Below are 288,358 nucleotides of genomic sequence, written 5' to 3'. Positions count from 1 at the left end.
TCATGCTCAAATAAATTGGTTAGTCTCTAAGGTGCCACAAGTGCTCCTTTTCTTTATATGAATCATAGTAAATGGTGTTAAAAACTTGACAGGATTGACACACGCTTTGACCTTATGAAAGAGCAAAGAAGTATCAAGTAGGACAAGTATGATTTCTCTGAAGACAGCCTTCACAGAGAAGTGTCCAAGATAATTCTTGGGAAAACTCATAACTTTTTAAATTTTCTGAAGCAGCTTGTGCTTGGAGCATGAAAGAAGTGGACATGGATGAGCTCTATGAATAATTTGGCATTGTAAAAATAATCTCTTCTCCCAAGTTAAGATTGTCTGACTAGTGAGGAGAGGTACCTGAAAATTTTCATTAAGGCACATGGCAATGAAGAAAATCTGCTCCTTCATCTTTTGAATAACTTGCAGCAATGCTCACATCTCTCTGACCAAAGCTTGGAAAATGAAAGAAATAAGCTGGATGTGGAGAGCAGGAAGGCCGAGCTCCTGGTATGTGTCAATTTAACAGGGACTGCAGAAATATGTACTTTGAGTTCCTTAAGAACAAAGAACTTCTGAAAGAGACCAGGGATGGGCAAAAGTACAGATCCAGATAAAAAGGGAAGTTTGTCTTCCTATAGTCACTATAAATGCCATATGGTACTCCATGAATTAGGCACATCACACAGTTGGCTTCTCACTAGCAAATCTAACTGGATTTACATAGTCCCTTTGTTCTCTACACACCAGTGAACATTGTATTTTGTTGAGAGAGTTCTGAATTGTTGTGATTTTTATTCTGTTGTGTAATCATACACAGAACTAAATGCAGGCTGTTGCCTTGTCATTAAACTCGTTCAAAATCAGAGTTAGTCTTTCACAATAACACTCAGCACTGAGCTGAGCATCTTAAATGTGGCCATGTTTGGTACAGGTTATATTAACGTGAATGGAAATGTTAGCGATATCTAGTTTTCATGCAACTGAGGGGATGTAATGTATTCTGGGGATGCGTCAGGGCCACCCTACACTGGAGAGCGTTCCTGTAGTAGCCTGTAGGAGGACTAGATGACCTATTAGGTCTTTACCACGTCTGTATTTCTAAGATTCCATGAAAAAGGGACAATTTCAGATTATGGTAGCAAACGTCTATTAGTGTACAAGATCTCTCAACAGCTAATTTGAAATTCTTGCTGTGTGTTTTAAGGTGTTAAAATATTTTATGTATAACTGGCTCCCTTAGTAGAAAAGATTATTTTCTAGAGGATGGTTTGATATGTTTTGTATTAAAACCATAAAATAACTAAGTAGGCTAATAGTACCCAGGAGAATAATGTGTCAAAATGGATGATAAAACGACAGTGATGGGCTATATAAGTACCTAGAAAGAAATATAGAATGAGAAGACGCTGAAGTGCGTTTTAACCATGAAAGTTTATGCCTAAATACATTTGTTATTGCCAAATGTCAAACATAAGACTAGCACTATTTTCTAGCAGTACCTAAGGTCAACGATACATTTTAGGTCATGGCCAACCCCCTCTTTAGAAGTGGATTAAACATTCCAGCATTTTGCATATAACAGTTCTATTTTACAAAGCTATATTTTATAATTTATTCTAGGGCTGGTGATAGGATAAGGATGGTGCTTTTATCTTTTAGATTACCAGCTCAATTGCAGCCCAGGTCAATAATAATTTGAAAGTGGTCCATCTGACTCTTTTGAATCCTCTGTGAAATGAGTTTGACTGTCATCATGTAGTGCTTAGTAGACAGGTATCCACAACATAAAAACCCCTGCCACAGTTGCCATTAATTGGAATCTTTTGTTGGCAGTCTCAGCTGAGAGACCACAAAGATTGTTTTGTATGCTTTTTCAAACCACCACCTTTTGTACAAAAGTGGTCCCTCCAGATCAAGAAAGGGGCCTGTTGGCAGGGGAAGTTCACGCTGCTGCTGCCTATGCTATGCTTCCTCAAAGCAGAAAAAGGCAAAGAATGTCCATCTCCACAGCTGACATTTCATGAGCATTAAATGCTCATGTCTCTAGGAAAGGACCAATGAATTCGTATCCGCATTAAAAAAAATACAATACATGGACATCTCAAACAGAAAAGAACAGGGTGAGTCAATTTTCAGGTCTACAAACTATGACCATAGCCTTTCTAAAGGCATCATCTGCAGATGTATTGTCTGGGTGAAGTGCTCAACACGCAAATGGGTACGGGGAACTGGCCCACCTCTGTTTGGAAAATCCCCGTATCCATTGTGCAGGGTTGCAGTGCAGTGTCCCTTGTGACTATTTTGTCAGGGGCAAGGAGGTCCTTTTGTTCCTATTTCTTAAAGATTATTCAATCTGGGTGAAATTTGCCCAGTGCAGAGGGCCCATTCAAAGCCCTTTATGGTGAATAGGGCCCTTGCACTGTGATAGATTTTTCCCCTTTGAATGTATGCAAACTCTTAAAGGATGTCAGATGGCCTCACCATCCTGCCTCCCTGACTTGCCTAGCGCAGCTAGGTGTAAATGTATAATTACATCCCATCAGCTGAGGAAACACCTGCAACAGTCAACTTCCCTTAGACAGGTCATGTCATGCCACTCCTTCACGCAGTTTGAATAGAGACTATAATTGGTGGATTGGTTAAGCCGAAATAAGTGTTTTTCCTTTACTGCAGGCTGTAGTATTCCTGCTTTTAAAAATAGTCGCAAACTACTAGGTTCAACCAAGGTTCAAGGTCTGACAGAACTCCAGAATTTTCCCAGTTTGGTCAGATTGAAGTCTGACCTAGATTTCTCCAACACCACTACTCTGTTATAGCTGGATTTAGTAGCACACAGGATAGGCAGCAATGCACACAGAAAGAGGTCTGAGACTCCTCATTTACCCACTTCAGAATTAAAATTCTGCCCTTGAAATGCTGGGCAAATATGCTAATCATTTGTAAAGGTGATGAGCAAATCTGAAATCTGGTCCAGAAATGAAGGTGTTGAGAGAGACCGGGGAGGGGTGGGGGAGAGACTATCATGCAAGACTACTGCTCTTTGCACCTGTGCCTGCACTTGCCTACACTATTTAAACTCCATTGGCTTTAGTGGAATCACTCCTGATTTACACTGGTGCAATATTAAAATTTGTGTTTATGGATTTTAAAAAAAAAAATCCCCAAGAGCCAAAAAAAGTTCCATGTTTTAATCACAGAAACATGTACAAATGAAGCAACAGTCATAACAAAACAGTCATAAGCCAAATACAATCTCTGCTGTGCTCCTGTTCCCTAGCTTTACGTATTGCCAGTCTCCCTTTGTATTTTGCATGAAGCCCAGATTTCTGCCCGTCTTGTAGTATGTTATGATAGGAGAAAAAAATCAATGAAGTGTTAAATATAAAACTGTCCAGATCACGAAGCTCATGTGAGCTAAATAGAGCAGCATGATTTTTTATTAGGTATTGCGCTAATCCATCTGTTCTGCTCCCTTGCTCTGTTGAATGAACACTACCTACTCGTGTCACCCAACGTGAGACTGTGCTGCGTAAAGATAAGCCAGGAGGAAGGTTTGTGCATGTAGCCTCTTCTGTGACTCTATAAATATATACGTACAGTGAGAGTGCTTAACATTGGAGGATAACATAAATTTGTTAGTCTCTAAGGTGCCACAAGTGCTCCTCGTTCTTTTAACATTGGAGGAGTTTATGAAAAGTTGTCAGCCTGCCAGGAAGTCACAAGTTCCCCATCAATTTTCTTGTTTAATATTTATATTATTACTCCATATGGCCTGCCTATGTGATAACCAAGATGAATGTCAGAATTCATCAAAAAGGCGTGCTTCAGTTGGCTGGATCTACGACGAGATTACTATGCAACCAGTTATGGGGATAAAGAGAATATCTGCAATGGAGCTGGGAGGTGCCATTCCTAGCACAGGTGGACACTCATGCCAGGGGTAGGCCGTGGCCCACCCACTTGCATCCAGTCCCACCCAAATCTGTGCAGGGGTGTTGGGCTGCTGTGGCAGCTGAAATCCAGGACGGAACTCTGCGCCCGCCCTTCAGAAAGCTTCCCTCCGGCAGATCTGCCTTGCCCTTTTCTGAGCTGCAGTCCAGAGGGTTCCCGCCACCCTTACCTCTCAGGGCTGCCTGGCCCCGGGAGCGCACTCAGCACTCTCACACAGTGACATGGCAAAGGACACATTAGTGCCCCAGCTGTTCTGCTCTCCGCCCTCCTCCCCACCCAGAGGCTGATTACAGTTTTGTGGCACCCTAGGCTAGAGCAAGTGGGGGCCCCTTCCCACCCCTTCCTTCTGCAGTCCTTCCCCCAACAAGCCCCCCCCCCACGCTCCTGCCAGGGAAATGGAGTCTGGGTGCAGGAGGTTGCCCTACTTTGCCTGCCTAGTGCTTCTGCCAGGGAAATGGGTTGGGATGCGGGGTCTTCTCCTGCTCCCTGGCAGAAGCGCCAGGTGGAACAGGGTGGGGTGCCCACTTTTCAAGGGCACCCCACTGGCAGCTGCTCGGATGGGAGAGGCTTAGTGGGCATGTGGGGTGCTGCGCTGGGTCCCTGCCAGGTTCAATAACACACAGCACAGCATCTGGCCCCTGCAAGTGCGGGGCAAGGAGGCAGTGCCATGGCTTTTCCCCAGGAGAGGTGAGTTGAGGCCAGCAGAGAAGGAGCTGCTGGCTGTGATTGCCCAAGGTGAGGCAGATGAAGCCCTATGTCTGGGGGCACGAGGGCTAGGAAGAGGGTGTGGTGTCAGGGGCTGAGCTAACACCGTCTGTCATTGCCCATCCACCTGAAAGTCGGGGCCCATCCACATTTCCACTCCTAGCTACGCCACTGACTCATGCTTGCATCACTCAAACTAGCATACTGAAAAAGTAGTGTGGATATCGCAGCAGGGGCAGCAGCTCAGGCTACCTACCATGTCCATCTCCGTACCGTGTAGCAATGTCCACACCGATATTTTTAGCGAGTTAGCTTGAGTAGTGCTAGCCCAAGTCTGTCTACCTGGGCTGGGAATTGCACCTCACAGCTGCAATGTAGACATACTCAGTTTTATCCAGAACACCTTCCCACTTCCCCACCCAAGAAACTACCCTCAAGAAAGGGTATATGAGGCAAACCTAATAACCATTAACCTGCAGAACCTTGGCGGCTCACTGATCTCACATAAGCCAACAATTCTGTTTTGGATGAGGTTAAAATTTACTGCTTGAGATTTTCCCCCCTACTGCTGTTGCCCTTAGGATCCCTTCCTTTCTTTCTCCAGCCACCCTTTTCCACCAGCAGGTTGCCTTTCCCCAGGAATTAACAAGCAGCCCCTTGCTGTGTACCCACTCTGTATCCTGCACTCCTAATTAGCAGAAGTGGAAAATGGAAAAGGCAGTTGGTGCCGTGAGCTGAAGTTCTTAGAGGAAAAGACATGGACTCATTGGTGTTCTTTACCAGCAGCAAACCCTTTAGCACTGGTAGGTGGTGGCAGAGTTCTCAGCTGCCATTTAGGAAGCCCAGGGTCGATGTTTGGCCAGTGTTGCAGATTTCCTCTGGTCTCGTTCTCTAAAAGGCAATAGCCAGACAAGGAGAACAGATTGTTAAACAGCATTTGCTCTCTCTAGTTGGTGCAAAGGGCTGTTTAAAATGGTGTTAATTAAAACAATGTGGTTGCAGCTTGTGGTCAGCCCTAGTACAGTGGGATTTTAATACAGGTAATCCACATAAAAACTGTCCTGGCTAATTAATGAAGTTTCCTTTCTATTTTGCTATTGATTAATTACTCTTTGGGTCTGATTCTGATTTTTCTTTCACCCGTTTTGCACTATTAACATTGGTAGAGTTACTCCTGACTTACACAGGTATAAGTGAGTGCATTCAGACCTTTAGTTTTTATTCCTGCTACTATAATACAGAAACAGAAACTAAGAGAAAAGCATAAAGTAATATGAGAGATGCTTGCCACTACATCTGCTTGTAATGAACCAGAGAGTAAATTATCAGAAGTTTGTTTGTTTTTTAATACTGGCTTTACCTTAGAACAACTTTGAAACTCTCAATATCATCAGTTTCTGATGAGACCTACTTTTCTCCATCTTCCTTGTAAGGTTTTGCTGGAAAATACCACGCAGTATTATGCTGATGGCCACCCTTACTAAGACAACAGTCCTACTTCCTGAGCTGCAGATAATAAAACAGTACAGGTGTTTCTAAAAAAAGCCTCTTCTGAAAATTGACATTTACAAAAATTCACTCTGTAGGGGCCTTATCTTCCAAGCCCTTCATACAAGTGACTCATGTAGATTTCAGTGGGAGTTCCATGCCGGGAAGTCATGCAGAGTTGTGTACTTTTGGATTATTGTAGAACGAATCACAGCAGGTTCTTCTTAATGAATTAAAACTTCAGTCCGTAGCTATAACTGGCTCTATTTATACATCTTTCTCCATTTGTTTCTCTACTGCTGAGTTTCACTAAGTGTTCATGCCCTATCAGTGTTTCTTATGCCCCATGTTGTTATGCTTTCTAGGGCTACTTCCACACTATGAGCTAAGGGTGTGATTTCTCTGCTTGAATATGCATACAAGTACTGAGAAATCACACCCCTAGTTTATAGTGTAGACAGTCTCAGACACTGGCCTTGATTCTCCTCTCATGCTCACCATTACATTCCATTGATTTCAATAGTTACTCCCACATTACATTGGTGTATTCGAGGTCAGAATCAGACGGTGTGGTTCTAAACTAATCCTTTTTTTTCTTAGATTTTTTTTTCTGTCAGTCAAATAAAAGGTATCACCCACAACTTTGAACTTGATTCTGATCTCTCATCAGTTTCACATCAGTGCATGTGTGTTGGTTTCAATGTTGTTGAATCCTCCTGATCTACTCAGATGTGAGAGGAGAATTGACCTGTTGAGTTTTGTATTGTTTGTTTAAGCCTCACCAATACAACTTGCAGACACTTGATGCACTGTATAATTCATTCAGGTCAGTATGAACAGTAGATGAGTCACTTCTAGTAATTGTTATGTTGCACTTAAGCTTCTACAACTGAGGAGTAATTCTTCAGGATGCCTGGAAGCTAGACATTTTTTGTGGAAATGTTCTGTGGGAAGGTGCTAAAAGACGGAGGAGGAACAGGAGTAACTGAAAGCAAAGGAGAACCACAGTGAAGCAAGTATTCAAAACAGAAAAATCAGAAACAATGTGGTTTTCAAACAGTTTTATATTTTAAGGTGGTTTTATTAACAATCTGCTTATTTAAAATATTAGGCCTGTTTGGTCCTTTGAAACAAAGCACGTGGGTTATTATTTTTATTCCAGGGTTTATATAAGGCCTGATCCAAAGCCCACTGATGTCAGTCGGAGTCTTTACATTGATTTCTATGGGCTTTGGATCGGGCCCATAGGCAGTACATCCCTTTAACTAAAATCGGTGTCTCACAGGCACCCTGATGGTTTTACTGATCTCATATATACTTGTGTATATCCCTTGAGAGTGACACTGGTTTGAGTGAACTAATACTTTCATATAGAGCATTCCTACAGGAATGCTCAGGGGGAATCCAGCCCATGGTCCATTTAATCTAGTTTCCTGATTCTGACAGTGGCCAGCTCCAGGTGCTTCAGAGGAAGGGGCAGAAATCCCTCAGAAGGCAGATGTGGGGCGATGTGTTTCCTGTCTCTTCCAAAACTCTCTGCTTAGCATTAGCTATTATGATTTTCATCCTGAAAGATCTCAAAGTGCTTTACTAGCAATGAGCCTGCTCCCACTCCCATTCCCATTATAGTAAATTGGGAGTTCTTCAATTGACTTTGGAGCAGAATCAGTTCCAATTTACACATAGCATTACTGAAATCATCTTTTGGTTTGGAGCAGCAGCCAAACCATGTACACGTTGGGGCAGAGATATGGGGAAACCTCTATCCTATGATAGTGTCATTTGATCTTTAAGACCTGCCCAGAGCAGACAGGACTTCCATGTCTAAGTTCTCACCCTAAAGACTCCCACAAAATAAACTGCTCAATTTACAATGATGGGAGTGAGAGCAGGCTCATTACTAGTAAAAGCACTTTCTGTCTGAAGTAAAGACTCCTGCTATTGTGCTTTTCTTTTGTGCTATCTTTTGGTATTTGATTCTTTTCTGATGAAATTCAGGAAAGGCTATCAAGCATTCTTACAACTACAGTACCCACCTGCGGAAGTGAAGAAACAGATTGATAGAGCCAGAAGAGTTCCCAAAAGTCACCTACTACAGGACAGGCCTAACAAAGAAAATAACAGAACGCCACTAGCCGTCACCTTCAGCCCCCAACTAAAACCCCTCCAACGCATTATTAAGGATCTACAACCTATCCTAAAGGATGACCCAACACTCTCACAAATCTTGGGAGACAGGCCAGTCCTTGCCTACAGACAGCCCCGCAATCTGAAGCAAATACTCACCAACAACCACATACCACACAACAGAACCATTAACCCAGGAACTTATCCTTGCAACAAAGCCCGTTGCCAACTGTGCCCACATATCTATTCAGGGGACACCATCACAGAGCCTAATAACATCAGCCACACTATCAGAGGCTCGTTCACCTGCACATCCACCAATGTGATATATGCCATCATGTGCCAGCAATGCCCCTCTGCCATGTACATTGGTCAAACTGGACGGTCTCTACGTAAAAGAATAAATGGACACAAATCAGATGTCAAGAATTATAACATTCATAAACCAGTCGGAGAACACTTCAATCTCTCTGGTCACGCAATCACAGACATGAAGGTCGCTATCTTAAAACAAAAAAACTTCAAATCCAGACTCCAGCGAGAAACTGCTGAATTGGAATTCATTTGCAAATTGGATACTATTAATTTAGGCTTAAATAGAGACTGGGAGTGGCTAAGTCATTATGCAAGGTAGCCTATTTCCCCTTGTTTTTTCCTACCCTCCCCCCAGACGTTCTGGTTAAACTTGGATTTAAACTTGGAGAGTGGTCAGTTTGGATGAGCTATTGCCAGCAGGAGAGTGAGTTTGTGTGTGTATAGGGGTGGGGGGGGGGAGAAAACCTGGATTTGTGCTGGAAATGGCCCACCTTGATTATCATGCACATTGTAAGGAGAGTGGTCACTTTGGATAAGCTATTACCAGCAGGAGAGTGAGTTTGTGTGTGTGAAAAGAAAAGGAGTACTTGTGGCACCTTAGAGACTAACCAATTTATTTGAGCATGAGCTTTCGTGAGCTACAGCTCACTTCATCAGATGCATCAGATGAAGTGAGCTGTAGTTCACGAAAGCTCATGCTCAAATAAATTGGTTAGTCTCTAAGGTGCCACAAGTACTCCTTTTCTTTTTGCGAATACAGACTAACACGGCTGTTACTCTGAAATTTGTGTGTGTGGTTTTTGGAGGGGGGTGAGAAAACCTGGATTTGTGCTGGAAATGGCCCACCTTGATTATCATACACATTTTAAAGAGAGTGGTCACTTTGGATGGGCTATTACCAGCAGGAGAGTGAGTTTGTGGGGGGTGGAGGGTGAGAAAACCTGGATTTGTACTGGAAATGGCCCAACTTGATGATCACTTTAGATAAGCTATTACCAGCAGGAGAGTGGGGTGGGAGGAGGTATTGTTTCATGGTCTCTGTGTATATAATGTCTTCTGCAGTTTCCACAGTATGCATCCGATGAAGTGAGCTGTAGCTCACGAAAGCTCATGCTCAAATAAATTGGTTAGTCTCTAAGGTGCCACAAGTACTCCTTTTCTTTTTGTAAATTTCAGCATGTCATAGTCTACATAGCTGTGTATGTGGCTGTTGCAATGTCTGTTGCCCTTTCTTTTAATATTGCTGTTCCTGAGAGTTTTCCAAACATATGAGAAGGCAAATTTTCAGGAAGAAAAACTTCAGACTTTTGTCCCTACATGAAAGGAATCAGAGCTTTCCCATATATTAGAATGGATATCTTGTAAGTTATCAGGATAGAGGGACTGCATCAAGTTCATAATCATCAGCAGGGACAAAACTCAGGACCTTCTGCTCTTAAAAACAAACAAACACAGGCAGCATCATTAGCTGTTAATGATTATATTAAGTACAAGGCTAAAGAACTAAAATTTCTAACCTAAGTGCCTAAAGATAGATGCCTAAATCATAGGCTCCCAAGTAAAAATGGACTGGTTTTGATAGGTCCTGAGCACCTGCAACTCCTTTGACTTCCAATTCCATGGAGTGTGGTTTGTAGACAAGAGCCCTTATTGGAATTACATATTCCTGTATTGTTGTAACAGCCATTTGACTGCAAAGGCTCTGTCACAGGCAAAAGGCAATGTTGCCAATTCTCATGATTTGTTTGCGAGTGGCATGATTTTGGCTGGGGCCGGAACCTGGGAAAGGGCACAGGGGTGACGAGCCCCCAGAGCTGCACCACCCCCAGTCTGAAAGGGGAAGGGGGACCATGCTGCAGCCCCCTAACCTCCTCATCCCAAAATTGGGAAAGGGGGATGAAGAATCTGTGGAGACTGGGGGAAGAATTAATTGCTGGGTTGGGGATGAGCAGATGTGGGGGTGAGAGCTCCTACAGCAGGGGCCAAAATCACCTTACCCCATACATTTGAGAGAGTTGGTGACGCTAATTGTCCCTTTCACTCTGGGTGGGGCAGGGGAAATTAAAAAAGCAAAACATAGACCAAAAAAGTACAATAGTCCTTTTTTCTTTTTTTTTTTTTAAAAGTGCTTGATTTTTTATTTTTTGGAATGACTCATGATTTTTTTCTCTCTCCAGAGGGATCCAAGTTATGATTTTTGGTGTCTTGAGATTGACAGTACTCTGTAGGCTTCTTTCAGGCCTGAACATTGGCCTTCCTCCCAGGAGCCTGGAGTCTCAATCCTTCTCTTCCATCCAGGCTACAAACACAACCCCATTGTAAGCAGAGACCTTCTGAAGCTATGTCTACACTGCCACTTATGTTGGTATAACTTAGGACGTTCAGGGGTGTGAATAAGCCACGCACCTGAGCAACATAAGTTACACTGACTTAAGAAACTGTGTGGACAGCACTACGTTGGTAGGAAGCTTCTCCCACCAACATTGCTGCCGCCCGTTGGGGGTGGATTAATTCTCTTGATAGGAAGAGCTCTCTCCCAGCAGTTTAGAGTGGCTATTACTAGAGCTCTTACAGTGGCACTGCTGTAAGCTCTCTAGGGTAGCCACAGCCTACGTCTGAGCACCTCATCCACTTTCCTTCCCCCATTAATCAGGCAAGGGCAGCCAATGCTCTTGCCGCCTTGTATATCAATAGGGTGACCAGATGTTCTGATTTTATAGGGACAGTCCCGATTTTTGGGTCTTTTTCTCACATAGGCACCTATTACCCCCCACCTCCTGTCCCGATTTTTGACACTTGCTATCTGGTCAGCCTATACATAAAGCATGTGGGCCTAATTGCCTGAAGAACTATAGCTGCCTTGACCTCCCAGAATCCTAAGCCTTTCCAGCTTGGTCCCTGAATGTCGCTGGCAAACAGGTCAGGGAGGATATTTAGGGTCCAGCTGTTCTCATGTAGCCCCAGCTTCAGTGTCTAGAGCCCTCTCAGGCCAGACAGTCAATGAGCCTGTGATGAGATGTACTAGTGATCTCAGTTATATTTCTTGCCTTGGAGGGATTTCTACTTGTGAGATTTCACACATCACTGCTAATTCCTGATAGTTTCTCTTCCCTTTTTGCAGTCAAGGTGTTCATCAGGCATGGTGAATAGTGTTCCATGTATAGGGGCTGGCTTTTCATTTTCTCTAACCTTATTGAGACTCTTGTGCTCCAGGGGTGAAATTTTCATTTGTGTCTATTACTCTATTTGGTATCTGTATGTCATTAGCCCATGATCACAAGAAAACGTTAAACTGCTTAGCTTTCCAGATGACTCAGTCCCTTTATATAACTGCATAGGAAAATGTTCCTCTTGCATCTTAAATAAAGTGTATATTCTACTCAATTAGATAGGAAACACTGAGGTGAGTCAACCTTCCACTCAAAAAATTCAGTTCTCAGGCTGCACATCTTTGCGCCTTATCTTTCAACACTTTCCCAGCACACTTGGGATTTTCTAATATGCTGCAGAATGTGATAAGGAAATGCAGCCTTTAATTCACCACCAGCTTTAAAAAGGCAATCCCACAGAGCCTGATGTTCATATTGAATTACTTTGAAATAGGGCGGTTGATTAATTGCAGCTAACTCACATGATTAACTCAAAAATTAACTGCGATTAATTGCAGTTTTAATCGCACTGTTAAATAATAGAATACCAATTGAAATGTATTAAATATTTTTGGATGTTTTTCCACATTTTCAAATATTGATTTCAATTAAAACATAGAATACAAAGTGTACAGTGCTCACTTTATATTTTTATTACAAGTATTTGCACTGTAAAAATGATAAAAGAAACAGTATTTTTCAATTCACCTCATACAAGTACTGTAGTGCAATCACTTTATGGTGAAAGTGTAACTTACAAATATAGATTGTCTTGTTTTTGAGTGCAGTGCACACAAATTTAAAACTTTAGAGCCTACAAGTCCACTCAGCAATTGGCTGAACAAGGAGGAGGACTAAGACACATGTTTGTTTACTGGTACGGGAGATAATTGTTAGAGGGCTTATTTCTTCACCCTCCCGCTTCCCTGGTCCTTCTAGGGTGAACAGATAGCAACAATACTCAAAGTCTGAAGGTGCAAACAATTCAATGTTCATTGAGGTGAACTTCCAGCAAGCTTAAATCCAAATTCCTTTTTCCTTATTTTCAAATCCCAACTTACTTCCTGTTTGCCCCTAATTTATATAATAATATTCACAGCTATACCTTAGCCAATTATTTTACTGAAATTTACCTAACCAATCCTAACATATTGTAACATGATTAGCTAACCAATTATATCCCACCACCTTAATTAATTTACACCTAGCAAAACTAATTATACAGCAGACAGACAATCACAGAACCAGACAGAGACCATGCAAATAAACAATAGCAAAGTGGGAACTATAATGACAAAACAATACAGAAGTGAAGATTCCACAACTACATCTGTAAAGACATAAGGGTTTCTGAACTATGTCTATTGATAAGTGAGTTCTTACCAAACAGAAAACTATCAAACTAAATTTTCTTTTACATCTTCTAGGCTCTTCCCTTTCTCTGGAGGTCATAGATCAGATCACCTTTCTAACAGCCCCAGATTGCCTTATTTCAATAAGACTGCTTTAAAATGTGTGAGGACGTCACCGTACACTTTCCATCTTATGGCTGCTCCCACTGCTTAGCCAAAGGCCTTAGCTTAAGAACAGGGCCTCAGACTGTCACAGTGAGAGAAGGCCCTTACACAGGCAGATAGGGATTTTGATTCTCTCTCTTATATCTCTATAACTAGCTAAATGATAAACATATTCCTAAATTCTTAAAGTATAGGCCTTTACAGACAGGCCTGACTAGAATCTATATCCTAACAATAATGCTGCCCGCTTCTTATTTACAATGTCACTTGAAAGTGAGAACGGCTGTTCACATGGCACTTTTGTAGCCTACATTGCAAGATATTTACGTGCCAGATATTCTAAACATTCGTATGCCCCTTCATGCTTCAGCCACCATTCCAGAGAATACGCTTCCATGCTGATGCTTTTTTTAAAAAAAATAATGCATTAATTAAATTTGTGACTGAACTCCTTGTGGGAGAATTGTAGGTCACCTTATCTGTTTTACCCGCATTCTGCCATATATTTCATGTTATGGCAGTCTCAGATGATGACTCAGCACATGTTGTTCATTTTAAGAACACTTTAACTGCAGATTTGACAAAACGCAAAGAAGGTACCAATACAAGATTTCTAAAGATAGCTACAGCATTCAACCCAAGGTTTAAGAATCTGAAGTGCCTTCCAAAATCTGAGAGGGACTAGGTGTGAAGCATGATTTCAGAAGTCTTAAAAGAGCAACACTCTGATGTGGAAACTACCGAACCCGAACCACCAAAAAAGAAAAATCAACCTTCTGCTGGTGGCATCTGACTCAGGTGATGAAAATAAATATGTGTCGGTCGGCACTGCTTTGGATCGTTATCAAGCAGAACCCATCATCAGCATGGACACATGTCCTCTGGAATGGTGGTTGAAGCATGAAGGGACATGTGAATCTTTAGCACATCTGGCATGTAAATATCTTGTGACGCCGGCTACAACAGTGCCATGTGAATGCCTGTTCTTACTTTCAGGTGATGTTGTAAACAAAAAGCAGGTAGCATTATCTCCTGCAAATGTAAAGAAACTTGTTTGAGCAATTGGCTGAAGAAAAAGTAGGTCTGAGTGGACTTTGTTTTGTTTCTGAGTGCAGTTATTTTTTTGTACATTTGTAAGTTCAACTTTCGTAATAAAGGGATTGCATTATAGTACTTGTATTAGGTGAATTGAAAAATACTATTTCTTGTTTCCTTTTTACAGTGCAAATATTTGTAATCCAAAAATAAAGTGAGCACTGTATACTTTATGTTCTGTTGTAATTGAAATCAATATTTGAAAATGTAGAGAACACCTAGGCTGACCAGATAGCAAGTGTCAAAAATCGGGACAGGAGGTGGGGAGGTAATAGGTGCCTATGTGAGAAAAAGACCCCAAAATAGGGACTGTCCCTATAAAAGCGGGATATCTGGTCACCCTAAGAACATCCAAAATATTTAAATAAATGGTATTTTATTATTGTTAAATAGCACAATTGGCTATTAATTTTTTTAATCGCATGATTAACTGCGATTAAAAAATTGTTTGATAGCCCTACTTTGAAATATAATAACTTTCACTTCTGCCCTCTCAAATATTAATAGGCTGAATTATTATTTTGTAGGAAATTAAAATAGAATATTAGCTCTGGATGACTGTTAATGAAGTAAATCAACTATTTTTGAATGAAATTCACAAGTAACCTGATCAAGAAAAAGATTTTTTGGGGGGCGGGGGGAGAATGAATAAGAACAGATTCTTTTTTTTTGTTTGAATGTCTGAGATGAAGATATTTCCCCTACTTTCACCAAAGCTTATGGATACCATTGCATATTTAGCTAGCTACATTATAGAAGAACGTGTACTTTTCTTTAGTAGCATTAGGTTTGGGCTATTGCTGAATATAGGATACTGGACTAATGGTTTCTCATCCAGTATGTTGATCCTGTATTTTTGATGTTCATCTTAAGTTTGAATTTAACAAACAAAGAAACAAATCACTCCTGCCTGTAAGTCACTTAGGAATGTGTGTGTTTTATTGAATATTCATGAGACAAATCGAAAGGGAAGGGAGGAACGTATCTTTTTATGGACACGTGCACAATCCCTTCCAAAAAGGTTCTGGGAATCTTAATCAAATATATATAGCTGGCCCAAGACACTTAATCAATGTGCTTTTACTGGGCTGTGGTGGGCAGCTATATATTGTTCACTGTTTTGGCTCTTGAAGGTAAAAATGGTTTCTTCTGCTTCCTGTACTGCTGTGGTTTAACACAGGATGGCTTACTGATGGAGATAGAGGAAGCTTCTTAGCACAGGAAAATAAAATGCCACTGCGATGGGCACTCCAACACCACCTCTGAAAGGGGTTACAATGACTCAGAAAGAGCGACTTGACAGGATGGGCTGCACCTGCCTGGGTAAAATGTACACTGGATACAGCCCTAAGTGGAGCTCAAACCCAGCTGGGTAGGAAGAGGAAGGGCTTACATAAAACCAGAGAGGGGCAAGCAGAAAGGGGTAGGGCCTGGTGGGGGAGAGAGGATTTTCTGGCCCCCAAGGAAGTCACTTGGGAAACTGAAGAGTCTATTAGAGAGGGAGAGATAATACAAAGGGGTGAGGGGGAGAACCAAGAGTAGAAACAGAATCAAATGACATCAGCAAAAAAACAAAGCTGAGGAAGGAAATAAACCAGAATGTTATAATTGTAAGATCCCTAGCCAAAAAAATAAGATTAGGTGATGTTAATCCCTGTGAAAGTAGTTGAGTGGATTAAAAAAAGCATAGGGGATAGTGTAAGAGCCAGGGAAGCTACAAGATGGTGATCTTTTGGTTGAATGTAAAAATAACAAAACTGATAAACTGGTTAAAAACTAAAACGATAAGAAAAGTTGAGGTGTCAGTACCAAAGTGTTAAACTGAAAGAAAGGGGATAATATATGGAGTGTCATTAGAGCTGACTAATGATGAGATAAAGTGTCAAGTGACTAATAAAAGAACAGGAGTTCTTGTGGCACCTTAGAGACTAACAAATTTATTTGAGCATGAGCTTTCGTGAGCTACAGCTCACTTCATTGGCTGCATGGAGTGGAAAATACAGTGGGGAGATTTATATACACAGAGAACATGAAACAATGGGTGTTACCATACACACTGAAACCAGAGTGATCAGGTAAGGTGAGCTACCAGCAAGTGTGGGGGGGGGGGTCATTTTGTAGTGATAATCAAAGTGGGCCATTTCCAGCAGTTGACAAGAACATGTGAGGAACAGTAGGGATGGTGGGGAAGGGAATAATCATGAGGAAATGACTAATAAGTAAATGAGGAGTAGAAAGCAGAAGCCATCAACAGGAGTACTGATTCCAGTACAGGGAGGGACTCTACCAGAGAGATTCTAGACTAGTGACCTTACGGTGGCACAGCTGTACTGCTGCAGCTACACCAGCGTGAGGTGTCCCATGTAGCCGCTGTGTGCCAATGGGAGAGCATCTCCCGCCGACATAGCACTGTCCACACCGGTGCTTTTGTGGGTGAAACTTATGCTGGTCGGGGGGGGTGTTTTTTCACACCCCGGCTGAAATTTTTTTGCCAACAAAAGTGCTAGTGTAGACCAAGCCAAAGGAACTCTAGGGTTTAAGATATTCAGTACCAAGCCATATATCCCCCCTCCACTAAGGTGTTATAAGTGCCAATGGTATGGGGATGTAGGGCTGTTTGTAAAGTGAAAACAAGATGTGGTAAATGTAGGGGAGAGTATTCCTATGACAACTGTACAGAAGGGACAGAGGTCAAAAGTAGTAACTGTGGTGCTAATCACAGACCGACATATAGAAGGTGTATTGCAGAAAGGTAAGCTAAAGAGAGAAAATTGTTAACAGATCTTATGCGGAAGCTGTAAGGAGGCTCTCAACATATCAGGGGGTGAAGAAAGAGAGACTCCACAGGAAAAGACAGTCTCATTCTATAACGAATATGATAAACACTGGAGAAGGAATAGGCGTTGGTATACTAGTAATGAAAAAAAGGGTTTATTGCATTTATGATAGAAGTGATACAAGTATTTTTGCCCTTGCTATAAAATTTCATTGATTTCTTCCCCGTTTGGGATATACAATGTATGTTAGCAACTTGTCAATGGACCATCTTTGTGTAATTTTTAATGAAGTTAATGGTAAAATATGACTGTAGTATAAGGATTTCAATCTTTTGTTGGAATGCGCACAGTCTGATAGCACAGGGTCAAGAACTAAAAGAAAATATCTTGGAAGTGAAAACTAACCAGATGTCATATGTATCTAGGAAACATGAAAACCTTGACAACTTTGTGTTTAAAATTCCAGGGTATACTGCCTTTAGGCAAGCCTGAAAACTAGGATGAGGAGGAAGTGTTTGTACTTTCATAAGGGAAAGATTAAACTGGATAGCAGTAGAGAATGAAGAAATAAGCTTAGAATATAATGCTGTTGAGCTCCCAATGCAGAAGATTAATATTTCTTTAAGGATTTATATCTATAATCCATGTGGGAAATTAGAAAGTTCAGTGCTACAAGCAATAGTGAAGAATATTAAACTATATCCTAGAAGATTAGGGTTGGAAGAGACCTCAGGAAGTCATCTAGTCCAACCCCAAGTAAATCATCCCACCCTGGTCTTCGTCAAGCCAAGCCTTAAAACCTCCTAGGGATGGAGATTCCACCACCTCCTAGGTAACCCATTCCAGTGCTTCACATCCCTCCTAGTGAAATAGTGCTTCCTAATATCTAACCTAGACCTCTCCCACTGCAAGTTGAGACCATTGCTTCTTGTTCTGTCATCTGCCACCACTGAGAACAGCCTACCTCCATCCTCTTCAGAACCCCCCTTCAGGTAGTTGAAGGCTGCTATCAAATCCCCCCTCACTTTTCTCTTCTGCAGACTAAATAACTCCAGTTCCCTCAGTCCCTCCTCATAAGTTATGTGCCCCAGGCCCCTAATAATTTTTGTTGCCCTCTGCTGGACTCTCTACAATTTATCCACATCCTTTCTCTAGTGGGGGGCCCAAAACTGGATGCAATACTCCAGATGTGGCCTCACCAGTGCCAAATAGAGGGGAATAATCATTTCCCTCGATCTGCTGGCAATGCTCCTACTAATGCAGCCCAATATGCCATTAGCCTTCTTGGCAACAAGGCACATTGTTGATTCATATCCAGCTTCTGGTCCACTGTAATCTCCAGGTCCTTTTCTTCAGAACTGCTGCTTAGGCATTCTGTCCCCAGCCTGTAGCAGTGCGTGGGATTCTTCTGTCCTAAGTACAGGACTCTGCACTTGTCCTTGTTGAACCCCCTCAGATTTCTTTTGGCCCAATCCTCCAATTTGTCTAAGTCACTCTGGACTCTATCCCTACCCTCCAGCATAGCTCCCTCCCTCCCCAGTCCCCTTGCCCCCCCCCCCCACGATAGGCGGTGAGTTATATGGGCCTGTGGTGGCCATGCTCCACCAATACTCAGGAACATGGGCCCAGCTCCACCAATGTTTGGACTTATATTTTCAGCGCTGTCCTGTCCATAGGACGGACCAGAGCAACTGCCCCGGGCCCTAGATTTTGGGGAGCCCCGCGCTTCAGGGGGAGGCGGGGTTCAGGGCAGCCTGGGGGGCTAGCAGGGGGCCTGGCACCGGAAGCAGTAAGTGATCTGGTCCCAGCCCGCCCAGTCCAGCCCCCTTCTGCCCCTGGTCTGCCGCCACCCCACTCCTTCCTCCAAGCCCCTGCCCCACCTTTTCCCGACTCTGCTCTGCCCCTATTCCATGCCTTCCCCCAAGCTCCTGCCCTGCCTCTTTCCAGCTTCTGACCTCTCCCTCAGGTGATGCTGGGAGCCAATGGGGTGTGGCAAAGCGGAGGAGGGGGTTGGGTTGGGTTGGGTTCCCCCTGCTAACCTCCCAGGCCATCCTGGACCCCACATCCCCCTGAAGTGTGGGGCCCCCCAAAGCACAGGGTCTGGGGCGGTTGCCCTGGTCCGTCCTATGGACAGGACAGCTCTGCAGACCCTCTGGGCGCCACCAAAAATTTTACAAACCTGGTCCCCATGCTCTCCCCAGCTTAGTGTCATCCTCAAACTTGCGGAGGGTGCAATCCATCCCATCAGCCAGATCATTAATGAAGATGTTGAACAAAATCAGCCCAAGGACCGACCCCTGTAGCCCTCTGTTTGATACCGGCTGCTAACTAGACATCGAGCCATTGATCACTACTATATATTGTGCAGTGATCTAAACAGTCATAATAAATTGTAGGGAAGTAAAACAACAGGGGTGCTGCAGGTGCTGAGGGTGTGTGTGTGTGGCCTGGGACCAGTGTTCCCTCTAATCTTTCCCACCCATGTGCGATGTGACACATCACCTCCATGTTGGTGCACATAACAAAATTCATATGGTGGGGGTGGGGCCGAGGGGTTCAGAGTTGGGGAGGGGGCTCAAGGCTGAGGCAGAGGGTTGGGGTTTGAGGACTCTGGCTGGGTGTGTGGGCTCTGAGATGGGGCTGGGGATGAGGGATTTTGGGTGCAGTGGGGATCCCTGGGGCAACGGTGGGGAGAGAGGACTCCAGCCCCTCCCCCACAGCTCTCACCCCCCGGGTGCAGCAGGTCTGGCCTGGGCTGGGTCGGGGCCAGGGGAAGAGGCACCTGTCCCCTGGCTGTGGTGGGTCCGGGCCCAGTCAGGGAAAAGGGTACCTGTCCCCCGGCCACGGCAGGGGCAGTGCTGGACTGGGGCCGGGGAGGTACGCCGTGGCAGGTCTGGGGCTTGGGGAGAGGCATCTCTTCCTGCCACATTCCTGAGTGCCTGCATGGCGCTTAATAGGCAGCTGCGTGGATGTGCCACTTAGAGGGAACTTATCCTGGGACCCCCCCCGCTGGTGCTGGGGGCAGGAAGTAGGCGGTGGCACACTGCCCGGGACCCGTGCTGGTGCTGGGGGGGAGGCAGGTTACAGTGGGCGACCTGGGACTCCCACTAGTGCTGGTGGGGAGGGTTGGTGGCCCGGGAGCCCCGCCTGGTGCTGCAGGGGAGGGTTAGTGGGGCTGGCAGGCTCCCTACCCATTTCTGCGTGTCCCTGCAGCTCCTAGGCAGTAGTGCAAGTAAAGTGATACTCTCCAGAACGCAGCAAGAGATTTTTAGGGGGTACGGGGTACCAGAAAGACTTGGGACTAGCCTCCCTCACCCTCCCCCAGAGGGGGTGGTGGGGCTGTGCTCTGCTCCTTAAAGGAGCAGAACATGGCTAGGCAGGGCATTCATTCTTTCTATAGCTTTAACAGCACAATGCATATGCTAACAAACTTAAACAAAGCCTTGTTTAAGTTTGTTAGCATATGCATTGTGCTGTTAAATTGGTTGGGAGTCCTCAAGAGGGGAGCAGTCGGGGACGGGGGACGACAGATGGTGTTTAAACAGTGTTTTTGATTTTGTTTCTCCCCATTGGTCTAAATTATCCATGACGTTCATACTGCATCACATCAAGTCCAAATCATTAGAGGAATGCCTCTGCTTGCACTGACCAGAGGATGTTTGGATTCTGATGTCAGCCCAGTTCTGGAACCTGACAGGTATCAGGTGTTGTCCCCAGTGTACACAGAATTCTTCTTTGCAGCCAAACTAGTCTAACAGACTCCTGTTACTGTTTGCATGTCTTTGGACCACTTTTGTGGTAAGAGTTTCAGGAGTCTGTTCTGTTCTGTTCTGTTCCCATAAAGGAAGTTGAATTTCCCATTGAAATGCAATGTTTGGGTACAATACCATAATGCAGTTTAGGATACAGTTCTACTTATAATTTGTCTTTTAATAAGTCATGGGTCCCCAGTGCGGTGCCTGTGGGTGCAATGGTGCCTGCCAGGGCAGTTGCGTGCACCCGCAGGACACCGCACCGCTGAAATGCTGAAACGAGAAGCGTTGCCGTTTCTTGGCAGCATTTTGGTGGCGGTGGTTCTTTCTACTGCCGCTTGTCGGCAGCATATTGGCGGCGGGGTCTCTGGCGCCTACCCCAGTCTTCTGGGAATAGCAGTGTGCTATTCCCACAGAAAGGTTGGGGACCACTGGTCATACATATACTGAAATGGCTCCTCACAGAACTCCCATATAAACAGACTGAACACAACATATTTTTGGGGAAAGTGAGTCATTAAGCATTTCATCACTGTACTGGAAAATATAGCTGAACATAATTTTCTGTAGAATTTGAAGAAAGTTTAAACTGCCCCAATTGTTTTCTATGTTAATCAGTATGAACCTGAAAAAATTACATGCCTTCTAATAGAAAAGAATCAATCCACACTTACTGAAATATAAATTCCTTCCAACTGGTGTTCAGAAGAGTGCTAGACACGTACACAACCTCATGAGCAGAGGGCAGAGAGGATACTCTCCCACATTATTACCAGCAAAATAATAATAATAAAATCTCAGAGGCAGAGGTTCACAGATTTGCAAACCTAAAAACCTGTATTATGCTTTAAACCACCTCAGCACATACCAGGTATATGAAAATTAAAAAGTTAACTGCAAAGGGACAAGTCAGGTTGAATGGCCCATTAAGGAACACTTAGCTCACAAAGGACCCTGGAAAATGCCTGTCTACACGTAATGGGCTTTTTGTGAATGTTCTAACTAGAATATGGGTGGGGGGGATGGACATGTAACTTGCCCATGTGACTCCAAACACCATCTTTCACAGTAAGAACAGATTTCCCTTTACTGGGCAGAAGCTAAAAGGCCCTGGCCTGGAAACATCTCCATTTTCCCTCTTTCCTGCTTGGCCTCTTTCCTGCTCTAGCCTCTGGACTTTGAACATATACTAATGGGAGCACTCTAACCAAGGGACTGAGAACTTTAAGGTAATCTGGAGCCTTCATATTTCCTTGATCCTTTGCAGGTGGATTTATGAGTTGGATGTGGTACAGAGACTGTTCTAGCCTCACTGATTGATGATTTCTCCCTTGCAATGGACAAAGATCTGATGTCTGCTGACTTTCTCACATAAGTCAGCAGCCTTTGATACCTGTGGTACAAGCAACATAGCCCTTGCTTGAGTGGTTTTGTTCTTTCCTCTCCAAATGTCAAAGCCTGTTCCCATTGAACTCAATAGCAAAACTCCTTTTGATCTCAATGGGAACAGGATTTGGCCCCAAGAGATCAGAGAATGTGATTTTGATCAATTCCTTATCTGTCCAGAGACAGTTCTCATGCATGTTTTGCCAGGCTGATTTTTATTGCCCCTCCTGAACGTCATGCTGAGGAAAATAATAAAACAATTTGGGCTGCAGTTCTATCAAGATGCACATGTCACACACAGTTCTGTGCCTCTTTTCCATCAAACCCAGATGCCGCAGCAACTTTGCGTTCCTTGTGCCTGGTGGAGAGCAATACTTAGATACAGGCAAGCTGGCAGAAGCTTAGTTTGGACATAATGGAGGCACTGATAGTGTGTTAAGGGAAACTGGGGTGATTGTCCTTCCTATCCTTCTGTCATTTAAGAAGTTTTCAATTTGGGGTGCTGCTGGATCCTCAATGACACCTGGAAGTACAGGTGGCAGCAGGGGCCCAAAGCATCATTTTTATCATGTTTAACAGATGCAGTTGTAAAATTTTAGATAGGTAAGGGGTGTGTCGGAGGGGACGGGGAGAGAGTGGGGGGCCCAGACTAGGGGAGGAATCACATGGCCGGTCATATGGGAAGTTGACGTGCCCTTCCTTGTGTCCCTCCCATGAGTGCAGTTACCGGCAAGAAATGATTTCTACTTGCACCACTGCTCCTAGGGGGAGGGAAGGCCGGGGGGGCTCTGCGTGCTGCCCCTGCCACAAGCTCCAGCTCCATAGCTTCCATTGGCCGGGAACCACAGCCAATGGGAACTGCAGGGGTGGCGCCTGTGGGCTGGGGCAGCACACAGAGCCCCCGGGCCCCTCCACCTAAGAGCTGCAGGGATATCCTGGTCGCTTCTGGGCAGCCTCCCGCCACCACCACCCTGAGGTAAGCGCTGCCCTACACCTCAACCCCCTGCCCCAGACCTAAGCCCCTCCCACATCCAAACTGCCCCAGCAGTGGCTGGTGTGGGTGGGGCTGCCTGATTTGCTCGGGCAGCCCTGGAGCCAGCCACACTGGCCGCTGCAGAAGTCACAGAGGTCACAGAATCTGTGATGTTCATGATCTCTGTGACAGACGCAGCCCTAACCATAACCACTAATAAGTCGGTGGAGGCTGGTGGGCACTCACATGAGATCCTTGTTCACAGAACCAGCCTTTTTGCCCCATTGAGGAAGAAGTCTGTGATTTCTGCTGGTGTGGTGGGTTTGTCTTTTGTTGTTGTGGTTGTTCTTGGTGGGTTTCTTAAGGTAAGTTCCTAGCTCTTTACAAGTTTCAAGGCTGTCTTCACAAAGAAGACTGTAAGCAGTGTGTTTCATTCAACCCTAGCAGTCGGCTGGGCTCCACTCCTGCAGCAAGAGTCAGGGCTGGGTAGGGAGGGAAGCATAAAGACCCTCCTATAGCTAGGAGAGATAGGCATGTGCACACACACACACTTTTTATGTAAAATGGGTCAGTTAAGTTTAGGATTTATCCCAAAGAATTGCCTTGCTCCGTGATTAAAGTAGACTGAAAGAGAAGGTGCAGCTCTCACAGTACCAGCTAGGGAGGAGAGAGAGCTCTCCCTATATGTTTAGCAGAGGACAGGAAGAGTTAGAATCATACCTGCACTCATGGCAGGACTAGACCATTCCTGACAGGTGTTTGTCTAACCTGCTATTAAAAATCTTCAATGATGGAGATTCCACAACCTCCCTAGGCAATTTATTCCAGTGCTTAACCACCCTGACAGGAAGTTTTTCCTAATGTCTAACCTAAACCTCACTTGCTTCAATTTAAGCCCATTACTTCTTGTCCTATCCTTAGAGGATAAGAACAACTTTTCTCCCTCCTCCTTGTAACAACCTTTTATGTACTTGAAAACTGTTATCATGTCTCCTCTGTCTTCTCTTTTCCAGACTAAACAAACCCATTTTTTTCCATCTTCCCTCTTAGGTCATGTTTTCTAGACCTGTAATCATTTTTGTTGCTCTTCTCTGGACTTTCTCCAATTTGTCCACAGCTTTCCTGAAATGTGACGCCCAGAACTGGACATGATACTCCAATGGAGGCCTAATTTGTGTGGAGTAGAGCAGAAGAATTACTTCTCATATCTTGCTTACAGCACTCCTGCTAATACATCCCAGAATGATGATTGCTTTTTTTGCAACAGCGTTACACTGTTGATGCATATTTAGCTTGTGATCCACTATGACCCCCAGATCCCTTTCCACAGTGCTCCTTCCTAGGCAGTCATTTCCCATTTTGCATGTGTGCAATTGATTGTTCCTTCCTAAGTGGACTACTTTGCATTTTCCTTATTGAATTTCATCCTACCTACTTACTTCAGACCATTTCTCCAGTTTGTTCAGATCATTTTGAATTTTAATCCTATCCTCCAAAGTACTCGCTACCTCTCCCAGCTTGGTATCGTCTGCAAACTTTATAAATGTACTCTCTATGCCATTATCTAAATCATTGATTAAGATATTGAGCAGAACTAGACCCAGAACTGATCCCTGCGGGACCCCACTTCTTATGCCCTTCCAGCATGACTGTGAACCACTGATAACTACTCTCTGGGAACGCTTTTCCAACCAGTTTTGCACCCACCTTTATAACAGTGCCATCTAGGATGCATTTCCCTAGTTTGTTTATGAGAAGGTCATGTGACAGTATCAAAAGCTTTACTAAAGTCAAGGTACATCATGTCTACCGCTTCTCCCCATCCATAAGGCTTGTTACCCTGTCAAAGAAAGGTATCGGGTTGGTTTGACATGATTTGTTCTTGACAAATCCACGCTGACTGTTACTTATCCCCTTATTATCTTCTAGATATTTGCAAATTGATTGCTTAATTATTTGCTCCATCATCTTTCCAGGTACAGAAGTCAAGATGACTGGTCTGTATTCCATAGGTTGTTCTTATTTCCCTTTTTATAGATTGGCACTATATTTGCCCTTTTCCAATCTTCTGGAATCTCTCCCATCTTCCATGACTTTTCAAAGACTGTGCACTCCTCTCTTGTATTCTTCCTTATTTTAATATCTGATCGCACTAAACCTTCTTAAGAACTTGTGACATTCTGCAGAGCAGTGTAATCATGGTGGGAAGGAATCAGCTATGTTTTTGGGAAAGAGGTAGCCAAAAACAGGCCAGTTTTGCCTGTTAAACATTCAGCCCACAATGAGGCTGGACAGAATTGTTTGCTACTCACTCAGGTAGCTCCTTTATCAAGGGTACACCTTACATCAGCTGCCAAAGCAACAATGATAGGGGAATTATCTTCTATATCCCCCACAAGAGAATGTACCACATAGTTTAGATCTCTTGCCTCCCCTCTTTTTCTCTCTCTCCCCCCCCAGCCTGGCTATACATGTTCTGGGAGAGATACTCACAGTGATGTACTATCCAGCCTGAGAAAGGGAGCAGAATTTGGCTCTATGTAAATAAATCTTTATTGCACAAATTTCAGTTACGTAAGACATGTGATAGCTTGAAATATCCTATGTAACATTAAGGCTCATTCTCTTTAGACACAAGTAATGTTGTTCTAATGCTTAACCAGTTGTACTCAGTGCCCTATTTCATATGTCACAAGACCTTTTTTTGCATCATTAGTTATAGCTCTGTCAACATCAGTGACATCAGTGACATGGCTTAAAAATCATAGTCTACTTATCAATTAAACCAAAAGCAATATGTATAATATTTTTAGTTCCAGTGTGATTATCCAAGCAGTTCTTTTAAAACAGGAACATAATTTAAACTACTGTATACCTACTGGAAAAGTGATCAACAGTTTTTGCTAGTAGAATCAAGTAACTTTATGCTACCTTCTGAAGTATTCCAGTAATATGATTTCATCTCTACACTGGTGGATAATAAAGACAGTCAACAGGGCCTGACTTCTTCTTTTTCGTGTATTATGGCCTAAATGTGTTAGCTACTGCCAGTAGTTGGCTGGTTCTGGTTTTGAGAGCTTTGATCTTTAATGAAATAATACACAAATGTGTGTGTATTGGAAGTAGTAAAACTACTATAGCTAGTATATGAGGGAGAGTTGAAGACACAACAGCTTGTGCGTAGGGGAAAAGGCCCAGATATTAATATCCTACAAAACAAAAATAGGGTCCTCTGTCTCTTTTCTACCCACTCATTCCGCAGTGGGGAATATTTATATTATGCATAAACAAAGTGGGTGAGGTAATATCTTTTATTGGCTCAACTTCTGTTGATGAAAGAGACAAGCTTTCGAGCTTACACAGAGCTCTTTTTCAGATCTGGGAAAGAGTGTCAGCTAAACACAAGGTGGAACAGATTGTCTGGCGTAAGTAGTTAACACACATTTAAAGGGACCATTCAAGATGAACGGCCCGTTAGCCCCTCTAGTCATAGGGAGGAAAGGAAGGGGAGTGGGAAAGCAGCTGGTGGGTTAGTAGATTGTTGTGATAATCCAGTGTCTCTATTCTGTCCATGATTTTTAGTGTCTAGCAAAGTTATGAATGTAAGCTCCCAGGCTTGTCTTCTGAAAGTGTTGTGCAGGTTTCCTTTGAGGATGAGGACTGACAGGTCAATCTCTAGGGTGATATCTTGGGACCAACACGTTTACAACAACACTGCATACAACTATGGGTAGAAAAGAAGTAGTCTTAGGGCTTGGCTACACTTACATTTTATAGCGCTCTAACTTGCTGGCTCAGGGGTGTGAAAAATCATCCCCTGAGCGCAGCAAGTCAGAGCGCTTTAAAGCGCTAGTGTAAACAGGCTCCAAGCGCTGGGAGCTAATCCCCTTGTGGAGGTGGATTACCAGGAGCGTGACCACACTCTCACTTCAAAGTGCTGCCGCGGGAGTGCTTTGAAGTTTCCAGAGTAGCCATGCTGTTGGATCATATTAAAGAAGTTCTGTATTAAAATCACAAATGAGTTTGATTCCCCATCGTTTAAATTCCAGGGTATTACTAATTAAGAGGTCTCTTGGTTTTTGGTACTGTTTCTCTCCCTCTATGTGTGAAACTTGCAAGCTGCTAACTGTGTTAGTACATTCTAAGACAGAGTCTGTTCTCAAAGCAATTCACAGAGAGAGAGACTCAAAGCAATACTCTAACAACAGAAACAGCACCCAGAGACTCCCCGCCCTTTTGTTGTATTAACAATTGTGATTAAAATAGAGATAGAGGATGTATGTGGATGGATGCTTGGTGTGGATAATAACTGAATGATCAGGGAGGTGCCAGCCTAAGAATTCAGTGTCCATCGGCTGAAGAAGGCGTCAAGTGGAAATAATCAGAGGACCGTTGGAGGGCAGACTGGAATCCACCCAACAGCCTCAAGAATGGGAGAACCAAAGAACAAGATAACATCTAGCAGCATGGAGCCATCAGGAATGTGCTATCTACTGATTGATTCAGCAACAGCATGATGAAGCAATTCCCATAGACTGGCATAGGAAGAAATTCCTATAAAAATAGACTCTAAAAAGTGAGAACTTTGGGGTCTGATTCTGCAAACCAACTTCCAGGAGCATCAGATGAGCATCTGACAAGGCCCTGCTCCCTCCTCATGTCCAGGCCACCTGGCCAGTGGCTTGGCATGAGCAACTCTAAGGCTGGTAACTATGATAACAACCTTGCAGAACCTCTGTGTGTGTGTGTGTGTTTGTATGAATGAATGTGTGAATAAACATGAGATTGAATGGAATGTTATAGCTATAACTAACTGCTTACTATGATTCTTTCTGTATTCACAATAAATGTGGTATTTTGCGTTTTTCCCTTTAATAAGATCCTGCTGGTTTTTATTTTATTGGTATAACAATGCCCTTAAACTTTGAATAAAATACCATCTTCCCTGGATGAATTTAGGGCTTGAGAAAGATGCTGCATTGATAGGTCTGGAGGACTTGTCTTCACTACAGTATTAGCTTGAATTATCTACACTCGTTAGCCTAGTTCAAGTGACACTGCAAAATGACACTCAAGAAGTACAGAGTGTTTGGCTTAGCAGCACAGCCAAGTCTCCACTGCATTATAGCACAAGCATCAGCAGCACTCAACCAATCCCTCCTGAGAGGCCAGCTAGCTTGAATTAAAAACACCACTTAGCTTGAGCTAGATATTTTTTTGTGTGAAGAGAAGTCAAGTTGGGGGTAATACTCAAATTATACCTGAAACTAACACTGCAGTGAAGACAAACCTGGAGACTCTAGTTATGCTCAAAACATGTATGCTACAGACTGCTGCAGTGCAGGCTTCCCCTTGTTGATGTGCCAATATGCTTCTATACTGAGAAGGACCAATCTCATAGTTACAGAGTAAGCTGTGCCTCTGACCCCTCACTTGTCTCTCCGGAGTGCACATCCTCAGGTATCGACTCCCTGCCTTCTCTTATCCTGGAATGGAATCCTTAAATTCTGCCTCTCACGGACCAGGTTCCTGGGCGGCAGCGTCTCTGGTTACCAACCATAATTCCTCAGCAGGCCCACCTGGGTTTGGCACCTTCAGGAGCTATGACCAGTAGGTAAATACAGTGACTCGGCACTAGAGCTGTGCAAATAACATTTTTCAGCTTGCTGGCCATTCTGAAAAATTGGGGGGGGAATCATTTTGTATGAAACAAAACATTTTGCTTTTAAGCTTTTAAAAACATTTTTAATTTAAAAGAAACATTCAAGTAAATTTTGAAACTAAAAGTAGTTTTGAATAAAAAATTGAAATATTTTGTTTTGAAAATGTTGGAAAAAAACTTTTTCACTGAAACAATTCGATGAATTCAGTGCAAATTTGTGAAATATTTTGGGTGATGCAAATCTGCAGTTTTCAGTGAAAAAACAGTTTCTGCCAAAAAAAAAATTTCACCTAGCTCTACTCGGAACAGTTTTCACAGCAGCATAATATTCAGAGAAAAGACTTGAAACAATAAAAGGCTGACACACACATTGTCTGACCTACAGCTTACCATGCTTTCAAAGTTTAGGCAGGCCCAACTAATCCCAGGTACCCGTGCTTCTAGGAACCGGGGTTCCACCTGGTTTCCTGCAGATACTGCCTCTTCCTTTGTTGTTCTAGGGTTCCCTTTTTATGCCTTTCAAAGTTCCTTTGTCTGCCTTGGATCTTCTGAACCGGGTCAAACCAGGGGCTTGTCTACACTGGCACTTTACAGTGCTGCAACTTTCTCGCTCAGGGGTGTAAAAAACACCCCCTGAACACAGCTAGTTTCAGCACTGTGAAGCGCCAGTGTAGACAGTGCACCAGGACTGGGAGCTGCGCCCCTCGTGGAGGTGGTGTTTTTGGAGCCGTGGCAGCGCTCTAACGTTGCCAGTGTAGACTAGCCCCAGGTTACGCACCCCACTGGCGGGTTGAAGAGAGCTTCAAAGCAGTTAGCTCTCTTCATTTTCTGTTACGTTCCTCTGAATGGGTGAGCTAAAACCATTGCCTAGTTCCTGGGGCCACCAATTGTTTTGGTGGTTTTTCCGATATTGATACATAGCCTAAAACACCAACTGATTCCTTGACATTAACCAAAACAGCCTGTTGATAACAAATTTGGCCACAAATTCTGCTCTCAACAGCACAGGTCTTAATCAGCCTAATGAGGTAAAGTAAGTGAGTTCAGATTGGCACGTGTGCAAATAAGAGCAGAATTTGGTCCTTTGTTTCTGCTGACCTGGGTTGGATTTAAACTAGCAATTTAGAAGCAGAAGGCTCTATACTCAGTTACCAAGCCCCAGAAAATTCCAGTCCCAATAAAATATCTTTCAAGATGATACGGCTGTATAACTTTTTTCATTCCATTTCTGCAGTTTAATATAGCAATCTCCAGGACAGATTGCACCATTTCAAGAGTTGCAGCACTAGTGTTTCAGTCATTGCTTCATTCACTGAAAACTACCCTATCTATCATGTTGCTAGAGCATTAAGTATTCTGTGTCCTCCTTCTTAAAGGTATTATGAAAATGTGCTTTTCCATAGCGTAGGCCATAAAGCTGTATTGAATGGAAAAACTGCACTTTACAAGGTTAAAAGATTTCTTTTTCAGAAGAAAACACATTTGTGCACAAATGACAGGCTTTTTTGTTTTTAAAAAAGACCTTATTGAGCATTACTTTAAGTATCATGTTCATTTTACATTTTCTAACTTTAAAAATAATGTTTGTCTTTTGAGAATGATTTGCCTCCTGGTTGGCTATAGAAGACTTCCTCTTTCCTCCTGCATTTTTCAAAGCCCTGTGGTGATCTTTATTTGCAGAGGAAGACAAAAGGGATTCAGCTCAGAGCTAATCAGTGCTGCTTCTAGCTCTGCCATAGGGCATGTTTGAGAGCTATGCAACACATTGCCTCTTCGGCACTCCAGGCCCTGTCTAGCCTGGGGAGCAAGAAACCAGAATCAAATCTGGATTTACAGGGAGGCAACATCGAGCATATGGACAATTCCTACTCCTTTGTTTATTTGTATGTATTTGTTTGAATTACAATTTTAGTTATTGTCATGTGGTCGGTTCTCATTTTCTTTTCTTTTTAAAGCCAAATGAATTTTGCACTGGTGCACGGGGCCAGAAGAACAGCCCCTTCACAATGAAGTCTTCTGTTTAGGTTTAGCACAGATAATGATAGTCCAAACTCCCCACACTGCCCTGTTGTGCTTAACCCTAACCTAGAAAGGCTATCTCTAGGGGAGAAAGTAGTTGAATCTGCACAGTCCTTTCGGTCCTTAGCTTCTGCAAAAAGATGGCCAGCAGCAGCATTTTCTGTGATATGCACACCTGTCCACTGCAAACTGAACAGAAACTATCAACTTATGTCCAATCCTGTTAGTCACCAAGCAGTTTTTGCATGATAAGAACTCTTAAACACTACTGATATGGGACAGATTACCAATTTCCAGTTCCTTGTGCCATTCAGTCCCCACAGGTAATCCTACTGTATGTTAAGTTAAGAAGCAGGGCCCAGATCCTCAAACGTATTGAAATCAATGTGAATCAGGCACCTAAATACCTTTTGAGTATCTGAGCCTAGATAAAAAAATAGAAGACATTTGCCTTACTCAGATAAATACCATTCAAACGGTAAAAAATCTGGGAGAAGAGTTTGTGTACGGACAGGTTTTAGAGTAACAGCCATGTTAGTCTGTATTCGCAAAAAGAAAAGGAGTACTTGTGGCACCTTAGAGACTAACCAATTTATTTGAGCATAAGCTTTCGTGAGCTACAGCTCACTTGCATCCGATGAAGTGAGCTGTACAGCTCATGAAAGCTTATGCTCAAATAAATTGGTTAGTCTCTAAGGTGCCACAAGTACTCCTTTTCTTTTTGCGAATACAGACTAACATGGCTGTTACTCTGAAACCTGAGATATTCTGGTCCTTTAAGGCCAGAGGGGTAAGTCTCTGGGGGAGCCAGGCTACCCCCTTCCAGAAGTTCTGCAGCAGAGATACTTAAGGAGTGAGAGAGATAAAGTGGTCCTGACACAACCCATGTCGGCTGTTGTAGGGCCCCAAACCAGAACCTTGCAGTATAGAGCAGGGCTGGGCTCTCCCTCTTTCAGCCAACCAGGACAAGCCCTGGGAAGGAGAGCAGCATATATCCACTCTCTTCCCTTATAACAGGAGACACTAGTAGGAAGAAGACTGTTAGCTTTCCCCAGGGGGAATGTGGACTCTGTCTCCAGACTGTGGCAGAGCATTGCAAAGACTCCATCTCGACAAGAACACTTGGGGAGAAAGGGACATCTGAATTAGTGAATATTTATTTCAAGTTTTGTTCATTTGTGAGACTTTGCTATCAGTCTAGAATAGAGTTGAGCGGAGATAATTTCAAGGGCCTGCTGGGAGAGGCTAGCTGAGGGTGGCAGCCTGCTCAAATTCCATTTAAAGAGACACTTAAAAGAACAGAAAACCCCTACACAAACAACTAGTCAAAGAACAGTGATGGTGGGGGCCACACTGTAACTCGAGCTTGAGGCCTGTATGCAATGAGGAGCGCCCCATGTCTGTGGAATTGGGCTATAAGGGTCTGATCCAATTTCCACTGGAATAAGTGTGATTCTTTCTTCTGATTTCAGAGGGAGCAAATCCTGCCGGGTAGGAATCCCTTTTGAGAATGAGAGAGAGCAGAAGGTTTTACAAACATAAATGGATATTGGATAATTACGGTTTGTGAATGCTGGAAACACTCAGTCTCTGCAGCCCATTAAATGTGTTTATGCAACTCTGATACAAAGCAGACTTAAATGTGGCTGAAGTAGACCACTGAAGATTCACCTTGCCATTATAGTATTTTTATTATTCTTTACCTATCTTTCTCTGGCCAGAGGCTTTTTAAGAATTCCCTAGCTTTCCTCTCAGCTTCAGATGAGACCCTCAGTCTCCAGTCCTGCTTTTTTTTATTCCACACCTTACCAGCTGGGAGATTTAAGCAGCAATCCCTGCCTACTGGTGATCAGTTTGCATCTCTGTATCTTTCCTTGTATTCAATCCTTACAGCTTTTGTTCTTTACATAGAGAGACAGTTAGGTTAGTTGACTAGACCAGTGAAGTCTTTAATGGCTCTGAAGTCTGTGGGGATTTGAAGGAGCCAGGATTGATATGAGTCCATTTTAGTTCATACATTATTGACCTGACAGACAGTAAGAATTCAATCTATGCCCTAAGGTACAGCATATTGAGTCAATACATCTTCCACTACACATGCTGTCAAACACATTTCTGATGGAGAAAAGTTATTGTGCACAGACAGCAGCCTTTAAAAAAAAATAACACAACTTGTTCCCTCTCTCAAATAGCATGAGGAATTTTCCACCCACATTATGGATTAATACTGTAGCTACAATATTTTCATTTTAAAGAAATAATTTATTTCTAAACTACAAAAGCTTTTCTTGGGCCATTAAGCAGCAAACGCCTGTTAACCTAACCTGTTGGTTTTTGTTTTGCAAACAAAACAGGCAGGTTTTGCAATCTTAGCAAAGATATGCAACTTTGTAACCTGTGTAGCAATGGAGGGTTAAAGACAGCAAGAAGGAATTTTTTTAAATATGTAAAGAACAAATGATATCCTACCACTGGTATAAGACTATAGGTCCATTAGTAGATAGGGATGGCAAAATTACCAGAAATGTTCAATAAATATTTCTGTTCTGTATCTGGAAAGAAGCTGGATGATTAATTCACATTTTACAATGAAAATTACACACTTACTATTCCAACCGTAAGTAGGGAGTATATTAAACAGCAACTACTAAAATTAAACATTTTTAAATCTGCAGGACTGGATAGCTTATATCCAAAAGTTTTAAAAGAACTGGCTGAGGAATTCTCTGAGCAATTTAAGTCAATATTTAACAAATCTTTGAATACTGGGGAAATTCCAAACTCTTTAACATGCTAAATTTATGGGAAACACCTCTGAAAGCCTTAACTGTCTTGATTTTAGGACTCTGAATTATTCTTGTTTAAGGCTAGAAAATCTCGGTCTTTCCTTTACATTCCCAGTGCAATGAAAGGATGCTGCTCTGATTACGTAAGTTACCACTGAAGTTGGGTAGGTGGTTAGTTAGGTAGTTCTAGAGTGTGTTTGTAATACAACAGGCACATTAGTTTAGCAATCTCCTCATTAGTTATAGATTATTGGAATAAGAAAGACTATTCAGCTGTGTGATGCTATTGCCCTATGTTGTTAAGAGTTCCCAATCTGGTGGTGGTGTGTTGGGTCCCTATCTGCTGTTTAATGATCATGTACCAGCAGCGTCAAAGACTTTTTCCTATCTTCCTCTGACCTAAACCCATTGAGACAGGTTTTGTTTTGAATGTGGACCTTATTATTGTGATCCATGACCTTGCTGCATCAAGAGTAGATTTCTGTAACATGTTCTATGTGGGACTACATCTTACATTATCTAAAAAACTAAAGCTAGTGCAGAGTGCAGCAACCTGTTTTTACATGGTGTTTCTCAGCAGAAGCTCATGTGACATCCACGCGCCATGATATACACTGGCTGACTACTGTTTTTGGTTGGAGTTACAGGTGTTGATATTGACCTATGAAACCCTACCTGAAAGATCACCTTTCTCCTCATGCAATATTGCCACAGCTGCAAGCAACACAGGCAGTCGAGTATGAACACTATCAGTATAAGAGAGAAGGAAGGAATGGCAGTGTGTTGTCTGTCAGAAGACCTCAGCTTCAGAACGTACTCAGTCCAAAATTACCCAGAAGTCTGACCTCCAGGAAATGCAGCAAGCTCCATCTAATTACCCACGCTTTTGGGGAGGTAGGAGCAATATAATGCTGATGTTTGTGGTAAAGGAAAGAATACTCTTTGGACTTGATTTTATTATGGTTGGTTATTTGGGGTGAGGGGGATTAGGGGTTGAAAAGCAGCTACAGATTCTTTTTCTTTGTATATTTAACGTTTGGTAAAGTCACCAAGAGCCCAAGCTAGGCACTCGCTTGGGTACATATTTATTATGAGTGGGATTTTCAAACACTGTCATCATTTGGACTAACTTTGCTCCCCTGAAGTCAATGCGAGCTTTATAATGGATTTTAGTGGGAGCAGTATTAGGCCCATGCTGAGTGCTTTTGAAAATCCCTCTTTATAAATCTGACTAAAGCAAAGAATTGCTGTATACAGTAAAAACTCCTGTGGCCTTGATTCAGCAAATCATTGAAGCTTTTTTTGTCAGGGAACTAAATCATGCAACAGGAAGGAATGTTCTAAAGGTTCTACTTACTCACTCTTCACCAAAGCTAAACAGAATTGTTGACAGTACAAGCTATGTACTCAATGTTCTAACAGATCTTTTCTACCTTTGACTTCTATGACTCCTGGTTCATCACAAAGAGCCAAATCTCCCAAGCTTGAGGGATAGAAACAAATGGTTTTGAATGAATGCTGAGATTTTTGGGTATCTGCATGACTTCAGGAGCTGGGCCCTTAAAAAAGACACCAGATATTGTGAGGCTCATAAAAACATGAGAGTTGGCAATGCTGCATATAAATAATGAACTAGTCATTGGAACAGGAGGACTGGCACTTGGGTTTTCCTCCTCTCAGGTAAGTGCCCTAACAACTGGACTGTAGAGTCATTCTCCCTCTGGCTCAATGACTATTTAATTATACACAGTGGAACAGCTTCAGCAGGAGAGATTGAGACCTGCCCCAGAATACCCCATAGTCCAGTCATTAGGGTACTTCTCAGGGAGGTGGGAGACGCAAGTTCAAATTCTTTTTCCACCTCAGGCAGGGAAGGGGAACTGAACCTAGGTCTCCCACATTGCAGGTGAGTGTTCTAACTACCAGGCTAAAGGTTGTACACAACCTACCGCTCTGGACATTTTTGTGGGGTTAGGCATGCTCTGAACATGCATCCTGAATCAGGTCCCAGAAGCAGGATAGGTAGGAGAGGAACACCTTGCCTGAGGATCACACTGGGACTTAGGGGTGAGATAGATGGCTGTGTGCATGCTCACTGGTAGAAACTTTGGTAGCTAGGGAATTTTAATGGCGGACATTTAGGCACCAAAGGACTGCAGCAGAATTTATTTTGTGCCAGGTCTTGCCGAGGCTCTGCCCTGACACCTCATCTTTCAGTGGCATGCAAGGCATGACCTCGCACATACAGTGCATGTGAAGTCACAATACAGAGGAGGCCATCACTATTGCTTAAACCCTGGCATCTCTTTCTTTTCAAATTAAGCACAGGATTTCAGGTGCCTACAGAGTTAGGCAACAACTGAGTGTGGGTTTTGAGGATCCCAGGGACACCTAAATGTTGTATGTAGGTGCCTAAAGTGGAAGTTAGAAGCCTGACTCCTTTTCTTGATCTAGTCTTGAGAGTCAGGGACTAATCCCAGCTCTGACACGGACTCCAGGCAATCATGTTCCTGCATCCAACATTTGGGGCTTGTCCATATAGTGCAGTAACACACCTGATATGTTGGATGCAGGAACTTGATTGCCAAGAGTCAGTGTCAGCACTGGGATTAATCCTGGACACCCAGGAAGAGATCTAGAAAAGGATTTGTACATCCAATTGCCACTTTGGGGACCTAAATTCAACACCTTTAGGCTTAGCATTCTACTACAGGACTTTCGCTGCTCTGTAGCAGTGTCCACACAGCAAGTTTACTGTGTGAAAGCTGGTGCACTGCAGATTCAGACCCTGGCTTGCTGTGCAGTCACTCAACATGTAAACAACCCTTCAGATTATTTGTTACCCTGTTCCCAACTGGCTTAAGCAAATAATGTTCTCTGCTTATTGTTGTTATGAATACATATGAAACAGACTTTTTTAAATGCCACTAATCTGTGTGTATATCAAAGGCTCAGCATATTTATTCAAGGTGAATCCATCTGACCATCCTTATCCGTTTCTCCCCCCTTAACTTTTCTTTTTATGGGCTTTTAGATAAAGATAGTTACATATCTCTGAAGCTACCACTTAAAGGTGACCTGCAAGTTTTTTTTTTTAAATGTGCTATTTGTAAGATTACATGCTGAATGTCTGTAGTAGCAAGGGTAAGAAAGACATTCAATAAACACCTACCTTTCTCATTCCTGGTCCCTTAAGTTGTGAATTTCTGGCTTTCATTCTGAATGATGCCCCAGCATGCACTATGCTTCTGCAATCATAATTACCCCCAGAAACTCAGTAGATCATTTGACGCTAATAAGTAACCACAATCATTACAGTTAGTTATGTTGTTTTGAATGATGTTTGCCCATTTCTGATTTGCTTGGGTAATAAGAAACAAATGCCTCATTTAGATTTGACTTTTTGTTCTGGAAATTCAGTCTGACTGAGTGTTTTGCTGTTGCTAGAATTATGGCAAGTATGTTGAGATCTAAATTTAGCAGAGCAATAGGTGATCTGGATTTTTGTTTGGCATCAGCAGCAAAAGCCTTAATCAGCGCTTTACCAACATCTGAAAGCAGCCAGATGTGTTGGGTTTTTTTGTTTTTGTTTTTTTAAAAACCATGTAGACATTTGCACAATCCATTAATACTGATTGTTTCTCTGCTTGTAACAGGCCCTGGATTTTTAGTGAAATCTTTAAAGTGGGCCGTTAGTGAATTGCTTAATGTAATGCATTACTCATGGTACAGCAGATGAACTTGTTCAAAGTGACATCAATTTGTTGCTTGACTATTCTAAGCACAGACTAGGGGCAGGGTTCTCAATCTGTTTACCATTGCGGGCTGCATATGCCGTGCTCTGCGTGTTATGTGGACTGCATCTACACAATATATATATATATTACCTGTATGGCCCTAAGGATGTCATATAGACTGCAGCTGTGTACTGATTGGGCTGCAAGCAGGCTGAAGGGTTGAGAACTACTGCACTAGGGGATGTGTTCTTGCTTTCAGTTTCTTTCTTCCTTGTCATCCCAGGATTATGTACATCTGGCATGCAGTTATGGTCAGGAAAAATTCTGGTATGAAAATGGCACCTTCTTAACAGATCTGTTTTCATCCAAGTCAGGGGTGGGCAAACTACAGCATCCGGCCCCTCAGACCTTTTAATCCGGCCCCCAGGGAGTGGGGTCGGGGCTTGCCCCGCTCTGCCTGCCCGACACTCCCACGTATTCAGGTGGGAACTGCGTGAGGGGATGCATGTTACTGGGGCTTCACAACCCAAATGTGCCATCAGAGCCTGGAACATGCTAGCCCACATGCCTGCCACTTGTTGACAGAGGTGACTCTGCTGTTTTAGTAGTGTTAATTTTCCATTGTTGAGGATAAAACAAAGAGTAATTGGCCAGGGAGTGCCAGGTGCATTGTTCACATTACTCAAAGAGGGCGTGGAAAGGAGGCAAGTTTGGTTTAAGTATTGTAATACTTTATGATGGTATATTTATAATAGTAAGTAAGGTTTAATGTTTGTTTCCACTAAAATGTATCTTTATGAAATAAAGTTTATTTGAATATCTCTGAATTGTTAATTTCATGAGCATTCATGGCCCACCATACAATTTCCATACCCAGATGTGGCCCTCAGGCCAAAAAGTTTGCCCACCCTGATCTAAGTTGTATTTGCTTATTTTACTATCTATGAAACTTCACAATCTTACATAGTCAGTTTGAAAATATAGCCACAGTATAAATTATGTTTGGAGTGCACAAGGGCAGGCTATATCATTGTTCTACAAGTTTCAGCAGGGTGATTGATTGTGCTGTCGCTTATACCAGTGTAAATCAGGAGTAACTATTGAAATCAACACTTACATTGTTGTTAAACCAGTGTAAATCAGATCAGAATCAGGTGTATGTGATAATTTACTTATTAATTGTGGAACAGATATTTTACAACCTGTGCGCTCCCCCGTAGTTAGGTTTCACTTTCTAAATGATCTGTCACTTGGTGGCGGTTTCCCTTGAAAGCCTAGGGTAGGAAACCATCAACTTAAAAGTCACTGAAACACTTGATATTCTTTCTCAGATTACATTAATGGAAATTTTACAGGAAGAAAGTTTTGTTGGATTTGTTTATTTTGTGCATTTATCTTCACTTGGTGTAAGTTTCACTCTCCCCTCCCCAATTGAATCAATTGGTTAGTTAGTTTCCCATGTTTATGTGGGTCTTTCACACAACCCTGGGGAGAGAGAAACAATTTCTAAAGACTAAGGAAAAAACTGTAATACTTTGACAGTTGGCAAGGAGTTAATGCCATTTACCCCTTTCTGCAGGAGGACAAAAAGGTTGCCCAAGGTATCTCAAAGCTCTGAACAAAGTGAGGAGTTAAATATTGCTAGTGCACGTAGGCACAGTTATTTTGTACTTGGACACTGATCACCTATCCTTGGATAATGGAGCCTGGTTTATTGAAGGAAAGAATGTTGGCTTTTGTAATGAATATATTTTATGGTGTTTGAGAGGACTTTGTAAAAAGGCTACCCCAATAAATGATTTACCAGGGCAGTAAAAACATTAAGAAAATTGCTAACACTGTATCTCATTTAAGTGCACTTACTCTGATGAGGAGTTTGCAAAATGATGCAAGTTATATCTAATCTTCTCAATGTGTGTATGTTTCACAAAAATTGCTACCACATTATCCCATGGACAAGGGCAGGGTGGATATCAAGCAGTGCACAAGACTTGCTGACTTGTTAGGTGAGCTGTAGAGAAAAATGAGGTGTGAGGTCAGGACTAAATCTTTCACACAAAATTATTCCTTCCAAGAGCAGTATTAAATGGAAGCAAATTAAAACTAGTTGTGACAGACTCAATTTGCACTTTTGCCTCTCTGCACATGGGACCACAGCAGAGTCCCTGTATCGTGGGTATCTGAGTTGTTACAGCTTATTAATGTAATCTAGATTCATTTGTTACATGCACAGTATGTCAAATCACTATCACATTGATGATAGACATATAGGGGAGCCCATTTACAGAGAGATGGAAGCTGTGTGGCGTTCAGTCATTTGTAATTGAGTGGGGGGGGCACAGTTTTCATAAACAGACTCATCTCTGAATAGATGAGATCTGGTGTAGTAATGATCCCTGTCTTTAATTGTGTTGAGTACCTTTTTTGGTGATTAGACGTCACTGCACTTTCTGCTATTAATGTATTCACACCTTTCTAGAGCAGTTAGTGCTGTACATGCAATATTTGTGCTATACCTATCACACACTGTAGGCAGCAACAGCATTCATGCATGTTCAAATCCCAGTCAGCAGAGCCTTCCTTATCATGAACCTTTGATTTACCCCAGCTCTTATGGGTTGTCTCTTCTGTGGCTTAGGACTGTATTCTCATTGCCCGCTCAGCTTCCATATTTGTGCTGCCAGTCTACCAGCTTCATCCAGTAACAGCAGCTGGTGAGGTATACAAGCGAGAGCTTTCATGTCTGCCTGTAACCATAGCAACCAGCTCAATCCATTGTGTTCCGGGACTCTAGGAGCCATTACTGAAGGCGCTTTTGGAGTATTTATTTTATGTGGAACACACACCTCCCTGAAATCACTCCCACTGGTTGCTGCTCATATTGCAGATCTGATCTCTTTCCCAGTATTCTTTCACAATTTCCCATTGTTTCAGGAATTTTTGGAGCATTGGGTTTACTCCAAAAGGGGTTGATTTGACCCCAGCATTACATTTTTGAATAAAAACCAATGCTATGACCATCACTCATTCGCCACAAACATAGAAAGTGAGATTCAGTAAAAATATAATAAATTATTAGTATTCCGATCAAACACAAGCTATCATTTTAAAAGGTATACCTCTACCCCGATATAACGCTGTCCTCGGGAGCCAAAAAAATCTTACCGCGTTATATCAAACTTGCTTTGATCCACTGGAGCGCTGCTTTCCTGCATTATATCCAAATTTGTGTCATATCAGGGTAGAGGTGTATCAGTATCCTCCTTTCATTCATAGTACTAAACGGCATGAATTTATTGTGTAGCTTCTCCTTATTAAGAAGGCTCAGCATTGCTTCTTGGCTTCCTGCCACTTCTCATTAACACCCACCAAACCCTTTCATTTATCAGGCTAGTTAAAGCTGAATGATGAGGCTTCACTGGGCAATGTTGAATCTGTCTCTCAAGAGCTGAATTTTTTCTCATGTTCAGTGAACTGTTCCTCTTGTTTATGTGGCTCTGTCTGGCACATTTTACTGTGTGAACATGAACATAAATCAAGGGAGCGTCAACTTAAGGTGTAACACAGAGTCTGAGTATGGTAAAATGCTAGTGAAATTTGACTTTTGTCTTGATATTATCCTACCCAATTTGTGAATTTAAGGCTAAAATGTAACCTGCATTACAGAAGTGGAGAAGAAAAACTATTTCCTTCCAAATATTTTCTCTTAAAAACACCACAAGAAATGTTAATCCCCATATAAAACAAACAGGATCTTGGATTTCATAGGTAAGGTTTCAGAGATACTACCCACACTGCATGGGTGCTCAATTTATATACAGTGAACTACACCTGATTCTTATTATTGTAGTAGTTAGGAGCCTCCATCATGGACCCAGACCCCATTGCACCAGGGACTGTACAAACACAGAACAAAAAGACAGTCCTTGCCCTAAAGCAGCGGTGGGCCGCACACGTCCCGTCAGGGTAATCCGCTGGCAGGCCGCCAGACAGTTTGTTTACACTGACTGGCTGCCCGCAGCTCCCAGTGGCCACAGTTTGCCGTTCCTGGCCAATGGAAGCTGTGGGAAGCAGGTTGCCCACAACTGCCCTAAAGAGTTTACAATCTAAAGTAGAAGACAAGAGACAACAGATGAATACAGACGGATGAGGGAGTACAAGGAAACAACCGTGTGTTGGCAGCAAGCATCATATTAGAGCCACAATTTTTGTTTTTGTCATTGGTTTCTTTGGGGGCTTGCTTCCTTAGGAAGGGATCAGCTAAAGGGAAGGGTGTGAGGGGGAGGAGAAGCAGGTGTGGAACAAAGCTGAGGTGAAGAGACTGGGAGGAGGAGGGTTAGAGCAAGCAGCCAATCAACAGAGGGCAGAGAAAATCAGAGAACATTTTCTAGTTTTGATTGGAAATGTCCAAAGCGCCCTGCTTTAGCTGGTTCTGATCTTACCAGGTGGAGTCTCTGGTTGGCTCCTCTCTGCAGCCCAAACGGAAGGGTGAGAGGAGGCAATGCCTGGCTCTTAGTGCCTCCAGAGTAGGGGAGGTCTCCCTGCACAATTTTGGGTTCGGGGGGGGGGTGCTAACGGAAGGGATAGCCCTGGCTGGACCCCATTTTATCCTCTCTCCACAGTGCAGCAGTCCCCGCTGCTTGGGAGACTCCAGCACAGGCTGAAGAACTCTGGGTACATATTCATATTGCTAGCCCAGACCAGAACTGTACTGCTGTACTTCACTGCTATTTTTAACTGTGCTACATAGATTAAAGTTAACATGGGTACGTCTGCTTGAGCTGCAATCACAGCTCCAACTGTAACATAGACATACCTGGGTATGCGCAGCGTAGCCATTAAACAGACAATACTTAGACCATTAAGCTATTTCATACAAGTGGCTCTGTGCCTCCTCTTTAGTTCTCCCTAAAGGTTCATACCATAAAGTGAAGAGCAACTGCTGGAGATTAGGGCTATCAACTTCCATTGAAATCAACAGAAGTAGAAAATATTCAGTACTTCCAGGAGTTACCTGATATCTTGCAGAATAAAGCTCTAACAGTTTGTCATTATTCTTTCACTTGCAAGTTGACCTTTGTAAAATAGTAGCTTGCCCCATAGGCCTGGGAGAGCCTGGGTTTAAGCCAACTCTGATTACAGGATGAGCCCCACCTGAGAGGAATCAGGTGATTCCAGTACAAAAGGAGCAAGATGCCGCAGTAGAGGGTGGGAAGGGTTAGGAAATTGTGATTGAATCTGTAGAGACTGTGGAATGCTTTCCAGACTGCCAGGTAACACCATGTCTAAGTAGGGGGAAAGTTGCAAAGACCCCAGATAGAAAGGCCTGGGAGGAGGAAGAGAAACCTTGTGTCGATCTAGAAATAGACTTTGTTTAGAGAGTTTGAGTTTTACTTGCAGTTTATTTTAGATTAATAAATGTAGTTCTTCAGCAGGGTATTTCTGGCCAAGAAAAAGCCTGAAGGAAAGTTTTTATTTGACATGCAAGAAAGGAAAATGAGGCAGGCTGTTTGTAGCATGACCTTAGATCAGTGGTTCTCAACTGTGGGTACATGTACCCCCTGGAAGATCTCTGAGTACACCCAGCGGTACATCAACTCATATATATATTTGCCTAGTTTTACAACAGGCTATGTAAAAAGCCTAGCAAAGTCACTAAAAACTAAATTCTCATTCAGACAAAATGAGAAAGTAAGCAATTTTTCAGTAATCATGTGCTGTGACACTTTTTTGTATTTTTCTTTTTGAGTTTGTAAGCAAGTAGTTTTAAAGTGAGGTGAAACTTGGGGTATGCGAGACAAATCACACTCCAGAAAGGGTACAGTAGTCTGGAAAGGTTGAGACCAACTGCTTTAGATCATAAGGGGTGTATGGGAGGGGCTGGTCCAGTTACAGCCTTGTTATCAAACTGGGCCTGATTCTCATGCCCTTTACACCACTTTGGTATTAAGGTCTCCTTTATGCTGCTAGAGCAGTAAATGGGCTGTAGTGACAATAAAGATCAGACTTCTTTTGTTTTTGTTCTCTGATTCAATCTGTTCATCATAATTCTAATGATGCAAAAGCTAAATATGTTTACCTTTTGGCTTTTACCATCATATATTGTTTCCTTTTTTGGACATGTTTGTCAAAAGGTAATTTTAAAGGTTCTCACAGAAATGACTGGCTTTTAAATCAAGAGACAATTGGGCCAGCTTCTAAGCAGACATATATGTAGAGGATGGTGGATAAAGGCGGTGGGGGGGGGGCGGAGTTGCTATATGCCTTCCTTTGTCACGAGCAGTATTGTGCTCCCCTAAACTGCCAAATGCTTTTTGAAAGAGTAGATGTAAGGCTTGTGACATCTGATGAGAACAACAAAGTGGAAAGTTTGGAAACTGAATCCAGGTGACTGAGCCTATTGAAGTCTGACTAATGTTCTGTGTCTTTGTCACATGTACTTGATCCACAGTTCAAATTACAACTTAAAGAAATACTCCTATTAATGAACAATATGATACAAATGAAACATCTGTGTCTATAGCAGGTCTAACCTTCGCATGTGCTCTGCTTAATCTTTCCAGCTGAACTGGCAGAGCTTGACTAGAGCTGAATGAAAAAAGAGAAATTATTCCCCACTATTTTCACAAATTTAGAATGTTAGGGAGTAGCTGCTGTTCATGCACTTGTACCAAAAGTGTTCACTTCCCTGGCATACGTTATTTGTCATCCAATCAGAATACAGAAATAATACAAGTGACCAGTCATGCACCACTAATAATGAATTATGGATAGCAGACATGAATTCACCTTTGTACAGCGGACCTGCTCAAGGCCTATGCACCATTTAAATCCTCCAACTCAGGTACTTAGATTGTTCAGTAGTCTGCATATTTGCCTTCAGAAAGTAAGCAATCTTTACAATTACCAATAATTCCACCTCTCTGAGGAAGCTTCTTTAGATTTCCTGGTGATAACTACAATATATTTTGATGCCCCAGCCTATAAAAAAGAAAATATGGAGACATATGAGAGACAAAGAATGAACCAGCATCCTTTTAAAAGGAGCACTCACTGTCCACCTGGCAGCCCTCAGGCATCCATGTTACAAATCTGTCACCAGCATCTGGCAGGCATTGTCACAACTGCTGAAAGTCTCAGAAGAGAGAACAAGAAATGTATGGTCATGAACACTGAGCTCTCCTCCATGCCCACTCCTTTAAGAGATCTCTGCAGTTGAGGGTTCAGGCACACAAGCATCGTATAGCACAAGCAGTTCTGTAGCTTTACCAGGTCTGTAGCTTAATTGACTGTTCTGGAGACTGAAGTCCTCTATCTGACCCTGTTCAGAAGGAATAAATTCATACTGGAGGTAGTGGGGAAAGGGAGAAAAGTAACACTCTGAGTAGGTGGTGATTAGGTGTCTCAGACCCAGAATAAAAATGTCACCACAGAATGAGTTTACCATCTCTGACCTGTCATCCAAGCTATAAAGAGATGTTGAAGTTGTTGCAAGCAATCGGTCAGGCTGTTTAGTTGTTTACTCTACATCTTCTGGCACGGAAACTGGTCTGATATTGATTTGTTGTGGTGTCTCTTCAAGGTCATGCTGATCAATATTTTCTCTGTGTCCAAGAGGGCTCTCTCTGGCAACAGAAAGGGAGGTGCCTGATGCAGCAAGTTAAGAAAAGCAAGAATTGGGAATGGGGGGAAAACTAGCTTACATTGTGTTTCGACAGTGTATCTCTATCTCCTGTGTTGATTAGCTGTTCACTTCAGACATCCCCCATGTCTCTTCACTTCAGTCTCCCTCTACTAGCCCTCCATCCTTCCCTCCCTCTTCTCAGTGTCACCTCTTCTTTCCTTTGTCTTTTTGTTATTCCCCTCTTGTCTTTCATCTTCCTGCCCTATGTAATGCACTTAATATTTATTTTACTTTTATGTTCTACCCCATTCTCCCACTTTTTGTTTTGTCTATTTAGAATGTAAGCTCTTTGGAGCAGGGACTGTTTGTTACTTTCTGTTTGCACAGTGCCTAGCACAATAGGGTCCCAGTCTGTGTTGAGGGTTCTAGGTGCTACTGCAATACAAATAGACCATTAATATTGAAGTCAGTGGGAGTATGATTGGGCCCGGGGTCTCAAACTCTGCAGCAGGAGATTTCATGAGATGGTTGTGAGGATGGGCTTGTGCATGTACCGGTCTCAGTATTGCCAACCCCAAAAGTTCAAAAATCATGAGTCCAGACCCCACAAAAATAATGAGATTTTTTTTTAAAAAAAACAACCTCATGATTCTTGACCAAAGATTGTTTTGTGGAGTTATTTTGGTCTGTCATTTTGAACTCTCCCTGCCCACCTTTAGTGTGTGTGACAGAGTGTTCAGTAAGGTTATTTTTGGCTCCTGCTGCAGGGGACCCAACTGAGATCTAATTACAAAGCTTTGTATAAAATGCTGCTTGATTGATGTGGAGTTTCCAGTTTCTCCTCCAAATACAAATTAATTGTGTGCACCCCTTGCCCCCACATCTGCCCCTTGCACTTCAGTGCACTTCTGCTTCTCCTGCAGATCCAGTCATTCTTCAACTCCATTTCCCAGACTTGATGGGGCAGCTACAATGGGATCCTCTTCTCCCCCTTCCCAGGCCTTGGGGACATGGGGGAACCGTCCCAGGAGTTATTTCCCACTCTTCCTCTTCCCGGGCCTGGTGCTGCAGAGATGGAGAAGGGAGTTGCTGATCCGCTTTTCACAGTGGGTAGGAGGGAGTGGCACCGCTCTGAGCTGCTGGTCACTACCCGGTGCTTTCTGATCCCTTCTCCTTGTTCCCTGCTCGTGAGAATGATGTCAGCTGCTCCCCCTCCCATTCCCTACCTAAAAACTCCTCTTGGCTTCTGAGGGGATGGCGGGAGAGCTCTGCCTGATTCCTGCAGCAACCTTGGTTGGCTGCTTAGTTGTGGGACATCTGGGCACAGCAGTGCCTCCTCCAACATCCTAGGGGGGTAGAAGGATAGGTTCCTTCCTGACTGTGACAGATGTGAAGATTGAATGAATTGTGTGGCCCAGAGCCAACCATTGGCGTTGACACTACAAAACAGGCTCCAATGGGGCAATGTTGGGCCTTCCATACGTAATTGCAGAGGTTAATGATTACTATTCCCCCTGGTAAGGTAAGCTACCCTCTGATTTGTCTATACAATCCATTTTCATACATTACTCAAAGTAGCAGTCACCCATCAAGGGACTGGATTTGTTTGCTATGGGGTTGTCATAAATATAAAGGGAAGGGTAAACCCCTGTGAAATCCCTCCTGGCCAGGGGAAAGCTCCTCTCACCTGTAAAGGATTAAGAAGCTAAAGGTAACCTCGCTGGCACCTGACCAAAATGACCAATGAGGAGACAAGATACTTTCAAAAGCTGGGAGGAGGGAGAGAAACAAAGGGTCTGTGTCTGTCTATATGCTGGTCTTTGCCGGGGATAGACCAGGAATGGAGTCTTAGAACTTTTAGTAAGTAATCTAGCTAGGTATGTGTTAGATTATGATTTCTTTAAATGGCTGAGAAAAGAATTGTGCTGAATAGAATAACTATTTCTGTCTGTGTATCTTTTTTGTAACTTAAGGTTTTGCCTAGAGGGGTTCTCTATGTTTTTGAATCTAATTACCCTGTAAGATATCTACCATCCTGATTTTACAGGGGGGATTTCTTTATTTCTATTTACTTCTATTTTTTATTAAAAGTCTTCTTGTAAAAAACTGAATGCTTTTTTATTGTTCTCAGATCCAAGGGTTTGGGTCTGTGGTCACCTATGCAAATTGGTGAGGCTTTTTATCCAACATTTCCCAGGAAAGGGGGGGTGCAAGTGTTGGGAGGATTGTTCATTGTTCTTAAGATCCAAGGGTCTGGGTCTGTAGTCACCTAGGCAAATTGGTGAGGCTTTTTACCAAACCTTGTCCAGGAAGTGGGGTGCAAGGTTTTGGGAAGTATTTTGGGGGGAAGGACGCGTCCAAACAGCTCTTCCCCAGTAACCAGTATTAGATTGGTGGTGGTAGCGGCCAGTCCAAGGACAACGGGTGGAATATTTTGTACCTTGGGGAAGTTTTGACCTAAGCTGGTAAAGATAAGCTTAGGAGGTTTTTCATGCAGGTCCCCACATCTGTACCCTAGAGTTCAGAGTGGGGGAGGAACCTTGACAGGGGTAGTAAGTCTAGGTCAGTGGTGGGCAACCTGTGGCCCGTGAGCCAAACGCGGCCTGTCAGGGTAATCTGCTGGCGGGCCACAAGACAGCGTTTACATTGACCGTCTGTAGGCACGGCTGCCCGCAGCACCCAGTGACTGCGGTTCACCATTCCTGGCCAATGGGAGCTGTGGGTAGCAGCAGCCAGCATGTCCCTGTGGCCTGTGTGGCTTCCCGCAGCTCCCATTGACCGGAAATGGCGAACCGTGGCCACTGGGAGCTGCAGGTGGCTGTGTCTATGGACAGTCAATGTAAACACTGTCTTGCAGCCTGCCAGTGGATTACCCTGATGGGTTGCCACAGGTTGCCCACCACTGGTCTAGGCCCTTCAGAGAGAAGGGCATTCCCCTGGTCCCATTCCCTGAGCTGTTATTGAACTATGTTTTGTTTGCAATATGTCTCATTTTATATACTGCATTATGTTACTTACTCAAAGGCTATTGGCCATGGGGTGCTCTATAAATATTATTTTGGTCAATACCTGTTAATTAGTATTTTTGGGGGGAATTTTTCATGCTGGAAATTTACAAATATATGTGACGAATGAAAAGAGGAAAGAGACACTGATTGTTACTCTTTTACATGTAAAGATTTAACTGTTAAAGAGATGCAAACATGCTTCTTAGTTTAAAAATTGAATATTTACAAAATTATAAAACAATTTATATCTTTGAATTTTTGAACGCTATTTGTAAGTGACTTGGTTTGACCTGTTTTTACTTGAAATTGTAATCTTGTTCATGAATACCATCTGCCCATTCATATTGATTGTGTTCCAAATAATATCTTCAAGGCTAGAGTGTACAGCTTTAACTATCACATGATACAGAGTCCCATGTCTCTTAATCAGAGCATCAAGTGATTCATTCAGTGTGCTTTTTTTTAAAAAAATTATTTCCTGCCACAGCCAGCCCTCTCAAAAGTTTCTGACCACTTTAGGCAGCCTGAATTCACTTCCTAGCCTGTCTCCCTTCTGGCAAGCACTGCTTCTCTAAGCTGCCCATTGTTCCTGCTTCTTTGGCCTCGTTTGGATTGCTTTGCTCATTTGCTATATTTCAGCCTCTTATGAGATTTCTCATGGAATGAAGAATTTTCAGATGTGAGCTCAGCCATAATTCATACTACTGGCAAAATAGGAACACAGCATAATGTTTTCCCCTAAGCATTAGATTTGTAAGCTGTTTTGGCACAGGGACTCATATTTGCACAGCACTTACCACAACAGAGCCCTGATCTGGTTGCCCTCTAGGTGCTAACACAATATAAATATTAATAATAGATAGAGGAAACACTAACAAGTCACATGAGCAAAAATGCTTGACGTTACCATGTAACTTGCAGAACATCCATTCACAAGATATCCTCCAAATGTTTCTGCCCTTAATATACTTGTGAAGTGCATTTGCTCTCTATGGCTCTGATCCTATATTGAGCTCCTCACTGTTGGGACTGCAAGGAGCCTCATTGACTTTAGTGGGATCTGCCTACCCAGAGCTCACTGCAGGATCAGCACTATATTTGTTTGTGGCATATATGTTAAATTATTTTAGCTTAAGTTCTGCTAGACCTAGCTAGACTTGGATATTCAAATTCTGGTCTCAGTAACAGTGGGGAAAATCCAGCATAACTTCATTGGTTGCACTGAAGTTACTCCTTATCTTTTGCTGGTGTACATGAAAGCATAATTTAGCTCACAGTACATAAACATTATAGAAAGCAAGAAGAAAGAATTAAAATGCATTTAGGGTCCCTCTTTTGAAATGACTGTAAGGCAGTTTCATATAAGCTACAGTGAAAATTTGTGCAACAAGACTTACCCATGTAGCTTGCATGGCAATGATATTTGTTAAGTCATTGGTTCACTTGGTATGTAACAGACATTTGATATGAGTTAACAGCAAGGGGAGAATCCTGCATGAAAGAATCCATTCCTTTACAAGTCTAAGGGCCAATTTTTGGACAGCAGTGCATATATATGCTTTCCAAAAAACCTGTGGGGAGTAGCAAGAGTATATGGCAAAGTTAGCTTCCTCAATTATGCCTTTTCCAAGTGTTCCATGGCTAATATTGAAGGGGGGGGATATAATAAATTGTCCATGGGGAATTTTGGCATAGTTTGCATTTGCTTTTGTGGTTGCACAGACCAAGCAATGGTCCCTAGGCCTTTCCGCCACCTTCCACCATGCATGCACATCTACACACACATTTCTATTACACTACATCACTTTTCAAGGACTCCAATTGACTTCAAGGGGCTCTGGAGCAGGCCCTTACTTATGCCACTTTCACAACATTAGCCAGAACTTGACCCTGTGTAAACAACATCTGCCAACACTAGTCTTGAGAGTAGGATCACAAGGATAATATTTTCATAGATTAATTTTTCTTGAACATCTGCTCCTGACTAATAGAAACACAGGCTTTCACTTTCTTTAGTGTTGCTAATGTATTATGTGTATGTCTCTTGGTCTTGCATTGTATGAATTTCTTTCTTGACAAAACTAGTATCATCGTGAAATTTCCAGCAAATATTGTGGGGGAACCCACAGAAAGGACTTGAAGCTATGACTTGAGTTCTTAAAGCACTTCACAATATAAGTGTATCAAATCTCACTATATCTAGTGATGTAGGTAAGCATTGTTATTCACATTTTACAGAGGGACAAACTGTAGCCAAAGTCACACAGGAAGTTTTTGACAGAATGCAGAATCGAATGCTGATCTCTTGACTTCTAGTCTGGGACCACAGCCCCAAGACCATTGTTACTCCCCTTTAGCAATCACAGAAAAACATATAGAAAAGAGAAACTTAATTTCTTCTTTGGAAAGTGTTTCAGTAGTTAGAGCCAAGACACAGGGCTTTGTTTTGATTTTTAGGGCAGCGGTGGGTTGGGAAAGGGAAGTTCGTTAGCTTCCCCTTTTAGAAATACACCCCTGCCTTGACCATGAGTATTCATTTTGGCTATTACACTGAAATTCCAACCTTCAACTGTGACTGAGCTGCACTATGTTTCTCTTATCGTATTCCAGGTTATGAAAAGAATACAAGATTTGCTTCACTCAATGTCCAGAGGGAGGTTGTTCAAGAGTGCAGTGAGGCAGAAGACCGAGTATACTGCTTTCACTGCGCTCTTGGCCTTTGTCAAATTTGGGAGTGTCATTCTGTCCTCACATGTTTTATGAAGAATATTAAATTGACACAAGAAATTGAGCTCTCTGGAGATGAATCTTTGTTGTGCTCTGTGATTATGGTACTGTACAGCATCAGTCTGTCAGGATAAAGACTGGAATCATTTAAAGGCTGATGAGAAATTGCCCTGGGTTGATGCTATATCAGTGTCAATCTACCTCTGTGGCAGTTCCTGACATCAGAAGCATTAGAGGCAGCATTTGATAATGGATTCAGTGAAAGTAGGATGTGTTAAGGGAGTTTTTACACAGAGTAAAACAGCAAAGCTTCAGCATCCCAGAATCACTTGCAGGAAATATACACTAGAGAACTAAACTGATGGAACAGCACTTGTATAAGCATCAGTGGTGTTGTTTCCACGTTAGGCATATTCTGTCAGGTGCAGGTCTATTGCAGTTTTGTACTGCGTCCATACTAATGTTGTACTATACCATTTGTGGTCACTATGCTTTAGAAACTAGTTCCAGCTCATTGAAGCAGTGGCTTCTGGGAGATTTCAAAAGGCCTTTTGGGATACCTAGCGAAGCCCTGTTGAATTGTGGACAAAGAGGTCAAGCTACTATAATCCACTGGGTAATTCCTGTTAAGTCTTCTGATGACAGCACCAGTTTATATTCATCTTCTCAAAATGGATGCCAAGATGAACACTCAGAAATCTCTCATGACTAAGCAAGACCATCTGAGGTGACTGCAGAAAAGCAATCGAGGTGATCCAGCAGTGCCTGTAGAGAACCAGAGATTAAAACAATAAGCTCACAGAACTCCTCATACAATGGTTGGACACCCTCTGCCACTATTTGAGTGGTTGTCTGCATGCTGTACTTCATTGGGTGGAGCACAGCTTTTGTATCCAGCCCATGACCACAGACTGACAGAACCAAATTGTTCTCAAGACCTGAGATGAGCAGTAGTGGCAACAGAATTTCAGAATGAGCGAGGAACGTTTTTTATGTCCCTGTGGGGAGCTAGTACCAGCATTGCAAAACCAGGATGAAAACTCTAAATAGCAAGAGAAAGAGAGTTGTGATTGCTTTCTGGAAGCTTCCTACTTCAGATTGTTACTGGTCTCTTTGTGCTTGGGAAATCCACAGTGCGTGGTGGTGTTGTGTTTTGCAGGATAATACACTGGTGGCTTATCTGCCAATGATCATGTGGTAGATGTAAACGTAGTCTTCCCAGACTCTGCAGCAGCCACTGCCAGAACCCATGTGTCCCACCCTCCCTTCCCCAACAAATGCAGAAATACATTAACAGAAAGCAGTGCTAATCCATGGTGATGTGGACATTGATGGACCATCATGTCAGGCACATGGACCTGGGCATAACATGGCCAAGCAAAATGCACAATGCTGCAGCTTTCCAAAAGCTCTGATGAAGTGAGCTGTAGCTCACGAAAGCTTATGCTCAAATAAATTTGTTAGTCTCTAAGGTGCCACAGGTACTCCTTTTATTTTTGGAAAAGGATGAACGCTCTTCTCCCTTAACAATATTGACTTCAATGATGATTTCTGTTTCCATTGTGCTTCTGGGTGACTCTCCATGCCCACATTTGCAATGGCTAATGCAATATTTTCCAAATTACATCAATCTGGAAACACACAGATTGAATTACACCAAATGTTTTTTTTCAGAGTAACAGCTGTGTTAGTCTGTATTCGCAAAAAGTACTTGTGGCACCTTAGAGACTAACCAATTTATTTGAGAATAAGCTTTCGTGAGCTACAGCTCACTTCATCGGATGTATACTGTGGAAACTGCAGAAGACATTATATACACAGAGACCATGAAACAATACCTCCTCCCACCCCACTCTCCTGCTGGTAATAGCTTATCTAAAGTGATCACTCTCCTTACAATGTGTATGATAATCAAGTTGGGCCATTTCCAGCACAAATCCAGGTTTTCTCACCCTCCCACCCCCCAAACTCACTCTCCTGCTGGTAATAGCCCATCCAAAGTGACCACTCTCCTTACAATGTGTATGAAAATCAAGGCGGGCCATTTCCAGCACAAATCCAGGTTTTCTCACCTCCACCCCCCCCTCCAAAACCCACACACACAAACTCAATCTCCTGCTGGTAATAGCTTATCCAAAGTGACCACTCTCCTTACAATGTGTATGAAAATCAAGGCGGGCCATTTCCAGCACAAATCCAGGTTTTCTCACCCTCCGCGCCCCCCCCCCCCCCAACTCACTCTCCTGCTGGTAATAGCTTATCCAAAGTGACCACTCTCCTTACAATGTGTATGAAAATCAAGGCGGGCCATTTCCAGCACAAATCCAGGTTTTCTCACCCTCCGCGCCCCCCCCCCCAACTCACTCTCCTGCTGGTAATAGCCCATCCAAAGTGACCACTCTCTTTACAATGTGTATGATAATCAAGGCGGGCCATTTCCAGCACAAATCCAGGTTTTCTCACCTCCACCCCCCCCTCCAAAAACCACACACACAAACTCACTCTCCTGCTAGTAATAGCTTATCCAAAGTGACCACTCTCCTTACAATGTGTATGAAAATCAAGGCGGGCCATTTCCAGCACAAATCCAGGTTTTCTCACACACACACACACACCCCAAAACACAGACACACAAACTCACTCTCCTGCTGGTAATAGCTTATCCAAAGTGACCACTCTCCCTACAATGTGCATGATAATCAAGGTGGGCCATTTCCAGCACAAATACAGGTTTTCTCACCCCGCTCCCCACAAACTCACTCTTCTGCTGGCAATAGCTCATCCAAACTGACCACGCTCCTTACAATGTGTATGATAATGAAGGCATCCGATGAAGTGAGCTGTAGCTCACGAAAGCTTATGCTCAAATAAACTGGTTAGTCTCTAAGGTGCCATAAGTACTCCTTTTCTTTTTGCAAATGTTTTTTGTTATGATGAAAAATAGTGCAAACTTAACAATTCTAAAACAAATTGACTAAACAGCAAATGACTCATCACTTTAGCCAATAATTTAAATCTGAGCTCACACTATTCTCTGACAATGAACTGGGATACCTGACTGAAGTGAATGTCATTTGGAACAGCAATCATCATAACACAATAAGTAATAGGACATAGTGTAAAAGAAATAGAGACTCAACCAGCTTGTGAATGTAGTGAATTGAATAAAGTGATAGCTGCAATGCAGTTTAAATACAAACACTTAAGGACAATTTTTATAAAAATTTAACTTTATTATTCTTCTGGAATTGATCCATGCAATTACAGATTACACAGAAAACTAAAAATGATTGAGATTCAAAATTGTACGTGCACATTTTCTGCTGCCCAGCTTTGATCAACTAACTTTTACTGTAAGCATGTAAGTGGCACAGTTTGCCTGGTTTTGAGTCAAAACCCGGAGAGTCCCGGTTTGCTTGAAATTCAGCCCAGATTTGCTTATTGAGGTTTTTGGAAAACCTGACCAGAGTACTTAGTTCATAATGAAACCCTCAGAGCTGATGATTTTGCCCTACAAAAGTTTGGTCCCCTCCTTTCATCTGCATATGTACAATTCACCAGACTTGCTTCATAATATTGCACATTGGGAAGCTTTTAGTCTCTTGCACCACACTGTGCAATCTTTCCAGCTATCTGCATTGTTTACTCATGCTGTTGCTCCATATAGATAGTAGATGACTGAGGGATTTTCTTTTTCTTTTCAGCAGTGCTGCCGTCACAGCAGCACAAACTATTTTAAAAAAATACCAAACACTCTGCAGGATAATACTGCCTGTACTAAGCTGAAAATGAGCCAGAACTTTCCTGCATGTCAACTGTGATCTCTTCTAACCGTATAATAGAAATTCTGAAGCATCACTGCAGCAAGTTGTGCAGATGCAGCATCAATGTTAATTGATCTGTATCTAATACCATAAGAGGGATACCCAGAAGAAAGATGTCCATAGAATGCTGTGGCAGCATCCATCTGGCTTTTGAAATCCAATGCCATAAGGAAACCAGGTGGGATGCAGAGTCTTAAAACTGTTTTTATCCATTAGAATGAGTTCTAATTTCCACATGGATAGGATATCTCGAAACTGGGAAGGTGAGGAGGGTGTGGAGGCTGCAGTAGGGTTAGGCTGATGGAAGGTGGCTGGGGCATTTGGCTGGGAATCAGGATTGCTGGAGTGTTCCACAGCTGGATTATGGGGCATTTGTTTAGCAGCTTAGCATGAAGGTTAAATAGGTGGGAGAAGGGACTGGGTTGTTTGCAGGGAGGAGGTGCGGAAGGGTTAGGAAGGAATGAGATAGGTTAGAGGCACTACAGCAGACTATAATAAACTCACACCAATGTAGTGCAATAGCAACTCTATTGAAACCTATAGATTTAGACAGTGGTGAAAGAGAGCAGGATCTGGCCTCCTATGGAGAAAAGGGGAAGATTTGGCAGAAGGCTAGAGGTTTTTGGGAAGCAAGTGTATGGGTTTGTAAGTGTGTGTTTTCTACAAAACTGCCATGCAGTTTACTGGGTGCTTGTCTGCAGTACTGAAAGGATGAATTGTGTTTCATATAAAACAAAACTAACAGAAATAGTTGCATCAAATGGCCATTCAACTGAATTAGTTAATGCAACTAATATAAGTTTGAGGCTCTTACTGAATTAGTTACGTAAAACCAACATTATTTTCATTTTTGTAAGGCCACAATACAGTGTTAAATTAATAGCTAACCAAAGCTCAAGACATTTGGAAAAGAAAAGGAAACAATAAAATAAGCATTAAAAGGAGCTTATATAATGCTATCAGAATGGTTTAAAAACTAGTCTGTTGCTATTGAAGAAATAACCATGAAAAAAGAGTGATTTAAATGCACAGAATGTTCTATGTTATGTTATGTTGCATATTCAGAGTCTGTAACAGGGCTACTGTCCACGCCAGTGAGGTTAATCTGGATAAAGTAACCCCCAAAAGAAGATAGAAGTGCACAAAATTTTAATGCTGAGGTGGTGTCTGCTTTGCACAAACAAGTTATTTGTATCAGGATACACAACAGTGACCCTGTGCACCTTGCTTTTAGCAAGTGAAAAACTACCAATTGATAAATGAGGCTGGCTTGCTTTTTATCTCTCATCTCTAGCCTTCTTTGCGCCATTCCCCTTCCTGGGACTGCTGAGGAGTAGGGGTGGGAGGTGAAGTGTCTCTCTCATCTGGATTTTTGGGGTGGTGGGGCCTAGAATTGGCCTGCTGGTGCAGATTAGAACAGCCCTGCGAAACATCTCAACATTTGTATTGGCTACACTGGCCCCTATAAACAGTTTTCAGAGTAACAGCCGTGTTAGTCTGTATTCGCAAAAAGAAAAGGAGTACTTGTGGCACCTTAGAGACTAACCAATTTATTTGAGCATGAGCTTTCGTGAGCTACAGCTCACTTCATCGGATGCATGCCGTGGAAACTGCAGCAGACTGTATTTATACACAGAGAATATGAAAAAATACCTCCTCCCACCCCACTGTCCTGCTGGTAATAGCTTATCTAAAGTGATCATCAGGTGGGCCATTTCCAGCACAAATCCAGGTTTTCTCACCCTCCACCCCCCCACACAAATTCACTCTCCTGCTGGTGATAGCCCATCCAAAGTGACAATTCTTTACACAATGTGCATGATAATTAAGTTGGGCCATTTCCTGCACAAATCCAGGTTCTCTCACCCCCTCACCCCCCTCCCAAAAACCACACACACAAACTCACTATCCTGCTGGTAATAGCTCATCCAAAGTGACCATTCTCCCTACAATGTGCATAATTAAGGTGGGCCATTTCCAGCACAAATCCAGGTTTTCTCACATCCCCCCCACCCCCATACACACACAAACTCACTCTCCTGCTGGTAATAGCTCATCCAAACTGACCACTCTCCAAGTTTAAATCCAAGTTAAACCAGAACATCTGGGGGGGGGGGGGGTAGGAAAAAACAAGAGGAAATAGGCTACCTTGCATAATGACTTAGCCACTCCCAGTCTCTATTTAAGCCTAAATTAATAGTATCCAATTTGCAAATGAATTCCAATTCGACAGTTTGACAGCAAGAGACTAGAACCGGCAGAGGGATGCCCCAGTCATGCCACCATACATTTTGTCCTTGGTACATATGCTCTTCCCCCACCAGTGGTACTTCAATGCCTCCTACACTGGAGGAAGGCATGGAGAAGGCTGATGGCAAGGCACAATGCACTGGAGGTTTATTTCAGGGGTGCATTCTGGCTGCTTTGTGGCCACTTTCTATTGGGAGAAAAAGGCTACACAACACAGCTGAATTCTTCCTTCTGGATGTAAGTTAAATTCACTTACACTTGTTTTCTCACCAGCTGACCTCTGCTGTGTAACTTACACCACCACTTCACAGCACTTCGAAGTGATAAATAAGTGCCAAGTATGATGAAGTCTTATAGTTGGTTAAATATTTCTGTGAATAAATGTAGCGTGTGTGCTCTGCTGTTATCTGTGGAGATGGACTATTTCTTGTTTACAAGTATTTGAACAACTATCCTTCTAAACGTGAAAATGTTCACAAACCCGGAATATTTCATGTGTTTTAGAATCGAAGATTATTCACCCAGAAATTCATTGGCGTGTCTTACTCATTATTCATCCTTCATTATTCTGCTGCTTAAAATGCTGTATTCATCCAGTCAGGGAATAGAAACAATACTATGTTAATTAGGTGACCAATCACACATCAGGAAGGCAAATAGAATAATTTGCAGAGCCAGAAATGTGTTCACCTAAACTATTTTGTCCATACTGATGTAGAACGAATACATTTGTAAAAGTCAAAATCAGCTTGCCACAGAGGATAGAAAAAGAGGCTACATTTGTTTGATGATTTATTCACAATGCTCTGATCAATATTATTATTTTACAAACTTAGATATTTGGCCCACTGACTGATTTTGAAAGTATATCCACTTTTCTCTAAATATATATAAAAGGTACTGTCATTTTTTGTGGAAGACAAAATGCTGTTTTGCAGTAAATGCTCCGTAGCATGGATCTGCAATTTACAACCACAAATACTTAATATTTTTCATTCCAGATCTAGGCTGAAGTGGCTAAGCAGACAGGGCTATAATTCCAGAGGGAAATTGAAATCTGTGCAAAAGCCAAGGAGATATCTGTACCAAAAGAAAAAAAAAGTTGGCTACTTACAGTAATAATGGACATTCACAGATTATTTAACGATTGTGTTGAGATAGGACAGACAAAGGGCTTGTTCTTGTGGAGGAGGAAAACTTAGGCCTGGTCTACACTAAAAAGTTAAGTTGAACCAGCTACATCTCTCAGGGGTGTAAAAAATCCATGCCCCTGAGCAACACAGTTAAGCTGACCTAACCCCAGTGTAGGCAGCACTTGGTTGCCGGAAGAATTTTTCCAATACCTAGCTACCACTTCTTGGGGAGGTGGGTGAGCAACAAGAGAATGCCTCTGGTGGCTGTAGTGAATATCTACACTGAAGTGTTGCAGCAGTTTAAGTGTAGACATAGCATTACATGCTGGAGAGAGACAAATGCCCCCAGGAAGGCAGCTTACATTGACATAAGTATGTAACTGTCTACACTAAAATTTCGCTGCTGCCAACGTAATTGCTCTGCTATGCTGACTTAATAATTCCTCTACCACGAGAGGTGTAGAGTCCATGTTGATGTTGCTAGGTTGATGCAGTGTCAGGGTACTGCACTGTTTACATTGACTGTTACTGGCTTTCAGAAGCTATCCCACAATGCCTCCCACTGACAGTACAATGGATACAGGTGCTCCTGGTGAAGAAGCACATCGCCGACACCAGGAGCAAAGTGTAGACATGCACAAGCGATGTAATTACTGTGGTGGCTGTATGCCGATGTAAGTGAAGTCTATTTAATTTTGTAGTGTAGACATGCCCTAAATGAGAGGACAAGTTTCTGATAATGGGAACACTGAGTGTTTGATTTAACTGTCAAGGCAAACATCATGATACGTTGTCCTTGGTACACATGCAGACAGGCTCTGAGCCCTAACAGTGCAATATGACACTCCTTTTTAAAAAGAATGAGGAGTACTTGTGGCACCTTAGAGACTAACAAAGGTGCCACAAGTACTCCTCGTTCTTTTTGCTGATACAGACTAACATGGCTACCACTCTGAAACTCCTTTTTAAGGATATATTATTGCCTTAACAAATACTGGGGGACAAGTAAGGCTTCTTGTGGTAAAAATTCGAGATATCAAGAAATTGTGGTAAAAATTACAAGCTGTGGACATCGACTGCAGGTTCCATTAGGCATGTTTTAGGGAAAGCTTCATGCCTTCATGAATTACCTAACCATAGCTCCTTTCCCATGTATGTAATGTCCTCCCAACTTAAGCATTTCCTCCTCCCCAACATGTTTGTTTAAACATTTTAGGAGGCATAGGACCAAATTCAGAGAGATAGTCTATAAGGATAAATTAAATTCCATTCAGCTTTGTCTTCACTACAAAAAGTGTTTTTAACTTGAGTTAGCTAACTCAAGTTAACTAACTTGGGGTAAAATCCTAATGAAGTCAAAGCAGTTTCTAGCTGCTTGAGATAAAGACTATGGAGGAGCTGAGTCTTTAACTCTACCTGCTAAGTGTGTGAAAACTACAAACTGCCTTTTCTTCATTAGGATTTAACCTGGAGTTAGCTAACACATCACCCATGTCTACACTTAAACAGCTACAGTAGCACAGCTGTGCCACTGTAGTGCTTCACTGTAGCCACTCACTATAGCAGCGGGAGGGTTTCTCCCATCGCTGTAGTTAATCCACCTCCTCAAGAGGCAACAGCTACTTCGACAGAAGAATTCTTAGGTTGGCCTAACTATGTCGCTCAGAGGTGTGGATTTTTCGCACTCCTGAGTGACTTAGCTTGGTCAACTTAACTTTTTAGTGTGGACCTGGACTTTAGAATGGCTAGATCTATGGATAGCCCCTTAACAATATGTAAGTCATAGTAAAAAGAGTATGAATTGGTGTAAGCTATACAATGAGGAGCCAAAAAAAGTGTCAAAGCAGGGAGTTTAATGTATAAATTCTTACACCATCTTATTTGCTTTTTTATCTGCATTCCTCTCTTCTGTTCCTTTGGTACACAGTTTAAGCCTTTTCTATACAGAAAAAAAAATATCAGCTTAACTACATTGATGTTAAACAGTTCAACTCCCCTATGTAGGCATGATCAAACCAATTTAACTCTTGCTTAAATTGGTTGAGACTGCTTTTAAGTGAGATTTAAACTGGTTGAAGTGCATTTATGTGGGAGTAGGGGTTTACGCTGGTTTAACTAGATTAATTGATTTAAGATTGATTTAGTTGAATTGGTTTTTCTCATGTAGGCAAGTCTTTAGACTCTCTTGGGGTTAAAACAGTATGCTACAGCCACTCCTCCTGTTCCCCCGTATCCTCCTGTGGAAGTGGCAAAGGCAAAACCCTGGGGAGTTGTGTAAATCAGTGCTACTCAAAATGGTAGTCCGCAGACTGGTGCTGGTCCGCGAGCCATCCTCTGCCGGTCTGTGCGCACATTGGGGAAAAAAAAATTGCTGGTCCCCCACATCAGATAGCTTGAGAAGCACTGGTATAAATGAGAATCAAACCTCAATGTATTAAAGCAGACCTAGAATGAGTTTAAAGGGAGTTTAAGTTGGTGTAACGTTTTGAGGGAGTCAGCAGATGGACTTTATGTCCTTAAATTCTGTCTAGAATTACTTTCTTATTTAAATTCATCTCTGCATTCACCCCATTGTATCATTTTCTCCTAATCTCTTCTCTGGTCTTTCCGTATTGCCATGATCAACTAGTGACATGTGAAATTTATATAGGTCAAGCAATGTCACCAGTCTAGTTCTGGGTCCCTGCTGTTTGCTCAGTGATTCATCTCCTCCCACATAGACCTATATTTGTACCTAGTTATAGACTGTTTCTCCTTCTGACACACTTGTATCATTATCCTTTGCACTGAACATGTGTGGCTGCAACATTATGTTACATTTTGCATGCATTTAGTGTCTTGTTAGCCTCCTTCCTGGTTTCAGCTTCACAGACCTAGTCTCTAAGGTGCACAAGTACTCCTTTTCTTTTTGCGGATACAGACTAACACGGCTGCTACTCTGAGGACCCCTGGGTGTTGCTCCATTTGGACTCCCACTGTTATTAGTGTAATGAATGCTCAGAACTGCCAGGAAGACTCTCTGAAAGTGAATTAGTTGCTGAGACCATTTTTATAGTGTTCTTAAGGGGCCTGAGGAAGAATTTTGCCCTTGTCTGCTAGATAAAAGATTTGTCTACACTTAAAATTTTTTGCCAGTTAAATTGTATTAGCATAATTAAAGCAACCCCCTCTGTGTGGATGCATATGTGATTATACCAACATAAGAGTGCTTATTCCGATTCAGGTACTGAAATAAGCTATAGTAGTATACATACATGCATTCTTTCATTATGCAAAGCATCCCAGTCACATCACAATGAACAGTAAATGCAACGCATGAGGCCTTGGCCTGCAATCTTCCTTCACGTCTCACAGTCTTTACAGAGTTTTGAGAAGTGTGCCAAACATCCCCATAGTGGAACCACACCTGCCCCCCATCAGTCCCTGCAACACTCTCTTTGGCAATCTTCCTCTGTTCATGTGATTCACGTGTCCTTCAAACTCAAGTTTTCTTTGTCTGATTCTCTTGATATATCATTCCTATAAATCTAGGCAATTACCTCCTCGTTAGTCATATGTGCAGTATAGCTAACATACTGCAATTGCCTGTAGCATTTCAGTTTTTTTGAAGCAGAAAGCCTCTTTAGGTCCTGTTTCCTTAGCATCCATGTCTCATGTCCATATAGCAAGATACTAAAGATAAGAGACTGCAGCAATTTTATTTAACACTTCATGGTAATACCTTGGTTTCTCCAGCTGTGGCTGAGTTTTTCTAGAGTTGCAGCTGTTAGTCCAATTCTATGTTAGATCCCTAAGTGATGGTTAGTGTCCCCTGTTGTCATCCTACCCAGGTTTGAAGTGCTAAACGCACTCCAATGTCTCCTCAGATTTGGATAAAACTATCTCTGCCTTTTCAACACATCTGACTGTCACCACTGTCTTCTCGTGAGACATCTTTAGCTCTTTCTTCTCTGCTTCCAATACCATTCTTTCAAGCAACTTTTGCACCTCCTCTTGCAATGATCCAATCAGGACTATATCATCAGGGAAACACAGATGACTAATTTTTCATCCAGCCACAGGTACACACTCTCCTCTTTTTAAGATTTTTTTCAAGAGAACATTTGAAGAGGGTGAGTGGTAGCAAGCAGCCCTCTCTGACACCTACCCTCAAGTCAAACCAACTACTTTTCTCACCCCCCAGACTAGGGCTTGGACAGGTATAATAATACCAGGGCGGAAAAAAATCACCAGCCATACCGGAACTAGTCTCCTGCGGAAACCTCTAAGTGTAAACCAGGCCAAGTGCCCCCAGCAAACCTCCCTCAGTGAAACTGAGCGGAGCCCAGCCCCGGGGTCCCCAGCTTGTTCCCACCAGTGACTCCAGATGCAAGGGGAAGGGGACCTGGAGGGACGACTAGGAGGGGTAACCAGGGGTGGGGGAGACAGGGCAGGGGGGAGGGGTGTAGTGGGAGGGGGAGGGAGTCAGGGCGGGGGGAGGGGTGTAGAGGGAGGGCCAGTGGGAGGGGCATGAGGGGATCAGGTCTGTGTAGAGGAGAGCGCCCCGCCCAAGGAATCCCCCTGCGCCAGTCACGCTCGGGGCTGCGTTTCCCATTGGCCCGTAGGACGCACGTGATCGCCTGGCGGGGAGCCGGCGCCCCTGATTGGTCTCTGGCGCGTCGCCTGGGCCGGGAGGGTCAGGGGGTGGGCTCAGCGTTTCCCGGGTGACGGAGAGGGAGGGGGCGGCTCTGGTCCCGGCGGCAGGCGGAGGCCGGATCCTGGCAGGGGCGGGCGGCCGTTGTCACAGGGATAAGAGCGGGGCGGCCGGCGCCGCGCGGGGACGCGGCGGTGACAGCGGCGGGACCCGGTAAGGGGCTGGTGCCGGTGCCGGTGCCCGAGCGGGGTCCCGTGGTCTGTGTGGGCCTAAAGTTCCAGGGGAGCTGAACGGGTGCGTGTCGGTGGGGTGGGGAGGGAACTGAGGGGTGTGTGTGTGTGTGTGTGTGGTGGGGGCTGACGGGGTTTGTTTATCTGTCCTCGGGGTGGCGGGCGGGGTGTCTGGCTGAGTCCGGGGTCCCCCCCCCCACCCCATAGAGCAGCGAGGGAGGGGGGTTGCCCCGGCTCCGGGGCACGCAAAGCCCCTCTCCCCTCAGCGCAGCTTGTGGGCGGGCGGTAACTTTGTTGGTAGCTGGGGCAGAGCCGTGTTTGGGGTTCCTCTACCGCTGTCCCTGGCCCCGACTGGCTGGTCCCGGGCCCAGCCTCTTCAGGCCGGGGCAGCGCTGAGCTTGGTGCTGTAAGGACCATCCAGGAGCTCGGTCCCCCGCGGCTGTCTGGGTGAGTTAGAGAGGCGGTGTCGGGAGGCGACAGCATTAATTAGCCTCGGTGAGCACCCGCTGTCGGGCAGAGCGAAAACATTACATTGTAGTGCTGGGGGTAGCGGCTCTCGGCATGAGCGAAAGTCAGTTACTAAGTTCAGAAAATACTTTATCTACAAGAGGAATAGCATTTTCCTGGAAAACTTAGATATGTAACTTTCTCCCTTCTCTGAGCCTTTTTGGATGATTTCTTCACTCTTTTCTTAACCGTTGTCCGTTTCATAGTCCTCTCCATCACGCTTGTACTGTAGAGTGGCACAGAGTGATGGGCACAGAAGACTATGCTTACCCAGAAGTAACTAAGGAGATCCTTAGTGCAGGTTTCACCATATGTCCTAAGCTTGGTCATTCTCCCCCGCCCAATCTTCAAAGTGAAAACTTGAAAGTTTTTCAGGAGACTAAGATATTGGACTAAGCCAACTTCGTTATTTACAAGGAAACGTGTATTGCTTTTTGTTGTTTGAGCTGTGTTTTCTAGATGATTTAAGTGGCCTTACAGAGTTCCGTAACTAACTGGTAGCACAGCATATTTGGGACGTTTTTCTTGATGACACCTGCTGTTGTATGAGATATGCACACCCAGTATCTTGAGATGTGGTTAGGTAGATAGTGTTATTAAGGCATTCTGTTTTTGTTTCATGTAATATGATTTGATTGACGAGTTTCAATAAAATGAGTAAATAGTAATCAGATTGGTTTAGTTAACTTCTCACATCTTCTGTATTGTACAATGCAAAGAGCAAATAAGTTATACTTACATAGTGTTACTTCCTTTGTTACTTACTGGGCCTTATCTTATATGTATCCATGAGCACTTTAATATCCCTCTTCCCTAGATGGCTCTGCTATATCTTTCCAGTGTTCAGTATTTTCTTTGCTATCATTAGGTTTACCTTCACCTACTTAATAGTGTCATAAGCAATAACCTGTCATTTTAAATAGTCTATTTGTATGTGAACAAGTCTTATTCTATTTAGGTTTTTATGCCACGTTCATCACTGTATTATAGGAGTGCTTCCAGTAGTGCATCAAGCCATGTGACTAAACATCTGTATCTGTTGTTTGTTCTCTTATCCTCTCCCCAAAGGAAGAAGCATGCGCAGTGGAGTGTCTTGTTAAATATATCTGTTGCAATGTGTTCATATTAGAGAATGAACAAAATATTCTTTGTTTATATTAAATGTAAATATTTAATACCTACTAATCTAGTGGCAATATTATAGCATATGTTTATTGTGTGTTTGTCTTGTCTTACAGTCCTGTAGTCATAGTGTATGCATACAGTTATCACAATCAAAATAAAAAGTCTCAGTAAATGATTGGTTTCAGAGTAACAGCCGTGTTAGTCTGTATTCGCAAAAAGAAAAGGAGTACTTGTGGCACCTTAGAGACTAACCAATTTATTTGAGCATGAGCTTTCGTGAGCTACAGCTCACTTCATCGGATGCATACCGTGGAAACTGCAGCGGACATTATATACACACAGAGATCATGAAACAATACCTCCTTCCACCCCACTGTCCTGCTGGTAATAGCTTATCTAAAGTGATCATCAAGTTGGGCCATTTCCAGCACAAATCCAGGTTTTCTCACTCTCCACCCCCCCCCACACACACAAACTCACTCTCCTGCTGGTAATAGCCCATCCAAAGTGACAATTCTTTACACAATGTGCATGATAATCAAGGTGGACCATTTCCTGCACAAATCCAGGTTCTCTCACCCCCCTCCAAAAACCACACACACAAACTCACTATCCTGCTGGTAATAGCTTATCCAAAGTGACAACTCTCTACACAATGTGCATGGTAATCAAGGTGGGCCATGTCCAGCACAAATCCAGGCTTTCTCAACGCGCCCCCCCCTTTTTTTTCCCCCGGGGACACACACACACACACACTCACTCTCCTGCTGGCAATAGCTCATCCAAACTGACCACTCTCCAAGTTTAAATCCAAGTTTAACCAGAACGTCGGGGGGGGAAGAAACAAGGGGAAATAGGCTACCTTGCATAATGACTTAGCCACTCCCAGTCTCTATTTAAGCCTAAATTAATAGTATCCAATTTGCAAATGAATTCCAATTCAGCAGTTTCTCGCTGGAGTCTGGATTTGAAGTTTTTTTGTTTTAAGATAGCGACCTTCATGTCTGTGATTGCGTGACCAGAGAGATTGAAGTGTTCTCCGACTGGTTTATGAATGTTATAATTCTTGACATCTGATTTGTGTCCATTTATTCTTTTACGTAGAGACTGTCCAGTTTGACCAATGTACATGGCAGAGGGGCATTGCTGGCACATGATGGCATATATCACATTGGTGGATGTGCAGGTGAACGAGCCTCTGATAGTGTGGCTGATGTTATTAGGCCCTGTGATGGTGTCCCCTGAATAGATATGTGGGCACAGTTGGCAACGGGCTTTGTTGCAAGGATAAGTTCCTGGGTTAGTGGTTCTGTTGTGTGGTATGTGGTTGTTGGTGAGTATTTGCTTCAGGTTGCGGGGCTGTCTGTAGACAAGGACTGGCCTGTCTCCCAAGATTTGTGAGAGTGTTGGGTCATCCTTTAGGATAGGTTGTAGATCCTTAATAATGCGTTGGGGGCTGAAGGTGACGGCTAGTGGCGTTCTGTTATTTTCTAAAGTGAGTTTGGGGGGGGGGGGCGGAGGGTGAGAAAACCTGGATTTGTGCTGGAAATGGCCCAACTTGATGATCACTTTAGATATGCTATTACCAGCAGGACAGTGGGGTGGGAGGGGGTATTGTTTCATGGTCTCTGTGTGTATATAATGTCTACTGCAGTTTCCACGGTATGCATCCGATGAAGTGAGCTGTAGCTCACGGAAGCTCATGCTCAAATAAATTGGTTAGTCTCTAAGTTGCCACAAGTACTCCTTTTCTTTCAGTAAATGATTGTTCAAGATCATGGAGCACTGTAAATAGCGTGAAGGGGAAAATGTATTCTTTTTTTACCTTTCACAATTGTGCATGAGAATTCTGTCTAGTTTGATGGAATTTTTCTAATAGTATCAATTTAAAATTACACCATGACAAGACATGCTAACTCTCCTCTTATTTCCCCCCCATCCCTTTTTGTAAAAACTTGGGTGGAGACCTTTGCATACCCAACCCGAACACCTCTTGAAGTTTACTCCTGGGGGAATTCTGTGCCAAAAAATTAAATTCTGCCCACAATATTTTACAATTCTACAAAATTCTGCATATTTTGTCAAAACAACACAATATAATCCTGTCAGCAAGTATGGCCCTAATACGGACAAAAAAGATTCAGGAAATGTTTTTTGACAAGGATTCCTTACTAGTCATATTAATATAGAACTTGTAGTTTAAAGAATTCTTACTCAAATACAGATGTGTATTTCCAGCACCCCTCAGAAGCCATGCAAAGGCTTGCGGGAATCAGGGGTAATAGAGGAGCTGAGGGAGAGGGAAGTAATTGCTGGGAAGGAGCCTGGGGAGGGTTGTTGGGTGTGAGTGGGGGAAGTATGGAACAGGGTTGTTTTAGGGCTGAGGGTGGTGGGGTTTTTTTTGTTTGTTTTTTGTCTTGTTTTTTTGGAGGTGGGAGAGACAAGGAGTTTGGGGAGCCTCCCCCTGCAGACCCCGAGCCTCTCCCATTCATTTATGCACATCTGACCCCCTGTCCCAGTGTGCCCCCTCCCATTAGCCCCTGGGTCAGTGCTGTCACCCAACTAGCTTCTGAGCATCCCAGTGTGCTCCACTCTCTGTCCCTGCCTCCTCACCTTGCCACACTGTGAGGAACACAGCCTCTCTGCTGGCTTGCTGCCCTCTTCTGGTGCCACAGCAGCCCCTACTGGGTGAAAGGTGTAACTGCAGTACTTCTCCAGCAGAATCTATATTCTATGGAGGAAAAAAAATTTCTGGAGGACATGAATTCTGTGTGCACACAGTGGTGCAGAATTCCTCGGGAACAGAAGTTGAACTAACAAAACTAATGTTGAAAGCACAGTAGATTTGGGATGTAGTTTTATCCTGGTTTATAAAAGTCTAGGGAGGAACTTTCTGTGTTTGAAATAATCTGGGAATGTTTTCCTGTTCAGAGGTAGATAGGTAGCATTTAAGATAATTCGTCACTTTAAATTGAAAGCTAACAGAGTATCCTGTCAAAAATTAAATTAGTACCTACAGGTTTAAAAATACTACTAATTTTATTCCCTCCCCCCCCATAGCTTTTGGCTCCTCCTATCCATGCATATCCAACTTTATGCCTCTCCCTGTCACTTTTGCACTGCAGAATGTAAGAAAATGAGAGAAGGGATAAGGATGTATTAGAATTCTTTGAGGGTGGACAAGGTTGATCCAGTGGATATAGTGTACTTGACCTTTCAGAAAGCCTTTGACAAGGTCTGTCACCACAGGCTCTTGAGCATAGCCAGAAGTCATGGGGTAAGAGGGGAAGGTCTTGGATCAGTAACTGCCTAAAATATAGGAAACAAACGGTAGGAATAAATAGTTTTCACACTGGAGAGGTAAATAGTGGGGTCTCAAGAATCTGTACTGGAACTAGTGCTGTTCATTAATTATCTTGAAAAAGGGGGAACGAAGTGTGCAGACAATACAAAAGTACTCAAGATAGTTAAGTCCAAAGCTGATAGCAAAGACTCACAAAAGGGTCTCACAAAACTGGGTTACTGCGCAGTAAAATGACAGGTGAAATTCAGTGTTGATAAATGCAAAGTAATGCAAATTAGAAAACATCCCAACTGTACATACACAGTGATGGGTTTTAAATTAGTTGGTACCACTCAAGAAAGAGATCTTGGAGTCATCATGGACAGTTCTCTGAAAACGTCTGTTCTGTGTGCAGTGGCAGTCAAAAAATACCTAACAATGTGAGGAACCCTTAGGAAAGGGATAAAACAGAAAATATGATGATGTCACTACATAAGTCCATGGTATGCACACACAAATACTGATTGCAGTTCTGATTTTGCCCCATCTCAGAAAGATATATTAGAATTGGGAAAGGTTCATTTTTGTTGCGCTTCTCTATACAACTTCCATGTGAGAAGAGATTAAGAAGTCTGGGGCTGTTTAGCTTAGAAAACAGACAGCTAAGGGAGGTTTTATAAAGACCGACCTACAACATCATGACCAGTGTGAAGAAAGTAAATAAAACTTCCTTATTAACCCCGTCACATAGCACAAGAACCAGGGGTCACTCAATGAAATTAAAAGGCAGCAGGTTTAAAACACACTTAGGGAAGTACTTCATGCAGTGTACGGTCAACCTGTGGAACTTGTTGCATGGGGATGTTGTGAAGGCCAAAGGTATAACTGGGTTCAAAAAAGAATTAGATAAGTTCATGGAGGATAGGTCCATCAGTGACTATTAGCCAAGATGGTCAGGGACACAACCCGATGCTCTGGGTGTCCCTAAACCTTGGACTGTCAGAAGCTGGGACTGGATGAGAGGGGATGGATCACTCAGTTGCCTTGTTCTGTTCATTCCCTTTGATGCATCTGGCACCAGCCAGTTTCAGAAGAGAGAATACAGGGCTAGGTGGACCATATGGCCATTCTTATATTCTTATGTAGGAGTACCTTTGATATTCGTATGGAACATGTTGAGAAGTTAAATGTCTGGTATGCAAACATAGAAGCAAGAAACTCTTAAAATACAAACTTTTTGATAAATGAGTGTTTTAGTAAGGGTTCTCAAGAATTCAGCATTCCTTCTAGATAACTATAACATACACATTAACATTTTTTACATATAAGAATCCTGTATTTAAGTTTATTTTGATGAAAAATTGTCTTTATATTGAAATAGTGTCTGTAAATATTGTGGAATATAAACAAAAGCATTTCTGATAACATAGTGGCTTTTAGTTTTGAGATTCTACCTTTAAGCATGCAGCAAAATAATTGCATTGACAACTCTAGCTTATACTGTAGTTTGGATGTCTTTGTGTTCTAATCATTCTGCAGTTTTGATACCCAGCTTCTCATCAAAATCAGTAACATCATTTACAGTGACATTTTAGAGAGGTTTTTGTTGGGTGTGTTTGGCTTTTTTGTGAGGGGAGAAGGGATTGACTTAATCATGAGAGGATTATGGTGCAGCAACAGATTTTGACCTTTGATGTTAAGGCGTTCACTTTTTCTTCTAGAGATGACATAAGATTCTGTCCTCTCCAAAGAACTTCATGCCACAACCTTGCTCTGGATCCATCTCCTTCCTGGCTGAGGAAGGCTACTGTGGAGGTGCTAGGCCCTGAGTTAATGGAGAGCAGGCGTTGTATAGCTTTTAATCAAGAAGCCATCACTTGACATTGACAGGCTGGTTAACTGTTGTCTTGTGTCTAATCATTTCTGGTTTAGATTATTGAAAAGAAGAAAAGTCTTGATGAGCGAACTCTCATATTTAGATGCTTTGGAATTCCTTGGCCCTCGTCAAACTATTTTTTGACTTAAGTATGGGACAGAGAGTGCAGTACTGGCATTGCTTGATCTTGTGATGGATTCTTCTATGAGGGTGATAGCTTTTAGATAGGATCAAGTATCCATGCTATCATATGATCAATCAGTTACCTTTGATACTGTTGATCAAAGGTGTTCCTGACTTCCAAATGCTTTTTTTGCCTTAAAAGGACTCCTATATAAAACTCTTCTGGTGCCGTCTTGATTTCTTGTACGTGCGGGCTTTAGAAAGGTTAGTGAGGGAACATGAGTTGCTGCCTTCAGGATACAAAGGATGCTCAACTTTATTTGTCTTCTGATTCAAATGGTGCAGTGGAATGCCTTCCTTAGTACTTGGTTGGGATTGGGGCATGGAAGAGAGTGAGCTGGCTGAGCCCCAACACAGATAAAACAGCAGTGATGTTGGGTGTGGGAGTTGAAGGGTTTGGAGGGGAAACAGCCTCAAGACTTGGCAAAGCATAGCTGCCTGCTGAGGGCATATTTTGGCCATTTGTTCCTCATGTTCACAGTTTCAGGGTCTGACTAGAATCCCATTTATTGTTGGAAGATCAGTTTTCAGTACTAGTGATGGCAACTTTTTTGTATGTTAGATGAAGAGGTTGTGACTGTTCCCAGATGTGGGCTTTTCTACCATGTTTCATACCTTTACTGAACCATATTTGGACTACAGTACAGCACATTAAAGGAGGATACACTTTAAATCTGTTGGGGAAACTGAAACTGGAATAAAATGCATCAGCTTGCTTTTTAAGTGGTGTATCTTCCTATGGTCTGCTTTGGAATCTGCACTGGTTTTCTGTATGTTTTCTGATTTGAGTTTAAGGTGTTGGTTTTGATTTATAAAGCCCTAAGTTGCCTGGGACTTGTCTGATTGAAAGACTTGCTTCTCTTTCTGTGACATACTGCTACAACTGAGATCAAATGACAGGTTTCAGAGATCAAACTGAGATCAAAGAATGTATTCAAACTGGTGCTCTCTCAAAGTAGATCTATTTAAATCAGTGACTTAAATCATCAATTTTAATAATTTAAATCAGCAATAAGGAAAGCTTGATTTAAATTGATTTTAATCTTGATTTGCATTTATATTTTCTAATGAAATGCTGATTCTTATGTTAATTTGTAGCTAAATATATAGTTTACACTAAATTTGGTGCTGCTTTTTGCTAATTAGGATGGTACACTATACAATTAAGACAGTAAATATAAGCTAAGCTATATAATTTTTTTTACTTTTTTAATTAGAAAATGGTGAATGATGCATTTCTTATTTACTAGATTTAATTTTTACTTGCTCTTTTGGTTAGAAATTTAAATCACATGTACAAACACAGTATTCAAATAGTTTTAAATGCAAAACATATTTCGATTAAAATTCTTTAGTGTCAACTAATTAACTGACTTATTAAACAAAGGAAGTATTTACTGTGTTTAGTGAATTGAATGGATTGTTTCTGATCACCATGTCTTTCTAGATTTTTTTAGCACCCTTTCTCTCAGACCTCATTGTTTTAATTTATGGATCAGAAGAGGAAAACAAGCTTTCCTGCTTTTGAACTCCCACTCAGTTTCTTAACTTTGAATGAACTAGTCCTTGAACTGATCTAGTTGAATAAATTGAAATAAAGAAAATATTTTTTCTACATCTGCAGAAAAGGTGACTGCTGTCAAAAGCTGGTTTAGTACGTCAACGCACTGTGGATTCAGGTGCTTACCCTGTGTGATGGGATCCCCCCAAGGTGCAACCTGGGACTGCAGGACACTGTGCCCACTTAACTGTCTCTAGCCTGGGCTGTCTCTCTGTGCCTTGCTAGTGACTAATAGCAAGCCCCTCCAGGCGTTGTGCTCACACCACACAACTGCATGTGGAACCCCCAGACCCAGCTGGATTGCATGAATGCTCCCAGAGTCACTCATGAATAACACAGAGAAAGGCACCAGAGCCAAATCCTCCAGCACTGTACCCCAGGAATATACTGTATTTCACTGCTCAAGATGGGCAATGCAAATGTATTAATTGGTTCACCACTTCAACAATGGAAAGTGGATATACACGAGCCTTTGTCAAACCTGAGCAGATTTGCCCCATGCTTTATACAAACTCAATGATAAAGATAAAACAATTAAGCAAATTTATTGACTATAAAGGGTAGATTTTTAAGTGATAGTTACCAAAAGAAGAAAAGGAGTACTTGTGGCACCTTAGAGACTAACCAATTTATTTGAGCATAAGCTTTCATGAGCTACAGCTCACTTCATCGGATGCATACTGTGGAAACTGCAGAAGACGGCTGTTACTCTGAAACTTACCAAAAGAAATACAATATAAGCATTGAGTCTAAACTTTCAATCCTATTAGACTGGGCAGCAACTAGATTAAGCAGTTTTTCTCACCCCACTGGATATTGCAGTCCTTAATATACAGGTTTGGCCCAGGTTTAAGGAACAATCTCCTGTGTTGGAGTTTTGTCGTCTTCTCTATGTCTTGGTTGCTTGTAGCATAGATGGGGCAGGAGAAGGGCCCAGTATGTGTCCACTCTGTCTGTTTTATACCCTCAGTCCATGTGCTTGGGGAGCATAAGTCCAGGCATGTCTTGGGAGCGTTGCTGAGTCACCCAGCAAGGTTGAGCAATTTCCCAGGTATGACCTCATGCAAGTGAGTCATTGCATTGTAGCTCCCTTGCTGGACAATGGTTGTTGATGGGTTGTTTGACACCCTGCCCAGGTGCTGGTTACTTTCCTTGCTGTAGCCTCTGGGGAGCTAATATCTGGCTGATTTCCCTAACCTACAGCATGTTTTAGTGACCACCATACAACACAATTCTTATAACTTCATATGCATTAATGATACATATATATGGATAGGGAAATGACTTTCAGCAGATCATAACCTTTCCCCTGATACCTTACAAGGAATGCTTTATATGCAAGATCGCGATTATATGAAAATGAGGAGTATGGGGTTACAGTACGCTTCTCCAAGGTATAGAATGTCACACCCAGTGACTTCACTTGTTCAGTGGTTTGATTTTTTTTGTTTGTTTTTGAGACTTGAAGCAAACATGGACTGTGAAAGTATTTTATTTCAATAAAAAATAGGTTGTAGTAAGTTTAGGCCTTAACACAGGTTTTTAAAATAATTTGATTTAAAGTAGGTTTATTTAAAAAAACCCTCAATTTGTTTTTTAAATCCAATTTTTAATAATTGATTTTTTTTATTTTTTTTAATCCACCTGTGCTCTCTAGATATGGGAGGAAGCAGCTGGGTAGAAAGTCTTTATAAAGACTTGGGCATTTGCTCCCTTCCTTGATCCAAAATAGCTTGAATTTTTTTTACCTGCATGGCATGCTGCAAAGCTTTTTTGTTGTTGTAAACCAGGACTTCTGGGGAGGAGAATGATGCTTGAGAGAGGTATTTTCTTCATTTTACCTGGCTTATTGGCAAATTGCTTGTTTTTTGTCTTTGTTTGTGGGCTTTTAAGTAAAGTACCTTGGGCTGGTATAGGTATTAACTGCAAAAAAACCTGTTTTTAGTGAGCTCCTTTGTAAGGTGTCTTTTGACATAACTAGAGAGAGCCTATTAACAAAATACAGGAAATGTCAGCAGCTAAGCAATCGGGTATTTTGTATTTGGCAATATCTGTAGCAGATGCAAAGGGAAACTTACTTCTAATTAGCTAGTCTTTTCAGTTGAGTCAGTTGCATCTTAGTTTTGTGTGGCTAATTATATTTACAATATTAAAAGAACATTAAGGTTGGAAAGTCAAGCACTCAAAAGTTAGGAAACACAAGACTTAAGAAAAGGAGTACTTGTGGCACCTTAGAGACTAACAAATTTATTTGAGCATAAGCTTTCATGAGCTAGAGCTATCACCAGCAGGAGAGTGAATTTGTGTGGCGGGGTGGAGGGTGAGAAAACCTGGATTTGTGCTGGAAATGGCCCAACTTGATGATCACTTTAGATTACCAGCTATTACCAGCTGGACAGTGGGGTGGGAGGAGGTATTTTCTCATATTCTCTGTGTATATATAAAGTCTGCTACAGTTTCCACGGCATGCATCCGATGAAGTGAGCTGTAGCTCACGAAAGCTCATGCTCAAATAAATTGGTTAGTCTCTAAGGTGCCACAAGTACTCCTTTTCTTTTTGCAAATACAGACTAACACGGCTGTTACTCTGAAACCTGTAACTACACACTGCAGTGTTGACATAATACTCTTTTTGCTATGGTGTGTAGCTACATGTACATTATATGCTGCCACCATGCAGCCTGAAGCAGCTGGGCAGTAGAAAGTCTGGCTTCACCCTTGTAGCTCTGGATTGGCGGGAGCATGCTCTATGGGAATGGTATTTGCCGAGTCTAATGGTATTTGTCACATGTAGAATCTGTGAGGGCTAGAGCTTGCTCAGTTGCTGTGTGGGAATGGCACTTACGCAGTCTGGTCAGCATTAGGCTCTATAAGCAGTTTGAGCGTGCACATTGAGGACAGAATTGTCATTTTATAGCTGTTAAACTCAAGTCTTTACTAAGCATGTGCAAACTGATATTCTTTTCTAAAGATATATAATGGCTAAATGTGGATGATTTTCACAATGATGGCAAAGGAACATCCCTGTCACAAAGGCCATCCCCTGACAAATTTCAACTCCTTCCTTTAAAGGATGCAGGGTACTAGACCTTCACAGAGAGAGTCAGAATTTTTTAACTTTGAAAAACAGTTATTTTCTCTTGCCTCATTCTCTGAAACACTTGAAATGTTTTAGCTGAAATCTTCCCAAAAATGTAAGCCTGGGACTGACATCCAGCATGGAAATTTTCAGTCCAAACAATTAGTTTGGCAAAGTTATAAGCAATGAAAATAAGGTCTTACAGTGAACTGTGAGGCCACCTTTATAGTAGGCGATGCTGTCATCTCCCAACTATAGTAAAGCAATTGTCTAGATTTAGTATGGGGAGTTAATATAGACATACCTGGTGGCTGAACTTTGTGACTTTGTCCTTACCCATAACTATTTTACATTTGGGGACAATGTATACCTTCAGATCAGCGGCACTGCTATGGGTACCCGCATGGCCCCACAGTATGCCAACATTTTTATGGCTGATTTAGAACAACGCTTCCTCAGCTCTCGTCCCCCAAAGCCCCTACTCTACTTGCACTATATTGATGACATCTTCATCATCTGGACCCATGGAAAAGAAGCCCTTGAGGAATTCCACCATGATTTCAACAACTTCCATCCCACCATCAACCTCAGCCTGGTCCAGTCCACACAAGAGATCTACTTCCTGGACACTACAGTGCTAATAAACAATGGTCACATAAACACCACCCTATACCGGAAACCTACTGACCGCTATTCCTACCTACATGCCTCCAGCTTTCACCCTGACCACACCACACGATCCATCGTCTACAGCCAAGCTCTGCGATACAACCGCATTTGCTCCAACCCCTCTGACAGAGACAAACACCTACAAGATCTCTGTCAAGCTTTCTTACAACTACAATATCCACCTGCGGAAGTGAAGAAACAGATTGATAGAGCCAGAAGAGTTCCCAGAAGTTACCTACTACAGGACAGGCCTAACAAAGAAAATAACAGAACGCCACTAGCCGTCACCTTCAGCCCCCAACTAAAACCCCTCCAACGCATTATTAAGGATCTACAACCTATCCTAAAGGATGACCCAACACTCTCACAAATCTTGGGAGACAGGCCAGTCCTTGCCTACAGACAGCCCCGCAACCTGAAGCAAATACTCACCAACAACCACATACCACACAACAGAACCACTAACCCAGGAACTTATCCTTGCAACAAAGCCCGTTGCCAACTGTGCCCACATATCTATTCAGGGGACACCATCACAGGGCCTAATAACATCAGCCACACTATCAGAGGCTCGTTCACCTGCACATCCACCAATGTGATATATGCCATCATGTGCCAGCAATGCCCCTCTGCCATTTACATTGGTCAAACTGGACAGTCTCTACGTAAAAGAATAAATGGACACAAATCAGATGTCAAGAATTATAACATTCATAAACCAGTCGGAGAACACTTCAATCTCTCTGGTCACGCAATCACAGACATGAAGGTCGCTATCTTAAAACAAAAAAACTTCAAATCCAGACTCCAGCGAGAAACTGCTGAATTGGAATTCATTTGCAAATTGGATACTATTAATTTAGGCTTAAATAGAGACTGGGAGTGGCTAAGTCATTATGCAAGGTAGCCTATTTCCCCTTGTTTTTTCCTACCCTCCCCCCCAACGTTCTGGTTAAACTTGGATTTAAACTTGGAGAGTGGTCAGTTTGGATGAGCTATTGCCAGCAGGAGAGTGAGTTTGTGTGTGTGTGTGTGTGTGTGTCCCCGGGGGAAAAAAAAGGGGGGGGGGCGTTGAGAAAGCCTGGATTTGTGCTGGACATGGCCCACCTTGATTACCATGCACATTGTGTAGAGAGTTGTCACTTTGGATAAGCTATTACCAGCAGGATAGTGAGTTTGTGTGTATGGTTTTTGGAGGGGGGTGAGAGAACCTGGATTTGTGCAGGAAATGGTCCACCTTGATTATCATGCACATTGTGTAAAGAATTGTCACTTTGGATGGGCTATTACCAGCAGGAGAGTGAGTTTGTGTGTGTGGGGGGGGGGGGTGGGGTGGAGAGTGAGAAAACCTGGATTTGTGCTGGAAATGGCCCAACTTGATGATCACTTTAGATAAGCTATTACCAGCAGGACAGTGGGGTGGAAGGAGGTATTGTTTCATGATCTCTGTGTGTATATAAAGTCTGCTGCAGTTTCCACGGTATGCATCCGATGAAGTGAGCTGTGGCTCACGAAAGCTCATGCTCAAATAAATTGGTTAGTCTCTAAGGTGCCACAAGTACTCCTTTTCTTTTTATAGACATACAGTAATAGTAGTTTTAAAAGGCAGCATTTACCAACAGTTGTCACATCATAGTAAATGGGATACTTCTGTAAATACTCTATATACTGTATAGAATAGTAAATAACCAGTATTTCAGATATTTTATAGTAACCTTAGACAAACATTGATTTCTTGGATGGTGGCCACTGTACTTGCCTGAGAGACTTCTTGACCAAGCATTTAATTCCACTTTAATTTGGTGTATATGTTAAAATACTAACTTTGTGCGGAATGCAATAAACATTAGAAATACAATCTCTATGGCATCTAGTTTATTCATCAGGGTGACAATAGGATAATATTCTCTTGCACTAGCTTTCCTAATTAGAGATTTCCTGGCTCAATGTTTATCAAACCTAAAAGGATTTATTTAGAAAGATCAAAATTATTGAAGACATCACAATTTCAATTAGATTATCTGCATATTTTGCCTAAGTAGTGTGTTTAGCAATATACGTGTTCAAAGCACTGTACCAACCGTAGCTAACTGACAATAGGAGTAATGAGCTTTGTAACAATATGTTACTCATGCATGGACTAAATAAAGCACCACAAATACTAACTCAAGGAAAGATATTGGCCTTAGGAGGGAAAGAAAAATCTGAATATCAGTTTGATTTCTTATAGATTTTTTTTAATCATAAATTGTAACATAAGGGGAAAAAGTCACATTGTTTACTATTACAGATTTTTATAACTTTCAGGCTTTATTGCAGTTGGAAGATATTCATTCTTTGGGACGATTGAGGCATACATATAAGAATGTTATCAATGCTACATCTCTAGCTACCAACAAATTCAGAAAAATGAAAGATCATTGAAACAAAAGTAAAAACATTATTATGGCTAAGAGATGTCTGGTAATGTTTTTAAGCCTATGAATTAGATTTTAAGCCTAAGAACTAGACCTAACAGGCAGATGTAGATATGCAAGGGTGCCTTCCTATCAGTAAGGTCTTGAGGCAACCTCACTTCTGCCTCCAAATGCTGAAATTTCCACCAAGGTGCTGTCTCTGGGCTTCACTTTGGAATTCTATATTTTATATATATCTTTGGCTAGTTAGTCTTACACATTTGGAAACTTAATCTCCACCTGTTGAAGGTGTCTCTTATATCTTCTCACCCCTCCGGAGCCTCCCTGCTATTGCAAAAAGTAGGGTCTCCACTACTCCACTTCTTGTGGGTCCCCTTTTCACCCATGAATCACTTCAGTGCTTGCTGCTGCTGCTATGCAGAGTTAACTTGAGTGACCTGAGTTAGCCTAGCTCAACTGTGAGCAGCCAGCATCACTGCAAAATAATATTTGAGTTGCTTTGTCCATACCGGTATGGTATTAAGTCTTCTGGGGCTGTGGCCCTTTGTGTAACTGGAGTCGGGCTAAGCATTCGTTCACAGTGAATTATGGGAGAATTTGTCTGCCCTTTCTAGGCACTCGGGAGGGAATTGTGGGAAGGCATTAGAGAATGAACACCATTTGAGCTGTGTTAACCTGTGTCCACACTACAAAGTGGTCATGTGAGCAGCTGACGAATTGTGCTAACTCAAGCTTTCCCCTCTTAGGGCAACGTTACTCAAATGCGGCTACAACCTTCTGAGATGTAATTGAGGTGGGGATGGGGGAAGCAGTGGCCCCTCCCCTTTGCTCTTGGATACATTGCCTTGGTGTTGGTTGCTGGAGCCGCCAATAGGGGGTTGGACCCTGCCTCCCCTTTCCTCTCCCCCTTCCGCCCCCTGAGGCACAACACTAGAGGACTCAGGCTTTGGGCTTCAGTCCTGGGGTGGCGGGGCAGCAGGCTCTGGCCACAGGGCTTCAGGCTCTAGCTGCATGCCTTCGGGCTCTGTCCTCTGGCCCCCACTGCCTCCCTGGCCCCCATTGCCTACCCCAACCCCCCCATCCGGGGCTTAATTTGTCCCCACACTTGCCAGGGCTGAGTAAGTCTGCTGTGAAAAGTGATATGTGTATGTTTTGTTAGTTTAACTTTTCACAACAGATTTACTAGCTAGCTATAAATAAATTACAATGATTTGGATGTGTATATGTGCATATTTATTTGTTTTTCCTAAAGCGAATTAAGTATTTTAGGAAAAAGTGTGAGAGCGGCCATCAGCAAGAGTTGGTGGCCACACTCTTGAGGCCACTAAATAATTGGTCCTGAGAACCCCTGTCTTAGGGTATGTCTATACTTCAGGTAGACACCCGCAGCTGGCCTGTGCCGGCTGAATCAAGATCATGGGGCTCAGGCTAAGGAGCTGTTAGTTGTGGTGTAGATGTTTGGGCTCAGGCAGTAGTCAGGGTTCTGGGACCCTGTGAGGTGGGAAAGTCCCATAGCTTGGGCTGCAGCCTTAGCCCGAACATCTATATTGCAATTAAATAGCCCCAGGAGCCTGAGTCAGCTGGCCTGGGCTAGCCACGGGTTTTTAATTGCAGTGTAGTCATACCCTTACTTTTTCCTTACCCCTCTGATAAGCCAGCCAACTTGAAGTAAAAGCACTACCACCCTGAAGTTAAGGTTTTTTTTTGTGTGTGGCTGAGGCCATGTCTACACTACAAAGTTAAGACGACTTCATGTAAGTTGACATCAAGCCTCTGATTTAAGCAAGTCGATCTTGCATGTCCACACAATGCACTCTGCCAACACAATGAGCATAGTGTTGGCAGAGTGCATCCAAGGGCTTACATCGGTGCATGAAGTGCTGCACTGTGGGTAGCTATCCCGCAGTGCACATAGTGGAATTTTGGGTTGGGCTTGCAGTGCCTTATGGGACCAAAACCTTGGCGCAGGTGGTTATGGGAACATGGCATTAGCCTCCCATGATGCATTTACCCCTCTCCTTCCCTCCTTGAAATCAACGGCAAACAAACCAAGCCTTTTTTATGCCTTTTTCTTAAGCCTGAGTTACCCGTGTAGACGCCATAGCACGAAAAGCATGGACCCCACTCAGCTGTACACTGTTGTGAGCATTTGCACCTTATCCTGCAGTATTTACGCAGCCAGTACATGAGCTGCTGCACGGAATGCTGTGATGCCATGCAAACAGCCTTGGTGGAAGACACAGAGCAGAGTAATTTGTAGTTGCTGGCAACAGTCATGGATCACCTTGACGGTTGAGCGCTGTTTCTGGGCCCGGGAAACAAGCACTCACTGGTGAGACTGCATCATTATGCAGCTATGGGATCATGAGCAGCAGCTGCAGAACTTTCAAATGTGTAAGGGCACTTTCCAGGAACTGTGTGAAGATCTTTCCACATCCCTGAAGCACAGCAATACTAAAATGAGAGCTGCTCTGACAGTGGAGAATACAGTTTGCGAATACAGACTAACACGGCTGTTACTCTGAAACCTGTCATTATGCAAGTGGAGAAGTGATAGCTTTGTGGAAGCTTGCAACGCCAGACTGCTGCCGGTGAGTGGGGCATCAATTTGGAGTGAGTAAATCTACAATGGGATCTGTTGTGATCCAAGTTTTGCAGGGTTATTAACAGACTTCCGCTAAGAAGGGTAGCGACTCTGGGCAACATGCGGACATAGTGGATGTTTTTGCCATGATGGGTTTCCCTAACTGTGGTGGGGTGATAGACAGAACACATATCCCTATTTTGGCACCAGACCACCTTGCCAAAGAGTACATAAACCAAAAGGGGTACTTCTCAATGGTTTTGCAAGAGCTGGTGGATCACGGGCCATTTCACCAACATCAGTGTGGGATGGTCGGGAAAGGTGCATGATGCACACATCTTTAGGAACATAGGTCTGTTCAGAAAGTTGCAAGCCGGGACTTTCTTTCTAGACTGCAAAATAACGATTGGTGATGTTGAAATGCCAATCGTGATCCATCCTACCTCTTGCTCCCATGGCTCAGGAAGCCGCACAGGCAGCTTGGACAGCAGTAAAGATTGGTTCAGCCATAGGCTGAGCAAGTGCACAATGGTTGTGGAATGTGCCGTTAGATGTTTAAAAGGTCGCTGGCATTGTTTGCTTACTAGGTTAGACCTCGGTCAAATAACCATTGTTATTGCTACCTGCTGTGTGCTCCATAATGTCTATGAAACAAAGAGGAAAGTTTCCACCAGGGTGGGGGGTTGAGGCAGATTGCCGAGCAGCCCGACACTGGGCCAATACAAAGAGCACACTGAGGGGCTCTGTGTCTCTGTGAGGCTTTGCTGAAACTCGTTTTCAATGAGCCAGAGTAATGTGACGCTTACCTGTGATGTTCCTTACCAAACTGTACCCTCTAGTGCATTTTCTCCCCATAAACTCCACCCCCACCAACCACCATGTGTTGAATGAAAGAGCCTTTTCTCCTCAATCTGTTGAGTTTTATTATGCGTAAACACACAGAGACAGCAAAGAAAAGTAAGATAACCTATGGCAAAAGGGCTCATAACACTGTGGGGTGGGGAGAAACAAGGAAGCTTGCTTACAGATGTACTGCAATAGCAATCATAGGTGTGGGAATGGGTGCCTTCTGGTCCTTGTACCCTCCCCTGGTGTTGCGTGCAAGGGATACCCAACCCCCCACTCTCGGCCCTGCAGTCTCAGCCCTGCAGAGTCCCTGATGGCAGCAGGTTCAGCATAGGCTGCAGAGGGACTCTAGCATCCAGGTGCCTTTCTTGAACCTCAACCAGACGCCTTAACATGTCTGATTGCTCCTTCCTAATTTGCAGCATCTCTTCCTGTGTGGCACACTGTCTTTTGTTCCATGCATGCTCTTCTGTCCATGTCCAGGTTCTCGGACAGTTTAATCGTCCATGCTCTGAGCTCCGTCTTGTCACTTTCAGTGGCCACATGAACTCATTGAACATGTCCTCCTGAGTCATCTTTGTCCACCTTCTAATCTGGGAAAGTCTCTATCCCAGTGTGGAGGATGTGCCAGTGGACAAGTTTTCAGCTGCAAGGAATGCAAAGCACAAGGGTAGCATTGACAGTACATACATTGATTCTGGTGCAAAGGTTATTTTTTTTTATTAAAAAGCCAACACCCCTCAATGCACTTCCCTGCAAGCCACAATGTAACCACTGGCTGGCTATTGCAAGAGTTAGTTTGCTGCTCCAGCCATGGTGAGTAAGGCCATGAGGCATGGGCGAGAGGTTTTGTGCTGCTGCTTTTGTGAAGACATCCTTGGGATCACCAGTTGGAACTGGAGAAAAGCCCCCTTTCTCCTAGCAACCTGGATGGTACTTGAGGACAGCCACTAGTGTAAAGCCCCTCAAATAGAGTATGTGTGTGTCTTTTACAAAAGTGGCACCAGGATGGAGGAGAAGGGAGACAAACAGGAAGCTGCCATCCTGCCCCCTTCTTTTTCAATGCTGCTTGCAATACACGGTGATCCCTTCCAACCACAACCACGGCACGTTTGGGAAAGTGTGGTTATGTGACCCAGATCTCATCAAACGGGGCAGGGGTGGATTACTTGTTGAATTGTTTGTGGTTTAAGGGCTAGCATTGAAAACTTCCCCTGTTTCCCCTAGGTGACCCTATTCGGGATCACTCTCCTGAGGATAACAGAGGTGGCAAGGGAGCAGATGCTGCAAGTGTCTGGGTACAGACCTGGTCCTTCTGCTGTGTGCTGCAATGGTGCCAGCAGAGTTAATACTGTAGTGGTGCGGAAAAATGTCCTACTGTGGTGGATGAAATGAGGCAGCCCGTCCCAGAAACCTTCCGCAAAGGATTGCAGAGTACCTCCATGTAAGCTTCGTAGAGGTCTCCCTGGAGTGTTCCTGGGCCATCCCCATGAACAGTATTTTTTTGGCCAGCACCCTCTGCGTAGCTGGAGTGGCCACCAAAACCCACTGCACCTACTTTTTTTTGTTCAGATTAAGCATAAAAAATAATAGCATGTAACCCCTACAGTTTGAATGACAATGTGTACTCACTGGAGTTGTCTTCCCTGGCATCATGATCTGCTGCCAACTGGTCCTGTGAAGGGATTAGCTCCTGGGTTAAAAACAGTTCTTGGCTGTTGAGGAGAATAGATCCTCTGCTTGCCTGCCTCACATTCTCCTCCTCCTTGTCAACAATGTCCTTCTCGTTGTTGCTCGAGGTCACCCAGGGCTCCTGGGAGGTATCCACCGAGCGTTTTGGCGTGGTGGGGGGTCATCGCCGAGAATCGCATGCAGCTCATCATAAAAACGGCATGTCTGTGGGGCAGAACCAGAACGACTGTTCACCTCCCTTGTCTTCTGGTACACTTGCCGAAGCTCCTTTATTTTCATGTGGCACTGCTGCATGTCCCTGGTGTAGCCTTCTCCCCCATGCCCTGCGTGATCTTGGCATAGATGTCAGTGTTTCTTCTGCTGGATCAGAGCTCTGCCTGCACAGATTCTTCTCCTCACACAGCAATAAGATCCATCACCGCCTGTGTACTCCAGGCTGGAGTGCGTTTGCAGCCTTGAGTTTGGGTGATCCGCTGTGCTGCCAAGCTCTCCACTGTGATCAAACAGGAAATGAAAATTCAAAAGTTCCCAGGGCTTTAACAGGGGAGCAGCTGTTTCCTGTGTACCTGGCTGACTTGTAGTGGAGCTGAAAGTGCTCTCCAGAGCAGTGACAGTGGAGCCCTGTGGGACACCTCCTGGAGGCCAGTTCATTTGAATTACACAACGCAGTGTCTGCACCAGAGGTTTTCAACCTTTTTCCTGCTGAGGCCACCCTCAACGTGCTATAAAAACTCCAGGGTGCAATGGGGGTAAGTGGGACTTGGGGCACTGCAGTTTGAGGGCCCTATGCCCCCCAACTCTGCCCATGGGAATCACTGTGGCTCGGAATTTCAGTCCTGTGCAGCTGGGGGGGAGGGTTGGGCCTGCTGGAGACCCTTCCAGCTTCAGCCCCATACTGCTCCTGGCTTTGAGGGGGGCCCTGCTGGCTTCAGCCCCATGCTGCTCCCAGCTTCAGCCCCGCAGGGGGTGCTGGGGTTGGGGCACCAGATTTCAGCCCTGGGACCCCAAGGACCCCCTGAAAGGGCTCGCAGAACCCCAGGGGGCTGTGGACCCCTCCGGTTAAGAACCACCGGTCTACACTATCCCCATGTCAATCCATGGATGTCGAATCAAGCGCTATGCCTCTCGCGGAGGTGGAGTACAGAAGTTAACTGTACAGGCCACTTAGGTCAGTGGAAGAGACTTGGTTGTGTAGACACATACATTAATAGATCGACTTTAACATGGCTTATGTTGACCTAAGTTTTGTGGAGTAGACCAGGCCATAGTGTCTAAGTAGGAGCAATGCTCAAGTTAACTTTGCACTGAAGACAAGCCCTTTGAGCTTTCCCAAGCAGCGGTTGTATGCAGCTGACATGATTCTTGACAATTACACTGCTGATTGCAGAACTCAGAATACACCAGACCCTCACTAGAACGTGGGATTTGGGATCCATGCCAAGTACCGTGTTATAGCAGGGACCGCGTTAAAATGAAATGACTGTAGACAGTAAATGTCACATCCATAAAGTATAGAAAACCTTAGAAAATAAATTCCTACTTGAGGGAAACAATAAATGAGGAAAAAAAGTGTTGCTTTATTAGAAATTTAAAGTAGACATGACAATAAACTAGTCTAGTTTTTCTTAAAGTCGGTGAGTTGCTTTTGCTTCTTGCTGCTTCCGCTTAGCAAACTGCAAAAGACTACATAGCTGCATAATTTTTATAGGCTCAACATTTTGCGTCTCAAACCATCTCAAAGCAGTCTCTAAGCTGGCTACGGTCACAGTTGACGTTGGAACGACATCCACTTCATCTTCCTCCTCTTCTTCCACGGCATTCTTGGCCTACAGCAATCGTCTTAGGGCTTGTCTACACTACAATGTGGGGTCGATCTAAGATCTGCAACTTCAGCTATGTGAATAGCTGACTCTCTCCCATCGACTGCACTTGCATTCCTTGTTCTGGTGGCGTACTAGAGTCAGAGTGCTCAGTGGTCGATTTATCGTGTCTATACTTAAAAAAAAAAAATAAAAAAAAATTGTACTGTACTTAAATTTGGGATCTATGCCTGTGACCGCATTATATCCGAATTTGCGTTATATAGATGCGCGTTCTAGCGATAAAACTGGTGCAGTTGTGTTACTTTAATGCTGCTGTCTTTCAGCAAATCTACAAACATCAGAGGCTCTGAAGCTATTTCTGCAGAGTCAGGAAGGTAGCACTGTATCAGCTTACATTCAAAAGCATTTTCCTTTCAACCATCAGTACTAGAACATTGCATTTGCTAAATGAAAGCTTACTTTCTTTGGAAAATGAATTACATACCAGGGTAAGTTTTTTTGTTTTGTTTTTTTTTTCAGAATGCCATGGGAGAGTGGTTTTTTCAGGCCCTGAATATTCTCTTTCCATGCTACTGCTACATTGAAGACACTAAGTACAAAAATAACTTCTTTTAAATACCCATAATAACACTGTGTCTTGGTCCCTGTTTTTTAGCTTTTTAAGCTCTTCAGGGCATGTTTTGCTTTTATTTTGCATCTTCTCTAAGACTGATGCTGCTTAAAAATATAAAACGCATCTACAATGTTCAAAGGAAAATCTGTAGTCATCTTGGTGCACTCCTGCTAAAGATTTGTTTGTATCTTTAAAATATAGGCGTAGTTTTGTTAGGTGCTTAAAGTAATCCTGTATATCAGGGGTTGGCAACCTTTCAGAAGTGGGTGTGTCGACTCTTCATTTATTTACTCTAATTTAATGTTTTGCATGCCAGTAATACATTTTAACATTTTTAGAAGGTCTCTTTCTATAAGACTATAATTTTAAATGAAGCTTCTTAAACATTTTAAAAACCTTATTTACTTTACATACAACAATAGTTTAGTTATATATTAAATTAAAATGCAGAGCCCCCCCCCGGACCAGTGGCCAGGACCTGGGCAGTGAGAGTGCCACTGAAAATCAGTTCGCGTGCTGCCTTTGGCACACGTGCTATAGGTTGCTTACTGGGGTGGGTGGGTGGGTGTGGGTGTATGTATAATATATGTATAAAGTATGTATGTTCGTTCTTTTCTCTTAGTTGGGTTCTATGATGTATCCAAAAATGCAAAGTTTGAATTTTGAAGAGACTGGGCAAAACAAACAAGTATGCATAAAGTAGCTGCATTCCACAAATTTTGAATTTCTGTCTTGGGCAAACGTCTGTTTAACTGGACAGGAGATTAACTCTATCAATTCCCATCTCAGCAGTAATGAGAGAACTGCTGAAGAATCTTCTTGAAGGAATAAGTAATATTAAATCAAGTTATGTCTGTGTAATGCAAGAACTGACTAATTAGGTTAAATTACCGTACATTAAATTAGATTTGTTCAGGATTGGAAAAAGGAACCATAAGTGTAGAAGGCTTAATTGTCTTCCTTTAAATGTCCTCTTAAAATGTCTAGTATACCTAATAAAATAAGGACAAAATGGAAGATTTGGAAAATCGTTCTTGATTATTCAGAATTCAATATTGTAAGAATACTGGAGAATCTGAAGGCATTGTTTATTAGTATAATCTTTCAGGACTTAAAGATTGATTTTTCTCTCTCAGTGGAAAATCAGGAGTAATATCAATGAAGTCATTGGGTATGTCTATGCTGCACGTTCTTTTAAATCACAGCGTAGAGTCTCAAAGCCCAGATCAGCTGACTTGGGTGACAGGACTATAAAATTGCAGTGTAGGTAGGACCTGGAGCCCAGCCTCTGAGACCTTCCCCCTTCCTTGAATCTCAGAGCCCAGGCTCCAGCCCAATAAGTCTGAACATGTACATTTCAGTTTTATAGCCCTGCAGCCCAAGCCTGAGTCAGTTGACTTGGGTCAGTTGCAGCCATGCTGTGGGTTTTTTATCGCAGTGCAGATGTACTCACTGGCAATAAACTAGTGAAAACAGGTGAAGGAAGGGAATCTAGGTCATTATCACCTTTCCTCTTGCCAATTAAAAATTGAGAGAGCACACCAAGCCCAAATACTGAAGGACCTGGAGACACAACTCGGGTCTTGTATAACTGAGCTCTTTATGACCGGTTTCAGAGTAGCAGCCGTGTTAGTCTGTATCCGCAAAAAGAAAAGGAGTACTTGTGGCACCTTAGAGACTAACAAATTTATTTGAACATAAGCTTTCATGAGCTACAGCTCACTTCATCGGAGCTCTTTATGATTCAGTGTAAAAGAATTGTGCAACATAAATGGGTTGATTTTTTTATTTAATTTTTTTTTGCATTTCTTGCACATCTAAATCTCCAATTGACTGACTGCAATAGGGATTTGAGTGCCTGAGAAAAGCATAGTCTAGTCCTTGACTTGTACACCATGTGTTTGGTTTTTTTGTTCCTTGAATTGAAGCACTTGATTGGCAATCAAAAAAAAATTCCTCCAAACTGAGCAAGCCTTTTTGGGAAAGGAGAATTGACTACATTTTTTGATTTAGTCCGATGATGTCCCATGTGATATACTTTTTTGAAACTCCATAAGAAATTCCAGAGTAGATTATTTCAGAATATCTTTATAAATCTAAATCACTTTTTAAATGCAAAGTCACTTTCTTAAAATATGGTAAAACTCTCTTGCAGAACCATTCATCTTTGAGGAGACTTTCACAAATACATCCAATGATCAAATAGTAATATTGCTTAGCAAATCTGCTTAATAATAAAAATCTAGTTTTGACACAGCTAGAAGAGGGGTGTGTGTGTGAGAGAGAGATACCTGTAGTCTTATTTTTAGACAAAAATTAACCACTTTATTTTTGTCTCATGGTTTGTTTGGTTCGGCTCCAATTGTTCATGCTAGGATACTTTTAAGTGCACATTTTAGATAAACTTATTCTATATTAAACCCTATAAGACTGTACATATTGTGATAGACCCAGGCCAGTTGGGTACAGCAGAGTAGTAGAAGGCAGATGTACTGGCCACTGCATAAGCAGTTTTCTGTTCCCTGACTGACCAGAGCAGGGGCTGCTCCAGGCTAGGGTGGAAATTAGCCTGCAAAGAGTCAGTTGAAGCCATTAGGTTAGGGAGAACACCTGACTCTAATTAAAACCCCTCTGATACTCTAAAAGGACTCACTCCGGTCAAGCTGAGGGGAACCAGGGGAGAGGAATTGCAGCTGAAGGGCTGGGTAATGAAGACCCCTTCAAGCTACTGGAAAGGGAGCACTAAGGTAAGGATGAAGAAGGCATTGAGAGAGAAGTGGGAGAGCTGTGGGGAAGTGGCCCAGGGAAGTGTAGCAACTCTGGCAGTGACAGGTCGGCTGCCAACAGCTGCTGCCACTAGGGTCCCTGGGACGGAACCCGGAGTAGAGGGCGGGCCCAGGTTCCCCACAACCCACCACTACAGAAACACCTCCTGGGAAAGGAAGACAGGCCCCTGTCAGGACAGGAGGCTAAACTGTTTTGGAATAAGCCCGTAGGGACAACAGGGACTGTGGGAGATTTCTCACCAACCTCATTGCTTGCTTATGATGGAAAGGGCTCAGTAGACTGTAACCCTGGCCCTATAGAGAAGGGCTGTGTGGACGGTCGCAGTGAGCCTCTGAGGCTAGCATAAACCGCCTGGAAGCGCAGGACCCACAGGGACAAGGTCGGAGCTCTGCCACGATATGTCAGGAAATTTCATGCTCTTACTTGTTGAGAAGTCATCTTGAGAGCTCATATACCCGCTATATTAACTTTACCTGTACTACAATATGTGATAGTATCTCTGAATGTCTCCTCTTCATATTTTTTGAAATTCTTTCTAATAAGCTGTTTTAGTGTTAGCCTAATTCCCTCTGTTTCCCATCGCATTGTAGATGGGGCTACATGTTTTAGCAATGTCAAGTCCTGTTGTTGGCAGTCTTCAGATGCCCAAATACTGGGGAAAAACAGCAGGACTGCTTCAAAGAATATGGAGCTAGGTTAGTCTAGTTTGCTTTATTGTGCTGTCCCAACTCCCATCATTCTTTACTTTGCGTGGGGGAGGGGGTGGGAGAAGAGGGCAGTCTTTGTGAGCACACACACATGTAGATGGTTTTCCTAGTGAGTGTCAGGCAGGAGTTGGATTCATTGCCACCCCTATCCAAGAGGTCAGGCTGAGTCTGCCAGCAATTTGGATGATTTTTGGCTGGGCAGGGAAATCATGGCTGCTTCAAAGAGGCAAAGAATCAATTAACTTTTTAATGTCCTACCTGCTTCTAAAAGAACTATTAACTGCTGTCCAGTCTTCATCCTCTTTCTCAGCAAGTTACTGGAGATGGTGGACTTTCCCGACTGATTCTTCCACTGAATTTTACTTTTCCTCATAATTAATTACCTTTTTTTTTTTTTTTTTTTTTTTTGGAGACATAGCCCCACATGACATTCTCAAAGCAAACTAGGGAAATGTAGGCTAGTGTACGCAAGGTTTAAAAAGCTGTACTCAAAGAGCAGTTGTCATAAATATAACGGGAAGTGTAAACACCTTTAAATCCCTCCTGGCCAGAGGAAAAACCCTTTCACCTGTACAGGGTTAAGAAGCTAAGATAACCTTGCTGGCACCTGACCAAAATGACCAATGAGGAGACAAGATACTTTCAAAGCTGGAGGGAGGGGGGGGGGGGAACAAAGGGTTCTCTCTGTCTGTGGGATGCTTTTGCTGGGAACAAAGCAGGAATGCAGGTCAGCACTCCTGTAAAGAGTTAGTAAGCAATCGACTTAGATATGCATTAGATTCTGTTTTGTTTAAATGGCTGATAAAATAAGTTGTGCTGAATGGAATGTATATTCTTGTTTTTGTCTTTTTGTAACTTAAGGTTTTGCGTAGAGGGATTCTCTATGTTTTGAATCTGATTACCCTGTAAGGTATCTACCATCCTGATTTTACAGAGGTGATTCTTTTACTTTTTCTTTAATTTAAAATTCTTCTTTTAAGAACCTGATCACTTTTTTCATTGTTCTTAAGATCCAAGGGTTTGGGTCTGTGTTCACCTATGCAAATTGGTGAGGATTTTTATCAAGCCTTCCCCAGGAAAGGGGGTGTAGTGCTTGGGGGTGAGGGGGATTTTGTAGGGGAGACATTTCCAAGTGGGCACTTCCCCTGTTCTTTGTGTAACACTTTGGTGGTGGCAGCATTTAACCTAAGCTGGTAAGAATAAGTTTAGGCGGTCTTTCATGCAGGTCCCCACATCTGTACCCTAGAGTTCAGAGTGGGGAAGGAACCTTGACAGCAGTTATGAATGGTTTGCTGTCAAACTGGGAGGATGTATCTGGTGGGGTTCCACAGCATTCAGTCCTGGTTCCGTTAGTCAGTACTTCCGTTAATGCCTTGGATAATGGAGTGTGCTTGTAAAATTTACTAATGACATCAAGCTGGGAGGACTTGTTAGCACTTTGGCAGACAGGATTAGAATTCAGAGCAATCTTGACAAATTGAAAAACTAGTCTGAAATCAACAAGATGAAATTCAATAAAGACAAGCGCAAAGCCCTGCACTTAGAAAGGAAGAATCAAATGCACAACTACAAAATGGGGAATAACTGGCTAGGAACTAATACTGCTGAAAAGGAGCTGGGGATTATAATGTATCACAAATTAAATATGAGCCAACAATGGGATGCGAAACTATTAATATCATTCTGAGGTGTGACACTCCTGTTAATACATGTAAGGCATGGGAGGTAGCTGTCCTTCTCTACTCTGCAGTGGTGAGGTCTCAGCTGCAGTACTTTGGCCAATTTTGGGTGCCACTTTAGGAAAGACAGACAAATTGCAGAGAGTCCAGAAGAAAGCAATAAAAATGATAAAAGGTTTACCATTTCAGTATTTTTCAAATGTCATTTAAAGGTTGCTTTTAGGTTGCTTAACTCTCACTGGCTCAGAGTCTATCTTCTAACTAGAAAAATGTTTAAACTCTGGAATAGGCTTTTGTGACACTTCCCGGGGTTGTGAGGCACCTCTCTGCTACCTGCCCTTAGCATGAAATATTCTTGTCCATTCCTGCTATGGATCAGCTCCTTGAAACCAACAGCCTCTTGCAGCACAAGTGCTACTTTTCAGGCCTTCTCAGACCTCGGTGTCTCTGGACAGGTAATGAAAGGCACATATATGAACCCCCCGAATACTTGGAGCATTTCCTGCAGTGTCCAACCCCTTATTCACTGAACGCTCCCAAAGGATCAGTACAAATCCGCTTGTAAGATTCAACTCAGGACTAGCACTTCAACACCAGAGCACTTAGATTTATTTATAATGAAAACAAGAATAAGTTTATTATCAAAGAATAGAGATGCAAGTAATAATGAGTAAGAGTATTGGTAACAAGTGGTTACATATATTAAAAAAAAAAAAAATCATAATATGCTTCCAGAGACTAAACTTAACAGGTTAACCTTCTGCTTAAAGTCCTCTGCAGTGTGTTTCAACCAAGCCTGGTTAAGACCCCTTTCTTATGAAGCAAAAGTGCTGTCCTTTTGCTTTCTCAGTGAACGGTGCCAGGGTGTCGTCTTTACCTTCCCAACGTAGAGCAAACCTTTGATACATACCTGCAGATAGGGTCTCTTCCCCCCCCCCCGATCCCACTTTTTCTGCCTGTTCAGCTCTTCTTCGAAACTTTTACAATCCTTCCTTTGCATTCAGTCCAAAAGGTTGATAGAGGACCCATTGTGATATGTTTGCCATTAAAAAGCAAACAACTAACTTTAAAACTGGTTTAAACACAATGTTACAAAAATGTGAATACTTGCTAATTCTAAGAATCGTGCAAATATTCATTTAAAATTAGTCTGATGGTTTAAAAACCATTATATCCTAGGATCATAGGTTCATGCAAGTGTAGGGCTGGAAGGGAGGTAATCAAGTAGAGGTAGTACTAGGGTAATCAAGAGGTAAAGAGGTAATCAAGTCCTGTCCCCAGGGCTGAGGCAGGACTAATTAAACCGATGCCATCCATAACAAGTGTGTTGTCCCACTTATTCTTAAAAGCCTCCAATGAGGTGAATTCCACAACCTCCTTTGGAAGAAGTGACTCAAAAACCTCTTTAATGAGAACTGACACAGGTGTGCAGAGGGGGTTACAGGAATCTTCTGATTGATATGTATATTCTATTCAATCAAAGAATGTCACACGGGTTCTCAATATCATTGTTAAATGATGTACAAGTAGTATGTAAGAAGTAAGAGAGCTGCAGAATACAGACCCTGGACTTTAGAAAAGCAGACTTTGACTCCCTCAGGAAACTGATGGGCAGGGTCCCCTGGGAGGCTAATATGAGGGGAAAAGGAGTCCAGGAGAGCTGGCTGTATTTTAAAGAAGCCTTATTGAGGGCACAGGAACAAACCATCCCAATGTGCAGAAAGAATAGCAAATATGGCAGGCAACCAACTTGGCTTAACAGAAAAATCTTCAGTGAGCTTAAACACAAAAAGGAAGCTTACAAGAAGTGGAAACTTGGACAAATGACGAGGGAGGAGTATAAAAATATTGATCGAGCATGCAGGGATGTAATCAGGAAGGCCAAAGCACAATTGAAGTTGCAGCTAGCAAGTGATGGTAACAAGAAGGGTTTCTACAGGTATGTTAGCAACAAGAAGGTCAGGGAAAGTGTGGGACCCTTACTGAATGGGGGAGGCAACCTAGTGACAGATGATGAAGATAAAGCTGAAGTACTCAATACTTTTTTTGCCTTGGTCTTCACAGACAAGGTCCGCTCCCAGACTGCTGCACTGGGCAGCACAGTATGGCAAGGAGGTGAGCAGCCCTCAGTGGTGAAAAAACAGGTTAAGGACGACTTAGAAAAGCTAGACATGCACAAGTCCATGGGACAGAACTAATGCATCCAAGTGTGCTGAGGGAGTTGGCTGATGTGATGGCAGAGCCACTGGCCATTATCTTTGAAAACTTGTGGCAATCGGGGGAGGTCCCAGATGATTGGAAAAAGGCAAATATTGTGCTCAACTTTTTTTTAAAAAAAAGGGAAGGAGGAGAATCTGGGGAACTACAGACTGGTCAGCCTCACCTCAGTCCCTGGAAAAATCATGGAGCAGGTCCTCAAGGAATACATTTTGAAGCACTTAGAGGAGAGGAAGGTGATCAGAAACAGTCAACATGGAGTCACAAAGGGCAAGTCATGCCTGACCAACCTGATTCCTTTTTAAGCTGAAATAACTGGCTCTGTGTATATGGGGAAAGCAATGGACGTGATATATCTTGACTTTAGCAAAGCTTTTGATACGGTCTCCCACAGTATTCTTGCCAGCAAGTTAAAGTAGTATGGATTGGATGAATGGACTATAAGGTGGATAGAAAGCTGGCTAGATTGTCAGGCTCAAAGGGTAGTGATCAATGGCTTGATGTCTAGTTGGTAACTGGTATCAAGCGGCATGCCCCAGGGGTCAGTCCTGGAGCTGTTTCTGATCAGCATCTTCATTAATGATCTGGATGATGGGATAGATTACACCCTCAGCAAGTGTGTGGATGACACTAAGCTGGGGGGAGAGGTAGATACTCTGGAGGGTAGGGATAGGGTCCAGAGTGACCTAGACAAATTGGAGGATCGGGCCAAAAGAAATCTGAGGTTCAACAAGGACAAGTGCAGAGTCCTGCACTTAGGATGGAAGAATCCCATGCACCGCTACAGGCTGGGGACCCAACTGGTTAAGCGGCAGTTCTGCAGAAAAGGACCTGGGGATTGCAGTGGATGAGAAGCTGGATATGAGTCAACAGTGTACCCTTGTTGCCAAGAAGGCTAATGGTATATTGGGCTGCATTAGTAGGAGCATTGTCAGCAGATTGAGGGAAGTGATCATTCCCCTATTTTGCACTGGTGAGACCACATCTGGAGTATTGGGTCCAGTTTTGGGCCTTCCACTACAGAAAGGATGTAGATAAATTGGAGAGAGTCCAGCGGAGGGCAAAGAAAATGATTAGGGGCCTGGGGCACCTGACTTATGAGGAGAGGCTGAGGAAACTGAATTTATTTAATCTGCAGAAAAGAGTGAGGGGGCATTTGATAGCGGCCTTCAATTACCTGAAGGGGGGGGGTTCCAAAGAGGGTGGAGCTAGCTGTTCTCTGTGGTGGTAAATGACCGAACAAAAAGCAATGGTCTCAAGTTGCAGTGGGGGAGGTCTAGATTGGATATGAGGAAACACTATTTCACTAAGAGGGCGGTGAAGCACTAGAATGGGTTACCTAGGGAGGTGGTGGAATCTCCATCCTTAGGAGTTTTTAAGGCCCGGCTTGACAAAACCCTGGCTGGCATGATTTAATTGAGTTGGTCCTGCTTTGAGCAGGAGGTTGGACTAGATGACCTCCTGTGGTCTCTTCCAACCCTAATCTTCTATGATTCTGTAATATTATGAAGATATATGCCTGTAGAGCCTGTATCAAGGTGTTAGTCACCAACAAAGGTGAAAAACATGTCTCGTATAAACATTTCTTCTCTGACTGTTTAAATGTAAATTGAGTATTGTATGTTTCACTGATATCTGAGAGACCACTGTATTTACAATACTTGGTACAGGAATTAATTGTAGTAGCTCAGATACTGTGTGGTGAGTATTGATAAATATCAGCGTTTAAAGGTGACTCGTGAAAATACCCCCAAAGTTAATGGAAATGCATGTAATTTAATATACAGTCGTGAGCATCCTGCTTGTAGTGCTAGTTACTGTGAATCATGGCATAGTTCTTCACAACGCATGAAGTCATGAGCCAAGATAAACCATGTCAGTCCTGATAAGTTGAAAGGATGTTGTTTTAAATTGTTTTAAATTTAAGCTCTATTAAAGTATAGTTGGCTTCATTGATAGCACATTTCAAAGTTGAGGCTCTTGTCAAATGAAAGGCCAGTCTTTGTTTAGTGTTTAAAAAAGAAAGAGGCAAATTTGGTAGCCTTGTTAACAGGGCCACTGGTACCACTAGGCGGTTGCCTAGTGCGCCAAGTGATTGGGGGCGGCCAAAAGCACGTTCCGGGGAGGCGGTGGAGCGGAGGCAGGGGGATGCGGGCAGGACCGCCTGCAGCAAGTAACGGGGGGAGGGGGTAGCGATGCACAGGGGAACCGCTCCCCACCCCAGCTCACCTCTGCTCTGCCTCTTCCCCTGAGCACGCCGCCCCACCCTGCTTCTCTCCCTCCCAGGCTTGTGGCGCCAAACAACTGATTGGAGCCGCAAGCTTGGGAGGTGGGAGAAACAGAGTGGCGGCAGCATGCTCGGGGAAGAGGCAGAGCAGAGGTGAGCTGGGGCGGGGAGCTGCTGCATGCGGCTCTCCAGGCTGAGGGGAGGGGGCAGCGGCTGGGAGCTGCTGCAGGGGGGGCCGCCTCAGGGCGGGGTGTGGGAGCGGGGAGCTGTTGCAGGGCTCACAGGGGGCAGGTGCAAGGTGGAAGTTTTCACCTAGGGCACAAAACATCCTTGCACTGGCCCTGCTTGTTGTTGCTACATTCCCATTGTTTCATGTCTTCTATGTATATAAATCTCCCCACTGTATTTTCCACTGAATGCATCCGATGAAGTGAGCTGTAGCTCACGAAAGCTTATGCTCAAATAAATTGGTTAGTCTCTAAGGTGCCACAAGTACTCCTTTTCTTTTTGCGAATATAGACTAACACGGCTGCTACTCTGAAACATTTCTAAATATGTAATTTTTACTTCATGTCAGTGGTGCGGAGACTGTCAACCAGGCTACTTAAATATCATTGGCTGATGCACTTGGAATGGCAAAATGTGGTTAGTCTTCTGCTGATGCACTTGAATTGGAGGTGGATGGTTCTTGTATAGGATTGCTCCTGTCTCACTGAAGGTACGCCTGGAACACACGTCACTTGGGAGGCTGAGTGATTCACTCACTTTGAAAGTGGAAGAGTTAATAGCTTCTTTCTTTAGCAAGCTGAAGAATGTGATTACTTTTAATGGGACATGTTGAAAAAAGTCTTAGAAATTTCATGGACAGATATTTAAAAAAAAAAAACCACCCCAAAATTTTGTGTTCTGAAATTTTCAATAAAAAGTTTAAAAGAAACTGGAAAAATAAATTAAACTTAATTTTCTTCCACAACAAAATTGCTTTTGTTTAGTAGAAAAGCCATTTTAATTGACATTTTCATCAAAACCATTTTTCCCTCAATGAGTTCTAGTCTCTAGCTTTGACTCTAAAGTTCTGAGCAATAGCAAATGGAGGGAACCTATATTGCTGCATTTGAAAAGGCTGTGCTGCACCCGTAGGTAATCATTCTGGTCCTGGCTCTGCTGAATGGAAAAATGTCACTTAGTAGCTGCCATGTTTCTAAACTGGGGCTCTTGGCCCTGCTTGATTTGTTGTTCTTGTCCTTCTCCAGATTAGCTTTTTCACCAAGCTTTTAATATGCCTTGAAACAAATGTAAAGATAAGTGAACATTCACTTAACATTTCAGCAGATGATGTAAAGATATCTTTACTAAGCACAGTAATTAGAGTATGCTTTGTAATACTGTACATATAGTAAGTCAAAAATACACTGGGGAGTATTTCTCCTTTGAAGTGGCAGAAGTATACCGGTATCCTGCATTGTGACTCTAGTCCTTTGTCTATTGAAATGACAGAGCCAGCATTTAAAATTCAAATCCCAAACTAAAATACAAACAGTCTAATTAAAATTGCTATGGTATATTTTCAGAGGAAGGGATGACAAAAATACTCCACTGAACAGAAATAATAGGTACAAATGATGACATGAAGAGAAAAATACTTTCTAAAGTAAATAATTGAGTGCAGTATTAAAGAAATCCAGCGTTTTATCAGCTAATGATGACTCATCTTCACATACATTTTATTCCAGTGTAAAGCCACTAATGCAACAGTGGTGATTTAAACCGTGATTAAATGTACCAGTGGTGATTGAAGTTGAGCTAGGTAATTATAATAGTCCTGTACTGAATTATGTAACTGAGAATATTATGAAAGATCTTCTTTGGAATTGACATGAACAAGAACTCAATCAGGTGTGCACATGCCGCATGCACGACAGCCGAAAGATTTTTCCCCTAGCGGTATCTGTAAGGTCGGCATGGGCACCTTCTGGAGTCATGCCTTCATGGTGCCCAATACAGGTCCCTGCTGACCCAATCCCACCTCAGTTCCTTCTTACCACTGGTGATGGCTAGCTGGAACTTCCCTTGCTATTGCTTTTGCAAGCACCTTTAGCAGTGTCCCACTGTCAGCTGTATATAGTTAGATTATTAGTTAGAGAAACTACTAAGTTTCCATTGGAGGGTCCACCCCATTTCATTCCCCAATGCCGGGGCATGGGTTCACATTGTGTGAAATCTGAGGGAATTGATGCCAAGGAGTGACCCGCACCCTTCTTATTTTGATGTGCCTCGGCAAGAGTCACCAAAAAGACAAGTGCTGCATTTTCAAGGTGTTTCAGCTGAGGACCCTTAAGGATCATGAGAAGAGACTTGGAATTCTCCTCATGGAGGCAGCCCTCTGACCGCACTCCAACCCCAGGTCAGCGGAGCCCGTGCCAAGCAACGTGTCCCCCGTGCGCAGCGTGAGCTGGCACAAAGAAAGGAGGCTAAGGACTCCCGGCACTGACATGGTGCCAAACATAAGACTTCCGGCAGACACCAATCTTCATCCCTGGTACACCAGAAGAAAGAGGCAGGAGACGGGGCGCTTTCCCACTCCTAAGACTTAGGAGCAAGCGGCAGGGAGGCCTCAGACCATCCAGCCTGCTTCCGGACCAGGGCCTCCCAGAGGATCATTGACTCCTCCAGGGGTCCAGTTGATTCTGGCCCACTACTGTTGTCCAGACGTCATGGCCGGGGACGTTCAACTCCCCTCCACTCTGGAGACTTTTGAGGCAGCTCAGGACCTTAGTCGCCTGATGGCACCACCTTCTCCAAGGAGAGATGAGGCACCGGTGATAACCTAGCCTCCTATTCTATCTAGGGGCAAGCTGGTGATGACGTCACGCTGCTTCCCATCTCCACAGAGCCACTCCCTGGTGCCAGCTGTCCACGTAGGGGGACTGCATCAATCTCCAGAGTCTAGGCACTGCCCAGTACCACTCCTCCGTGGTCTTCCTTTTCAGAGATCTCAGAGTCTGAGGTGGAGTCTTATCGCTCAGATATGTCCAGCAGCAGGAGGTCTAGATCTTGGCAACACATCCAGCCTCCTCCGGTGCAATCCAATGAACAGCACGACCCTCTTGGCTGTGAGGGTAGGGACCAAGGCCATGTGCTGGTGCTCTCGTCCAAGGTTGTCTCGTCCTGGTCCTCCCCGGATGAAGCCATTGCTGGCACTTCAATGACCCTGGCCTTGGAGAATAGCAGGGTCCCGCAACAGATGTTGCGCAGGGTGGCCCAGAACCTGGGGTTCCAGGCAGAGAACTGATAGAGGATGCTGATCCCATTGTGGACATTGTTGCCCCCTCTGGGCCCTCGGGTATTGCGCTCCCACTCATTAAGACTATAAATGAGACCACAAAAGCTTTGTGGCAGACTCTGGTGTCTTTGCCCCCTACAGCTAAGAGAAATGAGACCCTATTTTGTTCCCTCAAAGGGATATGAGCATCTCTATTCTCATCCTTTGCCCAACTCTTTGGTGGCGGATGCCGCAAATCAAAGGGAGTGTCAGGGGTTTCAGGAATGCTCCTCTTAAAATCAGGAGGTGAAAAGATCATAGAATCATAAACTTTAAGGTCAGAAGGAAACATTATGATAGTCTAGTCTGACCTCCTGCACAATGCAGGCCACAGACTCTCACCCACCCTCTCCCGTAACAAACCACTAACCTCTGTCTGAGGTTAAATCATGGTTTAAAGACTTCGAGGTGCAGAGAATCCTCCAGCAAGTGACCTCTGCCCCATACTGCAGAGGAAGGCGAAATACCCCCAGGGCCTCTGCCAATCTGTCGTGGAGGAAAATTCCTTCCCGACCCCCAAATATGGTGATCAGCTAAACTCTGAGCATGTGGGCAAGACTCACGAGCCAGACACCCAGGAAACAATTCTCTTTAATACTCAGATCCCACCACATCTAACATCTCATCACAGGCCATTGGGCATATTTACTGCTAATAGCCTAATTTTGGCAATTAATTGATGTTTCACTATCCCATCATACCATCCCCTCCATAACCTTATCAAGCTTAGTCTTGAATCCAAATATGTCTTTTGCCCCCACTGCTCCCCTTGAAAGGCTGTTCCAGAACTTCACTCCTCTGATGGTTAGAAACCTTCATCTTATTTCAAGTCTAAAGTTCCTGATGGCTAGTTTATCTCCATTTGTTCTTGTGTCCACATTGGTACTGAGCTTAAATAATTCCTCTCCTTCGCTGGTATTTATCTCTCTGATATATTTATAGAGAACAATCATATCTCCCCTCAGCCTTCTTTTGGTTAGGCTAAACAAGCCCAGCTCTTTGAGTCTCCTTTCATAAGACAGGTTTTCCATTCCTCGGATCATCCTAGTAGCCCCTCTCTGTACCTGTTTCAGTTTGAATTCATCCTTCTTAAACGTGGGAGACCAGAACTGCACACAGTATTCCAGATGAGATCTCACCAGTGCCTTGTATAACAGTACCATCACCTCCTTATCTCTACTGGAAATACCTCTCCTGATACATCCCAAGACCGCATTAGCTTTTTTCACGGCCATATCACATTGGTGGACTTGTTCGGGACAGAAGTGTACTCCACTGGTGGTTTCCAGCTATGTATTTCAAACCAGCAGGCCATCATTAGTAGGTACTCCTTTTAACGCCTGCAGAGCGATGGCCAAGTTTGCTGACTTATTACCACCAGACTCCCGCTCCGAATTTAATACCTTGATGGAAGAAGGCAAACTCATTTCTAGGGCCTCCTTGCAGGCGGATCTTAAAGGTGCTGACTCGGCTGCCCGAACCATGGCTACGGGGGTGGCAATGAGAAGGTCCTCTTGGCTTCAGGTCTCTGGACTCCTTCACGAAGTCCAACAAACCATTCAAGACCTACCCTTCGGTCAGGCCCTAGTCTCTGAAGAGACACAGAAAACTGCACAGTTTAAAAGACTTGACGGTCCCCCTCAAGTCCCTGAGCATACACCCCCCTACTGCACAGCGCAGGCACTTCAGGTCGCAGCCTCCTCTGTGGAACTCACTGTCCACATCAATGTCAGAGCTGAGGGCGGTGTGCCTTGCGTGCCAGACTTTCCAAGCCCGCTTGTCTGTCATAACTGATGCACATCTCCTGGTCAACACCATAGCGATGTTTTATGTCAACAAACAGGGGTGCACACTTCTCTGTGCTGTGCCAGGAAGCCCTCATGCTGTGGGACTTGTGCAGAGCATTTGATACATCTGCAAGTATCGTGCCTCCCTGGAGTACAGAACAACTTGGCGGACTATCTCAGCAGTTTGTTCCACAGCCATAAGTGATCTCTTCGCCTGGATGTTGCAAACTCAATCTTCCATCAGTGGGGTTTTCCGCAGATAGACTTGTTTGCAATGCAACAGGAAGCACCAGCAGTTGCTCCTTCCTGAATCACAGCCTGGGCTCCATCACGGACATGTTCAGCCTCCCCATGGGGAGGCTATTGCCTATACATGTTTCTGCCCATCCCTCTTGTTCACAAAGTGCCCCTCAAGATTCGGAGGGAACAAGCTTCAGTGATATTGGTCGCCCCAGCCTGGCCTCGTCAGCATTGGTACACATTACTCCCGGAAATGTCCATGGAAGCTCCAGTCACCTTCCGCTCTGCCCAGACTTACTAACTCAGAATCATGGTAGTCTCCAGCACCTGAACTTTGAGTCACTGCACCTCACAGCATGGAAGCTCCATGGTTGAACCTGACAGAGCTATCTTGCTTGGACCCGGTTAGACAAGTCTGCCTTGGCAGTAGAAAGCCCTCCACCAGGGATACCTACCTTACCAAGTGGAAGAGATTTTTTTCAATCTGGTTGGCGCAGCATCGTTCATCCCCGACACTCACCTCAGTCTAATATAGGTGGCACAATCTTCTCCATCTCAAGCAGCTGGGGCTGTCCGTGTCATCAATAAGGGTTCACTTGGCTGCCATCTCTGCCTTCCATCCAGGCTTAGAGGGCCAGTCAGTCTTCACCAACCCTATGGTCAGCCATTTCCTCAAAGGTCTTGACAGACTAGGCTTGCAAGTCAGGCAGCCTGGGACCTCAGGCTGGGACCTCAACCTCGTCCTTTCCAGACTGACAGCACCACCTTTTGAACCACTAGCGACGTGCTCCCTGTTCTACCTCTTGTACGAGGTGGTGTTTCTGGTGGCAATAAGAGCCTGGAGGGTCTGAGCTCAAGGCCCTAACCTCAGAGCTCCCTTGCACAGTGTTCTACAAGGACAAAGTTCAGCTCAGGCCACATCCAGCTTTCCTCCCGAAGGTTGTCTCCCAGTTTCACATCAACCAGGACATCGTCTTCCTCCAAGTGTTCTATCCTAAGCTGCACTCAAGCAGCAAAGAGCAGAGGCTTCACTCTTTGGATGACCGCAGAACTCTAGCCTTTTATATCGAAAGAACAGAACCATTCTGGAAGTCCATTCAACTATTTGTGGCTGTGGTGGACAGAATGAAGGGTTTTCCAGTCTCTTCTCAACGAATTTCATTGTGGATCATGTCCTGCATTCGAGAGTGCTACGACCTGGCAGGGGTGCTGGCCCTTCCGATCACTGCTCACTCCACCAGGGCACAGTCCTCTTCAGCGGCTTTCCTGGCTCCGGTTCCTACCCAGGAAATATGCAGGGCAGTGACATGGTCCTCCATACACACTTTCACTGCACATTATGTGATTACCCAGCAGGCCAGAGACTACACGGCGTTTGGTAGAGCGGTACTCCAACCAGTGGCACCTCCTGAACTTGAGCTTGTGATTCATCTGATCAGAATTGACATGAACAAGCACTCGAAAGAAAAAATGGTTCCCTTCTTGTAATTGTTCCCTTCTTGTAATTGTTCTTCGAGATGCGGTGTTCATATCCATTTCAATACCCTCCCTCCTATCCCTCTGTCGGGAGTACCAGGCAAAAAGGAACTGAGGTGGGGTCAGGTCAGCAGGGCCTTGGAAAGGACATGAACACATCTCAAAGAACAATAGTTCAGAGAAGGTGAGTAACCATTTTATCCTGATGCTTGTTGAAACTGGCAGGTTTCCTACACTCTGAATTTACTTACAGAATACATGAAACATATCTGTTTTTCTGTTTGTGTTCGATAGATTGCTCTGCATCTCTCATTTTTTTTAAATATCCAAATTGAAAAGGTTTGATTTGGTGCTGAGTGCCATGCGTGGCTTTATGAAGAATACTCTAGAAAACTGTTACGCTTTTGAACATAAGGGTACTTGTTTTTACTAAAATTTGCCAAAAAGCAAAAAAGGACAAGACACAGATATTGAATGTGTGCTTGTGTCAGGGTTCCCTCCCCACTCTGAATTCTAGGGTACAGATGTGGGGACCTGCATAAAAGACCCCCCTAAGCTTATTTCTACCAGCTTAGGTTAAACTTCCCCAAGGCACAAATTCTTTGTCCTTGGAGGGTACACTGCCACCACCAAGTGATTTAACAAAGAATCAGGGAAAGGACCACTTGGAGTTCCTATTCCCCCAAAATATTCCACCAAGCCTTTACACCCCCTTTCCTGGGGAGGCTTGAGAATACTATCCTAACCAATTGGTTACAAAGTGATCATAGACCCAAACCCCTGGGTCTTAGGACAATAGAGAAATCAGTCAAGTTCTTAAAAGAAGGATTTTATTTAAAAAAAAAAAAAAAAAAGTAAAAAATCACCTCTGTAAAATCAGGATGGAAAATAACTTTACAGGGGAACAAAAGATTCAGAAACACAACAGAACTTCCTCTGGGCTTAGTTTCAAAGTTACAAAAAAACAGAAATAAACCTCCCTCCAGCAAAGGAAAAATTTACAAACAGAACAAAAGATAATCTAACACACCTTGCCTGGCTTTTACTTACAATGTTTGTAATATGAGAGACTTTTAGGATGGTTTATAGGAGAAGGAGTTTTCTGACTTGATGCTTCTCCGCTTCCCAAGAGTGCGCACACACCCTCCCCCACTATTTGAAAGTATCTTTTCCCCATTGGTCCTTTTGGTCAGGTGCCAACCAGATTATTTGAGCTTCTTAACCCCATATAGGTAAGGAGGAATTCTAGGCTACCCTTAGCTGTATGGTTATGACAGCTTGTAAGTAGTTGTCATTACTTCCTGTTTTTCCTCTCTCTAGATTGCTCTTTAAATTGATTCTTGATGCTCATTCTGCCCTTCCAGAGGCTGGTTATTGCCTGTCAGATGAAATAAGACACTTGTACAGTCCTCTAGATAATTCTTCCACTTTAAGACAACCTTTTAGTAAAAACTGTGTAGTTAGTTACAAGAAACAGATGCTCTTAACTAACTCTCCCAGCTTTATTTCATAGGTAGTACTTCATTCTCTCATTCAGACCATTAAGCCTGACTAAATAGCTCCATAAGCAGCACTGCTTGTTGACATTGTCATTTCGGATGTCTATTTCATGTTGATAAGTAGTGCAGTCCTGTAAATCCACAGCAATACTGATGCACCATTTCACAAGAAATACAAGTACAGTAGCTGATTTCTAATTGCTCTGATATGCTGACACCAGATTCAATGCCTGCTGTAAAATCAACAATTTATAAGAAAGACACAATCATTTTTATAATAGTTTAATTGAAATAAAATAAAAGGTTTTGCAAAATCTTCAAGGTAATGAGATCCATATGACTGCACAAATATTACCAGTAGAAACTGTTTTTGTCTGGTGCATCAAAGAACAAGTTTTTTCTGTTACCACACCACCACCATGAACACCCCAACAGTGGATGTGGCTAACACCTGGAGGTCCCCACTGAGATTGTGATCCCATTGTTCTTGGCCCTTTGCAGCTGCATGAGAGATACAGTCACTACACTAAGAGCTTGCATTCTAAATAGATGAGGGAATATATCTTAATCTGTGTCTTGTTTCACAGATGAAGTGACTTGTCCAAAGTCACACAGGAAGTCTGTGTCCGAACAATAATTTATACAGACCACGAGTTTAAGTCCAGTGTATTAACCATAAGATCATCCTTATTCTATAACAAACCACAGAAGGAACTTAGCATGGTGCAAAGTTGTTTGAAATGTTTAGACAGTAGTGTTTTCACTTCAGTGTGACTAATTCTAGCGATTTACTTTTAGCCATTAAACTTGCCTATAACATCACTTCACAGTTTTGGACTTTCCTGTTTCTCAAATAATTCTGTCCTTTTAAGGTTTATCTTGGTATCTTCAGGTTTTTAACAAATACAGATGCAAATACTTATTCTTATGCCATACAAAATTGCCAAAAAGGGACCTTGCATAGTCAAGGAGTCAGTCAGAAAATGGGTTCTGTGCCCCATACAGAGTGGCACATAGCACTAAAACATACATAGGACTGATGTCTTGGATTTAGAAAAAAGTATAATATTTGGTGTTTCAGAAATATGTACTCGTGTAACTGAAAGTTTCTGTAAGGGAACACCAGCAGAGAGTAGCATGCTCTTTGTCTAGGTAGAAAATTGACACTTGTACCTCCTCAAAGAATTGAGTTTATTGGGGCCCTTCTAGATTCTCAGTTTGAGAACACTTCTGCAGAATGAACTATGACAATTCATGGCCTATGTCTGGTTCTGCGGCATCAATCTTAACCATGGTCCGTATATGCCTCAGGTTGTTGGACATTATGGCTGAATGCACATACATGATCCAGCATATGAGATTGTGCCTTTGTCCTCTTCAAATGTGGCTGAAGTTGGTCTATCGTCCGGGTTGACATTTGTTGGACAGGCTGGTCTGAGTGCTTCCAGCAATCCTGGACTCCTTACCATGGTAGGTAGTTGAATATAATGTATGCCAGGGCCTTCCATTTGCTTGTTCCTCACCAACCAGGTCACTGATGCCTCCTCAGTAGGCCGGGGAACACATCCAAGGACATTGAAAATTCAGGGCTTGTGGTCAAAACAGGAAGCTTCCCTGCATATCAACACCCTGGAACTTCAAGCCATTTATGATGTCTGATGAGCCTTTTGGGATCACATCAGGGACTCTGCAGTTCACATGCTCACCAACAGCCCTACCATAATATACTGCGTGTGCAAGCAGGGAGGAGCTTGCTCCAATCATCCCTGTTAGGAGGTGAGGAAATTTTGGCTGTTCTGCATCAAGGAGAGCATTATTCCTACAGCCACTCACTTATCTGGGGCTCAGAATCTCCTGGCTGATCACGTTGGCAGGAACTTTTCACAGAATAGTAAGTGATATCTGAAGTCCAGTGTGCTGAAGTCCATATTTGCAGAATGGGGCCTTCTAACCAGCTATCTCTTTGGGACAAGAGACAACAGGAAGAACAGTCAGTTTTGCTGTCAAGCGGGTCTCAGTCAGAGCTCCTTGACCAAAGCCTTGCACCTCAGTTGGGGTTTGGCTCTGATGTACACCTTTTCCCCTGATCCCAATCATCCCATAAGCCATTCCCAAACTGAAGTTGGATCATGCCAAACTGATCCTCATTTACTGCTGGAAGAATTCTGTGCCACTGCACGCACACAGCATTCATGTCCCGTGTGGATTTCTTTGCTTCCATGCAGAAAAGTGACTTTCTGATGAGGAAGCAAAAGGAAGTCGCAAAAGGAAGTCATGCGCCCCTCCTCAGCAGTGTGGGTGCGTCGTTTCGGCACCCGGAGCAGCCAGCATAGAGGTAAATCACTGGGTGGGGGCAGGGCTGGAGACACCTCTGATGGTGCTGGGTCAGACCACCCCCCTCCCCATCTGCCCAACCCTTATGCATCTGCCCCCTCCCCCAGACCTCCCTGCTGAGCCTCTCTCCTCCCTCATTCAGAACCTCCTCTTCTCCCCCCCACCCCCCCACCCCATCTGGTGGCCGCACCCCATCTGGGTTCAGCTGCTAGTCCCAGCTGGGCTGGGAGTGGGGAAGGAATTCAGTTCCCATGCAGAGAGCAGCTAGGGTAGACGCATCTCCAGAAACTACTCCTGGCTCTGCACCCCCACACACACACCCGCCCCAGACATGGCCCTCTGGGGCAGGTCTGGCCCTTACGCTGTGTCAGGGTTGGGTGCAGCCTCACAGCCAAGTCTGTGTCCCGGGAAGGTGAGGGGCTGCATGCAGGGTGATCTCCCATCTCTGTGCAGTCAGTGGCCTGTGCTGCCCACTGCCATGCTGGAGCCTCCATGTTTGTTTATTGGCCAACAAAATTTGCAGAATTTTGCAGATGGACCATTGGTTTGACTGAATATGGCTGTTCTTATGTCCTGCATTAACCAGTTTATGAGGTTGCTCAGACCTTACCTCCACAGAGATGGTGGGCCCATTTAACAAGAGCCCAAGCAATGTTGATAGAGTTCCTCAGGGATGTTTTGATACTGGGACATTTGTAGGGCTGCTTCTTGGCCTTCTAGACCTACTTCTTCTTAATCATATTAATTTGCTTGCTTGCTACTTCAGAATAAGAGCAAGTGTCAGTCGGTGAGAGACCAGTGTCAATGCTATAGTCAGCAAGAGGAAGAGAAGGTGTCTAACAATATACGATATAAGTGTGTTTTCATAGCTTTAGCTGTATACAATGCATGCTAGTACTGTATCACAGTGAGAAATCATTCATTATTGATCTTAAAAGCACTTCATATGTCTTATCAAGTGCTTAAATTGCTAAACTGAACAATAAGAAACCGGCAGAAGGTATTTTTACAGAAAACTACTTGGCTATTTTGCTCTGGTCTCCTTGCTGCTATTACAGATGTAATACATGCTAAAGATTGCTTTCCATACAGCCTACGTTATAATTAAGCTATCATATTTGATAAGTTTTTAGGACACATTTGAGGTAATAGTGATGCTTGCAAAGGCCCTCTCTTTTTTATGAACTAATTCTTATTTATAGAAATGTTTATTGTTTAAGTGCTCAACTTGAGACTTCTTGCACTTGATTTTACCCCCAGCTTCCTCTTCCAAGAGATGCTGACAACATGTACTCGCAGTGGTGTCAACTGGAGTTGTGAGTGCGCACCTCTTTGCATATGGAACAGGATACTAAAATGGTCCACCCAAAATTAGTGGACAGCCTTGAAAATATGTCATTTACCTAAGTTAAATTGGTAGAATACTTGCTGTCTGCTTTACAGAGCCATTGCTCTAAAGCACCTTCAGTCAAAAGGTGTTACTGTATATAAGCACTAACTACAAGTAGTATTCTAAATACAACTCAGATGAAACATGAGGCTGAAATCTGTGGAGGATTGGTAAGGATTCATGTTACCTTAGAAAACTGAGCAGTTGACATTTGATGAAGATAAAAGTTCACTTTGAAAAGTTAAAAGAAACAAACGCTGACAGTTTGACAAACTGAATCATAGTTGAGGCTACATGATCGGCATCATGGCCTTTATATTTTAAAAAATATTTGTCCTAATTTTAAGCATGGGAGATGTTGTATGTGATAGTCACTCAAAGACCGCCATGTTTTGGGATATTTAAAAACATTAAATAACTCTTCTGAAGCGTACCTTTTATTTAGAAAAGAATGAGGGATTCAGGTTACTTAAGTACTACCAGAAGAATCTTTTCCCCCCTTAATTCTTACACTGTAAAGACACGGGGGAAAAGTATATTGATAATCAGGAACTTCATTTTCCAGTTGATTGACAACTGCTCTTTTTAAATTTTGGTGATTAGTCAAAGAGCCATAAAGGGAGCTCTGTCTACAGTAATTTTCCTTCATGGCTATTTCAGACAAACTGCTATTTTAAATGTTCTGATTTAGTATATTTTCTCTAAAGTTTATAACTGTCTGTGTCTGTGTGGCCCAACGCTGCAAGTTCTAGACAGTTTTATTATAGTTATGTCCAGAGCTGCCAAGATTTGTGCATCTCCTTGTGTGATTTTTACTCACAGGTGAGAGTCACTTACTTTGCTTCACTCCCTGCCTGAACTAGTGATGGGGTAGATAGCTGCCTGAAGCTGGAGAAACTACTGCAGGTCAACATTGTAGCCTGGCTAGACTACAGGGAAGCATGAGAGGGCTGTCAGATAGATACGTCATGTGAAACACCTGGAGCTTCATTCTGGTCCTTGGTTTTTGCGCAAGCTTTTTTCCTAAACTTGTTGTCCTAGTTAGTCTGCCATCTGAGTCACAAGTTGGATCCCTTTTTTTCCTAGCCATCTTTGTATGTCTCCAAGACTATCTTATCTTTGTATGCTGCATACTTCTTCCTACCTAAGCATAGCACTTACTTTTCATCTCGCCTAGGGTAGGGTCTTGCCCACTTTGTCAGTTGTATTGTAATAATGATTGTAAGCCTGGCAATGATTTTGATTTACTGTTTCTTTCCTAAACTCATGAATTCTCTCTCCCTCCCCCCCCCCCATATTTAGGCCTTTAGATATTGGATATTATATGTTTTTGTGGTAGCACCCAAATAAGGGTCCTCCATCTTTGCATTCAGTTATGTTAGTCCTTACACCTGTGTATGCACTTCTCAAGCATTTACATTTGTTTGTATAATTCATGGCTTCTAATATTTGCTCCTCATTTGTAGTCACAGGTGTTAATGCTCAGAAAGTCTGTGTATACATGCAAATGATGGCTAATCTGAAAATTTTAGCATCACTTCTGTGGAAAAACATTTGTCAATAATTTGCCTCGAAATATTTGAACTACAGTAGCTTTTATGTTGTTTTATGTTGTTAGCTTGCATAATCTTTATTCCCTGTTACCAGAGTCAATCCTCCATCCTGACACTCAAAAAAGACTTGAGAGGGATTTATTGGTCAATTTCATAAGTTTATGAAACACTACATTTAAACTTTATTAACTTCAGAATTAGAAAATAGCATATTACAGATATTTTTTTAAAGACATTGTGACTTACAAACATATCTCTTGTCTTACAGATAAATTCTGGGAATATTTCCTTAAAGTTTTATCTCTTTTTCTCTTGTAAAAAGAAAAGAAATGTGTTAGAAGCTGTATTTAAAAACAACAACCTGGTAAGTAGCAGTTAGCATTTATATTACACACCATAAATATTTATTTCTACGTCATAGGTGTACATAGCATTTTCGTTGGTAGCATTTGCATGAGTCATAATTGGTACCAGCTAAGATCAGTGATGCCTCTACACTTAAAAAACAACACTTACCTCACTTCTCTTTTTCAAATAGGGGAGACTGAAATCTCTTACAAGGAAGAGTTCATTTCTGAGTTTCTTGTCTCTGTTTTCATCTCTGTTTGAATTTTTCTCTCTCCCTTTCCTTGAGTATCTTAACATCCTTCATTTCATTTTCCTTCCAAAGATCTCTTGTCATGCTTAGCCTTTTTCTGGTCACAAAGCATACTTTTTCTTCCACTCTTCCACTGCACAAGGCTGAAGGCTCACCTTTTGTAGTGCTCCTAGCTCCTGCTTGCACCATAAGTTGCAATGATTGGACCTGAATGCCACATTTTTTTCATATGTATGTAAACCACCCTGCCAGCCCCTCGTTCCAATTGTGTCTTGGCCAGAGATTTCTCTATGACCAAACACTTAGTGTTAGGATGTCCGATGTTACAGACACCTGTACTCTTTAAGTGTACAATTTTATTGCTATGAATGAAAAGGTGCTCATGCAAAATGCAGCTTTCAGTGGAAGAAGTAGTGATCACAACATTCACATGATGAGTTTTTGAGTATCGCATAACTTCTTAAACCCAAAATTATTGTAGGCTTGTGTTTAAAATTATTTTAAGATACATATTTGACATAATGACTGCACAGGGTTTTTTCCTCCATTTCAGCAACATTAATACAAGTATTTTAAAGAATGGAGTTAAGCAGTCCTTGAGATCCTTATTCCTATTCATTGGTGTGGAGGGAGTCACACCTGGGCCTGTTCTTACTGATCTCACATCTTAACTCTATTTTTAAATTTACTTTCGGTTCTTATATTTAGTCTTGTTACCAGTAACTGAAATGAGTCATACTGCATTTATGCTCTTCACTTCTTGTGTATTCTAGTGCACCCAATATTTTTCTACTGCACCACCACTGTTTCATGCCACTTTCACTATGCCTTTTTCAGTAGCATAGATAATTTTTGATCTTTCTGTAATATTAGAAGTTACAACGTAAATAATTTTCCCTTCCTGTTCATTTCAAATTGCCGGTGTGTGTTACTGGTCAACTAACAATATTACCATAATATTATTTACGAGAGGAAAGAGAAAATTCATAATAGTTGGGCGGGGAGGAGATAATCTAGACATGTTTCTTCTTATTTTTTGCTTTCAAAAATATTAAAAAATAGTGTCCAAATACTGAAATCCAGTGCACTGTGTGCATTTATTTTAAAGTAAAATTCAAATGTTTGGACATATATAATGTGAAGAATTGAAAGTAATCTTGCTCTACTGCATTTGAGTCTTCTCCAAAGTAGAATCACATTTTGAGCAACATGCATTATTAATGAATATTTATTTCAATCATTTGATTAATTAAAAGGGCCACTGTCCATCCTGGTAGATCCAAAACTGAATATTAACTTCATTAGAAATTGAGATGTTTTAGTTTTAAATCTGTTTTGTTCTAATTTACTTATGGTTTTTAAAAGTTTGATTTTTGAAAGTAAAGCCTGCTCTATCCTGGGAAAGATGCTGGAGTCCCTTTACAGTAACTCCTTGCTTAATGTTGTAGTTTTGTTTCTGAAAAATGCGACTTTAAGTAAAACGATGTTAAGCTAATCCAATTTCCCTCATAAGAGTTCATGTAAATGGGGTGGGGGGGGAAGGTTTAGGATCCAGGAAAATTTTTTTCACCAGACAAAAAACTATTCTTTCTCTCACTCACACACAGAGTTTTAAACAAACAATTTAATACTGTACACAGCGATGATGATTGTGAAGCTTGGTTGAGGTGGTGAAGTTAGAGGGTGGGATATTTCCCAGGGAATGCCTTACTACTAAATGATCTTGCATTTGGCTGAGCCCTCAAGGGTTAACACGTTGTTAATGTAGCCTCACACTGTACAAGGCAGCATGAATGGAGGGAGGGGAGATGGCATGGAAGACAGAGACACACATCGGGTGTGTGGGGGGGCAGGACAGTGGGGCGGGAGGAGGTATTGTTTCATGATCTCTGTGTGTATATGATGTCTGCTGCAGTTTCCATGGTATGCATCCGATGAAGTGAGCTGTAGCTCACGAAAGCTCATGCTCAAATAAATTGGTTAGTCTCTAAGGTGCCACAAGTACTCCTTTTCTTTTTGCGAATACAGACTAACACGGCTGCTACTCTGAAACCTGCCTTTTTAAGTAGATCAGCAAGTTGAGATGGCAGCTGTGGCCAGCAATCTCCCTCAGTCCTGAGCCCTGTCGTGTCCCCCCCAGCTCTGTATGGAGAAGGAGTAAGCGGGGGGCAGGAGCAGAGGCAACTGGGACACCCGGACATTAGCTTCCCTTCCTCTTTGCGGATGATACTAAACTGGGAGGAGTGGTAGATATGCTGGAGGGCAGGGATAGGATACAGAGGGACCTAGACAAATTGGAGGATTGGGCCAAAAGAAATCTGATGAGGTTCAATAAGGATAAGTGCAGGGTCCTGCACTTAGGATGGAAGAACCCAATGCACAGCTACAGACTAGGAACCGAATGGCTAGGCAGCAGTTCTGCGGAAAAGGACCTAGGGGTGACAGTGGACGAGAAGCTGGATATGAGTCAGCAGTGTGCCCTTGTTGCCAAGAAGGCCAATGGCATTTTGGGATGTATAAGTAGGGGCATAGCAAGCAGATGGAGGGACGTGATCGTCCCCCTCTATTTGACATTGGTGAGGCCTCATCTGGAGTACTGTGTCCAGTTTTGGGCCCCACACTACAAGAAGGATGTGGATAAATTGGAGAGAGTCCATCGAAGGGCAACAAAAATTATTAGGGGTCTGGAACACATGACTTATGAGGAGAGGCTGAGGGAACTGGGATTGTGGAAGAGAAGAACGAGGGGGGATTTGATAGCTGCTTTCAACTACCTGAAAGGGGGTTCCAAAGAGGATGGCTCTAGACTGTTCTCAGTGGTGGAAGAGGACAGGACAAGGAGTAATGGTCTCAAGTTGCAGTGGGGGAGGTTTAGGTTGGATATTAGGAAAAACTTTTTCACTAGGAGGGTGGTGAAACACTGGAATGCGTTGCCTAGGGAGGTGGTGGAATCTCCTTCCTTAGAAGTTTTTAAGGTCAGACTTGACAAAGCCCTGGCTGGGATGATTTAATTGGGGATGGGCCCTGCTTTTGAGCAGGGGGTTGGACTAGATGACCTCCTGAGGTCCCTTCCAACCCTGATATTCTATGATTCTCCTCCCTCCCCTCCCCCAGCAAGCAGGAGGCTCCTGGGAGCAACTCCAGAGCAGAGGGCAGGAGCAGGACATAGCAGTGCAGGGAGGGATAGCTGAACTGCCGCAATTGATAGCCTGCTCGGCGGCTATGCACAGGGAACTTAGGGGAGCGTGAAGATGATTGGGGGGCTGCCAGTCCACCCTGAGTCCAAGCCCCCACTAGCTAGCTGCAATGGGCTGCTCTTTCTGCAAGCAGTGGACAAAGCAGGCGGCTGCCAAACAATGCTCTAAGGGAGCATTGCACACCTTTTAAATGAGCATGTTCCCTAATTAATCGCCAACAAAACAAGGTTAACTGGGATGACTTTAAGTGAGGAGTTACTGTACTTGTGCCTCACTTGCGCAGTGGTGCTGGGATTTTCAAAACCATAGGAGGGAGCTAGATGCCCAAATCCCATTGAATTTCAATAGGATTTGGGCATTTAGCTCTCTTAATCTTCTTTGAACAAAGTCCCAGCCTATGTATACAGTACGCATGCATACTTTATAGAGAGTGAGAAGATGCATTTAGTTTGAATTCACAGTGTTTATTTAGACTTTTTTTTTAAAAAAAAATCCTGCATCATGGGATGTCTGATTTTCCTCTGACTTAGTCATTTTCCTTTAAGTTTTAGCTGCTGCTAAATATGCGGTCTGGGCATTACAGCTTACTTCTAGGTTACTAGAAAACTGGAATTAAGCCATTAATTTCCTTTTATACATTCACAAGGGAAACTTTTTTGCTTTGTGGAAGTATATTTAATAGATATTGTATAAATGAGTGTTGCATGTTAATAGTTAGAAAATATAAAAACAATCATGAGTATATGAAAATATCTCATGATCTGGATGAGAGACAGAAATGCGTCAAATTTACAGATGGTGGATATTAGTGACTAACTTACGTTTAGTGTAGTTCATGGAGGGTGAAAATAGCTGAAGCCACACTTTTTTTTTTTAAACTAATAGAAATAATTTTTTTAAACTTGTTGAGTCTTATAGACTTCATGTGCAGTTCAAAATCTTGAGAATTGTAAACTTTTTCAAGGATACTCTTTGATACTTCTGTTTTTCTTTTTTGTATTTGCAGCTCAGACATGAGCAGTGCCAGTAATTCACTGGCACGTGAATTTTTGATAGATGTCAATCGTCTCTGCAATGCTGTTGTCCAGAGGGCTGAGGCCAGGGAGGAGGAAGAGGAGGAAACTCACATGGCAGCACTTGGACAATACCTTGTTCAGGGTCGTGGTTTTACTTTGCTTACCACGCTCAATTCCAACATAGATCAGGTAATAGTTTTCATAGTTTTGAGTAACTTGTAGATTATATTTGCATTACAGCAGCTTGCACTTCTGCTGTTGTGTTTTTGAAGAAAATATGTTTGTGGCAGGATGTTCCTCTTTGATAAGCTTTTTTGTTTGTATTTTCCCTTTGAGATTTTGTACTTTCTTCTCTGGGTTTTCTTATTTTGCATGGTCTTGTGTGAACATGATTAAAAAGGAAGTGTGAAAGACCATAAACTTTTTTTATTTTGTTTAATAGTAGCAGTTTTCTTTCTGTCCTTACTAGAAAAAGGACAAATAGGTAAATGCATGCTCCTTTGAAACAGCTAGTGCTCCACTAGCTAGATCCACTAGCATGGTGGTCTTCCGGGGTCTGTGCTAAAAGATCAGACTGCAGTACTGGGACTAGAATTTGTAGTTGGGGTGCAGGCCTAAACGAGAGAGACACCCACTTCTAGAGATGCTATACAGTGCAGTATTGGAAATCTCCTCGCCACTGTTCAGAGGCTAAAATACTAGAGCTTGTTGGAAAATGTTGGGTTTTTTTCCTATATAAAATGTCAGCAAAACCAACAAACTCTTTTTTCACTCAATTTTTAGCAGAGAATTTTGACTTTCCCTCAACCGAAAGCCCAAGGTGGGCGGGGGGGGGGGGGAAAGGAAGGAAAGCAGACACTTACAATTAAGTCTCATGTTGTCAAAAATCCAATTTTCTGTCGTCCTGTCTCCTCCCCCCTCCCCCCCAAAAGCTTTTGCGTATAATTTTTTTGCCATTCCTGTTCAATATCCATGCACGCTGTGTCACCAACACCCTAGAATGTGATCTCCTATTTCACATGCATCTCTGGGTTTTCTCCCATTCAACCAGACTCTTACAGAAATCTAAAGCATTGTTCTTAACTGAAAAGTTAGCTCACGCTGATAATGTTTTTTCTCAGTTTGTTCACTTTGCTCATTTGCCAGCCCTTTGCGTTTTCCCATTTTTAATCAATTTATCCCTTGCTAAAAAAACCCTTATAACATCAACACGGAGCGAAAAAATTTAGTATTTTTTGAAATGCTTTTTAAATGTACAAGCCATACTGTACTTAAACAGAAATTGGAATTTTAAAAAGCCTATTAAATTCAAGATGGTAGTGAAGTCTTTAATAGTTCCTTTTTTGTTTGTGTGCACTTCTTTTCCATAATCACATTTCTAATCTATTCTGATAGTGGTCTCCAGTTTAAACAATAATACTATAGTCTTCAACTCTTGTCTTTGTTTCTAAATAATGTCAACATCAGCTAATCCAGCAACCCAGAAATCTTCCCTACAAAGTACACATTTTAATAAACAAGGCAAACAGAATCTCCATAAAAGCAGGTGGTACTGCTATCTGCAAAACACAACTCTTAATATTACATTAGCTTTCTGATAAACTAAGATGCAGTTATTACCTATCTAATATGGTGCAGATGAAGCTTCATGGTCTCATTAAGTTATTTGTTTTATAAGTTATCCTGTTTACAACTGCATTGTTTCTAACTTTTGAGTATTCATTCGCATTTAGTAGAAATTCAGACAATTCTAGAACTAGTTCCTTGCAGTGCACTGTCTCAAAGGTGTAGAATTTTAGGACTGACATTACAAATGCACTTTTACAGTCTCTGTGGATTCTAAATGTTTTTTATAGATGATGGCACCTACAGATTTGTGTAAGGACTTTATGAATCTTTGAAGATTTGTAAGTACCAGGGAGAACAGTAAATTTCCCACTCAAATTTTGTAGCTCTTCGTTAATGCTATTTATGGAATTTAAACCTGTAAAAATAATTATCTTGGGATTCAGAATCTCGTCATTATCCTAATTCTAATTCCGAGAACATGTTGAAACCACAGTATTGTAGAATATTGATACTATTTGTGTTCATGCCAACCTTCATATAATTTGATGCACAGTAGGTTCTAATTAATATCTTCTGTGGGTTAGTTTTACACTCCAGGTCTAGAGGGAATTTAACTGTATTACTTTCTGTTTATATTGTATCTGTGGATAAGAGACAGGTTTTGGGTTTTTTGTTTTTTGTCATCAGAACTTCATATTTAACTGATGGAAGCCTAGGAGAGAGAGATTTTGATACCGGGTCAGTTAACATAATTTTTAACTGACACTTGTAAAAGCTGTTAAGTGGGCAGCTATTAACGTTTATATAGTGCTTTGAGGAACACATTATAACAGCTGTGTATGATTGTCTAGTCTTATTGTTTGGGGTGAGTTGGGCTCTATTATATATTTATAAATATATAAAAATATAATATAGGAATGTTTGGGGTTTTTTTTCCCTAAACCTGATGTACCTAATAGCAGACCACTGCATTTTTGGCACATTGCAAATTTTCATTTATTTCTCACTTGTACTGATTCATTGCAAAATGAAATGTGCTAAAAGTGCTTGAAGGTTTCATTTTGTAGATAAGTAGAAAACAAGGATAAAATAAATTCAGTAGAAGACTGGTCAGGAGAACTGCAGGAGGAAGAGGTTATGCTGTGGAGACTGTACCGATATAGATATGCTGGCATTGCCCTCTAGTGTAGAGATTTGGCCTGCATTAATAAAGTTTTTCTACCCATGTAGGAACGTTATCTCCCTGAAAGATGTTACTATGTTGACAGGAAGCACTGTTTTTTGGACATAGCTGCGTCCATAATGAAGGTTTTGTTGACATAACTGTCAGTTGGTGGTGTTTTTTCACATCTCTGACTGATGTAACTATGCAGATACTACTTCAGTGTAGACCAAGCCTTCATTCCTACCTTTCGCTCCATTGATTCTAGTGATAATACTACCTGCCTGTTTCACTGTATTAAGCAGTATAGGTGGCAACTTTTTTGTAAGAACATCTTTAGGAATCTCTTGCTCTTTGTTATGGGGAACAAGAGAACAATTGAGGTGGGGAAGGAAGAACAAAAGAGAAATAGTCTTGACAGGTACGCTTTCCTTTTGTTATTATGCAGTTTCCCATTGGTCAGGGAGAAGGAAGTGGCAAAAAGCAGCCCAAGGGAGGAAGTAGACCTGGGCATAGGAGAAGTGGGTGACAGAGAACTGGAACAAGCGGAATAGGCTGTAATGACCTGAATGGAACCACCACTAAAATTTATATGCCTGGTTCCATATTAGGAGAGGTGTTTTAATGCATTTAGTTACAGACACAAACTATATTAGCCTTTAGGTTGCAAAGTGAAGCCTTTGAAAGTTAATAAATACCAATTGTATGGTTTTCCATGCAACCATAATTCTGTGCCATGTGTTTATCTTGTGCGCTGAATGAGACAGAAGTCCTGGGGGAAAAGTAGTATCTGATCATGTAGTTAAAAGATATCATTCTACATATGCATAAATGGGCAACATTTCAAAGGTGTAGCTGAGACATGTGATTTCAAAGTAACGGGGAAAAACATTCACTGTAGCTTGCAGTTAACTGTATACTTTACCAATGGTGCTGCAGGTCCCTCTTTAAAATTTCCACTGAAATCAAGAGGTTACACTGTGTAAAGTTCCTGCATAAATAAATGCATCTGGAAAAGTAGCTATCTTGAATTGATTATACAGACCTACTTGTCCTGCTCACATTGGGCTGAAAGCTATTGTTCATTCCTTTCCAGGAGAAACTCTGTTAGCAATATATATTTTTACCTTTTAATAGGTACTCAGGAGACAGAGGTTCATTCTCCTGTCTCTGGAGACAAGCTTCCAAGACCATAAGAACTGACTTAAATATCCATGTATTACATAACAGCAATGTTAACTTGTGCAAAAGAGGTAGAGTTCTTCTTTCAATAACCCTATTGTATTCCATTGAGGTTTATGCATGCACACCATGTGCCTGGAGTCGGAGAACTTGAAAGTAGTATCCGTTGGTCCGTGCATGTACCCTGACTTGCATTGTGCTTCCATCCAAGGCAATAAAGGGCAGGATGAACAGACCACGTTTCCAGTTCTTTCTCACCACCCCTTGTCCAGGTTGGAATGTTCAATATCCTCGTCTCTGAACTTTGACAAGATCACAGCTGTAATTTAATAACCAGTTTTATCTAGAGTTTTATTAGTTTATCTTTCCTAGTTTTAGTAGTAAGTAGTTTTATAGTTTTAGAATAGAATTGTGAGTTCACCTGATGCACCCTCCCCCAGTTTCTTAGGCAGTCGCATGACTGTGCCCAGCATCCTGGTCTTCAAAATCTGTGCCTCCTGCCCACAATCCTTCTTGGTCAGTGATGGCCATCAATGCTACCTCTACTGCCTGGGAGAAACTCACGTTGCACTAGATGTAGCAATTGTCAATCCTTCTCCAGCAGAAGCCGGAAGGCTGAGCTTCAAATTTCTCATGGAGATGGCATGAGACGGCACTCAGACCGAGGCTGGAGAACCCTCTCGAACATCAGCCTGATTCAGTGAGGCATGCACCTCCTACTACAACGTCTGACTCTGGTGCCAGAGCTGACCCCATGGTGGGGCCTCGTTGGAACCTTCAGAAGCACTCCCATAAGCATGGGGCTACATCTTCCTCTAAATCCAAGAGACTGGATGCTCCCTCCACTTGCTCGGCACAAGGGGATGGAGCTCTTCCAAGTCCCAGTCACGAGAAGAAGACTCAGAAACCTTGGTGCTGCCACCACAGCAAATTAGTCTCCGTGCCTCAGTTTCTCTCACTATAAAATGATACTGACCACTATTTGTTTGTAAACTCCTTTGAGATGTATGGATGATTAGTGCTATATAAGAGCTAGATGGTATTTTTTACTTTTATTTATTTGATTTATAAATAAATATAATCATCTACCTGGCTCCCAAGAACAATATAACATGTTTGCAAGCTGATTTCACAGCTTCTTGGGGCTTCTGAAAAACTGTTTCTTCAGGGAAAAGCATCTGCTAAAACTCCAGTCTTGGGGGCTTAGTTCCTTAGTGTGGAGACTAGTGGAAAATCCTCCGCTCTTAAGGAGTATTGACCCTGACAGAGTGTGGTGTATGAAGGCCAGTGAGGAGTTTTTGTTCATGCTCTATCCCAGGGGTGGGAAAACTATAGCCCGGGGGCCAGATCTGGCCCCTTAGGGCTTTGGATCCGGCCTGTGGGATTGCCACCTCCGGGGAGCGACCAGCACCACGTCCCTGCAGCCTCGGGGGGGACAGGGTGCGGAGAACTCCATGCGCTGCCCTTCCCTGTGGGTACCTCCCTCGAAGCTTCCATTGGCCGGGAATGTGGAACCCCCTCCTGCACTCTAACCCCCTTCTCTGAGCCGCCTTGTACACCCCATACCCCTCCTCTGCCCCAGTCCCTTGCCCTGAGCCCCTTTCTGCACACTGCACCCCCTCCCACACCCCACACTCCTTCCTGCACCCCAACCCCCTGCCTGAGCCCTACATTCATGGCCCTGCAAGCAATTTCCCCACCCAGATGTGGCCCTCGGGCGAAAGTTTGCCCACCCCTGCTCTATCCTGTTTCCTGCTGCCCTCTGTGCTCAAAATTCTTTTAGTGTTGAGAGTTCCAGAATCTCGGTAGGAATGACAATTTCAGAGAAACAAAATTACAGGAATATAAACTTTTTTCCCCTCCACAGAATTCCATTCTCCCATTGTGCCTTGTTGCAGATAACTTCTTCCTTTAATAGGTAACTTACAGCCTCAAAAGGACATTTTTTTTAAATGTGGGAAGGCAATACAGATGCTATTTAATTTGAAAAAAAAAAAAAAAAAGCATGTCTTGCACCCACAGTTCTGTTTCTTACGGCCTCCCTTCAGATCAACAGTTACTTGCTTTCAGTTTTCACTTAATGTTTTTTCCTCCCTTGGGTGAGGAAGTCTTTCAACAAGAAAGGTTTGGATAACTTTGACATTTATTGACTCAATTGCAAAGATGTGCTAAATATTTGCAATGCTTTCTGATTGGCTGTGGCTTATGGTCAGAACAATTTTTCTGCATAGATTAGTTATTTCTCTAGTGTAGCTTTTGGGGATGCAGGGAACTGAGTGTTTAATTCTTAACAAAATTTACGTTAGGACATCTATGGCAGATGGAAAAGTCCAGCTATTTCTGTAAAAGTACAAAACATGAAGTTTTAAAAATACTTTTGTTTCCAATCCAGGAGCTGACATGTCGAGAAGAACTTCTAACTCTCCTCCTGTCACTTCTACCATTGGTGTGGAAAATACCTGTCCAAGAAGAAAAAGCGATAGGTATGTTTTCATCATACTACACTATCAGAATCATAGCAAAAATTATGTATTGTAATAATGTGACTTAAAAATGATGGATTCAAAACCATACATAATAAGGAATTTTATCAGGCAATGAGTCTTAAATTTCAGACTGGTGACTTCCTTTTTTTGAGTTCTGTATACTTTCTACCAATAGAAGGAAGACTAAAGTATCTTACATAGAGTTGTCCCCACATTCCTCTATATTTTAAGTCCTTTGTTTATCTAAGTCTTATTACCATGTGTAGATTCACCATACTTATAAAGCAAGTCTGATAGTCTACTGTATGTGTAATTTACTGCCCATCTTGGGGCAGCTAAGCCCAGTTTAATTTTCAGCTTGACTGACTCAAGTACAAGCCTGCTTGTGGACATGTGATAAATTAGTGACTTTATCAGGATTAGTTTAAAACAATGTATCACTTAAAAATTAATGTCTCAAACCTGTTTGTGTACAGTTTATAAAATATTTTTGTCATTTCCCAGATGAATCCCTAGCTAGCATTACTAGCGTGGTAAACTTCAAGAAACATTTCTCTCATTAGGAGCTATTGGGCTGCATTTCTGTATAATTTTTTTCCCCTTTCTCTTTTTTCTCCTTTCTCTTTTTCAATAAGATTTCATTCTTTCCAGTTGGTCTTTCCCGTTGACTGCATGAAGTATACTTTTTTTTTTGGCAATTGATTATAAGGGTTTTTCTCAAGCACTAGAATTGTGCCTTTTTATAAAGCATGAGGATCAGCGAGAACGTCTTACCTGGTTTTAAACAATGGTGCAGCTGCACTGATGCTATGAATGGTTTAAATTCTATCATTGACCCAGGGACAGGCTTTTTTTGCTACCCTCTCATCTCATCTACAGAGCTCCTAAGTAGGGGGTAAAAATCTCTGCAACTGGTCTACAGTAGTTATGCATTGGTAGCACCAGTGCAGCTGCATCACTGCTGAAAAATGGGTATGTAAGCACTTATGCAGAGACATCCTATATGTCTGTTTCTAGCTATTGGATATAATTGGAGTCCAGGCATACAGGCTACTAAAAATGGCTATTTCACCCCTTAATAATGATCCTCAAATCCTACATAAACCCCTGAGCAGTCTTACATTTCATATCCATGGTACAAGCAGAAAGCAAATAGGCTGTCATTGGATGTTCTCAAATTTTTGTTAGCAATATACATTATATGCTTGGATGTCACTTTTGGCCTCACTATTGGGGGTATTCAGTGCATTAAGGGTGTCAGATATTTCCCCCTCTTCTCCCCCCATCAAAAAATAACTTTGGCACATATTGGTAAAACTACTGGAATTAGGATCCTTGAAAGTCAACTTTAACAGTTGTAATATGTTTTTTTTATTCAGAATATTTTTTTAGGAATTATTTGTGTAGGAGTGAAAGAAGCTTAAATTAAGACACTTAGTTCACCAAGTTTTGCATTGTTATAAATACACACTTTTTTTAGTTTTTCCATTACCAAGCATTTTCTGGGATCTTTGTTAAAGAGAACCATGTACTATATTCTCTTAACAGGGTTGGGAATCGGGTAGCACTAAATTCTCACATCAGCTTAGCCACTGATTTGCTGTGTTGCATTGGGTGAATTTCTTTCTTGTGTGTGCCTTATCCCTCTTTGTTTGAGGATAAGCTTTATAATACCTCACATGGGTGTTGTGCAATTAGACAATTTTGTACAATGGTGTGACTAGGTATAGTGGTGTAAGTTAAGTGCTTATTCTTTCATTAGGTTTCTATTTGAACAAATTACTTTCTTGTAAAAGCAATCGTATTCAACTTGTTAGCGCAGTAAAAGGTAAAAGCTTGTTAAGTAGCTCTTTGTCAGTTTTAATGTTTTGGTTGTATTGTTCTGATGTAGCCAGAGCCAAGCATGTTAGTGTGCTTCTTTAAAGTAGGGGATTTTTAACAGGTAAGAGGGGTTTCTAAACCCATATTTTGCTAAATATAATTTTTTCTGTCTCAAAAACCTAGTCTGTGTTGATCTAGGCAAGGGAAATGAAGTGCTGCTGCTGTTCAAGGAAAAAATGGAGAAATTTCAAAGTCCAGATTTTGATTATTAATAGGAAGAAACTGAAACTGGTGGGTCCCTGTTTTGAGAATAAGAAAATCAGATTGCTGAATCTGAATTGTAAATAGCCATTTTGTGGTGATGTTTTTTGTTTAATTATCCTGGAGGTGTTTAAAGAATGAATAAAAGCAAAGAATGTCCCGTGGGAAACCTTCGGAGACACTAACCAAATATGTATCATGAAGATATGTATGTTCAAGTTATAAAGTGCTCCAAATGTATTTAATACAAGTTTGATCATGTTACTTTGAAGTGTAATGTATATGCTGATTTTTCTTTCAACAGATTTTAATCTACCCTTCATAGTTGACATATGCCTGCCCAAAGAGACACATTCAAGTTATTTGAGATCTACACGGGAAAAACTAAGTTTAGAAGGAATAGTTCATCCATCCTTTCAGACTCCTGTAAAATTAAATTCTTCATCTCGAAAAACTAGGCGTCAGCGCAAAATCACCCATCGGTATTCTGTGAGGGATGCAAGAAAATCTCAGTTATCCACTTCGGATTCAGAAGGCAATTCAGACGACAAGACTACCATAATGATTAAACACAGACGGTCTCAAATCCTACAGCCTTTTATAACATACCCACCTAGGGATGACTACCTTGCAAGAACAGGTGATTCCCTACTGGCAGAAGTAGTGCGAAGTTTTAATTCCGATCCCATGAGTCTAGAAAATTCAACACAGATCGTTCCAGCACAAGAGTCAAAATCTGAGGTTAAAATTGAGTCCGCTGCGGCAGCAATGGTCAGCAGCATGGACAATTCTCCATTTGACTTGTGCCATGTCTTGTTGTCATTGTTAGAAAAAGTATGTAAATTTGATGTTACCTTGAATCACAATTCTGCACTTGCAGCCACTGTAGTGCCCACCTTAATAGAATTCTTATCAGGATTTGGAGACTGTTGCAATGTGAGTAGTGAAGCAGAAAGTGAAGTGGTTTCTGCAGGCTGGACAGAAGAACCTGTGGCTCTGGTTCAAAGGATGCTCTTTAGAACAGTGCTGCACCTTTTGTCCATAGATATTACCAATGCTGAAACTATGCCTGACAACTTGAGAAAAAATCTAACAGACTTACTTAGAGCCGCTTTAAAAATTAAAACTTGTTTGGAAAAGCAGTCTGATCCTTTTGCTCCAAGACAAAAGAAAACACTACAGGAGGTTCAAGATAACTTTGTGTTTTCCAAGTATCGCCACAGAGCTCTCCTTTTACCTGAGCTTCTAGAAGGGGTTTTGCAGATTCTGATCTGTTGTCTTCAGAGTGCAGCTTCCAATCCGTTTTATTTTAGTCAAGCTATAGATCTCGTTCACGAATTTATACAACACCAGGGATTCAAACTATTGGAAATGACAGTGCTTCAAATGGAATGGCTGGTCGCAAGGGGTGAGGAAATAACTACCGAAGCCTCAGAACATCTAAAAGCCCTAATCAACAGCATTATGAAAATAATCAGCACTATCAAAAAAGTGAAATCAGAACAGCTTCATCAGTCAATGTGTACAAGAAAGAGGCATAGACGATGTGAGTATTCTCACTTCATGCATCACCACAGAGATCTCTCGGGGCTTCCAGTTTCTGCTTTTAAAAACCAGGTTTCCAGAAACCCCTTTGAGGAGGTAGTACATGGAGAAGTTCATTATCCTGAACGCTGCTGTTGCATTGCTGTTTGTGCTCATCAGTGCTTCTACTTGCTGCAGCAAGTTTCTTTGAGCAGCACCTGTGCTCAGATTCTATCAGGTGTACATAATGTAGGAATATGTTGTTGTATGGACCCAAAGTCTGTGATTACTCCATTACTTCGAGCTTCCAAGTTACCAGTGTTAAAAAACTTTCAACAGCACATATTGAGCATCCTTAGCAAGTTTATATTGGATCAACTGGGAGGAACTGAAGTGTCTCAAAAAATTATACAAGCAGCCTGCAATATTTGTACTATTGACTGTGACCAGCTTGCTGAGCTAGAAGATACCCTGCAAAGCAACTCGACTGATATTGGTCTCGCATCAAATTTTTCATGTCCCTCTTATAGGTTTCAAGGGATTTTGCCTAGTAGAGGATCTGAAGACATGTTGTTGAAGTGGGATGCTTTGGAGGCTTACCAGGACTTTGCTTTTGAAGAAGACAGACAACGCAGTGTGCAGATAGCAAGCCACATTTGCCATTTAATCCAAAAGGGCAATGTGGTGGTTCAGTGGAAGTTATACAACTATATATATAACCCAGTGCTCCAGAGAGGGGTTGAGTTAGCTCATCATTCTCAACAGCTCGGTATAACTGCAGCATGCAATCACGTATGCAGCTGTCATAGCCGATGTTTGCCCCAGGAGGTGCTTCAAATTTATTTACAGACATTACCTGCATTATTTAAATCCAGGTTTGTTAATTTCTTATTTATTAATGGGAAAACTGTAGCTGTAAATTACAGAAATGTTTGTACATTAATCACTGATTAATACGTAATAAATTTGAGGTTGGGTAGCAGCACACACTTGGAAATGAAGGTGATGGGGACCATGTAAATAATTAGGATTGAGACCTTTATTATCTAACTTTTTTCAATAGGTTCATAAACCCCAGAAGGTCTCAGATCTGGGATGAGAGTATCTACACTACAAAACTGAAATGTGTAAAACCTTTATACGGAATGCGATATACAAACCTATTCTGCACTTCTTATTCCTCAAGCAAAAGTTAGTTGGGCATGTTGAATAGGTTCATGTGCCTTTTTTGTGAAGGAATTAGACTGCATAGAATTATGTCTAACATCTACCATTGCAACTGCATTCATAGAATTATTAGTACATCCATAATTCTAACAAACAAACTATATTTGAGGCTTGAGGTAGGATTTCTTATAATTCCAAAATGACAAGAAACTGCTTCCTTGTTGCTTTACTCTTTTTTGTTTTTAATCTCTTATAGAAAACCTTCACTTTTTTATTTTTTTAAAAAATAGTTAAACAATTGCAGCACTTGCAAAACATGAAGTATAAGGGGAAGATTCTAGAAAAATTGAGAGCGTTTTTTTACCCTTAAAGTATGGTATGTGCTAAAAGCACAAACAAGGATGTATTCTTCCCTTCCTGCAAGGGACTATGGTCTGTGTGGCCCAGTTGCAACCTTGAAAATTTCAATCTATCATGTGAAGTGACTGTTATAAAGACAGACTGCTCTGGATGCATAATAGAACCAAACTTATAACATCTCGAGAAAACTGATAGTGACAAAATCTAGCTATTCTGGTGAGCATAGAAATTTATAAGCTTGTTAGAAAACAATCTTTGTGAATATTGAAAGATTGAGGAGGGGAAAGTGAAGACTAGAGTCACTAAGTTATCTAAGGCAGCCCATGTATGGCTTGGTAAAAAATGGGCAGTGGAAAGCACATGAGTATTTAAGTTAGCAGTGTGACTTTTGGAACACATTGTTCAATTGCAGTAAAGGGCATAGATTTCATCAAATGATTACTATAATCAAAGAGACAAATGATTGTGCAGGTCAAAATGAGAACAGCTGGAATGCTGCGTCCTTTTTTGGGCACTTCCAAAATACGTACATACCTACAAAGGGGAAGTGGTTTAGATAAATAAGATTATAAAATGTCTTTAAACTCTATAGCCCACTTCCACAACTAAGTATTCTTGGTTTGGGGAGGGGGAAGGAAGCTCGGGGTTTGCTGTTACAGAAATATGTAAATACCTAAAAGGGTTACAGAGACTTTGGGTTAGGATTTGTATGAACTAATAACTTTTTGTGTGGAGGGTGAATAGATACATCTAGAAATTAAAATAAGTAGAGTTTGGGTTAATACATGAAAGAGTGCTTTTTTCCTCCGTGCGTAATCAGTAATATTTTGTGTACAGTATGACATTATTTTAAAACATCAGACTCAAAAACCTGCCTGTAAAATATTTCAGATAAAATTAAAAGTACATTTGTTTGTGTCCATATTCAAACAAATATCCTTGCTAACTGTGGTTACATAATGTTCCAAAATTGTTATATTCAGAGGGAATTTGTGCTTTCCAGTGTGTAACAGAAGTAAGAGGGACAATGACATATTTCAAAATTGTTCATTTAACATGTTAGATAATTCTAAATGATCGTTTGTTTTTTAAAAAGAGCATCAGAGGCTCAGGCACAAGTATAGCATAAAGGCAAGTGCCAAACCTTCTGGAGCAAACTTAACTGAAGAGGTTAATTAAAACACTCTTGTGGCCCTAAACAGCATGTTCTTCCAGTCCACGTGAAGTGCATTATAATAGTCTGCCATTATGCATTCCATATTTGAGAAGCAAGATTGTGTGGCTTCTCTCCCACCATCGAATGAATTATCCTTAATCAGGACTCTAGAGTAGTGCAAAAGATGTCCTCCATAGATTCTTGCCAATAAGCCCCAATAGAGCAGCTAATGGGAAAGTGTTGGGGTTAAGGTAAACTTTGACCCCAATCTAAATTTATTTGTAACCCTGGTATGTAATACTTGGGTATACATTTTACTGTAAAGATAACTTCCTTCTTGAATCCTAGTAAAGTGTGTGCTGTTTGTGTCTCTGGGACAAAGAATCTTAAAAAGCTCTGTTTATGCCCAGCCTATATAATAGTGAAGTTTCTGTGTGCTTTCTTCCATAGGATAATACAAAATCTGTTCTTAAGTTGTAATGGAGTGAATCAAATGACAGAACTGAATTACTTAGATTCTGTAAGAAGTCACTCTCTGAAAGTATTTGAAACTCTGATATTCTGCCTTGGAGATCAGCACGAAGACCAAGCAATGCCAGAACTAGAGGGTATGGATAATGAACAAAAGGAGCCCATTTTAGATTTAGTGACTTCCTTTCGTAGCCAGCAGATTTCTGATGTTCCTCAAAGCCTGAGCAAGTTTTATGCAGGCCTCAGAGAAGCTTATCCAAAGAAGAAAAAGTATGTCAATCAAGATGTTCATGTCAATTTGATAAATTTATTTCTCTGTGTTGCTTTTTTGTGTGTAAGTAAAGAAGAAGAGTGTGATCGGGATTCAGCTAATGATTCTGAAGATACATCAGGCTATGATAGCACAGCTAGTGAGCCTTTGAGTCACAAGCTACCATGTCTCTCACTAGAGAGCCTTACTTTACCCTCCCCAGAACATATCCACAGGGCAGCAGACATTTGGTCTATATGTCGTTGGATCTATTTGTGTAGTTCAGTTTTCCAGAGACAGTTCCATAGGCTTGGTGGTTTTGAAGTTTGTCATAGATTAATACTCATGATAATCCAGAAACTTGCCAAAAATAAAGAAAAGGAGCAAGAGGAAAAGGCGAGAACTTTAAGTGAAAATAATAAATGTTTAAATGGCAGTCCTTCTAATGAACCCGTTTTCAAAGGAGATTCCTATCACTTGACTGTGAACAAACAGTTGGCACGATCGGAGCTTAATAGTCTTGATGAAAATCCTGATGCTACTGGACAACTGGTATCTGAATGTGTCTCCTGTGACCATTCTTTGAAATTGGAACAAATTTCGGTTGCTACTGTTGATGAGCTTGAGGAACGAAAGAAGTTTGTAAGTCAAGAGAATGAGTGGTCACTTCACAGTATAAAACTCTTGGAAGCTTTGCTGACTATTTGTCTACACAGCGCAAATAGTACCCAACAGAAAGTGGAAGTGGAGTTGCTTCACCAGGTAAATATATTCTTTACATGAAGTTCTTAAGGATATATGTACAATATTTTCTTCCAGTAACTCAGTGAAAACTTATTTTAGAAGTGGGCAAAGGGTAGTGCTCCTTATTTTCTTCTAAAACAGTACCATTTTTTTGGTTGAGGTTTAGGGATCAGATTGGAGGTCAAAGGATTAGACACCAGGTCAAGCTGACTTTTGCTTTGCTTTGTGGACTTGGGCAGCTTTCTTAACCTCTTTGTCTCATTTTCCTAATCAGTAAAGTGGGGAATGGTGTGACGAGTAATATTTGCAAAGCCTGCTGGATATGAAAAAGGGTATGGAAGAAATAAGTGTTTTAAAAACTTGATTGTATTAGCTTTGTACTGTTAGTTGGGAAGTAACCAGTGGCCTAAATTTCAGCAGAATAAAGATTTTGATTTACTGGATGACAGATAGTAACAGATCTTCATACTATTTCAAGTGATTGAGATGTGGCTGAGAATGTAAATGGCAGTGGAATTCAATCCATTTAGATAAGAGATTGGTGGTGGACAGGGGAAGCTAAAAATAAACTAGGATACGGTAATCCTTGCATAAATACTGGGACTGAATATAGTACGGATATTTTTTTTTCATTTAGCCAAATACAGAATAACATCAAGCATAATGGATGGTTTTTGTTTTGCTCATGTAGAGTGTGTATCTGGAAGATATATTACTTGAAATGCGGGACCAGCTTGCCCAGTCAAGAGTAATTGAAACGTACTTAGCAAAACCTCTGTTAGATTCGCTGCTTCGAGTTGCGCTGGGAAATTATTCTGCTGATCTGGATCATTCTGAAGAGAAAACAGAGAAGGTATGCAACAGCATAACACTCTCACTAAGCACAAGTAATCTGATTTAAGAGGATTACTTATATGTGTAAAGGTTTGCTGGATCAGGCCTGTATATGCTACTCATAAATAAAAAAGCATACATTGTCACCTCAGAAGGCATGTGCACAGGCTTGCTTAAAATTAGTAATGCTTTTAGGGAGTCATTCCTTCATGGATACATGTAAACACCATTGAAGTTAGTGGATGCCTGTTTTATTCGCTGTGTCAATCATAAATGAAAGTGCTTTATGCACAAAAGGAAAAACAAGCAAGCTATATATATCATAGTATTGATTCAGGGAGAATAGATCTGAAACTTGTTTCAGTTCACTTTTCACTCTACAACAGAGGTGGGCAAACTAAGGCACGTGGGCCACATCTGGCCTGTGGGACTGTCCTGCCCTGCCCCTGAGCTCCTGGCTGGGGAGGCTAGCCCCCGGCCCCTCCCCCACTGTCGCCCCTCCGCCCCACAGCTATGCTGCCATGCGGGCAGCTGGGCTGCGAGCTCCTGCTACTCTGAGCGGCATGGTAAGGGGGTGTTGGTGGCGGGGTTGGGTATAGGGTTCTGGGGGGCAGTTCAATGGGGCAGAGGTTCTGGGGCAGGGTGGTCGGGGAACGGGGGGTTGGATTAGGGTGTGGGAGTCCCTGGGTGACCTGTCAAGGTGTGGATGGGGTGGAGGGGCAGTCAGGGGACAGGGAGCAGCGGGGGTTGGATGGGGGTAGGGTCCCAGGGTGGGGGGAGCACGGTTAGGGGCAGGAGGTGCTGGGAGCGGGCGGTCAGGAGACAAGGAGTGGGGAGGGGGTGGTTGGATGGGTCGGAGGTTCCGAGGGGGGCAGTCGGGGTGGGAAGTGGGTGGGGGCGGATAGGTGGTGGGGGCCAGGCTGTTTGGGGGGCACAGCCCTCCCTACCCAGCCCTCCATACAGTTTCACACCCTGATGTGGCCCTTGGGCCAAAAAGTATGTTCACCCCTGCTCTACAACAAGGATAAATTGCCTGCCTGAGTCTTCCTCCCCCCCCCCCCGCCCAAAAAAAAAAAAAAGGAATTTTCAAGAAAGCTCTTCAGTGCGGGAGGCTGATTGACCCTGATGTTTTTCTCCTAATGCTCACAAGACCCTTTGCAAGGTATGGAACCATCATCCCCCCTTTTACAAAAGAAAAGAGATCAAGATACTTGCACAGGGTCGCAGTCAGTTTGTGTTAGATTGGAAATGAAATTTTCTGATTTTTATTTTTTCCCCCACGTTTTAACTGTTAATGCTGCCAGAAAGTCAGGTTTAAGAACATGGGTCACTTGACAGAATCCTTTTTCCGGTTCGTTTTTAAGATACGGTTTTTTACTCATCATAAAAAAAAAATCAACTTACATTTTTGCTTTTAAAAAGTACTCTCAACCCCTTTAGATTTTTTGTTTTGTTTTCAAGTGAAGTTTTGACTCATGTTTGTAGAGGCAGTATTTCCCAATAGGTTTTATGGACTGTGCTGTTCTCTCCACTTTCAAGAGCAGAGGTAATTCTGACATGGAAGATCTCACAGCATTTTGTTTTTTGAATGAAAATGAAACTTATAAGCAACTGTTTCTAAGTTTGATTTTGTTCTTAAATATGGGTGTGTCAGATCCATCACACGGAAAAGGAGTCTGTGTCCCAACCTGAAGACCTTTCTGAAGAAGCTGAAGAATCGCAGTGCTGTAGTTTTAAACTCTTTGCTGAAGAGGAAGGCTATGAAGCAGATAGTGAAAGTAACCCTGATAGTGAAAGCAAGAATGAAGGTAAATGCAAACTTTGCACAAACATCAGGCAAAATCATCTTTAACTGTTTTATAGACTAGCTTTTACCATGTGATTTATGTGAAGTACTGGACTTTTTCTCAACATGCAAAAGTGGAATAGATTGCACAGGCCATAACAGATTTTCAGTTTATTTTTGCAGTATGAAACAGCTTTATTGCAGGGGAGGGTAATGGTTCACACCTATTTTACCCAAATGTTATTGAGAAATGTTTTACGCACTGAGTTTTGGCTTCTGTCAAATTGCTCTGAAGTACTGTTGTCATTCTCACTGAAGTGTGTTATTGATTGTGGTCTAAAAGCAGTTTCTTCTCCAGATAGGATCCTAAGTAAGTAGTGTTTTTTATAACGCTATGCTCAATTTTGTTTACAATGTTATCTTCCTTGTAAAATATTTCCTAGTCTGATCTTAATCTTTGTGTGTGTGTGTGTGTATATATGTGTATATATATATATATATATATATATATATATATATATATACTAATTTTTCTAATAACATGCACATCCATTGTTCTTTTTGTTACAAAACTGATTTTTCAAATTAAGCGTACATTGTAAGTATTTGCTTTTGTATAACAATTTGATCTAAAGTATGCATTTAATTATAATTGAGTTGGAGTTGTAATTTCAGTTAGGTGTGTCTGTCAGTGGTTCTGTCTATATTGTAAATCTGTGTAGCATAGATATTAAACTAGGGTTGCCAACTTTCTAATTGCACAAAACCGAACACCCTAACCCCACACGTTCCCTGAGGCCCCGCCCCCGCTCACTACATTTCCCCTCTCCCTTGGTGGCTCGCGCTCTACCACTCAGACTCACTTTCACTGGGTTGGGGGAGGGGGTTGGGGTTCAGTAGGGGGCAAGAGTTCTAACCGGGGGTGCAGGCTCCATGGTGGGAGCAGAAATGAGGGTTCAGGGTCCAGGAGAGATCTCTGGGCTGGGGCAGGGAGTAGGGGTTTGGGAGGCAGTATGGGCTCTGGGCTGGGGGTGCAGGAAGTGGGCTTCAGGCTGGGGGGTGGGGCCAAAGGATTTGGCGTGCGGGTGGGGGCTGCGAGTTGAGGCAGGGGGTTGGGGTGTAGGAGGAGTTGTGGGTTCTGGGCTGGGGGTGCAGGCTCTGGTGCCGGGGATGAGGGCTTTGGGGTGCAAGAGGGAGCTCTGGGTTTGGGGGTGGGGGACGCTCAGGGCTGGGGCAGGGGGTTAGGGCTCCAGGTTGGGACGCGGGCTTCCTTGGGCAGCTCCCGGTCAGCAGCGCAACAGAGCTGAAGCAGGCTTCCTGTCTGTCCTGGCTCCATGCTGCACTCCAGAAGCAGCTAGCAGATCCGGTTTCTGGGGCGGGGGCCAGGAGGCCAATGGGAGTGTGGAGCTGGTGCTTGGGGCTTGGGCAGTGCGCAGAGCCCTGTGTGGGGTCCCCCTCCCCCCCACCTAGGAGCTGGACCTGTTGGCCGCTTCTGGGGCACAGCATGGTGCCAGGACAGGTAGGGACTAGCCTGCTTTACATCCGCAGCACTGCCGACTGGACTTCTAACGGCCCTCTTGGCAGTGCTGACTGGAGCCGCCAGGGTCCCTTTTTGACTGGGCATTCCAGTTGAAAACTGGACACCTGGCAATCTTATATTAGACATATTATAAGACTAACTGTATCATGTACTTTAAATCTGTCTGAGTAAGAGGGGAATTCTAGAATTTTTATGGCTTACCTGAAATACTTGAACAAGATGTCTAATAAATCTACCACTTGCAATTGTTTGTGTGGCAAGTTTCTTTACTTGTAGTAGTAGTAATCTTACAATAACTAAAAAACAAAACCCCTCAAACAATCAACAAAATGCATGTTTTTGTTTCAGGAACAGACACTAAAAGAGAAGCGGGATGCATGGTCCCTTCAAGTTATTCCAGTGACCTAACTGAAAACATCAGTCAAGGAGAATTAATATACCCTGAAATCTGTATGCTAGAATTAAACTTGCTCTCAGCTGGCAACCCAAGCCTAGATGTACTTGCCCATGTTTTCCAGAGCTTCTTGAAAGTCATCAGGCAGAAGGAGAAAAATGCCACTTTCCTTATGCAACAGGTAAAAGATTAATGTGATTAGCAAAACAGAACTTGTATAGTATATTAATAGGAAACTGATGAAAATATTGTGCAAGAGAACCATGAAAATATTCAAGTATATACTCTTGCATCCTATCAATTTTTTTATATTGGAATATTTAATACAAACTGAAATGTATTTATGTGACTGAAGTTACAAATTAGTGACATGTAGAGTTACGTTACCAGATGGTATATTTTAAACGATGTACTGAAAGTTGTTTTACTTGTCTGGATTTTGAGTTCAGATTGGCAAAGCCTTGTTATGTCTATGACTGTTTATAGTCGCGGTGGATAGTGTTTTGCAGCTGATCAGCATATTTTAAAAAATGTTACAGCATCAGGCCAGTGTTGCCGGCATGTTGGGCCCAGGATAGTAGAGTGACAGGATGGGTGAGGTAATACTTTTTTTAATTATTATTATTTTTTTTAATTGGATCAGTTTCTTTTGGTGAAAGAGATGAGTTTTTGAGAGAGCTCTTCTTCAGGTGTGTGTCACTTGAAAGTTTATTTTTCTCATCAACAGAAGTGAGTCCAATAAAAGATATTACCTCACTCACCTTGTATCTCTAGCATAAGGCCAAACACTTGTGTATCCAGGAGCAATAACTCTCTGTCCTCCATTCTGGCGACCTGTTTTTTCCCCTCCACCCTTTTACTAGCACCATACAGTCCACAGGAATCATTACAGCCCAGAGCTAAAGTAATCTGTGTGCATGATCCAATTAAATAGAGACTGACTCGTTAAAGACAAACCTATACCCCACATATGGCATAAGACCTTCACGGTCTATGAATACATGCCTGTGATCTCCTGAAAGTCCTGTGCATTCTAAATATTTCTGAAGCATTTTGTGCTCTTATTTTGTTCCCACAGAGTTTTTGTAGAAACTAGCTTGCTCAAGTTAATTGTGGAAGGACTGTGTATCATTTGTTGATTCTGGGCAACTTAGAAGACAAACTGGAATTTAAAATAAGAAATTCAGATGAAGTTTTTTGTTTAGCCTTCTGTGTCAGAGGAACACCAATAATAAATTCTTTAGCTGTATCTCCATGAAGGGGAAAATGTGGCAAGTACTAAAAATCTTCTGTTAAATCTGTCATTCATATAATCCTTTGCCTATATGAAAACAAGGAATCTTTAGAATAAAATATTAGATAATCTTTACAGTTGAAATTAAAAGCATTAGCTACCTGGGCACCAGTGATCTGGAACTGGTCCAACTGATGCCCTCTGTATCAGGAAACCTTCAGTGTCTGCGCAATGAATTGACATGGCATATATGGATTAAAGTTGTTTTTGCAAACTTACTGTAATGTGTTTGGCTCTCCCCACCACCACACACACCTCTTCATAAACCTTCCTATACAGACAAACCTGAGCCAGACAGCCACGGTCTTGAAAACAAACACATTTCTAAAGCTACTAAATAACTTCCTATTGGATGGTAGACTCACTTACTCCATCTCTTATCTACACCCTGCCATTAGTCCTATCTTTTTTTGAAAGCCTTTGATTCGCTGGTGAAGTGTCTTAGGGCAATCTTCTGGTTGATCATTGGCCTGAGATGAAACAGCAGTGTGTTATACAGAGACAGGGTCATTTAGCGAATGGGGCTCTGATCTAAGAGTCATGAGATTTGTGTATTATTCTTGGCTTGGCTGCTGATGTGCTGTGTGACAAGGTAACTCACGGCACTTCTCTGTTCCTGTTTCCCCTGCCATGCTTCGTCCATCTCATCTATTTAGATGGAAAATATTTTGGGAGAGGGATTGTCTTACTATGTGTTTATGTAGTACCAAGCATAGTTGCAGCTTCTAAGAGCTATAGTAATATAATTATCTCCCAGAATACTTTGATGTTCAGACAAATTGAGATTAATGATAAAAAATACCGGATTAATCTGATTTAGGATGAGATCCTCATGACTTTTTTTTTAAATATGCTTTTGTGACTTTTTGGTACAAATATAAACAATTCCCTTGATAAATGATAGTAATGTAACTCTTGTGGTAGTTTTACCTGTATGGACTTTACCTGGTAATTTTTATGACTAAGTTAATAATCCATCTAGTGGTCTTTTCATATTGTATTGCCTATGATGATTGGGGCTTAATTATGACATCAAAAAAGGGGAAATGCTATATTTTAATACAATTTAATGTATTTAAAATATAAATAACTTTTGGGGATAGCCTTAGAACCCAAATCATCCTATGACCCTTGAGGAAAGAAGGTTTTTGATTGTATGTTTATTAATTAGTCACTTTTTTCTCTAAGGATGCATTTAAATAAACTCCATTCCTGAAGACTCAAAAGCCCCAAAAAAATATATATAATTTGATTTTTTTTTTTTTTTTTAGAAAGTGACAAGAATACTTTTTCCAAATCTAGCACAGTGTTGACTTTAGGAAGAAGAAAAGGAATACAAATCTGTTGGACTAATCAGTTTAGTGATTATGTACAAAAACTGTTTGAGACAGGATTATGAAGAATGCAATTTTTTTACTAGAAGTGAAAGTGAGTTTGCTTTAAATGTTAAAACACTGTTTCACCTTTACTTGACCTATGAGAATGTGTAATTTGCTTATCTGTACAGTACATTACTATAGGCCAGTACTTAATCAATTTCTGGTGATTCAGAAAAGATGACATAGGTTCCTGCAATGTAGTCTGTAAGAACAATGAGTTCTTGAGTAGTTGCCAGACTGGCAGTGGCTCAATAATTGATGCTTTAAATAGCTTGATCCCAAAGGCTGTCTCATCATCAGAAGCATCTGAACTAGTCAGAATCTTGCAAGCAAGATCAGTAGTTTTTTTGATAGAACAAATACTAAAAATCATGATTAAATCACTAGCAACATTTTATTTGGCAAAATCAGTTGTGAATATATTGGAATACTTAAAACAAATTCTGTGGAGTTTTGCTCTTCAAACTGCTGTGAATTGTTCATATACCTAACTTTAAAGTTTTCTCTTGCAGGGAGCTGTAAAAAGTCTTTTGGGAGGATTCCTAAACATCTTGACACAGAAGGACTCCAGTTTTCATTGTGGGTTTTAATGCTGTTTACTCTTCTTTTTTAAAAAATAAATACATAAATAAAAATGCTGGAATTATTATAATGTATATGTTATACAGTTACAAGTATATATGCTCAAACTTTCAGCCCACAACTATTATTAATGAACATGCAAAATTGGCAAGCACATCCATGGGCACATGGAAATATCCACATTTACGTGTACAATCCAAGTATGCTTGCATTTTACACTTTTATGTACAAAAGTGTGTTGGGTTTTTTGGTTTCGGTGTTTTTGGTTGGGGGAGTGATTGGAGTCTGCATAATGCCAAACAGGTGTGCATGCAGATTTGAAAGGTTGTCTGAACACCTGGACAGAAGAGATTAGGGTTAATTTAGTGTATTTTGTAGATGACAGTGCAGCTTCTTCAACAGAAAATTACCTTATTACTGCTATAATACATTTTAAAATCAATTTATTTGTTTTTAAATGTTTAAAAGTGAAATTAGCATTCACAGAAATTTCAGCTTGATGTTAGAGGATCAAGTCCTCAGGAGATACAGCCATGGCAGTGTAAGCCTCCTCATAATAGGCCATTTATGTAGGGACACCTTTTGAGGTGCGAGTATCTCTGTATACCAAGCAACCTGTGATTTCTTACCTAAGATTTCCATACAAATTAATTGTGGTAATGTGTGTATTGCACGTAATTTAAACCATCGAATAAATGTCTAGTAACAATGATTTTTGATTGCTACAAACCCAACCTAGAAGTGACCAGATTTGTGTCTCAGTAACAGACAGCTCCCATTTCACTATTTTTTTAAAAATTTTTAATTAAAGGAAAAAGCTTTTTTTGCCAAAAGTGTCTATTCTAATTTAGTAAATGAGGTAGATGAAATTTGTATTCATTACATCTGATTTTTGTCACAGAAATGGTAGAATGATATGATTTCATCTGATTGTAAGGTTGTATATAAAAAACTCAAAATTTGGTACTCTCTCCTTTTAGGCATTTGTGTGAATAGTTACTTAATATACTGAACATAAGTAGTAGCCCACTTGCCTAGAAACATTTTTCATAATGTAGTAAACTATGGTCCTATTCGATGTATTCTGTTCCTTGCCTTTGGCACAGATTTGCTGTGACATTGGGTGAGATGCTTAACTCCTCTGTCTGATGTTCCCATTTTAGCAACTGGAAATATCTGCCCCATATAAGAGCTGTGAGGCTATATTCATTAATATTCTTAACTTGAGATTCTTAATGGAGGACATGTCACAAAATATGTCAGTTCTAATGTTTTCAGTCTGTTTATTCTGCCTCCTTTTAATGTCGTCCAAAAGCAAGTTATGGCAGCAATATAGACTATGATATTGTATATGAAAAATGTTTTTTATTTAAACAAATTTTGATACCTTTTTATCATCTATGTAGCATGCCAGATAGTGCTGGTAGAGCTTCTAGTGTCTTTGATGAGCTCAAGGACATGTGCAGAAGAGCTAACCCTTCTATTGAGGATATTTTTAGAGGAAGCACCTTGTACAGTAAGTATACTACAGATCAGAAAATTCCTTAATGCAACAAAGAGTGGGGCTGAACAAATTGACTGGCATATCAATATATGCATTTGTTTCAGGTAGTTTTAAGAAAAAGACCTGGAACATAGTAACCTGTTATAATGTTACTGGTTAGAATGTATATAACTGCCATTTACACTGCGTAAACACGAGTTAGTAGAAAAATAGATTTTTTGCTTGGCACAATAAAATGTGGGGGAAGAAGTAGGAGAGAAGCGATGGTGAGGTATAGATATAAATTTTTTTGATGGAGGCACTTGAGCATTCTTCAAGTGCAAGGAAAGACTGGGCTTTGGGGTGGGGAGAAGGATGGTGAGAGGAGGGATAATATATTGAAGGTCCTTCCTGTTAATTGCATCATGGGCAAAAAGCCTTCCAGTTTCCTAGAAATTACCATTTTTTTGTGAACAGGAAGTACTTCCAAGGTTAACTAAACAATATTTGAGCCTATTGCTTGTTGTGGCCATTTTGCTGAACTGCAATCTGTAGTTTTGTACAGGAGACTTTGAATATCCTTCCATTCAGTCTGTTCCATGTTGGAAGAATAACTTCATGGTATAGGCATTTTATTTAAATAGTTACCAACAAAGCAAGAAGACAGACAGCGGCCAAAATATTTCAAAAGTAGCATGAGATTTTTTTGGGTGTCTAACTTGAGAAACGTTGGCCGTAATCTTCAGAAATGTTGGGAGCCTGCAACTCAATTTGAAATTAGTGCTCAGCAACTCTAAATTAGGCTATCTTAAGTTGGGCATGCAAAATCAGAGGCCACTTCCGAAAATGTGGATCTGAGTCTTTCTATGTAAGCTGTGTATTATGCATTAACATTGGCTATATAGTGTTAACATAATTTGATTCTGGTTATTTTTCTTGTTTGTTTCTCTTAGGAGATACTACTTAAAGGTATCTTGAAGATTGTGGAGATGAATATCTATATGAGTCCATTACAATATCTCTCCTTCCCCTTGCTAAAGAGCCCAAATTTAAATAGCAGTTCTTCACAAAAATCGATTAGTGCACTCAACAGCAAGACCATAGGACTATTAAAAAGAGCAAAGTTTTCACAAAATAAGAAGGAAGCAGATGGTGAGAATTTGACTCACCATCTTCTTTCTTCTTGGCATGTAGCCCCAATCCACTTGCCTTTGGTGGGGCAAAACTGTTGGCCGCACATGTCTGAGGGCTTCAGTGTCTCATTGTGGTTTCATGTGGAATGTGTTCAAGAAACAGACAGTCCCACAGAAAAAGGGAAGAAGATGAAGAAAAGAAGCAAGTCACTAATTGTGCGAGAGAGCAGTTTTGGTGGCACAGGTAAGTTTTTATATTATTACTGAACTTATAAAGCTGAGGGATTTCAGATGTTTCTACTAGACATACACAATAATAGCTTTGAACTGAACAGGAAGCTGTTATTCAATATTAGCTGCTCTGTACTGTTACAGGTTTCAGAGTAACAGCCGTGTTAGTCTGTATTCGCAAAAAGAAAAGGAGTACTTGTGGCACCTTAGAGACTAACCAATTTATTAGAGCATAAGCTTTCGTGAGCTACAGCTCACTTCATCAGATGCATATCGTGGAAACTGCAGCAGACTTTATATACCAATTTATTAGAGCATAAGCTTTCGTGAGCTACAGCTCACTTCATCAGATGACAATTTATTAGAGCATAAGCTTTCGCCAATTTATTAGAGCATAAGCTTTCGATGTATGGCACCCAAGAGTGAACTTGCCCTTATTTTTTGGGGGACCGATAAGATGTGGTAAAATGATCTCCCACTTCCAGCTTTAACTTGAAAACAGTTAAAAGTTCAACTGTTTTTAAATATTTTCAGTTACCCTTAAGTGTCCATAAGAGAAGATATTACTGATTTCGGAAGTATCATAGTGGGTTTCCCCCCACTTTTATTCACTTGCTCTCTCAGCATTACTGATTATTGTTCTCATTGAATTAGAAGCCAGAGATGATAAAATACCTATTGTGCCATCATAGCCTATATTAAGGAAATGAAAGTATTCTGACTTTCAGTTGGAGATTCTCCAGAGAAGTCTGCTTCTGTCTCTTCCGAGTTCATTTTGGTCCTTTATTTGAAAAGTTGATGAAGTTGTAGAGTGTTTTGTTTTTAAGTGGGAGCTGATAATGCTGATTATAATTCGTGTTACAAAATAGTTTCAAACCCTTATTCAAGCAAGTAATTTATCTGAATTAAATAAGACTACATATTTGAGGAAAGGACTGCTGCTGCAAGCAGGGTCAACCCTGAAACCTTTTGCTTTCACATGCTTCTACAGCTTTTCAAAAATTTCACAATCTGGACAAACATTTAGTCAAACTGTAGTCAGTGAGGGAGGGAAAAAATAAGTTCTAACCACTAACCCTTTTTACCCAAGGTTACAGTAAAAAGGCTGAAATCCAAAACTTAGTATGCCTGTTCCCATTTGAGGATTTGTGCCTTTGCTCGGTGGTAACGGGAAAATATTTAACAAATTCTGTCCATAAAACATTCTAAGTATTTATTGATGCACACTAAGGCTCCTGTCCAACAAAGCCCTTAAACTGATTAACTATAAGCATGCAAGCAGTTCTGTTGACTTCAGTGGAACTCCTCATGTGCATAAGTGCTTTGCTGGGTCAGGGCCTAAAACACAAGAGAATTGTGCCTGTATATAATTATAGTAGCTGCACAGTTGGCTCTGTGTAAAGATGCTGATTCAAAGAACAGGCAGACTTATTGCCTCCAGAGTTTTCTTTTCTTTTTCTCTTAAACTAAAGTGGAAAATTTAAATGCATGACTGTGGAGATAACTTCTAGAGCAGTGGTGGGCAACCTGCGGCCCGCAGGCTGCCCATAGCCCATCAGGGTAATCCGCTGGCAGGCTGCGAGACAGTTTGTTTACTCTGACTGTTCACAGGCACGGCCACCCGCAGCTCCCGGTGGCTGCGGTTTGCCGTTCCCGGCCAATGGGAGCTGCGGAAAGTGGCGCAGGCCACAGGGACCTGTTGGCTGCTGGTTTCCACAGCTCCCGTTGGCCAGGAACGGTGAACCTCATCCACTGGAATCTGCGGGGGGCTGTGCCTGCGGATGGTCAACAGACTGTCTCGCAGCCTGCCAGCGGAGTACCCTGATGGGCCGCAGGTTGCCCACAACTTTTCTAGAGTGTGCTTTACATCAACAATGTAAGATAGACCCAACCAAGGAAGACCTAGGTCTCCAATGGTGAAACTACAACATAATGCTTATACTAGTCAATTCACCTTTAAAGACGTTTCTTATGATATATAAGCTGCTTTTTTTGCACTTTGTGGACCATAAACAAATGTTGTTGTGGTATGGTTAATTGTAAATGCTATATATGCTATTTTATTTAATAATTATTTAATAAATATCTATTTATTTTTCTAGAAGAAAGCAAATCTGTACGAATGGAGTACCTTAACTTGGGGGACAAACTTGTTGAAGATGGCTGCATTCATATAATTTCATTGGGTTCCAAAGCATTGATGATACAAGTCTGGGCTGATCTGAACACTGGAGCTTTCATATTTCGGTACTGTATGCAATTTACAATTCTTCCTATTTTGGGGCTAACAAGCATAATGTATGACCTCTTATGCAAGCTGACCTGGAGTAGTAGCATGGAGTCAGCCCCAGGATAGAAGACAAAGCTATGGTCTGTAGATTACTGCTTACTTAAACAGAAAGATCATTGACATTGTGCCTTAAATTTATGGCACAGTGCTTTACAAATCTAAAGAAACAGTCCCTGTGTACAGGCTTTGGCTCCAGCCTTTCATCTTTGTCCAGGTAGACATGATGCTATGCCTGTGCAGAGCAAGTTGTAAGAGATGTAAGACAAATAAGAGCTCATAAAGGACAGCAGCTGAGGGATGAAGGAATTAAGAAGGAAGGAGGGAAGTTGCTTGGATAGGTAGATGGAGGAAGAGAATGCAATTGATGCATAAGAATAGGGAAGCTGTTCCAAGAATACGAGGCAGCATGACAGAAGAAGAGAGGAAGTAAGGTGAGAGGCTTATCAAAATGGAATAGAAAATGTTGTCTTTTCTGGGGAAATTGCTGAATTGTTCTAACCTTGGATCCAGACAACTCTAGGATATGCTGATAATTACAATCCTCCTGGTCAGGCCAACTTTGGGTCTAACTTAAAATTTTTATCTGCTGGTTGGTGTCCATCATAATGTGTAAATTTGTGGACATTAACCAGCAGACTGGTGTTTTTAATGAAGTTACAACTAACTGCAATGTGGCCCCCCTTTTTAGTACTTAGCAGCAGCTAATAAACAAACATTCTGCTCTTTTTTTTTTTTTTAAATACAAACAACTTTACTTGGACCCTGAGTCTGGCACCTACTATAGGCACCCAAATAACAATGTTAGGTGCCTTTCAAAGAGGAAAAAAGGGTTGTCTGGTTAGGAGATTGGACTGGAAACTGGGAAATCTGGCTTCTGTTACTGGTTCTGCTATAGATTTTCTGCAAAACCTTGGGCTAGTTGCCTATCCTTATTTCACAGATGAGCTTAATTCTTACCTACCTCAGAGATATTGTGGGGCCAAATTGGCTAATGTTTGAAATTCTTGGATACTGTGCTGGTGAGTGTTAAAGCAAAGCTATATAAATTAAAAAATACGTGCTGATTTGAGCAGCCAAATGTTGAATCTTTCTTCTAAATTTGAAAATTGAACTCCCCATGACTGGGTTACCTGCTAATGCAGGGTTGGTTCCTGGAGGTGTGACTGTCTCTGTTCATTCATAGGAAACAAAAGTATGTGTTTCCTATGCCATGTTTTTCGTTTGGCTTTGTAAAAATGTAAATGCATTTTTAGTTATGACCGTTTCACACAGCCTTATATGGATGGTAGCAGAAGCAGTGGGTGTTGATGGTGGGTTTGCCCTCAAACTTTCTAAAGGATGAAGTAGCTTTTAAAGGGGACTCTAGATAGAAATGATTTGCAAGAAAGGTATTTGCATTTCTGAAAACATAAGTAAAGTGCTATGCCAGTACCACCAAATTTAACAGGCTACCACTAACATTTAAGAATTGAGGTGGTGGTGCTGTTGTTCTGTCTATTTATACTACATCTGTGGTGTAGTCTCCTTTATATTTCTGTTGCTGGTACTGTAACAAAGTGCAACTTCATTTAAGCTGCTCTGGTGATAAATATTTACTCAGGTTTTATTTGCATGATCTTTCTTTTCTGTTGCAAAAATGTTGCAACTAATTCTGTATGCATTACATCTTTTAGAATGAATTTTTAATGAATATTTCAGCATTCAGTCAGTTCTTTGTAAGATAACATTTTCAGAAATTTTAATTGTTTTAGGCTGTCCACTACCCTGAGCATTGTCTCCTGGCAAAATTTTAAAGTCCTGATCAGTTGAAACAGTGCATTAGTCAGCATCAGTCATTTTTAACAATCATATCTGCTGTTTTTTCAAATTGCTTCTATTCCATGGGTGAAAAACCCATGATCTGATTTAATACTTAGCATTTGTATAGTGGGTTTAATCTTTTAAGCTGTCTACAAACATAATTTTACACTCCCATAAAGTAGGTAATGAGACAATTCCATGGACTTTTAGAACAGGTTGTATCCAAGTGCTTCATTAACTTTTTTAAATTTAGTAATCCTTACAACACCCCAGTGAAGTAAGGAAGTATTATTCTTAATTTATATCTAGGGAAATTCAGGCAGAGAGGAGGTAAGTGACTTTCCCCAGGCTACAAGTTCAGGAGTTCCTGACTCATACTTAGGTGCTCAGCCCACAAGATCACAGCTCTCTATATTTAGAATGTCTATAATTTAATAGAATCATATAATATTAAGGTTGGAAGAGACCTCAGGAGGTCATCTAGTCCAATCCCCTGTTCAAAGCAGGACCAACACCAACTAAATCATCCCAGCCAGGGCTTTGTCAAGCCGGGCCTTAAAAACCTCTAAGGATGGAGATTCTACCACCTCCCTATGTAACCCATTCCAGTGCTTCACCACCCTTCTAGTGAAATAGTGTTTCCTAATATCCAACTTGGACCTCCCCCACTGCAACTTGAGACCATTGCTTCTTGTATGGTCATCTGCCACCACTGGGAACAGCCTAGCTCCATCCTCTTCAGAGCCCTCCTTCAGGTAGTTGAAGGTTGCTATCAAATTCCCCCTCACTCTTCTCTTCTGCAGACTAAATAACCCCAGTTCCCTCAGCCTCTCCTCATAAGTCATGTGCCCCAGCCCCTAATCATTTTCATTGCCCTCCGCTGGACTCTCTCTTTAAATGAAAGTTAAAAAGTATTTTAGAATAAAACTGATCTTAGACCCAGTTAGGAATGAAGGTTTAGAAATATAAATAAAAGTTTATATCCATAACTCTCTTTACCTGTTTCTTTCTTTGCTATTTTCATAGTATGTGTATGGATCCAAATGATGAAATGAAAGCTGGCCTGCTAGCACAGGCTGAATCACCAGAGAACATTTTCCTTATAGGCAAGTGGCAGCATTTGGCAATAACATACTTGCAACAGCCAGAAGGCAAGAAGAATATCCACGGAGAACTGTCACTATGGGTCTCTGGTCAGAGGTAAAGTACACTTCAGAAAATTCAAGCTGTAACTAAATCTTTAAGGAGCCAGCTAGTGGAAACAGAATAATTCCTTAAGGTTTTCCTGGTGAAGAGAGAGAGGTCACTGAGCTAAGGTTCATAGAGGGGACAGTGTTGAGACTTAATTCTTGGGGTGGGAAAAGAGGGTCATTTTGCATAGTGAGTTTTCATCTGCTTTCAGAGTCCATATTCAGCCTCAGGCCCATGCCCCGTACATGACCAATTATCCTCACTGTGATTTTTGTACTGGTTCTCCTCCTCCTGGTTGGGAACCAGTAGAATAGGCAGGACACTACAAGAATTCAGACTGGGGTCAGAAAGGGTACTTGTGTGGAGCTAGTAGCCGGTATCATTTCCAAGGCGCAAGCTGGTAACCAGCATAAAGAAGGCAGTTGATCTGTGGAAGGGAAAGAGGAATTGTTTGTGTTTTTGGTGCCTTGCTGAGAAGGAAGGCATGTTTATGGGAGGACAGGGCACTCATTTTTTTGAGAATGAGCTGGAGAGGGAGGAGCAGAAGGAAAGCGTTGAATGTCAGAGAATTATCTTCTGCTCTTAATGTGTAGATCCTGGAGGATGTGTAGATTCTGTGTTTGAAGTATTAATACGTGGTCGGTATGCTGCCTTCTAAAATATGATATACTACAAAGAATTGTGAATTCCTTCCTTCCTTAAAAAAAAAAATTCTTTTAGAATCTGTTCAGCAGGCAAGTGACTTGGGAAATCTTCGTTCCGGCGTTAAAATATTAAAATTGTTCCACCTTAAAATCGGGGCCTTAAAATTGCACAGTATTATTTAGAATTACAAATCCAATTTCAGATTAACTAGTTGTCTGTGTACAACTGCTGTTTGCTTTAGTGAGAGGTTTTTTTGGCAAGGGTGTGGAGTTAATTCTATGCACCTCATAATTCTGTTGTGTCCCTCAAGCCTTAACAGCAGTTTGCTAATAATTGACAAGGAAGTGAAACTAATAGTCTCTAGGTTCACTATCTAAACTGAGTGAAATGCAAACAGTAAGTAGTATAAATGGTTAAATGCATTATAAATATATTCTTAAAGCTTTTGTAGTAATCTAAGAGGCTAATATGTTTAATTTTATATCTTGACAGTGTATCTTTTAATATTTAAAAACGAACACAATCCTGGAAAGTTAATCCAATTTACTGTACTTTGAATATTTTAGATAGGTTTTTCAAGAACTTTGCAATATTTAAACTCTGCTTTTTTATTTATATTTTAGGAAACGTGAGATCAGTTTAGATTACACTCTACCAAGAAAAACAAGTTTATCTGACAGCAATAAAACATTTTGTATGGTTGGTCATTGCACATCATCCCAAGAAGAACTGCTACAATTGGCTGGGAAATGGGATCTGGGAAATCTGCTTCTCTTTAATGGTACTTATCTATTTAAAAGCAAAAAATATACATATAACTTTCCATTTAACTTGCATATTTTGAATGTAAAGATCATGTAAATATGAGCGAAACAAACTTTTTAACATGCAATTTTACTACAATAAAAAATAAAGACTCTACTAAATAGTAAAGAGATCCCTGAATTCAGTGTTGCTTGCATATGAATGATTGTAAACAGTGTGAAGATAGATAATTAGATTTTTATTTTTCTGTTTAGGTGCAAAGATTGGTCCAGAGGAAGCATTCTACTTATACACCTGTGGGCCAGACTTTACCTCTATAATGCCTTGTAAATATGGCAAAGCAATGACTGACTACTCCAAATATATAAGTAAAGACATTCTACAGTGTGAACAAATTAAGGAACTCTTTATGAAAAAGAAAGAAGTGGACACTGGACCTTTAACTGTAAGTTTTTGGTCCAAGTTAAAGCCTGAGTCTTAAACTCTTAGCAGTGCATTAACAAATCGGGGCCTTAAATTACATTGGCACAGAAATGCTGGTCTGTACAAGAGATTTTATTTGTAGTTTTGTTTGTTTTGTGCTCTTTCATTTGAGGCCCTCTCCTCTCCAAAAATGGGAGTTTCCCTGAGGCCTGATTGATTTCAGTGAGAACTCAGTGGAAAGGATTCCCATTGATTTCAATGGACGTTGAGTTGGGCACCTTGTTAGCAAGTAGCAGATGACTTTTGCCCCCTCCATCATTCATCAAGATTATTTTGTCTTCACTTGCTGTTCTGTTAATTGTTAACATGAAGCTTGCAGGTAGAGGCATGCACAACGGGAGGACAAGCAGGGGCATGGGCTTCCATAAAAACCTCCATGTGTCCCTGCAGCCTGGGGAGGGAGGAAGCAGCAGGGCTGCTGGCTGAGCTCCTCCTCTGCTCACCCCTACAGCTACTGCTTCTCCTTCCCTGATGCTGGAGTCCCATTTGTTGCCTCTGCCTCCACCCCGTGATTCACCTCAGCGGGCGATCTGCAAAGCAGGCAGCAGGGCTGGGACTCCAGCATCAGGGAAGGAGAAGTAGCAACTGTAGGGGTGTGGGTGGGAGGAGGAGCACAGTTGGCAGCCAGCAGCCCTGCTGCTGCTTCTGTCCCCGGGCTGCAGGGACACAGAGTGTTGCTATCTCCTCACTGCTGGGTGTCCCCGCCAGAGGCGTCCCAAGAGTGCCAGGCATGGGTGGGGGGGTGTTCACGCGAACCTTTTGTTTGTGTGTGTTTTTAACATGCCTCTCCAAAAACAGTCAAATTTAAATTCCTGCACGCATCCCTGCTTACAGGTATTAGAGGGACTTATAAATGGGCTGGAGGGGAGAGGAGATGGAACAGTGGTGTAGGTGGAATGCCTAATGCACCAGAGTGACACAACTTTTATTACCTTACTTTGTTTCACAGTTAAGGAAGACCTAAACATTTAAATAGCAAAATGTTCAGAGAAATATAGTTGTCTGTTCATGAGTGAGTTGATTTTTAAGACTTGCAGAGGGAAAAAATAGTAATTTTTCAAATGAAACCGTAGCCTGTTTTTTTAACCCCGTGCAAGCTGCTTCTGTACTCTTTAGCCCTGTCTAGAGTTGAGGGGTGAATTATTTCTTTTATGATAGAAGGTGAATTTTGCTCTAATTTCATTACCTTTTCACCTCATCTAATGAGGCTTCTGAAGTAGTCTCCTGTGTATTAGGCATCATCCTTAAGAATGTTGGTATGTGAGCAGATTAGAAGACCGGAGAACAAAGAGTAGAAGGTGAAAATTGTGTTATAGCAAACCTTTTTATTTAAAGGAGCACCTGTATTCTTCACTATGAGGCACTGCTAAAATTTTCCTTTTCCATTTGAAAAAAAAAAAAAGTGAAGCTTGTTTATCCCTTCCACCAGTAAATAACCTTTTTTTATTTTTTTTAAATGTACAATATTTCTAAAAGTTTTGGGGGAAAGGTGGAGGGGAAATCTCAGATAGTGACTGCTTTCAGAAAAGGAGTACTTGTGGCACCTCAGAGACTAACAAATTTATTTGAGCATCAGCTTTCATGAGCTACAGCTCACGTGTAGCTCATGAAAGCTGATGCTCAAATAAACTTGTTAGTCTCTGAGGTGCCACAAGTACTCCTTTTCTTTTTGCGGATACAGACTAACACGGCTGCTACTCTGAAACCTGACTGTTTTCAGAAATCAAATATCCTGACTAAAGCCTGGGAACCACATTGTGTCTCAGCCTCTCAAATGTATATTTAGAAAGATATTTTGAGAGAGGAGTAGAAACAAGTTTATTGAAGCTATTGTTTTGTATTTCCTAGGCCATAAGCTTATTCTGTATTCTTTAAGGCAAAGTAAGAACTGAGTAGAAACTGGAACTTTCTTTAAATGTATGTTTTAGGAAAGTCTCGCTGTTGTCTATACCACTTGCTGCCCTGCTCAGTACACCATCTATGAACCAGTTATTAGACTGAAAAGTCAAGTGAAAACTATGCCCTCTCAGAGACCTTTCAGTTCAAAAGAAGTTCAGAGCAATTTATTGGATCCTCATCACCTGAAAATGCTTCAGCCTGTTGAATATAAAACTCTTCAGGGCATACTGCATGAGATTGGAGGAACAGGTGCATTTGTCTTTCTCTTTGCTAGGGTAAGAGTTTTAAACGTTGTTAAAATTTTCCCCCTCAGTCTAACACATCTATTGTGGTTTTAAGACTCAGCTCTCCTGTTAGAATTTTGAAATGCAGTATTCGCTTATTTTTTAAAAATTATGCTTTTGACATTATGGAAAATGTAGTTTGTAACATAACCAACCAATGCAATGTGGTTATTGTGCATCTTAAAAGAAACAGGAAGCTGTTGTAACAGCCCGTGATTATATCCTGCAAGTTCCTGTGCAAATTATACTTACAATATTTTTGAGTTTAATTTGTGTTATTGTACATTGCATCTGACTTTATGGAGGTATTAGCCTCTAAAATATCAAGATATGGCTTGCATTTAAAATATTTTGGAGTTTATATAATGAAAACGTAACTTTTGTTTAATCTTTTCATTAACCTGTGCCATTATGTTTCTTCAAAAGCCATCCTTATTCACATATAAATATTTGAATTCATGTGTTGGTTACAAACTGCTGTTCCAAAAAAAAAAATTTGTTTTGAAATACAGTGGACCTATTCATAGTTCTATTTTTTAGCACAAAGACTTTGTGTGTTTATAGTGCATGTAATAAGTATGGGACCAAATTCACCTATTTTGTGCACTGTGCACATCTGACAAAGTGGTGCAAATTAGATTTAATGAATCTAAACGTGTTTAAACCTTAAAGGATGCTATCCTGGGTGTGGGGAGGGGCACAAGCAGTTTATAGAGCTTGCTTACTTTTGGGGTAAGCTCTAAATAAAAATAGTTTAACACAAAGGTCTCATCAAAACTAAATCCCTTACTCAGAATGATAATCTTAATCTTAATTTTTTTTTTTTAATGAAACAAATCAAGGCAGGTTGATTTTTTTGCATCTTTTGTCTGTCCACATATTGGATCATAGCAGATACAGGGGCTAAAGTGGAGTCCTTGTACTTGGAATGTCTGGTTTCCCAAAGTTTATTAATGTGATTCCAAGACTCATTTGCACAGTCCATCAAATTATTATCTTACTGATAAATCATATCAATTTGTATGGGAATGAGGCTCTCTGGTGTTCAGGCAAAGTCTGCAATGGAAATTATTCCTATTAATTTTTACTATGTTACTTAAGTTTTACATAACTACACATTCTACCATACACAATGTTCACACCACTGCAGCATGATTTTAGAGCTGTCAAACAGCACAGGTGTTATAAATGCAGCATTGTTACATGTACACAACAGCAGAGTAGGATCTGAATGTGTACAAAGTCAATTGAGCCTTCCTTCTCATACATCTCTGACTTAATTCAAATGTTATGGGTTGTCTGTCGTAGGGTTCAGGACTGCATTCCCATTGTTTACTGCTTCAATACTTGTACTGTCTGTTTACTAGCTTTATCCAGCAGCACAGCTGCCTCTACCTCTGTGCTATGTGTAATAGAGTTTTAACACTGGAGCAGACTGCTGTTGTTACAGGCAGTCCGCTGTGTTCTAGATCTCCAGGAGCCATAAATGAAGGTGCTTTTATAGCATTTAGGAAGCATCTCTTCCTGTTTATATAAAATACTCACCCTCACTGAGCAGTTGCTGCACATGTGATTTCCCAGAATGATAGGGAGCTGTTTATACTTTTCTGCTCGAGTTTTATTTTTTGGAGCATCTTTTTTTCACTCCAGTGATCTTTGTCATGGGTCTCGGACTTGTTGGAAGATCTTCATTAACTCCATTAGGGATCCTGTGTTTTTAGATAGAATAATGGAATATTATTTCTGTATAGATATGAAACCCTAACTGAGCCTTAAGACAAATTGTAGCCTGGAGTCATGTAATTAATACCTTCTATAGAATATCTATAAATCTGTCCATTACACTAGATCTATCAAAGATGTTTATCACTTGAATTATTAAAACTGGCTTATTTTTAGGTTATTGATATCAGCAACTCTGAAGAGACTCAAGCTTTAGCGCTACAAGTTATACTCTCATTAACAAAATACAATCAACAGAGAATACAAGAGATGGAAAACTGTAATGGATATTCCATGATCCATCAGGTGTTGATCAAACCCAAGTGTATTGTTGGATTTCACATTTTGAAGGTATAGTGCTGTTAAAAATGTTTGTATAGTTTAATTTGGACTATATTGTTGTTTGGAAGATCCTCTATGCTCTTAGTCCTAGATTTGAAGCCCTACTTGGGATGCAGATTTTTGGTTTGGAGCCTGTCCAATGCAGGAACAATTGCTCTCAATCCAGAAACTGAGAGGATGGGTGAAATGAGAGAATGTTACAGAAACCACTTGGGTTTGAGGGGAAAGAAACAACTGCAAATATAATTTTCTATAATTGTCCCCGACTTGGCAAAGTTATTTTAAGATGACAAGCTAAACAGAAGATCAACTTTAGAAACCTACAGGTGAAATCTTAAATCGGAAGTGGAAGCTAAAAATATTATTTCAGAGGGGACTGAACTGACACTGTTCACTTTGTTATCACAGTAGATGCTGTAGGATGTTTTGGGAAGAGACGAGGAAGAGTTTGAATAAATCTTGAAAGCAAAAACTCTTATCTATGTAATCCCTTACATGTAGATTTGACCATCCCCATGACTGCCTTTGAATCTTTCAGAGCTTCATTTTTGCTTGAGAATGTTTATTTGAAATGGGCATATAATGTATGTGTGCATTGTCCTATTGAGAGGGTAGACTACAATCCTTAAATTCTGTAGACATGTTTTCTGAAGTTGGTCTACAGCTAAGGCTTTCAAAAGTGATTAGTCTTTGGATGGCCAATTTGACACACCTAAGAGAGACCTGATTTTTCAGAAAGTGCTGTACACCAATCTTCTGAGGATCAGGCCCCTCCTAAAGTGTATCAAATTGGGCACCTAAACTCACTAATCACTTCTGGAAAGTAGGCCTGGTAAGCCATAAAAAGCTCTCTGGGCTTTCTGATTACTAAAATGCCTTTTTAAGAGGGGGGAAAAAAAGATGAGGGGTTTCTATAAATTTCATAGAATCCTAGAAATGTAAGACTGGGAGGTCTAGTCCACCTCTAATTCAGTGCTGACACAGGATTAAGTATACCTATAAGAACGGCCATACTGGGTCAGACCAATGGTTCATCTAGTCCAGTGTCCTGTCTTCCAACAGTGGCCAATGCCAGGTGCCCCAGAGGGAATGAACAGAACAGGTAATCATCAAGTGATCCATCCCCTCACCTACTCCCAGGATCTGGCAAACAGAGGCTATGGACACCATCCCTGCTTTTGTTGGCTAATACCCATGGATGGATCTATCCTCCATAAATTTATCTAGTTGTTTTTAGAACACTGTTATAGTCTTGGCCTTCACCGCATCCTCTGGCAAAGAGTTCCACAGGTTGACTGTGCACTGCGTGAAGAAATACCTCCTTTTGTTTGTTTTTAAACCTGCTGCCTATTATGTTGCATCATAATTCTAGAAAAGATGCAGATAAGGATGGCCTGGAAACAACTCTTCTTAAAATATGGATGGATGTAATTGTGGTCTTCAGTACTCCAATCAAAACCTCAAGTCCTTTTTGTTTTTCTGTTTTAAGACACTTCTTGAAGGATGCTGCAGTGATGAGATTCTTAATATAAATGAGAGCGGACAATTCATGCTTGATGCAGATTCCATTGCAGTAATACAAGATATTAAATTGCTAGAAGAGTTGCTGCTTGATTGGAAGATATGGTCTAAAGCACAGGTATTTACCTTCTTTATACAGATAAATAAAATGGATTCCTATCTAAGAAAAGTACAGTACTTCCTTTTTGTCATCATCCTTACTTAGTTTGAAATTGCTCTCTACATACTAGTTTGGCGATTTGAAAATCTACCAAAATAGCTACCAAAATAGTCTGTACCCAGAATAAACCTAAATATAGCACAGATCTTCATGATTGCTTTCAGTGTTATAGCAAGGGTATAATAGCAAATCCTTCAATTTTGTTATACATTTTTAGAGAGAGAAGGGTGGTGAGGTTATCTTTTATTCGACCAGCTTCTAATGGCAAGAGAGACAAGCTTTCAAGATTACATAGAGCTCTTCAGGTGACCTGAAAGAGAGAACCTCACCCACCCTGTCTCCCCAATACTCTGGGACTAATACAGCTACAACAATACTGCATACAGTGATAATTTTTTGATGTTTTTCATTAACTTTGCAGAACTTGGTATAGATGTTAAAGGAATCTCAAATTTTAAGGATTAAAAACTAAATTATGCCCCTTAACATGCTTCTTCTAGGTCAGAGTTTGGAAGAAAATTTTAATTTTCCTCTTCCTTCTGTGCATGTAAACTCTGGTAAAAAGCATCTTGATTCAGTTAATGCTTCATATTACCGTCTTAATCTGTTGAAAGTAGGATAGCATAGCCTATAAAATAGAGAGATGGGGAGATAGTAACAGTTCTATATTTGATGCTGCTTGTTTTATACTATTATTTGTTTTTGTTTTTTTAGCAAGGTGTTTGGGAAACTCTTTTAGCAGCTCTGGAAATCCTTATCAGAGCTAACCATCACGAACAGATGTTTAACATCAAACAACTGTTGAAAGCTCGAGTGGTGCATCACTTCCTGCTAACATGTCAGGTTCTGCAGGTACTTTTAATCTTATCTATTATTTTGTGCTTGGAAAATAATTCAGTTTAAACTAAAAACAAAGTGCACCTCATTCTTCAATGTTTTTAGTTTTACTTTTCTAAGTGTCCCCATAAAGATTAGTCCTTCCCCCTTCTTACCCTCTAGGAGGCATTATAAAGTAGTGGTATTTTCACCAGAACACATCAGTTGTAAAGGTCATCGGTGGTTGATGCAAGATCCTCTAGTACCCCCAATGGCTGAGTGTAATGCCACCATTCCTGCCAACCTCAGGAGCAAGGGATGTGGACTCTGATTCCTATACCCCAGAACATTGCCACTGGAATGCTAAGATGGTCCTTCTATGTCAGTGGCTTTCAAACTTTTTTTCCTGGGGATCCAGTTGAAGAAAATGGTTGATGCCTGTGACCCAACAGAGCTGGGGATGAGGGGTTTGGGCTGTGGGAGGGGCTCAGGGCTGGGGCAGAGGGTTGGGGTGAGGGCTGCGGGGTGGCACTGGGAATGAGGGGTTCAGGGTGTGGGAGGGGGCTCTGGGCTAGAGCAGAGGGTTGGGTTGCGGGGAGGGGGTCAGTGCTCTTGGCTGGGGGTGCAGGTTCTGGGGTGGAGCCGGGGATGAGGGGGTTGGGGTGCAGGAAGGGTTCCAGGTTTGGGGGGGCTCAGGGCTGTGGCAGGGGAATGGGGCACAGGGTCGGGGTGCGGACTTGCCTCTGGTGGCTCCCAGTCAGTGGTGCAGCAGCAGGCTTCCCACCTGTCCTGGCACCATGGACCATGCCACACCCTGGAAGTGGCCACCAGCAGGTCTGGCTCCTAGGCGGAGGTGCGCAACTCTCGCCCGCAGGCACCGCGCCCCCAGTTCCCATTGACTGGTTTCCAGCCAATGGGAGTGCGGAGCCAGTGCTCGGGGCAGGAGCAGGGCGCAGAGCCCGGGGGGTGCAGAGCCCTCCAACCTAGGAGCCGGACCCACTGCTGGCCGCCTTTATGGTGCAGTGTCGGAAAAGGTAGCCACTACCCTGTCTTACTGGGCAGCACTGCTGATGGGACTTTTAACGTCCCGGTTGGTGGTGCTGACCAGAGCAATGCGACCCAGTGCCTTACATGCCATGACCCAGTAGTGGGTCACAACCCATGGTTTGAAAAACACTGTTCTATGTAATATCAAATATGTATTAGATCTTCCATACTGAATATCTGTCTAGCTTTACTCTCAAATCACTGTTAATGAAAAGCACAGGTAGGGCTAGTGTTTTTGTAATCAGCCCTTATAAGTTTTCAAAAGGTGGTTTAAACTTTATTTAATGCATAACCATCCGTCACTTTCATGATTTCCTAAGAAAACACAATGATACAAATTATTGTAGCATATCCTTGAAGGGGTATGACTATAATATACCTCTATAAAATATACCTCTATGATTCTCATTCCATTTGAATAAAGAAATATGGATTTTTTTAAATGGCTTGACTTGTTTTCATAATCTGAAGTCAAATATTGCCACAAAACAGGAGTACCTTTCTTTTAACTATAGTTGCATGCCTCTTAAGAGCATTAATTAGAACATGACATGAAGCTAGATGACTTATTCCTTACAGATGTTCTATTTTATCTAATCCCATTTTTCCTTTACCCTACTCTTCTTAATTACCTTCTCCGAAAACACATGCCCAATATTTACCTTATACTTCTTTACACTGCTTTCTTTAGTCACTTTTTCCTAGTGATTTCATGTGTCTGTTAAAAGAAAAGGAGTACTTGTGGCACCTTAGAGACTAGCAAATTTATTTGAGCATAAGCTTTTGTGAGCTACCGCTCACTTCATTGGATCCACTCCTGTTCTTTTTGCGGATACAGACTAACATGGCTGCTACTCTGAAACATGTGTCTGTTGCAGCTGTGCATAACCTCCTAGTTTATCTTTTTTTTTCTTAGATCATGTTCGCAAGTTGAAGCCGATTATGTAAGGCACTGCTCACTCTTCTTTACATACTTTTCAATATCTTTGATTCACATCACTTCCTCCCTTGTTAGAAAGAATTACCTCAAACTCTCTTAATCCTTAAAGCGACTGGGAAGAAAATGACATTTTTTTCACCCCCATCTGCTTCTAATGAATTTTGTTTTACATCTGACTCTCATAGGCTGTGCTTCCCAGTACAGAACCATCTTAGTCTGTCTTGTACAGCACTGAACACTTTGTTAACACTTAACAATTTGATCTAACCAATGCCCTATGCAATAATAGTCTCACCTCTGTTCGTGTTATGACTCTAAATTATTGTAAATGGATTTGCCTTTTAAACTTAACTCCTAGAGGAGTTCAGAGAAAAAATAGCAATTGCTAATTTCAAGCACTTCTGTGTTGTAATACAAGTAAATTTACAAAATTAGGTGCCCGAAGAAGAGGCAGTTAGATGCCTACTAAGACTTACAAAAGTGTCTAAATAGTTTAGCCTCCTAACTCCATCTAGTGGGATTTTTGTAAATCTAACCTTAGGTCTTTTTATTCAATTAAATAGTTGTACAATTGTAGTTAATATTTCAAAATCTATTAATTTTTATTAGATCTATAGATGTCATTAACATTGCAACTTCAGATTATGTATAAGTGCTTCCATGGAACAAACTTCCATTTTTTAAAAAAGTGTACCTGTGTAATTTATTATTTATTACAGTTGTGTTTCAGGCGTGCTAGTTGCAGGTAATATTGAATGGACACAGTAACTTCTTCCAAGTTCGGTAAAGTGTACTAAAACTTTTTCCTGTATCTATTGTATGGAAGAATATAGTGATGAAATAAATTGACAAACTGAGCATTCAGGAAATTTTACCTGTGCATTTCTCTTTCAGGAGCAAAAGGAAGGGCATCTTACATCCCTGCCTCGGGAGGTTTGTAGATCATTTGTGAAAATAATTGAAGAAGTGCTTGGATCTCCCCCAGACCTGGAATTACTGACACTGATCTTCAATTTCCTCTTAGCAGTTCACCCTCCCACTAATACATATGTTTGTCACAATCCCACCAACTTCTACTTTTCCCTGCACATAGGTAGATACAATATTTTGTTTAACCAGAAATAGACTATAAGATGAAATGTCAACCTATTTGATTGATTAAAAATAAAACTCAGCTAATTTTATAAATAGCAGTTCTGTGAATGACTGTACTGTACACTACCATGTAATTTCTACAAAAGCTACTGAATTGAGTCTTACAACCAAAATTTCTTGTGATACATTATAACTACTTTGATTTCTATCAAAAAAGATTCTTTAATTGAACCTCATATTTTGCATGATACCTGGTTGGGTTATTCATTATTAACCCCCCCCCCCCCCCCCGCAAAAGACCATATATATAAATAATTAGTAGCTGTATTTTATACTTCTTTTTCATCTTTGAAGTGTTTGATAGCTATTAATTCTAAAAAGTAAACACTTCTGAGGTCGGTAAACTATCTCAGGCTTACAGATGAGGAAACTAACTTGTAAATGGCTTGCCCAAAGCCAAATAGTCTACCACTTATAGAATCTTCCAGTTCCTGACCTCTGAAGTTGTACTTGGAAGACTAGATTAGGGTTCTCTGTGGATCACACATACTGAATGTGTGAATGCACCACAGTACCAAATTACTGAAAATTACAGTTGCATAAAGAGCTTGGCCAGCCATTTTCACATAACTAAAATCATGTTAAGTAATACTTCATAAATAGTTTGTAGAGAACAGTTGAGTTCCATGCATTTTGGCTGGAAATAATGGAAAACTGACCTTGTTCCTTTAAATTAACACATGGGGTTGTCTGCAACATGTTAACAGTACATCTCCTTTGAGAACCGCCTGTACAGATCCACCACATTGGATTGTATGCAAGCTTGTAACCTTCTAGATGGCACTGTCCATTGGGAAGTAGATCTGCTTTAGGGACACTAATTTCCGACAGGATTTTCAGGCAACCCCGTTAGTTTACCCTACAGGGTTCTTCATATTCAATCATCCTACTGTTGAGAGTTTTTTGAAAGGGCTAGCTTGTACCTTCTCTTCAGTGTTCTATATAGATACGGTGGTTTTACCTCTAGCTGAAAGGTCTCTTGAAGTTCCACCTAAACTAATTTTATGGTATGTCTTCATTTCAATCTGAAGGTGTACTTTCCAGCTCTGATTGAACTAGCACTCTAAAAGCAGAAATGTAGCTTTGGCAGTGCAAGTGGTGATAGGGGCTTGCTACCCTAGCATGTTCGTAGTGTCTTGGACAGGTATGTACTTGGGGCAGCCAGCCCCTCCCAGTTCTTATGCTGCAGCAGCTGCATTTCTATTTTTAGTGTGCAAGCTTTATTCAAGTTAGCATAAGGTGCCTCTTCAAGCTGCAGATTACACCTCCAGATCCAAGGTTAGACATACTCTGTTTACCACTTCCCCAAATTAGCTTATAAGGGGAGGCTAGGTTACATAGATCCAATGTGAAAATCTATCCGTGAATACCCTAAATCAGTGGTTTTCAACCTTTTTCATTTGCAGACTCTTAAAAATTTTTGGAGGCGTGGACCCCTTTTGAAATCTTAGACATAATCTGCAGACCCACAGGGGTTCACAGATCACAGGCTGAAAACCAGTGTTCTATGCTAGTGACAATCTTCTGCGGACCCCTTAGACATAGTCTACAGACCCCAGGTTGATAACCACTGCCCTAAATGCAACTGCAGTTTATGGAGACCAATTCAAGGGGGAAATCCTCTAGCTTCTAAGTAACTCTTAGACAAACTTGTTATGATATTGCACGTCTAAGTACCTGAGGGCTTTAGAGCACATTCTATGAGATCAAAAATGGCTTTCATAATATGGCTTTGTGAACATGTTAAAAGTATTTCAGAGCTGCTATTTTGAGATGTCAATAAATTCATACAGCAATACTTGCTTGACTATGCAGCTAGATCTAAATGCCAATTTGGGAGAGCATTCCTGCCGTCTCTAACTAGTTCTCCTTGGGCTCTTCTCCTTGGATGATTGTTACTGCTTGTTAGACTCCCAGTATTGTGAATTTATGTAGGCAATTCTCAGAGGAAAAGTGTTTCTTGTCACTAATTGTAGCTCCTTCAGAAGAACAAGTGTATAGCTCCAAGCCCCTTCCCTATCTTAGTCTTTTTTTAAAGAATTCTTAAATGAATCAAATGAACTAATAAGCAGTTAGGGTAGAGGTCACTCCTCCATCCTCAGGCATCAGTGTTCAGTGCCTCAAGTGGGTTGTGCATGCACCCTCCCAAATACATTGATACTTAGAAAGGTGCCCCAAGGGGCACAATTCTTGATTGTGTAGCTCCATGCAAACTGTCTTCTGTAATTAGTAAGTAACCCGTTTCCAGATATGACTTGTGGTTTTGCTAGCAGTCCCAAAGTATGGGCCTTAACTTCAGGCAGTTTGGTTTTATGTCTCCTTGTACATCAATTTTACAGTATTTGTAGTTCTTAGGCATATTACATAACTTAACAATACTTCATTGTAAAGCAGCCAATGAAAACTATTATAAATCATTCACGTGCAATGTTCTGTACATCATGCTAACTTGGATAATTTGGACAATTGATTAACTCGTTCATTAGTTCCAACAAGATTTGCAAATTAAGAGGATTCTATTGTTCTTAAAACAAACTATATTAGAATTTTAATCCATTTTAAATACATTATTTTGAGCTTCAATAATTTTTAATGAGATTGGTTGACAGTGATGTAAAATTCATATTTAGGGAAGACAGAGTGGACAGCTAAGGCTGGAAGGGATCCAGTCAGAGGATCCCTCAGAGATGAGGCAGGAGAGAGGAAAGAGGGAGATCCTTCAAATTGCAACTAACCACATAAGGTTCCTTTTGCTCAAGGTTACTATCATCAAGTATCCTTCTGAGCTACCAGTGGAAGACATACAGTGATCTCCTGGCAGCACTCAGTTAGAGAAAATGAACACAAGTGTTTGAAAGTGGGTGAAGTTAGGAAATTTGTAATCCAGAACAGGCCTGTAGTCTGTGGTAGTAAATCATTACTGTACTGAACAAAATGGGTACAGGCTTCTAAAATCTTTTTCTGTAAAGAAGCATTTTTTACATCTATGTAGTGCAAAATACATTTTATAGATTTTATTCTCGTTAAAGTTGGCATTCCCAAGCTTTTTGCCAGTATCTATCTTGTTGACATTGTAGATAGGTAGTTTTGAAAATAGTGAAACCCTTTGTGGTGGAAATATTAAATGCGTTGAGCCAAATTTTCAGACCATACTCTACTTTTGCAGATGCATTTGCTTTGCATGTTCAGTTTGGGTAATTGGCTCTCTACTTGAATGGTGTGCAGTTGTTGGCATTTGCACTCCAATATGACTCCATGTACAACTTTATTAGCACAGAATTAGAGCCCACTTCTGATTGTCTGAGGCTTGGCTCATCTGATACAGGAACTAATTTTTTTGTGGGGGAAGAGAATTAGGGAGGGGTGTCATTATTTGATGTCACAAAATTTTCAACAAGATGGCTACTAACAGTTAGCTTGGAAATGCTATTTTTAAATGTATAATTTTGAGAACCATTTCAGAATATAATCACTGAGAGGAATGGTTCAAAAATTCTCGTAGTGTGAAGTATAACACCACTATACTGAACAAAAGTAGAATTCTTTCATTCTGTAATGTGTTTCTTAAATGTGGAAGGAAAGTGCTTGGCTCATTAAACCTTGCAGTGATATGTTTTGAATCTTAACTTTGACTTGTTTTCTATGGGTTTTTTTTGTTTTGTTTTGTTTTTTTAATTCACCAAGAAAAAAACTTGCATAGAGTTAAGTCATTGTTCCTCCCACCCCTTTTTTTTCTAGATGGCAAAATTTTCCAGGAAAAGGTCCAATCGATCAAGTACCTGAGAAATTCTAGCATTGGTGGAAAATCAATTGACAGTCCTACACATTTAACTGCAAGTCCAGCTGGATTTACTGCTTCACCACTGGGAGGTAAAATATTTATATTGCATACCTGCTGCTAGGAAAGCATATGCTCAATTTCTGGGTTTGGCAATGAAGCAAGGGAAAAGTTTGCAACAGTCTTTATTTTGCACCAATGGACTGAATTTAAGCAGATTTTGAGTGGTGGCAAAATCTGCTTAAATTCAGTCCATTGGTGCAAAATAACAAAGACTGTATCAGTATTTTATAACTTGAGCATGATGAGAAATGATGATTTTGGCCATTTTTGGTTTAGTATAAAATAGAAAATCAGCGTTTGATTGTGCAGTGAGTACAATAATACACTTTATAGAAAGTAGGATAAAGATAAAGTAGGAAAACCTATAAGGAGCAACTTATTCCAGGTATATCCCAAATTGTGTGACTTAGATGACCAGCAAGTTACTTGCCTGAGAGAGAATTGTCGGGGCTTTTTATTACAGTACACTATATTCCAGTTGAGCTTTAAAATGTAAAAAGTTTGTAGTCAGTGAGATTTCATTCTCCATGTATGAGTGCTAAACATACTATAGTTATACAAAGGAGATTGCTGGGGCAAATTAACACCCCCCTCTTCCTCCCCCCCCACCCACGTCCCAAAATATCATCTTCTACTGTTGTGATTTCAAGGCAACATTTTAGCATAAAGTACAAATTAGTAATTTTCACACTTTCCAACAAATCATAAGTCATTCCAGCAAAAAATTAAGTGCCCACTTTTATTAACCAGTATGGGAAAAGTGCTTTAGACTTCTGGAATTTTAAAAAAGTAGTCTTTCAATGTATATTACACACATTTTCAAACAAATATCATCCCTGGATCAAAATTTTAAGCTGGGTCAAAAAAAAGTCTTGCAATGGAACTATCAGTGCAGCCTTAACTATGAAGTTAATGTACATCCACAATGAGGTATAATTGTTGGCTAAAACTGCAGGATTCAAACATCTACAAAATAGATGTAATTTGCTTCCATTTAGCCAACATCTACAGGATAGATTTGATTTGCTTCCATTTCTCACTTCCTGTTTGCGACTGTTGCAATTTCAATTATATAAAACCCAACAGTACCACATACCTGACCAATATAATACGTTTTGCAGTTAATGTTGAAGCAGTTCTTCCCTTGTGAAAAACATATTACAAGTTAGCTCTTCAAATGTTATGTACCTGCTAGATTGAGGCTTGACTCCCCCCGTGCACCCCCCCCCCCCCCAAAAGTGATATGCTTTTCACTTCACTTAGAGCCATGCCATGAAATGTTGCAATCTCCTCATAAGTTTTTTTTGCATGAATACCACTCATTATATGTTCTCTTACATGAGGTCCTAAACCAATTATAAATTATAGTTCAGTACAAATTATTTCTTTTTAAATAAAGAATGTTTATCCATTCATCTATCACAGATGAATGTTATAGCCAGGTCTTCCTCAGATTGTTGCAAAAATATGTGATGCTCCTGAGAGCTGCACACTTACATTTGCATCTTTGACTTAGCTGCAAGACGTGTAAAACCACCCAAGCAACCAGCTCTGTACTGACTACTGGAGGGGGTTCATATGTTTCTATTATTTCAGCAAGTGTCAGACAGTGCTTAGGAATGCATTCCTGATATACTGACTTCGGACAGAAGTATTAGCTATCATTCTAAAACCTTTTTGGTCAAATTGCATCACTTTTGATTTTAGAAATATTGCATTAGATACTCGGATCTAATATCCTTTCATGAAGACTGTAGTGTCCTAGCACAACCATATTTTTGTGCAATAGTTGCTGATAGTCCTTCAAATGCTTAAGTTCTACTTTTTAAAAATTGTTTTTCTGTGAATACAGAGTGGAAAGAAGGCTCACACGCTCCAAAGAGGAGACGGAATAAAATATCCGGAATAAGACAAATTTAGATGAACTGAGAGTTAGTTTACAGAAGTAGTTGAAGATGCAATATTTATCTTTAGTTTACATTTATCATTCAGTAAAAGTAGACTGGCTAATCCAGTTTTAGATGCTGCATGTTTGTGCCTCTGAGATCAGAGCTGCGCCTTTAAACACTAGTGATCTATATACACAACTTTACTTATTCAACATTTGGCCATATTCAAACACTTAATCTTTTAGGGCATTATTTATTATATAGAGCTTTAGTCATTTATATGTTCAGGGTTTTATTGCCAACTGACTTAACTGAAGGGATGAGACATAACAGAACATACCTTCTAGAATCTGCTATTTAAGTGGTGAAATCTTTAAATCAAAACAAAATCAGGAGGGCCCAAAAAATATCATTCTGCTTTGTGAGAATTAACTTGTGTATATATATTATTTTATTGCCATATGCTGTAACTCATGTAAACTGAATATTTTGTCTTTGAAATCAAATGTCTCAATAGTTGAGCAAACTTTATGGCTTGCTATGCCAAATGAATGTGGTATCTGTTCATAGTTGATTTAATGTTTGGGGCAGGGAGAAAACTGTGATTGTCAGTATAATAAGCCAAAAGGCACATTACTTGGTGCATTTTGTGGATATATTAGTTGGTGGTGAAACAGAACATTAACATTTCTAATACAAAATAGATGCTAACAGTATTTTGTGTTCTCTTCCCCAGGAAACATTATTTCCAAGATTAGTGTACCACAGATAACACACACTCAGGCACCTGAACGGCGTTGCAAAAGCCTACCAGCATCTCCTACCTCCTCACCACAAGTGCATCCGAAAAACCTACCTGGGAGCTTGGGTAGAAGCATTGATGACTTGCAGGAAGTTGGGGAGAGTGACTCTGTTGATCCACAGGAAAAAAATCTTTTTGTGGAAAACTCTGAAACATTAAAAAGGGTACAGGAGGAACTCTGTGTCAGCAGCTGTGAGTCTGCAAAAACAGTTTGTGACTCGGAGTTAACATCTGCTGAAGCATTGGTTGACATTTCAAAAGAAGAACTAGAATTATCTGAGAACAAAGAGCTAAATGCAGAACTGAAAAGTAATGAGGATGGTGCTGCAGTTGAATCATTGTTTCGCCGTCCTGACAATCTGAAGGGGCTGTCTTCATTTCAGAAAAGTCAAAATAATTTTGCAGGCTTGGGTCTAGCGTTTTCTGCTCAGAGTGGATCATCCTCCGTTGCTTGCTGGCCAACCCTCACAGATAGGAGTGCACTTCCTGAAGAATGGGAAAGTCTTACCTTCTCTTCAGTTAGTGAACAGAACTTTAAAAGATCTGAAAGACCTGATTATAGGTATGCACACTCTCTTTTTTTTTTTTAAAGAAACATTACAATACCTCAACATTCCAGAAATAATTCTAATAGTACAGTAACTTCTGCCACAGCATATAGAATAATTTCTCCTTGACTTGACAAATATTTTGTGGTTCTTGCTCAGGACAACATACTTAGCTTTTTTTTTTTTTTTTAAACAAATAAGTCTGAAATTTAGTGTTGCATCTGTAGCGAAAACTTGCAAATATATTCATTAAACTAGTAGTGTGCTAGAAAATTGCTTTTGTTTCAAATTCCACATTATTTAGCTAATCCCTGCCTTGAAGGGTTAACTGTTTTATATGATGCCTAGCACAGGGGGGCCCTGAACTTGACTGAAACCTTTTGGACACTACTGTAATACAAATAACTCTGCTCATGTTGCCCTCTACTGACTGCAGTCAAGAATTAAGCCCTAAAAAAGGAAGAAGAGGAGAGCATTGGGAAGAGTTTGGACAAATACCTTTGTCACACTGTCATTAGTCTGACCTTTGTCTAGCTATACTGAAAGGACGACTGGAGACGCTTGCTGTGGTTTTAATCATGCCACAACTTTATTATTAGATGTCTGGGACTACCCAGCAGATAAACATGTACAGTGCAGGTATCCTCATGTTCTTTCAATATCTACCCAGGGCAGCTCTGCCAGCCCCCTCTTTTTCCATCCAGGTTCCCCACCCAACCCATTGCTGGGACCTCAAAGGAGGGCTAAGGTGGGCTAAAACAAAAGGAGGTTGGCTCCCTGCGAGACCAGTCATAGGAGCCCCAAGCCTCCCCATTCCTCTCCTTTAACCAACACTTCCCTTTTAAGTCCTTTACCAAGCCATTTATCTAGTCACTATACATCCTCCCTATGGAGTACCTGCGCTGAACATCTGCCCCACACTTACATAATTTCTGACATTCACTCAGCATAACAAAGCCTCCACCCCCAAACCCACTGTGGTGAAAGCTCTGGGGAAGCCGAAAACCCCTCCACTCCACCTAAGCCAATCTGGTGGTGAGGAAAAAATTCCTTCCCAGCCCCCTAAAAAGGAGCAGCTTCATCTGCTCTTGGAAAAAGAGGCCTCTCATGCCCAGGTTTGCCCCTTTTTCAACCGCTCAGTCCTTCCAGTCCCAGGGGATAGATCAGCATCACCATGCTGACCCACTCCCCCTTTTGAAGCAGATTTTGAGCCTCTCCCACCCCCCTGTAAAGCACTATTCCTTCTCCCTCAGTAAGCTGAACACCCCCCTTTCCCCCCTGTGCAGTTAAAGGTGCAGTGTGGTCATTTTCCCCCTGCAGGTAGCCTCTAATGGTATTTATACACTCCTATGGTTTATAGGAAATTCAATATAGTAATAGCATATTTTCCTATTTGTTTTCAGATCCACAGAAGATTGCCTTGTGCTTATATGCTGTGGATTGTATGACCTCTTACGTGGAGTTCTTTTAATCCTGCCAGATATCATGCTAGAAGATGTGATAGACAAACTTATTCAGCCTGACACTCTTATCGTTCTTGTGAACCATCCATCTCCTCTCATACAACAAGGAGTCATTAAAGTAGGAGTATATACAGTCTAAATGTTTGCAACTCAGATAAAGATATAAACTAGCTCACTTGAATATATTCAAAGTTCGATCTAAAATGTTATTTATATGCAGATTGTTAGCAAAAATAAGATTGACTTCTTTATTATGTTCCCCTAGTCTTATCCCCACAAAGCCTTTTTAAAACTGAGTTGATTATATTTAGCTGTTTGAGAATTTCTTCATAAAAAGTATCTTTTCAATTGATAGTTATATAAATTCTACAATTTAAGTTAGAGATGAAAGAAATCAAATCCTATGATGGGAGCAAATAGCGCTTAAAAATTGGAGTGACATGATAAGAAAATAAATGACCATCCTTCAGTAGGGGTAGTGCATCATACAAAAATTATTTCCTCTAGTGTTTGCTTAGTCCTGAAATCCTTCCTCAAGGCAGAGTTTCCATTGCAGTCAGTGTGACTCTTGCCTGGGTATTAACTTAAACGGACTATGGGTTTTATCTCGATTTTGTCAGAGTGGTTTTTTCCATTTTATGAAGAGGAAAACAGTTTGCAATGGAGAATTTTGCTCTTGAGGCAGGGACTACGGAGTAGCTTTGGCTTGTAGTTTGAAGAAGAACTTCAAAAGTTTAGTTAACGGTAGATGGATGGATAGATAAAAAATAAAACCACTTAAGTCACCAATCAGTAACAATTTAGATAAAACGTAAAATAGATTTTTAATAAACTTTTTTGTTTAATTTTTCATATAAATAAATATAATTCTTATTCTAGGTGTAATATATAAAAAAATAAAATATAACGTATGAGTGAAGACTGAAACAACTGGGTTTGTTTAGTCTGGAAAAGAGAAGAATGAGAGGGGACATAACAGTTTCAAGTACATAAAAGGTTGTTACGAGGAGGAGGAAGAATTGTTCTTCTTAACCTCTGAGGATAGGACAAGAAGCCATGGGCTTAAATTGCAGCAAAGGAGGTTTAGGCTGGACGTTAGGAAAAACTTCCTAACTGTCAGCGTGGTTAAGCACTGGAATAAATTGTCTAGGAAGGCTGTGGAATCTCCGTCACTGGAGATTTTTAAGAGCAGGTTAGACAAACACCTGTCGGGGATGGTCTAGATAATACTTAGTCCTGCCATGAGTGCAGGGGACTAGACTAGATGACCTCTCAAGTTCCCTTCCAGTCCTATGATTCTATAATTCTAGATGTGTTTTTTATATATAATCTTCTTCTCTTGGATGGATTGAGGTCAATGGAAATTTCAAACAAAATCAAAGGAAAGAATTTGTCACTTAATTTGGAATCTGAAAAATTTTAAAGCATTTTAACTCTTCCTTTCTGAATGGAACATGTTGCAAACAAGAATATTTAAACTTCCAAGGAAATGATACATAAAAATATTTCATCTTGAATCAAAATTGTGCATTTCTTTCTAGTTGTTGGATGCATATTTCAACAGAGCAACCAGGGAACAAAAGGAGAAATTCTTAAAAAATCGTGGCTTCTCCTTGTTAGCCAACCAGTTGTATCTTCACCAAGGAACTCAGGAACTTTTGGAGTGCTTTTTGGAAATGCTCATTGGTCGATCTGTTGGTCTTGATGAAGAGTAAGTATTGCTTTTCTTCAGCATTCAGAAGGTGCACTGTTTTAGTTCAAACAACGATATTGAGTTGTCTGCTGATGGCAAGGATATAATTGCATTTAAGTCCCACCATGTTTTCAACAGCAGACAGCCTTATAAACAGTTCCTCACCAAAAATGTTTCTGATTGCAAGTTTATTGGAACTCTAAAAACTCAGTTTCTCAGTTTTCCCTTAATTACATTACTCTGCAATCCTCATGCAAAATGGCACATCCACGCCCACTGAACAACCAGAACATGGTGCACTTTCACTTGACCTTTCATGAAGAGAGGGAGTCCCATATCCTTGTTCAATATTGAGGCCTCTCTACATCCTTTGAACTCATCATAGTCTGTTTTGCCCTTGCCATTCTCCAGTCAGAGCCCATATGAGACACTGGGCAATATTAATAACTCAATCACCACTGTAGACCCTACCTACAAAATTGTGACAACTAGCTAGAAAAAAAATTCTGTGCCAACTGCTACCATAATCTGCAACTAAATTAAAATCTCTAGGTTTCCTTTAGTATCATCTCTATAATTTGTACTACATCCTTGTACCACAAAGAGGAGGAATCCCACAGAAGGATTTAGGAAAGAGAAAATCTCACTTTAAGCAGCCTATTCCGCCAAATTGGTGGGAAGTAATTTTTCTCTGAATATATGGCTAGTCAGACCCTTCTGTTTGACACTGTAGAGATCTAACAATACAGAATGGAGAGTTAACATCCAGGTATAGCCAAAGGCCCACAGTCTGCCCAATCAGGAAAAAGCTCTTGCTTCAGTTGCCTACTATAGTGCGAGATCAGTACCCACAGATTATTTCCTACATATACCAGAAGGTAACTATTCATGCTAATAGAAAGCTTTGAACCTGCCAGATGTCCTACCAGCCCCACGAAGAAAAGCAGACATCTCCTCAGAAAGGACTGAGGTGGATGGGGATGAGACTTAGCCTTTTAGGAATCTGTTATGATGCTTACTTCAGAATATATTAGTAATAGAGTGGTACGACGATATATTTTTAATTCCTTTTCCATTATGTGATAGAAAGTCTTAATGCAAGGACTGTAGTTCTGTTTATGGCTTCTGGAGTTGAAATGAACAAAAGGTATTCATCCTTGATTTTAATTAGTTTCAGCAGTAATGAATACAGTATATCAAAGCCTCCTCTTGAACAGTAGATTATTTTATTGCAGCAAACCCATACCTCATTTCATGACAGTGGCACTGCCAGTTGCAATATTTTATTACGAGAAATAGAATGAGTCACGAGAGAACTTTTGTGCCACTGGCTTTTAGTAAAAGCTGACAGTCAGATTTTTCTATTTATGAAATGAGTAGTGTAAACCTATTTGTAGTTTATGAAAACTACATTAATATCTCTTTTAGGGGTCTCATTTCCCTGTAAGCCTTGCAAGCATTTTTTGTAATTCTTATTACCATTAACAGATTAGATAAGCATTGTCACTGACATGAAATGAGATGCCATGGAAATCACTCCCATCCCCTGGTCAGTACATAACAGTTAGCATAGACTCTCCTTAGTATTCATAATCTAGAAAATTCAGTTGTGCATACTGTGATGATTATTTTACAGACAGATGATGAATTCCTATTTGTTTCTATTTTAATAGATTTGACATGGAAGATGTAAAAAATGCTGGACTTTTTCAAAAATGGTGTGTCATTCCTGTTCTGGGACTTATAGAGAATTCTCTCTATGACAACGTACTGCTGCATAATTCCTTCTGCCTTCTGCTACAAATCATAAATTCCTGCTCTAAAATGGCAGATATGCTGCTTGATAATGGTTTGCTATATGTGCTGTGTAATACTTTAGCAGCCCTTAATGGTATAGAAACAAAGTAAGTGTTGCATTACCTGAATATTTCAGATTCACTCTAAAAACAATTTACAAGTTTACACTAGATTATTTTAATCATATATATGCTTCTAATTATTTTTTTTAATGTCCAGTTTAAACAACACAACAAATTGGGTATGATTCTGAAATGAAAATGAGAATCAGGCCCAGTGTGCCTTGCTTTAATGCCTTGCTTTACTTATGCTTAAGAGGCACTTCTTTTTGATAGCTCTGTGTGTGCTCAATTTTTTTCTTCCTTCTTTTTGAGAAGAAATGTCTCATACTTTTTGTGTGTGTGGGTCTAATTTTGGAAACTCTTGTAAAATCTCATTGGTCCTTTTGAGAACTTGTTAAAGCAAGAAATGTCGGTTTTTCATTAGTTACCACATCTTTCAAGCACTTCTTTTGAAAACTTACCTAGCAAAAAAGTGTTTTGTCCAGTTACCATGGCAATGACTCTTATTAATTTGGGGGGTGGGAGCAAGTGTTTAAATTCCATTGACTGAGTGGGATTTAGGCGTGTGCCTAAGTTCCTTGTTGAATAGGGGTGGCATTATTCACATGGTTTAAATTTAAGCATATTCATAATTGCTTTATCAGACCATAACTTACAGATTTTATGGACTCTTTTGTGACATTAATTTAGATATAATTAATAGTAGATAATTGACTTTGTACAGAAATCTAGTACAAAGTATCTATTATTACAGCTCTAAATCACTTTTGTTTTTTCAGATAACGTAGTCATACATTTTTGTAATAGACATTTTGCAGTCCTAAATTCAGTTGAAGAAATTAGATATTGTACTTTAATTTGTACCCACAGCAGTTGTCTCCTGGTGAGCAATAGTTGTACATTTGGCTCAATGGATAATGCTACTTTAGTCTTAAAGTAAATTTAGTCTTAAAATCTGTCTCATTCATCATGGTGGTACTTAAAACCTCATTAACTTTCACTGTGTATTATTGTCTAACATTTCCATTATGCAATTCATCTGTAAATTGTAGCTAACAAATTTGTTGGATTAAATGAGTTAAATAGCTAATCTAAGAACATAAGAATGGCCATACTGGGTCAGACTATAAAGGTCCATCCAGCCCAGTATCTTGTCTGCCGACAGTGGCCAATGCCAGGTGCCCCAGAAGGAGTGAACCTAACGGGTAATAATCAAGTAATCTCTCTCCTGCCGTCCATCTCCACCCTTTGACAAACAGAGGCTAGGGACACCATTCCTTACCCATCCTGGCTAATAGCCATTAATGGACTTAACCTTCATGAATTTATCTAGTTCTCTTTTAAACCCTGTTATAGTCCTAGCCTTTGCAACCTCCTCAGGCAAGGAGTTCCACAGGTTGACTGTGTTGTGTGAAGAACTTCCTTTTATTTGTTTTAAACCTGCTGCCCATTAATTTCACTTGGTGGCCCCTAGTTCTTATATTATGGGAACAATTCAATAACTTTTCCTTCTTCACTTTCTCCACACCACTCATGATTTTATATATCTTCCAATAAAACAAATGTACAAGTTGTGGCAGTGTCTGAGAGTTTTTGGGAGTCTTTGTATTTGAAAATTTTCTATTTTGAAATGAACCAATGTTTGAACATTTAAAAATTGGACAGTTCAAATGCAAAACTGGAAGGAGGAAAAATGTTCAAGAATCCTCCTGGCCTCTCTCATTTTCTCCATATTGGATCTGACTTATTGTAGAGTGGAGAAGGAATTTGGTTTGACTGGCTGCTCTGCGGCTCATCCCATTCCCTGCCCCGCTGGCTGTTATGCCTGCTATGCTGTGCATGCTGAGGGCATGACATAGGCAGGGAGCCAGCTGAGTTTTACAGCAGAGAAGAGTCCTAACTGCTGGGAGAGAGTGACCAATGTTGGCAAGGAGGCTGCTGCTAAAAGCATACCTTTCAACTTACCAAGGCTCAAATGTGGGATGCAGTTTGTAACAAAGACCAAAAATAAGGGACACAAAACAAAATTATTAATGTAGGAAATAAAAAAATGATTAATTTCTTTAGTATAAAGGACTTATAGTCATAGTTCTTTACTTTTGATGTAAATGATGTTCAGCAATTAAACTAAGGGGGTCATTAAATTTGTGTAGAACATAGGAAACTTTGAGACTTAAATGAGCAATGTCCTTCAGTGAAAGACAGAGATGGGACTAAAGAACTGAAAGTCAGTTATTTTCCTTGTCTCAGGCCATCATTCCCAGGTTGGGAAACCCAGACGTAAGCCACACTATACTATGCAAACAACTAAACATCAATCATGCACAAGAAGCAATAGCATTCTACTAAAAATGTGACCAGTGGCTGACCTGCAGGAGCAACTAGACTTGGGGAGAGATGCAGTTTACATAAGAATAGTCTCCCATCCAAAGAATAGCTGCACTGTTAACGATCTTATAATGCACTAAGTTTACTCAAAAAAACTGATGTTTAAAAATATTTAACACACTTTTCTTTTTGAAATCTAAAGTGAGGAGAAAGTAAAACTGTTTGCTCATGTGTTCAGTTAGTAGGGCACAGAACAAATACTCAATTTTGATTGTTCGGTAAAACTAATTTGTAGTTGCAAAACTGGAGAGAATGGTAGTGTTTTAAAGTTCAGTAATTTGAAAAATTTATAATTCAGATCTGTTCTTCACTTAATGTAAAAGTCATTTGCTTTCAAGACCGTTATATGGAACTTCATTCTTAACACTGGAATCTCTTCCAAAGATTTTTGGGTGTCCACTTTTTCTGAATGAAAACATAGCTAATGTTGTCTTTGTGTTAACAGTTTGTTTCCTGTCTTCAGCAGTATCAGATTTAGTGTGGAAGTGTTTGGGTTTTGTAACATTATCTGTAAATTACTTTTCCTTCTTCTAACCATACCAAGTACTGTGTTAGTGCCATTTTAATTCTGATTGTTTCATATGAATACAAAAAACTATTTGTAGTAATTATAACTGACTTTGTTTACAGCATTCCTTTGAATGACTACAAGCTTCTTGTGTGCGATATACAACAATTACTAGTAGCAGTCACAATTCATGCCTGCAGTTCCTCAGGTTCTCAGTATTTTCGTGTTATTGAGGACCTCATTATACTACTGGGACATCTTCAAAATAATAAAAATGAGAAGACCCAAAGTAAGTCATAAGCTTTCACTTACATTTTCAAATCCCATGGAACTGCTAACTTTCTCATAGATTTCATAGAGGATATTCCTATGACAAAAAGAGCTAATTTTTAGAGTTGAGGGGGTACCTGGTTGTGTACCTTATTTTCCTGTAAGTGACCCTTGTACAATAGTGGCTTAATTACAGTCCTAGTCTGTGGATTATAAATATGTACCAGTAACTGGAGTTCTGCCTGGACATCTGAGGTAAAAGGCCTAGAATGGAATATTTGGAGTATTATGAAAATAGTGACAATATTCAGAGATTCCATATAATAGTTATTTCCATTTATAACTTTTAATAAATAAAAATATGAAGACATTAAAATTTGGTGGCTGTTTTTTCCCAAGCCCGGGGGGGAGTCTTTGCTTTGTAACTGATACTGTGACATGCATCTAATATTGGGGTGGTTTTGCAGTGACTTTCTTGGAAGTGTGTGGTTTTGAAACTTAAATATATCTGGCCCTTTTTAATTTCCATCAACATCTCAAAAAAAGGCTTGTCACCTCTTTTAGAAACCAGTGTTGAAATGCATTTTCAAAAGTTTTGTAATGTGTGAAATTCTATTATTTTGGTGTTACAGAAATATATGTAAAGGATAAAATGAAAATAAGAACCATGCTAACATTTTGGATACTTATTTATGTAAACTACCATGAGGAAAATGTCCTATGTTCTTTGTTGCCTCTCATTTGTAGACATGGCAATTGCTCTGCAATTCAGAGTTCTTCAGGCAGCTATTGAATTAATAAAAGCTACAGCAAACCAAGACTCACAGGATCTGGCTAACTCTTTACGTTTACCTGCTACCCATCATCACACAATGTTTCAAAAACGTAAAAGCATTGCTGGTGAGTGATAAATTTTATAGTATGTTGTATTAAGAGAATTTTATCGCTTCTTCTGCCCTCTTTATGTGATGGAGCCAGTCATATTTTTCTACTCTGGCATTTAATGAGACACAGGTTGTAAAAGTGTGTATGTGTGGACTTGTGTTGATGAGTTCCCTGCAACTTTACTTTTGGTACTACACGACCATTTCCTCAATCAATGTACTGCTATATTTAGGAAACATAGTATATTAAATAAATATGCGTCATTTAAATTTAGCAAAATACACCCCAGCAGAAGTGAGTGAATCTCCTGTGGAAGTCTAGTGCAAATCCACCTGTGGAAAAAATGATGATCTAAGTTTTCTGTGTTGTATGTAAGGTGAACAGTAGTGTAACTTATGTATGACTTTTGCATTCAGTAGGTGTGCAGAATAAGTGTTGCTTATATGTTGGAAGAAGGGAGTGTAGCAATAATTTCTCCTTCACCTAACACTGTATCATCCCTGAAGACTCCAGAAGCCAAATTCAACTTGGATTTGAAATGAGTTAACAAACACACATATATAGCCCCTCCCCACACAGACACACCTTATGTTAAAATAACATTAAGATTACAAAGTCACACAGTAAACTTAGGAAATGCCAGTATTAAGGTTTCCTATATAATTTGTCGTCCTTGCATTTTGATAGTCTTTAATTACATGATCACATACTGCTTTTTTCCGCAGGGTTGTGTGATCATATACTTAAAGACTGCATCATAAAACATATGCACAAAGGCAACTTTCATTCTGACATTTCTTGAGCATGTGCCTTTGCAACCTTACATTCTTTTTCGTACAGTATTTGTATAAAATTTCTTAATCGTCAGACAAACCCTGAAAAACAATTGTCATATAGTATCAGATGGACCCCCCAACTTGGGTCGTGAACAGGGTTCTGATCTTTAAATCCAGTCTACAACTTAAGCTAACAGAGTAACTGATAGTAGTAGTGAGTTCTCCTCCTCTATGTGGACCAACTACTAGAGGGGGATGATAAATTAGGGCAAACTTTTAAGTTTCAAGATCCTGCTCCAAAGCATGTAGGTATTAGAGCTTCTGAAAGAGTATACTTTTTTTTTAACATGAGAAAAACCTAGTTTTCTTTAATCTCATTCTTAAAAGCAACTGAACTGTTTTAATGGAAACTTTCAACAACAACAAATATCTGCTTGAGGTAGATACCTGGCATGGATAATTTTAGTTTTTATAAGCAAGTAAATGCTGTAATGGAAAGTGTTATGCAACCTTAACTCTAGGTAGCACTACCAGTTCAGACTATAATAGTTTGTGAATCATTTTTGTGAAGTGCTTTTGGATTCTTTGGCTGAAAGGTGCTCTCTGTATCTAGGTCATTACATTCAGCTGCATTTAAGATTTCACTGAAGACTGTTACATAAAAAAATGTGTGTTCTGTTAATTGTTTAAAACAAAAAGAAAAGGAGTACTTGTGGCACCTTAGAGACTAACCAATTTATTTGAGCATAAGCTTTCGTGAGCTATAGCTCACTTCATCGGATGCATACTGTGGGAAGTGTCAGATGTCAAGAATTATAACATTCATAAACCAGTCGGAGAACACTTCAATCTCTCTGGTCACGCGATTACAGACATGAAAGTTGCTATATTGCAACAAAAAAACTTCAAATCCAGACTCCAGCGAGAAACTGTTGAATTGGAATTCATTTGCAAATTGGATACAATTAACTTAGGCTTGAATAGAGACTGGGAATGGCTAAGTCATTATGCAAGGTAACCTATTTCCCCTTGTTTTTTCCTCCCCACGTTCTTGTTAAACCCTGGATTTGTGCTGGAAATGGCCCAACTTGATTATCATACCCATTGTAAGGAGAGTGATCACTTTAGATAAGCTATTACCAGCAGGAGAGTGGGGTGGGAGGAAGTATTTTATCATGCTTTGTGTGTATATAAAAAGATCTTCTACACTTTCCACAGTACGCATCCGATGAAGTGAGCTGTAGCTCACGAAAGCTCATGCTCAAATAAATTGGTTAGTCTCTAAGGTGCCACAAGTCCTCCTTTTCTTTTTGCGAAGACAGACTAACACGGCTGTTACTCTGAAAGCTGTTTAAAACAAAGGTTCAATTGCAATGAAAGATTCCATTATTTCTCGTCTGCCAAAACAACACTTCTATTCCTGCAGTCAACTTCTGATGCCCCCCTCCTTCAGTCTGTTAAACCAGGAGCTGCCCCTCCAGTACCTTACTGGATCCACTTCATATAGTTCCCTACAGAAGCGGGTGCAGTAGTGGTGGTCATGCTTACCCATTCATTCTGCAAAAACATTTCTCAGGAAATGTTTTGCAGGATTAGATATGAAGTAGATGCATCTATCAAAGTAATTTTTGATAGATCAATATGAAAATGTGTTTACCTTTCAGAGCTGTTAACTTCACTGGTCTTAGTTCACATTGCTTAAAACCTACTTTCTATAAGCATGTTAGTATAAGAACAATTAACTTTTCAATAACAGCAGTAATGTGGTAACATTATAGAAGTAGGGAAGTGAAAGAGTGACTGTTCAGAAGCTGTTTTATACAGTGAATAGTTCTGAGAAATTATATTTTGGAAACGCTAAAGAAAATTCAACAGTTGAACAGGTAATGTGCTATAGTTTAAGATGAGTTTTTCATCAAAACTCTAAACTTCAATCCTGTTGTTACATGAATGTTATACATTTCATTTTCAAGTGGAAAAACTGTCACACTTTTCCAAATTTAAAGAAGAACGTGGACATTCCTTGTTCCTTTTTAAAGAAATATATTTCAAATATTTTCCCTCATAACCACAACCAATTTTCTTTCCTAGATGAGAGCTATTGGTGCATGCAGTGAAGTTACGAATGTGATATTTAATCTATTCATGAGGATGCTATTGATATATTTCTCTATATTTAAAGGTTCCAGGAAATTTTCTCTTGCTCAATCTGACACACTAGTGATGAAAATGCGTTTAGTAGCAAGTGATGAACTTAACATGATGATGCAGCGGCGAATGAGCCAAGAGAATCCTATTCGAGCCACTGAGACTGAGTTTATACAGAGGTTACAGAGACTCACTGTTCTAGCGGTTAACAGGTTCATTTATCAAGGTAGGAACAGGGGAAAAAAATATATGGTAACTATGCTTATAATGATCACACCACCCATTAAGTGGTGGGGACTGCTGTCTGGCTTGTTGGAAAAGGTGTGTGCCCTTTTAAGGGCTAGAAAGTAAGGGAGACACTTTCTGCTGCACTGCAGACCATGTCAGTGTGGGAATGCTGACTCTTCCCTCCCCCAGGTGACCGAGACGGCAGGGACTATATAGGTCCATGCTGGTGCAGGAAAAGCCCTCTTTCATCTGGACCAGGTGAAGCAGTACCCATCCTCCACCCATGGAAGTGGTGAAATACTGGGTTTTGTCAGGATCTGCTGCACTAGTTGCTACTTTCTTGGGGGGGCTGGGAAGGAATTTTCCCTCCCCCACTAGATTGACCACGGCAAAGTGGGTGGTTTTTTTGCCTTCCCCACGATGGGTTTGCGGGCGGGAGGAGATCTTAGTTGGGATGAACATGAAATGGGAGTTAGACTATGATGTCGCAACTTATTATGTAACATGGAGTGGCTGTCCAGTGTAGGTACTCCATAGGGAGGGGATGCAGTAATCAGATAAAATGAATTGGTAAAGGATTTAAAGGAGGTATCCTTTAAAGGAGTGGAAATGTAGGAAGGGGGATTTGGGGCTCCTATGTCTGGTATGGCATGAAGCCAATCTCCCTCTCCTTTATAGCCCCCTCTTAACCCTCATTTGAGGTAGGTGAGAATGTTGAGGTCCCAGCAGTGCGTTGGCTGGGGACCAGGATGGTTAAGCGGGAAGGCAGATGGAAGGCCCTCGCCCTTTTCCTCCCACCCCCAGGTATATATTGAAAAGATTAAGCAATTTACCTGCACTGTGCACTTTTATCTGCCAGGTCCTCCCAAGCATATAAGACCAAAGCTGTTGCCTAATTAAACTACATCCAGTATCTCCTGTCCTCCTTCCAGCATAGCCAGACAAAGGATTGTTTTATATTTATTGTTGCCTTACAATGCCAGTGTTTTGTTATATTAAAAATGTATTAATGTTCTTAATATGTTGTGGGTATGAAGGGAGCGGAGTTTATTTGGGGTTATGACTTTCAGAATTTGGATTAATGTTTTTTTCATTTTAAAATTCATCCTCACCACTGGAGCTTAGTCTCTGCTTCTTGTATTAAATACTTGACAGATTGGATCTAATTTTTATTTCACTGAACTGGACCAGTTCATGTGACAAATATCTAATTCTGATTAAGTCTAAGGCAAGGGGGAGCTTTCCTAGTTTGCTTCTCACCTTTGAGATTATTAGATACAGAAATGTAGGTCAATTTAGAATTCTATAATAATGAATACCTGACAATACTTACAGTTTTTAAAAATAACTTACCTAATTTTTATGAATTTGCACAGACCTATTGCATATCTCTCACCCACTCCACTTCATGCATTCGTTCCACCACCACTTTCACTCAATTTGTAGTCTTTACATACAGACTTTCACTCCACACCTACTCCTTTTCCAGTTCTAGATATCTGTAGGCATGTACACTCCCTTTGCATACATATAGCTACTCATTCTCCACACCTATCTTCCCAACGCCACATCCATCCATTCCACATGCACCCAGACCTGCCAACTCTGAGGTTTTCCCTGTAGACTATGGATCTGTGGAAATTCTGTATGACTGTCCTTCCCCATTTCCCTATGTCCCTATAGCCATGTGCTGAATTCCTATTGGACATACAATACACCAAGTGCCCCCCCACAGCCCAAGATAAGTGTCCCCCCATCCCTTGTCTGGAGGAGTTGGTCTCAAGACATACTGTCTTTGAGTGACCTCTTTTTAACTACAAACCTTGGCATCCAGAGGTTCTTGGGACACAGGACCACCTAGCCCCCAATCCACAGAGTACTGGCATTTTCAGGGGAAGTGACACAGCCTTGTTCTTACCTGCCAGGACCTGGCCCATTAGTGGATTGGGCTGTACTGTGTTCTTTGGTGCATAAAATTGCATGCAAAAATAGTAGGATGAAGCATATTTAAGGAAACTTATATGCAATAGAAATCTAGTGTATGTGGCTTCTGTGTCCATATGGCTTGTCAGAACCTTTCCATTTACTAAAGTTAGTCAATCACCTTTATGTTTGCCCCATTTCCGTGAATTGGTTGAATTTTTAATGGGAATCGTGTTTTTTAGGGGCCACTTTTGCTGTTTGTGGGACTTGAAATGTATGGGAGTTCTGCATGTGGAATAGTTGCAGAATGGAGTCTTTAAATGATTAACTCCTAATTTTTAATTTGGTTTAACCAGTGTCTAGATTAACTGTTTATATATTCACAGTGTAGTAGTACAGTGGATATTTGACTATTACTACTTACAGTACACTAGGATTAAGTTAGCATGGTCTGAGATGCCACTGATCTTTCAACTCTGTCCGCATACCTATTAAAGAGACCGCATCATAGGACCTAACACATAAGCTACACCATCAGGGGCTCATTCACCTGCACATCTACCAATGTGATATATGCCATCATGTGCCAGCAGTGCCCCTTTGCCATGTACATTGGCCAGACGGGACAGTCTCTATGCAAAAGAATAAATGGACACCAATCAGACATAAGAATTGTAACGTTCAAAAACCAGTAGGAGAGCACTTCAGTCTCCCTGGACACTCAATAACAGACTTAAAAGTGGCCATTCTTCCCAAAAAACACCTTCAAAAACAGACTCCAGTGAGAAACTGACAAACTGGAATTAATTTGCAAACTTGACACCATCAAATTAGGCCTGAATAAAGATTGGGAATGGCTGGGTCACTACAAAAATCATTTTTCCCTCTGTTGATACTCACCCCTTCTTGTCTACTGTTGGGAATAGGCCACTTCCACCCTGATTGATTGAATTGGTCTCGTTAGCACTGATCTCCCACTTGGTAAGGCAACTCGCATCTTTTCAGATGCTGTATTTTTATACCTGCCTATTGTACTTTCCATTCCATGCATCTGATGAAGCGGGTTACATCCCACAAAAGCTTATGCCCAAATAAATTTGTTAGTCTCTAAGGTGCCACAAGGATTCCTTTGTTTTTATTGATCTGTTTGTGCTTCTTAAAATTTAAGAACCTACTGAAGATTGCCTTGATGTATTGGGTACACCAGAGACCACAATTCAATGCAGACTTTCAGCATCCCAGCTGGAAGCCTCTGAAGAGGAGGACCAACAAGAACTGCCTAGCAGTACAAATTATTTTCTGAAAGAAATGTTCAAAATGATGGTTGAAGGAATCAAAGTATCTATTGTAAGTAACTAGGCAGTATGTCTGTATTACATCCTATTGCTTAAGGAGCATTGTGGCAAATGCTGTCTCTCTGTAGGACTGTTCATATTCATAAATGTTCAGTTTTTGTTGCATCTCAGGTATTATAATACAAATGCAATTTGTCACTTGGCCATTGCATAAGAAAGTATCCTGATATTGGATAAGTTTTGACCTTTGCATAAATTGGTGCTCATTTAAAAAAAAAAAAAAGATTGGGGGGGGGGAATTAAAATCGGTTTGGTGTGTGGGGTCTGGAGGAAGTGAACCTTTCTCTGTCGGTTCTTATGAGACTCGTCATAGCTGAGCTCCCATCCTTCAGATTTCAGCAAGGCCATAGAAGATGTGTAGTAAGGGGAATTCCAAGATATGGAGATGATAATCATTGGATTTGGGCTGAGAGTAGCTTTTGTCCACGTGGAAAACTTGAAGCAGTTAGTTTTATATCTAGAAAGAAGAAATTGTATATATTTAAGAAAAAAAAAAAGCACGTGTCCAAAAACTGTTTCCCTGAATGTAGCTGTTGGTTCACTGTATTCCTGTGTTCCCAAGTTGAGCTTGCAATGGATTTAATAAAAATTTGACTTGTCATTTTCTGTTCCTTTGTGACTTAAGGAAGACCTGAAAGGGATTAACTCTTTTAACCTTGGAACTATCAGGAATGCCACGTCTGGTCTTAGACTTTTTTGCTTGAGTATTGTTCAGAGGTCTCAGGAATGTTTACTGTGAGCTCTAGATACCAAACCGTCAATTAAGGTGTTAATCTCTAGCAAAGGCTTCCTTCATGAAAAATTGCAACTAGTGTTTGTTTATAATTAGTGATTTAAAGTTAACAAAAATAAGGGTTTTTTTAAAACAATTTGATTAAAAATCCTGTCCCTCAGAGTTGGTCAACTTTCACTCTCTTGGCTGTTATGACACCATTGTCTTGTTAGTTCAACATCGTAGTCTTCCAGCCTAAATCAGAGCTGAATTTCTAATGTCAGAAAAAACAGAAAAATAAAAAATCTTCAAGTCACCTTTATATATCAAAACCCTTTTTTCCCTTTGTAAGGTCATCTTTAAACCTCTGTCCCAGTAAATTAATTATTTGTTAATGTGTTTCCTCAATAAGATTTTTCTACCAGATTTACTGTATCCTTTCCTGTTCCAGTTTTCTTTTCAAGCTTGTTGTATGCTCTATCCCAGGGTCCCCAACACGGTGCCCGTGGGTGCAGTGGCATCCACCGGGGCAGTTGCGTGTGCCCGCAGGACACCATGCCGCCAAAATGCCGCCGCCGAGCACGGTCCCCGGAGAACTGCCCGCCGAAATGCCGCCCGGACATGTTGCTGTTTCTTGGCGGCAGTTCGGCGGTAGCGCTTCTTGCCACTGCCATGTTTTGGCAGCATTTCGGCAGCAGGGTGTCAGGCGCCTGCCAGTCTTCTGGGAATTGGAATATGCTATTCCCACAGAGAGGCTGGGGACCACTGCTCTATGCAAAGTTCTGATCAGAGAAACCCTGTTTACTGAGAGGGGGGAAAACAAACCTCTTCTTGCTTTAGGGTACAAGCAGAATCAGCTCGCCTAGGCAACAGTGGAAGAGAATCCTCTGGTCCTGTAAGGATACATTCCGTATGCAGCTTGGAAAACTCCTAGTGCATATTTTGTCTCCAGCACAACCATTGCAAGAAAGAAAGCAAGCTTTGGAGATAGTATGTGAAACAAACCACCGGGAGATTATGCGAGATTGTCTCAACTCAGCTCTGCAAGTAAGCACTGCTATATTTTTAAGCATAAAAACTTCTGAAGCCCTTGCACGTAAACATCCTGGTTTAAATTTAAAAAATATTTGCAGGAGTGTTTTTTCCAGTGGATGCACAGAAGAAGTTAGTTTCAGAGGTTGTCAAGTCTCGCTTCTAGCCCTGCTGGCATTCACTGTAGCAGAACATAGTACTAGCATTTTCACATGTACAAGCTGTTACTGGCCCGAGACGAACATTGTCCTTCCTGAGCCTTTGGCATAATCAGGGTGGAAAATTTCACATTTGGTGGGGGGGAAGACAAGGAAACCTTTTTCCTGCGAGGTTGATCTTTGTTGTGTTTAATGGCAGATGTCTGAAAGTGCTGGGAGATTTATAACATTAAAATAAATCCTGATTAGATGAATTAGTGGGCAGGTGATGCACTTGTAACTATGTGGTGAACTTACTTAGCATATGCCTTTCTAGTTTCGCATATAAGGTGGGCATGTGCACTTGCATGTGTCCTTCTCTCTGTAGGAAGCAAGATGGAATCATTTCAGGCATGTTTGCCTTATAGATAGTGAGAGAGGAACATTTATATTTTGTTTTCTGCAAAGGCACATTTGAATGTGTAATGTACCAGGCAAGGGTGCTTACAGGTAGGTGGGTTTACTAAAGTCAGGAGAGAGAGAGAGAGAGAGTGTGTGGGTGGGTGGGTGTTTGTTTGTGTGTGTGTGTGTGTGTGTGAGATTGGTGGCTAGTAGCCCATACTGAGAAAGTGGATTGGAATCGGTAAGGAGGTCTTCGGCCTTTGAACTCGGCAGGTAGTGATGCAAAGTTAGGCTGGTGATGGAACTTTAGTTGCAAATGTCCTGGATTTTAGCATTCAGTCTTTACTCATTAAAGTATATTGTAATTTTTTTTTAATCTAATGTCAACTTGTACTGTAAGCTTAAATTCTTGTCTGAAAATTTCTGAAAATTTTAAGTGGGATTGCGTAATCTGTGTTTTTATGCTCCTTATAACTCAGAAATGGCTGAACAGATTTTTTTTTTTTTTTTTTTGGTAATATTAGAGAGCACTGCATTTCCGTGTTCCTCAAAAGTGACACATCCCTTCAGCTGTACTGTCACTGTTTATACAGTCTGTGAAGCAACAAGTGTATATGTCAGAGTTACAAGCTTGAAATTTATGTGAGCAAAGCCCTATTTGAGGCCTCATGGAAACTCAAAGGGTGCTTTGTAGTAAAAGTCTGGACTATAGTGTCTGTGTTCTAGGCTCTGAGCCACAGATTTCTTATTATTATCATACAGCAGAGAAGAAAACAAAGTAAATAGTTAATGCCCCTAAGTCGCATGTATTTCAGATCATATGTGGGTTTCTCACTGGGATATAAAATCCCTGTAAGGTGTAAAGAAGCAGTGGGAAGAGAGCAAATTCAGCAGCAGTGTTCTTTTGTTGGGGCACTACGTTGAGTATATTTCCTGCTTTCAACCACTACTTTTAACTTCCGAGCTTTCTCTCAATAATTACTTTGGTTGAAGTTAGAGGGCTGAGGTGCAGGTTTTTCTGTCCTGGAGTCTATATGAATGTGTCTGTTCTTTCAAAGAGAAACTTTTCCTTCATCTAATTTGGGATTTTGTATATCAGAAGAGGAAAAATCCAAAATAGCTCAAGAATCATGAGCATTAGTAGAGAGAACTTGCCCTAGTGTAATAGATAAAAATATATACATTTATATTGCAAGTTCTTTGTGTTCTACTGAAAAAATGAGAATTACTATACTTTTTTTATTCATCTTCTAGCATGGACCTAAATTAGCCCTCTATCTGTATGAGTTAATGCATGATCACAAGGATGAATTGACCGAAGAAGAACAAGCATCATCAGGAGTATTTATGAATGCATTAAAATTGTGTGGCTATAAATGCATTTCTCCCAGTGCTCTACCAGAACCAGACTTCCTTAAAGCCATGAAAGAGGTGTGTGAATATTAATAAACATTTCCTAGTGAACTAGAATTCATTATTTGACATCATTATTTGCAATTAACGCTATACTACTTGAATGTGTAGTGTACAGTAACTACTTCCCAAAGATGATCACAGTTTCTATTAGGCTTGGCAAGCTTACCTTTTTGACTGCATCATGGTGCCATCTGTTAGCAAGCTTATTCGGATACCTTGATCACTCACTTTACTACATGCTAATGTAACCTGTTGGGGAAAAGGTAAGATAATTGAAAGCTGAGCATCTTGATTGACTGGAACCTTCTAGTACATGTATGTGTATACCAGGCCATCAGTATAAATGATGATTTACAAAGCATATTAAACAAGTTAAAAGACACGATCCTTGCCTCAAATAGTTTACAATCTAAACTCACTAGACAAACATACAGAAACTAACTCAAAGGGAGTGTGGGGGAGAGAGGAGGGTTCAGTGTTTAAACCTCCTCCTCCACAGAGAGAGAAGATGAGTTTCCTTTTTTCTTTTTGTAACTGTTCAGTCTTGAATAATGTCACATTTAGATGTTCACCTAACATTGCTAAAAAAATTATAATTATTCTTTCATTTTTCAGAACCTAATGCTTTGCAATTTTGAGTTAAAATAACTCAGTTAAGTAACTGGGTTTTTTGGTAATTAGGCATAAATGTCTAAGTCTAAATCTTAGACCATAAACTTACTCTTTTTATGTTACTGCTCTGCTAAATGAGTGCTTTGAAATATTTGACCTTTTTGACATTATTTGATAACATTTGACCTATGTTTGACAGGTCAATTTGACCAATTTTATTGGTCAAATTCCCAACTCTACTTTTATATTCAGATTATTTATCAATCAATATAAATAGGTGTTTTAAGTGTCTAACAGGTCAATAGGTGGTTATGATTATAAGCAACATTTTCTGTAACATTTTCTGCAAAAAATTCAGTAATCAGTTTCTATTTAATGTAATCTCGTTCAAAAATAATCAGTTACCATCCTTTCTAGTCAAATAAGCAAGATCATGAAAAATCAAGTAACAAAATGATTAAATATGGAATCTAGAGACACTGAACTGGGTTTCCAACCATCCAAGTGATTGATTATACCAGAGGCTATCTTAAATTTTTCTGAAAAATCAACAAACTATGATAACTAAAAGGAAAATGTAGTGAACAAATCAGCATGTTCCTTGTCAGAAAAGACTATTCATAACTACATTTCTCTTTAATATAAATATGTTTAAACAAAATTAACTATCCTTTTCAGTTTGAACAAATGATTGTTAGCTCTATTGTAATAGCTTTCTTTTCAGAAATATCATTAAGGACAAGTGGCTCGATTCACAAGAAGACTTAGGTGCCTGACTGCCACTTTAAATCCCAAAATAATTTTTTAAAAATCACTGGAGCAGGGGGACTGGATCCTGGGTGACCCATCTTCCTGGGGTGTGCTCTAACGCCCAGCTACAGAGTTAGTCTCATGCTTCCTCGCTCTCTCTAGCACAGAGATGTTTTAAAAATATTTATCCACAGTGGAACAGCTTCAACAGGAGAGAGGAGGGAGCCCCACATCAGAATATCCCATAGCTCAGTGGTTAGGGCAATGACCTGAGAGGTGGCAGTCCCTGTTCAAATACCTTCTCCCCTGAAGCAGAAGGGAAGAATTGAACCAGGGTTCTCCCATATCCCAGGTAAGTACTCTAACCACTGGGCTAAAAGGTACGAGGGCAGTCCTTCCCCATCCCACCACATTCCCCCACACTCCTCCCCCCCGCTCCCCAGCTTCTTGTAAAAATGGTATAGGTGCCTAACCCCAAGAGAGGATTTGCATCTGAGAATCCCAAGCACAGAGAGGCACCACCTTTCCAGTCAGGCCTTAAATGCCAAACGCCCTGATGGGGCTGAGGCTTAGCGCACATCCCACCCCTCAGCGTCTGCCATTGGCTAGCTTAGGGGAGCTGCCTCATATGCTGGCTCTTCCGTGATTCCCATTCTGAGACACCGTTTCCCGCAATTCATTATGTAGGGAGTCTAGGCACCAAACTCAGGCTTTGTGAATTTCAGTGATTTTTCTAGGCATTTAAAAGTAAGGCATGGGGACTTTGTGTTGCCACACTTATGTTTCTTTGTGAATCTAGCCCCAGCTGCATTGTGGCAAAGTAGAACATTTGGATATATTACTCTTTATATTGTTTTAAAAAAAAAAAAGAGAGACGAAATCCTATTCTCACTGGAGTCCTTGTTAATTTCGCTATTGACTTCAGGATGGGTCAGGTTCCTCTTGAATACGTTTACATAATGACTGGAGTACATTAGGTCCCTCCTGTCTCTAACACACAAGCTTTTGAATAGTTGCTATGAATGTACACTATATGTCCAAATATATTACTTAGACAATATGATGATCTGAGTTGGGAATAGGCCATATGTGAATTAAAAACAACTTCTGCTGCTTAGAAGAATGGAACCAGTTGATACAAATCTTTGCAAGTCATTTATGTTTTTGACAGTAAACTCCTTTCCTTGTTGAAATGATAGTGTCTGATGCTATAAGATCCTTTAAGTGAGAAGAGATGACTTCACTGAGTGAGCAGACTTGGATTCTGTTGATGTCTTTGGGAGCATTGATTTGTGTCTCAGTTGTAACTTTATAAATGGTTCCTGATGTGGAACTTGCAGATGAAAAACAAAGCGCAAATTTTAACTTGCTTAGTTAAAGTGGAATGACTTTTTTTTTTTTAAATTTCATGATCAAAAGAAGTATGAGGCAGAGGAATGTGTGAACAAAGCTGCTTGGCAGAAGACTATGATTAATAATCAGCAAAAGTAAGTAAAAGGTCTATGGAAGAATATTTAGCAATCTCATTGCTAAATGCCATGTACTTTTTTATGAAAAATCTTTTAAAATCAATATCCATGCCTGTTTCAACATTTTTTATGCTGTAAGTGACGTTCTCTGATTGCTTTCACTAATAACCAACAACATTATTTAAATTTCAGAACATTTAATCTTTTATTTGCCATATATCTTTTTTAAAAAAATAATTCTTTCCAATGGAAGGCTAACGATTATATCCATCAGGATGTTTCTCCCGTTGCATGTGAACCATGCAATTAAATGTGTGGCACATGTCATTGCAACCAGCTGGTTAGAACACAAAACTCCACTTCTTCAAATGCTGGTTCCTGTGTAAATTCCACATGTGGGGTACGCATGCACCTGAGTCCGGAGATTTTAAGTAGTAGTGTCCATTGGCCTGCACATCTCCTTGTGCTCCCAAGCAAGGTTATAAGAAGCACTGCGAGTCAACACCCTCTCAGTTCCTTCTTACTGCCGTATGGTCTGAATCAGAATTCAGTGTCGTCTTTTGCTTCAGCCTTTCAGAAAACCCTGTAACTAAGATTGTAAATAGTTATTCTTTAGCTTATTCAGTTCCCCAAACCAGATTTTTGGTTTGCTTGTTTCCACAGAGAATTCCCCAAGTTCGTGAGCTTAACCGTACAAAATACTTAATGGACAAGACTATGAAGCCCCTCTCCAATCTGGGACAGAAAGACCGCCCACTCCATATATATATATATATGGCTCACCAAATGAGTAGCGCCCCTCCGAGCACATGCTTAGGAGCCCTTGGTGTCTAAGTCCAAAGATTCTTCCTCTAGGGCTTCCCATGAGAGTAAGGGACACCTAAAAGGGCTGAGAAGTGCTATTTAGTTATGTAAAGAGAGCTAAATTCCTGTTTTCCCACTCTGGTCCCAACTCCCTGGTCGTACAGGCTGTGATGGAACATAATAGGTCTCAGTACCTAAGGACCACCCCATCAGATTGGACCTCTTGGGGAGAAAGGTCTTCTCATCTGTGAGTCTGCAATTGCATTGCCAATTACTAGGTCCTGCTAGTTAAGTATGACTTTAGTAACTACTCTAGGCTGGTGGCCTTTCAGAACAAACTTTCCTCTGAGGATAGAGCCCAGTTCCTCCCTCTCTTTTCTAGGGGAGGGCAAGTTGGTGATGAAAATGGCATCCCGATCATTCTAGATTACCTGGTTTTACCTAGACGTCTGCTCTGGCAATCAGCTCATTAAAAGTTCACCTGCCAGCCATTAGTGCTTTTCTCCACCCAGAAGATGGGCGCTTTCTTTACCCTCCCACCTCTGATATGGTTCATGAAGGCCTCATCAAGGCCTTTCCTCCAGTCACTAAACCAACATTACTGTAGGATCTGAACCTTGTGCTGTCAAAGCTTACTAGACCTCCATATGAACCCTTAGGTGGGATGTGGAACCTGTCACTATCCATATAGGGGGTGTTTCTAGTGGCTATTGCTTCAGCCAGGAGGATTAGCACACTAGCAGCCCTCATGGTGGACATGACCCCCTCTTAGGGTATTTCACAAGGTATTTCCTCTGCCTTCACCCTAAATTTTTACCCAAGATAGTCTCCAAATTCTACCATAAGCAGTATATTCACTTACCTATCCTTTTTCCGAAACCCCATGCTTCTCCTGAAGAGAAGAGCCTTCAGTTCCTCGACATAAGGCATGCACTGGCCATTTACCTGCAAAGAACAGAGTTTATCAGAAAGTCTCCAAGACTCTTCATTGTGATAACATGGAGAGCCCATGGTCAGGCTATATCTTCTCAGATTTTTCAGAGGGTTTCTGGCTGCATGATCAAATGCTACAGACTAGCTTGTGTTCCACCTCCGGGCAGTATAACGACCCACTCCATCAGAGCTCAGGCCACCACAGGAGGTACCAATGAAGGACATATGCAGAAGCACCTACCTTGAGCTCCATACACGTTTGCTAGATATTTAGGCACTAGTCCAAGCCTCTGCTGCAGGTGCAGCAGTGGATCTGCAGTGCTACAGACATCTTCGTTGGCCAACTTCCTCACACCCAGCACCACTCTGATACTTGTTTGTCAATCTCCCATTTGTGGAATATACATAGGAACCAACACTTGAAGTGGAGGTTACTTACTGTAATTGGAGGCTCTTTGAGATGGTGTGGTCCCTACGTATATTCCACTGCCCAACCTCCATCCCCTCTGCTGTGGATCTGATTAGATTTGCAATAAGAGGAGGAACTGAGAGGATGTCAATTTGCACTTCTTATCTCTCTCACTTGGGAGCATGAGGAGATCTGTTACGCATGTGTGGGCCAATGGCCACTGCTTGTTAAAGTCTCCAGACTCAGGCGTATGGTGCGTATGCGTGCCAAATGTGTGGAATATAGATAGGGATCACACCTCTTGAAGAACTTCTAGCTACAGTAAGTAACCTCCATATATTTGCCTTAACATTTGCATTTTTGAGCTTTGCAGACTCTTGTTTCTTGATGCAGTTTAATCTTAAATAGTTTGTGATGGATTATTCAGATCTTTCCACTATTCTTCATAATGTAGTTTAGTTGCTATCTCTTTCACTTTTTCTTTCCCTTTGAAAATACACATGTGGATCTCCACACTGGTGTTTGGCCAAACCGAAGAGCTTTATCTCTTTATAGACTACATCATCCAGAATAAAGTATATCAATGTGGTATCCGCAAAAAGAAAAGGAGGACTTGTGGCACCTTAGAAACTAAGCTTGTACTCAAATAAATTTGTTAGTCTCCAAGGTGCCACAAGTCCTCCTTTTCTTTTTGCGGATACAGACTAACACGGCTGCTACTCTGAAATGCAGAGATGTAGAGAGACAGCCCAGACACTTTGTTAGCTGACTTACGTATAATAATAATAATAATTAATAATCAGCCTTGTCTCTGAAACAGTATGTTAAATAACTTTATGGGGTCCTGGATGGAAAGGGAAAATATGCACTAATTACACAGTGGAACAAAATCATAAAATTGAAGAAATGATACATGGAATAAACATATTGGGCCCTTTTTTCTATTCCCTGGTAATGGAGGCATTAGTTTATATATTGTAATAGGTAAATATAACATCCATTTAAAAACTCCTTTTTTAGACTTCAGATCACTTATAATTCAGAGACTTTACATTTATAAAAGTGTCTTTCACACAAAAATCACCTAGCATGTAGAATATAGGCAAGAGATAGAATAGCCGAGTGACATATATAACAAGGAAGGTATAAAGTGCAGAGTAATTTTCAAAATACCGTATATAGCTGTTTCTCCAGAGATAAATACTTAAGGATAGGTCTCAGTTCATGATCCTGCAGTTTGCCACTCCAAGTGCTTTTGGTCACCCTTTTGATTTTTTTCTTGAAGCTCAATCTACCCATACTAAGTGTGGAATCTTCATGAGGATGTTGCCTTGAACTTTGAAATCATGTTGTGGGATTAGCATCTTTCTTAGACACCCCTGAGTCTACAGTATTCATAAACTTCCATGTAAGCTCATGAAAGCCTTCAGGGTTAAGTGATCATGTACTTAAGAGCTAGACTCTTTTTAAATTCTCTGTGAAAGGATTCCAATGATCTGTCACTGAATGATGCTTCAAGCCATTCTTTTGAAGTAAACATTTTTTGTGGGGGTTGAGATAATCCATTGAAAGACTCAAAGATGTCTAAAACACCACTGTTTCAAATCAAACCCCAAGCTGAATGTTGCTCTACTTGCTAAATTAAATGTGAAGCATATAAAGGTTGTTTACACTCCCCCTGCCTCTTATGCCTTGCTTTTGTTCAAATCCTGTTTCATATTTCTTGAGGCTAAGGATACCATACAGATTTAATCTGACGTAATAAACCTAAAGGTTCAGAACACATACAAACAGTAGAAGCTGTGGAAACTGCCCATTAATCATCAAAAATGCATGCCCCATGTAGGTTGTCACTAAGTTGTGTTCAGACTTCAATCTGCTCAAAACCTTTCTAACTCTCATTACCTAGCTCCTTTTCACTTTTTGAAGTATTGTTGGGAAGAAGGCTTAGCGTATGATGATGAAGGGACATCTTTCTCAGCACTGCCTCTGAATATTCTGGTGCTTCTGGAAAAGACGACCTTCTTGTCACAGTTCCAGGATTAACTGCACCTCTGCTCCTTTTGTGGCATCCTCAGAGGCACCCTCTTGAGTCTCAGGCCTCTAGCCAACTCCCTCCTCTCCCTCCAGACTAGATTTTCAGGGCTGCTATCCCTTTGCAATTCATTGGGATCACCTTAGCAAGTCTGAGGTTACTTTAGGCTTATGGTCCTGTTATCTCCCAGTGGCTATAACAGGTTTACCAGTGACCTGCCAACTTTCACAAAGCACGGTACGTTTATTTAGGATGAAAGCATTCGAGATAACATATCCTAAAACAATATACAGTCTACATGTGTGCCAAATTTACCAGGTATTACCAATCATCTGCATGGTATCCTGGTAGGTCTGTATGCAATTTCAGGTCTTTGTTCCAGAATGAGTCTCTTTCTGAGTCCGATCAGGCTAATTCTTTATACAGTTTTCGGGTTTCTGGTCCTATTGAACCTGGTCAAAACAACTATCTGTAGTGTCCCCTAGGAGGTGGTATTTAGGCTACTTTGCTTACCTCTCAGGTGATTAGCAGTAATTACTCCCTAACGGTGGTAGCTCCTGATCATTATGATGATTTTTTTTTTTCTGAGTAACTTCATTGTTTGTCCTCTTTCAAGTAAGAAGTTAACTTAGACAGCCCTGTTACAAAGTTATGGCAGCCTGTCCCTGCCTATGGGCAGCTGCAATGTCCATAATCCCCACAACAGTACATGCTGTGGCTTTGCTGCAGCCAGATACCTGGCATGCCCCCTACACCAGGGCTTGCAAGAGGGTCCAGTTTCCTGCACTGTGGGAATTCTTCCCTGGCCAGATCCAAGTATTTTAGGGCCCATTTTTGTCAGTCTGTTCTCTTTGCACAGCATAAAGAAGCCAGAGCAGGGTTAAGTCTCACTCTGAGAAAATAACTCAAGATTTTGCCACTCAGTTTAGTCTCTCAAAGTCAACATTTCACTCAAGTTCATTGCTGTACAGAAGATTAATTTAAACTTCAATCATACAATTTAGTTAATATACATTCCACAAGAATTGTTTTTGCTTATTGCTGGCTTGAGTTTTGATGGTAATATTTAGTCATTGCTAAGAAATCAGAGGGGTACACGACTTATATTTATGCCCTCCAGAATGCAAATTATGTATCAAACTGTCAGTGAGCCTACCACATCAAGGGTCTGTGGACAGTAACTAGTTAACTGATTAAACTCTTCAATGGGCTTAAATTGCAGCAAGGGAGGTTTCGGTTGGACATTAGGAAAAACTTCCTAGCTGTCAGGGTGGTTAAGCACTGGAATAAATTGTCTAGGAAGGTTGTGGAATCTCCATCATTGAAGATTTTTAAGAGCATATTAGACAAAGGCCTGTCAGTGATGGCCTAGATAATACTTAATCCTGCCATAGTGTAGGGGACTGGACTAGATGACCTCTTGAGGTCCCTTCCGGTCCTATGATTCTAAGGCAGCGGTTCTCAAACTGGGGGCCGGGCCCTGTTTTAATGGGGTTGCCAGGGCTGACATTAGACTTGCTGGGGCCAAACCTGAAGCCTTTGGCTTTGGCTCCCCCCACCAGAGGCAGCGGGGCTTGGGTGCGCTCAGGCTTGGTTTCCCTCTCTGTCTCCTCCTCCTCCCCCTTCCCTCCCCCACCCCCCGCCCTGTTGTCAGAAGAGGGTCGCAGTGCAATGAAGTTTGAGAACCCCTCTTCTAAGGCATTCAGTACATTGTCTTCACTCAGTACTAAATATTCATTAGGCATTTTGTAATTTGGTTCATATTACTTTTTTCTCAGTCTCTCTCAGCGTCTGGATGCAAAGTCAAAAGATATTTCCAAAATTGCTGCAGACATCACCCAGGCAGTCTCTTTTTCGCAGGGAATGGAAAGAAAGAAGGTGATTCAGCACATTAGAGGAATGTATAAAACAGATTTAAGTGCTAGCAGGCATTGGCAGGAACTTGTTCAGCAACTTACACATGATAGGTAAGTGGTGGCCATTTTAGATCTGTATTACTGGACTTAAATGTGGCCATTCTGTACACTTGTGATTTTAATATTATAAGCAATTGAAATGTATGTGTGATTTTAAAACAAAATTAGATGAATGTGACTTGCTAATGCTGCAGCTTCTAAGCTCTTATGAAATGCTAAATGTTAGGACTGTCAGGCCACTAAAAAAATTAATTGCAGTTAATCACACTGTTAAACAGTAATAGAATACTATTTATATAAATATTTTTGGATGTTTTCCACTTTTTCAAATCTATTGATTTTCAATTACAACACTGGATACAGAGTATACAGTGCTCATTTTATGTTTTTATTATAAATATTTGCACTGTAAAAATAAGAGTATTTTTCAATTCACTTAATACAAGTACTGTAGTGCAATCTGTTTATCATGAAAGTTGAATTATGTACAAAAAATAACCGCACTCAAAAACAAAACAATGTAAAACTTTAGAGCCTACAAGTCCATTCAGTCCTACTTCTTGTTCAGCCAATCGCGCAGAGAAACAAGTTTGTTCACATTTGCAGTAGAGAATGCTGTCCACTTCTTACTTACATTGTCACTTGAAAGTGAAAATAGGTGTTCGCATGGCACTGTTGTAGCCAGCATTGCAAGATATTTACGTGCCAGGTGCACAAAAGATTCATGTATCCCTTCATGCTTCAGCCACCATTCCAGAGGACATGTGTCCGTGCTGATGATGGGTTCTGCTCGATAACGATCCAAAGCAGTGCAGACCAATGCATGTTAATTTTCATCATCTGAGTCTGATGCCACCAGCAGAAGGTTGATTTTCTTTTTTGGTGGTTTGGGTTCTATAGTTTCTGCATTGGAGTGTTGCTCTCTTAAGACTTCTGAAACCATGCTCCAGACCCCGTCCCAATCAGATTTTGGAAAGCACTTCAGATTCTTAAATCTTGGGTCGAGTGCTGTAGCTATCTTTAGAAATCTCACATTGGTACCATCTTTGCAATTTGTCAAATCTGCTGTGAAAGTGTTCTTAAAACGAACATGTCCTTGGTCATCATCTGAGACTGCTATAACATGAAATATATGGCAGTATGAGAGTAAAACCATAGAGCAGGAGACCTACTATTCTCCCCCAAGGAGTTCAGTCACAAATTTAATTAATGCAGTTTTTTTTAATGAGCGTCGTCATAATGGAAGATGTCCTCTGGAATGGTGGCCAAAGCATGAAGGGGCATACGTGTTTAGCATATCTGGCATGTAAATACCTCGCAATGCTGGCTACAACAATGCCATGCAAACACCTGTTCTCACGTTCAGGTAACTTAAATAAGAAGTGGGCAGCATTATCTCCTATAAATGTAAACAAACTTGTTTCTCTTAGCGATAGGCTGAAGAAGTAGGACCGAGTGGACTTGCAGGTTCTAAAGTTTTACATTGTTTTGTTTTTGAGTGCAGTTATGTAACAAAAAAAATCCTACATTTGTAAGTTGTGCTTTCACGGTAAAGAGATTGCACTATGGTACTTGTCTGAGGTGAATTGAAAAATACTATTTCTTTTGTTTGCCTTTTTACAGTGCAAATATTTGTAATAAAAATAATATGAAGTGAGTACTGTACACTTGTATTTTGTGATGGTGTTGAAATCAATATATTTGAAAATGTAGAAAAAAATCCAAAATATTTGCTAAATTTTAATTAGTATTCTATTGTTTAACAGTGCAATTAAAACAGTGATTAATCACGATTAATTTTTTTGTTAGTCACGTGAGTTAACTGCGATTAAGCGACAGCCCTACTAAGTATATTTTCCTGTATGTAAGTGGACAATCGAAAGCATTTTTAGATCTTGAAATATCTATAGATTGGCCCTTTATCAAGTATAATCAGTGTACCTAGTGGGCGAAGGGCAAGGAACAACATAAAATTATACTACGTTAGAAAGGTACAGCAGCAAAAGTGAAGGACTAATACAAAGATCTTGTTTGAGTGTTTTGCATAAACTGTATCTTCCAGCCAGTGTTGTTGCAAATGCATTAAGCCAAATCAAGAAATCTTGACTGGCAACAAAAATGCTGTATCTTGTTACTGCGGAAACAAAAGCGTACAAGACCTTTTAAAAAGGAAAGGGTCATAGAATATCAAGGTTGGAAGGGACCTCAGGATGTCATCTAGTCCAACCCCCTGCTCAAAGCAGGACCAATCCCCAATTTTTGCCCCAGATCCCTAAATGGGGCCACCCCAAGGATTGAACTCTCAACCCTGGGTTTAGCAGGCCAAAGCTCAAACCACTGAGCTATTCCTCCTCCCTCCCTGCCCCCCCCGACAATGTGTGGTCTCAAACTTCAGTGTGTCCATTATGATGACAAGCTATATTAGATCTGAGTGTAGCAATTTAATTTACTAAGCACCACATTATGCAACAGTACTGTTACTTATTCCCTTGATAACTTTCAAGCAGTTTGCTGACCAATCCAGCAGTACTTACTCATGAGTAGTTCTATTAAAATCCATGGAACAGCTCATGAGACTAAGGGGCTGCAGGATCCAGTCCTCTGTTTTATAGCAACATGACTTGGACAGTGTTTCACTGTGAAATTCATGCCTGTTTGTAATGGTTATGTGTTCACCAATTTTTAAAAAATTAATTAGAATAAATGAGATATATATGTTGTCATGTTGTTCTAAAATGCTAAAATATTTTCATTTTCAGAGCACTCTGGTATGATCCTGTCTACTACCCAACGTCTTGGCAACTAGATCCAACAGAAGGCCCAAACCGAGAGAGGCGCCGTTTGCAGAGGTGCTATTTAACTATACCAAATAAGTACCTGCTCAGAGATAGGCAGAAACAGGAAGGTAATACTTTTAAGATTATAACTAAATTTTCACAAAAGCTAGAGTGTTAATATTTTAATCAATTTTTCTTTTACATTTTTCTTTTCAATAGAAGTGATCAAACACCCTTTGTCTTACCTCTTTGAAGACAAAACACATTCCTCTCACTCTTCCACTGTAAAAGACAAAGCAGCAAGTGAGAATATAAGGTAAGCTTTGAATTAGGAAAAAAATCTTACTCAAAGGAAACTTTTATTTTTTGCCTTTGTTCATGAGGGGCAACCGTGAGATGAACAATAGGGATAAGATCATACAATGTTTTCCAACAAGGAAATATTCTTCTTTAAGAAGACTTAACTTGCACCTGCTTCACTTGCTTGTCATAAATTAAAAACAGCAAATATAGTAGAGTGGGTGACTTGAGAGATTGTAGTGGGTTTACAGAGCTTTTCACTTCTAGGCTGCTGATTTTAAAGCCTAACAATCAGTAGAAAGTCATTACCATCTGGCAGGTATTGGGCCTATGATCAATGACTTTGCTGTGGTTCATTTCCAAATGTCAGCATTGCAATTGAAACTTGTTGGTGCTTTCAGCAGAGGCCCAGAAGTGAATGGTTGTGGAGACTGAATTATATTCTCATCCCTTCGTTGACTGAGTAAATATGCACTTTCACGGCCTATACTATACATATTCAATGGATAACTAGATTTTAACTTTGCAGTGCTGTCAATCCAGCACCTTTCACAAGTACCAAATTAGCTTAACATAAAAAATAGCTGGGGCATGTGGAAAGCACCAGATCCTAAATTTGTACAAGTGAATATATATTATAAAATTTGAGCTTGGTATTTCTCTCAAAGTTTGAACGTTGTCACTGTTTTATTCAGGTGCTCACAACTCTTAAAGAGGTGAGAGCTAGTTTTACACATTCCTTTGGGATTTGAACACTTGGGGTCACAGAAAGGAAAAGTCTACTTGGTTATAGTGTATAGTATTTGAGGCTGTTAATTTTAGATATCTACTGAATTTTATGACTTGTAGTAAGTGTTTCTATTTGTATATATGCAGAGTGAATCGAAGATGCATCAATGTAGCACCTTCTAGAGAGACAGCTGGGGAATTGTTGTTAGGTAAGTGTAACAGTTTCAATGACTAAATGTTCTTGTGTTTAAAAAAAAAAGTGTCTGGAGTGGCTAACGACTGTTAGTGCCTACCTCAGGGCAGACTGTCAAAAAAACAGGGCAGATACCCCAAACTGGTGGTATGTTCTATAATTAGATTTTACCAACACAGTAACAAATGTGAACTCCTGGATCACTGTAACAGTCTCACCATGGAGTCACGGACAATCCCCTTAGACTTTCCAGTCTATTTTGCCATCCACGTAGACTGGATTTAGTGATAAATGGCCACTTACATCAAAAATCACATCATATTCAGGTTGCTCCCAGTCCCAAGAGACCAGTCGCTTACCCCAGATCAATTGATACTATTTAAAGGTTTATTAATTAGGAAAAACAAATAAGAGAATTATTTACAGGTTAAAGCAAGCAAATATATATAAACAAATGAGTTACGATCTAAATCCAAAGAGTGACAGAGTTGTAGAGATCTGTGAATCATAGAATATCAGGGTTGGAAGGGACCTCAGGATGTCATCTAGTCCAACCCCCTACTCAAAGCAGGACCAATCCCCAACTAAATCATCCCAGCCAGGGCTTTTTCAAGCTTGACCGTAAAAACTTCTAAGGAAGGAGATTCCACCACCTCCCTAGTTAACGCATTCCAGTGTTTCACCACCCTCCTAGTGAAAAAGTTTTTCCTAATATCCAATCTAAACCTCCCCCACTGCAACTTGAGACCGTTACTCCTTGTTCAGTCATCTGCTACCACTGAGAACAGTCTAGAGCCATCCTCTTTGGAACCCCCTTTCAGGTAGTTGAAAGCAGCTATCAAATCCCCCCTCATTCTTCTCTTCCGTAGACTAAATAATCCCAATTCCCTCAGCCTCTCCTCATAATTCATGTGTTCCAGTCCCATAATCATTTTTGTTGCCCTCCGCTGGACGTTTTCCAATTTTTCCACATCCTTCTTGTAGTGTGGGGCGCAAAACTGGACACAGTTCTCCAGATGAGGCCTCACCAATGTTGAATAGAGGGGAACGATCACGTCCCTCGATCTGCTCGCTATGCCCCTACTTATACATCCCAAAATGCCATTGGCCTTCTTGGCAACGAGGGCACACTGTTGACTCATATCCAGCTTCTCGTCCACTGTAACCCCTAGGTCCTTTTCTGTGGAACTGCTGCCTAGCTGCTTGGTCCCTAGTCTGTAGCAGTGCATGGGATTCTTCTGTCCTAAGTGCAGGACTCTGCACTTGTCCTTGTTGAACCTCATCAGATTTCTTTTGGCCCAATCCTCTAATTTGTCTAGGTCCCTCTGCATCCTATCCCTACCCTCCAGCATATCTACCTCTCCTCCCAGTTTAGTGTCATCTGCAAACTTGCTGAGGGTGCAATCCACACCATGCTCCATATCATTTATGAAGATATTGAACAAAATCGGCCTGAGGACTGACCCTTGGGGCACTCCACTTCATACCGGCTGCCAACTAGACATGGAGCCATTGATCACTACCCGTTGAGCCCGAGAATCTAGCCAACTTTCTATCTACCTTATAGTCCATTCATCCAGCCCATAGTTCTTTAACTTGCTGGCAAGAATACTATGAGAGACAGTGTCAAAAGCTTTGCTAAAGTCAAGGAACAACACGTCTACTGCTTTCCCCTCATCCAAAGAGCCAGTTATCTTGTCATAGAAGGCAGTTAGATTAGTCAGGCATGACTTGCCCTTGGTGAATCCATGCTGACTGTTTCAGATCACTTTCCTATCCTCTAAGTGCTTCAGAATTGATTCCTTGAGGACCTGCTCCATGATTTTTCCAGGGACTGAGGTGAGGCTGACTGGCCTGTAGTTCCCAGGATCCTCCTCCTTCCCTTTTTTAAAGATGGGCACTACATTAGACTTTTTCCAGTCATCCGGGACTTCCCCCGATTGCCATGAGTTTTCAAAGATAATGGCCAATGGCTCTGCAATCACATCCGCCAACTCCTTTAGCACTTTCGGATGCATCGCATCTGGCCCCATGGATTTGTGCTCATCCAGCTTTTCTAAATAGTCCCGAACCACTTCTTTCTCCACAGAGGGCGGTCACCTCCTCCCCATGCTGTGCTGCCCAGTGCAGTAGTCTGGGAGCTGACCTTGTTCATGAAGACACAGGCAAGAAAAGCATTGAGTACATCAGCTTTTTCCACATCCTCTGTCACTAGGTTGTCTCCCTCATTCAGTAAGGGGCCCACACTTTCCTTGACTGTCTTCTTGTTGCCAACATACCTGAAGAAACCCTTCTTGTTACTCTTAACATCGCTTGCTAGCTGCAACTCCAGGTGTGATTTGGCCTTCCTGATTTCACTCCTGCATGCCTGAGCAATATTTTTATACTCTTCCCTGGTCATTTGTCCAATCTTCCACTTCTTCTTGTAAGCTTCTTTTTTGTGTTTAAGATCAGCAAGGATTTCACTGTTAAGCCAAGCTGGTCGCCTGCCATATTTATTATTCTTTCTACACATCAGGATGGTTTGTCCCTGTAACCTCAATAAGGATTCTTTAAAATACAGCCAGCTCCCCTGGACTCCTTTCCCCCTCATGTTGTTCTCCCAGGGGATCCTGCCCATCAGTTCCCTGAGGGAGTCAAAGTCTGCTTTTCTGGAGTCCAGGGTCCGTATTCTGCTGCTCTCCTTTCTTCTCTGTGTCAGGATCCTGAACTCGACCATCCACTTTTGCTTTCCCTACTAATTCTTCCTGGTTTGTGAGCAGCAGGTCAAGAGGAGCTCTGCCCCAGTTGGTTCTTTCAGCACTTGCACCAGGAAATTGTCCCCTACACTTTCCAAAAACTTCCTGGATTGTCTGTGCACCGCTGTATTGCTCTCCCAGCAGATATCAGGGTGATTGAAGTCTCCTATGAGAACCAGGGCCTGCAATCTAGTAACTTCCATGAGTTGCCGGAAGAAAGCCTCGTCCACCTCATCCCCCTGGTCCGGTGGTCTGTAGCAGACTCCCACCATGACATCACCCTTGTTGCTCACACTTCCAAGCTTAATCCAGAGACTCTTAAGTTTTTCTGCAGTTTCATACTTGAGCTCTGAGCAGTCATACTGCTCCCTTACATACAATGCAACTCCCCCCCTCCCCACCTTTTCTGCCCTGCCTGTCTTTCCTGAGCAGTTTATATCCATCCATGACAGTACTCCAGTCATGTGAGTTATCCCACCAAGTCTCTGTTGTTCCAAACACATCATAATTCCTTGACTGTGCCAGGACTTCCAGTTCTCCCTGCTTGTTTCCCAGGCTGCTTGCATTTGTGTATAGACACTTGAGAACTCGCTGATCATCCCTCTTTCTCAGTGTGAGGCAAGAGCCCTGCCCTCTCGCGCACTCCTGCTCCTGCTTCCTTCCGGCATCCCACTTCCCCACTTACCTCAGGGCTTTGGTCTCCTTCCCCCGGTGAACCTAGTTTAAAGCCCTCCTCACTAGGTTAGCTAGCCTGCTTGCGAAGATGCTCTTCCCTCTCTTCATTAGGTGGAGCCTGTCTCTGCTTAGCACTCCTCCTTCTTGGAACACCATCCCATGGTCAAAGAATCCAAAGCCTTCTCTCCGACACCACCTGTGTAGCCATTCGTTGACTTCCATGATTCCACGGTCTCTACCCAGGCCTTTTCCTTCCACGGGGAGGATGGACGAGAACACCACTTGCACCTCGAACTCCTTTATCCTTCTTCCCAGAGCTACGTAGTCTGCAGTAATCTGCTCAAGGTCATTCTTGGCAGTATCATTGGTGCCCACGTGGAGAAGCAGGAAGGGGTAGCGATCCGAGGGCTTGATGAGTCTCGGCAGTCTCTCCGTCACATCGTGAATCCTAGCTCCTGGCAAGCAGCAGACTTCTTGGTTTTCCTGGTCGGGGCGGCAGATAGATGACTCAGTCCCCCTGAGGAGAGAGTCCCCGACCGCCACCAACTGCCTCCTTCTCTTGGGAGCGGTGGTCGTAGAACCCCCAACCCTAGGACAGTGCATCTCATGCCTTCCAATGGGTGAAGTCTTCTTCTGTTCCCTTCCCTCAAATGTATCATCTTGTCCACTCTCCGCATTAGTACCTGTGGAGAGAACATGAAAACGGTTACTTACCTGTCTGCGTTGCTGGTACATGGACGCTCCCCTTTCTTCTTCTGGAGGTCACGTGCTACCAAATTTCTTCACCGTCGTCCTGTCCCCGCAGTGCAGCCTGCTCTGAATCTTCAGAACGTTATGTCCGTAGAAGCATATCCTGACGTCAGTCCAGGAAATCTTTAGTTTCTCTTATGCAACGCAGGGTCGATACCTGTTGCTCCAGACCTTGAACCTTCTCTTCCAATATGGAGACCAGCTTGCACTTTGTACAGACAAAGTCGCTTCTGTCCTGTGGAAGAAAGACAAACATGGCACATCCAGTGCAGGTCACAACAGCTGGTCAATTCAGTGTCTTTCTGGGTAGACTAGGGTCTCTGGCTTCAGTTTGGTTTCTCTAGCCCTGTGAGAGTTTGGCAAAGAGATGGGGAAAAAAGAGTTGATGTGAAGATTTTTCATTTACCTTTTCCAGCATTCAAAGCTACAGGCCTTCTGCACCTACTTAACCATGGGTGGATGGGACAATTAACAAAGCTTTGTCTTACAATGGCCCCATTTAAATTTTGATGGTCCTCCTGAATAGGTGGTGGGGAGGGGCGGAGAAGTGCGGAGAAGTGGCATGACAATTCCTGTACCTGGGTTTGCAAGTTCAGAGCAAACATTTATGAAGTTATAAGACAAAATTTACATATTTTCTTAGAGCATAGAATATCGACATTACAAGTGAGATTAATGCATGCAGCAACTTGCAAACATTTCACAGAGTCTAAACATTAAATACATTCTTATAAGACTAATACCTATTTTGAGCAAAACTGAGGTACAGGTGAACTAGTCTAGTCTCCAGCTATGAGTTCGTTAGTTCTTAGCTAATGCCTGCAGTCTTGGCAAGAGCTGGCGCCTGGTCTGCCAGTGTCACAGTTAACATATGGATTAAATTTTCTAAAGTTAACACACAACTGATTTTTGTCCAGACATATGGTTCATATGTATTTTGGAATAGCCGAAATGTTGCTTGACTTTCCACATATTGTACTACAGGGGATGATGAATAGTCATAGATTACCCCACATACAGAATATTTTATTTGTGTGTTGTTGCTTTGAGTTGCATGTCTATTGTGCACTTATTTATATAATGAATTTCTAAGATGAGCACTTAATGTTTTTGTTCAGTCTCAGTTTATTTACATATCTACAGCCTCTATATGAATTTTATTAAAAACAGACATTCCAGGCTAAATTAATAATTGGTTTAGGTGATTGTAACTGCATTTATTGTGGTAATGGTTTGTGATATACTGGAGGACAGGCTAGATAATATGGTGGTCCCCTTCTGGCCTTAACTCTGTGTGACTACTGGAGTTGCACCTGCTTACCCAACTAGTCAGTTTGGCCTTCCTTTCCTACAGTTTTCACAGTGTGCTCATTGGGTTTATTGTTGTTGTTTTGTTAAATACTATCCTTTGACAAATATTTAATTACTTAACTTCATTTCCACCAAGTGCTGTCCTTTTTACTTACTATTATGAACAGCATAGTTAGTGCTTTAGACATCATGTCTAATCATTTTTATGGATGTTAAAAGTAAAGACAAATTAGTGTAGTAACGGTCACCTTTTGTATAAATATTCCTCTCTGCAGGCAAATATGGAATGTATTTCGTTGAAGACAATGCTTCCGACACAATAGAAAGTTCTGTGAGTATGAGTTCAAGTTTTTCACAGATCACACATTCTTCTATATTAGAACTGAGAATAACTTTGGTGCTTTATCAATTAAAATCACCATAATTTTAATTTGTATATTAAGATATCTGGGAGTTTGAATTCATAGACTGTTACTCTATTTGTGTGTGATTATTTGAGAATTTTAAAATGCTTATCTGCCAACATTTCAGCAATAACATACAAATACCCTGAGTAAGGTTGATAACTTCCATTATAGAATAAAGAGAATATTATTCCCAATTCTACCAGTCTTTTAATATGTTATATATTGTTACATATAAATACCAGATTTTATTATATATTACAGTAGTGCGTAGGAGCCTTAGTCATGGACCAGAACCCCAGAATTAGGAATCATAATATACTTATCTATTGAAAGGTGAAACTTGTGTTTAAATAAAATTAAAAAACAAAACTGTTTTTATTACCCTAAAATGACATTTGATTGAGCTAATTGTTGTGATCCCTAACAGTGTCTTGTATTGACATAGGGTTGAAACAGATTAAAAACAAATGATCTGTTAGATAGTTTTCATTATATAAAGTTTTTGATAAACATCTTAATTCTTTGTCTATTAGAGAAATGTAGCTTAATTAAAGATTTTCAAAAGTACAAGCCAAAGTTTAAAGTAAATTACTACACACAGAGCATTAGTTTACAGTATGCAGTATAAATAAATGGAAACTGACTAGTTTTAAAGGCTAGTGAGCAAAACATTTTCTGTATCAATGTACTATATGTTCTTCAGAGTTTTCACAGGGAAACTGAACCAGCATCATTTTCTTGGACATATGAAGAAATCAAGGAAGTTCATAAGAGATGGTGGCAATTAAGAGACAATGCTGTGGAAATATTTTTAACAAATGGCAGAACTTTACTCTTAGCTTTTGACAACACAAAGGTAACAGTGTGGCATTAATGCATGGTAATATAGAATATGTATATAAAGGTATTTTTTATAATTATGTATTGAAGAAATGTGTATTTTCATGGAATACATTAAGAAAAATGATGGGTAGGCTTCTTTGAATTCTTAGATACTTCTGGAAGCTGATATGAGTTAAGGGCTCAGCCAGGCTTTTTGATAGACAGGATGTGTGTCACAGGTATGTTCTGGTTTCAGAGTAACAGCCGTGTTAGTCTGTATTCGCAAAAAGAAAAGGAGTACTTGTGGCACCTTAGAGACTAACCAATTTATTTGAGCATAAGCTTTCGTGAGCTACAGCTCACCTCATCGGATGCATACTGTGGAAAGTACAGAAGATCTTTTTATACACACAAACCATGAAAAAATGGGTGTTTACCACTACAAAAGGTTTTCTCTCCCCCCACCCCACTCTCCTGCTGGTAATAGCTTATCTAAAGTGATCACTCTCCTTACAATGTGTATGATAATCAAGTTGGGCCATTTCCAGCACAAATCCAGGTTTTCCAGGATCACTCTCCTTACAGGACTAAACCAATTCAATATCGTAATGTTGTGACTTTTTATCACATTGTTATGATCTTAGCAGATCTCTAGAACTTTGTAAATGAGAGAATCTTACATACTGTAGGAGGAGACGTAGTTTATGACAGTTTAAATGTGTTGCTTGAATAAAACTACAATAATTTTTTTAGGTCCGTGATGATGTGTACCACAACATCTTAACGAACAACCTGCCTAATCTTTTGGAGTATGGGAACATTACTGCTTTGACCCACCTATGGTACACAGCACAGATTACCAACTTTGAATACCTGACTCATTTAAACAAACATGCTGGCCGTTCCTTCAATGATCTCATGCAGTATCCAGTATTTCCCTTTATACTTTCTGACTACACCAGCGAAACACTGGACCTAAATGATCCATCTGTTTATAGGTAACAAGAAATCTTTGAAATTACTCCTTTCCAAATAACTCATTAAACTGGTTATTTCAGTAAAATCCACTTGTGTTCACCCTGATAAACCAAGACTTAATTAGGAAGATTGCTAGGAAACACATCTGGTCTAATGGTATTTGAATGTAACATTGGCTCATCTAGTCAATTTGAATAGTATACCTGTTACCAGCATTTATATTCACAGTAGTTGGCAGGTCTCACTCAATACCTGCTGTCTTGCACTTCCTGATATATATTCCTTTGCCTTGAAAAAACAAAAAACAGCCTGTAACCAAAGAGCTGACAATTTAGCAAAACATAACCAAAACCAGAATTATGCTATATGAGCAACTTGCCAGTTACCAAAGGTAAATCTATATCAGCTAGTTGTAAACAGACTAAGGAGGTCCACACAGGCACAATCTTAACTACATTGATTTTTAAAATGGATTTTAGTAAAGTTGGTGCAGCTCTTGTGTCTAGTGTGAAAAAGTCAGGCTAGGCAACTGCAAGAGGAGTAGTCCTGTTGGGTTCTGGGAGGTGGGCAGTCGCAAGCCCATCCACCAGCCAAAGATTCTTCAACCAGCCTAAGGGCAAGAACTACTGAGCTTGGGACTCAAATAAGTATGGGGGACAACAAAACCGAAAACAAAGACAGGTGTGAATGTCAAAGGGTCAGAATCAAGGAACCTGAAGGGGACACCGACCTGGACAGCTCCCACTGCTCCTCAAAGGTGTCAAGGGAGCCAGCGGATGCAGCCCAAAGGAACTCTGCCCAGATATGTGAATGGAGAGAGGAACAGAAATAGGCACCACAGTTGCAGAGCACTCCCTCAGTTTGCATCCTCTCCTTGGTGTTATAGGTGGCCACTTTGGCCATCGCTAGGAGGAGGTTGACGAGGAGGGGCCACAAATGGGGTGTGCATAAATTAGAAGCTGGGAGCAGAAGTGTAGCTAGAACCACAAAAGTAAATCCAGGAGGAGCTGGAAAAGGGGCAGCAACTGGGTCTCCCTCATGCTGCAAAAGGGACAGGCATCTGTGATAAGAGTGAACTGCACCAGGTACATTCCCATGCTCACGGCTCCATGAAGGAGCTGCCAACTAATATTCCCGGTGGCCAGTGGGACCAAGGCAGAATACAGACTGTCCAATGGGGTTCGTCACCCTCAGCAGATGGAAATAGGTCCCACCACTTGTATCGAGAAAGAGGAGTGATCCTATTGGGATCCAGGAAGTGGGCGGGCAAAGCCCTCCCACTGCTAAAGGATCCCCCCCCCCAGCCTAAGAGGGGGATCCACAGGACCTGGACACCAAATAAATACGGGGGACAACTAATGAAATAACAGGAACAGGAGTGTGGTCAAAGGGTCAAACGAGGGGAACCGGACGGGGACACTGAGCAGGGAACCCTGGACAGCACCCACTGCTCCTCAAAGGCGTCCAGGGAGTCAGTGGACACCACCCAGAGGAACTCTGCCCAGATACGTGAATGGACAGAGGATAGGAAATAGGCCCCACAGACACAGGAGACTCCATCGGCCAACCTCCTGACTCTGGTTTTATAGATGGCCATTTTAGCTAGGGCCAGGCAGAGGTTGACCAGGCGATCCCGTGACTTTGTGGGGCCGCGGATAGGGAGTGTATAAATAAGAAGGTGAGGGGAAAAGTGCAACCAAAAGCATAATAAAATATTCGTGAGGAGCCGGAATAGGGGTGGCAGCCTGGCACACTCCAAATATGTGTGCCAGAGTTTCCCTCATGGCCGCAAAAGGGGCAGGTGTCTGGCATAGGGGTGAACTGTGCCAAGTACACGCCCGTGCTCACGGCTCCATGAAGGAGCCGCCAACTGATATCCCCGGCAAGCCTCAGAACCAAGGTAGAATATAGGCTGGCCCACTGGGGCTCCTCACCCTCCAAAGGTGGCAAGAGGTCCCGCCATTTTGTATCTGGGTGGGACACAAGGGTGAGGGTGTGAAGGGTATGGAGCACGAGCGTGTATAGATGTTTCCTTGGCGCGGTCTGGAAGCAGACCAGCTGCAGCTTGTGCAGCCAGCTCAGTGAGGGGGTCGGTTGGGTCCACGGGGCAGGGGCCCGATAAAAAGGTCTGGCGGGCCTGGGGTGGAGGGTGGGTGGGGCGCGCCCTCATGCAGGACCCGGTGCAAGAGGAGTGATGGAAGGCAGGTATGTTAGCCTTAGAATGAGAGAGGCCCTTTTTCCTATAAACTGAGAGAGTGTTACTTCAGGTCAGTTAGGGATACCTGAGTCCAATTAAGGGCTTCCTGACACCTTTTAAAAACCCCTCCTCTGATGAGAGACTGGGAGGAGAGACGAGCTGCTGCAGGGCTAGTGGCAGCAGGGAGACAGGCTTCTCCAGGGTGAGAGGCTGCTCTCCTCCCTACAGGGGAAATAACCAAAGCTGAGTGCGTGTTTAGGGGAAGAACTGACACATCTGGGGCCAACAACAGGACAACACCCTCCACAGCAAGGAAGCAGGGAAAGTTACTCCCCTTTGTTTGTGTTTGTAAATTGATTTCATTTTGTTAGCTGGAGGAACCCTCCTTGATAGGGTTGCCAACTCTGACTGAAGCTATTCCGGGAGATTTTAATAGGATATTTTAAGAAAGTGACATGACATTTGGGGGGGGGGGAATCTCCCGGATTGCTTTCAATAGTCACTGGGAGATTGATACCAATTCCAGGAGACACCAGGCTAATCCTGGAGGGTTGGCAACCATGCTCCTTGGGCCTGAACTGAGGCCTACCTTGAAAATACTGATAAGAAAATACAGAGGGGGAAGACGCACACTGGCCAGAGTGGGCTGATTTGTGCTAATTCTGGCAACACAGAGGAGGTGCCTTGCCACAGTAGACAAGGCATTACTCTTAAAGGGATGCTACAAGTCAAGATTGAAACATGCTGGTGGGGGCAGTATGGGGAATATGTGACCTGTTGCCTATACTGTAGCTGTTCTATGGACGAATGACTTTCATTCCTCTAGCACTAACATCAAATGGCCAATTTTAAATTACGAACGTATTTTTATAGTCATTTTATTTTCCTAAACGCATATGTAGAGTTTTGTTAGGATTTGCCTTTGTATTTGTCCTTCTGTATTTTAACTCTTCTTAATCTGATTTAGCTAAAAAGATCAGTCTTTGTATATGTTAATGTACATTGAACTGAATTTTCTAATTTCATTATGAAAATAAGATGTCAACATTTCTCCTATTACAGAAATTTAGCCAAACCCATAGCTGTACAGTCTAAAGAAAAGGAAGATCGATATGTGGATACTTACAAGGTATCTTAAACTCTCATTTCTACAATGTGTTTTCTTCTGGTATCTAAAACCAAAACAATGTGGCGGGTTTTTTTAATGTATTTCTGTGGGACTTCACATTTTCAGCATGTTATAGTCAATTGTGAAAACAGTTAGCAGGAAATGGATTCCCTTCTGTCTTATGTCTGTCTCTTTGTAACCAAGAACATAAGAAAACAAGAAAAAACTTAATCCTAAAAACTGCAGTGCATCTTTTGGTACTTTATATTTGATGTATGTTGGGGTCTAAATTCATGACCAATGAGATAAATACATATGAAGTTAACCAAAGAAGCTAAAGAAATATATCTCTGTAAATTGCCTTGCATTTTGTGGTCTAAAAAATTATATTGTACATCTGGGTTTTTTCTAGTATGCAACAGAACAGTTATGTTTGCCTTCAAACATTCTGGGTCATTTATCAATTAAACTAACTGCACAAAATCTTTAAAAGTATTTCCTAATCTCCTAACATCAATCTAGTTTGAAAATAGATCTGATCATATAGAGTAGAACTAGTATTCCATTAGTGCTGCCTGCTGTTGCTACTGAGCGTTTATGACCGGTTCCCCCCCGGGGTGCCACCTGGAACTGGGGTACCACTGAGCCCTCTGACCCACCAGCCTGGGCTCCCTTTCACACTGTGCTGCTGTGACAAGCTGCAAAGCCCTCCAGCCTGCACTTTCACCAACATTCACATAGATAGAAACACACCCACCTGCAGTTACACACAGGATCTCTAACCACCAGCTTCCCAGCCTAAGACCCCAGAGCAGTACTGTCCTGCCCTGGTCAAATCTGGCCAGTCTATGGGTTTAATACCCGGTCCGCCTCTCCCACAATGTGAAGAGAACAATGTATATTTGTGGTAACCAAGCAGAGATTTTCCACAAGCACTCCAATCAAGGCTCACTGGTTTGGATTAAAACATGTTAGGTTTTAAGTGATAGCAAACAGATCAAAGCAGATTACATAGTAAATAAACAAAACACAAACTAAGATTAAGATACTAGAAAGATAGGATATTCTCATCCTGGCTGACGAAACAGGCGGGCTGCAGATTCTTATGGGACAAGCTGCACTTGCTTTACAGCTTGGAAACCCCAGGTCTTTCATACACAGGCTAGAAATCCATTTAGCTTTGGTCCAGCACTTCCTCCAGTTCAGTCTTTGTTCCTCAGGTGTTTCCAGGTGTCTTCCTGTGTGGGGAGTGAAGAACTACAGATGATGTCACTCCCTGCCTTATATAGCTTTAGCATATGACCAGAGTCCTTTGTTTCAAAACTTGGTTCCCAGACTGGTCTGTGGAAAAATACTAACATCCCAAGATGGAGTCTAGAATCATGTGGCCTGGTCACATGTCCTTGTAGAATCATAGCAGCCATTACTTACAAGCTGTCTGGAGCATTCTCAGGAAGGCTCGCGAGGGGGAGATAAGCTTCTCCTAAGGCCTGTTGTTTTCCCTAATGGCTCATTGCCCTGAATAGGCCCTTCCCAACCAGCTCTCTAGACTGAAAGCATCTTGCCGGGTGGGCGTTTCCCATGCATAACTAAATTTGAAGTACAGATACATAGTGTTCAGATACAAAAATGATACATGCAGACAAATAGAATAATCATATTCAGCAAATCATAATTTTTTCAATGACTCCTCACATGACTTATCTTGCACAAAATGCATCATAATTATGCCATAACCATATTATAATATTACTATGGTGAATATGGGGTGCAGTCACAGTGACCATGTCCACAAATGTATCTTGTTCCTGGACCCCCATTAAAGTCCATAGAGAATGACTTGATGGGGCTGGAAAGCATTTACACATGGGCCTTTCATTTAGATTTGCATCAAGATCTGGAGTGTGCTTTGACAAAAGTGTGTGTATGAACTTGTTTTGATTTTAAGTTTAGTGTGAAAAACCCACATTATGACACAACAGTGTTCCTGGACAGAAAGAACAGTATTTACCGCTAGAGCAATATATTGTGAAAGTCAGGTGGTCTGTTGCTTAAAAGCTTAAGTATGCATGTGCACACTTGTCATTTGTGGTTGAATTGATGTTTTTAAAATGAAATTTTGTCAGAAACCATCGATGTATGGCACTGTTTCCTCTTCATTCAATATTTATGTAAAATGATCTAACAGATTCAGTCAGTACATTGCCATGGTGATGTCAGTTCTTTATTACTAGGTTGCTGTATGGGCTCAAGCATGTGAGTGATGGGCTTTCTAGTGTAGTGAACCTGACATTCATATTTTCAGTGGCAGTTTCAAACAGATTTAGGAAAACCTCACTTAGGCACCTACTGAGATTTTCAAAGATGTGTATCTGCATCTCTGCCTAGATATCTTTTTGTAAATCTAGCCCTAAGTCCTCTTTTGAATGCAAGATGTTGGCTCCTATGTCACTTTGGCACTTCTGAAAATTTCTTTGATGGGATTTTTCTGCATTTTTGTTACAAAAACTCATATTTACTATTCCTTTAAATTTGCCACCCCTAAGGATAAGTTTTTGGATTGAAGAGTCAGGATTCTGTCTCTTTCCTGCAAGATATACTTTTTTCTAAAGGTGAAATGGCACCTGGTCCACACTATAGAAGTTGCCTATTTCTGAAAAAAGATTAAAGTAACAGGTGCAGCTGAATTAGTGTTGAACGGAGTTAACTGCAGGTGTAGAACAGGACAAACCATGGTTAGTACAATTTCCAAAAACCATGGTTAATGTTTTGAAAGGTGTAACCTGAAGCATTGGAAACAGTTATTGGAATGGTCTCTTCCAGAAAAATATTGTGTGGTAAAAATGAATAATTACTTCAGACAGAAGCTATTTTTACAACTGGGGGGGGGGGAAACCCCCCACCAGGTGAGGCTCTTTCCTCTAAATGAGAGCTTAAATTCTTCAGATATTGTCTGGGACAGAAGGCACTAGTGAAGTGCTGGAAGGACGTATATCTTAGTGTAGTATCCTAGCAATATAGCTTTTAAATAGCATGTTGGGTAAGATATGACACCCATGCTTTACCTGTTCCTGTTCTAGTATTTGGAAGAGGAGTACCGCAAAGGAGCTAGAGAGGATGACCCAATGCCTCCTGTGCAGCCTTATCACTATGGATCTCATTACTCCAACAGTGGAACCGTACTTCACTTTCTAGTTAGAATGCCTCCTTTCACTAAAATGTTCTTAGCTTATCAAGGTAAGATTAATTTTGTTAAATATGACAAATGAACATTAAAGTGAAATTATCAAGTATGGTAAACTTAGAAATCTGACCTACCTTGACAGTGGACCCTTTTGAGGCTTTCATAAAGAGAACATGTAGTACATGAACTCTTTGTGCATCTCACAAAACTCTACATCTTCTAAAAATGTCTGTACATCTTCTGTGATCTATTCCAAAAAATCTGGTCTCTATGGCTCTAGATCTCATATGTAGCAATTGGGATCTAAATGTTCAGGCCTCAGCCAAGCAAAGTTGGTGAACTTGAACTTTTTGAGGTCACCAATGTGCAATTGGTATTGTATGTTTTCCTCTTGTCAAGGTAATAAACGGAAACTGTGTTTTTCTTTGCAGATCAAAGTTTTGACATCCCAGACAGAACCTTTCATTCTACCCACACAACTTGGCGCCTCTCCTCCTATGAATCTATGACTGATGTGAAGGAGCTTATCCCAGAATTTTTCTATCTTCCAGAATTTTTAGTTAACAGAGAAGGTATACGAGACAATGCCAAAATGATCTCTAAAAAGGCACAAGGATTGGGTCTCTGGGTTGAAACTGATAATTCCATGTTATGATCTGTTTTTTTCCCCCATGTTTTTAAATTGATTGTCAAGGGGAAACCTGGCAGGTCCGGATCTTGAATATTTAGCCACGGAGGCTTAGGATTGACTCTACTGTTGCCACTTTTGTTAGTTCTGCAAGCCCAGACTTCATGCTCATGAGTTGTACTGCCATAATCTTATTTGATTTCAAGAAAACCATAAAAGTTAATCCAGACAAGGATGTTTGATAAATGTAGAAATTTAAAATCTGTTTCTTATAACTGAAAGAGCATCTGCTCCTTTCCATTGAGGGTGTCATGCTTCTGATAAATCTGTTTACATTTTTTCAGCTAGTTACATTTTAGGGTTTCCCCAAGAGGCTCTGACAATCTGTCAGTTGTTTTGAGAGAGTTTACTGTCCTCATGCTGTCCTCAAGGGACTTGGGCTAGATCCAATAAGGTGCTGGGTGCCAACAATGCCCAATAAAACCTTTGGGAGTTGAGGGCATTCAACATTTCACAGTAGTGTTCAGCACTTTGTAAGATTGAGCCTTTTTTATTGTTCATGTTTCCTTGTTACAATTTAAGTTTAACTGGTGGAGTTAGGTAGTAGTGACGGGGGTGAATGTGAAAGAGCGACTGACCATCGAGAATGGAATGGAAAGGATCAGTGATGCAGGATGGTGAAGAAAGTGTTTTACTGAATCAGTAGAAGACTTCAAGTAGAGAGATCAGACCTTCAGTGACTATAGCAAGAAGCAATGTTAGTGCTGAATATTACCCATTCTGGACCTCAGGTAGGGCTGTTGCACAGTGGGGATGTCACAATTTTGTGAGGTTTGTACTCCTCCCTCCTCCTCGCCCCCACCTGAAAAAGTACCATCTGTTTGAAGCTGCTAAGAGAATTGGAATGCTAGTAGCCCCAGTGGATATAGTGTACAGAGTGCATGTGAGGCTAAGGTACATGATTCAATTTATCACATGGCTTTCCACATGGATATTGCTAGCCCACTTACTGTATACAATTCTATAATATAGTTAGATCATTTCTACACCAGGGTCCAGAAGCATGTTATCACTTTTCCAACAAGAACTGTGTTTAAGCACACTTCCCTGCAAAGTTCAGAAAAAAGGCCTATAGATTCACAAGGCTTTTGAAATTGCTGCTCAGCGTGAAATGGGTGCAAATTTCTTTTTAAATATAGATCAACCAAAATTTTGAGGACTTTCTGGGTATCGTACAGAAAATACTTATTTTATGAGGTTTTTGGAGAAGATTTCTGGAGATAGTGGCACTGTGGGAGACAGACAGAAGCTTTTTTGTTTTTTTGTAGCTCAGTTACTGGCTGATTCAAATTACCTTGTTTATATCTGAATGTTTTTTAACACTGCTGGGTTCATTATACTATTGTAGGAATGAGTAAGTGTCAGGACACCTAGAACTCTTGCAAAGGCCTCTTTTTTGTTGCTGTAATTGAAATCCTAAAATTGTGTTTTCTGCCATGTTGCCCCTCTTGGTTGGGTGGAGCTCCCCGTAAACTTTCCTTCTCAGTGATGCATATTAAAAAAAAGAACGGTTAGGCCGCTGGTGAGGTGAGACCACTGCTTATCTGCTGATAAATATTCTCACTGTTTTCTTGTACTGCCCCATCTGTCTGTAGAGCCGGGACTGTCTTTTTGTTTTGTGTTTGTACAGCATCTAGCACCATAGAGTCCTCGTCCATGACTGGGGCTCCTAGGTGCTACAGTAATATAAATGGTAAATAATAAAACCATATAAACCCTCCTCTTTACATTTCTAGGTTTTGATTTTGGCCTGCGTCAAAATGGCGAAAGAGTAAACCATGTCAATCTCCCCCCATGGGCTCGTAATGATCCCCGTCTCTTCATCCTGATTCATCGTCAGACTTTAGAGTCTGATCATGTCTCCCAGACAATCTGTAACTGGATTGATTTAGTGTTTGGGTATAAGCAAAAGGGCAAGGCTTCGGTTCAAGCTATCAATGTCTTCCATCCTGCTGTAAGTATCTTTTTGTTAAGTAATCTGTTCATAGTATAAAATTATTTGATCTCTGAGCTGGTTTAACCCGATTGCTTGGAAAACATCCAGCTTTAGGCAAATTCCCTTGAAATAGCTAACTATCAAAGAACAGGGAAAAAGACCGAATATTTAAATGAAGAACTGGTAAAATCCCAGGGCTTGTGACATGAAGGTCAATTATGTCTATTTTAAATAATTTTTCCTGGGCTAAAGCTAGGTAGGGAATAGTCATACAATGTATGTCTACTTAAAAGCCTATTGGACAATTAGTCATTGTTTGCAATAATATTTAGAAATGCAGTATTTTGTTTCCTCTTCCATCAAAAAGAAGCCTTTCACTTTGACAGATTGTAGCGAAGGCTGCAGCAGAGATAAGTGAAGTGTCTGATTAGAGAGCACAACATTTGTACTATTCCCTCCTCCACAATCTTAATTTGTGTTCCTTACCTGCTACCCAATTAATGTCCCATTTAAGCTAAACCCCTACAGTGGCTTTAACTTCGGATCACAGAACTGGTTAAGACTCTGCATTACACTGCAAAAGCGTCTGGATTTACTCAGGACCGTGGTGAAAGGAGAACAAGATGACGAAGGACTTGTCAATTTCAAAAGAATTCCTAAATTGTACATTTTCAGGTCTCAAAATGCATTCCTTGAAAGGCTTAAATATTAGCAGTGCAGCAGCCTGACTTTGTCCAGCCAGGCTGTCTCACTTTATGGGTTTCACTCACTGTAATTTAATTGCTCATGGTAAAATAGAGTATTTAAATGTCAATCATATAGTCACTTCGATTCATGCTGGTTTTCCTTAACACTTTAGGGTGTAGTTCTGCAGTTCTGTTGCATCCAGAAGTCAGTTACAGAAGGGCTGAAGACTCTGGCTCTAAGCTTGTGCAGTTTTAGCTGGGAAACTTTTTTCAAAGATAACTTTACTTAGCTTTTGTGTTTGCTGTTTTACATTTTAGACCTACTTTGGGATGGATGTTTCTGCTGTTGAGGATCCAGTTCAAAGAAGAGCCCTGGAAACAATGATAAAAACATATGGACAAACCCCTCGTCAGTTGTTCCACACAGCACATGTCAGCAGACCTGGCTCCAGGCTCATAATAGATGGAGAACTTCCCGCTGCCATGGGGTTATTAGTGCAGTTTGCTTTCAGAGAAACCAGGGAGCACACTAAAGAAATAGTATATCCAGTATGTAATTTGATTCACAAGATTGCTAAATTAGCATTCACAGGCTGTAATTACTGCACCCTAAGGTACACATCTGAATAATTAAGCAAAACAGCTGCACCCACAGTGTATTAATGAAAAGCGTTCGCACTATATCCTCTGTACATTTTAAGACATTTCATGATTATGTGGATCAGAGCAGAACTGGCACAATGACTTGCAATGTCCAAGCTTCTGGAGGAACTGTCTGGCAGTGAATTTCTGTCCTTGCCGATCCTACTCCCAGAGTGTATAGCGGGTGGAGGTGGGGGGCGGAAGGTGCTGGACTGAAATAGTTTTTTCTTCCACTCTCTTCACAGTGGAAGGAGGAGATTTTTCTGCACCACAGAGCATCAAATAGTCTGTCATGCCTGAGGCAAATCTGTTTCAGTCTATGCCCATGTGTCTTTCTGTAGGAAGTGTTGTGGTTAGTAAATCTCTTTACTATAGACTGAGCTTCAAGACATTTTGAAAAATTTTCATCTGATATTTGTCTGTAAGCAAACTGAAGTAAAGAAGTTCTTAAGCAGCTCTTCTGTTATAGTAGGATAATTTTATTGTCTTTTTTGAGTCAGTATTTTTCAGTACAACCTCATTACCATTCTTCTCACCCTTGAAGTTTAGGAAGAACTAATGGAAAAACAACCACTCTAATTTCCATGTGTAAATACGCATGTGAAAGTTGCGAATTAGTTTTTGTTTCTGTATTGAACAAGGTTATCAAAATAATTACTTTCTGGTTTCTGCCAGTAACCATTTTAAAAAAAAAATCCAATCTGTTGATTTTAGTATACAAGTGACTTTAAGTACCATAAAATATCATTTTGAACTTAAAAATATCAGGGCTCAGAATGACTTTTTTGGAGCTATAAAAGTACTGAAATGTGAGAGAGACCAATAAATTCAGGACCATTGAGATATGTTGTGCAGGAGGCACTGAATATAATTCTTGTATTAGATCAGTATAGTCTACCATGTCAGCTATCTGGTCTTTGTCAATATAGAATGCGTCAGAGCATTCTAATCCCTAAATTGCACCTCACTGTTAATGCTATACCATGGGGGAAATCTAATATTAGTGAAGTAATGCAAAATTACATTGTAATATATTATAATTTGCAGTATTTTATATATTAAAAAGTAGAATAAATTTGCACTAGTCTTTCTTGAAGCAAAGAGGATGCCAGTACTTGCACTGCACTTAAATACTTGTTTGCTGGCTGGTTAGTTACATGCCTTGAATGGTGAATTCTTGGTCCAGTGTTGAGATATGTGATGATGGACAATTCGTATCAACATTTTTGTTTTGTTTAGCATTCTTTGTGGGGAAAATGCCTCATTTACTTCAGACACTTATTTTCTCTAAAACCTAATCGGGAATTTGGCCCATGTTAATAGAAATGGAAAACTGATGTTTCATCTTACTGTGTTACTTGAACCCTACAAGTTACCAGTTTTCTAGTCAAGCCCGTAAATAACTGACTGAATAAATAAGTTGGCACAATAAAAGATCTCACCTACCTTGTGTCTCTGAATAAATAGAACTCACTTGAAATTAATATCTTGGCATAGAACATTACATTGCCTTTTTGCATAATTCTTTATAACAAAGTAAAGTATAGACCCTGTCATATAAAGCACCACAAGACTAGAATCACTTATAGGAGTCTTTTATCTATAATGCACTTTTTCCTCATATAAAATAGGAGTATTTTAATTGGTGTTTTATTTGTCTTTGTTCTAGAGTCCTTTGCCTTGGATAAAAGGTTTAAAGTGGGGGGAATATGTAGGTTCCCCAAGTGCTCCAGATCCAGTTGTTTGCTTCAGCCAGCCACATGGAGAAAGGTTTGGCTCTCTGCAGGCTCTGCCAACTAGGGCCATCTGTGGTTTGTCCCAAAAATTCTGCCTTTTGATGATATACAGTAAAGAGCAAGGTAAGGAAGCCCCAGAAATCAGTTTCATGTTTACCCTCTACATATGAAATACTGGAAGAACTTAACTAGTTGCCCAGTCATAATCGCGCTATATTTTTATAGTGCCACTCTAATACTCTAGCTGAGTACTCAAGTTTGCAGTCTTATTCTGCTAAGGATTGTAAATAGAATTATTAAGCAGCTTTTAATAAAGGTGCTGGATTTCAAGAATTCTTTTCAGTTAGTTTGGTATTTTTGTTAAAATAACTCAACTGAGAGTTTTTAAAATATCAGAACTCTAGAAATCCACAGTTCTTCTTCGAGTGACTGTTTATGTCCATTCCACTGTAGCTGAGTGTGCGCCCAGTGCCTAATTGTTAGATATTCTCCCCCCCCCCCCCCCCCCAGTGGTACCTGTTGGGACATGAACATCCTCTGCTGCTATATGCCACTGTGTGCAGGTATAAAGGGCAGAGCTGTCCACAAATTTCCTCAGTTCCTTCTTACCAACAATGACAGTTGTTGGAGGAATTATAGCTTTGCTACTGTAAGTTCTTCCCTCATTCCTCATTAAAATATATTCAGTTCGCTTCGTATAATTTCATAGTTAATTTAATCGGTAGTAATGATAGTTATAAGTTTCAATTTTAGATCTTAGGCTGACTGGTTCAGCTCTTTGTACGAGGAGCGGTACTGGAACCATGTCTCGATCTCCAGGATTCAAATCATGTCATTCATGCAGCAAACCAATGCCAATGAGTGACCCACACCCCAGCTGCCTTAAGTCCTTAAGGGAGTCCCAAATATCACATTTTAAAAGGATTTAAGTGTTGCTCAAAAAAGGATGGAGTGGCCAAGCTGAAATGTATTCTTGTGAAGGTGGCACTCCATCCTCCCTCAAAGCCATCCAGTTCAGAGCGGGCATCGGGCGCATTAGGTTTGGTCCAGAGTGCTCCTTCTGTTTTGTCTGAATCCAGAGCTCGATCACTGTCAGCAGTGTTGAGGAAGAGGCACAAGGCCGCCAGAGTTTTGGTACCTAACTCTACAAGATCTCTGGTACTGAAGCTTTCTAAAGGCAAGAGACCTGGGACGAATACTGAAAAGACACTCCCCAAAACAGCCTTCAACTAAAAAGGGGTCATGGATTCCGAAACCAGAGCAAGATCCCTCAAGAGCAACCCCTGAAACACCTACTACAGCTTCTTCGAGCTATCCACCAGTACTACATGAACATGATGCACTACCAGAACCATTGACACTGGCGGCATATACAGAGGCTAGAGAGCTACTTAACCTCCCAGTGCCAGTTTCCACAGCAGCACAGGAAGTGTTTCAGATGGTACTGGTACCCGAGGACCCTACTCCAGTTCCTCCCCAGCTTGTGATACGGATTCCTCCTGCACTTTCTTGGCCTTGGAAATCAGTACTTCCAAGGGGAAAACTAACCATGACTTCTCCAGGACCTTCATCCATGGGCTCTATTTATCGCTCTCTAGTTGAGGCAGCTTCTGTCCCGCCCCATTATTGGATGTCTGATTATTCCTCCTCTTCAAGCTTGGAGGTTGGGTTCTATGTGTCCCAGTTTAGACAGGACATGCATCTTTCACTGGGGACGTGTGCCCGATGGTTCCTGCCATAGTCCTGGCAGGGGGTCACATGATAAGGGACAATTGCCCAGTCAGGGATGGGTTCCAGGACTATGTGGGGTCTCTGCCCTGTTTTTTAACCATATGCCCTGAGAGAGGCACTCATGGTTGTGAGCCACTCCAGACAGCGTGACACTCACCTCAAACTTATAACACCAGCGGGACCTCAACAGCAATGGTTCTCAACTTTACTAGTCTTGTCAGTCAGATTTTCACTGACTCTCCACTCTAGATCCAGATGTAGTTTCGCAGGACCATTATCATCTCCTCCAACCCCAACCTCCAGGCTCTCCATCTGAAAAAGTGTGGATGCTTTATGGCTAACATTGTTGGAACAGGCTTACTCAAAGCGTGTGAAGGAGTACTTCTAAATAGTAGAAAGACTTCAACTAGGAGTACTTACCTGGCTAAGTGAAAGTGTTTTCCCATCTGTTCCCACCAGAAAGCGAGCTCAGTCCAATAGGTGATGGATGGATCTCCTGTACCTAAAACATCAAGGTCTAGCAGTAGCTCTGGCAAGGTTCATCTAGCAGCTATGACGGATTTTCATCCATGAGAGAGTAACGGACCTAATTTTTTCCAATCCCATTGCTATCCGGTTTTTTGAAGAGGCTGGACAGAATATGTCTAGAGGTGCAAGAACATGCCCTCCCACCCCCCGAGATCTGAACCTGGTATTAGCAAAGTTAATGGGACCTCCTTTTGAACTTCTCATGACTTGTTCTTTACTCCACCTCTCTGTGAAGGTTGCATTTTTAATTTGTCACCTCACCTCGGTGAGGGGGAGTGGGCAAGTTGAGAACTCTGGTATTCAAGCCTCCCTATACAGCCGTCTATAAGGACAAGGTTTACCTTCACCCTTGCCCAAAATTCCTGAAAAAGATTGTTTCCAACTTTCACATTAATCGGGCAATCTGTTCGCCACCATTTTTCCCAAAACCTCATACTCTCAGAGATGAAGAGAAGCTCCACTGTTTTTAGACATCAGAAGAGCTGTAGTATTTTTACCTGGCCTGGACTAAATTGTTTAGCTATCATGATCACAATTGTTCATTGTGGTGGTGGACACCCAGTTTCCTCTTAAGTTTCTGTGACTTTTTGGGCACAAGTTCCTATTCCTGACAGTTGCAAAACAGCTTGGTTGTCTGCACACATTTGCTTCTCATTATACTATAGCCATTCATTTCAGGAATGATGCCAAATTTGGGCTTGCTGTTCTACGGTCACTGTTCAAAACGACTTTGGGCCCACCTCCAGATGGATCTGCTTGTAGTCCCCTACAGTGGAATGGATATGTGTAATCACTTGAAGAAACTGTTACCTACCTTTCCATAATTGTTGATCTTTTGAAATGTGTTGCACATGTTCATTCTACTACCCACCTTCCTTCCCCTCTCTGTCAGAGCCTTTCCAGTAAGAAAAAACTGAGGTGGGTCGGGAGTCGTTCCACCCTTTATACTTGTGGTGCATGGCAGCAGAGGGCATTCAAGCTGCCCCAGTTGGTATTGCTTAGGGAAAAAAATCTCTGACAAAAGTGCGCTGGGCATGCGCTCACATAGAGTGGAATCACAGGTGCGCGCCCCTTCCCCAATACCCCGCTCTGCCTCTTCCTGCTTCTGCTCTGCCCCTTCCTACCCAGTTCCGCCCCCTCCTCAGAGCAAGTCCCATCCCCACTCCTCCTCCTCCCTCCCAGTGCCTTCTGCATGCTGTGAAACAGCCGATTGCAGCAGGCAGGAGGCACTGGGAGGGAGGAGGAGGAGTTGATCAGTAGGGCTGCCAGCGGGAGGGACGGGGAGCTTGGCTGCCTGTGGGTGCTATATCACCAACTAACTTTTTTCCATGGGTGCTCCATGGACATGCAACACCTCTTGAAGAACAGTTAGGGAAAGGCAGATAACTTTGTTTGCCAGCGTATCCAGAGGAGCAGAGTGTTGATGAACAAGTAGATGAATAGAAGAGCAGCAGAAGGGAGAAGTGAAGGAATATTTGTTGGAAGGTGGAATGGAGGATGAGTAAGGGAAACAGAAGTAGAACCATAAGGCAGAAGGCTTGGTTATCAGGTTAACTCAATGGAATTAAAGCCTACTGATATAAGTACAAATGGGTTTTAATAATTGTCTCTCTTGCATTAAAGCATTTTACTGGCCAGGATTTTCAAAAATAAGAGCAAAATTAGGCTCTGAAGTCCACAGGCACCTAAAATAAGTAGCCTCTCTTTCAGAAGTGTTGTTCTCAGTGATTCCCACAGAAGCAAATAGACCTGGGCAAAAAATAGGACCTAATTTTCACAGAAATATTCACAAAAATTGTCTCCTTTTTTTCCCTTCCAAATTCAAAATTTCAATGAAAACCTTTGCCAAAATGGCAGACTTGGAAAAATGTCAATGAGCTCTAATGCTCAGTGGTTAATGTAAATTCCGCAATCACCTTTATGCAAAAACCCAGAGATTTGAAGCTACACCCTGAGGAGAGGGCCATTGACTGGTGATTATCTGTTCTCAGAGATGGAGAATAAAGGCCTGAGCTGTTTAAAGAAACAGCTGATGTGTCCAGTTGGGGTCTAGTTCCTGATCCATCTCAAAGCTGACATGAACTTGGGACCAAGGGAGCAAACCCATTTATGTGGTTTGAAAGATTGGCACCAACCAGAGCCCTATGCTGGAGTTGTGGGTGATCTCTAGTAAGCTTTTAGTATATGTCTAGTTTTTGTTTTGTTTTTGTTTCTTCTGTAATGCTTTTGCCCTAAGCATATAAACACAGTTTGCTTTGTGAAAGCTGTTTGGTAATTGGTGTACACTGCTTTAGCTGCTGGAGAAAGAGTAAACCACAGGTGCCGGATCCCAGTCAGACCTGCTGGGAAATTGCAGTGAGGTGCAAAGGGACTGAAAGCCTAAACCCTCAGTCTGAAGGGAGAGAGACATGAATCTCTGCACCAAGAGAGGTGGTGGTTGGAAGCCTAAAAACTTATGTGGGTACCCTCAATGAAGACTGGAGATGCAGGAGGCAAAGGTGCAGTAACCCTGAAACTGTGACAGCATACTTGACACAAAACATATAATGCTTTTCCTGCAGGTGTGAGAAGCATGCACAGTACAGATATCCAGTGGTCAGCCATTCTGAGTTGGGGATATGCTGATAACATTTTAAGACTAAAAAGCAAGCAAAGTGAACCTCCAATAAATTTTATACAGAGTTCACAGTTGCACCAGGTAAAACTCTTTAAAATGTTTCTAACTGTAAAGTTAATGTATTTGTAAAAGGTGCTCTATATGACATCATTGAAAACTGAAATCTATTTTTAATAGAGAACATGTACAGCCTAGACAGTGATAGTGCAAATTTCATAGCCTTCCACCATTCCTGATCACCTGAACCCCAGCGCACCTCACCTTTATTTTGGGGAACAGTTTCTAACAATGCAAGGTTTAGCATCCATGCCCATGTAATCCTTAGAGTCTCCAAAAGCACCGGCAGGGTGCTCAATGTGATGTGGGCACATATCCAGTGGGAACTAAGGTGGATCCTGTATATCCCTTAATATATGCCATCAGATAAGTGTCTTTAGTTGCTAGCAATCTTGTTCATGCTTGAACCAGTGACGCAGAGATGTAAAAAGAACAGGAGTAATTGTGGCACCTTAGAAACTAACAAATTTATTTGAGCATAAGCTTTTGTGGGCTACAGCCCACTTCATCGGATGCATAGAATGGAACATATAGATAGATATAGATATCCACACACACAAATAGAGAACATGAGAAGATGGAAATAGCCATACCAACTTAAGAGGCTAATTAATTAAAATGAGCTATTATCAGCAGGAGAAAAGCTTCAAAAACAGACTCCAACGAGAAACTGCTGAGCTTGAATTAATATGCAAGCTAGATATCATTAACTTGGGTTTGAATAGAGACTGGGAGCGACTGGGTCATTACACATATTGAATCTATTTTCCCATGTTAATTATCCTCACACCTTGTCAACTGTCTAAATGGGCCATCTTGATTATCACTACAAAAGTTTTTTTTTTCTCCTGCTGATAATAGCTCATCTTAATTAGCCTCTTGCAGTTGGTATGGCTACTTCCACCTTTTCATTGTGTGTGTGTGTGTGTGTGTGTATATATATATATATATATATATATATATATTTTCTTACTATATGTTCCATTCTGTGCATCTGATGAAGTGGGCTGTAGCTCACGAAAGCTTATGCTCAAATAAATTTGTTAGTCTCTATGATGCCACAAGTACTGTTCTTTTTGCGGATACAGACTAACACGGCACTACTCTGAAACCTGTCACAGAGATGTAAGGCTCTGTAGCCTGTTATCAATGTCACCATCACCTTGTCCTTGATGACATTCTTTATTATGTGATCATAAGGATTTCAATCACTTCTTCAAAAAACGTGTAATGGAGTAGGAAACACAAACTTACATCCCAAGTTTAAACTCAGCTGCACTCATTTGCTTTGCTGGTTAGTATTTCGCTTGTGTCTGTCCTGGAATTACTCTAAATGCCACATTTGTTTTCTGGGGCATACCCATTTTTGGATGAGCCCCTTCAAGCTCTGCAAAATGCCCCCCCACCCCATACCTTTTTGGTCCTCCTTCCATTTCCATCCACCAAATATCCCTCTTTCTTTCTTCTCCACTAAATTTCCCTCTTGAATCTCTCTGCTCCCAAAATCTGCTTCTGATTCAGCTCCTCTACCATGGCAGAAAAAACATGATTGGATATGTCATCATGAGTATATAGAACTTTCCAAACAGTTTGTTTCCAGGCTGAGAACAAGATCATAGGTGCCTTAAAATATTGGTATGTGTGGGCTGCGGAATAAGTGTCTCCTTGTTGGTTCTACTGTCTGTAAAGTCAAAAATGTTGATTAAAGACAAAATGGAAAAAGTCAGTGTGAGACCCCACACTGGCCTCTTTATACCACATAAAATTCAGAACTTCATAAAGGTGCTCTGAAAGCCCTGCATCTCGCTATGATATGATTCTTGCAGCAAAGGTACCATGAAAGACAGCAGTAAGAATATTTTTCCAAAGATCACCTTGCAAACCCTGATATAGGGCATCTGTGAGAGGGATGCATCAGGGATGGGGACAAAGCACACAGCCCTGGGAGGTTGCCATAATTTACACAGACCCTTAGGACTGTCCACGTTATGTCGCGGCCTCTCCAGCCAGCCAAGGATCAGGAGGGCAGAAAGTTACTTTAACACTTACCTCCATCCCTTTGAGCTGAGAGTTCTATGCTATGCATCTTAAATACGCCACGTAATTTCATCCATAATTTTAACTCTAACTATGCAAAATGTATGTGACCTGCTGCAGATTTATTAAACTTCTCTTGGGCTTCCATTCTGGGTCAGGTATTTTATTTATTGCATGTTTTTCTTAGGAAAGCCAGTAAAAACATATTTGATAAAATAGCTAGGTGTAATGAAATAGAATGTAGTTAAAATAGTACTTAATTTTCTCTGGATCTTTTTTTTTTTCTCTCCAAGGTAACAAGTTGTGCTTGGGTACCAGACAGTTGCCAGCTTTTTACAGGTAGCAAATCTGGTGTCATCACAGCGTATATCAACAGATTCTCTAGCAATATGGTAAGTATATCAGACAGAATTTATAATTAGGAATTTAGCTATTTACAGTATTTTTCTTTTCTTATCCTTGCTGTTTACTCCACTTCTTAAAACTAGACTTGTTACTAAAAATGCCTTGTATTTAGGGGTTTTGGTTTTTTAACTAAAGAGGCTTTCAAAGTATCCTATCATATACATTTTCACAAAATAATTTAAATTTTGTATTCTGCATTTTAATAACTATTTGGATGGTGTCCAACTTCTCTCTTCCCCAACATCCACCTTTAAAGAAGCTTGAAAAATAAATGACTTTCCTACCCTATTTTATTTTCAAAGCAAATGCTGATTTTTGTTGTGTTTGAGGACTTTACATTTTTTATACTTAGTTACTAGTACGTCAACATCAGGACTCCAGACGGTTACTATCCAAAGGAATAAATCTACTGTCCAGATGCAGACATGAAAGATAAGAGTGAGGGGGTCCCACTAGCAAACTCAGGGCACCCTGACAAAGGGGAAGGCCAGCCCCTCTGGTACTTGGAGAAGATACTGGAGTTTCTATCGAAGTGCCATGTCTGGACATTGCTCTTCTATCCACTCCTGACTAGTAGGTGGCTGATAAATTTGAATCTCCACCTTACCCTCTCTAACTGCTGTGGAAGGGAGAAGGAGATTTTTTTTTCTCTCCAGAACCTTTTGTTTGTTATGAGGATTGCTAATCTATCTCTCCTGAACTCTCTGGGTAAATCCTTGTCTCCTTTAAGTCAATGGGAGTCTTGTCTAACTTCCTGTTCCTGAGCAAACTTAGAGAAGCTAGCCAAACTCCAACTACAAGATCACCTTACTGAAGTTAATACTCTAGACATGGCATAATCTGGATTCATGCCAGGTCTTAGAACTGAAACAGCTTTCATGGCATTGATGGCTGAAGGGAAGACATCCATTCTCATTCCACTGGACCTTTTTGCAGCATTTGACACTGTCAGCCATGCACTACCTAAACTTGTCTTGCCTGAGAGGTGACGGGGTCCACGATAATGCACTGAAGTGACTTGAGTCCTTTCTTGAGGGACAACCCAATGAGTAGGGATGGAAAATAGTACCTCTGCCACCAGACCCCTCCCTTGTGAAGTCCAACAAGAATCAATTTTGTCCCAGTGCCTGTTGAACATCTACATTCACCCACTAGACAAATTGGTCAGATAACATGAACTCAAGTGTCAGTAATATGCAGATGACACAAAGTTCAGACTATTCTTCACTACATACAACCATGTACAGCTCAAGGGTGATGAACAAGCTGGCTGAAGTGGAACCCAAGCAATACAGAGTGATGCTGATGAGCAGAGGTAAGTACTTAGAAAAGTTTGCAACCATAGTAAGATCTCCTTCAGTTGAGGGTGCACGTCCACAATTGGTCAGTTCAGTCTGTAGCTTAGGAGAGCATTTGACAGCTTGCTGACACTATGCTGTTGCATACACACCATCTGTCAGTAGACCTGGACAAGTAATAGATTTTTCATTTTGCTGGCAATTCCAAAAAACTGCAAAAACAAAACACTTCTTTTGGAAACTTTCAGAGAATCAAACAGTTGGGATGAAATAGTTTTCTTTCAGTTTGGGGCACTTTTGACATAACACCTAGGAATGGGGTGGGTGGAGGAGGAAGCTGCCTCTTTAGGCCAGTAGTTAGGGAACTCACCTGGGACATGGGAAACCCCTGGTTCAATTCTTCTTCTCCCTGACGTGGAGAGAGGATTTCAACACGAGTTCCCACCCCTCAGGTGATTGCCCTAACCACTGAACTGCAGTAACTCCTCACTTAACATTGTAGTTATGTTCCTGAAAAATGCGACTTTACGTGAAACAAACACACACAGTATAAGTTTTAAACAAACAGTTTAATACTGTACACAGCGATGATGATAAAGCTTGGTTGAGGTGGTGGAGTCAGAGGGTGGGATATTTCCCAGGGAATGCCTTACTGCTAAATGATGAACTAGCAATTGGCTGAGCCCTCAAGGTTTAACTCGTTGTTAATGTAGCCTCACACTCTACAAGGCAGCAAGAATGGAGGGAGGGGAGACAGCATGGCAGACAGACACACACTGTGTGTGTGAGAGAGAGAGAGAGATGCACATTTCCCCTTTAATGACAGGTTTCAGAGTAGCAGCTGTGTTAGTCAACATCCGATGAAGTGAGCTGTAGCTCACGAAAGCTTATGCTCAAATAAATGTTAGTCTCTAAGGTGCCACAAATACTCCTTTTCCATTTCCCCTTTAAGTATGCTGACACCACTCTTAACTACACTACCTTGTTAAGTTAATCGGCAAATTGAGACCGCAGCAGCTGCTGCTAGGAAGCTCCCTCTGTCCTGAGCCCTGTCGTGTGTCCCTCCCTGCTCTATGGAGATGGGGTAAGCGGGGTGCAGGAGTAGGGGGGAGGGAGACACCCTCCCCCAGCAAGCAGGAGGCTCTGGAGAGCAGCTCCAAGGCAGAGGGCAGGAGCAGCACATGGCAGTGGGGGGAGGGACAGCTGACTTGCTGGCAATTGATAGCCTGCTGGGTAGCTGCTGCACAGGGAACTTAGGGGAGTGGGGAGCTGATGTGGGGGCTGCCGGTCCACCCTGGTTCCAAGCCCCCACCAGCAAGCTGCAACGGGATGCTCTCACTGCAAGCAGTGGACAAAGCAGGCAGCTGCCAAATGACCTCATAAGGGAGCATTGCACAACTTTAAACAAGCATGTTCCCTAATCGATCAGCAATGAAATAGTTAACCGGAACGACTTCAAGTGAGGAGTTACTGTATGTCCTATTCAGGTTTGGCACTTTCTGAATCTTTCCTATTGAAGCTTCTTACAAATAATTATAGCCCTTGGAACAGAGACTAGAACTTGGATGTCCCATATCATATCTGGGTGACCTGATCACTAAGCTGTTTGTTCTAAACTGTTTGGTGAACTGGACAAAAATTTGCAAGTAACTTTTGCGTTGACTGTAACTGCATTTTTCAGCAAATAAACTATTTCCCAAAAACTTTGCCCAGCTCTATCCATATGTAATGCTTTCTATCATCTCCAGTTGGTTAGGAGTTGCCCTCCCATCCTGATGAACAGTGACCTGGACTCAGTTATTCGCATCTTCATCATCTTTTGGCTGCAGTACCTAATTGTGGTATAGGTGGGCATGAAGCCTTTCGTGCTTTGGAAACTCCGACTAGTACAGAACCCTGCTGCCCACCTCAAGAACACTAGCTACCACAAACCGATCAAACCTGTCCTCCACTCTCTACACTGCCTTACTGCGGAACGTCAAGTCAGGTTGAAGGCCTTGATCCTTATCTTCATGACGCCTAATGGTCTGGGCCCAGAGTATCGAAAATATCACCTAAAGCTCTGGAATGAAGACCACGATCAACAGCTTCAGTCCTGTGGTACAATGGAGCTTTCTATAATAAGATTAAATCCCATTTGTGCGGAAAACAGAACTTTCTTGGGGGCCAGTAAGAGACTGGCACAAACTCACACAGGAACTAAGGACTCTTGCAAACTGTAACGGAGCCCTTCACTGCTCATGCCACAAATCAGCTGGAGACTGCTTAGAGTGCAGGCACCAGTGCCCTTTTATTTGCAGTGTCACTTCCCACCACCATCTATATACAGTCCGTACAACACAGCTCCCTGGAGGACAGCTAGCTTCCTCAGCCAGCAGGAACCTACAGCCACAGGCTCCTCCCTTTCCTGTTTCCCCCTGCCATTGCTTCCTTCCTGCCAGCTTTATATAACCCCCTGGCGAATAAGATCTGCATGGGTTTCTCCTCAAGCCCTTAGGCGAGCCATACCCAGCTAGCCCCAATTAATGCCCTTTAATTGGAGCTGGGCTAACAGGGGCCTGGTCAGGACCTCCTGGCCAGCACCCTGTTACACAAACCTTACCACATACTTCTCTGACCTTGCCTTCTCTAACGTAGACATATAACATCATGTATTAAATAATTTAAAAAAGAATCCTTATCAAAGAATCCTTACACTCCCCTGCACACCTTTTCCCCAGTGATGAGACTAACTAACGTGTGACAGATGTTAGTCATATCGCTTCATGCATTGATGGAAGAAGCTTAGATACTAGGGATAAAATAGAATAGAACTGTAATGGAGCCAGGATTTTGCCTTCTGTTTTAAGTCGTCTTTTCTGTGAATAGCTCCAGCATCATCCTCTTCAGTAGTTCATAATTTTTTCCCAAGAAGCAGCAAATCGCTGACACAATTCTTGACCATTCATCTTATGTCACAGGGTTCTGAATAGCAGCACTTAAACTGACCACAGTATTGTTTTATGTTGCTTTTGCTTGATAAATCTAGGAGCAGCAACAGAGGCTTAAGTGCTCTCTGCAGATTGAGAAGGATTCCACTGCATCAAGGTTAAAACTTTGCAGAAATTCATGGCTCAAGCCCCACACACATTAGGAAAGCCCACCCACTGTGAGCAATTAATTTTTAAAGCCCCAAGCAATATCAGTTATATTTTTGGTAACTAACGTAGGAAATAAACTTTTTGTACAGAATACTTGTGTTTTAAAAATGCTAATGAAGAAACTAGCAATTTGTATTTGACAGCTATAAGGAACTTTAGAACTGCGAATAGGAGGAGTTTGCTTTGCTCCTCAGGTGTCCTCTGTGAGATCATGTTTGCTGAATCCCTCAGCACTGACACTTCTGTATACCTCAGGCAGCATGACCTTGCTGCCAATTTTGTAGCATCTGTTGTTTAGTCAGTTGCTTGAGACAGGGCTATAGGGAATGCCAACTCGTTTACTAGCATCTGTTCTGTATTCAGCCCCCCAGCTGAGTGCTTTGGAACAGTCTATTATAGATGCAGTACAGGAAGTGTCAATCAGGGAAAATCATCATGTGTAAATCATTAAAGCAAGGAGACAGGTATGATGCTAATGGACAGACATAAGAGTCTGGAACTCTGAAAGCAGGGCTCTCTAGTGACCTATATCTCTGTGTTTGAAAATGTTCAGACAAACTGCTCTTGTCTGTTACTTCTCCCAGGCATTGTCAATATCTGTAATCCAAAACACACTGAAGTACTGTTATGAGAAGTCACTCAAATCACTACCCTTAGAAGGCCTCAGCCAAGAGGTTCTGGATGTTGGGCAAGTGGGTTGCTCCACCCTTTAGTTGTTCCTAATCTATCTGGGGCTTTCTTGCTAACAGAGAGGGAAGCATTTTAACTTATTGTATATCCTTTTGAGAGAATAGATGAAACGGTGTGGTAATTATTTGTATGATCCCTCACTCCAGTGCCTTAACCACAGCCATCCAGCCTAACACAGAGAGGGGGCATTTTAAATATATGACCAGCTTTAAATCAATTTATTTTTATATCTATGCCACTTTAAAAATATTTTGTGAGTTGAGTGTTTATATTAGTGTAGTGAAGTGGACATCAGCATTGGAAGGATAAATGGAAGAAATGAGTCTTAAGAGATTTGAAGGAGGCGGCGAGAGCTTCCATGGCACACAGTACTTACACACATGTTTCAGGCAGAGAGGATGGCATGAAAAGTCATAGTTGCATTACTTATTAGCACAAATAAATTATTTGATCCTAGAGTTCCATCCTTTCCCATTACTATCATTTTGTACTTTGTATTATGATAGTGCCTAGAAACTCCAATCCAGGATCAGGCCACATTGAGCTAGGGGCCGTAGAGACAAATAATAGAGAATCCCTGTCCCAGAGATGTAGGTGTCAGCAAAAGGTGGACAAAACAGACAGATTAGATGGGGGAAGTGGAAAGATGAGGAAACAAAATAGTTTAGCAGAAAAATTAATCTTGGCTTGACACTTTGACCATTAAAAACCTTGTTTTAGTTCTGTTCTTAAAATTCTAAAATAATGGCAGACCATACTTCTATGAATAGTAGATACTACATTACTCCGAGGGGATGTAGAAACTGGATATTCTTATCAGCAAGTATTATACTACACAGTAGGAAGATATGTTTATCGTTTTCTTGTGATCGGTTAAATGAAACTAATCGCTAAATGTTATGATTATTGAAGGTCAATCTTGTCCTGACTGGTAATCAATATAACTAGTACAGAAATGGATGTTGCTATTTGTTGCTCAGATAGTGATAGAAATGATAATGATAGCTAGCATATTGTGAGTGAAATCTATTACCAGTTCCTTCTCCTTTTCTCTGATGACTCTTTTCATCTTTTAGTAGAGCTATTGTATGCCCTATTTTCTCTTCCAGATTTCTAAATTGTTCATTACTGTGCTCTGAGGTAGTAAAGAGGAGCTATGGGAAAATTCATTGTAGCAGAGACACATTTACCTTTCTTGTATAAACATTATTCCAATCTCCTTGTACGCTGGACTTCTCTTAATTGGACAATTATAATTCTGATCAACTCTTCTAATTTATAGGCTGTTTTTCAAAAAAAGTCTGAAGAATTGCAATTCTTAAAACACAAGAACTAGCACTTCTGCTTAGCAGTTTCATCTTCTCTTTGGCATTTAATTTTTGACAATTTCTATATTAGAGCAGAGCTTCAAATTTCACACTTAGGTAAGCCCCATCTAAGGACTTGGCACTGGCTCAATATGTTCCCAGTAACTTGGGTTTTTTTCCAAGTTTTTTTTTAAAGTGCTGGTCATTGCCATTGACTGTCACTTGCTGAACTAGTTTTTCCTAATTCCAAAATGTTTCTGGCCCTCAACCCCCAATATTTCCTCTCCAGCCAGTCAAACTGAAATATGGAGATCTAGCGGCCATCTGTATTTGAGCTACTGACATAACATGTTTGGAAAACAACCAGCCACACACAACTTTTTCTCAAACCTTGTGTGTGAGAGAAGTAGGAGAATATAGGGCCTTTCACATCTAATGTCTTACTCCAAATACTCATGTAAGCAATGTGTTTGCTTCTTTAAAAGTCCTACAAATAGCATCTGAACTGAAGATATGAAGCATTTAATCATGGAGTGCCAGTTCATTCCTTAAGATCTATACATATTGATCCAATTGAAAACAATGGAAGCCACACTTCCAAAACAATAAATACGTTGTGTTTAATTCAGGTCTCATTTTAATATATTATTTTTCAGCATTCTGAGATAGAAATGGAATCTCAAGTACATCTATATGGTCACACAGCAGAGATAACCAGCTTATTTGTCTGCAAACCATATAGTATAATGATAAGTGTAAGCAAGGATGGAACCTGCATCATCTGGGATTTGAACAGGTACAAATATAATTTCCTCGGTTAGCCTAAAAAGGCTTACTTTCTAACTGTTAAGAATCTTAATCTGAAATGATTATTTTACACTATTACTTTCCAACTATTTTAATCTTATGTGAAACCAAAATTCAGTTTTGGTTTTCTGAAAGAAAACTGCAGATTATTTAGAGATCTGTTATTCTTTGTAGGCTGTGCTATGTCCAAAGTCTTGCTGGACACAAGAGTCCTGTGACAGCAGTCTCTGCTAGTGAAATGACAGGTGATATTGCAACAGTTTGTGATTCAGGTATGTATGGTATCATGAATGAATAACCTATCCACATTTATAGACCAGATTTAAAGATCAACCAACTTTCCCAGTGCAATGGTTTGTCATGTGACTTGAATCATTTGAGCAGCCAACTGATCAACTCAATAACTTATTTCTATATACAGTATGATATGTATATCTTTTTTGTAGTTACAAATATGCTAGTGTAAGTGATTGACAGAACTGTATGTGTAATATTTTGATTTTTTTTTTAAGATTTGAAACTTTTGAGTCCTGAGAGATTCAAATTCTATTAAGTGCATTACTTTCATGATAGTAGTGATTTGTTTTCCAAGATACTGTATCCTCCAAAGGAGTTTTACTTATACAAAGCAAAATTACATTTTCTAAAACTACAGTCTTTTTGGAGTGTTCAGATGTTCCTTGATATATGCACTATATTAACAAAGAGTTTATTACCTAGTGACTCAAAGCAAACGGGAAAAGCAATGTGATCTTGCTGTGATTGGAACCAGAAAAATTCTGTAGAGTAGTCTGGTTTTTTGTTTGGTGGTTTTAAGGAAAAACCCTCCAGAAGAAAGTGTAGGTATTTGTTGTTAATGCAGAACCCTAGAGAGTTTGGAACCCTGCAATGAGTTTTTCCCAGAAAGTCCCTGACTCTGCAGCCAAATGGCACAAAACCACTTTTTCTTAATTGTTCTTCCTCCTCACACATCCCAATCATGTATTTGGATAGTAAGTCAAATTTTCACATGGGCAGTTAGAAGTAGCTTAAGGTGCATGATGATTTGATGCTTACTGCATACACACACTACAGCACTATATTTGTTTCTGTAAGAGGAGGCACACTGAACAGCACTCATTACCTTTTTATTACTTTTTCTGTCTTGTAGTGTAGTTAATGTTAATTTGAGGCTGTCATTTGGACAAGGCCTCTCTCTTTTTTCTTTTTTTTGTCTGCATCTAATTTTCTCCCCCATCAAGGGAGGTAGGCAAGATAAATAGATTAATTTTATAATCCATATGGCAACAAGCAGTTTGTTGTCCCAACATTTATACATACAATGTCTTGGTTCTCAATGCTGAACTCGTACTACGAAGGAGAGGCTTCTAAGGTCTCTTCAGGAAGCTGCTTTCATTCTTCCTTTCTTCCTGTATTCCCATGAAGAGTGAGGTGGATCAAAATCAGTGCTGTAAATAAGTCTTGCAAGATAGCACAAGCAGATTATTATATTAAAGGATGATTGAAGGTTAGGACCTCTCGCAATTAGAGAAACAGAATACATGATCTTAGCATTCCAGGGCCAAGGCCAGGTCCAAGACCGAATCTGAGGCTTTGTCTACACGGCACATTAGTTGTTAATACTTTTGTCGCTCAGGGGTGTGAAAAAAACCACCCCTCCCAAATGACACAAGTTTTAACAACAAAAAGCACTGGTGTGGACAGCACTTTGTTGGCGGGAGCCGCTCTCCCATCGACGAAGCTACTACCCCTCGTTGGGGGTGGTTTTATTTTGTCTACGGGAGACCTCTCTCCCGGTGATAAAGAGTGGTTACACTGCATGCCTTACAATGGTGTGGCTATAGTGGGACAGATGCACCGTTGTAAGGTGTGCAGTGTAGACATAGCCTGAGATATTTGTCTCCTTTATCTTTACCATTCTCAGGCCTTGTCTTCGCTAGGAAAAAATGGTGTGTTCTTACCTTGTGTTAGCTAACATAGGGCAATTAACAAGAGGTAAAATCCTAGTAAAGACAAGGCAGTTGTAATGTGAACGAACACATTAGCAGATTGAGGTAAACCTTGAGAGAGAGATTACAATGTTTACTTTGACCTGCTAACGTGAAAACTAGTGTTTTCAAAAAGTCTTATTGGTGAGTAGAATGTTATATAGCTTCCTTACTGCTAAAGTGCTATGGTTTATATCATATTAATTTTGTGGGGGTTTGCCTATACAAACAATATGGTAAAAAGAGAAAATAACTGTGGTACAGTATTTGTACAGTTTTCTGATCTGAGTCAGTTTTCATCTTTACTAAACTGATCTCTTGCTGATGTGGCCTTTAAAGCTAAATGACATAGGCTATTCAAATAGTCTAAATAATCTTGTAATGTTCGTGTTTTACTTTGTATTACAGTTGGAGGGGGCAGTGATCTGAGACTTTGGACGGTAAATGGTGATCTTGTAGGACATGTGCACTGCAGGGAAATCATATGCTCTGTTGCTTTCTCTAACCAGCCAGAAGGAGTGTCCATCAATGTTATTGCAGGGGGGTTAGAAAATGGGGTTGTAAGGTAAGAGCATACACTCTCCTCCTCAAGTTCTTAAAGTACTTTGCTGATAAACACTTATAAAAACATAAAATCAATGTTTGTTTTTGTTTTGAGACTGTATGCAGTTTTAAAATCATGCTAATGTTCTGCTTTACAAAAAGTTGAACTAGTTGTTCAACTGTTTGCAGTTTCTAAAATTAAACTTATGTTTAAGTAGAATATGGAGAAAATAATTACTTTTTCTTTTTCAGGCTGTGGAGTACTTGGGACTTGAAACCTGTGCGGGAAATTACATTTCCTAAATCAAATAAACCTATTGTAAGGTAAAAAAATTTTGCTGCATAAAAAGAATTCAAGTTCCCTTTAAAAATAAATCTGGACTTTTGAAGACACTGACAAAGGGGGGAAGTGGATGAACAAAACTATCTGAAAACAGGCACACAATCCTACTAGTTCCCCATGAAAGTAAAATGAGCACAAATACATTGTAACATGACAGTAATAACTATTCCCAGCTGCTACCATGATGAGATAAACACAGACCGAAACTTGAAGGATTCCCTTGTGGACTGAACAATGCTTGCTCTTTTGTCTTTTAAAACAAAGTTTATATTTTCCCCCAGGATTTACATATTAACTCCAGATTTGAAATGGTTATAATATGAGCTTCAGTAGTAAATGACTTGTATGGCTTTATTTTGTTGCTGTGCATTTTCCCCCTCACCCTTCCCCCTGGCTGGCACAAAAAAGCCCAGATCCTGCAAACAGTTAAGCACCTGTGTTAATTTTGCGCGCACACAGTCTCATTGGTCACTTATGTAAGAGCTACACTCATGCTAAAGGGTTTGCAGAATTGGGGCCCAAACTCCCACTAAAGCATGCCCTCAGTGGGAATTTCCTTGCATGAAGACTTGCAGGATCATGCCCTAAGTTTCATAATTATTCAATAGTAACAAATTTTATTACAAGAATTTATATTTGTGCCCATTACTGAAGCAACATTTTTAAACATATTACAATGATCACTGTTAAAGCCAACACTTACCATTGTTACCACATCCTCCTGGTAATAGTGGTTTCTGAAATACTGACTTGCTCTTCTAAGCAGCAGAAATTCTTTTTTTAAATTACACGGTATCAATTATATTTATATAGAAACTGTTTGGTTAATCCAGAAAAATTCCTTTTTAAATAGAGAGAAAAATGACTATTCTAACATTAGTTGTGTTAGGATACATAGGCCTGGTCTACACTGGGGGCGGGGGGTGTCGTCGATCTAAGATACATCGACTTCAGCTACGTTATTCTGGTAGCTGAAGTTGCGTATCTTAGATAGACTTAGAATCACTTACTTCGCATCCTCGTGGTTCGGGATCGACGGCCACCGCTCCCCTGTCCACTCCGCTTCCGCCTCTCGCTGTGGTGGATTTCCAGAGTCAACGGCAGAGCGATCGGGGATCAATTTATCGCGTCTCAACTAGACACGATAAATTGATCCCCACTAGATCGATCACTACTCACTAATCTGGTGGATAGTGTAGACATGGCCTAATAGAGCACAAGAGGTGTTTCTACCTACATTGAATTCTTTAAATTGCAGTAAGTACAGCAAACTAAACACTTGGGTCCTACAGTACAAATGTGTAATTAGGGATTCCGAATGTGTGTGTGAATGGCTAGAGTTGAACTCCCATCTGACAGCTTTGCACAGAAACATAATTCTCTTCACATTTGTAATGGGGTCGCAGGTTTAACCTGTGATCTCAGCATCAAGTTAACTTAATCATATTTCATTTAATGTGTACCAACCATCACCTCAGCAGCACCTCACAGTAATTAGAAACAAGGACTTTTGTACAAGTTTCTGTTTTTTTAAGTCTCTTGAAATAAAACAATTAGCAAGAATTGGTGGATTTACTTACTGTGGTGATAAAATCAGGAAATGCCTGCCTTTAAAAACAAACAAAAAAAAGTATCCCATGAAATTTGCCAGATTCTGGTTCTGGCCATCCATCTGAGAGCAGGTTCCAGGGACATGGACCCTGTACTGTGAACACATTCTGCCAGACAGAGACAGTTCTACCCAGGAAATGACAGCAGGAGCAGCACAGCAGATTGTACTTGTAGTGACAAAGAGAAAAACAAATTGACTGGGTATTAAGTTAAATTTATGGCAGTAAAGTTTGTAACTGACACCTTGAATTACAGTTTGAACAGATAAGTATTGCCCACGCCCACCTGTGTGCGCACATAGCACTAGAATTATGCATTCATAGGAACTTGCCTCACTGAAGGCAAGCTACTGATTTTTGTGTTGGCTGCAGTTATGCTGTACTTGTCTTTTTTAAAGCATCTCCTCTGGTATTTTCAGTTAAATGGTATAGTTTGCTAAATATGATATAAAATTAGATTTTTGTTGTTTTCAGCCTTACATTTTCCTGTGACGGTCATCACTTGTACACCGCAAATAGTGAAGGAACTGTTATAGCTTGGTGTCGCAAAGACCAGCAGCGCTTGAAACTACCCATGTTCTACTCATTCCTTAGCAGCTATGCAGCTGGCTGACGACTCTTCATGCTGCTAAATCACCATATCGCTGAAGCACTTTAAATCCAGCGTAGATCATAGAACCTCTGTTGTTTAATTGGATTTTGAAATGTATTGAACTTTAAAACAAGTGAGTTGATGAAAGCATACATCAATCTGAAGCTACTGTAAAATGTGTGTATGCATGCCCCAAATTTTAAACCATATCAAGGTTACAGGGAAGTTCTGGATACAACCAACGTGGTGCACAAATGCTCTAACCAACAAGCTGAAATGCTGCAGTGTAAAATGTAATATTTTTAAAAATAATTTCTTGAACACAAGTATTCCAAATCTTGACTCACTAGTGGTGACTTTTTCCCTTTCATTCTTTGTGTTGTAAAGTACCAAAAGCATTAAAATTTCTTAAATATTTATAAGAAGATTGTCAATGTGTGTATCTGATCAGTCAGTACAGTCCAATTGGCTCTAGCGTTAGTACCCCAAAAATTTAAAAATGGAGGATTCAAAACTGCTTTTTTTTGAGAAGCAAGTAACTCAGTAGGTCACTGCTTTGTGCACCAACCATTTTATCGTGTGTCATAATGCTAAAAATTGAACTTCCGTTATTCCCAATATTCCATAGTTTTTGCTAATTATTGTCCTACTAGAGCTGAGAAGACAGTCTTGAAACTGACGGAAACCAATGTGTCTGTGTTTTAGTAACAACCAGACACCTCATGGCATCATGAAACAATAGTTAAACAAGGTTTTTTATCTAATTGTAAATTGCACAAATGCGTAACACTAGTTACTTATTATGAATCTAAGTGGCAGAATATATTTAGCATACATCTCAGTTCAAAAATACAAAGAAAACAGCGCTGATATCATCTGCTCCCATTTAGTGCCATGTGAGAGTTAAATACATGTAAAATGTTTGAATGAGACCATAACTGCTTGTCTAATCAGTGTTCACCTTATATGTCAGTTCAGAAAAGTTTACACAGACATAGAGTGCAAATATGATATTTATTCCTAGGTGCTAATCTTTGAAAAAGGAACATGCATTCAAGTCAGGAGTTAATACTTCACAACCTATCAATTGAATTTGAAGGTGAATTTTTTTATGGCATCCCCCACACAGGACTGACACGCTCAATAACTTAAATATTCGGAAAGCCAATATCAGCTGAGCATAATTACATATTCCTCCACTAGGGAAAAAAAGTTACAACCCAAAAATGCAACAGAAACCTATTAAGTAGTTAAAACCTATTTTTTCCTTTAAATCACTTACACATTCCACTTCTACCATATAGATTTTAATGCCTATATTTTTACTCATTGCATATATTTATCCTTCTGCAAAACACTGTACTGTAAGATCTATAATTTGTCATCTGGTGATAAAGACAAAATATGTATAGATACCTGCAAATCATAATATACACACAATCTGTGCATTCTGAAAATTCCAAGTGTACATCTTTTAACTTCTAGATTTTCAGAAAACTTTATACATTAAGTACAAGGATCTTCCCAGAGTTCATATTCTGAAAATAGATTTTTTGGACCAGTGAAGAATAAGCAAATGGCTGCATACTGTAAGAATTTAACTTTTTCAAATGCATATATTGCAGGTACATTTTACAAGCTGGCTTTAATCATGTTTTTCATACTCCAAATACAAACTGAGAAGCTTTTTGGTTCATGTTGAAGTGATATGCTTCATTTAAAACTCTTTTGTTTTGGAGGCTTTTACTTGCTCCCCAATTTAAATATGGGATGTTGCTCATGGAGTCTTATTTTTTAAAAAGCAGCATTCCATTTGTTATAAATCTCAGATATGCAAAATAGCTGTTCTTGTAAAAAGTGCAATATTATATTTTTATGTAAAACACGAACTTTTGGGGGCAGGGAATATTTATTCAGCTTGATAACATGTTTTGGAAATATTAAAACACCTCATGATAGTATATGTGCATGTCAGGCTGAAAATTCCTGTAAATAATCACATGTTGCACTGTCTTTGTATACACTGCCACCTGTGGTGTTGGGTAATAAATCATTAATTTGATACAAATACAGATAAAAGGCTGTTTATGCAATACCTACAGCAGTTTTTTGTGTTTGGTCTATCAATTCATTTTTCAGTTTGCATTCCATTGTTCACTTCTCTAGTGCCATTTGCAGCTGTTCCTGTACCTTAACCTACTCTCTTTAAAAAGTAAAATGACCAGATTGCATTCACAACAGGACCCCTCTTATATGTAGGCAATCCCACACTAAAAGCAATAGGGTTACCTGGATGTGAATGAGGGCAGAATTTGGTCCATTATCTGTTTTGTAACTACTTTCCCTCCAGTTGCTACTAATCTGATCACTTGCTGTTTTGTCTAATTTAGATTGTAAACTCCCCAAGGGAGATATATTTTTCTGTATAGTTATGACCGTGTATGAACACTGCTGTGTAGACAATCTGCAACATGAAAATACTTTTCTATATACTCCACTGTTTTTCAACCTACTTTAATTCAGTTCTTCTTGGTTCTCACATTACCAGGTCTCCTTTGAGGGAACTGCAGCATAATTGACAGCTAAGTGGGGGCAGGGACTGGGGGAGCAATAGGCTCCTGGCTGGCTGCTAGGACTGAGCCAAAGACCGTTTGCTAGCAGGGACTGGGGGAGTAATGAAGTAGCTCCTGGCTGGCTGCAGGGACTGAGCCTGGGGAGGGCTGCAGGAAGGTAGTGTCTCCAGGGAGGAAGCTCTGGGGACACAGCCCCATACCAGGGATAGACTGGTTTAAAGACCATGGACATACCCAACCACAGGGGGTGCTCAAGGGAGGTGGGTACCGACCCCCTTTAGATGGTGACCCTCAAGGCAGGAGCAGCAGGGGAAGAAGAGACAAGCCGTGATGGGGGAACTGGTAAAATATAATGTTTATATTGGGGCTGGATATGTGCTTCAGCAACCAGTAACTTTTGAGTCATTGGTTCAAACCCAGGTGAGTGATCAGTGGCTGTTTTTCAAATCACCCATGCTGTGTGTAACTAGTAATCTCAATCCAGTTACAAGGGGTTGAGTGTTTACATCACAAAAGCTACTTAGGAAGGCGCATCTGAATTATGCATTACTGCTGAATTTCCTGGGTGAGGATGAAGCTACTAGGACGAGGCCAGGAGAGAATTGTAAATAATTGTAAAAGCACTGGAAATCAAACAAACTGAAGTGTTTACTATGGGAACTGAAAAATGTTGCAGTGTGTGTTAAACTAAAATTTACTTACAACCTTTGGGAAAATATATAGTCAAGATGGTTGGGTTTGGTTGAAAGTACAGCCTCACAGTTCCTGGAACCAAGACTTCCTAATAGCATATGCTATTTTTTTTTTTTTTAAAGATTACCCTGTCTGTTCCATGTGCTAATAAGATATTCCACAGCATTTTTGTAATGTTTGCCATTAGTGTAATGGCCTAAATTTCTCCTCCCCTATTACTGTACCATAGGGTAAATGCAATTTTGTGGTCACTTTCCACACGATAGAGGGGGCTGTATTTCAGTGGTGCTCTAAGAATGTCTTTATGAAGCACTCTGAAAAGGATCAATACATTACAAAGGCGGGAAGAAGGGGAGCTAGGAAGAAGTGAATGCTTATAGCTAGAGGTCACATGACTTAGAGGGAAGAACATTTCCTTCGTTAGTTCTCTCTACCCCATTCTCTTCCTTTCCCTTCAACAAAAAGAAAAGGAGTACTTGTGGCACCTTAGAGACTAACCAATTTATTAGAGCATAAGCTTATGCTCTAATAAATTGGTTAGTCTCTAAGGTGCCCCAAGTACTACTCTTCTTTTTGCTAATACAGACTAACACGGCTGTTACTCTGAAACCTTTCCCTTCAACATTACTTATATTTTAAATGGCAATAGCTGAAAAAAAGTCCCTTTCTTTCCCTTCTTACTTCCAAAATTTCACTGACCTCTGTCCAACTCCATTTTCTGCTGTACTGTAGCAGGGGCACTACCTTAGGCAGAATTTGGCCATGAATTGAAAATTAGTTTATTTTTAGTGCATGAGCCAGAATAGATACCAGCTTGTTATGTTGGCTCTTTAAGACTAAGGCAACTAAAGCCCACTTTTTAGCTTGGTCACCCAGAATGAAGAGGTCCTATTTTTAGCAGGCCTGCCACGGGGGGGAGGCACAAAGGAGGCAATCGCCCGGGCGGGCCATAGGGCCCCTAGGTGCGCATGGGGTGGTACAGGTGGTAGCGAAGGCAGCCAGGCAGGCATGTGGGAGCCCTGGCCCTGCTGGAAGAGCATGCCCATCAGCGCAGCTGGCGGCTTGCTGGACACCAGCCAGCGCAGGCGAGCACCGCCCCAGTGTCAGGCGGACAGTGCCTGCATCCTGTGCAAGGTTGCCCCAGCCCCTGCACGTGGTCCAGCTCCGTGCCCCTGTGGCAACGCTGGGCCCGCGGCAGTGTAGGGGGGCCCGCCTCCAGCCCGTCCTGCACAAATCAAACCTCCGCCATCCCTTTCTAGGGGGCCTGGAATTGCAGTCGGCGGGCCTGATTTTTACGTAATTGCTTATAGGTATAGATCCATCCATCAAACACAGGAAGTAACAGTGGCTGCTTGGGCAATCCGTACACCCCCCACCCCGCATGGGAAGGGAACAGGGCGTCCGGCCCACCTTGAGTCGCCTGAGCAGTGGGGACCCAACAGCTCCCTCGATGGGAGGGGTCGCAGTGGGCTGAGCCAGCAGTGGCTCTTCTCCCAACCCCCCCCCCCCCCCCCGCCGCCGCCTCACTTTCTCTCACGTCAACCCCTGCCCTCCCCCGCCTCCCCCCAATACAATGGACTTTCCCGGGGGGGGGGGGCGCGTGGGCCGCACGCACTGGTCCCGAGGCAGTTGGGCTGTGACTCGCGCCGCGCCCGCTCTGATGCACCTGAGGGACTTGAAGCGCGCGCGCGCGCGCGACGCGACGCCTCTTGCCAGTCGGGGCTGTTGCGGGGGGCGGGCTGAGCCGCCGCCGCCGCCGCCGCCCCTTCCTCCTCCCGGAGTAGCTGAGCGGGGCGCGCGGGTCCCCGGGCTGGCGAGCGGAGCCAGCCCCGCCATGTGCCGCTCCCCGAGCCCGGCTGCGGCTGCTGCTGCGGGGTCCCGGGCGAGGGCGTGAGCCCGCTGCAGTCTCCGAGCCGCCGCGGCGCCGGCAGGTGGGTGGCTGCCGCTGCCCGAGAGTGGGCAGGCGGGTGCTGCGCGGTCGGCGCGGGAGAGCCTGCCGAGCCGCTTGGCCGTGGGTGGGGGGAGCCGCCCGGGCCCGGCGATGCTCAGTGCCCGGGGCCGGGGTTGCTGGGAGCGTTCCCGGAGGCAGCAGACGGAGGCTGAGTGAGGTGACGGTCCATGGCCCCGGCGGGTCCTACCGCGGCGAGCGGCTCTGAGTCGCCGCCGGCGGGTCTGCGCGGGGCTGGGCTGGGCTGGCCGCTCTGGGCAGGGGGCGTGTGGAAAATGCCGGCCGCGCAGGGGCGAGCGCCTGGTGTCGTTGCACTAAGGAAGGCGAAAGGGCTGGAAGAAGCCTGATCGCCCGCAGAAACATCGACGTGTTTGGAAGGTACGTCAGCGCCGCTGGCCTCCTGGAAGCGTTGCCGAGCGGACATTGGTATGCTAGCGGCGCCCGTTTTACCGGGTGCTTCATTGGAGGTGGGAGGCTGATCCTTTGCCTATTTATAGGGAGCTGGAAAACGTGAGAGACAGAGAATTGACTAGTCACCCCCCTATCACACATAGTTCTTTACCTATGTCTGTAAATGTTACATATAAACACGTAAGTCCCGGCCTGGCGCCTAGTGTACACTTCCAATTACTTGCTTTTCTCAATAGGAAATGAGTTTGTTTGATGGTCAGTGAATTTTATTGGCTAGGTAACTTGTATTTTAACATGCAGTCCTGTTATTTTGTCCAGAGATCGGTGCAGGTTAGGAGGCTGCATCGTTCTCGACTAGTGGCTGTTTTGTAGTAACCATCTAAAAAGCCTCAAGTATTGCACATAAATTTTCTCCTTTTGAGTCTGGTTATTTGCTAAGGTGGACCGATTGCATGCAGCTCCTTTAGTTCAGTGTGCTTAGCACTGCCTCTCCTAGCTTGTCCAGTGGAGACACAGAAAAGTGCCTTTCTTTCTGCTAGGCTCCAGGAGAAGCTCATGTCTATGGAGGAAGAATTTTCCCTGTGAAACTGCTGTGTTGGTAGCTATTTTTTGTCATGGTGTTGTGAACTATACACCACGTTTTGCAAACAGATTAAGATAATGCACTTAAAACAGAAAATTCAAAGCGGTAACTTGGAAAATGTTCCTTTCTGAGAAGCATTCTGGGCTTCTAATAGTCTTTTGTTAGCTTCAACTCATTGCAAGCTAATGAAAATATAGTTGAAAAAGGAATTAGTCTGAAATAACCTAATCTCTTCATATTTGTTTACAAAAGGGAAATTGTGAACATGTAGCAATTTTATTTCTCTTGAATTTTAATTTAATGTAAAAAACAACAGTAAGGGGCAAGATGATGTCCTCTTGAGTGGCCAAACCTAAAGTCTAGGGTCATCTGCACAGAGAACCTATGCCAATGCGCTGGATCCTGGCAGTGTGCTTCTGTTGGCCCTTTTGCTGCCAGGCATGTATAAACATGCTCGCCATGGTGGCTACTGGGATCCTGTGGAAAAGCTAGAACAGTCTTGGACCGTGGCTTGTCCAGTGATTTTCCAGATCCACCTGTCTTTTCCACTCCTTCCACTATGTCCCCAGCCTGGCCTGTGTAATGTCCAACCCATCTGTCTGACATACCAAGATAACTCTGGGATTTGTGCCAGGAGGATCACTTCTTGCAAATGGAGAAAGGAAGGAGAGAGAAAACGACAATCTGGGCTATTATTTGTGACTTGGAATCCAGTCCAGAAAACACTTAGATGTGTCAGTAGCTTTACCTCACATAAACAGTCCTGTTCAGTCAATTGTAGAACTTACATGAGTAAAATTTCTGTATCTGCAGAACTGGGCCCTTAAATAGCACTTTACAGTATATGGTCTCAAAGTGCTTTACATACACTAATTAACTGAACCTAACAGCATCCCTTAGACATAATAGCATCTTTTTTGCAGATGTACTGTTACCTCTCTTTGGGCTGGGTTGTACTTTTACTGTCTTAAATGCATTCTTCAAAAATCTATCTAGTAAAGGTGGGGTTTTTTTAAGCCTATTTTATTAAATTAATAATAAATGTTAGTTTTCCATTTTCTCCGGCAAAAATGAGAAGAGGGTAGAAAACCAATTCAGCATAGTTTTCTCATATAGGAAACATGCAAGGATAAAATAAGGTTGGGGATGAAATAAAAATGCAGAGGAACTAAAATGTAAAAAAGCTATAAATAGAAAACATTACAATAAAATAACACTCATAATTATAGAGGAAAAGAACAGATGTTACTCACACAAATAGGAAGCTCAATAAAATTAATAGGAGAAAATAGCTGAAATGTGAATATGAAAAAAGAACTTCTGTGGAACAGAAACCAGAGACGTGGAAGTACTGAACAATAAGAAAGCATAAAATAAAATAACCATGTTCTTGCATTTTTAATTGTTTATGGAAAAAGGGAGATTTTAAGTGAATTATATAAGAATTTGTACTTGTGAAATGGCAGATTAATTCAGTCATATATTAGGTCTTGTGTTCTGAGAACAGAGGTGGTGGAATCTGATAGGCGGTATGTGAAATCTGGAATTCCTGGAGGCTGCTTGTTGTAGTACTGGATATAGTAGTTGCCTAAGATGAAAACACTGTTGTTGAATTTTAATAAATATTTTAATTATTTATGGATCACCCAAACTGGAAAGCCTCCAAGTACCTCACAAAATAAAACCAACTCATTTAATTCCCAGGATTTTTTTTTTTTTTTTTTTTTTTTTGACACTGAGTTGCACTGGCAAAGGCATATCCACATATCCACTTTATATAAAGTACTGGTTAAAAATACGAGAGGAATTGGGTGCCAAGTGGAGACAGTTGATTAAAAAAGGAAAACATTGGGATACTCTGATGCTGATATCTTCGAACTTCCACAATTCTAAACAATCATCTAACATTTCTCAGCTATCAGAAATGTTGTTCTTCAAATAATTGTACCTATGGGTGCTCCACTTCAGGATGTGTATGTGCCCATGCATTCTTGATTAGAGATTTTGTCAGCAGTGCCCATGGGTCCACTCCTTCCTGGCAGCTCATCACCTCAGACAGGTAGATCCTGGAAGTGATTTCACCAGCTTACTACATTCAGTTCAGCTCCAGCTCCCTCCCATCCTCCTGTCACAATGGTTCAGAATGGAAACTGTGGCAGCTGGAATGGTAACTCTCCCTCTGGAATTGGGAGATTGGTTTGTTTCCCTGGACCTTCAGGATGCTTATTTTCATATATCCATTCACTCTTCCCACATATGTTTCGTTGGTGGTAGGGACCATTACCAATACCGTGTCCTACCCTTCAGCCTCTCCACTGCCCCAAGGATCTTTACCAAGGTTGTCTTGGCAGTTGCAGCCCATATCAGTCAAATGGAGATAATCATCTTTTCCTACCTGGCCAACTAGCTTCTGAAGGGTTGCTCATTTCTTGAGTGACAGTCAGCATCCAGCAAGGCTCTTTGGGCCTCCGCCCTAATGCGAAAGTCTACACTTATACCCGCAAAATGGACAAACTTCACAGGGGCTACTCTGGACTCTACTATTGCCAGAGCATACTTACCCACAGGCAGGTTTGCTATGATACCCAGCCTTATTTCTACAATATAACAGAGCCCACAAACCTTCAGCTCCCAGGTCATGTGGTAGCCAGTAAGTTCATACCATCTTTGGCAAGATTACACTCCGAATAACTTCAAGCCTGGCTAAGGACAGTCTACAAACCCAAAAAGCACCATCTATCCAAGCAGGTATCGATACCCGGATGGTCCTCAACTCCCTCAATTGGTGGAAAAAACCCTAAAAGGTCTGTATGGGAGTTCTGTTCTCAAATCCGCCTCCCCCAAAGATCACCATAGATGGCTCTCTGCTAGGTTGGGGCACTCACCTTCTGAACTTCACAGCTCAAGGCAAGGGGACTCCCCAGGAGGTCGCTTTCCTTATCAACATTTTAGAACTCAGGGCAGTCCATTACGTTTGCCTTGCTTTCTCCAACATATCAGGGACCCCTCAATGTATTTTATAAATTGTCAAGGAGAGGAGCAAGATCCCAGTTCTTGTGCAAAAAGAAAAGGAGTACTAATGGCACCTTAGAGACTAACCAATTTATTTGAGCATAAGCTTTCGTGAGCTACAGCTCACTTCATTGGATGCATTCGGATGCATGAAGTGAGCTGTAGCTCACGAAAGCTTATGCTCAGATAAATTGGTTAGTCTCTAAGGTACCACTAGGACTCCTTTTCTTTTTGCGAATACAGACTAACACGGCTGCTACTCTGAGTTCTTGTGCACACAATCCATAAAACTATGCAATGATGTGTATCACAAGACACAGAGAGATCAGTGGTTTATCTCCTGGGGTTACGGAACATAGTAGCAGTCTCCCTGAGCAGGTTTTTGGGCCACGACTACAAGTGAGAGCTCAACGATGCAGTATTACAGAAGATTTGCCTTATCTTGAGTCTTCTGGAAATAGATGTGTTTGTGATGCCCTCCAGCGTGAAGTGCTGATGGTCCTGATTGAGAGGAGGATGCAGTCAGCATACGTGCCGACTCCATGGGTGCTCCAGGGCTGGAGCATCCATGGGGGAAAAATGGTGAATGCTTAGCACCTGCCAGCAGTCCCCCGTCAGGTCCTCCCCCTCCTCCCCAGTGCCTCCAGCCCAATGGTGCCCCGTCAATCAGTGCCTCCCCCCCCGCCCCTCCCGACCACTATGGATCAGCTGGTTAGCGGCATGCAGGAGGCTCTGGGAGATGCAGTGGGGGGAGAAGGAGGAGTGGGGGAGGGGGTGGGAAGAGGCAGGGTGGGGACTTGGGGGAAGGGGTGGAGTAGGGGCAGGCCTGGGGAGGGGCAGGGGTCAAGCAGCCGCCTGGGAAAGGACAAAGTCAGCACCTGTGACAGTCAGAACTGGCTGGGAGCTGCTGTAGTTATCCCTTCAGGAATCCCCTGGTGCCTTTACTCCTCAAAGTCCTGAATAAGTTGAAACAGGAAAGATCAATGGCCATTCTCATAGCATCACCATGACCAAGGCAAGTATGGTTCCCAGAGCTCCTTCGACTGTCCCTGCAACCCACCTCTCCACGTTCCTCTGATAGCAGGTCTCCTTACCTGGGAGTCAGGGACCACGACTCACTGCCATCTCTTGTTGCTTCACCTCAGTGCATGGCTACTAGATGCCTCTCTGGCATAGGAAAGGACTCATCTCCAGACCTCCAAACAGTACTGTTCAATTGTAGAAAATCCACTACAAGGAAAACCTACCTGTAAAAAGTGAAAATCTTTTCAGACTCTGAGCTGCCTCTGAGCTATACCTCCTTGAGTTTCACTTTTCTAGCATGCTCTAGTCTGCTAAATTTGAAAAACAGTGGGTTATCTTTGAGCTCAGTTTAGGTTCACCTAGGTGCCTTTACAGCTTTTCATCCTGCCACCCCATTGAAGGGTTTTCAGTCTTCACTCACCCAACTACTGCAAGGTTCATTAAAGGCCTGTTTAACATTTTTCCTACTTACTCAAGGAACATAGTCCTCCATGGAACCTCAACTTAGTTCTCAATGTGCTGAGAAAACTCCCATTTGAACCTATGGATAGCTGTTCCCTCCGTTTCTCTTTCAAGACTTTGTTCTTTACGGATATCACCTTGGCTGTGAGGGTAGGAGAGCTAGGGTCCCTTGTGGGTGACTCACCATACATAGTGTTTTATCATGGAAAGGTGGAAGAGGTAGATTCAGGTTTTGTGGGGCTCTGGGCCAGAGCAAGTGGGGGGGGGGGTGTTCTGCACTCCTTCTGCCTGCAGCCCCGCACCATTCTGCCCCTTCTCCTCGCCCCTGTTCCACCCACAATCCAGCCCCATTCTGCCTCCCCTGCCCACACTGCTACCCCGCAACCCATTTACTCCTTTCTCCCCCCACCCCTCCCACATGGCTCCAAGACCAGAGAAGCTCTGTCCCACCACCACAGCCCGGTGCCACACTCCTGAGGCTGCAGCTAGAGCTCCTCCAGTCCCAGGGCTGCAGCAGGGGTTGGAGTGCAGTGGCTTCCCCTGCCCCGCCCATCCAGTGCTTCTCCCAGGGCTCCATGCTTCTGCCACCCTGGGGTAGCTGTCTGCTGGGGATGGTGTGCCCATCTTTCCGGAGCCCCCTAATTGGCCGGGGGCATGGGCCCCATGGGCCTGTTAGCTAATCCATCACTGAAAGGTGATATTATGTCTGGACCCTTGTTTCCTACCTAAGGTATCTTTTTAGAGTTTCACATTAATTAAGATGTTCAATTACTGGTGTTTTACACTCTTAGAGGGAGGCTAGTCTCCAATCACTAGATGCAAGACTTGCTTTTTACCTCAACAGGACTGAGTCCTTCAGGGCCTCTCTTCGATTTTTCGTCTCTATCATGGAACAAATGAAAGGGCACCAGATCTGTAAAGACTATAATAATAAATAGAAGCTGGGAATGGGTGACGGGATGGATCACTTGATGGATTACCAGTTCAGTTCTTTCCCTCTGGGGCACCTGGCATTGGCCACTGTTGGAAGACAGGATACTGGACTATATGGACCTTTGGTCTGACCCAGTATGGTCATTATATGTTAAACATGTCAGGATGCATATTAGCCTGTTATAAAGCCCTCCTAGAGTGATTGCTCATTCCACCAGTGCTCATTCTACCTCTGTAGCCTTACTGAAGTACGTACCCCTCTCAAATATTTGTAAAGCTGCTACTTGATCATTGGTGCATGCTTTTTTCACAGCACTGTGCTCTTGCGCATGCTTCCAGAGCTGACATGGCTTTTGGTATCACTGTTCTATGTCCTGTTGTGAATCTGCCTCTTCAGCACACTCTTCCATAATAGAGGTTCTGCTCGGGAATCTCCTGAAGTGGAGCTCAGTTTCAGTAGGAACAGTTTCTCAAAGAATAGGTTCCTTATCTCATACAGTAACTGGAGTTCTTTGAGATGTTTTGTCCCTCTGGATGCTCCATTACCCACCCTCCTTCCACTCTGCTTCAAAGTCATTCTTAGACTTCAGGGTTGAGAAGGAACTGGAGTGGCAGTGGACCCACTATTCTCTATATATACTCGCACGGAGCTTGAGTAGGGCACAGGCACAGACCCCTGGACATTGCTGGCAAAAGCCCCTATCAAGAGTGCATGCACATGCTGAAGTGGAGCATCCGTAGGGACAAAACATCTCTTAAGAACTTCAGTTATCATGCAAGGTAAGTAACCTCTCTTTTCTATCATCTTGCCACATTTAGGATCAATGATGGTACAAGCATAAGTCTGAGAAACATTCCTGTTTGCATTCTGCAACCTCCCTGTAGTGATGGTTTTGGAAGTTACTATATGGTAAGAAAATGATACTCTCTCTCCATGCTAGTAGTGTGGTCCTGCTATGCATGTCCTTTACCTCTGCTGTGGGCAGTTAACAGTGGTGACAGTTACCTGTGGGTGGGTGGGGAGTTTAATCCTAGGCAATTTCAGTTTTTGGGGTTTTTTGTCACATGTAACCCTGGAGAAGGGGAGACAGTAGAACAATTCTCTTATCCTATATACAGAGCAATTTCAGGTAAGTGGGGTCAGAGTAAGACCCAGCTTACAGGGAGGTGCCCTCCCACCTCTGTGCACAGAGGGCAGGGAAGGATGTATGGTACAGACTCTGGCGATAGCATACATAGCAAATATTATAGTCCCTGATGTGATGAGCCAAGGATTTACATATTTTTGTCAAGCTTCTGTTGTATATAATATGTCTGTAAAAGCAAACCTCCTAACTCTCGTTTCTGTGAGTCCTTCAGTATGTTTATCCTTCATTAAACATCTTTAAGACTCTAGGTTTGGCTGTTCATTCTCTGAATGCAATTGCATTCTCCTAATGCAATAGGGCCCTCCTTGCAGTGTTGGGCCTGAGTTGCAAACCATTACCCTGTGAATAATCTTAACTCATGTGGCCACCGGCCAGTCCCATTGAAGTCAACAGGACTACTGGTATGAAAAAAAAAGTTAGCAAGACTGGGCTTAGTCCTAGTCTTCTGCGTGGCCCAATAAATTATAGAACTGGTTTGAGAAAAGAAATCCTGCTGCAAATCATAAAACTAAAAATGTATTGAGCTTTGTCCCTAAGGACACCACGGATATAGACTGGCAAGCATTGAAGATAGTAAAGTTATGGGCCTCTGAAGGAAAGCCACAACTCCCAAACTCTTAAGACTATCCTACATGATCTTTAATAATTCCAGCCCAACCAATCTCAATTGCTGCAAGAGGACATAAGAAAATAGATTGCTTCTCAGATCTAGTTTTGTAGCACACTCACTTGAATTAAGATTATAATTTGAAGCCGAGGAAAATTTGTACAATGGCTTCAAATCTTCATTTTTTAAAATATAGCTTATCTGAAAACCGGTGGTGCTGCATATTTAAAATGACAAAGCCCTTGCAATGAAGAGCTGACAAGCTAAATTTTCCTTGCTTGTTAAAATATAGAGACAGCATGGTATAAAATTACTGAATAAGAAGAATTTATAGAGCACTGTATATGTGCATGGTGCCCCAAAAAAGGTGTGCATGGTGCCCCAAATTTTACCCTCAAATATTTGTACAATTCCTGCTAACATCAGGGCAGAATTTGGCCTTTGAAGCATCATTTTGTACAATTTGATCCCTCAAAAGAAAAAAAATTGCTCTTCAGAAACACCAGAGATTAGTCATCTTTGGCAAGGATGAGTTAGCAGCATCCAGAAAGGGAGTAAACTCTATATGAGGCAGAAAAATAATCCCCTTCAGGTGGATGGCAGAATGTTATCATGGAGCTCCCAGGAGCCCGCTACAGCATGTCAGAAGGAAGGCATTGGGGAACAGCTGCTTGATGTGATATGCTAACCAACAAAACATCCTTTGACTGAAAAAGGCCATATGAAAAATGCCAGCTAACCACACTAACAGAGCTATAGAGACCTAGATTATTTACATCAGGGCACAGGAGACAATATAAACATGATATGATGGACAAGGAGCTACTGTGTAGTCTAAGAATACTGATAAGTAATAATGGGTATGAATAGAGTAAGGGTCTGTCTACACGGTACTTTGGAGTGAGCCTCCCACCCCCGGTCAACAGACTTGGGCTAGCGGGACTCATGCTTGCTCTTTAAAAATAGCTATGTAGACAGCTCTTTGACGTTTACTCCGGGGGGGATTCTGAGCCACTGCGCAATGCAGGATTTTGCAGAAATTCATGTTGTGTGCACAGAATTTCCTTTTTTCTCCATAGAAATGGGCTGCAGAGATGTTGGTTGCCACTAGGGGCAGAGCCCAGCTCGCAAATAGAAGACAAAGCCAGGGGGAGGGAACTGAAGGGTTCCTAGCAGTTGCAGTTCCCAGCATGCCCTGAAGGAAGGAGGCAGCGGTGCGCAGGAAACTCTGTGCAAACCTAAAAAGAAAAGGAGTACTTGTGGCACCTTAGAGACTAACCAATTTATTAGAGCATAAGCTTTCGTGAGCTACAGCTCACTTCATCAGATGCATATCGTGGAAACTGCAGCAGACTTTATATATACACAGAGAATATGAACCAATACCTCCTCCCACCCCACTGTCCTGCTGGTAATAGCTTATCTAAAGTGATCATCAGGTGGGCCATTTCCAGCACAAATCCAGGTTTTCTCACCCTCCACCCCCCCACACAAATTCACTCTCCTGCTGGTGATAGCCCATCCAAAGTGACAACTCTTTACATAATGTGCATGACAATCAAGTTGGGCTATTTCCTGCACAAATCCAGGTTTTCTCACATCCCCCCCACCCCCATACACACACAAACTCACTCTCCTATAAATTGGTTAGTCTCTAAGGTGCCACAAGTACTCCTTTTCTTTTTGCGAATACAGACTAACACGGCTGTTACTCTGAAATCTGTGCAAACCTGGGACTCAGCAGCAGGTTGTTTCTTCTTCTGGATCCCTGGGCTCTAGGAGGGTAGGGTCTGTGAGTGTCTGGCCCGAGGGTCAGCTGGGCTCTGAGGGGTAGGGGGTGTAAGTGTCTGGGCTGGGGGGTGGAGGATGTGAGTGGCTGGCTCAGGGGGGCTGCACCTGGGCTCTGGGGAATAAAGAGTGTGAGTATCTGGGGGGGCGTGGCTGGGTTCTGGGGGTTAGGGGTGTGAGTGTGTGGGTCGCTGGGGGTGGGCCATGGCTGGCCTGTGTGGGGTAGGGGGTGTGAGTGTGTGGACCCAGGGGGCCCCACTGCTGGGCTCTGTGTGTGTGAGTGTGTGGCCCCCTGGCTGGGCTCTGAGGGTGAGGGGGCAGAGAAGCAGGAACTGGGTTGTCATAGGTGTTTCTTTAACTCTCTACTCCTGGGGAATTTTTTTTAGTTTCTGTATTGTCAAAGACATACTTGCTGACAGATATATTGAAATAAATTACCAAGATAATTGAAATAGAGCGTTATTTTGACACACACAATTTGCAGAATTTTAAAATATTGTGTGTAGAATTTTTAATTTTTTGGTACAGAATTCCCCCAGGAGTAAAAGTTGCAGCTTGGGCTGGAACTCTCTCTCTCTCTCAAGCCCACAACAGCCCCTCTTCCCCCACAGGCTTCAGTTCCTGAGCTTCAGCCCAAGCCTCAGCTTCAAAGCACTGTCTATACGACTGTAAATAAAACAATAAACCATCTTCAAAGTCTGTATTCTCTAGCATCCTTTTTTTCTAAATAAAATAATACTTTGCTTTAAGGAGGCTCTTTGGTTACTGGATACCAGTCATTGCTCCCCAAGGAAACAGAACTGCAGGGTCTGAGCCTGTCAGCTATGCTGAGATAATCATGGTTAGTGGCAGGGGATGCAGTCCAAAGCCCAGTCTGAGTGTGGAAGAATCGTGTGAATTCACCCTGAGACAGGTGATAGCTAGAGGCTTGAGACCCGAATGGGGTCCACTTGAAGAGACCAAGAGTGATCAGAGGTGCAGTTGGCCTGGTAGCTTTGTGCACATGGAACTGAGGAAAACCGTACTGTGAAGTTATTTGTGAGAACCGTATTTAATTTTTAGCGGATTTCAAAAAGAGATTGGACACATAATTAGATAACAAGGCCATCCAGGTTTACAGCTTTCTGTTACACCTCTGGCCCTAGCCACTGAATGTCCCAAACAGCATATTGGAATAGACCGAGTAGGACCATTCCTGTGTTTCTATTGTTCTACTGTGCAAGTTCTTGCTTCCAGAAAATCTTGCTTTTTCAGAGTACTGGGAAGGGTGTGTGTGTGTGTATGTATGTGTGACACCACTGTGAGGCTTAGGGACAGATTTTTAAAAGTATTTTGGCACTTAGTGGATTTTCAAGAGTGCCTAGGCAACTATATTAGAATCATTAGATGCCTAAATATCTTTCGAAATCAGAGCTAGAAATAGTGCCGTGCTTTCTAGCTATAATCAGCCAGTGAGCTCTGATGGTGTGATGTAATGCTTGTAACTTTGTGTCTTGCTGTACAGGTTGGGTGACTGAATTTCTGAAAAAACAGTTGGAACCAGAATTTGCTGGTTTGCTCGTGCCATTTAATTCAGCTGAGTTTAATAACTTTTTTTTAAAATTCAAATAAAATTAGCTTTCTAGTTTTGTCTCGGGACTTAAGTGCTATGGCAAAAAAATATAGAAATGGATCTGCCTCTTCTATCACGTAGCCAACAGAGGATCAAAACAAAATGAAGATTATCTGCTATCAGTGGACAAAACAATGACAGGAGACAGTTGCTTATGACCCTGTAATATTATATTGCATATCATTCTTTGTACTTGTAAGCACTTTATATTCCTAGATCTCATAACCCTTTACAAACAAGGGTATATATCCTCACCCCACTTTTACAGATAGGGAACCTGAGGCATAGAAGTCAAGGGATTTGGAAGGAGCAGGTCCAGTACAGAGCTGCGATTTAGAGCTCTGTTCTCCAGACTCCCAGTCCAGCATTGAACCACTGGATCATGCTGCCATATAAGCAGAAAAGCCAACTTGAATCTGAAAGGTTTCAGAGTAACAGCCGTGTTAGTCTGTATCCGCAAAAAGAAAGAGTACTTGTGGCACCTTAGAGACTAACAAATTTATTTGAGCATAAGCTTTCGTGAGCTACAGCTCACTTCATCGGCTGCATTCAGTGGAAAATACAGTGGGGAGATTTATATACACAGAGAACATGAAACAATGGGTGTTACCATACACACTGTAACGAGAGTTACATGTTAAGGTTCCTTCCCCACTCTGAACTCTAGGGTACAGATGTGGGGACCTGCGTGAAAGATCCCCTCAGCTTATTCTTACCAACTTAGGTTAAAAACTTCCTCAAGGTACAAACTTTGCCTTTTCCTTGAACCCCTATGCTGCCACCATCAAGTGTGTTAAACAAAGAACAGGGAAAGACCCCACTTGGAGACGTCTTCCCCTCACAATATCCCCCCAAACCCTACACCCCCTTTCCAGGGGAAGGCTTGATAAAAATCCTCATCAACTTGCATAGGTAAACACAGACCCAACCCCTTGGATCTTAAGAACAATGAAAAAACAATCAGGCTCTTAAAAGAAGAATTTTAATTAAAGAAAAAGTAAAAGAATCACCTCTGTAAAACCAGGATGGTAAATACCTTACAGGGCAATCAGATTCAAAACATAGAGAATCCATCTAGGCAAAACCTTAAGTTACAAAAAGACACAAAAACGGGAATATACATTCCATTCAGCACAGCTATTTTACCAGCCATTAAACAAAAGAAAATCTAATGCATTTATAGCTAGATTACTTACTACCTTAACAGAAGTTCTGAAGAGCATTCCTGACCTGGTCCCGGCAAAAGCCTCACACAGATAGAGAGAACCTTTGTTTCTCCCCCCATCCAGCTTTGAAAGTATCTTGTCTCCTCATTGTTCATTTTGGTGAGGTGCAGCGAGGTTATCTTAGCTTCTTAACCCTTTACAGGTGAAGGGGTTTTGCCTCTGGCCAGGAGAGATTTTATAGTTCTGTATACAGAAAGGTGGTTACCCTTCCCTTTATATTTATGACACGCCCCCCAAATCACAGATAGGGTGAAACACTGGCTGTGATTTCTTCCTGGAGCTCTAGGAGAAAACAGAGTTAAGAAGACACATGCTCCTCACTGTATTTTCCACTGAATGCATCCAATGAAGTGAGCTGTAGCTCACGAAAGCTTATGCTCAAATAAATTGGTTAGTCTCTAAGGTGCCACTAGTACTCCTTTTCTTTTTGTGAATACAGACTAACACTGCTGCTACTCTGAAACCATGCACCTCTAAATATACTACCAAGATTATAAAGGCTAACAATATTTTCCACATCTCAAGGATGATTTTAACCAGTTGATTCTGGGAAACTTTCACGGGAGAGTGCATCAGTCACTTTGTTAGAAGCTCGTGAGATGTGTTGTATGTCGAAATCAAACTCTTGGAGAGCTAAACTCCACCGAATAAGTTTTTTGTTATTTCCCGTGGTGGTATGAAGCCACTGTAGCACAGCATGGTCGGTTTACAGGTGGAAACGCTGTCCCCAAATGTATGGGCGTAGCTTTTCCAGAGCGTAGACAATGACATAACATTCTTTTTCACTGACTGACCAGTTGCTTTCCCTCTCAGACAGCTTCTTGCTGAGAAACGCTACAGGATGGAATTCTTGATCTGGTCCTTCCTTCATTAAAACTGCTCCCACACCACGCTCGGACGCATCTGTGGTTACTAGGAATGGTTTGTCAAAGTCTGGGGCCCTTAGTACAGAGTCAGACATGAGTGTCGCTTTAAGCTGATTAAAGGCCTTCTGACACTCTTCGGTCCACTGAACGGCATTTGGCTGTTTCTTTTTTGGTTAGGTCTATCAGTGGGGCGGCGATTTGGCCGTATTGCAGTACAAATCGCCTGTAATATCCGGCCAAGCCTAAGGAAGGTTGGACCTGTTTCTTTGACTTTGGGACAGGCCACTTTTGGATAGCATCCACTTTGGCCTGTAGGGGGTGGATAGTTCCTTGACCCACCTGGTGTCCAAGGTAAGTCACTCTGTTTGACACTTCTTAGCCTTAATGGTTAGTCCTGCCTCCCTTATGCGTGCGAAGGCTTTTTGTAGATGTTCCAGGTATTCTGCCCAGGAATCCGAAAATATGGCCACATTGTCAAGGCAGCCGACCGCATATTCTCCCAATCCCGCTAGGAGACCATCTACAGGTCTTTGGAAGGTGGTGGGTACATTCCGCAGCCCGAAAGGGAGTACGTTAAATTCTTACAGCCCGACATGTGTAATGAAGGCTGACCTTTCCTTGGCGGATTCATCTAGCGGTACCTGCCAGTACCCCTTGGTTAAGTCCAAGGTAGAGATGAACTGGGCCCGTCCCAGTTTCTCCAGCAGTTCATCTGTGCATGGCATTGGATAGTTGTCTGGGCGAGTTACGTTTTTGCATGGACTACCGTAAGCTAAATGCTGTATCTCCCCATCTAGTTTGGGAACTAGAACCACTGGAGATGCCCATGCACCGCCAGAGGGGCGGATTACACCCATCTGTAGCATATCCAGGATCTCCCGTTCTATAGCAGTTTTAGCTTGAGGATGGTTGGACTTTAATTGGGTAAGCATTATCTGTGTCAATGGAGTGGTATGCCCGTTCAGTCAGTCCTGGGGTGGCTGAGAATGTCGGCGCGTAGCTAGTGCACAGCTCCTTGATCTGCTGTCACTGCATATGCCCAAGGGTCATGAAGAGGTTCACCTCTTCCACGCCACCATCACTTTTCCCTTCATAGTAGACACCTTCAGGCCACATCACCTTCATATTGGTGCACATAACAAAATTCATTGGGTGGGGGTTGAGCTGAGGGGTTCAGAGTGTGGGAGGGGGCTCAGGACTGGGGCAGAGGGTTGGGGTGCAGTGGTGTGAGGACTCCAGCAGGGGGTGTGGGCATGAAGGGTTTGGGGGGCAGGAGAGTGCTCTGGGGCTATGTTGGGGAGGGAGGACTCTTCCCCAACTCTCTCTCCCCACTGCAGCACCTGGGCTGGGTGGGGAGAGGAACCTCTCCCCACTGAAGCAGCTCCAGGGCTGGGGCCACAGAATAGGCTCCTCTCCCCTGGCCACAGCAGGTCCGGGGCTGAGTTTGGGCCGCCCTTCCCCTAGCCGCAGCAGGGTTGGGGCTGAGGGAGGGGCACTGACTTCATGGGTGCTCTAGGGCTGGAGCACCCAGAGAGAAAAAGTAGTGGGTGCTCCAGCACTTCTCACCTGCCAGTGGCCCCCACTGACCAACTCCTCTCCCTCCTTCCCTCCCAGTGCCTTTGGTCCACCGCGAACAGCTGTTTCACGGTATGTAGGAAGCTCCGGGCACGCTAGGGGGAGGAGGTAGGGAAGAGGTGGAGTGGGGGCGGGGCTTGTGACAGATGGGGGTAGAGCTCCCTCTGACTAGAGGGGAAGTCAGCGCGTATGGCGCGCCCCTTCCCTGGCTGCGACAGGTCAGCTGGGTGGGTTCCCTGAGCGCCTGCACCACGCTAAATAGGCTGCTGTGCTGCCGCGCACCTTACAGGGAACTTAGGCTCCCCCCCAATCACCCACTTCCCACCCAGAAATGCCTGTATATTGTATTTACTCATCATTTAACTTGTATATTTGATTTTTAAGCTCCATGGGGCAGGAAACTTGTTTCACTTTATACCTGTAAAGTGCCATGCACATCTATGGCCTTATACAAATATATATATTCTGACTGGGACATTGTCACCATTATGGTAGATCTCACTGGATGTCAATACTAATGCATCTGAAATGCTCATTGCCTCTTAATACTTGAGTAATTAATAATTGGAGTCTTTCCACTGATTTCAATGGATGTTGGATTCGGTCTTAAAGCAGAAACTAATTTTACTCCTGGGGGAATTCTGTGCCTAAAAATTCTGCACACAGTATTTTAAAATTCTGCATATTTTATTTGTCAAAATAACACAATATAATCACACCAGTTTCAATTATTTTTGGTCATTTATTTCACAGTACATGTCAGCAAGTATGTCTGTAACAATACAGACAACAAAAAAGATTCAGGAAATGTTTTTTTGACAAATAGATTCCTTACTAGGAATATTAATACAGAACCCGGAGTAATAATTCACTTAAATTACAATCCAGAACTGTATTTCCCTCACCCCTCAGAAGCAGTGCAAAGGCTTGGGCGAGTTAGGGGTAATGGAGGAGCTGAGGGAGGGGGTAGTCAATTTCTGGAAAGGAGCCTAGGTGTGAACTTGGAGGGCTGTTGGGTATGGGTGGGAAAAGTATGGAATAGGTTTTTTGTGGGGGCGGGGAGGGATTGTTAGAGAGCTTCCCCCATGCAGACCCTGGCTGACCCCTAACCTCTTCTGTTCAGTCAGGCACATCTGCCCCATCCCAGTGTGTTCCTGCACCACCCCATGTGTCCTTGCAGTCCCTGTCCACATGTCTCTCCACCCCCACTCAGACACCCACTCCCCCCCATCCCTATGTGGCTCTGTGCTGCCTCCCCCTGTTCCTATGTGGTCTGTGCCCTCACTCAGCCACCCCCTTACCCCTATGTGGCTTTGCGCCTCCTCCCCCATCACCATGTGGCCCTGTGCTTCCACTCCCATTCAGCCCCTGCCCCAATCTGTCCTCCCACACTAGCCCTTATGAGCCCCTGTCTGACATCCCCCCAGCACCCCACGTTGTCTGTTTTCCCCATAGCCCCTGTCTCCTGACCTGGCCTGACAGGTGCTGCGAAGAAGGCAGGCTCTTTCTCTTCCCTCGCTGGCAGGGAGCTGTTCCTGTGTTCTGTTGCCACAGCACCCTCTGGTGAGCAAAAGGCATAACTGCAGAAGTTATTTTTCTGCTAGGAGCTTCTGCTGTTCTTGCGCCACAGCGCCTTCTGGTGGGCAAAAGGCAGAACTGAAGCAACATTTCGGCACAAGCTTATTTCTGCTCAAAAACTTAAAAATGCGTGGCTCATTTATTATGCACATGCAGTAAAACAGAATTCCTCCCAGAGTATAATTTTACTGAATTGTATGCAAATTGGGGGACTTGGATAAAACTACCCAAGCACACTTACATTTGTGATTTCCAGTCAAGACTTGAACCCAGGTTTCTGGAGATGACATAGTAGTGAACTGTTGCATTGCACAAAACATATCTTTTGTCCCCTCATTCACTGTGCAGTACCACTGTAGGGGGGATCCCTTTAAGCACTGATATCTGAACTTAGTGTCTGTATGCTATCTAGTGCTGCTGCCACAGCTCTCCAACATGCCTGACACCAATGTGTGTCTGTGTTGAAGCCTCAGACCAAAGACTCTCAGCTCCGCTCCCCAAGGTCCTACTACATCAGTACATGTGGGAGCAGAAGCAGCAGTTTCAGGGTAACCTTTCAATTTCCAGTTCTTTGGCACAAAGAAACTTGGCTCCCTAATGTTACAGGCCGTCTGGAGAGCCCTGGGCTCCCCCAATCCCCTGACCATGTTCAACCCTAGGCTCCCTCAGCATCTCCTCCCGAGGTGTACCATGCAGCAGCTCTTCCAGGAGACAGGGAGAGATACAAGGGTATTCAAAATGCATGGAGTAAATCTGTGCACAACAGCCTGTTTGGGGGTGGGGCACTAAGGATGAGCCAGAGTTGGATGTGGTAGTCGAGTTCCCCTTGCCTTGCTGGAGCAGAGCTCCTTCTCACGACCCCCTGTTTTCCCTTGCTTACCTCTGATATAGCCCTGCTTCCACTCTACCAACTTCAGGTCCAAAAAGCACACCACCAGTGGGGGGGTTATAGGTGACAACTAGGAGCATGTGGTGAGATGGTTGGGGTTTTTTTCATATTGAAGCAGGTTTGTTGGGATTTCCTCTGAGATATTTTCCACTTGGCTTAGCCAGAGCACCATGTCCAATACTGAGAAAACACTTGATCCAGTTCTCTGGGATCCAAAAACTCAATTTGACTCTGGATTTCATCACTCAGGTTCCTTTATTTGGCAATGGCATACAGCAAAGCTACACTGAACTGATTAGACTCAAGCGTTAGGGGATTAGATATGTGTACCGCTCATCCAAAGTTACACAGATAACGTCTTCCTTTATATACATTTACACATTACATTGCATTTGCTGTACATTAATTCACACATTATTGGATTGGTTACTTGGCAAGAACCAATCCCTGTATACCATGTTCTGTCCATGTACTGTGTCCTGGAAACTGATCTTAAACCTGGAATGTAATCTTGTCCATCGTTACTACCATCAAGATGTTGCTGCTTATCTTTGCTTGCACAAACATCCTGACTCCCGGCATACTGTTTGTCAAGTCCCTATTTACAACTTAACCTTTCATTCACTTTCCCAGTTATGCTAGGCTGACCAGATAGCAAGTGTCAAAAATTGGGACAGGAGGTAGAGGGTAATAGGTGCCTATGTGAGAAAAAGACCCAAAAATCGGGACTGTCCCTGTAAAATTGGGACATCTGGTCACCCTAAATTATGCTCACTAAGAAATGAGGCAAGTTCCTTATGTCAAGCCAGGCCTATAACGTTCTCTTGGAGTATTTGGGTGGCCTGATCTATGATGCAAGCTACTTCTCTGATGGAGTTTCCTTATTTGGTGAATACAGTCTTAAGTGTTAAGATGTGGAATCCATCTGGGGTATCATTAAAGAACTATAACCCCTACTCAATGGAGACCCCATTCTGAAAGAAAATCTTTCCCAAATCCCCCTTATCTGATCTTTTAACAACCCCTAAACCTCACCAAGCTCATCATGAGAAGCAAGCTCCCCACAGACCAGGACCCACCAACTCAAAACAGCACTAGACCCTGCCAGAACAACAGACGCAAAACCTGCAGACATACCTCTGCCGCTACTGTGATCAATAACCCCCCACTTTCAAGACCTATTTGCCCTATGAATGCCCATCACAATAGGTGACGTAACTCATCCAGTACACGTAGGGCCGGATTAACTTTTTGTGGGCCCAGTGCCAAACATATTTGTGGGCCCCCGTGTGGTTGTGATGAGCCCCTTCCAAGTGTGGGCCCGGCATGACAGCACTATTGATGCCATAGTAAATGTGGTATTGCTGGGATGGGGATGAAAACATTTATTCGAAAAACAAAATAAGATATTTGAAGCCACACTGAGACCTCCACTCAGCCCGCAGAGAACAAACTGGGCTAACATCAATGTACCCAGAATACCACTGAATTTGGTTTGTGTGGGATGGGGGTTGTTTGTTAGTTTTGTCTTTTTCCTTTAAACACTCAGGGCCTGCTTGGGGCCCTGAACACAAGTGCTTAATGAGCACACTTATGAGCCATATTAAGCCTGGATGTAGCAGTCAGTGGTGTCGCACCTCCATATCCCTACCACCACCTCCTCCACCCAAAGTTATGTTTCGTAAATACATTTTTTGAAAGTTGCATTTTCTACTTTGGTACAATAATGTTTACAAAACTTTGGGTAGGAGTGTGGGGAGGAAAATTGCTGGTGCCCATCTTTTGCAGGGAGAAAGGGCCACTGAGAGAAAACACACTTTAGCACAAAGGCTACCACAATCCAGGCTCAAGCTCCTACCCCAATCTTCACACCTGGGCTCTTCCCCCCCCCATCCCTCCTACTGTCCCCATCCCACACAACTAACCCCCTAACAAAGGCTCTCCTCAATCTCCCTGCTACTGCCCACCCCCTCACACACTTTCACCCCAGGGCTGTCATCTCCCTCCCTTCTACTACCCCCCCCCCCACAAACACTGAGCCAACCCACACCTTAACATCCTGCTTCTCCTACAGCCCCCCACATGGAGTCACTGCCAGCTCCACCCTCGCACCCCGACTTGCCCCACAACTGCCTCTTTCCCTCAACACTGGGCTGTGCCCCCTCCCCAGAGTGCAGGGGGGCAATTTCTGGGCATTTCCACTGGCAGGGGATGTGCCAGCCAGCACTGACAAGCCCCGCTGTCACTGCCCACCCTGCTCCCAGGGACCACAGACAACCAACCCCCACCCTGAAGTGCAGGGTCGAGACAGTGCCCAGGAGGCCCCAGGCATCACATTCGCTGGGGGGCTGCCCCCAGCTCCCCGCCACCCCAGGAGAGTGGGGGAGGGGAGGAGTGCAGCGGGATTAGCACCGGGAACCCTCTCCCTGCACCAGACCATTTCCTTGTTTGGGATTTCTTTTTGGTCCCCTCCGACCACTTCAGCTGGGGTGGCTGGTAGCATGGCATGGGGCATTCTGGGACTAGTAGTGTAGCTGGCAGCGCAGGTCCCAGGGCCCCAGTGGAACACAGTGGCATGCAAACTACAACTCCCAGCACACCCTGGAACAGACAGTCCCTTTTGCACCTCTGCACTGCACTCCCCAGGCTGCTTAGTGTTTCATCTGGCACACAGAAGTTGCTGACTCTTCACATTGCTGGGCTGTGGCCCGGCTGGATTAACCCTTTGTGGGCCCCTGGGCCTGGCGCCACCAGAGCCAGTGTAAACCCAGTAGTGCGTACACTAAATGCCCCAAGAACAACTGTGTGGATGAAACGAAAAAATCACTACACTCTGACAGAAAAATGATAAAAGACAAAAACACCGTATCACCTGTTGGTGAACTCTTCACTGAATGATCATTCCATGTGTGACCTCTGTCATCATCCTCAGAGGAAACCTGCACAACACCTTCAAAAGACAGGCCTGGAAGCTTAAATTCCTAGCATTGCTAGACACTAAAAATCACAGACTCAAAAACAGTGGATTTATGGCTTATTACAACAATCTGTAACCTATTAACCTTCTGTCCTGTGACTGTGGAGGTGTTAACCACCCACTTCACCTTGAACGGTTTCTTGTAACGTGTTAACACTTTATGCTGAACAATCTATTTCACCTTGTCTTTCACTGTGACACTGAGTACCTTTCCCTGACCTGAAGAAGAGCGCTGTATAAGCTCTAAGATTCTCTCTCTCACCAACAGAAGTTGGTCCAATAAAAGATTCTATCTCACCCATCTTATCTTTGTTACCTTCATAGTTTGCAGACAGGTATCAAGGTTAATACATAATTATTTGTCTTTAAAAACAGGGTAATTCCTACACTTCATGGGGGTTTGTTTTGTGTTTAGGCTGGTAAAGTACATATCCCAATCATGGAAACCATAAAAACCAAGGAAATAAGCAGTTAAGTCTTTGAACATAAGAACAGCCATACTGGGTCAGACCAAAGGTCCATCTAGCCCAGTATCCTGTCTTCCAACCGTGGCCACTGCCAGGTGCCACAGAGGGAATGAACAGAACAGATAATCATCAAGTGATCCATCCCCCTGTCACCCATTCCCAGCTTCTGGCAAGCAGAGACTAGGGACACCATCCCTGCCCATCCTGGCTAATAGCCACTGATGGACCGATCCTACATGAACTTACCTAGTTGAACACTCCATCTATGCTCAACTCCTTAGTTCCCCTTTACAACCTTGATTGCTTCTCTTCCACTACTCATCTCTAGCACGTTTCCTGAACAACCTGTGAGCAGTCTTAACTGACTGTTCTTATTGCTTAAAAAGTAATCTGTTTTGATGACTGATATCAGGATGGTGTGGTTTTCATAAATCATATGTACAAAAGAACTGTATGTGGCTTTGTATTAGTGTGTGTAAGCGAGGCCTGGAATAAAATTGCAAATGGTGGTTCAGATGTATTTGTATTATGTGAATGGATGATCTGTGTTAGCAATCTAAATTAAGTAGTTTTTGTGTAGAAACTTGCATTTGTGATTTGGCATATTAGTTATGCTCAGAGTTGTGGTTGAGGGTGCAAATATGTGGGGAGGATGGTAGCTAATGTACAGGGGAATTGAGTATAGATGGATTGTTGAACAACTGTTTATTTCCTCACCTTCTGTGGTTTACATTTATAGATATGCAGTCTAGCAATGGTAACTTTACATTCAGTTTTATTTTATCAGTCTAGGGAGAGTTAACTGTAGTCTGATCGCTATATTACATTAGATAAGTGTACTCTTAACCAAGCCTGTAAGAATTTGTTTAGAAAAGCAACTTTTCAATTGCTTTAACTTTGACTGTTCTAGGGAAAACAGAATGAAGGAAATCATGTCTAATAACAACACAACCAATATATCTCAAGCAAGAAAAGCTGTGGAGCAGTTAAAAATGGAAGCATACATGGACAGGATAAAGGTAAATTGAGTCAATTGTTCTGAAATTGCCCTTTACTTTTGTGTCGTAAAATTTCAACTTTGGTACTTCAGAAAATCCTTATCGGAGTACTTTGCAATGTGATATATGAAATAATGTTCAAAGAATGATAACATGAAAAAACAATGATGTATAATTGATTCTGTCTGACTTTAAGCAGGGTACTTCTCAAAGGACTGATGCCCAGCCTACTTCTTTTTTTTTTCTTTTCTTTTTTTTTTTTTTTTTGTGGGCACAGTGTACATCAGCAAATAATAACAGGTAAAATAGAAGTACTTGCATCTCTAACTACCTGGTCTGCACCCACAGTCAGGTGGTTTGAGGCACAGGTACTTAGATTTGCTCCTGCAGTTAAATGTAGATGCATTGTCCTAACCCGGCAGGAAGAAAGAAAGATTCAAGGGATGTGGGTTAATTAGGCCACAATTTTATTAACTCATCTGGGAAATATTCATCAATAAATCATATAGTGTACATCGTCATTCTTTCCTTAATCATTCCCACCTATTTGGAAGGGCTGTCATCAGCTCTACGCAAACTGCACATTGCTGGGACCCCACCACCCTCCCCTCTATGAGGGTGAAAGGAGGTGGGGAGATCGTCTCATTGCTGTACCAGACGTTAGGAATGCCAACTCCCTTCCCCCAGATTCCCAACTCCAATTTATCAGGGAACTGGACCCCTTATGGAATGATGACCTGCACTGGATAGCTGTTAAGATGCAAGAACTTGACCTACCCTCATTAAATACCCCACTGGGGCCCTGAACTGCTGTAAGGAAGGCAAAAAAAAACATCTTGCCCCAGCCAATCTGCCAGTGAGTGAAAAATTCCTTCTCAGCCCCAAAAGAAAAAGGCAACTAGAGCAATGCCCAAAGCTGATCATAAAACTCAGACCTACTTTGATCCCATGGGTGGGGAGGGTGAGTGCTCCTTGTCCATGGTGAGAGAGATTATTTCTGGAGAGAACCGTCTATAAATACCTTCCCTCCTACAATACACAAGATGGTTGGCATCCCACCTGAGTCAGCCTCATCCAGTTGCCCTTGGCTCAGGAAACTGTCTTCTTTGCACTCCCTCGTAATCAGTGTGGGGGAACCTTAAAGGAGCCACAAGCTCTTTTCTTCCTGATGGCAAGACAAAGCCCAACAGCATTTGGGTTGAGGTGAAAGCGGTTTCTGCAGTTGCAGATTGCACCAATAGTAAAGGAGGCTGCCCTTTAGAACATTTTGGCTGTTAGCATTTGCATCACTCTTCTAAATCACTGTTCTGTCACTCTGTGTTACCACTGAACATAGATGAAACACAAAATACACAATCAATTTCACCTTTATTTTGTTCAGCAGAGTTGTCATTGCCCTGGGGAATTAAGCTGAATGATGCAATATTTCATTTTGGCTTCTCCAGATTTGTCTGCATCTGATATTTGAGGACATCTTTTTGTGGGTAAAATATTACACCTTTAACTGTATTTGTTAAGCATGTGGGGTGAAGAGATTATATTGGTTAGAGAAATTTTCATAATTTTTTTAGCTGAAAAGTGTAGAATTATTACTCTTCATTTCTCCCTATGTCTTCCATTAGGCCAAGATTTTAAAAGGTGACAAGTTGGGCACACAGAATCATTAGTCACTTTAGAAGGGCCTGGTTTTTCAAGCACCCTGAAAATCAGCTTCCTTTTAAGATGTCATGTTGCACACACAGTCACTAATCACTATGTCTGAAAATCATATCCTTCAGTAAATAAAGGATGAGGGGGAAGAGGGAGTGTTTTTAAGCAAGTCCACTTCAGTTTAATTAAATTTTCCTCCAACCAACCGTTTTACAAATTTCATCATAAATTTCATGCGTTACTCATATTTCTCATGTGCAAGAGTACAATAAATGTTTCCATTGCAAGAAGTTAATTTTAATAGGCTTTAATTTCTTAAATATGCAACCTGCACTTGAATAGAATATTTAAAAATAATCCATTGGGTAAATGAGGGTTACTTTTTCTGTTTAGTTATTGCGTAGCATGATCTAGAATAATCTTAGTATTGCTAGCTTGTAGCTTTCCTACAATCAGCAATATTTATTTACCCTTCACATGGAATGGTGATACTTGGAAAATATTTGTATATACATATTTTCCCTATTTTCTTTAAAGACCGAAAGCAAATGCTTAATTCTAGCTCCCATTCCAAAAATATTTACAGAGATGTTAAAGATGTTGTTTCTTACTGATATGCGTTATAAAGAAGATTGTTATCAATTATTCTTCATGTCCACTATAGGTAGGACAAGAAGTAATTGGCATAATCTGCAGCAAAGGAGATGTTAGGTTAGGTATTAGGAAAAACTTTCTAACTGCAAGGGTAGTTAAGCTCTGGAATAGGCTTCCAAGAGAGGTTGTAGAATCCCCATCACTGGAGGTTTTAAGAACAGCTTGGACAAACACGAGTCAAGAATGGTCTAGGTTTACTTGATCCTGCCTCAGTGCAGGGTGTCAGACCGGTGTGTAGGTGGTGTGACTTAGTGGTCAGAACAGGAATCTGGCCTATTGGCTGGGGCAAAATCAGGGGACAAGATAATGATCAGAACTGGGAGTCAAAACAGAACCAAAGGGCAGAGCTGGAGTCATGGTCGGTAGACAAGGGACTGGTCGGAGCCAGGAGTTCTGAAGAAGGAAGGGACTAAGGCTGTAGTTAGGGGCAGGCATCAGTTGGAGCAAAGGCTGGTGCAGGAAGCAGGTCTGGTGCAGCAGTGAGTATGGAACACATTAAGCAGCCAATGTGCTGCTGTTGCCGAAAGGCTTAAAGGATGATCTGATCTCTTGGCCCCCCTGTCCAGTCAGGGAGCACAGTCACTTAAATGAGGGTTTGTTGGGCCTAGCCAAGCTCATTTGGTTGCCACACAACCATGTCGAGAGCCAGCCTAGTTCCTGACACCCGGGGCTGGACTTGATGACTTCTCAAGGTCCCTTTCAGACCTACATTTCAATGAGTTTGTGAAGCACCATAATCATGTGTGTTCTTTAGTAATAAAGACCAACCTCCATGAACACATGAAAGGTCGATAAGAGACTTTTAAAACAGTATTTTTAACCTCACATAGAGTGGGAGGTTTATCATATGTCAATCTGCCTCTTGTTCTTTCCTTTTTCAAACAACTTGCCCTTGCCACATTGGACGTCATAATATCTGAGGGCTGTACAAAATCTAAATTATACACACAAGGATCTCTGACTCTTTCCATTTCCAAATTTAAGCGCTTTTCACTTACTGTGGTGTGATTGTTGAGGAAATTTGGGTCCATCATCTTAACCACCGCATTTGTGGAGTCTGTCCAATCCATGCATCTCTACAGGAAGAGCTTGAATGCACTGATAAAGCATATCAAATATCTCCATATGAATACATAGTCATTGATTAATACAAGAAAGATCAGAGGCACAACACAGAACTCAAACCCCAAGGGGAAGGGGATCTAACATGGTTTTTTATGCTCTCCCAGTTCTGGGCTTCTCTGTGGGCTAAGTGGCCCACCATAATTTAGACATCCCTGTGGAGCTAAATTATTACATCCTTCTGAGGCTGCCGTATAGGTTGCAATGCTGTCTGGAATCCTAGCTGCAGGACCACCTTTGATGCACCTTTCACACCTCCTTTGCCAGTGCTTGCAAGGGGATTCTTAGATGGCTGCCTCACAGCTGTCTTCCTCAGTTTCTGTTTTAAGTTGCTCCGCCCCCTTACCTGACATACAGGGGATGGTGTCAGAGTGAGAATCTCACCCATAGTTTTTACCCACTCTGTCCCCCAAATAGTACAATGAATTTACTGCAGGACTAGATGGAAGGAGGACAGCAGCCAAGCTGTTGTTCAAATACACATTTGAAATAATTGCAAAATGAATACAAGGAAATCACATTTTGTATTTTAAAAAACAGAATAAAACCTACTACCCTAGAATTTATACCATTCTCAAATGTTGTCATTAAGAAGCTGAAAAGTTCTTGTTTAATTTTCTAAATTGCTACATTTAATCTGTAAGTCTTCAAAGCACTCATTTAAAAGTTACAGTATCTTTGGATGTGATAACCTCCCCAGAATTAAAGTGACACTCCAACATATTACAGTAAAAAAAAGTTAAAAGACAGTTATTAAATTATAAAGCCAAGCACTGTTAGATAATGCCAGTTACAAGATTACACATGCAACCTTAACTTGACCTCCTTGTGAATCCATCCTATGCACTAAATGAGGCAGGGTACCTGAGGGAGAAAAAATATGTGATTGTGTATTTAAAAACTGCATCATGTACATGTATGTAGTATTTTCTTTCTATTTCAATGTCATACAGGCATTTTCGTAATCCTGAGTGAATAAAGGCACTCTTGCTTTTAGGTGAATAGTCAGAATATCAATTATCACTGGTGCTTTTATCTAAATCTATTCACCAATAATTGGAAACTGCTTATGCAAAGTTCCATTGAAAACTATATAAACACAGCTTTAAGTATTTCACCTCTTTATTACATGATGATGAAATTGTCATGTATACATGTACATTCATATTTGCATTTCATTCAGTGAAAATCTGTTTGTTCTCATGTATCTGCACTAAGATCCCCGTTTTTCAAAAACTCAGTTTTCAGTTGGCTTTTTTCCCCTCAAACCTAATTTCATTTACTAGGCCTTATCTTAAAACAGCTGCTACAGCACCAAACTACAGCCTAGCTATTGATAAGGACTTGTTCAGGGAATGTAGTAGAGACAACTTAATGTGTAGAAGTACAAAGTAATGCTCTGTAACTAAATATAAAACAACAAAGGCAGAAGGGAAATGAGGCTTTTTTGTTGTCAGTTTAATTATGGACAGCTGAGGCAGGCTTAAGGCCCGGATAGCTTAAAAGCCCAATCATTTGTTCTCCAAATGCATTTTGGTACCTGATCTAAGGTCAAACTAAACAGAAATTTGTATCATAGCAGTTTATAAGGTGCTGAAAAACCAGTGGCTCCAGGGCTTTCATGGCAACTGTATTAGCATAGTAGCCTAAAAGTGACTTGCAAAGGATAAAACAGTTGAGTTTATGCCTTATTTTTATGATCAAAGAAAACTTGAAAAGGGATGTTAAGAGGTTTTTTCTGCCTGCTTTTTTTTATTTTTTAACCTTAGAAATAACAGATATAACAAATCTGGTCTATCCTGTCTTTACTGAAAGACTCATTGGTAGTCTCAAGATGTGAATTTAGAGCTCTTGCAGATCTTAACTGAAGAGGTAGGAGTGCTGAATGTTAAAGATGTCCTTTTCCCCAAGTGTTTCTTAACTATTTAAGTTAAATAGACATTAACAAAAAACAAGTGGTTTTTAAATAGTTTGAATAAAAATAGCTTCACTACCCGATCAGTCTTCCAGAGTAGATAAGACCTGAATTTCTAATGACAAGAAAAAAAGGAAGGAAAATGTTTTTCTTAAAATAAACTTTCTAGGCCACCTTCATACATCATAAAGAAACAAAAAGGACTCCATTGCACATCACCTTGTCTGTGACTGCCTCACATGCAGTAACCAGCAGAGGTTATGTGAGCCTGCTCATATCAAAGATTTGTGGTCCTACAAGTTGCATTTGGAGGTGCCAATACTTCATTGCAGATTAAATTGTTTATAACTGACTAGAAAGCAAGCACCGTGGACCATCAGAGAAGGAAGCAGTGACAATGCACTGGAGTCCAACAAGGAAGCTCATTAAAGAGAGGGAGAGATACGACTTCTACTAGTCATAAAAGCTGGAAGCATCAATACTGGTACGTGTACCAGTGTCTGGGGGGAATGCTGTTGTTGATGGCTTATGATAAGCCTAAAGAATGAGTTACAGTAGAAGAATAGTAAACTGAGTTTGGTGTCTTCTGACTACAGAAGGTGAGGATCGATCCCACAGCATGGAATCAGGATGCTGATATAGGTAATGGCTCCTACCTAGGAGACACATCAAGAACAACTACTGGTGTCTATGGAAGATGCTGATTCCTGCTAACCAGGAAGGTCATCAAAATTGAGAGAGGTTAAGAGAATGTAGTGCCGCAACTGGCTGCACCATAGTTGTCCCATGAATAGAGACTCTGAGCTCTGTTAGATCTCCTCTCCTTCATGAGTAGAAAAATTCAGCAAGAAAGAATGCTGAAACACTTAAGTATCATACTGTATCAGCTATTACTTTGTTTCCTTTTTTTCAAAAGGAAGTAGAAAATATCCCTAACTGGCTCTGAATAATGTTATGAGATAAGCGGCGGGGTTGCTGAGAAATGTGTGTGGATCTGTTGATTTTTGGATGCAAAGGAATAAGTGGAGTGGGTGTCATAGCAAGGATAGTAATTATTCACAATCTATGACAAGGCAGATGACATAGTAATTGCAGCATTTTTCCTTGTCATTTAAAGCTTATAATTACAGTACAGCTAGCTAACAGGATTATATTCTAACTTGAGCTGTTTTAATCACCTCTGTTGTTCTGAAATGTAATGGTAAAATTCCACAGTCCTCCTGAGGCTGCCAGTTGTTTTCAGCTTCACAACTATTTGGTAACTTTGACTACTAGATACTCCCTTTATCCTGAGGGGAGTAGAAAAGCATGATCTGAAAAATGAGAGATTGGGCAAATACATATTTTAAAACAGTAAAAAAGGGGGAGGTATTAAGGAAGCACTCGTGTTGTTAACTTTGTTAGACTTCAGTTTGACCAATGAATTCTGATTATTTTAGACATTTCTGTGGCAGATGTAAATGAGTTTTTATGAAACTGGAAGCCACAGTTCTTCTTTGAGTGATTGTTCACATCCATTCCAAGCAGGTGTGTGCGCGCCGCGTGCACACCAGCTGGAAGATTTTTCCCCTAACAGCGTCTGTAGGGTCAGCCTAGGCGCCCAATATCGAGCCCCATTGACCCCACTACCACCTCAGTTCCTTCTTAACCGCCCATGATGGCTAGCTGGAACTTTGCTCGCTCTTGCAGCAAGCGCCTTAGCAGTGTCTTTGTTCTTAGTGTAAATAGTTTTTCTCAGTTCAAGAGAAACCCACAATTCTCAACGCAATGGAGGGCAGTTTGCTGCGAACCCGGAGGCTCGGCTATCATATTGTTTTTCAACACAGAAGTGTTGGCTTCTCCCACAGGGTGTTTTCCAGCCCAGTCACCCTGTGGGGCAGGGCAGCAGATCCTTTTGGTCACCACCATATAGGTGGCATCCGGCGGGCACCGCGGGAAGGTTAAGGATCTGTTATTCTCGCTGCCCCAGTAACTAGACCAGAGTAGGAGGATCAGTGGCAAACCACGTCTTTTCCCCCTAAACAGTGCAGACTAGTGAGAGAATCAGCGAACCTCAAGAGGAGAGGTGCAACCTCCTTATCCAGCCGGAGCCCCGGCCGCTTGGGAGGAGACAACTCCCCCGCCCCCGCAACGAAGCTGCTTCTTCCTGCCTCAAGAGCCCGACTCCCCAAAGTAGAACACTTTAAGAGAGTCATAGTTAGTCCCGCCAGTCATAGTTACTCCCGCCCGTACTTATCACATAGTTAGTAGTGTTTGGTAGATAGTTAGTTTCCCCTCCGGGGGTATGCCCGGGTCTCCGGGGTTTAAACTCTGTGAGTCCTGTGGTAAGTTTATGCCCAAGAGTGATCCTCACTCATCCTGCCTGCGGTGCCTTGGTGAGACTCACCAAAAGGACAAGTGCCGCATTTGCAAGGGTTTCCGCCCAAGAACCCGCCCAAGAGAGCAGAGACTGAAACTCCTGCTCATGGAGGCAGCTCTGAGACCGCAATCCGACCCGGGACCCAACAACCTGGCACCGAGCACGTCCTCTTTGGTGCGCAGTGCTCCGGCGCCACCGGCACGCGAATTGGGCCAGACTAAGGACTCTAAAGCCCACCGGCACCACCACTCTTTGGGACATAGGGCGTTGGCATCAGTTCGGCACCGTTCTCCATCTCCAGTGCCAGTAAAGAAGAAGAGGCCAGTGAGGGGCCGATCACCCCCCCTGAAGCCTAAGGGGCCGGTGCCATCCGCGAGTGGCTCGGCACAGACCACGTCCACTTCGCTTCCACCCAGGGTCTCGTCGACTCCTGCCCCAGCCGGGGTCCAGTCAAGTCCGAACCCTCCTCAATCCCCAGACCATCTGGTGGACATACAACCACCATCAACGTCAGAGGCGTTCGAGGCGGCAACGGACCTAATGCACCTCCCCGTGCCGGCCTCCCCCCCGAAGGAGGGACAAGTCTCCGGTGACCGCATGACCCCTGTTTCACTCCAGGTGCAAGCCAACCATGATGGCTCATTGGTCTCCATCTCCGGCACCGCCCGCACAGATGCAGGAAGCACACCGCTCCCCGGAGTCGAGTCGTCGTTCGTTGGTGACCCAGGGGACTGCTCCTCCGTGGTCTTTTCATTCGGAGACCTCGGAGTCGGCGGTAGACTCGGCTCGATCAAGCAGATCGCACAGCAGAAGATCCCAGTCCCGGCGCAGTCACCAACCATACCTGGCAACAGCAGTGGCAACAACTTGCTCACTGGCCCTTCTGGACACCCTGGGCGTACCATCAGAGCCAGGGTCAAGTCCATGGTCCACACTCCAGAACGGTGTCTGTGTCCTTGGCGTCGTTCGTGCCACAGTCAGCGCCAGCACCGCCGCTGATGGGGCTGCCCTCGACTGGAGCGGCCCTGCTGACACATGATTTTGGCACCGATGCCTCAGCCAGTGCACCGGCTCCTCAGCCAACATCACCAGAGGAAGCCTCAGCTCCATCCCTACCAACCTCGACGGTCTCGGTCCCACCAGTTTTACCTGCCCCAGCACTGGCTGAGATGCAGAGTTCTTCATCGGTGCCGGTTCCACAGACCGAGTACTGCGTGCCAAGGGACCCCGGGAGGGCTGAAGGCAGTGAACTGGGTCCACCTCCGGTTCTCTCTTCCTCGTCTTCACCTGACGAAGCGGTCACAGGGACTTCACCGGCCCCAGCTTTGGAGGACAACCGGGTTCTTCAACAGCTTTTGAAGCAGGCCGCCCAAAGCCTGGGGATTCAGGCAGAGGAGGCAGAAGAAGACTTATACCTGGTCATAGACATCCTGGCTCCCTCCGGCCCATCCAGGGTTGCATTTCCATTTATCCAGTCAATAACTGAAACGTCTAAGAACTTGTGGCAAACCGCTGCTTCTCTGGCACCTATGGCCAGAAATCTGAGCACCGCTACTTTGTTCCCTCTAAAGGGTATGAACACCTTTATACGCATCCTCCTCCGGACTCTTTGGTCGTCGACGTGGCCAATCAGAGAGAACATCAGGGGTTTCAAGGCTCCACCCCTAAAAACAGTGATGCCAAGAAACTGGACCTGTTTGGCCGGAAGGTCTACTCCACATCAGGTCTACAGCTTCGTATAGCCAACCAACAGGCCATAGTAAGCCGCTACGGACATAACACCTGTTTGTCTATGGCAAAATTTACAGAGCTTCTGCCCCAGGAAGCTCGGGGGGAGTTCTCTGCACTCGTGGAGGAGGAGAAGTTGGTCTCCCGAGCGTCTTTACAAGTGACCCTGGATGCAGCAGATGTGGCCTCTCGCACTTTGGCCACAGGGGTGGTTATGAGGAGAGGCTCCTGGCTACAGGTCTCTGGTCTTCCCCACAATGTCCAACAAACCATTCAAGACCTTCCTTTCGAAGGTGTAGCTCTCTTCTCCGAGAAGACGGATAAGAGACTTCACAGCTTGAAGGACTCGAGGGCTACCCTTCGTTTGCTGGGGCTTCACACGCCTGCAACCCAGCGCAGACAGTTTAGGCCTCAACCTGCTCCTCGTCCTTATCAACCCCAGAACCGCCAGGACGCTCCACATAGGCGGAACAGGAGCACTCAGAGGAGGCAACATCCTCCCTCTGGGCAAAACTCGGGCCAACCTAGGGCCCCACAGGGCTCTACACCACCACCACCCTGGCAAGCCGTCCTCGACCGTACCACTCGACCACCCGGAGGGTACGGTCGAGAACGGCTTGCCAGTTCGACCTTTGGATCCTTCCCATCTTACTTTCTTGTCCCGTCTATCCCCTTTCTACTGTGCCTGGTCTCAAATTACTTTGGACTGCTGGGTGCTCCGCACGGTAGAGAGGGGATATTCCATCCAATTCTGTACCCTCCCACCCCCCCAACCTCCTTCCCCGTCCCTCTTCAGGGACCCCTCTCATGAGCAACTTCTGTGTCAAAAGGTGCAGTCCCTCTTCTCGGTAGGGGCAGTGGAGGAGGTTCCTCAGGAGCTAAGGGGCAAGGGTTTTTACTCCCGGTACTTCCTAATACCGAAGGCCAACGGGGGCCTCAGACCCATACTGGACCTGCGACAACTCAACAAGTACATAAAGAAACTCAAGTTTCGCATGGTCCCGCTAACCTCCATTATCCCCTCACTGGATCCAGGAGACTGGTACGCCGCACTCGACTTGAAGGATGCGTATTTTCATATCGCAATAGTCCCACATCACAGACAGTACCTCAGATTCGTGGTGAACACAGGCCACTACCAGTTTGCAGTTCTCCCGTTCGGACTGTCAACTGCCCCGTGAGTATTCACAAAATGCATGGCAGTTGTTGCGGCTTTCCTGCGCAAGCACCAAATACAGGTTTTCCCATACCTCGACGACTGGCTGATCAAGGGTTGCTCGAGGGCCCAGGTGGAGGCTCAGGTCGAGTTTATAAGGAGAACCTTCCTCGACTTAGGTCTCCTCCCGAACGAGGAGAAATCCACTCTGTCCCTGGTGCAGAGGATAGAGTTCATAGGCGCAGTCCTAGATTCTACTCAAGCCAGAGCGTACCTCCCGGAGGCCAGGTTTCGCTCACTTCAGGACATCATACACGGCCTCAGACAGTTCCCCATGATGTCGGCAAGAAACTGTCTAAAGCTGCTGGGACACATGGCCTCATGCACTTACGTGGTGCAGCATGCCAGGCTCAGGCTGCACCCACTCCGGTCTTGACTGGTGTCAGTGTACCAACCAGCCCAAGATGTGTTGGACAGAGTCGTAACCCTGCCCCACCTGGTACTGGACTTCCTCCTATGGTGGCTCAACCTTCGAATGGTTTGCGCAGGGGTACCTTTTGCCAGCCCTCAGCCCTCGCTCACCTTGGTGTCAGATGCCTCGGATCTGGGTTGGGGGGCTCACCTAGGGGACTTCAAGACCCAAGGCCTCTGGTCTCTGGTGGACCTCGCTCTTCACATCAATGTCAAAGAGCTGAGGGCAGTGCATCTGGCCTGTCATGCTTTCAAAACGCACATAACGGGCAGATGTGTTTCAATCCTCACGGACAACACCTTAGTGATGTTTTATATCAACAAACAGGGGGGTGCAGGCTCCTCTCCCTTGTGCCGAGAAGCCCTTGCACTGTGAGATTTCTGCATAGAGCACTCGATCCACCTGCAGCCCTCATACCTCCCAGGGGTGTGAAACACACTGGCAGACAGCCTCAGCCAGACCTTCAACAGCCATGAGTGGTCCCTTCGGCCAGACGTGGTGAGCTCAATCTTCCAGTTTTGGGGCTCTCCCCAGATAGACCTGTTTGCCACTCCGGACAACAAGAAACGTCATTCTGTTCTCTCGGGAACCACAGTGCGGGGTCCATTGGGGACGCCTTCCTCCTCTTATGGGAGGGCTGCCTGCTGTACGTTTTCCCACCCATCCCCCTAGTCCACAGGGTGCTTCTCAAGATCCGCAGGGACTGGGCTCGAGTCATACTAATAGCGCCAGCGTGGCCACATCAGCACTGGTTCACCTCGCTCCTGAAAATGTCCATAGCAGCCCCTCTCACCTTACCAGTGGTTCCCGACCTGATCACACAGGACCAGGGCCGTCTCCGGCACCTGAATCTGGAGTCGCTCCACCTTACGGCCTGGATGCTCCATGGCTAAGTGCCACAGAGCTCTCTTGTTCAGACCAGGTCAGACAAGTCCTCCTGGGTAGTAGAAAGCACTCTACCAGGGCTACTTACCTGGCTAAGTGGAAAAGGTTCTCCATCTGGGCGGAGCAACGTAGTCAGCCGCCGCTCTTCGCCTCCATGCCATTTATACTGGACTACTTCCTTCACCTAAAGCACCAGAACTTTTCCTGGTCATCATTAAGGGTCCACTTGGCCACGATCTCCGCCTTCCACCCGGGTTCAGACGGTTTCTCGGTCTTTGCAAACCCTATGGTCAGTTGTTTTCTCAAGGGTTTGGACAGGCTCTTCCCATACACGTGTCAGCCTGTCCCTGCCTGGGACCTCAATTTAGTCCTCTCCAGGCTTACAGGCCCACCATTTGAACCTCTGGCCACCTGCTCCCTGCTATATTTCTCATTCAAGGTTGCGTTCCTCGTGGCAATTACTTCGGCCTGACGGGTCTTGGAGCTCAGGTCTGAGCCCTCACGTCTGAGCCCCCTTACACAGTTTTTCATAAGGATAAGGTTCAGCTTAGGCCTCATCCGGCTTTTCTCCCAAAGGTTGTCTCCCATTTTTACATGACCAAGGACATCTTCCTCCCAGTGTTTTATCCCAAGCCACACTCCTCCGATAGGGAGCGCAGGCTGCACTCACTGGACGTGCATAGGGCCTTAGCCTTCTACATAGAGAGAGCTAAATCATTCCGGAAATCCGTCCAACTCTTCAGAGCCGTGGCAGACAGAATGACGGGCCTTCCGGTATCATCTCAGCGCATATCGTCATGGATAATGTCCTGCATTAGGGAGTGCTATACCCTGGCAAAGTAGCCCGCTCCGCAGATAACCGCTCACTCTACCAGGGCCCAGGCCTCCTCTGTGGCGTTCCTGGCACAAGTCCCTATTCAGAAAATCTGCAGGGTAGCCACGTGGTCCTCAATACATACATTTACGTCATACTATGCAATTACACAACAGTCCAGGGACGATGCGGCTTTTGGGAGAGCTGTGCTCTTTTCAGTGGATAACTCCGACCCCATCTCCTGATCTCTAGCTTGTGAATCACCTGCTTGGAATGGACATGAACAATCACTCGAAGAAGAAAAAATGGTTACTCACTTTCTCATAACTGTTGTTCTTCGAGATGTGTTGTTCATGTCCATTCCAATACCCACCCACCTACCCCTCTGTCGGAATGGTTGTCAAGAAGGAACTGAGGGGGTGGGGAGGTTGGCAGGATTCGATATTGGGCGCCATGAAGGCGCCACCCCAGGGGGCGCCCCGGCCAACCCTATGGACGCTGCTAGGGGATATATCTTCCGGCTGGCGTGCACACGGCACGCACACACCTGCTTCAAATGGACATGAACAACGCATCTTGAAAAACAGCAGTTACGAGAAAGTGAGTAACCGTTTTTTTTACTGGGGAAATAGGGAAGGATGTGATGCAAGTCATGTTAGGTTTGATTTTTTTGATGTTGATAAAAGTAGTCCTGAGTCATGCAACATTGAACAGAAACTGCCAAGCAGCATTCAGCTTGAATATTTTAAGGTGAGCAACTGTTACTAAAGTTTAAAATCATGTCCTTTGTTTAACATTTCCTGTATTTCAAATGTGATAATGACACAGTACATTCCATATAGAAATAAGGCACAGCAGGGTATGCATTAGTAGGCAGTTGCAGCACACCTCTTGGGTGCTGACAGAAATATGTCCGTAACCTATAAAAGTTCACCCTGATGTGACTTAGTGCTATTGGAGTATGATCACTAACTTTTTTGCTGTTGTTGTAATAGTCAGTCGCTGTAGCTCTACAGCTGCCAGGGAGCCACTCCAACAGCCTTAATGCAGTGTATGCCTGAGGTGCGGGGGGGTTCCCCCATACAAAAGTTCTTGGGCTTGATATGGGGAAGAAGATGGAGGTTTTAGCTTGTGACAATCACTGAGCTGAAATGTTGGCCTGTGCTGCTTCATGGCTTGTTGTAAGTGGGTAGTTGGATCATACTGTAGTGAGTCTACAACTTACTTGTGATTCTTGTTCTGACGTTAGTAAATCTGAAGTGTTGTTTTAATATGTTGTTGAAAGGTATGCCAACTCTCTATTTCTGGAAGTGTTCCATTTTCCTATTTGTAAATTGGTTTATAAGTTAGGTGTGGGGGCTATATCATGCCTTAGCCTAGGGATGGACTCAGTAATAGGTTTCTTCATATTGAATTGCTGTGACCCTGCATATCACTGTGCTCTCAGACATCATGCCCATATAAAGAACTTGTAACCAATCAACATACTAACCCAAGTTGGAATGCCTTATGCGTTGCCCTTGCCTCCAGCCACCACCCCCCACAGCTCTCATTGGCCGGGAACAGGGAACTGTGGCCAATGGGAGCTTTGGGGGAGGTACCTGGAGGCGTGGCAAGGGCAGTGCACAGAGCCCTGTGTCCCTCCCTCCCCCAGGAGCCACGCAGGAACGTGGTGCCTGCCACTTCCCGGAGCAGCGCAGGGTGGGGCCAGGGCAGGCAGGCAGGGAACCTGCCCTGGCCCTGGTGTGCACCGCTGCCAACCCAGAGACACTTTAGGTAAGCAGCGCCGGGCCGGAGCCCGAACCCCTCCTGCACTCCGCCCCCCAATTCCCAGCCCTAAGCTCCCTGCCTGCACCTCACACCCCTCCTGCACCCCAACTCCCTTTCCTGAGCCCCCTGCTGCACCCTGCACCCCCATGCACCCCAACTCCCTGCCCTGAGCCCCTTCGCACCCCGCATCCCTCCTGCACTCCAACCCCCTGCCCTGAGCTCCCTCCTGCAGTTCGCACCCCTCCTGCACCCCAACCCCCTTCCCTGAGCCCCCTCATACAGCCCGCACCCCTCCTCTGCCCCAATCGCTTGCCCTGAGCCCGTTCCTGCACACCGCAACCCCTCCCACACCCCGCACTCCCTCCCACACCCCAACCCCCTGTCCCAGCCCTGCATACAATTTCCCCACCCAGATGTGGCCCTCAGACCAAAAAGTTTGCCCACCCCTGTTGTAGAGTCTCTTTAAATTCTCCAGTGAATTTAAATGAAAATCCTGTCAGGATTTGCTGAAAAGATTCTGCAGTTCTCTTTGGTTATTACAATTCACACCTGTCTGACCCCTGTCCACCTCCAGAAGAAAGTGAAAAATCATCTTTTCTTTTGCCACATCTCACCTAGTAGATATTTGAGGGAGTCTGAAGATAATGGGGAAACAGTCTCCTTTCACCTCTTTTGCTTTCTTCCTTTGAAGCTAGGGTCCACTTACCATTTTATTTTCCTGTTGTCTGACCTGTTTCTTTTTCTAAAGTACTGTTCCTTTCTGCAGACCACTTTCCCCTCAAGTTTTGTTCAACTGAACTATTTTCCTGCCCTATGTAATACTGTTTTTCCTAGCTATGTATTGCCCCAGTGATTCGTTGTTCATGGGTAACGCCTCTGCCCAGCCCTCTCTCTCTCAGCATGGTTCACTTGCTACAAACTAGTTATCCGTGACTTTAACATTTTGATTTCCTCAGCTAAGGAGTGGAGTCTGTAATGGGATTCCAATCATAAATATTTGGCCGGTTTTAAGTTTTCTAACAGATCACCATGTTTTAGTTAGTACAAAATTGTATGGAATAAATTGTTCCTTGATATGGAGCATGATTAAAAGCTTATTGAAGTCAGTGGAAAGGTTTCCATTAATGTTATGGGCCTTATCCAAAGGAAGTTGTGCACGAGCAGGCTAGAGTTTTGAGGCTGATTACAAATTCTTTAGAAAACATTAGAAATTAGGCTCAAATTCTCCTCTTGTTTATAGTGGTACAATGATAGTGAGTTCAGTCTGTAATTGAAGGGAGAATTTGGTACATCATTGTCCTTTATTTGTACACCATTATTTTAATATAGCTTGACTGATAAAAAGAGCATCTATCCTAAGCTCTGGGCACTGTCCCAATACTTAAGATACAATAATCTTTTAAAAAACAAAAAGAAAAATGTAAATGGCTCAACTCACGTAACAGAAATAGTCAGCCAGCCAGTCAAATGATACAAAAATACTCCACATACTTTGTGACACAGCATGACTAGGTGCCATAGCCCTATCACAAAGGCCTGAGGAAAATAAGTGGGACTGACAATGCATCCTGAAGGCTAACAATTAATACTCATATTGAGCCTCATTCTTCAAGGCCCTGGGCATCTTTAGCTCCCAGTAAAGTCCCCTGGTAAAGAAACCTGTTGAGACTTAATAGAGTAATGTTGCAGGATTTCAGCTAGTGATGGAACATTTTTGCATGAAATGGAAATCAAGATATTGTAATTGACCCCAGCACACAAATCAGTATGTGTTTTGTGTGGCACTAAATCAAGGAGAGTGGTACATCTGTATGGAAAAATTATAGAATTTGATAGGTATGAAACCAATAGGGTTCTATAGAAATCACTCTACAGCCTATACATTCCAATAGAGTAACTAAAACACATAGGAAGGTTAGTGTTCACAAAATTGTATAACAGAGAGGTAGATAGCTATTAAATTGTATAGTATAGTTCAAAAACCCCTATAAGAAAGGTTTTAATTTTCTGTTAAATTTCTATGGGACTTTTCCATAAGGACAGAAAAAAGTAAAACTTTTTACCCGCGTATTTTGGAAGATTTAGATTTATGCCATGAATATGAAAAAATAAATACAAATAAATGTTAAGACAATTTACTCTAAGATTCAGATTATAATAAATGCTGTATTTATCACATTAATTGGTGACTTCACAAAGGGTATTAAACTCACTGTTTGTTCCTGAGGGAACAGTTAGGAAGAAACTCCATGAATCAAGACTGTTTCCTATCCCCTATGTTGAAAAACCATGTGAAAGAAAGATCTGCCCTTGTAAGAGCAGGTTCAGCCTTTTGGTCTAATACCTTGAAAAGTGGATACGCTGATCATCTGCTGCTTTAATAAGGGGAACTTCTGATATTTTTAGGCTAAATGGGAATGTTTAAACAATGCTGACTATTTCAATATCACAAGTTTAATAATGGTTATCACTTTCTTTTCTCCTATTAGGTATCCAAGGCTGCAGCTGATTTATTGGCGTACTGTGATGCTCATATTGGAGAAGATCCCCTTATTATACCAGTGCCTGCATCTGAAAATCCCTTCAGGGAGAAGAAATTCTTTTGTACTATCCTTTGAGTCAGTTTGTAATTAAAAATGTCCTTTGTGAAAATCCATTACTGATGGTGCATGCTTTTAGTATTAGATTTTCCCTGAGTTATCAACAATTAAACCCACAGTTACAATATTTTTAGAAGCACAATACATTTTTATGGTAAATAAGTGGTTTACATGCAGTTTTAGGGTAGCCTCACTTTCCTGCCAACGCATAAGTTTAATAATTTCAGTTATCAATAAAGATTGTTTTGGTTTTTAATGAAAGAACCAAATATAATATTAAATGGTAGATCTCTTTGCAAGTCATTGATTCTTCTGAGACCAAAATCAGTCTTACATATTCTTGAACCTATTTTTAACTTTCATTTTCTTAAAAAGGTGAGTAATTTATTTTCATTTGCCTTGACAAATTTATATCTAACAAAAGCAGAATGACCTCTCTTGAAGCAGAACGCCAGTTACTGCTGTAATGCTGCTTGGAACGGTCAATCCTGTACAGTAAATGGTATTTATAAATGTGGATGTTTAGTGAACACTGTAGCAAATTTTACTTTAAAACTTGGTGGAATTAAGCAACATTGTGAGTCTGAAATTTCCTTTGCTGAAGAAAATAAAGGAGTGCACAATCTAGGGCTTGCTTTTTCCTTTAGCTTAACTCTGCACCAAGAAGGCTTATAGAAATACAAAAAGCCATTTGCCTCCCATTCTAAAATTGTAATGATCTAAACTTGTAGGAAGCTTTGAGTAAATTCTTGTTCATTCTTTCAGTTCGGCTGTGCTATGGAGCATGTTATGCTGCTGCTTTTGAACAGAAGTAAAGTAGGCCGTTAGCCAATACTTGCTGCTGATTGCAACATAGACTTTAAAGCCTCAAACCTGCCCTGGTGTAAGTCCTCAGTGAGGAATGTGTGAAATATAAATACTTTGTTTAAAATAGATGCATTTAGAAGAAGATAAGGATGATGTACTGAGCATGAGTGGTATAGCTTTCACCTTAATTCAATGTTTACATTTACAGTCCGTGCACCCACACTGAAATAATCACTGCCGAATTGCTTATTTTTCAATATCTGATCCTATCTATACAATCCCACCAGAACAAAATGTCAAGGCATTGGGAATGGTAAATGCAGATGTCTGTCACAGTGCTTTGAAGAATGTGCCAGAAGACTTCTATCGGTTTAGATGTTCTGTGCTGTCTTGACACGCTGGTTCATTGCATAGAATATTCTCTGTGTGTGAAAGCGTAAAGCTTCAACCAAATCCTGTTCCCATTGAAGTCAGTAGAAGTTTTGTTATTGACATCATTAGGAGCTGGACTTTTTTGTACTGATTTTCACCTGTTTTTGTTGTTGTGGTAATAAACACTGATAAATTCCTGGGAAAAATTAAATAAAATAACTGAAAACGAAAGGCCCTATATATATCAGATACATTATTATAAGTGGAACAAAAATTGTTTTCTGAAAACTTTAAAAAAACATTGTTTCTTCTTGCTTAATAAGGTCTTTTAGGGAATCCTTTCTACATAGTAAATGATGTTGTAACTTTCATAAGGCTACTCTGATCACCATGGTAACATGTTCACTTGTCATTCCTCAATGTATACAGTTTTAATAGAATAAAGAGTGAGGGGAATGTAGGCCATACAGCTGTATTCTCAAAGGTTTTGTATGAGTTTGCATTTGTGGCTCATTAACACAATCTCATCTAGCATTTTAATATTGCAACAGCTTACTTAGAATTCTTTTCTATTTCAAATTACTTCTAATGTCTGTAAATTAAAGAGCCACATCAAGTACACTTGAGCATCAGTGTTTAAAAAAGTTGTGTTTACAAAAATCAAGTCTGTTCATTGGTAAACTTATATTGAAATGAAAACAAGTCATTGTTTTGTGCATGATGGTCTGCACACTGAAACCCTGATGGAATTAGTCTTAAATGTTTCTGTTCTTGTTTTCTAATAACCCACTAGCATGTTTATAACAACTTTCATCCTCTTGAACAAAGATCAGTCCAAAACTCAGCCAAATCAAGATAATTAATTTTATACCTACTGAGACTCTTCTGTGCTTACAGTAAAAAGGGGGTAAATATGTAATCCATACTTGGCGTATTGTATGTATATAATATATCTGAGGAGAATATACCACATGACTCTAATTTTATTTGGAAATGGGATACCGTTCTCCCATTTTCACAGACTGTTCACATTCTGTTTAACACGTGTGTGTATATTATGGGCAAATAGTGCCTAATTAGAAGGACCTGGTAGGACAATGTAGTGGTAACAGTTCTGGATCACTTAAGAATTGCCCTTTATTCAAGGGTTAATAACAGAATATACCTTTTTAAGGTGTTTATAAGGTGAACTCCATAATTAAGGGTGGAACTAGCTTTCCCATTTATGCTTGTTTGGGCCATGTGACACCTCTAACATTCTCAAGAATGGTCTCTTTCAGCCACAGACTTTGCCCATATCCCCATTGGATTTTTTACTATTACTTTACCACTCTTGCAAAGATTTGCATCAGCTGCTTTTGAGAGATGGAATTTAGTTTTATGTTTGGAAATTTCTTCCAACACTACTTAAGCTTTTTGACCATCTTAGCTCCAAAAACTGCTTGTCCCAGAAACTTCACATGAAAACTTATTTGAAAGGTATTGTACTCCTCATTCCCCAAAAGGGGCTTCAGTTGATGACAGAATATGCTCTCTGTCTATCCTATGACAGGGATTTACTGGTTCTTCGAGTGATGCCCTATGGTGCTCCACTGTAGGTGCGGCAGCACCCCCCCCTGCAGCTGAGATCGGAGATCTTCATCAGCAGTGCCCATCGGACCACACATGCGCACCTTCCCGTCTCCCACCATGAGCAGGATGTGTATATATAATGTTGTGTGGTCCAACCACCCCGCATTCCATCTCTACCCCCTTTGGTCTGGGATGAAATCTGCAGCAGAGCCCCTTCTCCTTTTGACCTGTTAGATAGTGCCTTAGCTGTTAATTTTTCGTGTAGTTTAGTCGTTACTTCTTCCTTTCTCATCCTCTCACTTAAAAAAAAAAAAAAAGCTTTTCTATCTTGCCCTCCCCGTTAGTTCATAGCTTAGGTCTTTGTTTTCCCGCTTCCTGCCCTTCTCAACCAGGAAGCTTTTCCCCTCACCCTTATATCCAGATCTCCTGGGTTTAAGAGGTGCATTTCCTGCCAGGATGCCTTCCCTGTAACTGAGTCACCCACAGTGCATTCTCTGTCTGGGAGAGGGACATGTCCCGCAAAAGTGTACTCATTACTGTAACCTGACTGGGAGAGCCAGAAAAAAATGGGACATTTGGTTACAACCTCTCCTCATGGAGAAATCACTGCATCTATCATTGGACCCTAGCCCGCACACCTTCCCCATGCAACTCTCATGCTCTGCTAGGTTGTCCGTCGACCCTCATTCGCCACATCCCTCTAAAAGAAAATCTTCTCTTTCCTGGGCTGATGGGAAGAAACGGGCTCCCTCATCACCCTCTGAGGCTCTGTCCACCAGAACACCATCCCCTGTGAGGTCAGTTGCCTCGACATCCTTGGCCGGGGACATAGCTCAAGGGACTATCCAAGTACCTCCGTTACTGGTGCTAAGTAAAGGTCTAAAGATCCTAATCGGGCAGACCTACAACCTTTGGCACCATGTCTCAGCACTGGAGATCAAGACAGAAGACCTTCTAGAATGTTTTGTTTTGTGCATGATGGTCTGCACTCTGAAACCCTGATGGAATTAGTCTTAAATGTATCTGTTCTTGTTTTCTGTTAACCCACTAGCATGGTTATAACAACTTTCATCCTCTTGAACAAAGATCAGTCCAAAACTCAGCCAATTGCCCCGACCAGGCCAACTTCGCGTACTATGGCACTAACAATATTGCCAGTGCTGATGACCATTTCAGCACCGAGCAAACCATCAGCACTGAGCAAGTCTTCAATTCCATCTGCTGGCTGCTCAAGGGAATGCACCCTTCCTCAGTACCAATACATGCGCCAGTGCCGATGATGCTCCTCCCCAAGAGTTCAGATATCCTAAGGACCTACTTGTATCTGATATGGCTGAGTCACCACTACTCAGACACGACCTCCCTCCACTTCCGTCCTCCTCTCTGGAATTACACCATTATTCCCTTTTTCCTTCAAGCACTGCCCTTTCCCAGCGACACAGAAGAGGAAGAGAAGAAGGAGTATTCCATCCCCACCCTCATACTCTGGACAGGCGCAAAAGGCGTCCTCTACACGTCTTCACAATCCACAACTGGACCAGGACCCTGGTATGGACCTCCACAGATGCAAACCCATGTGCCGCTCCCTCCACATTGGCCATTCTGGAATCCTTGGGCCACGTACAGAGCACAGTTTGGGAAACGTCCAATAGAACAAAGCCAAAGACCTACACGTTTGCCATCTCCATTGGTCTCTCAACCACCAGAGGTTAAGCCTCTCCCCATAGCTGATGAGGAGGAAGAAAAGGAGAAGGAAGTTCCACCGCCACTCCGCTTAGCCACATCATGGGAAGAAAAGATCATGCCTCCCTACTGCAGTTGACGACTTCAGACACTTCCAAGAGTTGTTTCGCTGGATTGCAGATTCTCTCCAGATTCCTTTGGTGGAAGAAAGTGAAAGATCAACAACATAAACTGCACAAATCCTCATCCTCATCCAAAATATCCCTCTCTGTCAATGAGGCCATTCTCAGTCCCACCAAGGTGCTCTGGCAGACACCAGCATCAATCCCACTGACCTGCAAATGGCAGACAAAAAATATATTGCCACAAAAGACATGGAATTTCTTTTTTCTCACCCCACCTCAAATTCCCTAGTTGTCAATGCTGTGCATGAAAAAGGACGCCAGTACCAACCTTGATCCACCCTTCGTGACCAAGTCGAAGCTATTGGATCTATTTGGTCCCTTAGGCTTATTCATCTGCTATGCTCCAGTTCTGAATATCCAATTACGAGGCTGTCCTGGCCAAGTACAATTGTCTCAAATATTCTAAAATGCAGGAACTCTGCTAAGACCTTCCTGGCGCCAAAAAAAAGTAACTTTGGGTGCTTAGATCCAAAGGACACCTCTTGGCCCATACGGTTTTATAAGCCTCTTTGGACTCCGTGGATACCGCTGCCTATTCCATTGTGACTGCCACAGTCATGAGACACAGGCATAATTGCTGCACCTCTCCGAACTTCCTAAGGAGGCACAAACCACTGTCAAGGACCTACCCTTTGAGGTACCGCAATTATTTATGGAGCATACGGATGAGTCCCTATGCTCCCTTAAGGACTCTCGAGCAACTCTCCAATCTCTCTCTGCATTTACACACCAACACTGAAGAGGCACCCAGGGAAATACCAACTTCCCCCATGATCCCGACCACCGCAATACACTCTCTAGTGATGCTATGATACTCAACACTGTTGACAAGAGCCCCCTACCAAGCACAGACATACGACTCCTCAAGGGAGCTACCTTTCACACACCTTCAACCAAACAACTATTTTGCAGGTGTGGTTGAGGCCCCGAGAAGCCTTCCCCTGTTCCAATCACAACAGCAATCTCTGACATCCCATCAGTTTGGCGACTATCTAGTCCCTTTCTTTCCATCAGGGCGGCTAATTACCTTGGAAAAGTGGGTTCTAGAGATCATCAAGGAAGGATACTCCATCCCTTTCCTATCTATTCCCCCCCCACCGCCCCTTCCCTTCCCATCCCCCTTCAGGGACCTTCTCATGAACTCATTCTACGAGAAGAAATCATTCATCTTCTGCAACTGGAGGCCATAGAGCCAGTCCCATCCTGGCACAGAGGGAAGGGTTTTTACTCCCATTATTTTCTGGTCCAAAAAAAAATCTGGTGGGTGGAGACCAATCCTAGATCTTCAAAACTAAACAAATTTGTCAAACTACAACGCTTCAAGATGGTTACCCTCTCCACCATTATCTCACAACTGGGACTGGTTCTCAGCCCTTAACCTCCATGACACGTATTTCCATATCACAGTATACCCTGCCATAGCCAGTTGCTTCGATTCATCATGAGGACCAATCACAATCAATATAAAGTACTGCCCTTTGGACTCTTGACAGCCCCTTGTGTGTTCTCCAAAGTCCTTGCGGTAGTTGCTGCCTACCTATGCAAAGAGAGCGTTCTCATCTTTCCATGCTTAGACAACTGTCTCTTCAAGGCCCCATCCAAAACTGATGCCCTTCACACTGTCCAAATGACAATGGACTTTTTCTCTAGCCTCGGCCTTCATGTAAACCTGGAGGAATCTACGCTGACACCAGTGCAATACCTGGAGTTTATCAGGGCACAGTTGGATGCCATTCGAACCAGAGTCTTCCTCCCAGCTCACAGATTTTCAGCTACAGTCAATCTTGTATCCACGGAGAGAACCTGCCCCCAGATCTCAGCCAGGACTTGTTTCCAGCTACTCAGCTACAGGGTAGTAGCCACATTCATAGTAAACTACACATGGTTACACATACAATGTCTCCAGGAATGGCTACAAACCGTCTATATACCTCACAGACACAGCCTTCACAAACTTCTATCCACACCTATAAAGGTCAAGGACTCACTACTCTGGTGGATACAGCCCAAGAACGTCTGTGTCAGGGTCCCTTTCCTTCAGCGTGCTCTGTCCATGATCCTAACAACCGATGCCTCCTTAACTGGTTGGGGAGCTCACCTTCACACTCATACAGTGCAGGACAGATGATCCTTAACTGAATACATCCTACATATCAACCTCCTAGAGTTACGAGCAGTCCTTCTCCCACTGATGGCACATCGCATGATCAGATTCATGGCACACAATATCTCCTGCATGTTCTACATCAACAGGTAAGGTGGAGCAAGGTCCCGTTCTCTGTGATCGGAGGCTCTGAAATTATGGAACTGCTGTATCTAACAGGGCATCACCATCTCAGCCACATACTTCCCTGGACACCAGAACACCACTGCAGACTCATTGAGCAGGAGATTCTCCCAAGATCATAAGCCCTTCAACACATCTTCAGCTGCTCAGGATTCCTCACCATAGATCTCTTTGCCACACTGGAGAACTCCCGCTGCCCTCGTTTCACTCAAGAGTGGGCCTAGGACACAGATCTCTGGGAGATACATTCCTCATCGCATGGGATGAGCTGTTACTCTATGCCTTTCCTCCTTTCCCCCTTTTGTTATGAGTACTCCACAAGTTCCACGAGAACCAAGCCCATGTCATCCTTATAGCTCTGCCATAGCCATAACAGATCTGGTACACTTACCTCATTCACATGACGGTATGCCCTCAGTCTCTCTCTGTCCGACTCCTTTCACAGGATGTGGGTCGCATCCTCCATCCCAACCCACAGTGGCTCCACCTGAAAGTATGGCTCCTCCATGGTTCCAGGATTTGGAAATAACATGTTCAGAAGCAGTTAAGTACTCTTGAATAGCAGGCACAATACAACTAGATGTACTTACCTCTACAAATTATCCCAATTCTGGTGCTCCTCCAATCAGGTCGAGGCACTGAGCACTCCATTACCCCTCATCCTAGAGTATATTTTACACCTTAAATGATCGGGGTTATCCACAAGCTCCATTTGGGTGCATTTGGCAGCCATTGTGACCTTTCACTATGATATAGATGGCCACTCCGTCTTCACCCATCCACTCACGAAATGATTCCGAAGGGCCTCCAAAATCTTTACCCTCGCATATGGGATCGAACACTGGCTTGGGACCCCAGCCTTATCCTATGCTCTCTTACTATACCTCTGTTCAAACCAATGGCAACATGTTCCCATCTTCATTTATCTATGAAAACAGCATTTCTTGTCGCTGTCACCTCTTCCCGGGAGGCTGGTGAAATTGAAGCACTTATGGCATACCCCCGTATATAATTTTTCTTAACGACAAGGTTAGGCTATGTCCACATCCAAAGTTTTTACCCAAGGTACCATTCTCTTTCCATCTAAATCAACCTATTCACCTACCCTGCATCTTTTCAAAGCCACACACCAACGAACAGGAGGCAACATTACGCATCCTGGATGTCAGACGAGCGTTAGCTTTCTACCTGGACAGAATTAAATCTTTCCGAAAATTGCCACTCTTATTCCTCTCAATGGCTGAAAGATCGAAAGGCACAGCCATTTCTAAGCACCACCTTTCTAAACTGATCTCACACTGTATACATCTGTCCTAACAACTACACAATTGACAACCTCCTCCTGGAACTAGAGCACATTCCACATGTTCACTCTCCACCTGGATTGCCTTTCTCAACCATGTCCCCATTGCTGACATTTACAAAGCAGCCACATGGGCATCAGTGAACACTTTTAGCCATCACTACACCATTATTCAGGATGCTATATCAGATACTCTACTAGGATACACTGTCCTAACATCCACAGTAAATGCCACTCCAAAGCCCCAGCCTTCCAATTAGGGGCACTGGTCTATAGTCAACTACAGTGGAGCATCCATGGGGACATCACTCGAAGAAGAAGAAGAAGAGAAGGTTACTCACCCTGTGTAGTAACTGAGGTTCTTTGTGATGTGTATCCCTTTGGCTGCTCCGCTACCCAGTCTCCTCTCCTGTGCTTTGGAGCTGAAAGATAAAATCTGCGGCAGAGAAGGAACTGGGGAGCGTTCGGACTGCACAGCGTTATATATACAGCACGAGATGGGGAGATGTGCCTGTGCAGTCTGATGGGCACTATTGATTAAAATCTCTGATCCCAGGTACAGGGGTCCTGCCATACCTACAATTGAGCACCCATAGGGACATGCATCTCAAAGAATCTCAGTTACTGGACAGGATGAGTAACCTCTTTATTTCCCCTGCGTAAATTATTCCCTCTAGACTGTAGCAATGGGTCTTTATTTTCAACACACTGGGCCTGCTCCTACTCCCAATAACCTGAATGACAACAGAATCAGGCCTGTTGTCTAGTTTTGGTATTTGGCTGTGTGTTATCCATGCTGCTCTTAGCACTGTCAATCTACATTTAATCCTTGCAAAATCAGGCCCTGAAGATGGTGCATACCCCCACTGCTCTCAGTGGAAGTTGAGGGTGCTTGGCACTTTTCAGAACACACTCAGCACTTCACCAAATCAGGCCCTGAGAAAGGAAGCTGAATATCAGTGTTTCTGACTTGTGATTTAAAGATTCATTCTTCTGGAACATAACCCAGGTGCTTGCTGCTCTGAGGAAGTAAGACTCCCCGGTATGAGTTAATAATAAAATATAATCCAGCAGTAGTTGGATGGATGACATTTCTGAGGCTGGATATTTTGAACCCATTGTGGCCTGACTTTGTAGTCCCTGGGCTCTGCTGGTTGCTGAATGCTCAGTTTGAAGTGTCTCAGTTCCAGCACTGAAAACTGTTTTGCTCTGCCACATGACAGAATTCTCTTTCCCTGCTCCCATAGTCAGCTGGCAGCAGTCTGTTCTGTTTTTGTTAATGGGTAAGACTTTTAGATTTGCTGTTGCTACTGTATTATAGACATTCGAGGACAGGGGAGGAAGTTCTGTTTAAACTGAATTGTTATAGTTTTAGCCTATAGACCAAATTTTACTCTTAGTCACACTGAGGATAAATCTAGAACAGTTCAATTGGCTTTAGCAGAGGTACTCTGAGGAGCCTAGAGTTGGTGTAACAAAGCAGAATTTGGCCCTTTGCTATGTCCATTCTTTGGCCATCTGCTTTGTCAATTTAATACAATTATATGGCCACGTACCCAGGTCACTTATTTAAAAGGAACCAATCTAATGTCTTACCAGAAGCAAAGTACACTCTTTCAAAAACTGTGATATATGAAGACGTATGTTAAAAAAACAAAATAGCAATGGTTGATTATATTACAATAATCCTTTTATCGAAAGATGAGAACAAACTCTGCAATTTGATATGATGTGGTTTATAGTATTCCCATTCATTCAGATCAGCTCTTACATGTGTTTTCAACTCTATACAATTGTGTATACTGGTATAGAAAACACTAAGGATATCACAGTCCTTTAAGACTGTCATAGAGTCTGATTACTAATGAGAAATTATATACCTTTATT

The 288,358-nt window shown here is 42.1% G+C and overlaps 2 protein-coding genes across 12 annotated transcripts; both read left to right on the top strand.

Annotated features, from left to right (window-relative positions):
• The first annotated feature begins 62,709 nt into the window (after nucleotides 1-62,709).
• On the top strand, nucleotides 62,710-236,230 carry LYST (lysosomal trafficking regulator). Of its 9 annotated transcripts, none has more exons than XM_073338159.2 (53): nucleotides 62,710-62,842; nucleotides 108,604-108,699; nucleotides 113,137-113,335; nucleotides 119,452-119,542; nucleotides 121,932-124,026; nucleotides 126,285-127,317; nucleotides 127,991-128,152; nucleotides 129,788-129,941; nucleotides 131,808-132,034; nucleotides 135,039-135,105; nucleotides 136,515-136,624; nucleotides 137,545-137,968; nucleotides 140,061-140,202; nucleotides 143,072-143,245; nucleotides 144,505-144,662; nucleotides 144,901-145,091; nucleotides 147,058-147,303; nucleotides 149,212-149,385; nucleotides 150,866-151,015; nucleotides 151,772-151,909; nucleotides 154,755-154,953; nucleotides 158,754-158,885; nucleotides 161,482-162,109; nucleotides 163,499-163,676; nucleotides 165,100-165,269; nucleotides 166,925-167,155; nucleotides 170,129-170,295; nucleotides 171,024-171,176; nucleotides 174,120-174,311; nucleotides 177,405-177,583; nucleotides 179,144-179,350; nucleotides 181,129-181,305; nucleotides 184,072-184,139; nucleotides 190,081-190,269; nucleotides 192,978-193,123; nucleotides 193,215-193,311; nucleotides 194,172-194,233; nucleotides 199,967-200,022; nucleotides 200,802-200,954; nucleotides 201,674-201,918; nucleotides 205,158-205,224; nucleotides 208,284-208,440; nucleotides 208,819-208,959; nucleotides 210,812-211,029; nucleotides 212,016-212,246; nucleotides 214,009-214,198; nucleotides 218,896-219,032; nucleotides 221,339-221,437; nucleotides 228,542-228,681; nucleotides 228,867-228,964; nucleotides 231,089-231,245; nucleotides 231,476-231,547; nucleotides 233,651-236,230. In XM_073338159.2, the coding sequence occupies exons 3-53, from the start codon at nucleotides 113,144-113,146 to the stop codon at nucleotides 233,787-233,789; spliced, it is 11,403 nt and encodes a 3,800-aa protein (XP_073194260.2). In that variant the 5' UTR covers nucleotides 62,710-62,842; nucleotides 108,604-108,699; nucleotides 113,137-113,143; the 3' UTR covers nucleotides 233,790-236,230. The 9 variants fall into 9 exon arrangements, with proteins under 9 accessions (XP_073194260.2, XP_073194257.2, XP_073194259.2 ...); XM_073338156.2 differs by having other exon boundaries at nucleotides 140,058-140,202; nucleotides 233,651-236,229; XM_073338157.2 differs by lacking the exon at nucleotides 62,710-62,842 and adding an exon at nucleotides 62,847-62,923 and having other exon boundaries at nucleotides 140,058-140,202; nucleotides 233,651-236,229.
• Nucleotides 236,231-238,762: 2,532 nt separating this feature from the next.
• Nucleotides 238,763-279,933, top strand: GNG4 (G protein subunit gamma 4). Of its 3 annotated transcripts, none has more exons than XM_073338153.2 (3): nucleotides 238,763-238,965; nucleotides 261,050-261,158; nucleotides 278,152-279,933. In XM_073338153.2, the coding sequence occupies exons 2-3, from the start codon at nucleotides 261,060-261,062 to the stop codon at nucleotides 278,278-278,280; spliced, it is 228 nt and encodes a 75-aa protein (XP_073194254.1). In that variant the 5' UTR covers nucleotides 238,763-238,965; nucleotides 261,050-261,059; the 3' UTR covers nucleotides 278,281-279,933. The 3 variants fall into 3 exon arrangements, with proteins under 3 accessions (XP_073194254.1, XP_073194256.1, XP_073194255.1); XM_073338155.2 differs by lacking the exon at nucleotides 238,763-238,965 and adding an exon at nucleotides 239,197-239,408; XM_073338154.2 differs by lacking the exon at nucleotides 238,763-238,965 and adding an exon at nucleotides 239,278-239,360.
• The last annotated feature ends 8,425 nt before the right edge of the window (nucleotides 279,934-288,358 follow it).

Source organism: Lepidochelys kempii, chromosome 3 (genome assembly GCF_965140285.1).
Source record: "Lepidochelys kempii isolate rLepKem1 chromosome 3, rLepKem1.hap1, whole genome shotgun sequence".
Classification (NCBI taxonomy): Eukaryota; Metazoa; Chordata; order Testudines; family Cheloniidae; genus Lepidochelys; species Lepidochelys kempii.
This window is presented reverse-complemented; position numbering and strand designations above follow the sequence as displayed.

What these genes read in the sequence shown, in the direction of transcription:
- GNG4 (XM_073338153.2), top strand. Translation starts at nt 261,060, where the DNA reads ATGAAGGAAATCATGTCTAATAACAACACAACCAATATATCTCAAGCA. An exon ending in CATACATGGACAGGATAAAG is followed by an intron (nt 261,159 to 278,151) that starts GTAAATTGAGTC and finishes TTCTCCTATTAG; the next exon opens with GTATCCAAGGCTGCAGCTGA.
- LYST (XM_073338158.2), top strand. Translation starts at nt 113,144, where the DNA reads ATGAGCAGTGCCAGTAATTCACTGGCACGTGAATTTTTGATAGATGTC. An exon ending in TACAACAAGGAGTCATTAAA is followed by an intron (nt 163,677 to 165,099) that starts GTAGGAGTATAT and finishes ATTTCTTTCTAG; the next exon opens with TTGTTGGATGCATATTTCAA. An exon ending in ACAGATTCTCTAGCAATATG is followed by an intron (nt 221,438 to 228,541) that starts GTAAGTATATCA and finishes ATTATTTTTCAG; the next exon opens with CATTCTGAGATAGAAATGGA.